Source organism: Phyllostomus discolor, chromosome 7 (genome assembly GCF_004126475.2).
Source record: "Phyllostomus discolor isolate MPI-MPIP mPhyDis1 chromosome 7, mPhyDis1.pri.v3, whole genome shotgun sequence".
Lineage (NCBI taxonomy): Eukaryota > Metazoa > Chordata > Mammalia > Chiroptera > Phyllostomidae > Phyllostomus > Phyllostomus discolor.
In genome coordinates, this window is record NC_040909.2 from 3,956,750 (window position 1) to 4,188,111 (window position 231,362).

General features: G+C 64.7%; 13 protein-coding genes and 1 long non-coding RNA gene across 35 annotated transcripts; 10 read left to right on the top strand and 4 right to left on the bottom strand.

Moving 5' to 3' along the window:
* Positions 1–31,901: 31,901 nt before the first annotated feature.
* Positions 31,902–154,417, top strand: CACNA2D2 (calcium voltage-gated channel auxiliary subunit alpha2delta 2). Of its 6 annotated transcripts, XM_028517890.2 has the most exons (39): positions 31,902–32,325; positions 53,976–54,057; positions 90,803–90,919; positions 125,723–125,782; positions 130,827–130,871; positions 133,881–134,022; positions 137,112–137,238; positions 137,404–137,466; positions 138,150–138,200; positions 138,328–138,427; positions 138,518–138,676; positions 138,884–138,991; positions 139,109–139,187; positions 139,745–139,794; positions 139,974–140,063; positions 140,274–140,345; positions 140,551–140,625; positions 141,833–141,907; positions 141,987–142,055; positions 142,135–142,206; positions 142,307–142,368; positions 143,178–143,254; positions 144,356–144,376; positions 147,051–147,111; positions 149,117–149,214; positions 149,401–149,491; positions 149,597–149,659; positions 149,811–149,914; positions 150,192–150,290; positions 150,381–150,469; positions 150,674–150,721; positions 150,926–150,997; positions 151,102–151,254; positions 151,416–151,468; positions 151,570–151,625; positions 151,801–151,927; positions 152,036–152,145; positions 152,240–152,322; positions 152,422–154,417. In XM_028517890.2, exons 1-39 carry the CDS (start codon positions 32,123–32,125, stop codon positions 152,560–152,562), a joined length of 3,447 nt encoding a protein of 1,148 aa, XP_028373691.1. In that variant the 5' UTR covers positions 31,902–32,122; the 3' UTR covers positions 152,563–154,417. The 6 variants fall into 6 exon arrangements, with proteins under 6 accessions (XP_028373691.1, XP_028373692.1, XP_035886172.1 ...); XM_028517891.2 differs by lacking the exon at positions 144,356–144,376 and having other exon boundaries at positions 31,903–32,325; XM_036030279.1 differs by lacking the exons at positions 31,902–32,325; positions 53,976–54,057 and having other exon boundaries at positions 90,819–90,919; positions 137,112–137,244; positions 137,409–137,466; positions 150,671–150,721.
* A 2,226-nt stretch (positions 154,418–156,643) lies between these two features.
* TMEM115 (transmembrane protein 115) lies at positions 156,644–161,161 on the top strand. The gene is made up of 2 exons (XM_028517924.2): positions 156,644–157,994; positions 160,447–161,161. Exons 1-2 carry the CDS (start codon positions 157,144–157,146, stop codon positions 160,649–160,651), a joined length of 1,056 nt encoding a protein of 351 aa, XP_028373725.1. The 5' UTR covers positions 156,644–157,143; the 3' UTR covers positions 160,652–161,161.
* Positions 161,162–161,715: 554 nt separating this feature from the next.
* On the bottom strand, positions 161,716–164,407 carry LOC114501429 (cytochrome b561 domain-containing protein 2). Of its 4 annotated transcripts, none has more exons than XM_036030285.1 (4): positions 164,277–164,407; positions 163,702–163,853; positions 163,191–163,228; positions 161,716–162,533 (listed from the first exon to the last, which is right to left on the bottom strand). In XM_036030285.1, exons 2-4 carry the CDS (start codon positions 163,826–163,828, stop codon positions 162,030–162,032), a joined length of 669 nt encoding a protein of 222 aa, XP_035886178.1. In that variant the 5' UTR covers positions 163,829–163,853; positions 164,277–164,407; the 3' UTR covers positions 161,716–162,029. The 4 variants fall into 4 exon arrangements, with proteins under 4 accessions (XP_035886178.1, XP_035886179.1, XP_035886180.1 ...); XM_036030286.1 differs by having other exon boundaries at positions 164,268–164,377; XM_036030287.1 differs by lacking the exon at positions 164,277–164,407 and adding an exon at positions 164,061–164,255.
* A 53-nt stretch (positions 164,408–164,460) lies between these two features.
* NPRL2 (NPR2 like, GATOR1 complex subunit) lies at positions 164,461–167,927 on the top strand. Of its 2 annotated transcripts, none has more exons than XM_028517921.2 (11): positions 164,461–164,669; positions 165,206–165,297; positions 165,393–165,561; positions 165,716–165,824; positions 166,197–166,333; positions 166,427–166,524; positions 166,639–166,675; positions 166,798–166,891; positions 166,965–167,082; positions 167,363–167,505; positions 167,582–167,927. In XM_028517921.2, the coding sequence occupies exons 1-11, from the start codon at positions 164,592–164,594 to the stop codon at positions 167,647–167,649; spliced, it is 1,143 nt and encodes a 380-aa protein (XP_028373722.1). In that variant the 5' UTR covers positions 164,461–164,591; the 3' UTR covers positions 167,650–167,927. The 2 variants fall into 2 exon arrangements, with proteins under 2 accessions (XP_028373722.1, XP_035886177.1); XM_036030284.1 differs by having other exon boundaries at positions 166,639–166,667; positions 166,790–166,891.
* Positions 167,928–169,161: 1,234 nt separating this feature from the next.
* ZMYND10 (zinc finger MYND-type containing 10) lies at positions 169,162–173,325 on the top strand. Its single transcript, XM_028517917.2, has 12 exons — positions 169,162–169,396; positions 169,663–169,771; positions 170,598–170,714; positions 170,835–170,888; positions 171,006–171,143; positions 171,225–171,313; positions 171,408–171,508; positions 171,840–172,012; positions 172,264–172,389; positions 172,474–172,595; positions 172,716–172,841; positions 172,929–173,325. The coding sequence occupies exons 1-12, from the start codon at positions 169,305–169,307 to the stop codon at positions 173,002–173,004; spliced, it is 1,323 nt and encodes a 440-aa protein (XP_028373718.1). The 5' UTR covers positions 169,162–169,304; the 3' UTR covers positions 173,005–173,325.
* A 147-nt stretch (positions 173,326–173,472) lies between these two features.
* RASSF1 (Ras association domain family member 1) lies at positions 173,473–182,656 on the top strand. Of its 5 annotated transcripts, none has more exons than XM_028517928.2 (6): positions 173,473–173,885; positions 176,060–176,166; positions 180,243–180,347; positions 180,529–180,826; positions 180,950–181,065; positions 181,712–182,656. In XM_028517928.2, the coding sequence occupies exons 1-6, from the start codon at positions 173,636–173,638 to the stop codon at positions 181,856–181,858; spliced, it is 1,023 nt and encodes a 340-aa protein (XP_028373729.1). In that variant the 5' UTR covers positions 173,473–173,635; the 3' UTR covers positions 181,859–182,656. The 5 variants fall into 5 exon arrangements, with proteins under 5 accessions (XP_028373729.1, XP_035886183.1, XP_028373730.1 ...); XM_036030290.1 differs by having other exon boundaries at positions 173,799–173,885; positions 176,016–176,166; XM_028517929.2 differs by lacking the exons at positions 173,473–173,885; positions 176,060–176,166 and adding an exon at positions 176,441–176,918.
* An 808-nt stretch (positions 182,657–183,464) lies between these two features.
* On the top strand, positions 183,465–186,425 carry TUSC2 (tumor suppressor 2, mitochondrial calcium regulator). The gene is made up of 3 exons (XM_028517937.1): positions 183,465–183,758; positions 184,851–184,971; positions 185,143–186,425. The coding sequence occupies exons 1-3, from the start codon at positions 183,613–183,615 to the stop codon at positions 185,206–185,208; spliced, it is 333 nt and encodes a 110-aa protein (XP_028373738.1). The 5' UTR covers positions 183,465–183,612; the 3' UTR covers positions 185,209–186,425.
* On the top strand, positions 184,853–193,356 carry HYAL2 (hyaluronidase 2). Its single transcript, XM_036030288.1, is given in 5 exon segments — positions 184,853–184,971; positions 190,673–191,584; positions 191,587–191,645; positions 192,152–192,241; positions 192,598–193,356. Coding segments are annotated over 4 exon segments (1,422 nt in total). The 5' UTR covers positions 184,853–184,971; positions 190,673–190,722; the 3' UTR covers positions 193,009–193,356.
* A 3,513-nt stretch (positions 193,357–196,869) lies between these two features.
* LOC118501542 lies at positions 196,870–200,631 on the bottom strand. The gene is made up of 2 exons (XR_004904163.1): positions 200,243–200,631; positions 196,870–197,465 (listed from the first exon to the last, which is right to left on the bottom strand). It is a non-coding gene; the product is annotated as an uncharacterized LOC118501542 (long non-coding RNA).
* LOC114501418 (hyaluronidase-1) lies at positions 197,459–206,420 on the top strand. 6 transcript variants are annotated; one of them, XM_028517918.2, is made up of 6 exons: positions 197,459–198,737; positions 199,083–199,172; positions 200,859–200,958; positions 204,288–205,198; positions 205,520–205,609; positions 205,731–206,420. In XM_028517918.2, exons 1-6 carry the CDS (start codon positions 197,838–197,840, stop codon positions 206,004–206,006), a joined length of 2,367 nt encoding a protein of 788 aa, XP_028373719.2. In that variant the 5' UTR covers positions 197,459–197,837; the 3' UTR covers positions 206,007–206,420. The 6 variants fall into 6 exon arrangements, with proteins under 6 accessions (XP_028373719.2, XP_035886186.1, XP_028373721.1 ...); XM_036030293.1 differs by lacking the exon at positions 205,520–205,609 and having other exon boundaries at positions 205,731–206,161; XM_036030296.1 differs by lacking the exons at positions 197,459–198,737; positions 199,083–199,172 and having other exon boundaries at positions 200,904–200,958; positions 205,054–205,198.
* NAA80 (N-alpha-acetyltransferase 80, NatH catalytic subunit) lies at positions 200,861–203,587 on the top strand. 4 transcript variants are annotated; one of them, XM_036030297.1, is made up of 2 exons: positions 200,861–200,958; positions 202,527–203,587. In XM_036030297.1, the coding sequence occupies exon 2, from the start codon at positions 202,643–202,645 to the stop codon at positions 203,393–203,395; it is 753 nt and encodes a 250-aa protein (XP_035886190.1). In that variant the 5' UTR covers positions 200,861–200,958; positions 202,527–202,642; the 3' UTR covers positions 203,396–203,587. The 4 variants fall into 4 exon arrangements, with proteins under 4 accessions (XP_035886190.1, XP_035886192.1, XP_035886191.1 ...); XM_036030299.1 differs by having other exon boundaries at positions 200,867–200,958; positions 202,523–203,587; XM_036030298.1 differs by lacking the exon at positions 200,861–200,958 and adding an exon at positions 201,218–201,340.
* Positions 206,421–206,789: 369 nt separating the features above from the next.
* Positions 206,790–211,715, top strand: IFRD2 (interferon related developmental regulator 2). The gene is made up of 12 exons (XM_028517932.2): positions 206,790–207,022; positions 208,870–208,992; positions 209,072–209,156; positions 209,265–209,389; positions 209,472–209,629; positions 209,789–209,839; positions 209,925–210,094; positions 210,176–210,281; positions 210,592–210,729; positions 210,818–210,946; positions 211,027–211,122; positions 211,217–211,715. Exons 1-12 carry the CDS (start codon positions 206,965–206,967, stop codon positions 211,295–211,297), a joined length of 1,320 nt encoding a protein of 439 aa, XP_028373733.1. The 5' UTR covers positions 206,790–206,964; the 3' UTR covers positions 211,298–211,715.
* Positions 211,403–215,982, bottom strand: LSMEM2 (leucine rich single-pass membrane protein 2). Its single transcript, XM_028517934.2, has 4 exons — positions 215,411–215,982; positions 212,855–212,962; positions 212,577–212,762; positions 211,403–212,384 (listed from the first exon to the last, which is right to left on the bottom strand). Exons 1-4 carry the CDS (start codon positions 215,430–215,432, stop codon positions 212,251–212,253), a joined length of 450 nt encoding a protein of 149 aa, XP_028373735.1. The 5' UTR covers positions 215,433–215,982; the 3' UTR covers positions 211,403–212,250.
* Positions 215,983–216,565: 583 nt separating this feature from the next.
* On the bottom strand, positions 216,566–227,822 carry SEMA3B (semaphorin 3B). Its single transcript, XM_028517900.2, has 18 exons — positions 227,719–227,822; positions 223,613–223,805; positions 222,739–222,896; positions 222,519–222,581; positions 221,982–222,101; positions 221,810–221,903; positions 221,499–221,618; positions 220,535–220,680; positions 220,328–220,439; positions 220,152–220,221; positions 219,929–220,073; positions 219,373–219,592; positions 219,035–219,126; positions 218,914–218,955; positions 218,517–218,674; positions 218,371–218,426; positions 218,143–218,282; positions 216,566–217,644 (listed from the first exon to the last, which is right to left on the bottom strand). The coding sequence occupies exons 2-18, from the start codon at positions 223,725–223,727 to the stop codon at positions 217,246–217,248; spliced, it is 2,250 nt and encodes a 749-aa protein (XP_028373701.1). The 5' UTR covers positions 223,728–223,805; positions 227,719–227,822; the 3' UTR covers positions 216,566–217,245.
* Positions 227,823–231,362: the final 3,540 nt, after the last annotated feature.

Consider the following 231,362-nt stretch of genomic DNA (forward strand, 5'->3'; position numbering starts at 1 on the left):
GACTGGGAGTGGCTAGTCATGCAGGCACCTAGGAAAGGAGGTTCCAGATGAAAAAAAAAAAAATTTAAAAGCGGCAAAAGCAAAGGTCCAGAGGCTCCTTGAAGAAACAACTGGGAGGCCAATGTGGCAGGAGGAGAGGGGCTTGGGCAGATGCCTGGGCAGAGGGGAGGGCCCGGCCACCCTGGGCGCAGAAGGGCTCAGAGGGGGCCAGGAAGGACACCGGGGCAGACATGGGGATGAATGAATGAATGAATGAATGAAAAAGGCCTGTCAGAGCCCCTCCAGCAGCCCAGCCCTCCCCACCCCGAGGTCTTTGTGAGGAGGACCTTGGTCCACTTGGTAGGTGTGCCTGGTGGGAAAACCCCCACTCCCGGCCTGGTGGGGCCTGGGCCCGCCGCGGAACCGGGAGTCCGGCGGGGCCTCCGCTGCCACACCTGCGACAGGTGGGGCCAGCCCCTCTGCACCCCATGCTCAGCCCCTGTGGAGGCGGCCCCAGGCTGACTGGACAGCCAAGTCCCCGCCACCTGCACAGACCCACTGCGGGGGGCCTCCCTGCCTCCCTGGCCCAGCCCTGAGGCGTCCGTCAGGCCCCAGGCTGCCGTGCCCCTCCCAGACCCCCACCCCGGACAGGAGACATCCATTCCGACCTGCTGCTCCCAGCAATCCGGCTGTCTGCCAACAGGCCCCGTCTCCCCCCTCCCCCCCCGCCGTCGGGCCGACACCAGCAGCCCTTACCTGACTCGGTCTCTTCAAGTGGCTCCCCCAGGGAGGAGGCTGCCTCAGGCAGGTCCCTGCACGATTCTGCAGGGGCCTCTCCCCCTGAGCACCCCAGAGACTCAACTTCTGACAGCTCAGGACTCCCCACCCCAGACGTCTGCAAGTGCCCACCGAGTGCCCATGTGTGCTGAGTGCTGAGAGCAGCACAGCGGGCAAGGCCGGAGTCCCGCTCCCACCCCCACCCCCACCCCCACGGGGCCAGGGTCCCCCGGCCAGGAGGGGCTTGGTTCCCAGGCCCAGCCCGGAGACCAGTGTAAACCCGGGCAGCCTCAGACCCGAGCTGCTCCAGGTTGGGGCCCAGGGGCCCCCCATAGTGGGCCTGCTCCACCCGGCCCTGGGAGTGAGAACAAGGGTGTCCTCAGAATCTAGCCCCGAGAAGGACAGCATGCCGCTCAGGGCTCCTCCCGTGCCTGGCCCTGGACCAGCTGGCACTGGCCTGTCCTCAACTGCCCCAGGGAAAGGCCGCGGACACCAGGCGGAGCACAGGAATCCCGGAGACCGCGGGTGGCCAGAGTGGGTGCGGACACAGCTCTGTCGGACACGTGGATGAAGGGCAGCCGAGCTCCACCGATCAGGGACCGTCCCTGTTGACTCCGGGGGTGGCACCCACTTCTGTCAGGGCGTGAGCTAGCCGGGCTGGTGCGTGGGGACGGGCCATAGCTGTGGCTTCCTTCTCTGGTTAAGGGAGAGCCCCTGGCCCAAGGGACTCTCTGAGCTGCCCTGTCCCTCCTGGCCCTGCCAGAGTCTAAAGACCTGGGCCCACTGAGACAGCTCACTGGGCAGCTGAGGTAGGGTGGGGGCGGAGCCTCTGTCATGACACCCAAGGGTCCCCAGAAGTGGGATCTCTCTTCTCTCCCCTCCCTTCTTTCCTTGTTCACCCCCAGGCCCAGGACAGGGCCCTGGAGTCCCTAATCCCTGCGCTCCCACCCTCGGCCTGCTTTTCTTCCCCGCCTTATCTGTCTCCTGCAGCCTCGGCTGGCCGGCTCCCCTGTGGCCAGCCTCCGCCTCGAGCCAGCCTCTGCTGGTCAGGATGGTGTGCCCTCCTCCCCTCCCCGCCCTCTTCCTGTCCTCCCTTCGCCCATCTTCCTTCCCTGTCTCCCCTGCCCCCTCCTCCCTCCCCTTTCTCCCTTCCCCTCCTTCCTCTCCGCCCCCCCCCCCCCCCGCCATGCCCTCCCTTCAGGAGAGGAAAGAGTTGGGGGAGGCTGTGGACAGTGACCCCTGTCCTTGCATCTCCAAGGTCAGCCTTCCAGGGCCAAAGGACAAAGACCCCTTGGACCGCTTCCCCTCAAAGGGGAGGAAGAGCTGAAGACGCCCCACGGAGAGGCCCCTGGGGGCTGTCTCGCTGCGGAGACAGGGGCCCGGTGACGAGCAAACTCACTGGATGGAAACTCGAGCTGTGGCCTGGGGGGGTTGCATCCCTCCCCAGCAGCCCCACACGCTGCCTGCCTGCCGGTAAGCTGAGTCCACGCCTCCCAGGCCCCGGGGGCAAGCTCTGGCCTGCAGTTCCCGACAGAAGAAGGAAGAATACCCTGCCCGCTGCGGAGCCGGGGCGGGCCGCGGGCTGGAGCCGCCAGCCTGGTGGGGGTGCGTCGGCCCGGGGACCACCATCCCTGAGCTCAGCTGGTCCTGAGGACGGGAGAAGCCAGGGACAGTTCTGAGCAGAAGACGCAGGGAGGCCTCTCTGGAAGCTGGATCGTCCGGGGTGGATTGCTGTGACCTTGTCTTTGTAGGGGCCGGTAGGAAGAGGGGTGGATTGGGTGTGGGTGAAACAGCACGCCTGGGGATAAACCCTGAACTTGACCTGGATCTCCTGGGTCCCAGGCGTTCAGGGGCACCCAGGGGAGGTGTCTCATGGAGTGGCCAGAGGCAGAGATCAGGGACTTATGAGAACGGCGTGTCCACTGGGCTCAGGGATGGCAGGGAGAGCACGGCCTGGGAGGGGAGGTGGGAGACCGGCAGTGGGGGACAGAGCCCTGGGGACAGCCGTGGACGGAGACCCGTCTGAAGGGACTGAGACCGACTGGCCGGGGGCAGGCGGGGCGGGCGGGTGTGAGGCGGAGCGCAGCCACTGGGGAGCCGCATGCCGTGTGCAGGCCGGTGTCCGTGGGGCCTCAGGGCCTGGGGGGGTCGGGCTGGGGGCGGGCAGCAGATGACAGACATGGACACCACAGCAGTAGCATGGGACCCGGGAGCCCGGAGACAGGCAGAGGTGGAGCCTACCTGCGGAAGGTGGGAGCTTTGGGAGGGGGAGAGGGACCTGGAGCAGCAGGAGGCGGGGCTGACGGAGGGAGCGACTGGGATGGTACGGGGAATGGGGCGCAGGCACCTTAGCGTGAGCGCAGATGAGTGGTCTTGGGCAAGCCCCTGCCTCGGTTTCCCCACCTGTCACACGAAGGCCTCCCCTGCACTTGTGGGCACTGGGGACCCGGCGGTGAACAAAACAGCCTGGGTCCTCCCTCCCCGTCCACAGCCCGGCCATACGGGGGGCCACACGGGCAGAGCATCGCCCCTCCAGGAAGCAGCCAAGGAAAGGGGGGTGGGGGCGCTGCAGAGGTCCAGCAGGGACCGGCCCGCTCAGGTGCTCACTCCCAGGTGTCCCGGGGGGACCCCTGACCCCTTGGTTCTCTCTCCATGGGCTGGGGACAAGCACATGCCCTCCCCCATCTCCCTGCTTGGCACAGGCCTGGCGCATCAGCTTCCTCCGTCTCCAGGACCGGTGGTTTTCTGGGATGGGCATGTGATGGACCTGACGCTGGAGCTTTGCTGAGGGGACAGGGAATGAGACACTTTGGAGGGGCCGGACCTGGGAGGGCCCGAGTGGGCACGAGGAAGTACAACAAGACAGACAGGCTGTGTCCTGGTAATAACGTTTGGGCGCCTGCATCCAGCTGTGCCTGAAGCTCACAGACCGGGGCTTTTCAGGTACGTGTGCCAATAAACTCGTTTGTGACTGCGGTGACAGGAGTCATGGTTTCTGCCTCCTAAATTATGAGCTGAAGGGTGAGAGCACCCCCTGTGCTTGGTCAGGTGAAGTGACGGCCGGGGGGGAGGGGAAATGTTCTCAACAGAGAGAACAGCGTGAGCAAAGGCCCTGGGGCGGAGACAAGCCTGATGCTGTCGAGGAACTGAAAGAAGCTGCTGGGGCAGGGAGCACAGGGTGGGGGGCGGGAGACCGGGGTGGGGGCAGGGAGCACAGGGTGGGGGGCAGGGAGCACAGGGTGGGGGCAGGGAGCACAGGGTGGGGGCAGGGAGCACAGGGTGGGGGCGGGGAGCACAGGGTGGGGGGCGGGAGACCGGGGTGGGGGCAGGGAGCACAGGGTGGGGGCAGGGAGCACAGGGTGGGGGCAGGGAGCACAGGGTGGGGGCAGGGAGCACAGGGGCCACTGGAGCCACTGTTGGCTGAGAGACGAGGGGCCCGAGGAACGAACGGACTGGGGCTGAACTGAGCGCGGGAGGATGGTGGGGCGAGTGAGGAGTAGAAAGACCAGCCAGCAGGAGCTTCCACCTGGGCATCAGGGAGGCGTCCAGGAGGTCCTGGGAAGACTGGCGCCTCGGAGGGGCCGGCCCCAGAGACAGGACCGGGAGTAGGGGAGCAGGCCCAGGAGGGAACCCGAGGAGCAGCCAGACACGGGACAGGAGGAGGGCGGGGGTGGGGTCTGGAGAGGCGGGCCACCGCATCCACTGGGTGAGCTGCCCGGTGGGTCTTCGGTGGCCTTGACCTGAGCCGCTTCCAGGGTGTGGACGGGTCCTAACCAGAGATGCGGCAGGGGAGAGACGGGGATGGAAAGTGGGGACGAGGCTGAGGGCACCGGGATTGGCAGAGGGCATGGGAGAAGCTCAGCCAGCGCCTTCTGGGCATTGGGCCACCGGACCGCCGGTGTCCCTTCCCACCCTCCGCCCTGCGCACGGAGCTGAGCAGCCAGTCAGTAAGGGTGTCCCGGGCCCTCTCACCCAGCTCTGCCGTCCGGCCCTGCAGGGCTGGGGACAGAGACTCAGGGACCAGTCAGGAGGGGCCAGGGAGGTACAAGGAGGGGCCTGGAGACTCGGGGGAGTGAGGGAACTCAGGGGGCAGCACCGACCGCCCCCCAGACTGTGTGGCAAAAGCTACCAAGGTGAGGGGGGCATTCCAACACAATCAGGAGACCCCAAGACAGGGGGTGAATGGCCAGCCTGATGGCAGGACCTTAGGGACACGGGCAAGTAAGGTGGGACACGGACTCTCCTCAGAAGCCCCATTCCTTCTGTGTTCTGTGAAACGGGGGTGCCCCTCGGGCTCCTCCCGAGGCAGGAGACCCAAGCCCCGCCCTGAATCCAGGCTCCCCCCCAACCCCACCCCACCCAGTGGCTAAAATAAAAGCAACGATAATTTCCCTAAATGAAACCTCCACTTAAACACTTAAAAAGCAATAAAAACTCAATTTTCTTTCTCTCAATTATTTTACTTATTTCATTTTCCAAAAGGTTCACCCTGTTATGAAGATGTATTTTTCGCCATCAGTGGCAGCCCTCTCCGCCATTACTCAGACCGACGCAGCCTCCCTCCGCCCGGAGGGCCTCCTGGTCTCCGAGGCAACCAGGTGCCCTGGGGGACTGTGACTTCACCACCACCGCCGGGTGGGGGGGACAGGGAGGGGATGACATCTGCCCCCCCCCCAGAGCCCGTGCCTCAGTTTCCTGGCCTCCAAGCCTCCCAGCAGCCCAGCCCCGGCCCCGGGGCCCTCCGGTCAGGCGCCCCCAGGTGCCCGGAGGGGGACCAGCCAGGGCCTCTGACTGCGCGAGGCCCGTTTGCGGGGAGCGGGCCCATGTTCCATCACGCAGCCCCGACGCCGTGAAAATCTGTTTTCCCAATGTCATTAGCGCTTGGTGATCGGCTCCATTTGTATGGCGCCCGCCCTGTTGCCTCATCTCTGCTAATTGTTTTCACTCACTCTTTCCATTTTTAAACTGCTGTCGTGTTGGCTTTTAATTTTTAATTATTGCTGCGTCCCCTTCCTTCCTAATTGGTCCAGGCCCTGGCTGAGGCTCCCGGGGCCGTGGCTGCAGCTGGCTCCCTCCGGGCGGCCAAGGCCGGCCCACCTCCGGCCCCAGTCAGCCCCCGCCCCCAAGGTCAGGGCCTGGCTGCACGGGCCGGGCCAGCACCCAGGGCTCCTGGTGCAGCGAGGGCGCCGCCGGCCAGGTGCATCCCCCAGACGCACCCTGGGCACTGACTGTGTGTGGCAGTGGGTGCAGGGATCCCTGGGGAGATGAGTGACCCCCCCACCCGGGCACTGCCTTTGTCTTGTTGTGGGAGGGCTGCCTGTGGTCAGCAGGGGTGTGGAGGGGACAGAACCTTCTCCCCTCCCACCCCTCAACCGCTCGCCACCCCGGCCCTGCTGTCCTCGTGGCCCTGGGCCTTGGAGATTTGTGGACACAGGCCACGGCGGCCCGAAGCCAGGAGGTCACTCTCGGGCGCACCTCGGAGCCCGGGGCCTGTGCAGGCCCTCCTGCCTGGGGTGCCCCCCTCCTCCTGGCTCCGCTGAATTCCGCTTGGTGCTCTCTGAATATCTGCTCGTCGGTCTGTCCATTTGTCCCCCCATCCGTCCATCGTCTGCCCGTCCATCTGTCTGCCCGGCCTGCCGACGGGTCTCCCAGTCTGACGTTCTGCCCCTCGGCATCTGCCTGAGTCTGGGTCCTTCCCTTGGCGTCAGCCCCCCCACCGCCCCGCCCCCCAGCCCTCCGCTTTTCCCTTCCCCGTGAGCTACAACTCCGTGGAGGCTCCCCCTGTATTCTACTTGGTCACCGACAAGCCAGAGCCAAGCTCCTGCGAAGTTCCAACGTTGAACCTGACCTCCACTTCCTCCAGCCCATGTTGCCCGTGTTCCTGCCTCCAGGCCCGCCTGCTCTCTCCCTCCACCCACCCGAGGAGCTCCGACCCTCAGCCGGGGGTGGGAGGCCTGGGCCTGCTGCAGGTCTGCCTCGCTCTCGCAGCCAAGACCCGCCCCTTCTCTGAGCTCCCGCCCTTCTCCTCTGTCAAGTGGAAATGAACTCCAGTGTCTCCACGGCCCCTCCCAGGGCTGCTGGGTGGCAGATAAGGGTGCCGGATGGACGGTCATCATGTAACCAGTGGGCAGAGAGGCCAGGGACCCAGTGGTTACCCATCGTCTGGGACCCCCCACCTTGGCTCGCCCTTCTCCTCCCTGAGCCCCGCTACCCTCTCCATGAACGGAGCCACTGCTGGGCTTCAGGAGCTGGGCTCCCCCATGCCACTTGATCCCCGCACAGCCCCATGGAGCAGGGACCACCGTCAGCAGCTCCCGAGAGGGGAGGGACGTGCCCAAGCCCCCACAGTGAACAAGGGCGAGCAGAACTTGAACCCAGGGCTGCGGCAGCTTGTCTTGGGCGTACGTCTGGATGCTCCTGAGGGTTGGGGTGACCGGCACCAGCCTCGGTCAGCAGTGTGAGCTCGCCGGGGCACTGAACCCACGTTCCAGACGGAACCACCGAGGCTCAGAGAGGGAAGAGTCTAGCCAGGGTCACATGCGAGTCCTGGTCTGGCGGGGGCTCCACCTGCCAGGCTCCTCCGCTCCCTCCCGGAGGGTGGGGAGTTGGGCCCCCACCCTGCCGGACTGGCTGCCTGGGGAGTGTGTGACTCAGGCCCGGGTCGCAGGGACTGAGGCCTTCCCCCACTCAGTCCCCTTCCTTCCCGCCCCGTCTGCTGGCTTCTTCAGCAGGGTGAAGGGAAAGGCGGGGCCCGGAGGAGAAGGAACTTTAATTGAGCAGCTACACGGTGCCAGGAACAATGCCAGGTGAGGCCACACTCAATCCCTGAAGCCGCGGGTTGGGAGGGGTTATTCTAATGCCGCCTAACTGAACTGCAGCCTGCGGCCGGCTGCAGGGAAGCTGACCCCCGCCCGCCCGGAATGAGGAAGGGCGTTCTGGGCCTGAGCAGCAGCGCCCCCTGCGGCCGTTTCTGAGGAGAAGGCAGTGTTATGGGTCCCGCGGGTGGAGCCCCTGGAGCGACTGCGTCGCCTGTCACTCCACCTGCCCCGTGCCAGACCCCCAGCACAGGGCGCACACCTCTGGTGACCCGGTGCAAAAAGGAGAGGAGGGATGCACCCCCCGGCCCCTGGGCCGCTACTGGGTGCAGCCCCAGGCGCTAACGCCCCTCCCCCTCCCGGAGGCACCTGGGCTTGAACGCGGGGTCTGGAGGAGGCGAGGGACCGCCAATGGAATCCGGGGCCAAGAAGAGTTGGGCGGCCGGGGAACAGGTGGTCTTCCTGGTGCCGCCCCCCCCGCCCCCCCCCCAGAAGCCCTCCGAGCAGCCCCAGACGACTTGGGCTCCGGGTCGGGCTCGGCGGTCCCAGACGCGGCCTCCTGCGGGCACGCGGGCGCTGTGGCCACCGCGGCCCGGGGCAGCGCGGCCGGGACAGGCGCACATGCGCGGAGAGGCCGCCGGGCCCGCCGCAGCAGCCCGCGCCCCCCGCCGCCGGCGCCCCGAACGCGACGCACGAGAAAAGCAAACAAAGACGTATAGGTTTCTGCTCTATTAGAGGCGCAGGAGGGGGGAAATCAATGTTTAGTAAATGGGAAAAGAGAAAATCGTTCAGGAAAGACAGTCTATTTCCAAGCCGGAGAGGGGTTCGTAAACAGCACAGGCCATTGCGGAGGAAGCGGCGCGGGCCATCAACTCCCCGAGCGCGCCCGGCCCGGCGCTAATGGGAGCCCGCGCGCCCTGGGAGCCAGGCGGGCGCCTCCGGTTTAGGGTGCGTTCAAGGGCGGCCTCGTCCTTTTAGAGCCGTGGCCAGGCACCTTGCTTTGGCCACGCTGCCCACCCCCTTTGGCTCCGCGTGGCCCTGCTTGCATCTGAGCCTGCGGGAGCCTGCGTCAGGCCCGGGTCAGATCCTCCAGCCTCCCTCACCGTGCCTTCCTCCTGGCCCTGGCCGCCCCGACTGCCTGGGACCTGGCTGCTTCCGCGAGGGGCAGGGCTGGGTCCCTGGAGAAAGGGCGTTTGAGCTGGGCCTTAAGTCGTGAGGAGTTCTCCAGGTTAAGAAGGGAAGGAACAGAGACTTGGGGAGTACCACGGGCTCTCAGGGGATGGAGCGCAGGCAAGGACGGGGGAACCGTTTCAGAGAGGATAGCGGGGGCAGGGGAGAGGGTCGGATGGAGAAGTGGACTTGAAGTGAAGGTTGGCATCCGGGTAGCTGGAGGGGGCTCAGCCTAAGCCCAAGTCCCAAAAGGACCAGGAAAAAAAAAAATACAGGATCAGAGAGGGACCCTCTGAGGCTGAAGTCAGAGTAGTTCCTGCTCTGGCCCCGTGGGGCGGCCTGGACTGTCAGAACCCTCCGCAAGGGGCGGCTGGGATGCCTCTCCACGCCCCCGGGCCCCGGTGGCTGGCGTCCCACTGCGCCAGAGAGTGGCCACGTGGGGTGGCCGGCAAGCACTCCGGGAAGTATTGAATTGTTGCTTAAGATGGATGGCACGACTGGAGTCTCATTTACAAATGAATTATATTCTGTTTACTGTCTGGGTGTGGGTGGGTGTGCGCATGCGCGCGAGGGCCGAGCGGCGGTAGGGACTGGAGGGGCGCGCTCCCTCGGGTGTGCGCGCGTGTGTAGGAGTACATGTGTGCAGAGGAAGCGCTGCCTGGGGGGCGGGCAGCTCCCACGGGAAGGTTGATAGAAAAGAAAGATTCTCAAGGGTGGGGCTAGGGAAGGGACGCAGGGGAGGGCCCCAGCTCGCCGGGGGTCCTTGCTGTGGCTGTTGTATGGGCACGGGACTCCGTTCCCTGCTTTCAGTCCCTTCCAGGCGAGTCTTCCCGCTCCTCGAGAGTGTGGGAGGCTGTGGGATCAGCCCTGTCATTCACCCCATTTGCTGGGGAAATGGGGACTCAGAGAGGTGAGGTGACCCGCCTGCAGTCACATAACAGTGTCCTGGATCTGGTATTCTAGAGTGTTGCCAGGGCCTGGGGTGATCTTTCTGAGAGAAAGCTGGGGACAGAGAAGGGAGGGTGGGGGACGGGGTGGAGGCCCACCAGGGCTGGAAGACTCCAGGACGGACCACCGGGATCTTCACTGCTGCGGGCAGCAGGGGGCTGGCGGGGGCATGGACCGGGGGGCCTGGCTTCAGAGCAGTGGGGACAGCCGCTGGCCCCCTAAGCCCTCCCTGGAACTTTGCAGGGCCACCTCCCAGCCGGGACACCCTCTTCCCATCCACCCCACCCCAGGCCTCTGCTTCCCCATCAGCACACTGGGTGTCTGCCCTGGGTTAGGGGAGTGGAGGACTCCGGGGCTTCTCTGGGCTCTGACCTTCCAGAGCTCTGTTGTAGACGTATGCACAAGTGTGTGGGTGGCGTTCTTCTGTCCGGGGCTGCACGCCCAGAGGGAGGTACCAGTGCGAAATGGAGTCCAAAGGAGTGTGGGTGTGGGTTTGTGTGGGTTCCAGTGTGTTCACAGAGGGGAGTGGGCTTTCCGAGGGTCTGCCAGATCGCTCAGCCCGGGGTGAGGGGGCCGCGAGTGTGGGCATTGGCAGCACCTCAGGGCAGGTCGTGCCTGTGCCTGACCTAGGGGTGGGGGGCAGGAAGAGTGGGCAGAGGAGGCCCTTGAATTTCAGGACCTGACTTTCCACCCAACATCACCCACTTCCCATCCCCGTGCCCGCTCAGCCCCAGTGCTCAGGGCAGCCACAAAGAAAACCACTTCGCTCCGGCTAAGGCCGAGCGGGAGAGAGATGGAGAGTGTGATAAGGGAGCTTCAAGGTGAAACCAGCCAGCCTGGCCCTTGGGCCGGGCAGGGGAGGGGTTCCGAGCGGGGAGGGGCTTCCAAGGAGGGGACTCAAAGAGGCTCTGAGGTGAGGGAGCCTGAGGAGGGAGGGGTGAGGGGAAAGGCTGCCCTGGGGGCCGAGCTGCAGGGAGGGGAGGACGGGCTCAAGGACACAGGCTACGGACGCGCCGAGGAGGAGGCAGGCCCTGAAGGGGGGCTTTTAGGCCCGATCCCTGCGGAGCCCTGACGGAGTCGGCCACTCAGGTGTTCCTGAGTCCCGGAACTGCCATTCACTGTGGGCGCCCGGGGCAACAGGACAGGGGCTGCGGAGTTGAGGGAGCCCAAGAGGCAAGGAGAGGCCATGGCCTTGAGTGCCAGTGAAGAATCAGAGCCAGCCTCGGGGCTACTGAGCAGGAAGGTGTGGGGGTCCGGAGGTTCCTGCCCCCCAAGACTGAGCCCCTCCCCACCTCAGGAAGGCACTCTCCCTCCCAGACGCCTGGTGCCAGTGGGCACCTTCCCTGGAGGAGGTGTTCCAGGGCGGGGCCAGGCTGCCGCACGCACACCTGGGCCCACTTGTTAACAGGGGAGCAGGTGCTAGAATGCGGGCCACGCCGGGGCCCACCCAGCTGGCCTGCTCTGGTGCCCCATCCTGCCACGCTTTGGCGTCAAGCAGGAGTGGCCTGGGGCAGGTGAGGATTAGGGGGGAGGTTCAGGCAGGTGCTCCTGGTGAGGAGATGTCTCACCCCCAGGAACCCCTCCCCCACCTCTGAACGGAGCAAGCTCAGGACTTGCCCAGCTGCCCAGCCCTGGCTGTGGCCAGCTCATCGGTCTCTCTCGTGACAAGCACCCTGCAGGTGGCCTCGCCTCGACCCCGTCAGCAGAGGGAAGGGAGCCCGACGGGGCTCACCCGGAGTCCCCTCCCTCCGTGGCCGAGGTGGGGGAGTGAGGGACCCAGCGCTTGTTCACAGGGAGTGGGGCTCCTTTTGGTGCGTGTCCCTCATCGCAGGAGCAGCCTGCAGTCCCGGATCCTCTCGAAAAACAGTAGCAGCTTCAGAATCGCCCCGGTCCCTTCAAGGGGAGCCCCCGGGGGTCCAGGAAATCTGTGGGGAGGGGTGGCTTTCCGCCACTCGTCCTTGTGAGCCAGTCCTTCCCATGCTCCAGTGTCCTCCCTGCCCCGGCCCAACCCCGCCAGGTCCAGGGCTGCGGGGATGCTGAGTACCTGGCTTCAAGGTGCTGCGGGTCTGGGATCTGCATCAGACCCCGGCGGAGACTGTGGCCTGTGCTGAAGTGTCCTCGTGGACGTGGTCAGTGGGCCCCGCCTTCGAGACCTCTGTCCATCCTGCGGTCTCTCTGCCTACAGTTTCTGTCCTTGCTGAGGCAGCCTCGGGGTAGAGAGGAAGAGGGTGAGGAAGGGCCAGAAGAGGAGAAAGGGAACTGGGAACTGGGTGGGGAGGGCGGTCTGGGCTCTGTGTCGGCCTCCCTCCCGGTGCCAGACCCAGGAAGAGAGGCGGGGACCTCCCGGGGCGGGGCGGGCAGGAGGGGCTGCAGCCCGAGCGCCTGGCCGACGTGCTTCAGCACCGCGGAGAGCTCCCACCCCTCACCCGGGCTCAGCCCGACTCCGGCTGGCTGCTCAGCGGCCCCAGAGTCCGTGCGTGCCTGGGGTTCCCCCGGCGAGCCTCCTGCGTCTGGGGTCTCCCAAATGAGCAGTGCCCCGTCTTGCTCGTCTTGCTCGTGTCTCCTCCGCGTGGATCTCAGGACCAGCCTGTTTGCTGACCAGCTGCATCTCCGTCCCCCGGCTACCTCCGCCGTGGCCCGGGCTGCTCTCCCGTCCCGGGGGCCGCATTCCTCCACGCTCCTTCTCAAAGTTTTAAGTTAACCAAGCCATCCTTTCTTACCCGCGAAGAATCCATATTTTCTCTGTCTTTTGACACTTATTTTATTTTATTTTTACATGCGGCCTCCCAAAGGCTGTAATTTATGGCTAATACCATGCAATCAGAGACAATAGCGGGGCGCCCGTGAATGGGAGCAGGCAGGCTCCCCGCCGGGCGCCCCGGCCCCCCCTCCACCACCCGCTCACAGGGGTGTCCATGACGGTGAGGCCTCTAGGTGCAGGACCTGCAGGATCCTGGAGAAGACAGGAGCCATCGCATCCAAATTGCCTGGGGGGCACCAAGAAGGGTGGGTCCCCCAGCTGAGGAGGGCCCTGGAGAAGCTTAGGGTGGTGGGGGCTTCTGTGGGGGGCTGGTATGATAGAGGGGCAGGCCGGGTGGGAGGGGGCTCCTGCTGGACTGACCTCCGCAGCAACGAGCCCCCCCACGGAGGTGCCAGGGCAAAGCCTCCGTCAGCTTGCTGCGCCTCCTCTTCCCCCCACCCCTCCCCCACCTCTGCCGAGCTGTTCCCGCGCGGCTCCCGCGCCGTAATCTATGGCGCTGTTACTCTGTGCCAGTGATTTAACTGCTCTGATGGAGCTAGTGACAGCTTAAATGGCTGCCATCCCCTCCCTGTACCCCCGGGCCCTGACGAGGCCCCGACGAGGCCCCACAGTGGGAAGAGGGGGTTGCTGGGATGGGACTCAGACGGTATTCTCCCAGCTCCAGGGTGGTCGGGCTGCTGTTCCGTGCCCCTCTGGGGCCGGGGCGGGGTGGGGGGGGGAGCCAGGCGTGCCCTCCCTTTCCCCTCACTGGTGATCGAGGAGGGAAGATAAAACCCTCCATAAATTCCCCGGGAAATGAAGTGTCTGGAACATGCTCCATTCCACCTGCCCGCAGGTGAGAGGTGCGGGGAGGGAGGCGAGGGGTGTCCGGCGGTCCTTCTCGAAGGCCCGTGGCAGTCACGAGCCAGACCGTGCTGTGCAGCGGGGCCAGCCCCCACGCCGTCAGCCCCTTCAGCAACATCGTTGCCCCGGCCCCGGCCCTGCTCCCCGGTCCCCTTTCCTCCTCAGGAGCCTCCGCTACCTTCAGGCATCTGACCCCCCGTTCCACCTCTGTTCGGTTGTGTTGGGTAGGGGATGCTATGCTGACGTGAAGACGGGGGCACACAGAGGCAGAGCAGGCCAAGGGCACCCAGTGGGCTGTGGCAGTGCGAGTCCTGGCCCTGGGTTTCTGGGCAGGGAGAGCTGCCACCCCTCTGGGCTCGCTCCCTGGCAGCAGATCCAGAGCAAGGCACGGGGTGGGGGTGGGGGGAGTAGGGGACAGAGCTGGGAGGTCCGGCTGCAGGACAGGGTCTCTACACTGGTCAGGAGAGCCTATGAGGGCCCAGCACTGCTCAGCGCTCTGGCTCCGGGGGCCGAGAGCCGATAAATACAGCCCCGGGAGAAGCTGCCTGCCCCATAAATCGAGGTCCCGGGCTGGGTCAGGGGTTTGCGCGTGGAGGAAGGGCACGAGGTGTCAGCTCAGCGGGTGGATGCCAGGGACAGGACTTGGCCTTCTGGAGGCCATACCGAATGTGGACAGATGAGTCCCTGATTGATCGGGCACCCTGTGAGGAGAGGAAACCATGCAGGGGCCGTGGGAACACCCCGAGGCCCCAGTCAGATCTTAGGAACGTGGTTAAAATCGGAGTCCTGAAGGAACGGTGGTGGAAATCTCTAGAAAGAAGACCCATGGCAGGGGCGGGGCATAGGTATTCCAGACGGAGGGAATGGCTTGTGCAAAGGAGCCCCTGAGGGAGGAGCCAGGACTCTGCCCTGATGGCAGGGGGGGACGGTTCCCGACTGGGAGGGATCCACACATCTGTGGGGCGGCAGCCGCAGCCCCTTCCTCCAAGAGTGGAAACTGAGGTGCAGCAAGGTTGACCCGTGTGCCCAAGGTCACCAGAGCGCAGGCGCTTGGGCTGAGGCTGAGCCCAGGGGCGGCTGCCGCCCCACAGCTGCCACCCAGCCAGGACTCGGGCTCAGCTGGGCTTGTAGCTCTTCAGCCTCTAAACTGCTGCAAAGCCCTCCTGGGAGCAGGAAGTGTCAGAGGAGTAATTAAATGATTGAGTGAGCAGGGCAGCGACTGGAACAAGGCGCCGGGCCACACCAGGTGTCCTTCCAAATAGCCACATGTCCCCAGCTGGGGGCTCCAAGGGCCTGGGCTGGTGGGAGGGGCCTGCCTGCCTGCCAGGGGTGGGGGTCCGGGGGGCCTCACGGCTCTGTGCAGGGTCGCAGAAAGGGGGCTCCGGGCTCCGGGAGCACAGTTGTTCCCAGAGGGACCCTCCACTGCCACTGCCCGGTCCTCCGGAGCTCACAGGTGGGAGGGGCAGATGCTGGACGGCAGAGTGGGGGGGTGCAGGGGTGGGGCTGGGGCTGACCTCTCGAGATGGAGGTTCACCTTGAGCAGGCCCCTTGGACAGAGCTGGGCTTGGAGGGAGACAGATGTGGGGTCTCTTCCTGATTGCAGAACGCCCTCCTTGCCCACCACCGCCCCCAGATCCACAACCCTGACTCAGCGGCTTAGCCCAGCTCCCCACACCCCCCGCCCCAACCTCTTTAATGACTTTTTAATAAATTGAAAAATTGTTTCAATACCAAATGCGATCCCGGGACATTGTTCGTGACTGTATTGAGCTTAAGTCAAACGCTTTGCATTAAATCCGACTGATTAATAATTACAAGGAGCAAGTCTGTCTTTACTGTAATGTGTTTAGGAAAACTGATGGATTTAATTTTTTTATCGGCCAAAGTAAGAAAATGTAATCTTTCTGAAAGTATCTAATACAACAATGCACCATAATTAGTTTCTCTGGAAACAGGCATAATGGAATAGAATAATAAATCACTTCTCCTTTCGTCCCTTCCCTCTGATGGAGAGATTTCCCCTCCGCGGGGCTGGGGACAGGACAGGGAACGGAACCGGGGGGCTGAGGTGGCCCAGGCTGCACAGCCGGGGCTCCTCAAGGCTGAGTCTGTGGCCCTTGGGCCCTCCCCCGACCCCGAGGAGCTCGGGGCTGAGGTCACACGCAGGTCCTTCACTCCAGGCCAGAGGCCAGGCGTCTGTCGGGAGCTGGGGCCCGGGTTCCAGAGTGGGGGTGGTCTCGCTCCCTCCCTCTGACGACCCCTTTCCCCATAACCGGACCCCTATCCACATCCTCAGACAGTCCGCAGCCTGGGCAGCCGGGACAACGTGTCTCAGGGCCGTGGTGACCAGATGATTGTGGCTGAGTGTTCAGGGACCCGGAGCTGCTAAAGATGGAGGTGGAGGGGCGGGCAGGGGAGGTTCTTCATCCATGGCTGGGGTTGCTCACGGGGGCTACCTTTCCTACTGAGTCCCCTTCCCCAAATTCAGGCTGCCCAGGGAGAGCGCCCCCAGAGGGTGGGAAAGCGGGTACGGCCAGCCCGCCCACTCAGAGTCGCCTCCCACCCCAGCCGGCAAACCGGCCTCTCTCCCCCGCATCTTCAGGCAGGGCTCAGTCCCTCCGTTTTGTGGGTTCTGGGTCCTGCCCAGAGCAGCTCTGCCCGGCGGCCTCCGTAATCCTCACCCCTCGGACCCCTGACCTGGGCCCACACCGCAGGTAGGGCCGTCCTCATCAGAAGTTGCTGCCCGGGACCCCAAGTGCTTCCCCTCAGCTGCTGTCCCTGCCCCGGGTCTGCAATCAGCAATGACAAGATAATTGTTTGTTTTATTGATCAGCCTTCTGCAGCCCAGTGATGGATGATGTGGGAAGAGGCACATTTGCCCCAGCTCTAGCACCCCAGCATCAGGTGGCTCCGCCTGGGCACGCACCCTCCCAGCCTTGCCTCCTCACCAACGCCCTCTGGCCCTGGCCCACGCCGCTGGAGCAGAGCTAGCGCTAAGCTGGGAAGCTGGGGCCCCGAGACTGAGTTCCAGAGTCCCAGACCCAGTACCCGGAGTTCCCAGCAGTCTCCACCCCCAGTCTTGAGCCTCAGATTTCCCCTGGGAAGCCAGGAGGCAGGTTGGAGGTTCAGAGAGTCGGTGCATGATGGGGGTGCCCAGATGGTGCCCCACAAATGCCTGCACGGACCATGAGGCTCACAGCCTGTAACCAGCTGGAACGCTGGCAACGTGTCTCAGGGCCGTGGTGACCAGATGATTGTGGCTGAGTGTTTAGGGACCCGGAGCTGCTAAAGATGGAGGTGGAGAGGCGGGCTGCCGGAGGCCTCCACCCACCCCACTCATCGCTCTCCCCCGTTGTGGCCTCTCTCCTGAGGCTCCCAGCCTCTCCCTTTCTGAATCCTCCCAACCCTTGACTCCCTGGTCTCTGCCTCAGCCTGTCCCGAGCCGACCCTGCCCACACCTGCAGCCGGTCACGGCCCACAGCTCAGCATAGACCCCCCTCAGACTCCGCAGGCTGCACAGGGGTGGGACAGGCTCCCCGGGCCTCCTGGCCCACCCAGCCTCATCCCAGGGGAACCCTTTCCTGAAGCAAGAGGTCCAGCCTGTGAACCCTGCCAGGAAGCCCCCCTCAACCCTTGAAGTCCTGCTGGGCCCGGACTGGGAGGTAGGGGGCAGGGAGACGAGGAGGGGGAGTCCACAGCCACCGTTGGCTGCTGCCAAGTTCCTGGTCTCCTGCTTCCACGCTAAAGGCAGGCTTGCCCCTCCTGCCCCTCCAGCACCCCCCGCCCCGGTGGTCAAGTGGGGTCGCGTGTCTGCCCCTGGTGAGCAGGAGCCGCTCCTCGCCGCCGTGGGGCCTTTCGGGGCCCTCTCACTCTGCTATGGGCCATGCTCCAGACTTGGGCTGCGTGGTCAGCCCGCTCTCAGTGTGAGGGTGACGCGGAGCAGAGCCTCGGCTGACCTCCGAGAAGGACAGGCGGCTGCGGAAAGAGAGACTTAGCCCTGGCTGGCGTAGCTCAGTGGATTGAGCGTGGGCTGGGAACCAAAGTGTCGCAGGTTCAATTCCCAGCCAGGGCCCATGCCGGGGTTGTAGGCCACGGCCCCCAGCAACCGCACATTGATGTTTCTCTCTCTCTCTCTCTTTCTCCCTCCCTTCCCTCTCTAAAAATAAATAAATAAAATATTTTTAAAAATCTCAGAGACATTGCAATTAAAAAAAAAAGAGCAACTTTGCAGCGTGAAGCCACTGCGGCTTTAGAGGCACCCTGTGGCCCGCCTGAGTGCATCCCGGCTGGAGGGCTCTGTCCGTGAGCAGGTGGGACTGCGAGGGGGCGGGGAGGAGAGGCAGCGGTGGCCGGCTGTGTGCCAGGAGGCCAGGATCTCACCTGGTGTAGCCACCACGGCCCTTCTCTGCTCCGTGCCTCAGTCTCCCCACCAGCCAGTCGCCTGCCCAACTTCTGGGGTTGCAGAGAACCGGACGAGAGGACAGTGTGAAAGTGCCTGGAGTCGGGAAGAGTAGACACGGGTGAGGGTAGGTGGGGATGGGGACAGTGGGCCCCCGGTTGGGTGTTGATGCTGCTGTGAGGGTGACAGCGGTGGTGACAGCAACACGGACCGGCCACAGGGTTGGTGCTGGCGGTGCCGCCAGCAGTCGAGTCCACTGCTGTCTGCCCAGCCCCGGCCCGGACTTCCGCCAGGGCACGGTGCAGTGGCCTCACCAGCCCCACCAGGGACCCGGACGGGAGGCCTCGGGTGTTGATTAATGACCTGCGCTGGGGCTGGCTAATTGTCTGCTGGTCTCCGTTCATCAAGAGCCCTGCCCGTCTGACCCCGGCGAGCCCCGCAGAGAGCACTGCATGGTGTCAGGGCAGAGGCGTCCAAGAGACGCCAGCCCCACAGGCCTCTCCATTGCCGTTAGCAAGACTCCCTCCCGCGGAGCTGGGTGCCGGGCTGGGCAGCTGTACGAGCATCAGATGGTGTTTTCTTGACTCTGGATGAGCACAATATGGAGCTGCCATGTGTCAACGATGTGCATGGGGTGCAGGGCCGGGGGGCTCTCAGGGACTTGGCTAACGAGTCTCCTCTTGGACACTCCATCAGCAGGCATCTGTGCGCCTTCTACGCAGGGCCCAGCACTGGCCACTGGGGGCGCCACGAACCCAGCGATGACTGCCCAGGCTTGCCCCCCAGGAGTCCCAGGCTGATGGACTAGGCGGCTCTGGGTCCCGCCACACCCAGTGTGCTGAGTTAGCCGTGGATCCTTGGGCGAGGGCTCTCTGATTGGAAGGACCTAGACTCCAGTCCACCTCCCTCCTGGTACCCACGGCCAAACCGAGGTCAGGCGTGGGTGAGGTGGGTCCCAGGTCACACAGGGACTGGGGATGGGCGGGGCCACAGCCCTGTTCCTGCCTCCAGGCCGGGGTCCCTCGTGCCATGCCCCAGCTCTGCATTGGAAGCTGTTTTTCCTGGAAGGCACAGATAACAATTTTTTTTAATTCGCCTGTTTTGTTTTTGCTGAATCGGCACTCCTGTCATCCCAGTCTGAGGGGCCTGGCTTGCCTCTTACGAGGTGGGGAGATGCCTTCATTTGAAAGCAGAACTAAGAGAAAAACACCCACGGGTCCCGTTGCACTGCGGCAGACATGATGAGCAAACCATGGTCGTTAACATGATAAAAGTCACTTTGTCTGGGTGTAAAATTCATTTCTCCCCATTCGGCACATGGCGAATTTGCATCCTGCTGCGGATCCCGGGCTGCGGCCTCCTCCCGACACAGCCCTGACATTGTTCCCATTCCCCGGGCGGCATCCCCGAGACCCGGGCCTGCTGAGGCTGGGGCCACGGCGCTGGCAGGGGGCCTTGGTTGGGACGTCCCCTTGGCCAAGGAGCTGCTCCCCCCACTAGCGTTTGGGGGGACCTTGAGGCCCCACGGTCTTCTGCCAGACCTGGAGGGGACTCGGCAGAGTGGGTGAGTGGGGCATCAGGGGCCCCGAGGAGCCCCCCCCCCCACATGGGTCCAGTCATTGTCCTGGCTCTGCCCCAGAGTGCCCGGAGAAGGCCACCCTGCCCAGCTGCTTGCCCCAGTGTCCCATCACCCTCTGCCTCAGCCCCAGGAGTGCTGCCCCCCGAGGCAGGGTCCCACGGGGTGACTCCCAGAGAGGGGAGGACTTTGTGTATGGTCACCTGAGCAACTGAGGCTCATTCCATCCCACCACGCAGGGCCAAGGGTTCGAATCCCATCATCACCCGCGCCGGGGCCCACAGGGGTCAAGTGCCAGGGCTGAGGCAGACAGCAGGGGTCCCGCCTCCCATCTTGTCTGGGGATGTAGCCGCGGAGCTTCCCCTTACGTGAACTTAGTCTCCCCAGCTGTGGTGACAGGTTCCACGGGCCACACTCTGAGGTCCCTGAAGGGTGTCCAGATATTGTCTGCAGCTTCGCCTGAGCCTCGAGGTGGGCCTGACACCACAGGACATGCCGCTGTGGGCCGGGGGGCAACCGGACAGGGAGGTGGGCGAGCAGAGCCGTCTGTCCCCTGCTCTGCAGGCTCAAGAGGCCCCACAGCCTCCTCGAAGCCCCGGTCCCCAGGTCTCCCCCACGGACGCTGGGCTGGCTCCAGGAAAAGGTGGCATCAGGCTACTGCCCGAAGTGGCCCAGGTGAGCCCCCTTTCTGCATAGCTCTGGCAGCAGATTTGGGAAGAGAGAGAGAAAGGACAGGAGCCCCAGGACCTCGGCTCTGGGGGCTCAGACGCGGCGACTGACGGAGCTGCCAGCTGCGGCGGGCAGAGGGACAGGGAGAAGCCTCCTTCTGGAGAGGAAGGGTGCGGTGGGCTGCGGGTGGGAGCGGGGCAGCCTCCGGAGAGGGGTTGGCCGTCGGCCCCAGGACCAAGGGGGCCTGTAGGTGAAAGGCTCACCTGGCCCTGGGGTAGGCCTGGGCGGGGCGGACCCAGACAAGGCCCAGGAGCCAGAGGGCGTGGCGGGGTGACACTGCCCTGCCCCTTTGACTGGAGGAGCAGCCGAGAGGCCTGTGCAGTCGGGGTGGGGGCGCGATGGGGCAGGCTGGGGGCTCTTTGGAGACGACGTGGTACACCCGCACAGGCTTCCCGGGACTGGCAGCACCCCGACAAGGTCATGACCCAACCCGAGTGGGGGGTCCAAGCTGCCCCTCTGCTCCAAGCCCGGACAACGAGGCCCCATCCCCACACCCCAAGCCTACACCCTGCTGCTGGAAGAGGGGTCCCAGACCGCCAGCCAGAGCAGGATTCGGGGACTCGGGGACGCCCGGGGAGGGGAGAGAGGCCTCCTCCCACACCCCGCCGGGAGAGCGGGTGCGAGAGGCGCAGTGCGCATGGCGGGCGGGGCCCAGCGACAGCTGTTCACTTACTGAAGCTATTTTATAATATTGCCGGAGCTTTTAAAATAATCCCATTTCTGCGGAATATTCCCAGCTAATTGGAGCTGTCTCTTTCTTATTAAACAGAAAGGTTATAAAAATGTGTGTTGAGGGTTTAAGAGCAATACCTCTCGGCTGCTCTGATTGTTATGACAAGGATAACGTACCGGAAGCCGTGCGTGGCGGGCTGGGAGGAGCCGGCTGCGGTGGCTGGGCCGTGGGGCCGGGGCCGGGGCCGGGGCCGGGGCCGGGACTGGGCTGGCGGGCTCCGCCCGAGGGGCCTCGCACAGCGCGGGCTGCAGGAATGGCAGCCTTCCTCAGAGTGATCGCTCTCCAAACACTCAGGCTGCCGTGGCAGAGCCGTCCATCACCCAGGCCTCTGACTGGGGGAGCTGCATAACTTACCGAGAGGCAGAGGCGACGTGGAGAAGCGATTCCAATGAGCTGAGCCACGAGGCAGCTGAGTTCCTGAGACCTCAGAGCTCTGTGGGGGTGGAGGGTGTGTGGCTAGAGACCCCCTCTCCGTGGTCGGGGACAGCCCTGAGAGAGAGATGTCCCTGCCCCTGCTCCAGCGATGAAGGCCAGGTGCTAAAAGGCACCGACGCCACAGCTGGCAGCACGAGGCCGTGGCGGCACAAGGCCATTCCCAAGGTCATCCAAGGAGGGTTGACCGAGTCCAGACCCCGTCTGGAGCTGGGGCCTGTGCCCAGCCCCCATCCTTCCCTAGGCCGACCTCTGGCATAGCGTGTGCATGCTAAGTCTGTTCTGGGGGGCCTCTGGACACCCCCAGGCCCACCATCCTCCATCAGAGCACCCCATTTCAATCTGTCACATGTGTGGGATCTGCATCGAATGTACGAATTCCCTGTTGCTTAAAAAGCCGGTCGGAAACCCTGTATTCTGGAAGGGGCATGTAGGACTCCCACGGACCCACTCCTTGCTGCACGGCGGACCCCATCCGGTCCACTTAATGGACAAATCTGTTCAGTCCCTGGACCCCTGCGCAGAAGACAAGCTTCCAGACTGGCCTGGGCCCCCCCACCTCCAGTCACTGTCCCATCCTCCATGGCCACCCCCTCCTCACTGTGAACCCCAGCAGCTGCAGGGAGGCCTCTGCACGGTGCCCCGGCCTCGCTGGCTGGTCGCTGAAATGCGCTCCAACCCCAGTCCTGCCCCGGCAGGGGCTCCGTTCCCAGCCCTGTGGGGTGGCGGGGGCCTGGCTCCTGGCCTCTGCTGGTTGGTGCATGTAGGGGCACCAGGCCACGCCCTTTCACGCCTGCTGATGACGCAGCAGTGGGTCCAGACCCACTGGCTTCCCAGAGGCTCTGAGAAGGATGGTGGGGCTTCTTGAACCCATTTTACCTTCCAGGTGACTGAGGTGCGGTGACATTAGGTAAAATGCACCGAGTTGCCTGGGCCCAGTGGGTGTCTGCTGCCTCCCCAGCCATGAATCAGGCCGAGGCACTGGGATGACTGTCCTTTCCACCCTGTGCTCGTGGGACAGTTCTCCACCCTGTGCTCGTGGGACAGTTCTCCAATGATTTGCAGCGACAGCGGCCTCTGGCCCCGCCCCCTTGTGGCGGCCTCCTGGCCCGCCTGCTGCGACACCGCGCTCTCTCATCACGGCGAAGCCTCCCGTCTCGGAGCAGACCGTCACGCCCGCCGGCTTGCCTGGGGCAGAGCCCACCTGCACGCCTCTGACCTGTCCTCCGGTACTGCCTGTGCCTGGAACCGCCCCTCCTCAGCCTGCCGAGAGCCCTCCCACATCCCCACGGCAGGAGGGGGTCCCATCCTCGGGACCCCAGAGTGCCCACGCTCAACTCTGCTGGGCCCGGGAATGGGGAGGGGTGGGGTAGAGGGCCCTCACCTTATCCAGGGGACCCAAGGCCCGCTCACTGGCCATCTGGGGACAAAGCTCCAGCAGCTTCCTAAAGCCCTGCCTGGCGGTGCTGGGGCGGGGCAGGGGGAGTGAGAGGTTCGGTCCAAGCAAGAGAGAGGGCGCCTGACTGTTGGCTGCTGGTCAGACCCCAAGGCTGCCGGGCTGCCACCCGGGCAGCAGGCAGGAAAGGCTCGTGTGCATGTCATGTGCATAGTTTTGCATATTGAGATAAGACAGGTTTAATGTAAAATAATTTTTTTTAAAGATTACAACATGTTCCTCATGCCTCAACCAAGGAGGAGCCAGATTCCATTTCCACTGCTTCCCAGCCAGACCGAGTTCCCACTCATGGGAACTACTGGGCCTCAGTTTCCTCATCTGCTCAATGGGGCCAATGCTACCCACTTGGAACTCTACCGCGAGAATTAGGTGTCTTCCCACGGTGCCTGGTAGGTAGCGGGAAGGCGGGGCCAGAGGGGAGGGGGAGTATTGATGGAGTTACAATTCCTGCTCACTTTCAGGGGGCAACGTTAACGTCTCTCGCTCGGAAATCACAGGAAGCCACAGTGACCGGGCAAGCCTCGTCCTCCGTACAGAGAACATAAAGTTCTCAGTCCCCGGGGTGCAGAGGGGGCGGGCGTTGGAGCAGGCCCACTCTAGTGGGGGGCTGAGCCCGGCTACCCAGAAGCTGCAGCCAGACCCCTCAGGGAGGCCGAAGTGTCGTCCCCAGGCTCCGCCAGGGGCAGATCTGGAGGGCGAGGGGTCAGCAGAGCCCAGAGCACGGAGACTGCAGGCCCGTCCACCAGAGCAGCTAGGGGAGGGGTTCAGGAGCAGGCCCACCAGTGCCCAGCAGAATCACTACCCTGTGTGTGTGTGTGTGTGTGTGTGTGTGTGTGTGGCTGGGGCTTGTGCGGAGCCCTCCATCCAGTCGGGGACACGCAGCTGCCAGGAGCAGCACAGGCACCCGGGAGGGCCCGGCTCACCGCCGGGAATCTGACCTGAGGGCCTGGCGGGGGGTCACTCGCAGACCTGACTCCAGACCCCAGCACGATGGGGGTGACACATTAGCACACGGCCAGTTCGTCATTCATCAACGCTCGATCGTGACCTCCCCTCCCACGGGCCTGAGCCTGCCTGGCACGCCTGCTGCCCCGGGTTCAAGCACCATCCCCCACCCCTGCCCAGGCCTGACTCATCGCCGGCCTTGCCTTCCTGCCCATGGCCAGCTCCCCGCCACCCACAGCAGCTGGCTGAGATCTCCAGGCCAGACCTGAGTGGCTCGTTGCAAACTGCTGAGTCCACATCCTGACCCTCCCCGAGGTCTCTCTGTCTCTCTCAGCGTGTCTCTCCATCCGCCTCTGCCTCTCCAAAGCTCCTCCTCGCTCATTTAGAAATTAAGACCTCAGCAAGATGGTGCGGAGCTGCCAGGCTGGGCTCAGGGAGGCTGTGGCGGTAGGTGGGAGGGAGCCCTTCCAGCTGCTGGGAACACGAGCGGGCAGAGGCCTCCTCACCCTCCTCTGGACGACCCCTGACCCCCATGGGGGCAGCTTCCCAAGCGCCCCGTTCTGCTGCCTGGAGCCCAGCAGAGCCATCTGACAGCCTTACTCAGCAGAGAAGGGCTTGGCTCTGACACGGAGGTTCCCACACCTCCGGGGTCTGTCTCCGGGCCACCGAGGAGCCCTCCGCTGTCTGCATTTTTCCTGGCACCTGCCTGGCTCTGCTGGCCCCAATGCCAGCCTGTGGTCAGCTAGTGGAAAACAGACACCCAAGGTGGGGACATGGGCCAGATCTGACCGTGAGAGTGCTACGGGCGGCCCCAAGCAGGGACCCAGGAGTCCTGGGGTCTGGCTCCAGGTGCCACCGATCCCTAGGGGACCGTGGGCCCGGCCCAGAGCATCTCGGAAGCGTGATCTGCCCATTTCCGGGACAGAGTGAGGAGTTCGCAGAGGCTCTGCTGTCCTTGGAAAGGGGTTCTGTGGCCTGATCACCTCCAGAACCACCGGGCAGTCTCCTGCCTGGCCAGACTCGGGGCCCAGGTAGGGAGGGATCCCCAGTCCTTGCAAGCCAGGGGCAGCTGTGGCATGTGTGCCCTGGACAACCTCCCCTTCCCCACCCCACGCCTTCTGGGATGCGATGCCCCCCCATCGGCTAGCCCACCTGGGGTACAATGGGCCCAGGCCAGTCTCGGCCCCGCCTGCCCCCCAGCTCCTATCCCTGACTCTTTCCTGCCCCTCCGGCTGGAGCTCCCTGCCCCGCCTGCCCAGCCAGGGCCCAGAGGCCTTGCGTGTCCCCAGCCTCCACTGCGTCCCCAGCCAGCAGAGCAGCCTCAGGCCAGTGCGGCTTCCTCAGCAGATCCGAACGGTGCACCCGTCCCCCCTTGGGTCAGTGCCATTGAAGGCCTCCCAGGGGACTGGGCTGGAATGCCGCCTCCTCCTCCTCCGAGGGCCTGGGCAGTGGCTGCCTCGTAAGTGCACTTGAGTTACGTTCCCAGCTAATGGCCTGGCTCCGTCGACCTCAGATCCCGGCTGAGAGGGGCCCCTCTGGGATCTGTGTCCTCAGGCCTCTCCAGCTGGGCGGGAGGAGTCCCCGCCTCCTTGCTCCCTGCTCCCTGCCGCACCTCGCTGCTTGGTGTGCGGGGAACAGGCAGGGAGCAAGGGCTGCGGGTGGGGACCCGTGCCCGGTGCTAATGGGAGGGCTGGACGGCTTCTTGGCAGGGAGCCTCCCTCCTGCTCCCTGCCTGGCGTCCACGGAGCTCGGGGGAGGGTCCAGGGCGCCGGTACCTGCCCAGAAAGCAGGGGCCTCAGGAAACGGGCAGGGCCGCCTCCCTTGGGGCCCTCCGGCCTCTCCCAACACTCTGCTCCTCCTGGCCCCGCTGCTGCCTCCCTCGGAACCGCCTCTTCCAGTCATCGAAGAACACCTGGCCCCATCCGTCTTCAGGGCTCAACAAACGAAGTGCTAACTGCCCCTCGCAGGAACAGCGGCCATCAGTTAAATTAAGTGACGGTGAGCCAGGGCCTGCCCTCCCCTCCACCGCCCAGCGGAGGCCGAGCCACTAAAGGGTTGATGGGCAGAAGCCAAAGATGCTTTCAGCAGAAGAAGCAGAAGATTCAAAGACTCTCCTCAGGGAGCGCCCCAGCCCCTGGCTTGAGGAGGTGCTTTCTGGGTCTCGCCTGGATCCCTCCCGCCGTTTGGTGTCCATCAGCGCCCGCGAGGCCACGCGGAGCCTTCTGCTGTCGGTGGGGGGGAGCGCCCTCCCCCTCTGCCCCCACGGCGGGCGGAGGAGACATGTCCGGGGCTGCTGCTCTCGTTCAAGGTGCCGAATCTCTCGCTGCCTCAGTTTTCTCATTTGCAAAATGAGCAAGTTAGGGACAGGTCGTTTCCAGAATGACCGACCACTGGGCCCAGCCCTGGCAGGGGCAGAAACGGGCCGGAGCCCTTCCCAGCCCTGGTGGGGGAGGCCAGCGCCCGCTCCTCCGCTCTGCGCTCTCGGGGGGCCCCGGGGCGGGGGGCGGCCCCAGGCCAGGCGACCCGCCTGGCCCGTCTGCTGAGGCCGAGAGGGAGGCCGCCCCCACGGGCGCCCGCCCGGCGTGGCCCATCGCCGACGCCCTTCCCCTCCACCTGCGGCAGAAAACACGTCTCCCGGAGAGTTAGAGCCGCTGTCAGTTCCGGCTGGGGCTCCGGGGAGACTTTTATTTATTTGGAAGCTGCGCAGACCTCTAATGCTCTTCCGAAGACAGAATTTCTCTTTCACTCGTCCTCGTTTTCCCTGGCCCCAGCGGGACGGAGGCCTCGGGGGCAGGGGCGAACGCAGCACTTGGGACTGTGAGCCGCACAGGCCACTGCGGGGGGGGGGGGGGGGGCGGGGGTGGTGCCCAGGGACCCCCCCCCCAGCAGATGTCCAGGTCAGGGTCCTCCCGAGCGGGGGCCCCCAGTGGCTGGGAGGGGCCCAGAGGACAGAACCCACACCCGAGCCTGGCGCCCGAGTCTCCGTCCACGTCACAGCCCTGAGACCAGCCCGCCCCTCCCCGGGCTCGGTTTCCTCCTGTGAGGCAGCACGTGGGACTGGACCTCCGAGGAAAAGTCCAGACCATCTGGAACGGCTCCTGGTGGAGAGGGGAGCACTGAGACGGGGTCCCCAGAGGGAGCAGGCCCTCTGTCCCCCTGGCTGGGCCCTGGTGCCCGTGTCCATTCTGCGCCAGCTGGGGGGACTCGGGCTTTGTGAGGGCGGCCCAGCAGAGGAAGCGCCGCTGGGCTTCCCCGTACTCACACGGCCCCCAGCCCTTTCTCCAAGGATGAGGCCACCCAGGGTTCCAGGACCCTGGGTGCGGGGGCAAATAGGTTGTCTTGACACCCTGATTCATCGTCACCCCGAGCCGGGCCATGTCCTGTGTTGCTTGTAAGGGGCCCCACAGGGTCTCCCTGCCTCTTCCAGAAGCACGCCCAGGGGCCACGTTCCCTCCCTGGCCCCAGGGAAGAGGTCAAGAGGAAGAAGCCGGGGCTGGGGCAGGCAGTTTCCTCGGTTTCCTCGCTGTCCCCTGCACAATCGGGGCCCAGCCCTGCCTCAGGCCTTGGCTCGGTGCCCTCTGCCGGGCCGCTCTCTCCCCAGCTGCAGCCACTCACCCACCCGAGCCCCCCCGCCTTTCCGTGTCTGTTTCAAGGCCCCTCCTTCAGCAGCCGCCCCTGACCACCGAGCCTCGCAGGTCGGGCAACCATGTGCCCTGCGTCACCGACGTGACACCATTCTGCACGGTTTGAGTTGCTCACTGTGGCCCCTGTGTGCCCTGTTCCCCCCAGGTGGAGAGTCCCTAGGGGCCGAGCCTCCAGCCTCTTATGCCTGCCAGAGCCTGCCCATCCAGCCAGCGCCCGATATCGGTCAAACAGTCCGAGTCCAGTGGCCTCGCTGATGGTGACGGTCTAACGAGGGGGCGTCCCCTGCAGTCCCAGGAGGTCTGGTTTCCGCCAGGAGCCTCAGACTGGGTTCTCGGCTTCTCTGATATTGGAGGCCAGGACGGGGACACCAGGAGACACCAGGGCCCAGGGTCTGGGGCCCAGGTGGCAAACACAAGCCCCAAGGGCCGAATCCGGCCCTCCACCTTGTTTTATCCGGCCCGGCACCTTGTTTCTACCCAGCCGCAGCGCTGAGCTCTCGCTTAACTGGTAAGGAGTAGTGACATGTATATAGTCTTAAATTATATCTGGCCCTCTGAAGGCCACCTCGAGGCTGACGTGGCCCCTGGTGAGAATGAGTTTGACACGCCGGGTCTGGGGGCTCTGACTAGCCTCCTTCAAGGTCACGGGGAGACAGGCTGGGGAAACTGGGGAAACAACCCAGCTCTCCAGACTCAACGCTCCAACGTCCCGATCTGCACTGACCCCACTACCGGGGAGCCTCAGGCAAGTCTGCCCCCCTCCCTGGGCCTCAGCTCCCCTCAGTTCCATCTAACAAGGGGGGTCCCGCAGGCTCTGACAGTCCACAGTGTGGGACGCGGCCCTAACTCGAGTGTGTGGTTGGCGGCGCTGACACTGCCTGAGAGGGCTGAGCTGATCCAGCCCCACCCTTTGTTCCAATAAATGGCCCTCAACCGACTGCGGGGCGATCCTCGTGAGCAGGGTCCCTGAGGGATTCTCGTTCATTCGGAGGTGGGGTCCCTGCCCGACTGCACCTGGCGGCCACGCTGCCTCAGTGCCATGCGCAGCCGGGGGACTTGCATCCCCGGGTGTCCCCCAGGAGCTAGTGGCAAGCCGAGGTAGCCGCTGACAGGTGCAAGCACTGGCCGTCAGCCCATTCACGGAGTGAGTCCTGCTGGGGGCCCTTCAGGGACCGCTGAGTCCAGCCCAAGGGGGGGCAGAGAATAGGCAGGTCAGAGGGGGCCAGATGAGGTGGGGACAGACTCCCGTTCTAGAATGACACTCTTCAAAGTCAGGGCCAGCTCTACTGACCCAAGTGGAGGCAGAGCCGGGTCAGCGGGACTCGGGAGGGCAGCCCGGCTCAGGTCTGCGCAACCCCGGGGAGACCCCCTTTCTTCCCTCCCCGATGTGCCACCCCACCTTGTTCCCCTTGCAAAGCCAACCTGGAATCCCTACTCCTTTCCCAGGGAGCCTCCCCTGCCTGCCTGCACGCACGGCCTGACCTCCCTGAGCACGTCTGGGTCTTCCCTCCGCTGAGCCCTTGCTGAGCGCCGAGTCCTGCCACTCCTTGCAGGTGTTACGTGCTTTGGGTCTTCAGACCACTCCCGCCCGGTGAGTGCCATGTGTCCCATTATACGGACGGAGAAAACCGAGGCTCAGAGAGGCAAAGCGGCTTGCCCAGACAACCTGTGATGTCGGACACCAAAGCCTTTGCTGCTCATGCGCACACCAGGCCACTCCCCCTAGGCACAGCCCCAGGCTCCTGGAGATGCCACTCGAAAGTCCCGAGGTCAATGCTTCTGGTGTCCTCCCAGTGGCCGGGCTCTGTGGGGGGCCCTGAAGGGACGACAGGGATAAGGAGACCCGGGTCCCAGCTTGACAACAGTCCAGAATGCAAGCTTTTTCCGGACCCTGAGGCAGAGGCTGCCGCATGGGGGTAGGTGAGGGGCGGAGGCAGGAGAGTGGGGACGGGAATGCTGAAGCCTGGGTGCTTGAAGGGGGTCTGGGAAAGCCTCCTGGAAAAGTGGTATTTGTGGGTCCGCAAATATCCTGGGTTCAGGTGGTACAGATGAGGGAGGGTCTCCCAGGTGGGAGGAACCCTAAGAAAACGGAGTGGCTTGTGCAGCAGCTGAGGGGGGGAGGCTGCAGGTGGGCAGGCCAGAGTGGGGATCTTGCTGCCCCTGGGGTCCTGGACCCGTGCTCCTTCTGCACTCGGTATAACCGAGCCCAGGACTTGCTTGACTCATAGTAGGTTTTCCACAAAGACCTCTCGGTTTCTCCGGTCTGCCGAGCTGACCCCCCTCAGCCCACATGCAGAACTAGCACTGGCCAGGCCCCCTGCCGTGGCAGGCCCCTCTCTGTGGGCTGCAGCTTTACCTGCCCCTGCTGTCCCGCCCCTTCCAGTACCCGCGCCTCTGGCCAGGTGGGTAACAGGCTTTGGTGGCCTAATGCATCAATGTGCCTGCCCTGGAACTGCCCAGTCCCGTGACTTACCCCCTACCCCTGCCACAGTCTCAACCTGTGGCTGCAGCCAGCCGCCAGGAGACCGGAGCCGCCGGGAGCCTCGGAGGTTGCGGCGTGTAAACTCTTACTACCCGTTCACTCCTAATTGCCTCCCCTCCTTATTTGTCTTCCTTTAACGGCCTGTCAGCCAAAATCTCCCGCCTTTCCCTCGGTGCCAGCGGCTCAATTAGGTGCACATCTGTGGAGGCTGGAGCCGGATGCCCAGCTACCAGTGCCTGCTTGCCTCACCCAGCCTGGATACAGGGGCCTGGTGGCCTGGGCACTCTTTGGGGGCAGTGCTGCCGGCCTGGCGTCAAAGAACAGGGGAGCTGCCTTGACATTCCCCGCCCTGCCACTGCAGAGTTTGCCTTGGACAGGTGTGCGTACCTAGCCCCAAACAGCACCAGGAGGGCTGACACCCTTTGCACTGGCTCCCTGGGGCCATGAGTGTGGGCACTTGTCCCGCACACAGATGGGGGAGGATGCCACAGGGCAGCCCTGCCCTGGCCACTGGGGAGGCAGAGATGCTAGGGAGAGGCTGCAGCTGGAGGAGCTGGGAGGGGGCTGGTTAGCCCAGGCTTGTTGGGTCTTCTGTGCAGCCCCCCTCCAATTCTGTCTAGCCTGGGGGGACTGCCCTGCCCGGAGGTGGGGGCCCGAGCATCAGGCACAACCAGGCACCTGGCCCAGCGAGGCCCTGCTTGTCCCTCGGAGAGCCGTTCTGGCCTGGCCTCCCAGAACCCAGCAGGCGCCTCCCGGTCCCAGGGCCCCAGGCCTGTCGGGGTTTTGGGGCCCAGGACACTGCCTGCCTCTGATAATGTTTTAGGGAGGCCCCATCGTTCGGGGCTTGTTGACAAACCTCTGTCTGGGCCCTGAAGACTCACTCGGGTCAGGTGAGGAGGAAGAGCCAAAGCTGTTCCCTGGTTGAGCCCTGGCCTGTGGGGACAGCCCAGTCAGGGAAGGGGGCAAGGAAAGGTTGTCCTGAGGCCTGGTTCCAGCCCTTGACCTCTGGCCTCCTCGGTCCACGGGGCCACCGTTCTTCCCAACTGCAAGTCCTCTTCAGGCTGCTTGTGAGTGGCTGACAGGCGACGCACTCGGATATGGTGAGGTGGGGACTCTTGCCCGGGTGCTCACTGCCCCTTAGTCCTCGGGCTAAGCACAGAGCCTGTGGGTGGCCACTGCTAAGAGGGACGTGCCCCACGCCAAGCTGGCAGCAGCATCCTCCCACCCTGTCTGCACCAGGGGCAGAGCAGGGCCCCGGGCACCTTCGGGGAATCTCAGGGATGCTCTCTTTCCCCCGACCTTGAGCGCTTTGGTTTACCACGCAGTTCACTCCCATTCTCGCTCCCTCCTGGAAGTGGGGGTGGGCACCCGCACAAGCGGTCACAAGGGAGGAAACTGAGGCTCTGAGAGGCTCACAAGCTGAAGAGCGAGAAAGAATTGACACCAGCCCTCCAGCCTTCTCCCTGCAGCGCGGAAGAGCCAGGGGCCTCCAGGGCCGAAATGATTGTTTTGTGCAGGGGTGAGCTTCCCGGCCAGCACTGCAGGAGTCTAAAAGGAGGCTGAGCGTGCCTTGGGGGTTGGGGCTCGGCCCGCCTGCACACGGTGCCTGCACACAGCCGGGGGAATTGAAATGAGTGTCTGCAGAGGGTTGCATCCCGCCATTCCCAGCCCCTCACAGCTGCGCAACGAGACTGGGTTCTCACTCAGGGAGCGAGGGGACTCTCAGGGGCTGGGGACCCAGTTTCCCCCAGAGGCCTCTTGAAGACAGCTGCAGCCACTGGGGCTGGGTTCAACACCGCTGCCCTCTTCTCCGGTCTCTCTGCCGAAGCCAGCCATGTCACCATTAAACCTGTGACTCCAGGCCTTAAGGGTGTTGAAGGTCGAGCTCCCCAGAAGGGTCTCGAATGGGCCTGCCCGGTCGCGGGGCCCGGAACTCTTCCCGCGGGGGCGGCGGCGAGGAGCGCGGGGTCTGAGGCGTGCAGGCAGGGGCACGCAGCGGGTGCTCGGGCCGCGGCTGGGGCGCGGGACGCGCGCGCCTGGGCTTCGCTCGGCCGCGCGGGCCAGCAGGGCAGGCTCCGGGCTGCGCGAGGACGAGGGACGCTCAGGCACCGGCGGGCGCGTGGCCGCGGCCGCGGCGGGGGCGCGCGGGGGCGGGCCGGCCGGGGAGGGCGGGGTGGGAGCCGGGAGGGCGGCGCCGGCGGGTTGGCAGCGGCCGCTATTTGAGCGCCGGTCCCGGGCCGAGCGCTCAGAGCGCTAAGAGCCAGCGCGTCGGAGAGATCGCGGAGCGCGGTCGGCAGCCCGCAGAGGCGCTGCGGCCGGTGCAGCCCCGAGGCCCCGCGCGAGAAGGCGGAGGAAGAGAGGCCGGACTGCCGCCCGCGCCCCCAGCCCGCCGCCGCCTCCCTCTCCCCGCGGCGCCGCATCTTGAATGGAAACATGGCGGTGCCGGCTCGGACCTGCGGCTCCTCCCGGCCCGGCCCGGCGCGGACCGCGCTACCCTGGCCCCGCCGCGGCCCCCGGCCCGGCCCTGGCGCGTCCGGGCCCCCGCGGCCGCTGTTGCTGCTCTTGCAGCCGCTGCTGCTGCTGCCGCTGCTCGCCGCCCCCGGCGCCTCAGCCTACAGCTTCCCCCAGCAGCACACGTAAGTGGCCTCTGCCGGCGGCCGGACCCCGGCCGAGCCCTGCGCTCCCCCCCACCGGCCTGTGCCCGTCCCTCCCTGCGCCCCGCAGCGGGGCGGGAGCGCTGGGTCCCGCTGCCCGCTGCGCCCGGGGGTGGCGGCCCCAAGCCCAGAGGGCAGGCAGCGGCGGTCCCGGCGCTTCTGGCTGCGTCGCTAAACTTCCCCGCGGTGCCCTGTCCCCCTCCACCCCCACCCCAATCCGGCCGGACGGAGCAGAGCAAGATCTCCAAGACTCGGGAAGAGGTGGGGAGGGGGGCGAGCTTGCCAGCCGATTCCCTGGCTGTCCTGGTGAAAGGGGAACCTGGGCTCCGGCGAGGGGGCGGCCCGCGACCCCTGCCCAGTGGGGCTGGAGGCGCACCTCTGCCCTGCTCTTTCTCCCGGGTGGCAACCTGGCGCTTTCGAGCCAGCGGTGGGCAGGGGGCACCCCCCCCACCTGTCTCCGTTGGCCTTTTCCTTTGAGGAGGAGGGCCAGAGGCAGAGGACATGAGCACCTGGTTGTGGCCAGTGCCACCGAGGGGCTCAGTGTCCCCTGCTCTTGGCCGCCCGCTGCACCGGGGGAAGGGAGCCCTGGTCAGCCCAACTGAGAGGTGAAGGAGCTGGGATGGGGGCAGAAGGTGAATGGTAGGATGGCCCCCTGCTGCCCCCGCTGCCCCCGCTGCTGCTGCTGCTGCCGCCGCCGCCAGCAGCGAAACAGCGTCTGGCGGGCCTGCCAGCTTCTGCCGGTTTTCGTGGTCCCTCTGAGCTCCTCTCTCTCCCTCCCCAAGAGCCGACAAACTCAGGCTGCCTCAGGGTGAGCTTGGCCAGAGGTGTCTGGGGCTGGGAGTGGGCATTCAGTGCATGTGGCCTCCAGGACAGCAGCTGTTCCCGTGGGCGCCGTGCCCCGGCCCGTGCCAGTGCTCAGACAGCCCTTGCCCTTGTTGGCGGTGGGGTCACGGCGACCACCCTGCTGCCGGTTATCTGTCTCTCGGCTCCCCGGGGGGCCACCTGCCCCTGGCCTCCTTCCCCGGGGTTGGGGGGGCCAGGCTGAGGATTTGAGGAATGAGCAGCTGGGCTGTGGGTGGCCCAGGGGCAGGGTCCGGCCTCGGGGAAGGGGAGAGGCCGGCTGCGCGTCCTTAGGCCAGTCCCACCCAAGGGTCGGGGCTCCCGGTTCCGCCTCAGAACCCGCTGGATGAGGGGCAAACTCAGGGAAGGCGCTGCCCCGCGTCTCCCCCCGTCTTGTCATCTCTCTCCTTGCACAGCCTGGCCATGCTCAGGCGGGTGATCAGCTGGCAAATTACAGGTGTCGCACGGACGTGTCCTCTGTCAGCCGTCTGGATTTGTGTGTGTGTGTGTGTGTGTGTGTGTGTGTCGGGGGGCAGTGCACGTAGAGAAAAGAAAATCACACGGAAGTTTAGGGCTTGTGGGTGCCTTTTCGTATGTCCTTTGCTGTGATGAAAAGGGACTGAAGCCACGGTGTTTAAAAAGAGCAAAAGAACTGTTTTTTTGTTGTTCTTTTCTCCTCAGAGCCGAGCCGAGGTTATGTTTCCCTGGCGGTTTCGTAGACCCTCCAGGGAGGGTTCACGCGTCTCTTGTCACCTCTCCCCGCCCTCGCTCCCTCTCCCTCCAGCCCGCAGGGGGTCAGGTGGCTGCCACGCCTGCGTGGGTCTCCCTTCTGAGGACGGTGCGAGACCCTGACACCAGAGTGGACACCTGTCCCTCTGTCCCCAGCGAGAAGCTGGCGAGGCGGGTGGGGTGGCAGTGGGTGTGACTTCCAGCTGGACGCCTTCTCCCGGAGATGGAGTTGGAGCTAATTTGAGGGTTCGGGACACGTCTTGGAAATCGTAATTAGAGAGTGAGGGTGGGGTGGGGGTGGGGCGGGAGCCGCGCAGCTCTGAGGGTCCAGGGGGCGGTGACTAATGGTGTGACGACACACAGGGTTTACTGTGACAGCCAGCGCCCTTCAGCCGCCCTGGTCCTGCAGATGCGGTGCCCATTGGTGCTTGGAGGGAGGGAGGGAGGAGAGGGGGTTGAGGGGGGGTCTCCCGGTTCGCCCACCGCCACTCGCGCTGGCCGGTTGGAGTTGGGGCTTTTGTTGGACTGACCTGAAGGCTGAGGCTGCTGGGGGCGGGGAGGCGGCCTCCCCGAACTCTCCAGGGTCAGCGAGTGGACCAGGGCTAGGAGGAGACTGGACACAGGTGGCCGCTGAGGTGGGGAGGGGACCCGCAGCCTCAGGGCCCTGGGGCGAGAAGCCCTCGGGGGCGAGGGCCCCAGACGGGAGAGTCACGTCCTCATTAGCGTCTGGCGGCTCGCGGGGCCCAGCTTTTCCAGCCGCTGGGCTTTGAGCAAGTGTGGGCTTGGGGTCCGGCGGCCGTGGTTTCTGTCATCGCCCTGACAGCGCGGCTCCGTGCCCCCAGGCGAAGCGGACCCGGGCCGCGGCCGATAGCCAGGGCAGAGGAGCCAGAGCCAGAGGCAGGGCAGGGCTTTGGTTGTGAGGGGGCTCCGTCCCCGCGCCTGGCTCTGGACCAGTGTTGCAAAGAAGGAGGTGGCCACGAGTGTGCGAGTGCGTGTGTGTGTGTGGGTACCTGCACTCGCGTGGCCGGTGGGGGGGTGAATGAAGTGGGGTCACAGCGCACACGCCCGGTCCACCTGCTCCCTCCTGTTGCCAGCTCTGCTCGCCCAGCATGGTGGCAGGTGGCGTGAGAGGCGTGAAAGGCCACTGCTGGCGGAGGGGCGGCTCTCGCTGCTCTGCCTCTCCTGTGCGTGTCCCCCTCCCCCCCCCGCGTCCTGTCCAACTCCTTCTCCACCCCTGCGCCCCCCGCGGGGCTCTGGTCTTCTCCCCACCGCCCCTCACCTCTCTGTGCTCCCCCTGCCCTGCCCGCCTCCTCCGTCACCTCTGCTGGACTCCATCTCCTGCCCCCCTGCACCCCTGGGCCTCTCGGGCCCCTGCTCCTCGGGGTCCCGGCTGAGCCGCCCGCGGGCCGCTCCAGTGACGGTGCGGGCCGGCACCTCCCTCCCTCTGGGTGTGCGTGGCGAGCGGGTGGGGGGCAGGGGAGCCTGAGGGGCCCGGACGCCCGAGCAGATTCGTGACAGCTGGGATGTGTGCTCCTCTTCCAGAGTGCCTCGACCGGGCATGCGTCAGTCTAGCTACGGTTAATGGTGGGTGACGTGTGTCTGTCTGGGCCTCTGAGCCGCGTCTTCGCCTCCCTGTGACTCTCCCCATTAGAGGGAGGCGACGTCGCACATCTGGGTTCCTGTCTCCCCAACAACCTGCCGCAGCTTCTGCGGGAGGAGGAGGGGGTGAGGCTGGGGGGCCTGCTGCCACCGCTGACGTGCGTGCGGGGCTGCCAGGTGCTCACCTCCCGGCAGGGGCTTCCAGACCTGGGCTGCCGTCCCCACCGTGCCCCACCTTTACGGGTCGCCTCCTGCTGGCCAGATGCGTCAGGCTGACCCTTGGGAAGGGAGGGGGCCCACCTTAAGATGAGTCCCCTCCTGGTCTGTGGGTGAGTCTCACTCTGGATTCTGTCACACGGGTGCCAGCAAGGAGGGACTGAGTCACAAGTGGAAGGAGCACGGCTGTGCTCGGAGCCTCCCCCTCCCCTCTGCCCGTGCACGGTGGGGGAGGGGTGCTGCCAGCCCTTGGCAGCCCAGATGTGGGCGGGTGCCCCTGGGCATGCTGGGTGTCCAGTGTAGGCCCTGTGGGCTCGCCCTTTGGTCTTCAGAGCCGACCCTTTCCCTGGGGCAACCTTGCCTCAGTTTCCCCAACCGAGAGAAGAGAATCTGCTGCAGACCCTGGTGATGAGAATTAACGGGAGGGGCGTGGCATCTGGGGGCCGGGCGCGTGCCAGGCGTGAGCACCGTGGCAACAACTGTGACATTAGCGTCGGGCCCTGATGCTGCAGCCCGGTGAGCCCCCCCCCTCGCCAGCCCTCCGCGTGCCATGGGGTCCTGCCACTAGCACAGGCCGTACCCAGCCCCGTGGGATGTCAGTTCCTGGAGGACATGCCGGCCACGTCCTGCACTCTCTGAAGCCCAGTCTGACTGCGGCGGGGAGGCCTCCAGGCTGAGGGTGGCCTCCCCGCACGGAGCCCAGGCCCGGCCTCTCTCCCACCCGCCCACCGGACCTCGGGACCCATGGTCATGCTCACCCCAAGCGGGGCAACTGAGGCTCAGGAAGAGGGGGGGGCCTGCCCAAAGCCCCATAAGCACCCGGGCAGGGACTACTGGGTGCGGACTACTGAGTCACTGAGCTTCCCTGCCGGGGCCTGGGCACACCTGCGCAGGGCGCCCGGAAAGGTGGCAGAGGACACTCCAGCCTTAGTCTTTGGAAGGCAATGGAGAGGCCTACGGTGTGTGAGGCTCGCCCAGGCCTCCCAGCTGTGACCCTACCCGCTCTGCCCCTGTCCTGTGAGGGGCCTTCCTCGGCCCGCGGCTGCCCTGCTGCTGCCCTGGTCCTCACGGCCCCTGCGCCCGCCTCCGTCCCCTCCTGGGCACACAGATGACCATGGAGCCCCCGGCCCGGGTTTCCCTTCCCGAGGCCTTGAGTCGTGGGCCAGGCCGGCCTGGCACGGAGGGGCAGCGGCAGGGACTCTGACTCGAGCTGCCAAGGTGCCTTCGCCCCTCCAGGCAGACTCTGGAGAGGAAGGTCACGCACGGGGTGGGGGCGGGGGCTGTGCGTGGGAACCAGAGGCCGGCTCCTGGAGCCCCTCGAGGCACTCTTGTCCGGCCCAAGGGGACTCCCGAGGGCTCAGTCCTTCTTCTAGACTCCGGGGCAGCTGGCGTTGTGGGTGGGGGTCGAAGCAGGCAGGCCTGTGTCACACAGGGCCCTGTCGGGCGGGGTCATATTGTCTGTGGGGGGAGGGGTGGCCTCTTTCTCCTTCCCTCTCAGCACCCCTCCCCCCGCCGCCTCCCCGCGGCTGCCCTCCCCGGCCTCCAGACTTGAGACCTGCTTCCAGAACTGGTGACCTGTGTCTTCACCTGGCAGGCTCCGGGCCTGGGCGGGCGCCCCGGGCCCCAGGGTGCTCTGCAGGCAACGGCGCGGGGGCTTCCGCCGGCTGGTTGGGCCCCTCCGGCCAACTGAGCATCTCTTCACGTCAGCCTGAGTTTTTTCCTCTCTGGTGTCTACTCTCTAAACAAGAAGCTACAGAATCAATACTCCTATTCCCAGCCGGGGGAGGAGGTGTGGTTTTGCTTTTTTCCCCCGTTCCCTTCTTCTCGCGTCCTGCATGGCTCGAAGAGCCTCCCGAGCTGCCTGTGGCTGAGGGGGGCCTTGGCGGTGCAGGTGCGGATTGAGGCGCCCCCCGGGGACTTGCAGGGTCCCCCCAGGGATCCCTGGGAGCTTCCTAACGAAGTCAAGGTCAAGGATGCTGTTGTGCAGGCCCACGAAGTCTGAGCCTCACGCCCTGCCCTGCCCTGCCCTGCCCTTCCCCCGAGGGGCTATTGGTTTCGTGTCCTGGGCCCTGGTCCTGTCCATGGTCCTCACCTGGGCCCTCTCCAACCCCACCTGGGCCCCCTCCTTCAGGGGAGGGTCTGGACCACTCGGCCGCTGGCTGCTGCTGGTGCCGGTGACTGAGCCTGTGGGGACAGGGCCTCCCAGAGGAGACCTGGCCTAGTTGGGATTAGGTGTGGGGGGGTCGAGGAATCTTCACATGGGGGACCTGAGGGTCCCCACCAGGGGTGGGCCTGGTCCTGGGGAGCTCTGTCAAAGGCATTCTCAGCCCAACCCTCTCATCTGGCTAGCTAGCATGGTGGTGACCTTGGACAAGGCCCCTCCTTCCCCAGGCCTCAGCCTCCTCTCTCCCGGGGACCTAGCTGCGGGGTGAGGCCTCCCCCGGCCCAGAGGGGCCTCGAGTCCTCCTCCTCCAGGGTGAGGGGCCTGCCCCTTCTGTGCTGGCCTCTGGCCGTTCTTCGGGGGTGTGGAAGCTGCTGCCTAGACTGACCCACTTTGGGCTCTGATCAGCCTAATTATGTAGCAGAGAGGGAGGGGCCCGGGACGTCTCTCCTGCCCTATCGTTAACCATCCCCCCCCACCTTGGAAGTGAGTTCTGAAAGGAAGAACAAAGGGGTAAGGGGGAGGGGGAGAGACGCCCCCTCTGCCTCTCTCCCCTGCCCTGTGGACACCCTGGGTCCCTCGCTCCCAGGGTCCCTTGCTCCCACCTCGATGGTGCCTTCCTTTCCCGCTGCTAAATCTTCCCGCGGGAGGCTGGGCTGCTGTGTGACCTTGAGGACTCCCTCAGCCCGTCGGGGTCTTGGGGCCTCTACTCTAAAACAGAAGCCCCTTGACGGTCCTGCCTCTCAGGGTCTAGCTGTGACAGTCCACAAGCGGTGGGCCTGACCCAAGAGCACACATGTGGGGGGGCATCGGGCCCCGACTGGGTGGAGGAGGGCTGTCCGCCCAGCCAGGCCTGCACCCCGAGAGCCAGCCACCTGCTCCGCCTGGCCCTCACCTGGGCCCGCGCGCACCTGTGAGCTCGAGTGTGGAAGTGTCTGTGCGTGTCTGCTCTTACGTTTTCTTGTTCGCAGGTGTTGGGTGTGTTCTTGTACGTGCACACTTGTGCAAGTGTCTATTTGTATTCGAAGACATGCTTGTGTGCCCACGTGTGTGTGCATGAAAGTGTGTGTGCGAGCACCAGCGTGTGCGTGCTTGCATGTTGTTCACGTGCACGTGTGTGCCCATGCATGCTCAGGTGTATACCCAGGTGCAGGTGTGCCTATGGATGCAGGTGCATGGTTCGCGCTTGTGCACGTGTGCACAGCTGTACGTGTGGGCATGCGCACACCTTATCCGTGCACCCAGCCCGCGCTCCCGGGGCCCACCTTCCGCACCCGCCTGCGAGGCTAACGCCAGGGCTTGGCCGGGCAAACGCTGACAGTGAGAAATCCAGCCGCCTGGCTGTCGGGACCGCTGCCTTGCAAACTTTTATGTCAGGAACAGCCCGAGCGAGAGGCTGAGCTGGAAAGTCTGATCATCTCCCAACTGGCTCGCTGACAGTCTGCAAAGGAAACGCGCAGAGGCTGCGTCCTTGTGATTCACAGCTTGCACAGCGGAGAGAATGTGGATGCACCGGGGGACTCGGGGCTTGGAGAAGCTCGGCGCGCTCTTTGGGGAGCCGAGCGTCTTTGCGAGCTGCCCTTCCCTCGGGGAGAACCGGGGGCTGGGGGTGGGGGTCGGGCTCGGGCGGTGGAAGCCCTTGCCGGGTGACCTTGGCTGGACGTGTCCCCTCTCGGAGTTGGGTGCCTGTTGTCTGCACACAGCAGGAAGGGGCACTGGCATCCCTTCGAGCATCTGCTGTGGGTTCGGGGTTCTCAGCCAGACATTTGCGCAGTAGCTGCCGGTGATTCGGGGGGCCAGACTTTGCCTTGTCGGTCCCCACGTGCTCCTTTATTTGGGGGACGTCCGGTGGAGGTGCTTCCTTTCGAGGGTGACATTTCTCCAGTGGTTCTTCATAAACAAGGCTGTCGGGGGCTCTATGCTGGGTGCTGGGCCTTGGGGCTGTGGAGTGCACCCTGCACTGACGGGTCCTGGTGTCTCAGGGGCGGCGAGTGTGCCATCCCAGCATTCTCAGGGCCCGTGCATTGGCAGCCCTGGGGTATCCCAGGGTCCTCAGCATTTTGGGAGGGGGCTTCTGCAAAGGGCAGAAAGAGCTGGGAAGGGCTTGGTTGCGTATAGGACCAGTGAGGGCTCCTGTGGGGGAAGGGAGCCTGATGGGACCGTCTCCTTGGGCACTGTGGGCCTTGCATGGTTCCCTGACTGGGGAAGGACACATCCCAGCCCCGGAAACCCAAGGCCCCAGATGGCACCACTGTGCAGACAGGGAAACTGAGGTCTGTGGTGGCAGAAAGGAGCCTTCAGGCCCATTTCTGCTGGCTGCACACACCTGGCGGTCAGGGCCCAGCCCCCCGTGCCCACTACAGGCCGCTGGGGATGTGATGCCCTGTGTGGCAGCCCTTGCACTGTGACGGACCTCTGGTTCTCGTAAGTGGAAACATCCCTGGCTCGGGATGCGGGCGAATTCGAGGCCTCCTCGCAAACCCGCAGAGCCAGGGGCCTGTGCAGCGTGAGGCTGGCTCCCGCTGTCTCTGTGGGGAGGGGGAGCAGCCCCCCCCGCCCCCGGGCCGTTCAGAGTCAGCCAGGCTCTGGGCACAGTCTCAGAAAGGACAGCTGCGTGGCTGGGTGGGCACGAGGGGCCGGTGGGCAGAGGCCCCGGCTCCGCCGCGCGTCGGCAGCCTGATGTGGCATTTCAGCCTTAATCACTTCCCTCCGCCGCAGCCACGTCCTCCCGCCGACACCACCTGAAATGCCGCGTTTGAAGCCGTAAAGGTCAGGCCTGGGGCTGCCACCGGTTCCAACCAACCAACAACAAGCAACCCGCCTCAGCCCCGCCCCCCAACTTCACGCATTAGAAAAGGGAAGTGAGCAGGCAGAGTGGACCCCAGTGCTGAGGGCCGTCACAGATAGGCTATCTCCTGCTCTCACGGGCTAGGGCCGGCGGTGGGGAGGGGCGTGGGGAGAACCTCGGAGTCCTCCCTTCCCTCCCCAGCCCTGTGGCCATGCTGCGGTGCCCCTCCATGGAGGGGGAGCTGTGACCTTGCACCCCACGAGCCTGCTGTGGGCAGAGCCCCGCTTCTCAGTCTAGCATGTGAGGCCCTGCGTGGGCCTGCTCTGGTCCCCGGCCACCAGCCCTGTAACTACCATGCTCCAGCCAGGCTGGACCACTGGCAGGTCCTGGTAGGATCTCTGGCCTGTGCACCTCCCAGCCTTTGCTCACCGTGTCCCTGTCCCAGCTGGCCTGCTCAGCCTGAGCCCTGAGGCAAGGAGTCTTTCGGAGGGAGGCCTCCTCTGGCCCCCACCCCCTGTAGGCCCCTCCTGCAGCCAGCCCTGTGCCTCCGCCCCCTGCTCTGCCCAGTTCACAGGGGCTCCCCAGAAGGGGGCGTTGAGCTGACACTGTCCCCTCAAAAGCTAGGTCTGAGGAGTATGTTTGGCTGCAAGGAAAAGAGACCACCTTTGTGTACGCCTTGGTAACCACGGGCAATGACTTTTTTCATCACAGTTAGGCCTTTTGTCCTCTGACGGGGAGCCCAGAGCTGGGCGAGTGTATGCTGTCCTCGAAGGCCAGGTCCTCCCCTGCACTCTGCCTGGCTGACCTCACTTGCAGTGTGGCTGTCTGTCCTCGGCTGACTTCCCTCACGGTGACAAAATGGCTGCCACAGCTCCAGGCATCCCATGCACCAGGCCTCCGGAGTAAAAGAGGAGCCGTCTCCTCTGGATTCCTCTTTACAGGAACCTCATGCAGCCTCTAGCCAACTCTCCCTCACACCTCATTGGCTAGCGCTGGGTCACGTGTGCACTGTAAACCAGTCACTGAAGGTGTACTGTGATTGGCTCAGGCTAATTAGGATTTACCCTTGAGCTGAGGATGGGGTCACCTTGGGGCTGGAGGGGAGAGAGATTCTTGCAGACTTTGTCCACAAGAAGGGAGGGGGAGTGATGGAGATTGGGGCGTCAGTATCTGTGGCAGACAATAAACCTGAACGTGGGGTGGGGGCTGGGGCAGAAGGTGGGAGGGGAAGGGAGAGAGAGTCTCCAGGCTGGAGGCAACATTTGTAAAGGACGTGGTTATTTTTAAGCACATCATCAGCACATCAGGGAGCTGGACCCCGGGTGATGTGTTTCACATGCACCATCCAGTGAGACGAGTCCGTGTTCACTCCTGTTTCACAGACGGGAAACGGTGAGGCGTCAGGGCCGAGTGAGTGATGCTGAAGTCACACGGAAGGTGGGGGGGTGGGCAGACTCACACCCCAGTCAGCGCTGGGACGGGGGTGCACAGCCACTGCCTCACGCTGCCCTTCTGCAGCCCCCTGACCTCGGATGGACCCCCGGGGTGCCCCCACCCTTCCACGCTCTCCCACCACACCCGTCCCTCTGCAAGGGCCGCCTTCCACCAGGCAGAGGTCCCCAGAGGGTGGTTTTGGGGGGTCTCGGGCTTTCTCACAGACCCGTGGCCGCCCTGGGCTCGCCGGAAGGTGTGGGTCACGGAGGGGCCTGTCCTGCTGCTGCGGAGCAGGGCACCTGACTCCACCTGAACGGGCCACCGCGGAGGACGTGACCGTGGACGTGGCCCAGGGAGGGCCTGAACTCGGCTGGGTGCCGCCTGCCAGCCTTCATTCTCACCTTGGTCAGGAACGGCTGCGGAGTGGGGTGGGCTGGTGCCTACTCGATACAGGGAGCGCTGGTGTCGTCGGTTGGCTCCCCTGGCGGATATGACAAAATGCACGGTCCAGTGAGGCTGAGTCCTCGTGGCCTGGCCCCTGGCCTCTGCTGTTGCCCTCTGGGTCCATTCCTGCTCCCACCCCGGCTCCAGGAGTCGGCTGGCCAAGGGCTCGGGTCCTGGGAGCAGCCCCAGGGCTCCGTCCCGCCCCTGAGTCAGGCTGCCCCTCTGGCCACTGTTCTCACCTGTCACCTGAGGGGAGGGGGCTTTCCTGGGCTGGCTGTCACTGGCACAGCCGTGGGCCTGCCAGACCCGAGCAGGCTCCCTCTGACCTGGCTCGGTTCTGAGGCCTGCTCCCAGTCACCTGCCCGGAGAGGAGCTGGCCGTGCTGCCGCCGCCCGTGCACACACAGAGTGGGGGAGCAGGGAGGGCTAGCGCCACTCCCCTTCCCCCCACGTCTATCTCCAGCCCTCACCCTCCATCCCCCACGCAACCCCCTTCACCCGGCTGTGCCTAGAGCTACCCCAGGCAGCACCGAGGAAGCACGTTCAAGCGTTGAAACCAGACCCTGGCTAGGGCAGCCCCCAGACCCCGCAGGGGCTCGGGCTGCAGGCTCTGGCCCCCTCCACCCTTCCTCTGCCGTTCCTCCCACCCCACCCTGGCCTTGGCCCGTGTCCAGCTCCCTGGGGCAGCCCGGAGGCCCCGCCAGCCCTCCCCTTAGGCTCAGTGTCCCCATCATGTCTGGGACCTGCGGCGTAATGGCTCCCCTGCAGCCGGGGCTCCCCTGCCACCCCATCGGTGCAGCTGTCATCTCTGTCCCCGCTGTAAGCTGGTGCTATGGAGACTGCAGCCGAGGGGCACAGGAGGGGGCCCTGCTCTCAGGACTGAATGCCAGCTCCTTCCATTGGGGTGTAACGAGCACCTACTATGTACTGGGCATGGACTAAGCTGGGGAGGGGAGGCAGAGGGGTGCGGGGGAGGGGGCAAAGGGCCCTGAGAGCCCCAAGCAGGACTCCGCCTGGGTCCAGCTCACCCCTGCCTGCCCCTTAGTGCTCAGCTGGGAGTCCTGTTGCCTGGAGCCTCCCCTGACTTCCTCAGCTGCCTGCAGGCCCACCCCCACCACACACATTTTCGATCTGCCATAGGCCTTGCTGGGGAGCTGTGTGCCTGTGGGGGGCCGGGCAACAGCCGCCTGGCATTGGCCGGAGCTCCGGGCAAGCACACACCAGGTGCTCAGTAAGTGTTTGCTGAGCCGAGGGTCTGCGCAGGCATCTGCGGGCCGAGCTCCTGTGTCTTTGAAGGCTGAGCAGCTTCTGCATGGCCTGGGACAGCGTCCCGTCTGGGCCTGGCTTTGCTGGTGCCAACAGGCAGAGGCTACCCCCACCAAGTCTATCTGTCGTTCCTGCAAAGAGCTGCCCCAGCCCAGGTGAAGGTGGGGTCCAGGCGCCCGCAGGGCTGTTATTTATCTGGGCGAAGGCAGGGCCTGGGCTTCCGCATTTTTCCAGAGCCACCCGGGCAGGCCAGGGTCGAGAACCGTGGTCCTGGGGGTGAGAAGATGAATGCTTAGCAGGGGGGGCCAGGGCCCCGAGGAAAGCCCGCTGGTTCTGGGAGTCTCCTGTGCATGTGACCAGCGGCCCGCCTGCAGCCTGCCCCAGAGGGCACCAGGCTTCCCCGGCTGGTGGCCGCCCCTGTCCTTCCCAGCTGCCCTTCTGCATTGATGTTTGCCCCCTACGCTGCTGACCGCTCCTGGGCCTGCCCGTGGTTCAGGCAGGGTCCGCCTCCTGGCCGCCTCTCACCCCTTACCGGCCACACCTCACTGAGCTGTGTGCCGCCAGACCTGGCCTGCTCGGGGAGCTCACAGTCTGGGGGTGCCATCAGCAAAGGAGAAAGGGGAGTAAGGCTGAGCAAGTAATACCCGCATGTGGCCAGTGCTCCAGGCAGCATCCAGGGGGCAGGGGATGGGGTGGGGTGGGGGCGGGGCTTTCTGTCAGGCCCTCCCAGTCCCTGCCATTCCTGGGGTCCTGGGTCTCCCGGGCAGGGCTGTAGAGGCTCTGGGCAGTGTACTCAGAGCCACCTGCCATGAGGGTAAGCCACTGATGGGGGACAAGGACGAGGGGTGGGGGAGGCTGGGGGAGAAGCTCACCCAGGCCACACCCAGCTCTGGAATCTTCTGTCCCTCTCCTCCTGACATGCTCCCCAAGGCCACTGCGCCCTGGGGGGCTGCCCACAGCCCATTCCTGGGGCCTCGCCGGCTTGAGGCCCCACAGCCCCAAGTTCCCCGGGCGCAGAGTGGCTGGGGAGGGGGAGGGGGATGATCCCAGAGGCCGTGGAGCTGGGTGTGGCTCTGGAGCCAGCTCCCGAGAAGTGCATTTCACAGGTGGCGTGCAGACTGGTGGTGAGTGGCGGCCTCTCCTCCAAAATGGGGGAGGGGGGAGGGCGGGGAGCACACAGGGCCGGCTCAAAGCCGTGGGCTCTGTCTGCCTCACTGTGTCCTCCTGCTGCCCGCCAGAACGCGGGCCCCAGGGGACAGCGATGGAGGACCGGAGGAGCTGGGGATCATTAAGAGAATGCTGTAGGTGACCTTGTTGGGGTCATTTTGTGCCTCATTTCCCGACTCTTTAAAATGGGATCATATTCCCTGTGCTGTGCACTCAGGAGGACGGAGCACCCGGTCATTCAGCCGACCTTTTCTGAGCACCTACTGTGCTCCTGCTGCTCCCTGAGCCCTTGGTTACTGTCCACTGCCTGCTCCTGCTCCCCGAGCCCCCCGTCCCCGACAGGCACCTGCCTCCCTCCACCAGCACGTGGACAGGCTCTCTCGAGCTCGGAACCTGCCATTCTCGGGGTGGGAGGGCAGCCTGCCGTGATGCCTGGGGTTGGCCGCATTGTTTCCGGGGCATCGATCCGGCAGAGCTCCCGCTGGGCCTCGCGTGTGCTGTGTCCTGTGGCCCTCCAGCCCCGCAGGGCCACCCGCACCCGGGTCAGGCCCCTCCCTCGCCGTGCGTCCCACCCCGCAAGGCTCCCTGGGTGATCAGATCAGATGTCTGTTCTGCTTGGATTCCGAGCTCCCGAGGGCAGGCCAGCCTCTGCCTGCTCACCCCTGTGCCTTCTCCCAGTGCCCAGCCTGGAGCCTGGCTCATAACCACATCAATGAATGAGTGCATGAATAATGAATGAATGAACGAATGAATGAGGAATGAGCTAGTAGGGAATTTGCAAAAGGTTGGGGACACCTACAGAGAATTGTGTCGACGGTGAGCCCTGCTGGGTTTGCCTACCAGGGAGGATGTGCCGGAGGGCAATGGGGACACACGAATGACACAATCTGACCGGGGGGGGGGGGGGGGGTTGGTGACAAGTACACAGGGCCTGTCCTGCCACCTCCAGTCAGGCTTCAGCTGCTGGAGCTCCCGGGCCCTCCTCAGCTCACCTGGTGACCTTCCCAGGTGCCCTTACCGCACAGTGCAGCCCCCGAGCCCCGGCTTGGTCAAGGCTCCCCGTCCCAGCGCCCGGCTGGGGCTCTGTCCATATGTCCACCTCCTGAATGCCAAGCGGGAACCTCAGTTTGCCTGCTTGTTACGTGGGCCTGGGCAGGAATTAAATTCCCACTTATCCCAAATGCCCATGGTGTGTGCCAGTGACTGGAGCAGGAGGCCCCGGGCCTGGGGAGCAGGCAGTGGCACCTGGGCGGAGCGGCTGGCAGACACCCTGCGCCCCTGGCCTGGATCCTTGGCTTCTGCTCTGCCCTGGCGAGGCCTCTGCTGGGTCACGAACTCATCCTGCTCGTTGCTCACGGTGACAGAGATCGGCGGGCGGGGGGGGGGGGGGCGAACAGCCCGGGGTGGGCCGCCCCTTCCCTGCACTTTCTCTGGCTTCCTGGAAGAAGCGGCTGCTCCAGCACCTGGCCCTTCTGGGAGGGCCATGAATTATGCACGGGAGCCACGGGCCCGGGCAGGCCCGTCATAAATGAGCTTCAATAATTCATACGGAGAGGAGCCAGGGAAAGGAGGGCCTCCTGCGCTCCCGCAGCGCAGTCCACCTGCCCGCTCCTGTGGCCTCCGCACGTGCGGCGGGGCACGGCACGGGGGGGGGGGGGTCTCCCGCACTCCGGGAGGGGGCTGCCCCTCAGCACGGAGCCTGTCCTCCCAGGCCGGGGGGCAGGGGCCCGCGCCCACAGGGCTCCCAGCCCAGGGGGAGGAGGCGGAAGGGAGTACTGACTAAAACAGCCCCCGGGAGGGTGTGCGGGGGTCAGCCGCTGCCTGGGGAGGGGTGCAGCTAAAAATGGGGGGCTTCCTCAAGCAGGTGATTCAAGTGCAGAGACCTGAAGGAGGTGAGAGGAGGAATGACTGATGCGGGCAGAGGGACCGCGTGTTCCGGCCACGGCGTGCAGTGTGAAGGCCAGTGAGCTGACCGCCACGCTTGCTCCGGGGGTGGGGACAGGGCGGGGGGACAGATGCAGGCCCAGTGTGAAGGGGGAGCCGACAGGACTTCCTGACGGACGGACGAGATGCAGGTAAGACAGGAAGCAGGTTCCAGGTCCCCCCGAGGCTTCGGGCCTGAGCCGAGGGAGCTGCCGTACACTGAGCCAGGGCAGGGGCCAAAGAGTAAGGACCCAGGGCCTCAGTTTGGTGCCCATTTAGTTTGAGAGGCCCGTCCGCTCTCCAGGTGACCACTCCGGCAGCCGGACATCCGAGGCCGGCACCCGAGGACAGGTGTGCGTCACCCTGATTGGCATTCGTTAGCAGAGAGACCTGGGGGACATCGCGCAGCTGCTCCGTGCCCCAGCTTCCCCTCGGAGGACCGGGGCGTGGTCCAGCTGCTGTGCGATCAGTTAGGGCTGGACAGGGGCAAGGCCTGGTCCCCAGCGGGGGCTGGGAGAGAGAGTCAGCCCCAAGCCCCGCCCCAGCCAGGCAAAGCCGGCCAACCTCTCCCGCTGACCAACCCTTTCCGCCAGCTCCTCTCACTCCCGGCCCCTCCAGAGCCCTCTCCAGCCCCTGTCCTGGTGCTTCAGGGGTGCCCCGTATTTGCACCCCCTTGGAAGCCGGCGTGGTCCTGGTTCCGGGCTTCTCCTGCTGCAGCAAAGCTCGGACCTGGGACCTGCCGAGGGGCTGGCTGCCCGGGGCTGCCCGTGGCTGTGGGTGTGACAGCTGCTGCTTCCACCTTGAAGCCAAGGTGGTCACGAAGGTCACACAGCGAACTGGCAGAAAAAGAAGTGAGGCTCAGGCGGGCCTTCCATGAGGTCCTCCCCACCTCACGCCCCTGGCTTGCCTCATCCATGCAGTCCTCCCTGACTGCCGGTGCCCACGTGGGCCCAGCAGCCACACTGGTCCTGGGGAGCGAGGCTGAGGCCGCATGCTGAGTGAGGCTGGACACTCCAGCTCTCTCTGGGCTGTGCGGGCTGCCGGGCCCTCCCTGCCCTGGGTGAGGCTGCTCCCCGGCTTCTGGTCTCCTCCTCCTGTTGGCTCCTCCCCTCCCCCCCGTCAGGCTATCAGGAGTAAATACTGGGCTGGACCGGAGCCCTGATTACAGCTGGGTGACTGTTCACCGTTAGTGGGGGTGCAGGGGCGCAGGTGCATGGCCTCCCAGCTGAGAGCCAACTAGAAGGGAGAGCTTTCACCCCGGAAGAGAAAAGGAAGGGATGGCCCATAATTAATAACCTCATTAAGGAGCAGTGTTTGGGCAGGGTCCCAAGACACACAGTGGAGGCCAGAGGATGTGGACCTATTCGAGCTTCGCCAACGCCAGCCTCCCCCCAGCGCTGCGGGGTCCCTGTGTGCAAGGGACGGCGGGCGGGGGTGGGGACAGCGCTCTGGGGGCACGGTGTTGCCCGCACTAGGGGTCCTTGTAGCTGAGTCACGAGTCTGTTGAAGACGAGCCCATCGCTTTGAGCCCTGCGCCTCAGTTTACCTGCTTGTGAAGTGGTGGGTGGCTGGCCAGCTGGAAGCCTTGTCCCACCGTGAATTACAGGCATGAGCCTCTCCCCTCTCCCCCTGCCTCAGTTTCCCTTCCGTGGTTTGTGCCGTGCAGGGCCGGGGCTGGCGGGGCTGCACACCTCCAGGCACTCTGATTCCAGCTGACCTCCCGGGAGCCAGTGACCTTGGCCGGACTTGCCCTCTGCCAGCCCCGTTGTTCTTGGGAGGTTGTGATCAAGTCGGGGTGGGGACCCCACCCTGGGCTTTGAACCCCGAAAGAAGCTGATGCCCGAGAGACCTCTTTCCCGGACAGACCAGCAGGAAGGAGCCCTGCCCTTCCCGAGGGGTCTCCCCTGTGTCGGGGTCTCCAGTGGCGCAGGGCACCGTGGTCTAAGGGCGGGGCACAGCTGTCCCACGCCTGGGAAGCTGTCTCTGGAGGTGCCACAGTCCCAGGGCACAGCCTTGAGCTTCCTGCCCTTCGCAGCAGGGCTGCGTGGGGCCTGGGGGAGGGGCCGCCGTGTCCGGCCTCTGCGTCAGCAGGGCCCACAGCTGCTCTTGGGACTCACCGTGGCAGTGGGACGGGTCAGCCTAGCAAGACGGCCCTCTGCACCCTCCCCCTGCCTCCTGCCCTGCCTCTGTTTCTTCCTCTTTGGAAGGCACCGAGGTGGGAGGCGGCTGGGCAGCTGAAATGTAATCAGAGTAATTAAAGAGCAGTTTACTGTAACCCGTCGCCTCCCCCAGAGCTGGGAGAGGTAATCTGCGGGCCTGCCACCGGAGGAGCAGGGGGCCGTGGGCTCCCACCATGGCCAGGTGCGGTTCACGGCGCCCTCGGCAGCCAGCGGCCTCCGCCGTGCCCGCTCCCCACACCCTGCACCTGCCCCAGCCCCGCGCTGTCCCGCCACCCACCCCTCCCTCCGCCTGCTGTCCCACCCTCTGCTGGAGGGGAGCCTCCCAAGCCCCGAGGGAACGGGGTTTCTCTAGGCAGCCTGCCTGGTAGAGGCAGCCTGCAGCAGGGCTCGGATGGCGAGACACGCCTCCCTGGGAGCGGGGAGAAGGCCTGTGGAGGTGAGGAGGGGGGTCCTGGGGCCCCGGCCCTGCTAGGCCTCCACCTCCCCCGGGCCAGCCGCCCCTGCCCGCCGCCCTCCCCTCCTGCCCCTCTGCAGGGTCCGGCCGCCCGCCCCCACCCGTGCCCTCTGAGGGTGAACCTGCCGTGTCACCTGTCTCTGGTTTTTTGATTTGTTTAATTATAGATGAGTTTTCTGCATAATTTATTCCAAAATCCTGGATTATACTGTACAATTAAATCACATTCTGATCAACAACTTCATGTATAAAATTAACAACTGGCAACAGTTTAATCTGTGCGGCTGCATCTGCACGCTGGCTCTCCCCGCCCCCCTCCCTCTCTGCCCTTAGCTCCCCTCCCCCTCTCCTCCCCTCCTCTTCCTCTCCAGTCTTCTCCTGCCCCCCCCCCCGCCCCTGGCCCTGCCTCACCCCCCTCCAGGGTGGGGGGGTTCTGTGTCACAGGCTTCAGAGCGGAGGCCCCCAGCCGGCTGCTCTGCGGTTGGATACGGCCTCCGACCCTCCCGGCCCTCTGGCTGGGGGGGGGGGGTCTGTGGCTGAAGGGGGTCCACAGCCCCAGACCCTCATCCCACACCTGGCCTGAGGGTGACGCTGCCTCCTTCCTCACACCTTGGTTCCGACCTTGCCCTGCAGAACAAGGCCTGGCGCCCCGCAGCCCAGCACGGCGTCAGCTTCTTCCTGCCGGGCTGCCCCCCGCCTGCCCATCCAGGTGCTGGGCCGCGGGCACCTTTGCCCGGGGCAGCCCCGGCCGCTCTCAGCTTGGGGCATTGAAGGGAGCCACTAAGGACTCCTCCCCGAAACCCCCTCCCTCCGCACCTGCTCCCCTCACGGGCAGGCACTCATGGGAGATTCCCTGAGTGCTGGGGGTGGGCGGATTGGGGGAGCATCTACCCCTCAGGGGACTGCCCAATAATAATACTGCCCATCGAGGTTACCATGTGGATTTGGCTGTCATTGGGCCACTCATTAGTGCCCCCGTTCACAGCCAGGAAAGCGGAGGGTCCTGTGGGGCAGAACTCTCCAAGGTCATGCGGCCGACGGAGGCGGCTTTCCTGGAGGCTCACTGTCCTGGGAGCGTGGGGCCGTGGGGGCCGAGGGGGTGTGGGTCCCGCTTCTCCGTCCCGTGTGGCCCTGCCTGCACCTGGCCTTGCCAGTGGCCTCCGTTTTATTTGGAAAACGGGCACAGTGCCTCAACGCCCCCCCCCCCCCGGGGTCGGGCACATCGGAGGGCCTGGTAGCGCTTGGCTGCGTCCCCAGCTTCCCGCGCCCGCAGCGGCCACCGTGCCGGCTGCAGCCCCGGCTGCACGTGCCTCTTCCCAGACACTCTCTCCTCGCCGACTCGCTAATTCGGCACTCGGAGACACTTGGAGACGAGCAGCGTCATCTCCGTGAAGGGAATGGAAAGTCAGGGGTGTGCGGGAGGCTAGCAGGCGGGTCTGCCCGTTGGGAGGCTGGCCCGTGGGCCCCACTGTCTAACCGGGGAGGCACTGGCAGAGCCAGGCACTGGGGCCCAGGCTGGTGGAAGCCCAGGCAGGATTTGGTCCCTTTGCCTGTGAGCCCGAGGGGCTGTGGGTCCTTCCAGAGCCCTCACACCCTCCCTCTGGGGCGCAGGCATGTGCCTGCCAGGTCAGTGTCAGTGGGTGGGCAGCGTCTCCAGCTCCGGGCAGGATGCCGCAGGTGCTCAGTTGACTCCTGGCCTCCTCCGTCCCCTCTGTCACCCCCCCTGGAGCTGGTGCTGATCGGCCACCCAGACCCAGAACCGACAGCCTCCTCTCTGCGAAGACGAGATGAGGGGTCTCTGGTGTTCTAGGAACCCATATCGCCCTCCTGACCCGGTTTGGTGGGGGTGAATAATCAGACGGGCGTGCCGGGCGTGTGGGTCTCCGGCGGTGCAGGGGGGCTTTGGGTCTCCCCCTCAAGCCCCCGTGCGCCAGGCCAAGGGCCGGAGCCACCCCTCGACCCGGGTGTGTGTGTCATGGGTGGGCCGGTCCCCGCAGCCCAAACCAGAGTGGAGAGCTGCTCAGCCTGTGGGTGGGAGTGGGGAGGTGGTGAGTGTGTGCATGCGTGGGGCCAGGGGGTGTGGGTGCGGAAGGCAGGGACGAATGGCGGGAGAGAGAGGGCATGTTTTGGGGAGGAACTGAACTTTATCCTTGAGATCTGGCTCTTTTAAAAACACTTTTTAGAGTTAAAATAGCCTTTTTGTAAAATGAATGATGGTGATGATAATAACAATAATGTGTTGTCTGAGCAAATAAAACTCTGGCCTCCACACCTGCTCTCCTCGTTAGCGGTCCTTTGCTTCTCCGTGAAACCCCGGAACCGGAGGCCTAAAGACTCACCGGGACAGAGCCCGCCACCGGGACTGGGTCTGGGCCGTGCTGGTGGCTGTTCGCAGCTCGCCTTTGGGGAACAGAGGGCACTGAGGTCGGTGGTGTCTGCCAGGTTATAAACACTCCCGCCAGGGCGGTCGCCAGCTCCCGAGGGGCGACCCCGGATGCGGGGTTGCGAGAGGGGCGCGCTGTCCCCCCTGCTGGCTCCAGCTCTGTGTTTATTACCACTTCCTGCGCGGGTGACTTTGGGCAGGTCACCCAACGCCTCTCTGCCTCAGTTTCCTCATCTTCTTTGTGAGGATTAAAGCAAGACAGCAGGTGACATGCTGGCGTCACACCTTGTCCATACGTCCTGGGTGCGCGCTGGTCCATCATAGTCTCGGGAAGGATTGTGATTAGCTTTGTGTCCCCTAGACTGGTGAGTGGCTGAGGTCAGGGTCAGGGTCAGGGCCGGGGCGGAGTTAATGGTTCCCTGTGAAGACTGGCTTCTTGACCTCACCCGTTCCCAGGCTACCTGCCCAGCTGGACACAGGACTGTGCGGCCGCCCATCTCGATGTTACCCCTCGCTCTCTCTCAGGGACACAAATCAGCCGCCTGCCACACTGTCCGCCTGTAGCCAGGGCCGAGCCATTGGTACCAGGTGTCCGGGAGCCAGGGCCAAACGGGCTCGCCACTGCCCCGGCCTCGCCCTCCCGCAGCTGGTGGTCGGGGCCCGATTGGCCTCCGTCCGGGCTCGGGGTCAGCGTCCCCCGACGTGGGGAGCGGAGGGGGGCGTCAGGCCGTGGCTCAGCCAGCAACAAGCTGGAGTTAATACCTCTTTTGATGTTGATTTTTTTTTCATCATGGCCCTGACATTCAGCTTGGCAAATTGCAATTAGTGATCCGCCTGCCTCCTGCTCTGAGTTCCCATGCCAACCGCCCCGGGTACACACGGAGGCACAGGCCCCGCCCCCACCGCGGCCTGAGGAGAGACGTGGGGTGCAGGCAAGCCCCTCTGACCCGCGGAGCTGGAAGGGTCCTGGCACCCCATGGCGCTGGGGGGGCGCAGAGAGGTAGCAGGCCCGGGGCCGGCGCTGGGGCCAGGTGCGGTCTCCCAGATCCCGTGGCTCCGGGGTGACTCTCCGGAGGCTGGGGGGCTGGCACCAGGCCCCCCTCTGGACCCTCGGCGTATTTAACTCTTTGTGGTACTTCTCCGTGAGCCCTCGCTGTGTCCGTGGGATCGGGAGGCTGGGCTGCCTCTTGCGCTGTATCAGGGCGAGGGGGCCCAGGCACAGCGGAAGCACCGGAGGCTGCTTCTGGCCGCCGCCCCCTGGCTCACCTGACCTGCACGGCCTGGACAAGGGGCACAGGTTAGGGCCTGGGCCAGGCCTCTCCCCAGATCCCGCCCCTGCTCGTGGGTGTGGGCTGAGAACACTGGGCCGTGTGACCGCCCGTACATCCTGTCCGCGCCGGGGACCCCTGGGCAGCACCCCGGACCCGCCTGTTCTCGTGTGTCCTTCTCGTGCCCCCTGAGGTGGCACCGTGCGAAGGAGGCCTGCTCAGGCTGGTGGCTAGGGCCAAGGAACACGGGGTCTGCCAGGTTCCCGGAAAGGGGTGAGATGGTCTTAACCAGCCCCGCGGGTGGGTGGCTCGGGGTGGGTGTGCAGCAAGGGGCCTCAGATAAGCATGTTTCCCAGGGTGCAGCTTGGGGTGGCCGCAGCCCCCCATGTTCCCTCCCCTTCCCCAGACCTCAACCGGCCTTGGGGCCAGGAGGCTCCTAGATCCAGCAGGCACCCCCTGGCTCCCCTGAGCGCCCCTCCTCCCCGGTGCCCAGAGCCCCGTGTTCAGAGCGGCGGCAGCAAGGGCGGGCTCTTCCCCGTAAGTAGTGTCCCTGCAGCCCCAGGAGCTGCCGGACTCACTCTGTGCATTTAAACCTCGGTCCGCTCTCCGCCCCCCGCTGCTGTCCGCCAGTGCCTGGGCCTCCGGGCCTGGGTTTCAAAGGAATTGTGGGCGCATGCTGGTTTTTGAAGGAGTGGCTGCTACCGGGCACCCCTGGGTGCGGGGCTGGGCTGTTCCAGCACCAGGCGGGCCCTCCTGACCCCTCTCTGCTCTCTGCACGCAGGATGCAGCACTGGGCGCGGCGCCTGGAGCAGGAGATCGACGGCGTGATGCGGATCTTTGGGGGCGTCCAGCAGCTCCGGGAGGTAAGCCTGCTGCCGCCACCGCCCCCGGCTTTCCCTTCCCGGACCCTCTTCCACGTGGGAATGGAATGGGGGGAGGACTTCCGAAAGGAGGAGTGAGGACGGTTTGGTGGTAAAACACACAGAGTCGGACCCTCTGTTTCAGGGCTTGGCCCCAGGTGACTGCACAGCAGTGGCACCAGGTCAGCCCTGGGGTCAGGCGCTGCAGGCGGTCAGGTGGGCGAGGTCAGGGTTCGAGGTGGCATCTGGGGCGGGAGGCCAGGCCCTGGAGGGTCCCACCGAGGCAGCTGTGCCTGTGAGCCAGAGAGACTGTCCGAGAGCTAGGGGGGTGCCCAGGCCGCAGGACCCAGGGGAGCAGTGCCGCCCGCTCCTGGCCTGTGAGGCGAGATGAGCTGAAAGCCCTCTCGGGGCGCTGGGTGAGGTGAGGGGTCAAGGGGTGGGAGGGGTGATTGATCTGATGGAGCGGCCACATTCATCCTGGGAGATTATGTAAATGTTCGAAACAGTGATGTGAAGAGCAGGCCACCCGCCACCCCCAGAAGGCTGCAAAATGTGTCTCTGTCCATCTCCCGAGCCATCACTTTTTATGGGAAAATGCAGAGGCTCAGAGAGCTGAGTTCTGGGAGGGGCCGGGGGCCGGCCGGGGACTGACAGGCGTCCCCTGCCCGTGGTTGTCCCGGGAACAGTGGAGTGAATGGAGTTGCTGTTGGAGAGTCCGGGCCTGGGCTCGGTGACGAGACACTCCCCCGTGTCCCTGTCCTCCCTCTGGGTCAGGGCCAGGCTGGCAGACGGAACCTCCGTGGGGCAGCGACCCCAGGGGGTGTTGTCCTTGGTCCTTAAACCACGCTTGGTCAGCAGCGGGTGCCCAGGAAATGGGGTGGCCGTGGCACGGGCTGTGGATGCGGGGCCTCTGCCCAGGATGGGGCTCCTCTGGGTGTCCGGCGAAGCGGTCATGTGGCGGGGAGAGGGAGTCTAGCCTGGAGGTCAGAGCCACCCACAGGCTGGGTGCGCCCCCCAACCCCAGTGGCCTTGCCCCTGAACCCCCCGCCGCCTTGTTGGGCTTGGGTTGCAGTAACCCCATCCCACTCCCTTCCTGTGAACTCCCGGTGACTCAGCCGCGCTGCGCTCGCAGGCTGGCAGGGCGTTCCGAGAAAGTGCTGCAGGAGAAGCCGCTCCGGAACAGAGCCGGCTGATGCCCGGGGATGGTGCCTAGCACGAACTGGGTTAAGTGGGCACCGCCAGGTGCGGCGTGAGGGCTGTGAAGAAATGGGGCTCCCCGTGGGCTGCGTGTCGTGTGCCCTTCCGAGTCTCACGTCGGGACAGGAAGCGTGTCCCGTGTGAGGAGCGAGCCGCGCTCCTCCAGCCCAGAACCCTCCGCGCTGTGAATCCGCACCTGGGGGACTCCGTGAGTTCACAGTCACGGGCAGCGCAGACCCGGGAGGTCTGCCGGTAACAGAGCAACGCACGCAGCTCGTGCCTGAGGTTCGGCTCTGTCTGAGAGAGCTCAAGGTGGATTCCCAGCTCAGCAGACCCACTGTGCGCTCCTGGGCTCTCCTCCGCCCCTCATCCTTGACCCCCAGCGTGGCCGGGAGGCCTGGCTGGAGGAGGAGGTGGCGAAGACGGCTGTGGACAGACTGACGCTCGTTTTTAGAAGTCGGGTTTGAACCCCCTCACCGATCACATCCGCTCCTAGGAGGTGCTCTCCCTGTCCTTTCCGAGGGCGGTTGAGCAGTTCCAGGCACTTTCATCCATGAGTGCGTCTTTCCCAGCCCCCACCCACCCAGCGGAGGCCGTGGTCACGCAGCTGGCTGCGGCAGGGCTGAGGCGGGGCCCGGGCTCCTGACCCCCATTCCAGGGGGCACATCAGCCAATGCCCCACTCTCAGGAAGGCGAGCAGGGTAAGCCCTGGGGAGCCGAACCGGGCCAGAGTGGGGGCCACTCGGGGTGTGGCTGTGGTGGGCCACGCAGCCAGCGGAGAAATGCTGACCCGGCGTTCCCGGCTCCTCCTGGCACCTCTGTGCCTGCGGACGGCTGCCAGCTCTCCGGTGGCCCTCTGTCCTGCTCCAGTTTTTCTCACCTGCTTCCTCAGCCTCTTCCTTCCCGCTGACAGCTCTGGGGCTGCTGCTTGGCCCAGGGCCCTCCGGTGAGGTGGGCGGCCGGGGAGCTGGTGAAGAGTCCTAGAGGGGAAGGGTAGCCCTGGGTGAGCCGAAGGGCTGACCCCACCAGTCGGCTCCCACCCTGACCCGGGCCCAGCCACCGAGGCCCCTGTCCAGGGCACTGGGGGGAGGCTGTGTGCCCCGCCCACGCCCTGCTCCAACGGTCAGGGGGATGTCGCTGCAGAGCCCTGACCCAGCTGTGCAAGCTCCTGTGGGCCCGGGCACTGGCTCTCCTGTGGGGGCCAACCCCCTCCCCAGGCCACCCTGAGCTCATTCCGAGGTGCCTCAAACACCGTGCAGCTGGGCTGGTCCTGGACTCCGGTCCACCCTGGCCTTTGTCCCCTAAGTGCCTGCCCTTTCCACCCGTCCCAGTCCCAGAGGCGGCCCCGCCCCCCGAAGCCGGACGCCGCAAGAGCCGGCAGCCGCAAGGGCTCAGAAACTGCAGACGGTGGCATTGGGGAGCGTTCCCCCTGCCTGGGCCCGTTCCTCCGTTCCCCCACCACGAACCCGTGGGGGCGCGGCTGCGCGAAGCCTGTGGCCCTTCACGGGTCAGGGGCCGTGGCACATCTTGGTGAGGTGTGCGGTCTGTCTGTGAAGACCCCATCACGTGTTCTCGTGTAACTCCAGGGCCAGCACATAGTAGGAGCTCCCTCTGTGGCCTGGTGCTCAGGTGCCGTTCCCACCCCCATCCTTAGACTCTTCCGAGCCCTGTCCCCCCACCCAGCCCATAACCAGCCTCACCTGCCCCTGGCCCCTGGTGCTCTTGCCATGAACAGCCTGCCCCTCGCAGAGCCCCTGGAGGCTGAGCGAGGTCTCCTGAGCCCGCCCCCCCCCCAAGCCCCTCCGCTCCCCTCCCCTGTCAGCGCCATATTGTCCCCATCCTGGGGGGGAGAGCAGAGAGCATATGCTTGGGCTCCAGGCTCATTTACATAATGAGACGGATCAGGATGAATAATTCATCAGGTGCCTGCCTGGGGGTGCACGGGGGAGGGTGGGGAGACAGCCCGTCTCCCCACTCTGAAGCCCAGGTCACTTCGCTGGGTACAGCCAGGGGACTACCCCCTCCCGACGGGGTGTCCAGGGCAGAAGGGTGACAACTCTGTAGACCTTGTGGGAAGGCAAAGCAGGAGAGACCGCAGTCAGACACGAGGAAGGACCAGTGCTCGTCAGGTACAGCAGCCCTGCGATGGGCTCCTGACTTGCGGGAGACACTGTCCTTGGGGGGGCGCCCCAGAAAGGTTAGAAGACCCTCTGTCCGGGGAGGAGGGTTGGAGGTGAGGGAAGGCTGCCTGGCCAGAGCTGTGCTAGGAGCGGAGACCTGAGACGGCCACACCTGGGGGCCACGGGCCCCCCTCTGGGAAGGCTCAAGCCAAGTCTGGACCTACGAGGGTCGTTCTCAGTCCACGACAGCAGCCCCCCCCAAACTTGGCCTGCAGGTTGTAGCAGAAATGGCCTGGTGCCCTGCCCATGCCCCTGGCCACCTCAGCCCCTGTGTGGGCCTTCGCCCGGCTTCTGCTTACCCTCAGGCCCTGCCATACACAGGGGAAGACCAAGGTCCTGGACGACGGTCTCCACCGGTCAGTCCCACCCGGGGGCCCCATGAGCCAGTCCTGGGTGGTGGTGGGGTGGGGCAGGGGTACCAGGGCAGAGGTGCAGGCCCGGCCCTGCCAGGAGTCTCCCTGGGGCCGCACCCACCCACCCACCCCCCGCCCCGCCGTCCCCGGACTGCTGAGAGCAGGGCCCTGGGACTGGGAGCTCCTTGTCCCCAAGTGTCCCGCACCCCCCCTACCCCCCGCACTGCTGTGCTTCTCCGGAGGGTCACGGTGACTCAGACCGGCACCCCCACCCCCCACTCCATTGGGTGGTACTTTTGAACCTGGGAAGGCCGCGAGGTCCCAGCCCATCCTGTCTGCCCCCGGCTGCCCCCACACCCATCTGCTCGCCCCCCCCCCCGCCCCGGGGAATGTGTAATTAATATTTGCAGAGCGCTACAGCTGGAGCTGGCCCCGGGCAAGGACCGAGGTTTGGCCACTCGGGGCCCCTTTCCTGAGGGGCTCAGAGAGGTGGGGACAAGGTCCCTGTGTAGGTGCCTTAGGGACTGGCCTTTCCGCACCCCCCACCCTCACTGGTACCACCAGCTCCTGAACCCCACGCACATTCACTCACACTGGCTCAGAGAGGACTGGCCAGGGCTGTGGCGGGCCCCTGTTTGGGGGTCAGCGGGGTCCAGGAGTACCAGGGAAGCTGCAAACCCTGTCGGGGTGAGGGAGGTGCCAGGGGACAGAAGTAGGCAGGGGACAAGAAAGGGGAGCTCCAGCCCTGTGACCCCAGACCCCAGCTGCAGATCCTGTTAGAACACGCTGGTCCGCCCGCCCCCCAGAGACCACGCCCCCAGGAGACCACGCCCCCAGAGACCACGCCCTGGCCCAGCCGAACCCGCAGGAAGGACAGTCGCAGCTGTCCTAGCCGATGTGCACAGAGGCAGGTGGGGGCGGTGAGGGAGCCCCCCCAGGCCCGTCCCTGGCCCTCCCCGAGGCTCCCGGAAGCGCCCAAACCTCTGTCCCAGGGGCTCTGTGCTTGCTGCTCCTGCAGCCACCCCCTCCTGCCGCCACCGCCCGCCCGGTGAGACCCGCGCCCTGCTCTCCCGGCGTCAGTGATCGGATGTGGTGCGTCAGGGTGGCGGCGGTGGGGGGCGCGGGTGTGAAATATGCTGCCGGGTAGGGATCGCTGCCGCTCGGCTCCCTAAAAACCCACATATATTATTCTTTAATGGAAAGTTAATTGTCTTATTATTCCCTCCATATGGTCCTCTTGCTCAGCACCCAGCGGGGATGCGTGGGCTGAGGGGGCTCCTGAGAGGGCCTCTGAAGCATGGGGGGGGGGGGTGCCACTTGAGCATAATTGGATGCACACAGGCAGATACATGGGAGCCTGGCCGGACCCGGCGGGGACCCCTTCTTTGTCCACACGCCGTCCCCCTACTCCTGCCCCAGCCAGCCCGCTCCCCTCCTCTCCCCTTCCCAGACCCTGTCCTGGGGGCGGCCCCTTCTGGCCCAGCCCCCACACACTGCATGGTCTGGGGGTGCTCTCTCCTGTCACCGGGTGGGAGACTGGGGCTGGGGGCAGCTTGCCGTCCTCCCGCTTGCCCCCTCCCCGCACACGCTCCCCTGTCGCCCGCAGGAGAAAACTCCATTTATGAGAAGCTTTTCAAAAGCCATTTCAGCTGCAGCAGGAGCTCCTGCCCGGGGCCAGCAGACCGGCTTGGGTCTCCTGCACCCCCTCCCAGAGAAGGGGGCGCAAGGAGGTCATTGTGGGGGGAGGGCTGCAGCGAGACACCTAGCCCTGGGGAACCTGCTCATCATGTCTGCCTGCCTTCCTCGGGCACCAGCCGCCTGGAGCCTCCCTCCCCCCTGGGGCTGCTGGGGTTGGGCTGAGGCCCTCCTCTGCTCCTGCCCCCTCTCCCAGGCCGGTCCTCTCCCTGCTCCGCCCAGTGCCAGGGTGTTGGGTGAGAACAGCCTCCCAGCAGGTGGCGGAAGCAGTGTCTGGAAGGTGGTCCCCAGAGGGGGCATGGGCGTGAGCCGGTGGTCGCACCCTGGCCGTCTTGGAGTCTGGCAGGGCAGGCCGGCACGGGGAGTCCCGCTGGGTGGTCACCGCGCTTCTCTGGTAGCTTCTCAAGGGTGCTGCCCAGGTCCCCGTGGAGCTCGTGGTCGTGGAGGGGACAGGTCTGTGGGAGAGGCACCTCTGGATGCAATCAGCAGAGCCACGTCTGGTGGTAATAGGCATGGGCGAGGGGCCAGTGGCTTCCAGCTCGTTCCAAGGGGTCACTGTGGGGCCACATTGTTGAAGGTCAGCGCCCCCGAAGAGAGAGAACAAACGGCTCAGAGCGGGAGGGAAGAGCTGCATGTGCATTCTGAAGGCAGAACCTGCCTGAGGTCCCACAGCTGGAAAGTGGCAGAGCTGGAACTTGAACCTGGAGCCTGTGCCAGGTTCAGCTGAGCGGTGGGGGTGGAGGAGGGGCAGGAATGGTTGGACTTCCCATGCCATGGGGCCCGGGGCATGCTGTCCTGCCCCTCTGAGCCTTGGTTCCCCATCTGTGAACTGGGGACCCAAGCACTCCTGTGCTCACGGGAGATGCGAGGGTCTCCAAAGGGCAGGCGCGAGGAAGGGCGGCAGACAGAGCCCTGCCAGTGTGGGGGTGCTTTTGTGACACCCTCCCTGCACTATCAGTTCCCCGCCCTCCGGGGGCTGGCCACAGGTTTGGGAAGTTCCAACGCCCAAGGTGTCCTCTTTGCTCGTCCCAGCCCAGGAGTCTGGAGATCCGGGCCCTCAGCCCCGCCATCTTCGTCCACTCGGGCCGCCCCAAGGGGACCCTGCAGACTGTCTGACCTGGGCAGCGTGCGAACAACAGAGGCGCATTTCTCGTGGTCCCAGGAACTGGGAGGCCCCTCGGCAGAGCCGGTGTCTGATGTAGGCACCTTCCCGGTCCACGGACGGCCGCCTCTGCGCTGCAGCCTTGTGCTGCGGGAGGGGCGAGGACCTGCCGAGGGTCCCCTCTGTCAGGGCACTCGCTCCGTTCCTGAGCCTACCCCCACATGCCTCCACACTGGGGGCCAGGTTTCTACATATTAATCTGGGGGAAAGAGACGTTCAGTCCATGGCACCTGCTGATCACGGCGGAACCTCTTGGGGACCTTGCTGGGAAGAACACAGAGGTCAGAGGGCCACTGGCCAGGGAAAGGTGGGTGGCTTCTTGGGCCAGGAGCCCAGGGCACCAGCTGCCCACACGCCCCTGGGGAAGGCGGGTGCAGGTGGAGGAAAGGACCCTGACACCCCAGAGGAGCCCCGGGACCTGTTTCTCAAACCAGGCAACCGTCAGGCGGCTCGTCTCACAGCCCCGATGGGCTGGGAGGTCAGCCTGGGGCTCAGCTTGGCTGGTGGTGGAGCAGGGGAGGTCGGAAGCTGCCGGCCTCCGGGCATGCCCCGGTCCTGGCCCTGGGCAGGCAAGGCTGGGGGCCAGGAGATGGAGTGGCCGAGACCAGGGCTGAGAGGCAGACGCTCTTGAGCGGGCAGCCCCAGGTGGGCTGTGTGACGGGGGTCCCTCGGTTTTCAGGGAGTCTCAGAGCTGCAACCACACCTCAGCCGGCGGGCAGGCGGATGGGCGGGCGGCACCATTCTCCGGGGCCATGCTGGTCGCTGCAGGCGCCTTCCCTGAAGGGGGCACCCCTCAGCCCTTCCATCCTGGAAATCTGGGGTGTTTGTCAGACTTCCCTAAAGCAAGACTGTCCCCACCCCAGCCCCTGCCCCCACCTCTGAGGGGCGCCAGGGCTGCGTGTGCAGAGCTGGAGGCTGGTCTGCACGGTCGAGGCTGGGAGGTGGGGGCCGGGGACAGGGGGCCGCATTGGTTTCCGTGTTGGGCCCCCCCAGGGGTGGCCGACCCCGTCTGCATCCCTCCCTCTTCCTCCACCCCCGTCTGTTGCTGGATCGGTGGCCGCCACGGGGACACTTGCCCGGGATTCGTGGAGCCCCGAGCGCTTGGCAGAGGCAGAGAAGTAATGGGTTCTGACAAACCCCGGCCGGCCCAGGGGCAGCAGGCAGGAGACAGGCTGAGCCTGGCTCCCCGCACCCTTCCTGAGCGTGGCTCCCTCTCCTTGCGAGCGGGGATCTGGCGTGAGGGGCCGGTTACAGCGCCCCCCACGAGCCCCCCACTTCTCTCAGCCCTGGAACCCGGTGCCTCTGCGGGGGGCTTGCTGGCTCCTTGCGTGGGGGAGACTGAGGCAGAGCGCGGGCCCTGGGCGGGCTCCTCAGGCCCCTCCTCAGCCGTCCTTGGTTCTCATGAACAGGGGGTCAGGCGTCTGACCCCGGGACTTGAGCACCCCGGGCCCCCTCCTGAGAGGACGTGCAGGACACGCCCGCAGCAGGTACCCCCCAGGCTGTCGGGGAGCAGGAACTTGGCGGGCGACTGCTCGGTGACACACAAGCATCTGAGGACTGAGAAGGGGCCGGCGGGCTCTGACTCTGCCCCACAGGGCGGTGGGAGCTGGGACCCAGCGCCTCCAGGCAGAGCTCAGGGGCCCGATGGCCTGGGAGAGGCAGGGGCCTCGGAGAAGGGCTCAGGAGAGGAGCTGGCCCCACAGGGCAGGCTGGGCTGTTCCCAGGGTGACTCGGAGGCCTGGCCAAGGCCTGTGGCCTGGGCCGGGGGAGCCCGGGGCGCTTGCACTCCCCAGCCACCCACGCATTACCCCCAATTGGACTTCGGAGCTTCTTCTCCTTCATCCTCTCATCACTGTCCACGAGCACCCCACTCCCTCCCAACCTCTCCTCAGTGTGGAACCCCTCCCACAGCTCCCTCCCCCAGGCAGCCCCCCAGGTCAGTGCTGAGGCCCGTGGTGGTGTCTGAGGCTCCGCACCTTTTGCTTTTGCACCCTTCGGGCACACGCAGAAGCAGAGGCTGCCGGGGCCCTGGGGCCCCGTCCAGTCGCCCGTCACACGGAGCAGGGAGGCTGGGCCCAGAGGGGCAGGGCCGCGCCCAGGCCTCCCAGGAGTCCCCGCCCGCCCCCCGCCCGAACATGGGCATTCAGGCCAGAAGGCAGCCCGCACCTGCTGGTTTTCGGTGCTGCGACTCACCGGGGGGACACAGCCTCCGACCTTCGGAGGCCTGTGTGACGTGGAGCGGAGCCGACCACGCGTGGAAGAGAGAAGCGTGATGCTGCGTGTGGGAACGTGAGCATGTGTGTACATGTAGACGAGCATGTGTGAGTGTGCATGTGTGCACATGGGTGTGAACAGGTGAGTGCCTGTGGGTCTCCAGAGGGGAGAGGTCGGGCCTGCGTGAAATGCTGTGTGTGTGTAGGGTGTGTGTGACCAGGCCTGTGTGTGCAAGGCATATGCTGTGTGGGGGTGTGAACAGGCAAGCGTATACACACACGCGTGTGGCTGAGTGCACGCGTGGTTCTGCGCTCTGTGCGCAGGTGCGAGCGGGCACCCCACGGGCCGGGGCGGGGCTCCAGGAGGCCGCCGCCGGGAGCTCTGTCACCAGAGCAGGCGAGAGCTAAACTGATTAATTAGTGAGGCTGGGAAATCGCAGTTGTGGGTGAGGCGCTCCCATTCACACACACGCCGCGCACACACCACGTGCCCGCGCACGGCTCAGCGAACAACCCCCCCCCCCCGTCGCTCCGGCTGGTGTGCGCTCAGTGGCCCTGCCGGGGGGCGAGCTGCCCGGCCTTGGTGGGCGTGTCCTCACGCCTGTGTGTCTGCGCCCCGGGGTGGGTGCCGACCTAGCACCCCCACTGTGGAGCACGCAGGCCTTGTGCAGAGGCGGGGCGTCACCTCACAGGTGACAGAGCTGCGGCTGGCGAGGGGCACCAGACAGGAGCCTCCTTTCCAGCTTCTGGGCCTCCTGGGGTGGGAGGGGGTCAGCCCTTGCTGCCCCGGGCTGGGGTCCACCGAATGTCACCTTCCTGAGGTCCAGGGCACACGCTGGGGGCCTGCAGGATACAGCAGAGCCGGGATCGACAGGGAGCTTCCTCCAGCCCGGGACCAGCCACTCCCACTCGCCGCCCCAGGTGCCCTGTCACCTGCCAGCTTCCCCCACACGCCCTGCGGGCAGTGGGGCCTGGTCCCCCGGGCGTGCCGGGCACCTCCCCTCCCCAGTCCCTAGAAAGGGAGGGCTGCCATGCTCCCCGGCTCCTGTGGCCACGCTGGCCCCTGTCCTGATTCCTGCTGCTCCTGGGGCACCGATGGCCGCAGAGGGGCTGCCCCAGCCCCTCACAGGCCCCTGGGCCCTGACACTCCCTGTCCTCGAGCAGGGGGACCCCGAGGCTGGGTCAAGTGGGAGCTACTTGTCTCCCCATCAGGTGTTGATGGAGGAGCCTTCATTATGCTCCATCTATAGGCGCAGAATAAATTGGTGTGCCGTGAATTTATTCTTTTTGAAGAGGGACTTTCACACAGGGGAAAGCTTTTAAAAAGATCATTTATATAAAAAGCAATTACCGTGCCAGTAATTTTTATGTATTCCCCCCTCCCTTCCTTCCATCGCTGCCTTTGTGTTCGAGCATGGCCGCCTCCTGGGCAGCTGCAACCTGGCTTCCCAGACTCCCGGCTATAGCTCTCACCTGCCAGAGCGCCGCCGCCGCCTCCTCCGGGAAGGCCCCGGGAAGGCCCCGGGTGCAGGGCCCAGGCCAGCAGGCACGTGGGCTCCAGGAGCACGGCTGGGTGGATTTGCACTCAAAACTTGGGTACTTTCCTCCCACGTGGGTCTCTGTCCTGGGCTCCTTCCATCTCCAGGGCTGGCTTGGTGCTTCCAGGCCCCTTCTGGTGGCAGCCAAGCACTTAAGGCACCTGCTTTCCTGGCAGCCTCTGGCCCCGTTCCGTGTGGGGAGGCGGTGGTGTGGGAGCAGGTATTTTTCCTCCTGAGGAGCCATTCACGGGCACCCCGCTTCCCCAGCCATTATTGCTCTCACATTCGGTGCATTATGTAAATGGTCTCTGTTGCTAAGTGGTGCCGGAGCTGCTCCGGGGAACGGAGGTCCGGAGGCATCTGGAGGGGAGGCAGGAGGCAGGAGGCTGGCCCTGGAAATGCTCTCCTTTGTGCCCAGGAGGGTCCGACGGCCTCCTGGCTCAGCCGAGGACGCCCGGGGCATGCAGGGTGTCTCCCCGTCAGACCACTGCTTTGTGGGGCCAGTGGCTGCACCCCAGTGCAGGCCAGGGGCTCCCCGGAGGTCGGGCGAGCTCCCTCGTTGGTCAGGGGCATCGGATTGGGCCTTTGCCTCCCAGCTCAGACTGACCCCCGGGCAGGACGTGTGTCCCTCTGCTGTGCCAGGAGGCACGTTTCTGCCGCCTGCAGCCCACTCACCCGCGGAGCCCGCTTAGAAACCTTGGGCAGGGCTGGAAAAGGCGGTGTGCAGCCCTGGGGCTGGGGGACCCACCTTCTGTGGCAAGCACCCAGTGCACTTGGGGCACAGCAGGGTGAATTTGGGAGCAGCATCACACCCCGGGGGCTGGGACCCCCGTGGGGCACGCAGGAGCAGGGAGGTCCTGGGCCTGGGCCACAGGGCACCTGTCCTGGGGACTCGACTGGCTGTCCGTCTTCCCCTTTGAGACCCTCGGGGGGAACCCAGCCCACCCAGAGGGTCTGGGTCCAACGCCTTGGCCTCTGAGGACATGCGCAAGCCCCAGCCCCCCTTCTCAGGCCGTCCCTTCCCCCTGCCCACTTCCCTCCCGTCCTGCCCCAGGCGGACTGCCCCTGGGTCCCAGGGGGTGGGGCCGGCCCCAGCACGGGTGTGCACCGAGGTTGGTTCGAAGGCCGTGGGCGCGCCCGTGGCTGCCCAGACAAGTCGTGGGGCTTCTTCCTCCCTGGGGTGGGTGGTCTGGCTTGGGAAATGCAGAAGCGGGAGCAAGGGGCCTCCGATACCAGGGGGAGCCTGTTCTGAGGACTCTGTGCCCCGCTCCCAGGGAGCTGAAACCTCTGACCGTCTTCATCTGCAGCGAGGGCAGACGGAGGTGAGGGTGCGGGTGCGGGCAGCAGAGTGTGACACCCGCCACTGCCCTGGTGGGGGGGGCCCTGTCTCAGAGCCAGAGCCGGGGGCGGGGGCTGTGAAACGGTCAGCCCCACCCCGCCCCGTTCCCACCCCTCTGCCTGCATCGCTTTCCCTCTCCTTCCTTCCTTCCTTCCTTCCTTCCTTCCTTCCTTCCTTCCTTCCTTCCTTCCTTCCTTCCTTCCCCACCCTTCTCTCCCTTTCGTATTTTTTTTCTTACATTCCTAGATGGAGTTTTAATGGCCCAGTGTTAAAATCGGTGTCACACATGCCCGTAGTACAGAGCGATCGTTTTACCGGCGTGTTGCGTCCCTCCTCCCCGTCCCCAGCTCCCCGTGGCTCTCAGTTTCCGGTCTCAGAGCCCGCATCTCTGAGCGACTCACTGGGTCGCTGCTTCTTGGTGGTTCTCACAGTGGTTTGGTATTGGGCCCCATCCGTGGACACCCACGGCGGGGGCGGGGGCCGGGGCCGGGCTCTCTGGTCCCCCACTTCGTCACCGCACTGAGACAGGGTCAGGTCCAGATTCGGGGGGCACTGTCCTGATCGGGCAAATGATAAGCAGCGCTGTAGCCCCTGGTTCACACTTCTGGGTGCAATTTTTACACTTTTTCCCCTGCGGGTAACACTGTCCGGTGTGCGTGTGCGTGGTGTTCTGTGGACCTTCAGTAATTCTGCCGCACCTCAGCCTCCCACCCTCCCCTCTGACCTCCTCTGCTGCCTGCAGGCGCATCTGGGGTCCTGTCGAGCGCACCGTCCGGGGAAGTCTCGCTCCCGTGCAGACAGCCTCCTCCCCCTTTCCTGGGTACTGCGGCCTGCTCTCCTGGGGTCCGGCTTTCTCCCTCACGTGGATACAGAGCATTTGCAGAGGGCTTCCTGGGAGGAGGTCCGTGGGAGGCCTCAGAAAGCTGGCCCTCTCTCCCACACCTGGCCGAGAGTTTAGGTGGGTGTAGAAGCCCGGAAACCGTCCACCCCACAATTTCCAAGGCGGCACCCTGATCCTTCCAGCCTCCTGAGTGGCTGTGGGGAGACCCAGAGTCACTGGGCCCCAGCCCCACTGGAGGTGACCGAGTCGTTTTCATCTCCAGAAACTTGTAAACGTTCCCCGGTGCCCAGCGCTGGGAAGTCCAGGGCTGGCGGCCCGGTCCCCTTCTTCCTGGCCACCCAGCAGGCACTGCGGTGGGCAGGCCGCTTCTTGCACGAGTTCTCGGACCCCTCCCGCCCTCCCCTCTCCTCCGCTCCCTTCCCAGAGCCTGCAACTCGCAGCCCTGGCTTTTCTCTCTCTGTTCTCTGCAGCTTCCCCGTCTCTCTGTCTTTTAATCAGGAGAGGTCTTGGTTTTGTTGCCATGTGTTGATGCTTTTCTTTCCAAATAACATCTCGCTGTTGTTTCATTGTTGCTGTGATGTCTGTAAGCTCTCTGAGGAGTGTATGATAGCATTAAAAAAAAAAACTTCTTATTTCGAGATAATTTTAGACTTAGAGAGGTTGCCAGAATAGTACAGCAATTTCCTGACCTTTCACTCCGTTTCCTCTCAAGTTATCATCTAGCCGAACCGGAGCACAAACACCGGCGCTGAGTCGCGGGCGCTGGAGCAGTGCCATCCGGCACAGCGAGGGTCCGGCCTGCCTTCCACCGGTGTTTACGCCGCTGTGCCTTTTCCGCCCCGGGGTCCCATCGGAGACCCCACGTTGCATGTGGTGGCCACGTCTCCTTGTCTCCCCCAATCTGTGACACTGTCTGCAACGTCCTTCCTTGTCTTTCACGCCCTTGACGCTTTTTGTAAAGCCCCGGTCAGCGGTTTTGCTGTGTTCTGCGTCCCACCGTGTGGGTCTGTCCGGTGTTCTCCTGTGGTCAGGTCGAGGTCACGGGTCCTTAGGAAGAACGCCACGGAAAGGGCGTGTCCCTCTCGGCACCTCGCACGGGGGACACGGTAGCCGCACATCCTGGGGTCTGGTGATTGAATCCTTGGGTGAGGGTCCCTTCCCTGGGAAGCTGCCATTTTTCTGTGTGATCAGCTTCTTGGCGGAGATACTTGGAGGCGGAGAAAGAGTCCATTTCTCCTCAGACTCCTGCCCCTGGGTCTGCACGCCCCCCCCCGGGGGGCGCTTGCCTGCAGCCTGGATCGCCGTGCTGTTTAGGGGGGCTCTTCTTGCCCCCCAGTCCGTCCACACTGGCTAACTGAAGGTTTTCTGTAAGGAAGAACCGGGTCTGCTCTGTGGGCTCAAGGACACTTGCTCTCTGGGTTCTGCGTCGCCACACGATGGTTATCTGTTTTCTTGCTGGAGCTGTCCCGGCCTTGGCCACGGGGAGCTCTTTCGGGCTGGCTGTCGTGCCCCTTGGACACGACCCTCTTTCCTGCCGCGGGGTCCTCTGAGCTCACGTGGTGCCTTCCTGCAACCAGCCACTTCTCCGGGGAGTTCGGGCTCCATTTCTTGGCAGGTGGCATTTAGCTACCAAGGTCTGGGTGCTGAGTGTGCCCACTGCTTCTGGGCCTCTCACAGGGGACACATGTGGGGACACGTGTACACGTGTGCCCACCCACGTGCACACACACTTAGGTAGAGTCCCGTCTCCGTCTGTGTCCCTGTGTGGATGTGGACAGCCACGCGTTCAGACTGCGGCCCCTGCTCCAGGCCAGCACGACGGGCTCTTCCAGGCCCTCCTCCTCCTCCCCGTCTCGGTTCTCGGCATCTACCACGCGTGGGCTCCTTCGGCCCCGGCATGCGTGACTTACAGCGTTTTTCACGCTTTGCTCGCCCTATGCAGCCCACGTTCCTTCAGGTTCCTTTCGTTTGTTTTGGGGACAGACTGCCGAGGGCCTGCCTCCCCCGCCCCGAGTGTGGGGTTGTCACACGGTCCGCAGTTCAGCAGATGGAGAACACGTGGCAGGAGGCGTGGGACTCACACCCCCTGGGCCTCCAGTCAAAACCGCACCAAAGGGCGGGACCATGTGTGTAGAGGGGGGGCCCCGGGCATGGCGGCCGGGGAGGGGGGACTCGTGGGCTGGAAGGCTCGCTGTGGCCAAGTTGGCCCCCTGGGCTGCAGGTTCCCAGGGGAAACATGTGTCCCCACAAGTTTCTCTCCGTCTCCCATTTGGGGTTTCGGGGCTTCGTCTTTGGGGTTCCCCAGCTCTGACCCGCGACGGCGGAGGTGAGCCTGCCAAGTCGGTCACGCGTGGTCCGTCTGCCTCCGCCAAGTTTTCTCGGACCCACGGGCATGTGCTGTCGTGAACTGTTGCAGGTGGTTGGGAAAGGAGAAGTTCAGCCCCCTGGGCGCCGCCCTGCGATCCAGGCGGAGCCCAGACAGTGCCCCGAGGAGTGGGGTGAGCTCTGGCTGAGGGACCGGCGCGTCTGGGGCAGGCTTCTGATGCCCCCCGAGCCCGGGCTCCCCTGCCCACTGCCCAGGACTCCATCAGGCCCGTGCTGGGGTGAGCCCTAGAGAGCCTCTGGGGACAGAGGGGGGTTCGGGGAGGCGGCAGAGAGGCAGGAGGCTCAGCCAGCCTTACCGGGGGCTTGAGCAGCCAGCTTCTCTCCCTGGGATCAGGTGCCCTCATCCTGAGCCTCAGTTTCCCCGTCTGTGCAGTGGGAAGCCTGGCACGGGGTAGTGCTGTGCTGGTGAAGTTCTGCCTTGCTGAACAGCACAGCAGCTCCTCCCTGGGTGTCCCCACAGCCCACACCTTCGTTGCGCTCAGGTGAGGTGACCCAGGTGGTAGGTGCCAGCGAGCGGGGTGACCCAGGGTTCCCATGACCCAGGCCGAGGGCTTGTCCCTTGGGGGCAGCTGTTCTAGTGAGTCTTCAGCTCAGCCCTGGGCCCCTGAGCCTCCCCTGATGGCATTTCGGGACATGGGGCAAGCTGGACCACACAGCAGAGCCCACTTTATTTTATGCCCCAGTTTCGTTCCACGAAGGAGGAAGGAAGGAGACAGAAGGCACTTGGGACTCAGAGGAGGCAGCGGAGTTCTTGAACGTGGACTGGAGGGGAGACCGGGCTTCAGTCTCGGCTGCGCCTCCTCCGACCCCTGCGGGGTGGCCTCGGGCCGTGGCCCTCCCCTCCCTGTTCTTGCGTCCCCCCCCCCCCCCCCCCCCCCCCCGGTAAAGCCAGGCAGGGGACAGGACACTGTCTGTGCTCCTGGTCTGGGGCAGGTGCGTGCAGAGGGAGGAAGGGCAGGGGGACCAGGGGCTGAGAGAGGAGGGGCAGAGAATTGGCTAGGCGGGCCTGGGAGGACAGCAGGGGGGCCTCGGTCCCTCAGGTCATCTCGGCCGATCTGCGGGGAAACTGGGGCCCAGAGAGGTCAGGACCCAGCCCTCAGCCCCGCAGCGAGCTGGTGGTAGACCTGGAGCCAGGACATGGGTGTCCAGACCCCACTCCGGGCCGATGGGTGACACGAAGCCACAGTGTCATTCCAGCCTCAGCAGGAAAGGCACGTGGGTGTGACAGACACCGCCCCCCGCCCCCCCCCCCCCCCGCAGCCATGCTGAGAGCCGGCACAGCCCCCCCCCCCCAGTGTGTGTGAGAGCCTCTCCCATCCCCCACCCGACCACGGCTGTGCCTTCCTGCCCAGACGTCTTTTGTTTGCTCAGGAGCCAAGCACGACTCGGATTAGGTGCTAATTAAAAGCCACCAGCCTCCTCCCTGCAGAGGCTGAGCCGGGGCTAGCGACGAGCCCTGCCCTGCGCCTGCCTTCTTCTGCATCCTTTCCAGCCCTGGGCAAACGCCTCCACCTCTCTGGGCCTCAGTGTCCTCGTCTGTAAAGCTGGGGTAGCACCCCCCATCCTGCCTCCCTCCCAGGTGTCACGAGGCTTAGAGGACGCCTACCACAGATGTATTTGCTTTGGGGGCTGCAGACCCAAGGAATCCCGGACAATGGGCAAGAGGCGCCTTCCTCAGACTCGGGGGCAGGGGGCTCCGGACGATGCCCAGGGGTCCCTCAGAAGTCGACGGGTGCTCGGTGCTGGAGACAAGCCTGGATGGACGCAGGGGCAGAGCGCAGGGAGGCTGGGCGGGGGGAGCGCGAGGCCCGAGCGACTGTTTTGCTGATTGCTCCTTTTGCTTTCAAGGAGATTAAACTATTTTTAGTCCGTGCCCCTGCTGGTGAGACGCTGGAGGAAGCCTTTCCATCGCCGAGATTTTCTGGAAGCTGCCAAGTGTGGTCTTCAACTGGATTCTGGGAGCCTCCCGGAGGGGCGGGAGGGGGCGTCACCGTCCTGGGGGGCTGCGGGGCCAGGCCGGTGTCCCGTTGCTCCCCGGGGCCCTGGCTGCACCGGCCTCCAGGGCTGGGCAGCCCCGGGCTGCACAGAGCGGCAATCTGACGCGCCCGATATTTGTAACGCCGTTTTAAAAAAGTAATTTATTTTCTAATTATTCCTTGTCTTGCATAACCGTGCATCGCCAAAGTGTCGCTATTTAAAATATTTATCTCCGCACGCCGCAGGAGCAGCTCTGGAGCGTGGAGGGGGGAAGAAATAAGAGCCCATGCGCTGCTTGCAGGCATATTACTTTGACTCGTCCTGGCGGCTCTGACGTCTCCCTGTAAATACATGTATTTTTCATTAGGATGTTTCTGAGCCAGTGGCCCCCGGAGAGCCCGTGGTTCCGCCGTTCAGCTGTGTGAGTTGCGACGGAGAGGTGCTCGTGGAGTGAGCCGCCAAACCCTCCCCCGCCGGTCTGTGGTGGGCGGGGGTCCGAGAGCCGGCCCCGGGCGCAGGGGTGTGCAGTGCCGGGCTGTCTGGGGGTGGGGGCCGTGTGGCCAGGGGCGTGCGCCATTTGTTGTGATGAGGAAACTGAGGCCCAGAAAGAGTCCGCGTTGGAACGGAATCAGCCTCCCTGGCAAAGTGGGCAGCGTGCCCATGGCCTGTTCCGTCCTAGGGGCCGGGACGTTTCTCTGCAGCGCGGAAGGCTTTGAGGTTGGGGTCAGGGAGATCCTGAGTGGCTTCAAGGGGCACGCACACCTCAGAGCCTCGAGCAGAGGGCCCGCGGGTTCCCAGCACGCAGGACAGGGGCCTGACTCCTCCCCTTCTCTGCCCCCCGTTAGGCTCTGGTCCGAGCGGGCTGCGGGGGCTGCGGGTGCCAGCAGCTGGAACAGGACCCCTTGGCCAGCTGCCCAGGGGCCAGGACTAGACCCGGCTGATCCCGCACCAACAGACTCTTTTGCAATAAAAAAATAAAAAATATATATATTTTTTAGCTCACTGAGGCTAAGAGAGAGAGTTTTATGCTGAATTTTAAATACCTTTATTCCAGTCTCTAAACTACTAATCTCCCAGGCTGAGGGATTCTGGGACAAAGGTGAGGCCTCGGAGTGGAAATCTGTAAAATTAGCTTTGGCGGTAGTAATGTTTGCGGTTGGAGATGGAAGGCTTGTTTCCCGGGGTCTGATTGGAGGCTCCGCTCTCTTCAGGGAAGAGCAGGCGCTGGGTACGGAGAGGCCCAGGGGTGGGGTGCTGGGAGGCTGGTGTGCAGGGAGCTCGGGAACGTGCGTCCCGGGGGCCTGCTCTGCAGAGCCTGTGCTGGGGCGAGTGCGCCCTTATCCTGAGCTCTGCGTACACAGCAGGTGCCAAGTACATGCCGTGGAGCCCAGCTGGGTCCCTTCTCCTTCTCTTCCCCAGGCCTCCTGGACTCGGTTCCCCCACCGCCACCCCAGTGCTCCCACACAAGGGAGGGAGGGAAGAGGCTTCCGGAACCTGACTGTAGGGCCCGTTCTGGTGCCTGTGGGTGCGCCCGCCCGTGTGGCCCATCAGGCAGCTTGTGTGCTTGATTGCCTCTGATTGGCTGCAGCTGAATTCAGCAAAAGCTATTATTTGCCCTTGATGAGCCAATCAGATGGCCTCATTGGCCATTCAGAGCAGGCACTGGAACCTGGGGGAGCCGGGGGACAGCGGGGCTGGGGCAGGGCACAGCAGAAGCAGGACGGATCACACCTCCCCCCCCGACTCATCACCCCGAACCTGGGCCCCTAGCCCCCCGCCAGGCCTGCCCCCCGACCTTCGCCCTCCCTGCAGCCCCTTCTGTCACACACCCACCTGCCCAAACCCTTCGAGACCTCATCGGTTCCCACCTCTCCAGGCCAAAGTGGGCTGTCTCCTCCGAGACCCCAGAACCTGCTGCCTGCCCCCTCCCCCATCTCGCTCTGCCAGGAATTATGGGAGCCATGGGCGGGAGTGTCGGTCGGGAAGACTCAGGCAACTGGGCTTCAAACGCCCCTTCCCAGCTCCAGGCCCGGGGACGAGCTGGCTCCCTCCAGAGCTTTGGTGTCTTCCCCTGTAGAAGGACCTCATTCATCATCAGACCTGCCTGAAGGGCTGGGGTGGGGCCTGAATGCAGGGTTTGGGGTGTGCGTGCAGGCCTGGGGGGCTTGGGCCTCCGTGGGCCAGCCCCTGTTTGACGCTGACTGGGACAGACAGGCCCGGGCCCTCTGTCTTAAGTCATGTTCCTGGGAGACAGACTTAGACTCTGAGACTCTAAGCCTTGCTCACAGATGGGGGAGGGGATGCTCTGAGGAGCTGCCTGAGTTGGGCGGGGGGGGGGGGGGGGGTGTGGAGCCAGACGGGGAGTGACGCGGCCACAGCGCAGCTGGACGGAGCTGTGCCCGTGGGGAGCTGGGCCCGTGGGGAGCACTGGGCTGGGGTGGCTCTTTTTTCTCCCTAAGATTTTATTTATTTATTTATTTATCTTTAGAGAGGGGAAGGGAGGGAGAAAGAGGGAGAGAAACAGCAATGTGTAGTTGCCTCTCTTGTGCCCCCTACTAGGGACATGGCCCATAACCAGGCTTTGACTGGGAATCGAACCAGCGACCCTTTGGTTCACAGGCCGGTGCTCAGTCCACTGAGCCACACCAGCCAGGGCTGGGCTGGCTCTTCAGAGATGTCCCAAAATGAGGCCAGGAGTCCTGGCCTTCGTAGGCCCCACCATCCGGTCACTGGGTGCAGGCTGCTTCTGGGGAGGGGTGTGACCCTGGACCAGGTGGCTCCCTTCAGTTGGGGGAGAGATTAACAGATGTGGCCCGGCCACCAGCAGCATCCGGCAGCTGGGGGCTGAGTGCTGGCCCTGAGGGAGGCCTGCAGCAGCCCACCTGTGGAGTTGCTGGGACCCCCTGCGAGGGGAAGGAGAGTCACGCACCCTCTCCTTCCCAGCCACTGCAGACTCTCCTGGCCCAGACCCCCAGACCCTCGTCCATTGCGAGCCTGAGTCCCCGCCCGCCCCTGCCCCGTGTCCTTCTCAGGCCCTGGCTTACGCCCTCGCTCCTCCTCTGGTCAAACTGGGCAGGGCCCCAGCGGGTCCCCGCAGTGTGCTCCGCACGTCCCCTGCACGCCTGGCATCTTCTGACAATGAGAGTCTGCTACTTCTCCGTGACGGCCGCTCCCTTGGCCTGAGCAGTCTTGGCCTGAGTGATGGGCCAGCGGCTGAAGCGTGAAGCACAGCGGGATGGTCACTGTGTCCCTGGGGAAAACATTCCCTGCCTGGGACCCAGGACTTGGAGACTCACGGGGCCTCAAGTTGAAGGGGTGGGGAGCTAAGAGGTCCTGAGTGGGAGGCTGGGACTGGGGGCAGGGAGACCACTCCTGCTCCTACCCCGAGGCCCCGGGACCTGAGTGTTCTTGCCTCTTAGGGACTTAGCCCTTGAAACGGCCACCATTCAGGGTGCGTCCTGTGCCCTGGGTCATGACCCCAGGGGCTCGCTGGGTGTTCCTTCCAACCCGGTGGCTCTGTGTGCTTTACACGGTCTTTCCATCCAAGAGAACAGAAAACACACGTCCACACAGAAACATGTACAATAATGTTCACAGCAACATTACTTGTAATATATTTTTTAAAGATTTTTTTATTTATTTTAGAGAGAGGGGAAGGGAGGGAGAGAGAGAGGAAGAGAAACATCAATGTGCGTTTGCCTTTCACACACCCCCGCACTAGGGACCTGACCCACAACCCAGGCATGTGCCCTGGACTGGGAATCGAACCGGCGACCCTTTGGTTTATAGGCCCGCACTCAATCCACTGAGCCACACCAGCCAGGGCCGTAATGTTTTTTTTAAAGTGGAACCAACCCAGCGTCCGTCGGTTGATGACTTGCCCAAACTGTGGCGTGTCCGTATGACGGAGTAGTAGGCGGCAGTGAAAAGGAGAGGCGTTCTGCCACGGCTGCAGTGTGGGCAGATCTTGAAGACACCGTGCCTAGTGTCTTCGCGCTTGGGACACGGTCCCAGGGATCTCGCGGCTTCCCTGTGCCCTCCGACCTGGCCCGTGCTTGGTCCATGGTGCTCTCCCTGCCTTCCTCCGACGGGTTGGTCTCGGGCTCACAAGACCCGACAGGACAAGATGGACATTCCATCACGTGCTTTGCGGGTCGCCGTCAGGCCACAACAGTCCGGGAGGGGCTCCTTGAAGGGTGCAAAGTTTCCTTTTGAAAATGGTCAGGACCCCAGGACTAGACGGTGATTCTCCCATTCGAAGCCGCCGGAAACTCCACACGGCATCCGTTCCCAGAGGAGCCACCTCTGGTGCCCTCAGGGCTGCAGGGCCACTTTCTCCCTGGCTGGAACCTGCTGCAGACCCCGGGGCCGGGACCCCTCCGTGTCACCTGCTCCATGAGCAGCCCCCCCAGGCTGGCCCGCAGAGGAGAGCGGCAGCCACCAGGCCTCTGGCCCTAGTGGCGGGGGATCTAAGGGGAGGCGGGGGCAAGCACAGGCAGGGGGGCCGCCCGTGGTGGGGCACCGAGGGCCCTCAGGAGGTGGGGGCCGTGGGTCGGTCGCTGTCACCGAGGCCTCTGCAGGTGCTGGGCACGCTGAAACCAGCCCTCACCTGCTCTCAGGTGTGGGGGTGGCTCCGAGGCAGGTCCGGTGTCCAGGGCTAACACAAAGTCGGAGGCTGTGGGTCCTGTTGGCCGAGAACAGTGGTGCTGTCAGCCCACGTGGCCGGTGTGGTGGGCTGACCGTGGGGACAGGCGCCGTGGCCGTGGCCTCAGGCAGGGAGCAGGAGGCCAGCTGAGGGGAAGGGAAGGCTCGGAGGCGGGCATGCGCGGGGCGGGCCTGCCTTTTTAAACCATCCCCAGCCTTCGTGTTCCAACAGCCTCGTTCGCTTTGTAAAAGCCTTTTCTTCCGAAAAATAAAAGAAGATTGGAGGCAAGTACAATATTTGGCTGTGGTGGCTGCTAATTTGGCACCAAATATCACCCCCGCCTCTCTCTCTCCCCTGATGCCAAGCGCTCCTTCCCCGGCTCGGGTGGGGCGGGTGGGGCGCTGGGGGCGCGGGGCGGCTCCGCAGCCTCTTAAGATTCGAGATTCATTTCCTTAAACACACATTGTCTCACTCCAATTTCACGTCCCAGCAGCTCCGGTGAGGAATTAGCAGCCCCTGGGAGAGAGCGGGCGGGTTCTGTTTACACGGGGTGGCGGGGGTGGGCTGGGGGTGGGGCGGCTTTGCAAACAGGGGGCTTGGGGCTCTTGGGAGAGGGAGCCCACAGAGGCCCTGGGCCAGGGGCCGCCTCTCTCCCAAGGGGAGCCAAGCGGGTCCTTTGTTGGAAGAATGTGTAAACCCTAGGCGCTTTGGGTGGCCCCGGTGTGGGGGGAGGGGCCGTGTAATGATTGGCAGGCACACTGAGGATTCGGGTTCTCGGGTTCTCGGGTCAGAAAGGACACTTGAGACCATTTGGTCCAACCCCCCACCAGAGAGGAATGGGGGGACCCAGGGGACACCTTCTGCTGTGACCCCCTTGGGTGGCAGCGGCTCTCGAACTCCGGAGGCCACGCTGGGCTCTGAAACATCACACCCCTGGACCCCCCTCCCCACGGTCCTCCCCTCCGGCTGCGAGTCCCCTCCAGGCCTTGTGAGCTTACAGGGCCCCTGCCCTGTCGTGTGAGGAGTGGCCCCGCCACGTGGGGGCCCCTGGGGCACAGGCCCCCCCCACCCCGCCCCTGCCAGGCTGTCTCTCTCCTCCTGTCGGGCTGTTGTGTGTGGTGACGATGGTCTGAAGGAGGGCTCTGAGGGAAGCGGGACACTCGGACCCCCACTTCGTGGTGCCTTGGGACAGCATGCAGGCCCCCAGGGAACCCGGGCCCCCGGGCTGGGCTTGTTTGGGGATGTCCCCCGAGGTCAGGGCCGCCCCGTGGTGCCCTCTCTGCCCTCTCCCTGCCTGTACCCACAGACCCCCTCCCCCCAGGGAGTCCGTGGGCTGGGCACCCCACAGACGCCCAGTCAGGGCCCAGCGGGCGGAGGACTTGCCGGGCAGCAGCAGCGGTCTCCCGGCTCTCCCGGGCAGCTGCCTGCGCATCCCCGCTCCGAGGAGAGACCTGCTCATTTGTCAGCCCATTAGCCGGGCACCGGCAGCATATGGACCCGGCTCCTCTGCCCTCTCCTGCCTGTCGGACCGCATTGCCCAGCCTTGAGGCACGCGGAGGCCTGGGCCTGGGTCACGGGGGCCCCTCTGGCCGGAGGCGGAGCCCCTGCACCAGGCCAGCGGGGGTGATGCCCTCGGCTTCTCCAGCGTCTCTGCGTTCGGCGTCGGTGGCAAAGCCTCGGTGAGCCGTGGGCCGAGGAGGGCCCTGCTCTTAGGAAACAGGCGTTGTTTTTAGTGCTCGGAGAAAGATCCTTTCCTCTCACCCACCATCAGCAAGGAAATGGTTTTCTAGACCCTCCTGCCTGCGGGGCGGGGGTGGGGGTGGGGCAGGAAGTACTGCTTGGTCCTGTCACTACGCCCCCACACACACAGCGGGAGTCTCTGTCCTGGGCTCGCGCCGTGGCAGCCTGACATCCTCGAAGGGGCTCCCCGTGTCTGTGGGGACCGCGGCTGGAAGGCGGCGCCAGCCCGGTGCAGCTGGCCTGAGTCCGGATCAGTGACCCGGGCCGGGCTCCCGCCTCTCGGGGGTGATGGGTGGGGACAGGGGGCGGGGGGTGTGGTCTGCTTCAGGGAACCCCTGGCCTGTCACGTGCATGTATATGTCCCTGAGACCTACTGTGCGCTCTACTGGAGTAAAGGGACACGGGGCACGAGGGTGGCGCTCAGGGAAGGGGAGAGGCCTGGGGCAGGGAGGCTGCCTGCCCCCGCCCCTGTGTACAAGCAGGGAAGCCGGAGGGGCCGGGGTGCGTTCGAAGACCCTCAGGGATGATGACCGAACAGGACTGACCAGGGACTCTTGCCCCGATTCTGCCCCGAAGCCCCTGGGAACCGGCATCCTGGGACCCACACCCTGCTCGGGGCACCTCTGAGTGGGCCCCCCTTGAGGGGAGTCCCTGCAGGCCCAGTGGCGTGGACAGAGGTGGGACAGGGAGGAGCAGATCCGCCCGGTCCTCCTCTCCCTGCAAAGGAGGAAGTAGGGCCTCCTTACGTAACTGGGACAATTGGCTTTGCTCTTGTCCTCCTGGCACCGTGTCCCTCGCCGCCTCCCTGCTCCGGGAGCCCTCGACAGAGCTGGAAGCTCAGACGTCCCCCGGTCTCCTGCTGGAGGTCACCCCCGAGCAGAGGACATGGGAGCCCGGAATGTCACCTCTAAGACGAGAGGGGTGCCCAGGTCTGGGGAAACGGGGAGGTGGGTGGAGGGGACAAGGTCACACCACGTGCCCAGGTCCCACGCCTCCTGCCCCCAGCGCCAGGTGACCCCACGAGTTTTCAGAGAGTTCACACCAGCAGAGCAGTCCCCTGGCCCCTGTGAGTGGAGGGGGCAGCCACCATCCCCCTCTACCCCTGCCCGGCAGCGCTCCTCACAGGCCACTCGGCCCGCCCACTCACACCCCTCCGTGGGGACGTCTCTCCTGACCCCCATGCAGAGAAGAAGGTGCCGGTGGCCGGAGCCTGGGTCTTCCTGACCCTGCCCTGCTGGTCGCCCTGCCCTCTTGGACCTCAGTTTACCTGTCCTGAGGCCCTGGACTTGAGCCTCCCAAGGCCAAGGTGGTTTTCTGCAGGTAGAGGCACGTCCTGGCAGCGTGACCCCCTTGGGGCCCAGCCTCGGTCTCTGCTCATTCTCCCCACAGCCCACTGGGCACATGGTTTGACGAATGAGCCCTCGGGGCCTGGCGGGGCCTTTGGGTGCCAGTGGAGCCATGGAGCACAGCAAGGATTTGGTTGGTGCCAAGAATTCAATTTGATCTGAATGGGTTATCCCAGGCAGATGCGTGGGGGCTGCTTGTCCCGAAGAGGCCGTGCTTTTGGTGGGGAGACACCCAGATGCCTGTCGGGATGAGCTCTCCAGGGAGGCTGGAAATGCCCAGCTCATGGACCTGACCAGCCATCCTAGCTCGGGGTCAAGCAGCCCCGTGGGCGGGAGGAGGGTGCCCAGGACAGGACCCGGGTGGAGGACAGTCACAGGACCCCACGTGTGGAGACCAGCTGCCGGGAGGAGGCCGGGGCCGGGTCTGGGCCTGTGTTCAGGTGTGTGGTTAGTCTGTGTCGTCACCGAGTTCCGGCTCCACCAGCTCCTCTCTGTGCCTCGGTCACCTCCTCTATGGAACAGGGGGAGCGGGGAATGAGGGCTGGTGAGGATTGGACACAGCAGACGGCCGGCACGGAGGCTCGCTGGGGCCCCGCTGGCCCTGGCAGCCCTTCCTGTGGCACCCGTCCCTCTCCCGAGCTGGGCAGAGAGGGGCGGTCCCCTCGGGTGGGAGTCCAGGCGCGGCCCCTGCCTCCCCGGAGCACAGCGCACTGACTTCCAAGTTCATGGCTCCTCAGACCCAGCCTCTCGCCGTGTTTGCCGGCGCGGCCGGGTGGGGGTTCTGTGTGCACAGCGCGTTTGCAGGGCAAACACCGTGTGTGCGGACACAGGGAAGGCAGACTCGGGCCCCAGCGGCTGCTGGCGTTCCGCATCAGGAGACAGAGCCGGAGCCGGGGGGGCTGAGGATGGTCTCCCTCTCACCCACAGCGCAACAGGGGGATCGGGGTGCAGGTGGGAGCCAGGGCCTGCTCGGCAGCCCCCGGCCGTGTCCACCCAGGGAGGGTGCAGACGTCACTGACCTTGCAGCTCTGGGGAGCCTCGTGCGGTGGCCGCCCTGCGTTCCGGGAGAGCTTTCCTAAGGCGGGGGCTGTCCTACGAGGGCAAGCGCAGGAGACAGCGGTCACCTCGGGGTCCGTGTCCGTGGTGCACGCGCCCCCGGCGTGTGCCTTTGCTCCGGCGTGTGCACGGCCTCCGTGTCTCGGCCCCGTGTGTGTGTTTGTGTATGCCTTCCACTTGTTCTACGGAAGATTTAAGGGCACTTACAAGGGCACTTACAAGGACGCATAAAACTTGAGAAGAGACTGTAAAGTGGGAGAAGGAGACAAAGAGAAGAACCAAAGGAAGGACCTAGAAGGAGCTGGGAGGTGTCGACCGAGGATGCTCCCTCCGGCCCCGGCGCCCCCTGGGCCCTGGTGCTCAGAGCGTACAGCCGCCTGACGCCCCAGCTTCAGGATCAGAGGTGGGGGCCCCGGTCAGAGGTCAGGGCTGGGCCAGGCCGGGCTCTACAGCCACGCCATCGGGGACACTCCGGTGCCATGTCCCGCAGGAGGGTTGGGGTCATGACCTGCAGTAGCCCCAAGCACCTGGGCCAGGAAAGTTCCACTGCTTCAGACATTTCAGACGGCGCGGCTGCGTTCTGAGGTGCCGGTGGAGACAGACCCCCCCACCCAGGCCTGGGGCTGCTGGCCATTCGGCAGCGGACGGTCCGACGGGGCACTGGCGCTTTCTCTGTGAGCCTCAGCGGGAGGCACGGGCAGGACGTGTGCACTGGGTGTGGGCGCAGCGGGGCCGGCGTGTGCGAGCACCGTGCAGGGTCGGGCAGGACTGCAGAGCTGGCTCAGGCACCAGGAGGACCCCGGGTGGCCATGCCCTGAAGGGGACCCTTGACACCGTGGGGGGCCCTAGGCAGCTCCCCAGCTCACCTCCATCTCTGTCTTCACCCCCACCCACACCCGACATCCCAAGGGCCCCTCCCTGCGCTTGGGCTGTTACTACACCCCAAGGCAGCGTCTTCAGCACGAAGGGCAAGTACAGGTCCGGCCTGGGAGGCCTGGGAAGCCGGGCCCTGCGGGACCGTGTAGGGCAGAGAAAGTGCTCTGGGCCTAGGGAGCAGCCCTGGAAGGAGGCCCTGTGAGGAGCCAGCTGCACCTTGCACTTGACCTTTCACCTCCGAAGAACGTCGCAGAAGGCCTGGCTAGGGCCTCCCAGGGCTGTGTGGGCGCTGAGGGTGAGGGCCAGTTGCACGGCTGGAGAGAGCAAGGCCGGGACTCAGACCCAGCTGGTCAGCCGTTCTCGCCACTGACACAGGGGACTCGGGGGCCAGCAGGTCGCCCCTCCGGACAGGTTCTGGCCCTCCTGACCCCCCCCCTCAGTTGCCTCCTGTGTAGAGAAGTAGGTGGCCAGCTGCTGGGCCCCTCCTGACTCCCTTGTCACAGGTCAGGGAGGAAGGCGAAGGAACACCAGGTGGACCCCCGCCCCCCCCAGAGGACGTCCTCCTGGGGAATCTCAGGCCAGACCGGTGTCCGGCCCCTCTGGGGTCCCCAAGGGCCCCACCCTAGCCTGGGTGGCAGCGCTGGGAGGGCGGGGGGAGGGGACGTGGTAGAGGAAGCAAGTTCTGCCCTCCGCTCCCCTGGCCCTCGGACACGTGCCTGGCCCGGCCTCACAGCTGTCTCACAGGGGTGTCTATGGGGGTCAGTTTCTGCCAGCTCTGGGCCAGGGACCCGGGGGTCTGCCGGAGCCTCAGCCTGGCCCCCAGGACTGCCACTCCCGAGAGGTGGGAGTCCTCTGCCCAGAGGACAAGAAGCGACCGGGCCCCAGGTCTCCCTCCTCGGGCTGTTGTGTGTGGCGGGGGTGGGGTGCCAGGTTCTGAGGTCAGGGTCCACGTCCAAGGCCACGCTGGGCCAGGGCAGGCCAGGTGTGTCGGGAGCTGGAGGAGCACATGGGCGCAGGGGTCCAGGGCTGACGACCTGGGTCTGAGACACCTCAGGCTCCTCCGATCGCTGCCTGCAGTGCCCCGCCAGTTCCTCCGCCAGCCCTGGGTATCCGTCTGGGTGTCCTCCCCTGGGCGGCGGGGACAGGAAGTGCACCTGCCTCTCAGGATAGTTCTGACGACTCCGCCGGAGGTCGAGTGCGGAGCCCTGTCCGGCCACGTGGAGGGCCTGTCGTTACTGTCCCTCTGCAGGGGAGAAGCTAAGGCGTCCTGGGGGAAGGAGGGTGGGGCCGGCGGGGCGGGGAGGCGGCTGAGCCAGGGCGGGAGGCGAGGGGCCCGGAGCGGCAAAAACAGTCTGTTTCCCGTAAACACGAGCGCCCACACCAGCCGGCCGCCACCCGGCAACTTCTGCGAGTCGCGAGAGTGTGGGTATGTTTACTCACACTCCCCCGTGCCAGCTGGTGTGCTGGGCACAGCTTTCCTCCCAGCTGCCTCGACAGCCGGCAGCTCCCCGCTCGGGGGAGGGGGAGCAGGCAGGGGCCCCCGGAGCTTGCCTGCAGTTCGATTCCCCTCGGGCTCGAATCTTCCGCTCCTGCCGCTCGCTATCCTGGGCCAGATCGAGGGGGTGGGGCCCTGAGAGTCTCTGCGGCCCGTGTCCACGTGGCCCGTGTCCACGTGGCCCGGCTGCGACGCAGCTGCCTGCTCTCGGAGATCGCCGGAGCAGACAAAGGCCAGAGCTGTCTAGGGACCGATGCCTCGAGTTTGGGCAACAGGTGTGCCTCTGGGGGGCCCAGCGCCCCCCCCCCGTCCAGCTGCCAGCTCAGTGTGCGCCTCCTGCTGGGGTGTGGACAGCACCCCAGAACCCACGGGTACACGCCTCAGGGGCCCTCCTGCCCACATGCCAGGCCCTCCGCTCTGCGAGCACCCGGTCCGAGCTCAGCGGGGCAGCCACAGCAGGTGCACGTGCCGTGCCCACGAGGTCAGGGCAGACTCCTGGCTGGGAAGGAGTCTCCGTGACACAGTGCCAGCTACCACCAGGCCTGGGTCAGGCGTCTCGAACTGAAGGTGAGGGGAGAACTCGGAGGGGGAGGTTCGGGGAGGAGGTCTCCATCAGGCACTACATGGCCCGAGCTGTAGCTTTAGTTGCAACCTCAGTGGTGGGTCTTGGGGGGGCAGGCAAGGCCCAAAGCACTGGCTGAGAGGTGACCAGGAGTGTGCGCAGTGCTACCATGGGCGGTCAGGGACACTGGAGGGTGCCCCCTCCCAGTCCCCATGGGCTGGGCCAGTTGGCATTGTCACCTCTGTGGTAGGGAGACCCCCCCATCAGATTCCTTTCTCACCTCCTACCTGACCTCAGAGTTCCCCTTGACCTCCAAGGGAGCCGGAAGCTGGGGGAGGTAGTGTCCCTGGCGGTGGGCTTCACGTGGGCACACGGCCACGGGGATGCTGTCATACAGTGGCGGCAGCCTCGAGTCCGGGGACTGTGCAGGCTGACCGTGGGCGACTCCCTTCCCGGCACCCCCGACAGCTGGGCTTGCATGCTTCCTGTAGCGGGGAGCTCACACCTATCTATACGGGCAAAGCTCCCAGGATCTGAGAGCCCGACGTGTGAGAAAGCTCCTCCAGTTTTCCCTGTGCTGGACTACGGCCCCCTCCTCACAGGCGCCGCCGGGAACCTCGGAGAGAGGGTCTGTGGCACTTGGAGCTGGCGGAGGCCGGCCCGTCTGGGACCCATGTCACCAGAGGGAAGTATGCGGGCCTTGGTGCCGGCGGCCTCACTCCGAGCTAGGCCCGGAGGAAGGGGCTGCACGGCACCCAAGTCCGTTCAGAAGCTCACTTCTGCGGTGGGGGGGGGGGGGGGACAGAGGCAGGCCGCACCCCGGAACGGGCCACTCGATTGGCACACTGTTTGTTGTCTCGGGTCCTGCGTGGCAGAGGCGGGGTCCGGGGGGGGGGGTGCGACGTGCAGGGAGGGAGTTGGCACGGATTGGCCCTAACGCAACTGGGCCACGCAACTGGGTTGGGTTTATTGTTTTGTGTTGGGTTTTGTGTCTTTTGAAAAACAAGAGATTGAGCCTTTTTATGACACGGATTTTACAGCGTAACGAGCGGGCGTAATTTCCCATTCTCGGCAGCAAGTGCACTTTTTACACTAATTGCATAATTAGACATAATGTACTAATTGCGGTAATGGATGACAGGCAACTAAACTTTAACTTTAAAAACAGGGAGGCGTTGCTGGGGGGGGGCGGCGGGGGCTTCACACCCCCAGAGTTTTCAGAGGGGATCTGCGAGCGGGAGCTCCTAGCAGCGACGTCTCAGGGCGCCAAGGGGCCACCAGGGCCTTCCTGCCTGTGGTCTAGGCCACGCCCCCTCCTCCCCGGAGGGTCCCCCACCCCCACCCCCTTGGAATCTGCCCCGCGTGAGCCTGGGGGCTCTGCCTCCTCCTGGCCTTGCCCCAGCCAGCACCTCTGCCCCGGCCCTCATCCGCTGTCCACCCCCACGTGTGTGACGGCCCCACCCAGCCTTCCAGGCTCTGCTCAGATGGCGTGTCCCCTGCAAAGCCATCTCAGTCTTTTTTTTTTCAAAGATTTTATTGATTGATTTTTAGAGAACGAGGAAGGGAGGGAGAGAAAGATAGAGGGAAACATCACTGTGTGAGAGGTACATCAAGCCGTTGCCTCTCTCACGCCCCCACCTGGGGACCTGCCCTGCGACCCAGGCACATGCCCTGAAGGGAATTGAACCCGCGACCCTTTGGTTCCCAGGCCTACAGTCGGTCCACTGAGCCACACCAGCCAGGGTGCCATCCCGGTCTTTTCCTTGACTCCCCCTCCCTCCATATCCTAGGAGGCCCCTCCCCCACTACCCAGTGTCCCTGCGTGCCTCTCCCTGCATCCCCCTCTGCCCTTAGCCGTCCGAGTGGACGTCTGTCCCCTCTGGACGGTGAGTCGCAGGAGGGCAGGGACAAGGCCTGGTCCATCCCCACTGCCCCGGTCTCCGGAGGGCCGCTGCGGCATGAGTGTGGAGCGGCCCAGTGGGGGTGTGAGGACTTGGGGGGGGTGGGGGGAGAGGGGACCACTAGTGGGACACTGACCCGGGAAGCCCATGTCTCACCTGATCCCGGGAGCCAGGCCAGGAGCCCTCCTTCCTGTCCCCTCGCTGCCTCTGCGCCCTCCCTCGTGGTCCTGGCAGGGCCACATTGTCGTGGCCTGGGTAGGCTCCGGGACCGCTCTAAACAAAGTTTATCCCAGCAAATCCCTGCTCGGTAAGGTTAGTTCTTAACAACATGGCAACTAGCATCACAGTGTACAAACCCTGCTTGTGACATGACCTCACGTATAGGTGACTAACCTCTGGGCCATCCCACCCCCGGATGGTGGCAGAATGGCATGGCCCCATGGGGACCTACCCCTGCCTGTGCACTGGCTGTGTGCCCGGAGGGCTCCAAGGCCCCCTGCCCTTGCCCTTGCCCTTGCCCTATGCTTAAGTCCCACGCCAGGAAGCTCAGAGAGAGCCACAACCCCTGCACCCGGGAGCTCTCAGCCACACAGAGTCCGGGGCCTGGTATGTCCCCAGAGCAGGTGGGTGGGGGTTCTGTGCACCTGCTGGGGGGCAGCCCCTCAGTCCAACCCGGAGCTGGGCTGCAGGGCTCACGGCTGGCGGGGTGAGGGGAGAGCCCAGGAGGTGCAGCCCGCCCTGGGCCTGACCCACGTGTTCTCAATGGAAGGGCCCCCGTGCCCGACCGCCCTGTCACTCCTGTGGTCTTTGAGGGCAGTTACGGCTACTCTGATACCCTCGATCTTCCCCAGGAAGGCCCGAGATGGGAGCGGCAGCCTGGCAGGCCTGGGGCAGGGCTGAGCCCTGCCTTGACTGGCCGGGGTCCCTGAACTGGTCCCTACCAGTCCCCTATCACCCCACCTCCCTCCCGGCCCAACTCAGGGTCCCCGAGCCACTGTGAGCCCCCTATGGTCCCCCCAAGGTCCTCTGATCCCTGGCACAAGTGTGCCCCATTCCAGCAGCCGACCCCGTCCCCAGCCCCAGACCCTGAAGCAGGCAGCGCTTGTCCAGCCGAGGGAGGCCCCGCCCACCGTCTCCAGGCCACTTGCTGCGGGCTTTCTAGACCTGCGGGCACGAGGGCTCGGCCCTTTGACCCCCAGAGGCTGTTGTTTCCGAGACCAGGGACCAGGTAGTGAGATGGAACTGGAGGGCCTTGGAGAACAGGAAGTCCGCCAGGAGTCAGATCGTGGGGCTCTCCACGCCCCCCCCCACCCCCGCCTATGCCCCGCCTGGCACCCGGGGCAAGGCAAGGGTCTGGGGAGCTGGGGTCCCCAGCTGAACCTGCGGCCGCGCCTGGGCCTTTGCGCAGACAGCCAGCAGCCGGGCCCAGCCTGCATCAAATCTTTCTCGTTCCATTTTCTCTCTGATTTAATTTTCCAGAGATTAGGGCCCGTTCACCTTCGCTGCAGAGAGGAGCCTCGCATGCGTGCCTGGTTTTCACTCGCAGGGCTGGGAGGTTGGCTAGTGGCTCAGGCTGGTTCTGCCCCCCACCCCCCACCCCCCACGCCTGCTCCTTTCCAGCACGGCCCCCGCCCCCGCCTCCCCTGGGCCCTGGGCCTGCAGCGTCCCCCTGGGTCTGCCTGGGCCCCCTTCTGACCACCAGCGTAGCCCCCATGCCCGGGTTGCCAGAGGCCGCACCTCCAAGCCTGGGGGCAAGCGCTGGGACAGGAGCCACCCAGAGTGTGGCCCAGACCCAGGGCCGCGGACCCCACAGACCCGGGGAAGCCCGAGCCGTGCGGCGGGACTCAGCCTCTCCGACGCTCAGTGTCCGGCGGCTAAGTGGGCGTGATCTGAAGGGTCCCTCCGCAGGGGCGGCCGGGCAGTGAGGCCGAGTGTGTGAAGCACCTGCCCTGGGTGGCCAGAGTGGACACCCGGGGCCAGGGCAGTTCAGTGCCTCCTCCGTCCGTTTCCCCCTCTCCCCACCTCACCCTCCTTTTCCTCTGCCCCCACTTCCTCCTCTGCCTGGGCGGGTGGGGTGCAGACTTGGGTCCAGGCCCCACTGCTGCTGGCTTTCGGGGACTTTGCAAAATGCCTCTTCAGTGTGACTGGGACACACAAGGTCGTGGTGGCTGCCCCGGTGTTCCAGGCGCCACCGCCGCTCCCCAGTCAGGGCTGCTGGAGGCTCTGGGGACCAGGCTGGCTCCCCCTGCCCCCATGAGCATCCAGGCTTCCTCTGCAAGGTCACCGTCCCTCCCAGTGCCCTCCGGGCCTGTCCCGCCTTTATGTGAAGCCACCCAGGGGAGCAGGAGGCTGGGCAGAGGGTCCCCCGCAGGCCCTAGAAATCCCTGGGCCAAAAGGCTGGCCGAACATGCTGCTTAACACGGTCACCCGAGCTGAAGAGGGTGGGGCTGGGGTCGGCGTTGAGGGGGCGGTAAGTAAGGAAATGAGGGAGGGACGTAGGGACAGGTACCAGTAACTGGTGCGGAGTGGCCCCAAGGGGAGGAGGACGCCCTAGTGATTGGTGGCCGTGGAGACACAATAAGGGATGTGTGGGCGGGGGGGTGGGGAGCAGGGACTTCCCAGGAGGGAGAAGTAAGGCACACTCTGCCTCCTGAATCATCCCTCCCGGCCTCAGCCAGCCAGCCCCCGCCGTCCCCGCCCTCAGCCCCTGAGCCGCTGTGTCCTCTGCCCTCCCCACGTGCCCCCCTGGCTCCAGCCGGTCTGTGTCCCCTCACCGGCGGCCCCGGCCCCTGCTATTGGTCATCGCTTCTGTGGGGCAAAACACGGCTTCCTCCCCAGCACGGCGGGTGCGAGCTGCAACCACCTGTGGACCCCCCGCCCCCGTCTCTGCCCTCCGTCGGGCTGCCCGGGCAGAGGTGGGGGAGGTGAAGGCTGCGCAGCCGCGGGAGGTAGATGCTGGGTGTCCCCAGTCCGCTCTCGGGGCGAGGACGCCAGCCGGTGTGCGGTTCTGCCGCAGGTGCCGAGGTCCTGCCCCTGGTGTGCCCAGCCCGTCGCTTCCTTCCGAGCGGCCCAGGGACCGGGGCTTGCGGCTGGGGCCCAGGGAGAGCCCGCCCCGGGAGTGCTCTGCAGCTGCTCGGGGCTCTCCCCGGCTCCCTGCTGGGCCCACGGGTGGGAAGTGCTGCATGCGGCCGGCAGGAATGCAGAGATGACCTGTCTCCCAGGGCGGGACCATCTGCTGGACTGTCTCTCGGATCTCCCCGGGACACAGAGCCCAGCTCAGGCCCCACCCCAGGGGACAGAGGCGGCTGGAACCGGTCCAGGGGAATGTTAAGGAGAGGGTGAGGCACCTGTGATAGAAGGGGGAGGGGGGGCTGCTGTGCCCGAGGGGCCCGTCTGGGACGGGGGGACAGACTTGGCTGGCAACTGGACCACCCCTGCCGCTGTAGAACCGGACCCTCATCTCCCCCAGGAGCCCCTGGCTCATTGCCCCGCCCTTGCTCTAGGGAGGATGTGAATGGGCCGCTGAAGGCGAAGGGAAGAGGGGCAGCCTGAGCAGAGGAGTGGCCGCAGGGCTGAGCAGGGGCTGGGGACGCAGGGGCCTGTGGGGGCGTGCCAGGCACGTGGGCCAGCAGCAGGTGTCACGGCGGGTCCTCGGGTGGACGTGGGATGGGAGGACAGTGAGACAGACGCAGCCCAGTCTCTGGGAGTAGCAGAGCTGCAGGCAAAGTGGAGGGGTCAGACCTGGGGCCCGCTGGCCCTGGAGCTCTGCTCTCAGACGTGGAAGGGGGCGTCTTCCTGTGCTGAGGGTCCGCTGCACACAGGCCGGGCACTCGGGGGGAGGGGGAGAGGGGGAGAGGGGGAGAGGGGCAGGGGAGGCGGCTGTGGCTGTGCCCTCCCAGTGGTGGCCCTGTGTCTGGGTTCCCCTGCAGTCACCTCCAGGACCCAGGCTGAGGTGACAGGGAGACCAGGGCAGGATGGCTCAGTGTGGGGGACTGCCCAGAGTGACCAGGGAGCTGGAGGAGTGGGGCTGGGGGTGGCAGACCCCAGGAGACCCCCGGGGCTGTCTGCTCCGGAGCGGACGCCGATGGCTTCGGGTCCCGGGTACAGGTGTAGCAGGGACCGAGTGGAGGCGGGAGGGGGACTGCGATGCCTCCTGCAGAATTCTGGTGGCGGCCACAGTCGCCACAGGGACAGACAACAGTGTCGGTGCCGTGCAGTCCCCGCTGGCCGGTGGGGTGGGCGCTGCTGTCCCCTCATGTAGTACAGGTTCAGAGATGAGGTGACTCCTGGCAGGTTCCCTGCTTTCAGGCCCTTATGCCACCTGTTAGGGCCCTGGGGGTGGCCCTGCCATCTGGAGACCTACTCCCTGGGCGGCCCCCAAGCCCTAGCCCGGTCACCATGCCAGGCTGCAAGGGACCCCCTGGACCTGGCCGAGGGGGCCCCCTGAGGAGGGTCATCAGCAGAGCACGTAACCCAGCCTCAGATCTGGGGCTGCTGATGCTGGGACAGCCTCTGATAGGGGCACCTGGGAATGACCTTGACAGGGGCATCAGGTATGGGAACTTCATCCCACGCCCCAGCAGCCAGACAGCTGCGCCCCCTGCTGGTATAAGTGGGTGGGAAACCGTGGGTTTTTCAAGCCCTGAAGCCGGGGCAGGAAGGAAGGGGTCAGCGAGGACGGGGGGCCTGGCTTTGCCACTCGCAGGCATGTGTCCTTGATCTGTCCTCGCCTGTGTCTGAACAGCGGGCCCTGGGCTGCAGGCTCGGAACCCTCCTTGACCTCCGTCTCCCTCTGGGGGCCTTGGGGACAGCCTGGCCTGGCGTCCACTGGGGGTCTCTGTCACACCTGGCCATGCGTCCCAGCCTCACGACTCACCCTCTAATCGCCCCTGCTCGGTGGGAAGGAGCAACTCCACCACAAATTATTTTGTTCTAAGAGAAGGACAAAAAGAAAAGGGAAGCCAGGAGGGATGGGGGCGGGAGGAGGAGATTGCGGGAGCCAGCCTTGTGCAGAGCGTTAACCCTCAGACTGCCGGGCGCGGGGTGGGCAGGGGCTCCGGAGGCGCCCTGTCCCCCACCCCCTTGCCCGAGGCCTTATCTCCCTCGTCTCTCTGTCACTCTGCGACCTTATCGCTCCTGCCTGTCTGTCCCTCATCAGCTGCCTCCCCCACCGCCTTATCTCCTCATCACCTCTGCGCTCCGGCTCCCCACACCCCTCCCCTCTGCACAGCCTGGTGGCACAGCCTGGCAGCAGGGCCTCAGTCATGGCAACGTGGACCTGCTGGGGTCACCTGAGTGGATGCGTGGCCCCCGCCCGGCTCAGGCACACATAGGGGCATACGGTGCATGCGCACACCCCCCCAAGGCTCCAGCCACGAGCAAAAACGCCCCTGGAGCTGCCCCTGCGCCTCACGTGCGAGCTCCCAGGCTTCGAGTGTCTGGAGACCCGAGCCCCACCGCACCCCCGGCACGCAGGCACGGGCGCAGACAGGCGTGTTGGGCCGTGACACACACGCTCACACGCAGATGCAGACCGTCAGACTCACACCCTCACTGGAGCGTGTGCGCAGGCCCGCCCCCGGGGCGGGGGGGGGGGCAGGCTCGTTCCCCGCCTCTTCTTCCCTGGCCCCCGCACCCACATTCTGTGCCCCGAGTGACAGCCGGTCCCCTGGGGGCACCCAGAGCTCCCACTAAAGTTTCTGTGAATGCCCTGGGGTGACACCAGCAATAAGGGGGTGTGGGCGCCTGAGCCTGCTCAGGGAGGTGGGTGGCTGCATGTGCGATGCATGTGGGCGTGTACGGGTGTGTGTACGCGTGTGAGCACGTGAGCATCTTTGTTGCTGTGTGGTGTGCATGTGTGTTCATTGGCTCCACTCTCCCCACACCCTGCCTCCTACCCAGGGTGCCCCCCCCCCGGCTGCTCTCAGCCCCCCTGAGCTAGTCAGGGGGTTACTGCTTGTGGCCCCTGGAGGAGGAACCCCGAGTTCCAGAGAAGGCAGCCACAACCCCATCCTATCACCCGCAGTCACTACAGCCAGCTGGGGAGCCGACAGCCAGGTTCTTCCTCCAAGTCCATGAGCGCACGGGGCCCCACCCCCAGGCCTCAGCGCCGTCTCAGTGACCACAGCTGGGGTGGGGCGGGGTGGGGCGGGGGAGGACGGGACTGTGCCGTGCACGGAGGACATGCGGGGGCCGAGGCACAGGACTGTGTGACCAGCTGGCCTCACCCACCTCTGCTCCCTTCCAGATCTACAAGGACAACCGGAACCTGTTCGAGGTACAGGAGAACGAGCCTCAGAAGCTGGTGGAGAAGGTGGCTGGGGACATCGAGAGCCTGCTGGACAGGAAGGTGCAGGCCCTGAAGGTGGGTGCGAGTGTGAGGAGCGAGGGGGGGCCTGGCGGAGCGGCCCCACACTGGGAGGGTGACGTGGTGACCTGCTGAGGGGACTCGGGCCGGGCCGTCACTGGCTGGGCCGGGCCCGCTGAATGGTGGCAGCCAAGCTCGGAGCAGCAGGGCGGTTTGACCTGGAGTAGGCCACGTGAGGGGTGACCTGGGGTCTTGGGGGCCCCGAGTGAGTATGATATGACGGTGGGGCCCTGGCAGGGTCCAGCCCTCCCTCCTGTTGGGCCTGGGGTCCTCTCGTCCCTCTGCTCCGTCTGTGAGCGTGCCCTGGGTGAGCACGTGGCCAGCACAGCAACCTGTCGGTGCCTGGGAGGGCGGGCCGCTGGCTCCGACGGGGAGGGAGCGCGAGGGGCCCTGAAAGCCCCAGAGAAAGCTGTGGCTGTGGGATGCCAGGGGTCGGAGCCTCTGCTCTGCCCCTGACTTTGAACGTCCCTCCGCCTCTCCCGGGCCTCGGTCCCCCCCAGGCCTCAGTCTCCCCATCTGTACTCAGAGGGGTTGCGCCCGTCAGCTCCAAAGCAGAGCGGCTGGGAGAGGTGAGAGAGCCCGCTGGGCTCCCTGGCCGGCTGCGCAGAACCGGGCCTCCCCTGTCACCACCCGCCCGGGACAGCCTCAGGGAAGGGCTCCGCAGCCACAGAGGGCTTCGGGCAGGCTCTGTAGTCAGTGTGGGGTGGCAGGGTGGGGTGGGGGGGTCCAGGTGGCCCCCAAATTGGAGGCACAACCGCAGCTGCCCCGCCTGTGTCGGAGACACGAGTCCGACGGAAGGAGTACGGTCCCGACGCCCAGGGCTGCAGGCGCGGGCTCGGAACTTTACACGCATGAGAGGAGCCGGTCACAGAAGACCGCCTGCCGCGTGGTCGCATGTCTGTGAACAGAACCTGCAGGCACACAGACTCAGAAAGCACAGTGGCGGCTGCCCAGGGCTGGAGGCGGGCACGGGAGCGTCTGCTAGTGGGAGCAGGGTCTTTCTGGGGTGATGGAAATACTCTGAAGTGGAGTGTGGCCAACGGGCGTACAGCCGTGAATACGCTAGAAACTACGCGTATGCTTCATGGGGGTGAATGTTGTGGTTACGTGAGTTACATCTCAATAAAGCTGTTTTTAAAAAACAAAAAGGATGAGCAGGCCCACGTGAGCCATGCCCAGGCTCAGGCCAGGGCCCCTGCAGGGTCCGGTCATGCCCACCACGTCTAGGCCCCAGGAGAGAGCCAGGACCCTCCGCCCCAGGAACTGGGTCCCACTGTCCGTCTAGGGTTCCCTGCCTGCCCCAGTGTGACCTGGGGTCATTGGAATGGGGAGAGGCTGGCACCCTGGGGCTGGAGCCGCCTCACCCGCTATGGACCCAGAGGACCCCACTCGACCTCCATGATCTCCCGGTCCGAGGTCAGAGACAGCTGGGGGAATGAACCATCATGGGGAGGAGGCGAAGCCCAGCTTCCCCCCGGCTCCGCGGTCCCCGTGGGTCCCACAGCGTCCACCCTGACCCTGAGAAACACCCGCTCGCCACCCAGCCAGCACGTCATGTCCCGCCTCCTCGTCTGTCCTGGACCAGGAGCCCCCTGGACACTACCCCCTCCTTCCTCCTCTTCTCTGTCTCCCCCTCTGCCCTTCACCCCAGACCCCCATGTGCCCGCTACCCCTTGCTTTGCCGTCCACCTGCCCAGCTCACAAAGTGCGGGCCGCCGGCCCTGAACTTGTGTCAAAACCAGTTTGGGAAGGAACACCGGTCAGGCCTGCAGGCCTGCTCCCCACTCTGGCTTTGGGGCTGGCCACAGTGGGGAGTGGGGGGCGGGGGGGCCAGGTGGCGGCAGTGAGAGATGCCTGACCCGCACACCCTCTCTGAGGGTGGCAGAGCTGGAGTCCCTCCCCACGCCCCTGTCCTAGGGCCCATGTCCCGGGGCCCCTGTCCCGGGGCCCCTGTCCCCAGTCCTAGAGGGACAACCGGCCCTGACAGCATGGGGGACTGGAGCCCAAGGTCTGGGGCTCTGCTCCCAGCCCTGTCCCTGCACCGCACGCCGGCCCCTGGCCGAGAGGCCGGGCAGGGTCAGCCTCCTTTCCACGACCTCTGCCGCCCAGCCCGGGGCCTGGTCTCCAGCTGGCACCGCGCACAGATTGTTCTCAGTGGAAGCATGACGGGAAAAGACAACCCCTGATTGGGCGCTTCACAGAGGGGACACTGAGACCGGAGGCGCCGTGCCTCGGGGGGCCAGGACGTGGCAGAGCCGGTGTTGGCGTCCAGGCCCCTGGGGTCCCAAGTCACGCCCCCAGCTCCCCGGGTTAGTGCTGTGGTGAGGCCGAGCCCAGAGCCCTGCCGTCCCGGCTCCCTCCTGGCCCCGCTGAGCTGCGGCGCCCGCGTCCCCAGGGGAAGGGATGACTGTCCTCTTCCCTCCTTGGTCTTAATCGTGCAGGAGGAGCCTTGGTCGTTTCACATGTTAAATTTGCTGTCAATCAAGGTCCAGCCCCTTTCTCCTCTCCCAGGCTTGTGTGCAGCCTGAGCGCCCTTGGAGGGAGGGATCCGCAGGGTCTGGCCCCCCCACCTCCACTCCATCGTTCCTCTTCGCAGACCCCATCCAGTTTAAATCCCAGTGCCCTGGTCTGGGATTTGCTTGTGGGTCTCGCAAGGAGGAGACTGAGCGACACGGGACAGGAGGTCGCCATCTCATCTGACCAGGAACAGGCAGAGACGTTTGCAGGGAGCTTCTCCAGGCTGCCCGGGGTGGTGCGCAGGCCAGGGGTGCGGCAGCGGCGGCGGCAGGCCGGGGCCGGGCTCTGGGGCTCAGGGGACTAGCAGCCCTGGGTCCGGGAAACCTGCGGGCGCGTCAGCCACAGAGACATCCAGGGAAGTCTCCGGGAACGTCCGCCCCCGGGAGAAGGGTGTCGAGCCAGGACACACGCTTTCGAGTCCCAGGCAGGGGAGGGAGGTGCCTGCTTCTTACAGCAGATCGGAGGCAGGGTGGGACCCACACCAGGACTCTCCTGTCCCCCAAGCTGAGCCCCTGACACCCACCCCCTCTTCCGGGAGGGTCATCGCCTCGTGGCTGTAGCCTCCTTCCACCCCCTGGTGGCCTGCTGCGTGCAGGTGGGCGCCGGGCGCCCTCGTGGAGCTCGCATTCCAGCCCATCTCTGGCCTCAGTTTCCCCCCTTCCCCCGTACAAAAGGGGTGTGAGACTGTCCTGCCCCATGCTCCCATCGTCACAGCTCCAGGAGCCATCGTCCCTAAAGGCCACATCCCTGGGGGTCAGGCCACCTTCGGCCCCGCCCCCGGCACCTCTGCCGTGTGGGCTGGATCGGAGGAGAGGCCGGGGAGGAGGCGCTGCCTTTGATAAGGTGAGGAGTGTCCTCAGTGTGGGGCAGTCCAGCCTCCTCTCAAGGACAAGGGCGCTGTGGCTCGGTGGGCTTCGTTCACAGGGAACGGGAAGCCCAGGGCCAGGGCCAGGGCAGGGCCAGGCGCCAGGTGCTGGGCCCGCACACTCCCCCCGACCCCGCCCTCCTCCATGCTGCCACCGGTGGCCACGTGGCACTGGCTGTCCACAGGCAGACGTGCTTCTGGTCTCCGCTGGTGGGGGCTTGCTCTGCGATGACCTCGTGACCTTGGGCAAGTCCCCGCCCTGCAGTTTCTCCCCTAGGCCGTGGAGACAGGACGCCGAGCGCCCCTCCCCAGGGAGGCCCCGATGGGTGGGCTGGGGGCTGCCGCCGTGGCCCCGGGGCTGGGGACTCCAGTGGCCAGCGTGCTCGCCCTCCGTGGCCTCTCTGGGGAGCGAGCATCATTTAAAGAGTAAAATTAAAAACCCTTCTGCACACGGCCGCCCTGCTTTTGCCGCTAATGGCCACTTAACCCAATTAAACTGACGCATTGTTGGCAGTGTGACCGGGTCTGTTCAGGAACGGGGCCCCGGGCTGGGTGCGTAGGGGAGCGGGAGGGATGGGCCGGGGCTGCCTGCCCTCCCGCCTGCCTGCCTGCCTGCCGCCGCCCCTCTCTCCGGCTTCACCTGACACAGGCGTCTGGCTGTGCGTGCTGTCGACGTTCGGAGCAGGCAGTCCCGTGTCGTGCAGGGGCCGCCCTGTGCCCTGCGGGATGCCGCCCCTGGGCCGCTCCCCCAGTTTCAACAGCCGGCCCTGGTGGGGGGGCTGCCGGTCTAATGGGACGGAGACAGGCAGCCGTGGTGGGTGGAAGTCCCAGGAGCGGGGGGGGGGGGGGGGGACAGAATGGGGCGGCTGGAGCGGGAGGAAGCTCCCTTCAGCCCAGGGGGTGGTGATGAGCTCAGGGCCGCCTGGAGCAGGCAGCGAGGACTTGGGGGGAAGGGTCAGCATCGAGGCAGCTGGAGGCCAGTTCAGAGCGGGGCCCACCGGTGCATTCCTTGATGGGGGCTGGACGAACAGATTGGGGAGGAGAGGACAGGGCCACGGTGTCGTCCACTGCAGGGCCTGGCCCAGCCCAGGAGCCTCCTCAGCGTCGGCAGGACTGAGGCCCAGGCCGTGGCTCTGCGCTCTCGCTCTGGAAGACACAGTCACGGCGGACGGACAGGCAGGGGCGTCCGCAGCATCGGCTGCCTCCCCCACCCGCCGCTGGGCCATGAGAACGTGTGTGGCGGGGCCGGCGGCGGCTGCTGCCTCCCGGACATTACGAACATGGAGAGATCTTGACCCTTCCACTTTCCCGCTCTTGAGGGGAGGCGCAGACTCGCGGAGCCGATGAGGCACTTGTGAGGGCGCGGAGGCCCCACCAGCCTCCCCTTCCCCCCGCCATGGCGGTGTGTACGGCTGATTACTCTCCCCTCACCCAAACAGTGCCGCTGCTTCCTGGCAAGGTGCCACCGCCACCCGGAGCTGCCGACCGGGGCCCCCAGGGTGGGGGTGGCTTTGAATTCATGAATGAGCGTCTGTCATGTGCTATGGTATAGGGGCCCCGGGACCCCCTCCCTCCTGCAGGGAGAGGCCACCGAGGGAACACGGAGGGAACCTGGGGGCGGTGAGTGCGCAGGGGAGGCCAGGCAGCAGGTGCCCGGAGAAACCGCCCCAGAACGGGGTCAGAGGGAGCTCCTGGGAGGAGGGGCCTGCGCGTGCACAGGAGGGAAGGGACATTGCCGGCCGCTCCCCACCCATACACCCGGGGCCCCTGGAGTCAGCACAGGCCCCAGGCAGGTGTGCTGCTCTCAGCAACAGGGGACATGAGTGTGGGGACAGCACCCCGCCCCCGCAGGTGGTGAGAGCCCAGAGGCCCTGGAAGGTCTCCAGGCTGAGCGATGGGGGGCGTGGCTAGGGCAGGGGCAGGATGGAAAGGGTAGCGAGGGCATGGTGGGTGGGCCAAAGGGTCGCCATGGGAAACCCATCCTTCCCTCCTCTTTGCCCACCTGCCCACCCGCCTGAGCCAGTGGTGTCAGAAGAGGGCCTGGCTCCGCCCGTCAGGCCCACAGAAGGCCGAGCTGTGGGCCTCGGGCTTGGGCTCCTCGGGCCCTGCCCTTGCCCTGCGCAACAGGTGTCTCCTCCTCAAGGCACAGCGTCTTCAGGGTGTTCAGGGGAGCTGTGGTGGCCAAGGGCTCTAGGGGCCTGGGGTGCAGTGTCACTGAGGCCTACAGAGCTCAGAGGGTCAGTCTTACACCCACCCGCCCCCCTGCCGAGCTCTCCCCAGTCTGCACGCTGGGAGGAAGGGGCTGAATGCAATCACGTTCGTGTCAGGCCAGGAAGCTCAGCATCCTGCCTGCCGTGACCAGCGTCACCCACCTCCTGTGGGGACATCCTCGGCCCAGGCGCGTCCCCCGGGAGCGCCTGTGCCGGCCAGTCTGCAGCAGACCTCTGCGCCCCGGCCGGGCCCTCCCCACTCCCCGGGAGGCAACGTTCCCACCACTTCACACGCAGGAAACGGAGGCTCCCGGGCGGCACCAGCCCCAGCCCCTGCGTGGCTGAAACGGGGTCTCGACTCCCCCTGCTCACTGGGCTCCAGAGCCCGCCCCTCCCAGAACTCCCAGGGGCCAGGAGGCAGCAGGGCGTGCTGGCTGGGGCGAAGAAGCAGCCAGGGTGGTGGTCCGCCAGGAGAGGGCGGAGCACAAGCGAGGGCCTGGGGGCAGGACCCTAACTGGGGGACACTGGGGACAGCTGGAGTGAGTGACTGGGTTGAAGAGGCTACAAATGCAAGCTGGGAGCGGATGCCCTCCATTCCCTATTTAATACCCCTGCTCCTGCCTAGCGTGGGCGGGGGAATCTAGGCCATGGGGGTGGAGTCAGCCGAAGGGAGAAGCCGAACGCTGGGCCCTAAGGAGACACACTGGACCGCTCCCCGGAGAAGCCCACACCGAGGGAGGCTCCTCTGCTGCTTCTGTCTCCTCCCCCGGAGCCCGGCCAGCAGGGGGGCGGGGGTGGGGGCGACGGGCAGATGCTGGGAGGCAGAGTAAAAGGGCCTTCAGGTGCCACGGGGACAAACCAGTCTAATTTAGGATCAGAGAAGTGAGACATTTAATTGAATTTTAATAGCATCTGGCCCTTTGTTCTGAAATCCTCGTGCGCGAGGGCTGGGGGAGGGTGGGGTGTACATCAGGCAGGGCAAGCCCGTGGCCAGGCTAGTCCCTGTCCTCTAGGGCTCCAGACTTGGAGGAGACAGACAACAGGCTCCAGGGCCCACTGTGCAGACCAGGTGACACGGGAGGGGCAAATCTAAGAAGACAGCCTGGAGGAGGTGGTGTTTGAGCTAGCCTTGGGAAGTGGGCAGGATTTCCGAAGGTGGAGAAAGGGAAGAAGGAAGGCACCAAGCCTGGGCCTAGAGGGAGAGGGAGCAGAAGCGACTGGAGCGTTGTGGGCTGTGAGGGACCCCAGGCAGGTGCGGCCTGGGCATCACGGTCTCCACCTGATGGCGAGGGGGTGGGGAGGAGATGAAGGCCTGAGTTCTGAGTTCCGGGGTGGCAGCCGCCCGTCTATGAGCCCGGCTCCTCTGGAGTGCAGGCCGCCCCAGGGAGCAGCCAGTCACCTCTCTCCCCCCGTTTTCTACGGCTTAAAATGCACAGCGAACAACACCCCCACTGTAGCCCGGCCACTTGGGGGAGAAGTGAGCCCACGGGGATGCCCGTCAGAGGGCGCTGTGCCAAAGCCCCGGCCTCACGGTGCGTCTGAGAAAGCGGCCTCCTGGATCCCTCTGCGGTTTTCTCCAGCCCCGCGCCTTAAGGTCAGCTGGCCCTGGGCACCAGGGTAACCCCAACACGGCCCGGAGGTGTTCCTGGAAGCGGCCACTTGACCCCGGCCCCTCATGGGGTAGCCCCGGCCTTAGGTACCCTTTCCTTCCTTCGGACCCGTCTCCAGAGCCTGAGCGCCTGGTGTGCGTGAGCCTTGCAGGGGGTTGCAGGTACAGGGGCAGCGGGAACGGATCTGTGCCCCTGCCCAGGAGTGCAGTCTGTTCAAGGTGACAGTGAGGTGGCTCACGCCGCAAAGGACGGAGCCAGGGTGGGAAGCCCGTGGATGTTGACCAGGCGGGGAGGGGCGGGGGGGCGGGGGAAGGTGGGGTTTTTTCCAGCAGAGGAATGGGAGGGACAGGACCCATGACAGAGGGCGCAGCGAAGTAGAGGCCAGAGGTAGAGGGTGCGTGCGTCTGCTAGTGTGCCGGGCGTCTCGTGGGGAGGGAGGGTCTCCCCGCTCGCCGGGCTCTGCGGCGCGCATGCGCAGGAGTGCCGTAGGGTGGGGCTTGAGGCAGAGACGTGGGTGGGCCACGCCCAGTGCGGACAGCGGTCCTAGGCGTCTAGATGAGACCTCGCCCAGTGATCCCGGTCCTCCCCGTTCCAACCTTGCGCTGTCCCCAAAAGAACCTCTAGCCGTCCCTGAGTCCCCCTCAGAAAGACACAGCGTGACACATGGTGCCCGTGACCAGGCTCGGAGTAAGAAGGTGGCTGAAAATTGGGGTTCTCACCCACTGCTGTGCGGCAGCCCCCAGTCTGCACTGGGCAGATCTCACCCTCTCCGGGCCTCAGTTTCCCTACCTGTACAGCAGCAACAACAAGCATAGCCTCACAGATCCGTCATCAGAGTTTATGCCCGGGCCTTGGAGCCGCAGATGCAGGAGCGGGTGCTCCCGGGGAACCTCGCGGGATGGGCCGCCCTGTGCCTCTGGGGCTCCACCCAGCACCCGGGCCAAGCCTGGGCGGAAGGACCTCACGCCGGCCCGCCCCTCTCTGGATACCTTGCGATGAGCCCGTCCCCAGCTCCCGCCCCTGTGGGCCAGGCTGTCCAGGCTGCTGGATGCCTCCCGCCTCTTGGCGCAGCCGCCGGGGCCATCGTTTAGGAGGCTGGTCACGGCCGCCAGGCCCTTTGTTCCGGCCTCCCTGTGTTTGCCCACTCTGCGCCTCGGCGGATGGGAGCCGCAGCGTGTTTGCTGTGTCAACACCAGCTGGGACCCGGTTCCCGAGATAGCTGAGGGTTCGGCGCCTCCCTGGGTGGTTGCAGTGAGTGGGCAAGTGGGCAGCTCCCAACCCCGGACCCACCCCTCCACCCTCAGGACTGCCAGGCCTGGGCTAGGCAGGCGTCTGGAACCAGCAAGGGCAGCCCCAGGCTGGGGGGCGGGGGCGAGGACCGGGGCCGTACTCAGGAGGGACCAGCACAGCCCCCACCGGGCACCGCTCCAGGAGCACCTGGCAGAGGCAGCCTTGAGCACTTTGAAGGCTAAGTTTGGGGCTCCACCACCCGCTATATGAACCCCTCTGACTCCCCAGTCCCATCCCCCACCCTCTCCTCTGCTGGGTGCTCAGCTTTCGGGTCCAGCAGTCCGAGGAGAGGCCTGAGTGGTCAGGCAGATGGACGGGTGGGCGGACAGGCAGGGAGACAGGGTCAGGGCAGTGGGTCAGAACTCCGGGGGAGGACTCTGGGTGTCCTTAGAGTCCCAGAGAGGGACAGCGGCCGTCCGGAGCCCAGAGGGAACCCAGTTCCCCCCCTTAGCCAAGGCGGTTCCACCACTTGGGGGGACCAGGGCCCTCCACTGCACGGCAGAGCCGGGCCTCTAAACTCTATTTACTTCTGGAAGGAGACCCCCCACCCACCTTGTCGGATGCTTTTCCAGAAATGCACCCGTAAGGGCGACTCATCTGCAAAATAGAGGCCTCGGGGTGTGAGCCGGGCAACCCACTGCCGAGGCAGAAGGCCAGGCATGGTTTCCGTGGTTTCCACTCCAGCTCGGAGGTGTCGGCTGCCTGGCGACTTCCTTCCCGACTTCCTCCTTCCGTGCATCTCCACCTCCCTGTCTGTGAAGTGGGGCCATGAGTGTCCCCTGGCAGGACTGCGGAGAGGGTTGTCGGAGCTGACGTGTGGCCCGCTCACAGACAGCGTGTGCCACGTGGTCATCGCCGTCACTAGGACAGGGATCAGGCTACAAGAATGGTCCCTGTCCCTTGACCCCACTTGGGGATTTCATGGGAGAGAGTCCCAGCACCCTGAAGTGCTGAGGCTGGGGCTGGAGGGAAGCGGTGTGTCTCTCAGAGGGCAGGGAACAGCATCCTGAGAAAGGGAACAGCGTGGAGGGGGCCCTGGAGGTCAGGGGGAGCATCAAGCAGAGTCCAATGGGGCTGCCGGAGGGGGTGGAGGGGAGCAGGGTTGGACCCGCCGAGTTCTAGATCAGGGTGTGGAGTCATACTCCAGCCCAGGGGACGGGGGTGGTCAGAGTGGGGGCTGAGGTGGTTGTCAAGAGGGGTGGAGGCCCACAACTGGGCGAGGGTAGGGGCTAAGGGAGGGAGAGCCCGGGACAGCCCCTGGTGCCGAGCAGGAGGGCGGGTGAAGGTGGCACGTGTGTGGACAGGGTGTTGGACGGCAGCAGGCTGCGGAGTGAGGAGGCTGGACCTCCGGGAATCCAGGGGGATTGTCAGCAAGTGGGCAGGCCGCCTGCCTTCCTCAGCAGGCGGGGCCCCAGGGGAGCTTGGGGTGCAGCGGCAGGAGCACGCAGTTGCAGGCGAGGGAGGCAAGGCTTCCTACCTGGGCCCGCGAGCACCCCAGTGTCCGGGTGCACGTCGACCATTGGTTGTGCCTTCCTGCCCAGAGCTCCGAGGGGCTTGAAGCTCTCGTGGGCGTGCATCTTAGACCCTGGACGCCGGACACTGGGGCCTCAGGGCCCTCTGGAGACTGGCTTTCAGACTGCTGGGCTTCGGGGGCCAAGGGCACCTTCCTGTGCACCTGCGGCGCCGCCGGCCGGAGAGTTCTGGAGCGAGGCACCAGGAAATGGGAGGCAGCGCCCAGGGCTGATGTAACCCCGACACCCTCTCAGGTGGGAGGGGCCTGCCCCCAGGTCTGGCAGATAGTAACAGCCTCCTAAACCAGGAAAGGGAACCTATCTGTGCTCGGCCAGTGGACCATGGTGACAGCCAAGCTAATGCCATGGCCACCGCCCCGCTGTCCCGCCCCGCTGTCCTCTGTGTCCTGTGTTTGTGTGCAGGACCCGCCACAAGCGCAGGCCCAACCCCAAGACACAGCTCTCCGGGCGGGGCGGGGGTGGGGGGAGCACACGGGAGTACGGGGGCTCTTCCCTCCCCTGGGCCCGTGTGTGCACATGCCCGCGGGGGTGTGCAGGCGTGAGCACATGGGTCCCCGTGAACACGCACATGGCTGCTCCTTCCCTGAGGGTTCCGCTCCCCGAGGCCCAGGCAGAACCACCAGGCTCCGCAGTCCCCCGGTGACGACACTGGCCTCTCCCCACCACCCATGGGCCTGCCTAGACCTCCTTTCATCAAACACTCTCCTGCTAATCTCATCTCCCCGTGTGACTGCCATGTAATTAGCTCATTTTGCAAAATACAGCATCTGTCATATTTTCCCCTGGTTTTCTCCTTTTCCTGGGAAAAGGTAGGAGGGGATGGAGTGGAGGAAGGTTCCTGGGCGTGAAGCTACCTCGTGGGTCAGCGGCGGCCCCACCCCCTGCACACGGGGCCTCCCCCAGTGCGCCGACACAGGCGCATCCCAGGCCCAGAGTCTCCAGAGCCGATGGGGGGCAGCGGGCAGGGCCCGAGGGGGTCAGGAGGAAGAGACGGTGCCTGCTGACTGGGCCCTGCCCCCCACGAGCACCTCTGTACCCCGGGGTACCCCAGGACTACTCACGCCCAAGCTGGGCTCAGACTGGGGGGCTACTAAGCGGCATTGCCTGTGGTGGGCGTGTGACAGTAAGCAGGCTGGGGGCGAGGGGGCAGGACGCTGGACGGGGTCTGTTCGGCACAGCTGGCCGCACATGATAGGCCAAGCCTGCCGCCCGGCGTGCAGTGAACTCTTGGTTAATAGGAAGCCCGGTGACCTTCATTGTCTTGTATCTGCTCACTTCTACTCCCTGGACAGGTCCCAGTGGGGGCTGCCCTGAGCAACCACCCCTCCCCCGCCTCCCCCCAGACAGGGTCTGGTGGTCAGACATCAGCTGAGCTGCATCTGGGCTGGGCTGCATCTCAGCGGGTCAGGGTCATGTGGACAGGGCACGTGTGGAAACCCCAGTGGGTCACATGTGGCCCCGGCCTTGGCCCTGACAAGGCATGATGGCTCCAGCCAGGGGGCTCCAGGCCTCCTCTTCCTCCCTGGGAGCAGGAGGTGGGGCCAGGGGGAGGGAGCAGCAGAGGGAGCTCGAGGCCCAGCGCCCTGCCCCCCCTCCCCACCCATTCCCCAGATGGGAACCCAGAGGTTGCCAGGCCGCACCTGCACAGAGGGCCTGCAGCCGGAGGGGGACCTGCTGCTGCCTCGGCCCCTGGAGGGCTGGAAAGGTGGGGTTCAGAGCCCACATCTCGCGTGCCCTACTTTCCTCCCCTGCGCCACCCCCACTGTCTCCCCACCTTCTCTTGCTTCAGCTCCCTGGAGATGTGAATTCTCTTCAACTTTTAATTAAAAACATTCTCCTTTCTCCCCCTAAGGTTTGCTTCCCCATGCTTTTCCTCCTAGAAGGAGAGACAGGAGGAGGGGGAGTGGCAGGCAAGGAGCGGAGGTCAGGCCTTCCTGGGTCCCCATGGCTGGGGAGGGGGTTGCAGGGGCACCAGGGCCTGGCCACCCCTCACCCCCCCGCCGGCCTGAGTGCCCCTGCCAGGCTTCACGACTCTGTGGGGAGGGCCCCAACCCTGGGTGTCTGCCAGGTTGGAGGAAGAGCGCCAGCTCCCGAGGGCCCTGCATGCAGCCCCGTCACGTCCCACAGACCCCCCGAGAGGACCCCAGCACCGGCCCCTTGTCACTGGCAGAAAGGCCCCGGCGTCCCGTGAGAGCGCTCTCAGCCCCAGCAGCCTTGGGGGCGCTCCTCAGCCCCTGGGTCTCAGGTCGGGGCGGTGTCCCTCAGGGGTCCCCGTCAGCTGCGGTGCAGCCCAGGCTTGTGTCACGGGCCTGGAGGTCCCTGGCTGGGCCCCCAGTGCCGCACAGGGAGCATTCCCAGGCAGCTCAGGGGCCCAAGGTCAGGTCTTGGCTCACGAAATTGGAGTCCCAGGGATGCCGGGGACCTGGGTCCTGACGTTAGGGGACCAGAACAGCTCTCCCAAGTGTGGGGCTGGAGCGGGCCCAGCCTGCTGCCCCACCCCCAGACAGCAACCCGTTCGCCAACCCCTGATGCTGGAGGGAGCTGCCGCCCTGTCCTTGGGTCCGTGTTTCAGAGTGGGAGCCCACCCCACGCCTAGAAGTTCCTCCTTGGGTCAGATCAGGACCCTCTTGCTGAAGCCCATGCCTGTGTCCTTGACTCTGCCCCCGGCTTAGACTGCCTTGCCCGCAAGCCCTCCCCGGCCCAAGAGACAGGCACTGAGTCACCGCCTCCCCTTGCATCTGTCACCTCCCCTGCTCCTCTGCAGGTGGAGCCCCTCCATCTCAGGACCCCCAGGCCCAGGCCAGGAAGCGACCCCCAAACCACCTGCTCATCTAGGCACTCCCTGTGGGCCCCGCTGAGACGCTCTCGCGATAGGGTATACCTGTCCTGCCCCCAGGAGCCACACCCCCTCCCGGCCCCCAAACACTCAGGGACTCAAGCCTTGAGCCAGGTGGGAGCCCAGCGAGGAGCAAGGGCACTGCTACCTCCAGGGGGCGCCCCTCACCCTCTGCCACAAGTTCCCTCTCCTGGGGCAACGGCACACAGGGGACACTGCCAGCCCTGAGGGGCTGAACCCAGGGTTCCCCTCCGCTCGCCTCCCGGGCTGCCCTCAGCACCCCTCCTGATGCTCCCAGGCCCGAAGGCCACCCTGTCTGGCCCTGGGGACGCTCAGGGAGCCATCCCATCAGGCAGGTGGGGCTGCAGCAGGATTTGGGGAGTTGCCGGGAAGAGGGGCAGGCAGGCCAGCTCGTGGGATAGCACAAGCAAGGGCAGGACGGGGTCTGGGCAGGGACTGGCTGGAGGCAGTGGCAGCGGCAGCGGCAGTGGGAGGCCTTGCCTGCCACACGCGGGTAGACCCCGGGCCCCGGCAGCCCTGGCAGCCTCTTGCGTGAAGCACGGGCTTTATTCGTCATGCAGGTATGTGCACCGGGCACGGACTGTGTACCAGGGTCTGTGTCCTGACACCTGCCCCACAGGTGCGCTGCGGCTCTGGGCATGGCAGGTAGGGGTGACCCTAGGGGAGGAGCTGGGATGGGGGGGCAGCCCCTTCCGGCTCATTAACGCAAGCAGAAGTCCAGCCCTCCCTCTCAGGCATTGCTGTCTCCTCGCTGGCTCCTCCACGGGGCCCATTAACTTCCAAAGCTGGTACGGGCAGGGCCAGGGGGCTCTCTCTCCAGTGCAGCGGCACATCTCGGTGTGCCCTGAACCGCCCCACGCCAGGCTCCACCCACCCGTGCCTTCCCCAGGCCCTGTGTGGTTACGGGAAACCTCACAGTGACAGAGGCAGACCTGCTCTCGCCCTCCGGTACCTGGCGGTCCAGATGGGAGGCACAGTGACCGGTCCACTGGGAGTAGACCAGTCACACGAGGGTGTGTGATGGGGCGTCGAGACAGACACCTCGGGGAGGCAAGGAGGGAGGGGTGCGGCACCACCCCACAGCCACACGTTGGGACAGGGAGCCAGGCAGGAGCGAAAGCAGTGAGGGGAGGAGAAGGCCCTTCCCCCGACTCTGGCGCGCCCCGGCCCCCCAGCTGGGGGGACACAGCTTCCTGAGGCCCTGTGGGGTCTCTCCTCCCCTCTGCGCAGCCCTGCAGGCGGAGATGGGTCTTCCTGGGTCGCCCAGCCCCGGGCCACCTGGGCGAAACACAGAACTGTGAGGGCCCTCTAGAGTTCACAGCCATGGTGGTGGAACCCACCTAAGGCTGAAAAATAAGTGGGGGCGAGTGTGTGCTCACGGGGGGTCGTCTGTGTGGCCCGGCCATGCCCCCACATGCATGTTGGTGTGGCGCTCGGTGGACGTGCACGCCCGTCTGCAGGGCTAAGGGCCGGACCAGGCTCTCTGCACGCACAGGTGCGAGAGAGGCGTGTGTGCTGTGCTGGGAGGTCCTGCGGAGCTGGGGCTGGGGAGGGAGGGAGGGCTCCACCACCTCAAGGCTCCTGCCACACCCGCGTGGCCCGTCTCACTTAGGGGCACCCTTGTGGGCATGCTTCAGGCACCCACGGCGCGCAAGGGTGTTCACACCCATGCACACACGTCCCGCCACCCTGTCTACAACCAGAGTTCACATCCCCAGGTGAATGCCTACAGGTGGACGTTCGTGCATGCATGCAGGCGATGGGTGTGCATGTGCATCTCGGCCCTTGCATGCCCACGTGTGTGTATCTGTGTGTGTGCCAGGTGAACACACACGTGCATGCTCGTTCCTGCCTGGAAACCCTCATCTCCCAGTGTGGGGCCCTATCTCAGCCGTGGAAGCCCTCGCCCCGGTCTCCGCACTGGTGACAGGCAGGTGGGCGGGTGGGCGGGCCAGGGTGACTGGTGGCCAAGGTGCAGCAAGGAGCAGGGACTTGCGCAATGCCACCAGCAGCTCCAGCTGGGACCCAAGTCTCCCAAGGACCCATCTGAGCTTGACGCGGCCCACACATGGCTGTGCGGTGGGTCCCCCCAACTCCTCTGCGGAGCCTGTGGGGTCCAGGACAGAGAGCTTTACAGAGCACCCCATTCCTGTCTGCTCCCCATCGGCAGAGCTCCCTGGGGCCCACAGTGGGGAGCGCTGAGTCAGAGGCAGTCGGGGTCTCCCCAGAGTGGGCCTCCAGCTCACCATCACAACAGCTTGGGGAGCAGAGCGTCACCCTGGGTCTCATACACAGAGTGGCCCGTAGGAGTCATAAGGGCCTCGGTGGCCTGTCGCAAGCCCCAGCGCTCCTGGGTTTGCCTCACCTCCCTCTGCCTCCTGGGGATTCTCTGCTGCCCCACCCCACTGGCCCCGTCTCCTCGGTTCTTGCCCCTCCACAGCCCCTGCTACCCTCCAGGGCTGATTCTGGGTTTGTAGAGCAGCTCCTAGCATTCCCCACTATCTCTCAGAAGGAGGCCACGCCCTCAGCCCCCACACTCCCAGCCCCAGCCCGAGCGGGGCCAGGAGTCAGGCCCCACTGTGAGCCCCCGCCCAGAGAACCCGGCGCAGGGTGGCCAGCCTTGTGAACCAGCCCTGGGGCCCACCGCCCCCGGGAAGCACAGCCAGGAGAGGCTCAGAGGGAGGAGGCTCAGGGCGGAGGGCAGCCGAGCTGGGCACTCAGAGGCAGGGAGCACTTGCCCTGGCGGAGGGCAGGGAGTGGCATTCCGGGTGGAGGGGTGTGATGTGACACGCGTGGACGTGGGAGAGTGTGTCTGAATCTGCCCTGTGTCGAGCCCACGTCACGTTTGAATGTCTGCACAGCCATATAATCACGCATTCATTCGTTTATCCATCACGTCGTTACCAAGAACTTGGCACTGGGGCCACTGGGATGGGAAGGGCACAGCGTTATCCCCGCCTCAGAGAGCGCACGGTCTGCTGGGAAACTGTAGGACAGAACAGTGAAGTCCCCGACGAGGGCACACAGACCCTGAGGAGCGCTGAGGAGGGGTCTGGCCATACTCATCAGCCTTTTTCTTCACTCCTCGGGGTCTGGTGCCCAGTCTTCAGAGGCCCTCGTAGCTGGGAAGACCCTCGGTGGTCCAGCCTACATCCCCCACTGTACAGACAGTGAAGCTAGGGCCAAAGCGCAAGTCGCTAGGAACCCTGTTTCTAGAATGTAGCTGTACTGGGTAAAACAAGAATTATCCATAGCCAGACCCAGCATTGACTCAGTCCTCTCTGCACAGCACCCCCTGCAGGCCAGAGGTGGAATTGCAGGCCCAGGGGCCAATCTCTGGGCAGAGCCAGCCCTGGCCGGGCTCCCTCAGCGTGGACCTGTGCCCCAGACCAGCAGGGACTGCTGGGGACCTTGGGCATTTCACTGTGCCTCAGTTTACCACCGCAGAGTGGCACCGTGATTGCCAGACTGCCTACCACACTGGTGGCTGTGAAGATGGGTGGCGCTGGCTCCCCGGAGCTTGTCTACTGGGGCAGGGGTGGGGTGGTGCAGGGGGCTCCCGGGGCTTCCCACCAGCGCGGCAGCAGGGCTGAGGGCCAGCTCCCGCTCCCCCGCCGCGGCTCTCGGGCCATCCGTCACTCACAAACTCTGCTCCTCTCTAAATAAAATGATTTGTTAATTTGAGTGAGTGATCGCCACTCGGCCGGGCCCCTTCGCAGGCCCGGGAACAGCTTGTGGGCTCCCGGAGCCCCGCGCCGCCAGCCTGGCGCTGACTTGCAGGGGTTGTTTTGGATTTAAATGAGAATCGAATGAGGAGAAAAATGTTTCTCTTGGCAATTCCTTGGGAGCTCGCTCTTCTGACAGATGTTGGAGTGTATTATCCCATCGGGCCTGCGTTCGTGGAGCAGAATTGCTAATTATTTCGGAGGCCCAGCCACAGCCGAGGAGGGGAGGGCGGTGGCGGGTGTGGCTCTGGGCGGCATCTGTGGACAGGCGGACCGTGGAGTGCCGGGCCGCCTCTGCGCTCCCCTCCCGGGGTGCAGGGACACTTTGCTCTTCGCCTTGCGGAGTGGCCCGTGGGAGGCAGCCGGCCCGGTTCTCGCCAGCACAGCTTTGACCTTGCAGGGGGGGCTCTGGAAGGTTACTTGGGGTCTCAGATTGCTCAGGGGTCGTGGTGGCGAGGAAAAGACTCCAGAGAGGGTGGCATTCCGGCCGTGCAAGGTCACCGGGGACCACACCGAGGCAGGGGCACTCGCGTGTGGGCAGGCGGCTGGTGTCTTCACTGCCGCGGGCTCTGCAGGCACGTGAGGGGTTGGCGTGACCGCGTGCTGCGTGTGTGGATCGTGAGCGACCCAGCTGACCTCGCGCGTCCATGATGGGGTGGGCGTCGGTGGCTGAGCTGCAGGGGCCTCCGAGGTGCGGCTCTAAGTCATTTCTGTCCCCAGTCCCTGCACTTCCAAGGGGGGCCTTGGAAGACGGATGGCCAGAGGGGATGGGGCATCAGGAGGGGAGGGCCGTGGCTCTGTCCGGGGCACGCGCAGCCACTGGGGAGGTGCCCCCAGTTTCAAAGGACACCGTGGTGAGTGGACTATCAAGGCGAGTTTCCTGGTGGACATGTGGGCCTGGCAGCCAGACCGCTGTCCTTCCGTCCGTCCAGCCCAGGGACCTTAACCACCCCTGGGGCGACCTAGAGCAGGGGAGCAGGGTCACCCAGCAGGGGCCCCAGCATTCCTGTGGGGCCAGGCCTGAAGGCCGCCTGACTCCACGCAGCCCAGGACTGCTGGGAGGAGAAGCCCTGCCGCAGTGTCCCCGAGGACCACCCGCCCCCTTCCTCAGCCCACCCCTCTTTCCCGAGCCTGGGGACAAGCAGCTAGACGCCCTGTCTGTCCCGTCCTGGCCTGCCCAGGACGCAGCACCATGCTCCCCCATCCCTGGGTGCCCCATCCCCCCACCCTCTGTCTCCGTTACCGTTCCCCACCCCCACCAGCTCCAGGCCAACCAAGCTCCCTAGATCAACACAAAGGCGGCAGCAGCATCTGGGCAGGATTTTATGACCCTAATTAACACCAGTCCCCTGGGCTCCAGGCTCGGGGATCCTGGCGCTGGCGGAGACCAGCAGAGCAAAAGGCAGGGAGGGTCCACCCTGTGCCTGGTCAGGGGAGATGGCATCTCAGTCCCCAGCAGCTGGGCCCTGAAGGGTGACATGCAGTCCTGGGGCCTCGGTCTCTCCCCGCCCCACGTCCTGGGCCCCGGCAACCATCCCATTGGCGGGCAATGGGAGGCTGGGGGTGGGGGTGGGGGGGCTGCCCAGCTGCCCCCAAGCCGAGATCCCGCCAGGCGTCTCAGACTGCTGGTGTATCCCTCTCTCCCCTCCGGATAAAACTGCGCCGTGACACCCTTCCATTAAACAGGGCATGTTCAGAAGAGAAAATTGCTACTATTTTCCCCTTTTACTTCACTGTCATCAAAAATTGATCCCATATTGCATCCTTATTTCAAAGAGTGAGCTAAAAAAAAAAATAAAGTAAAATCCCACTCCTCAGAGCAGCAGCTGCATCAAGCCTCCCCTCCCCCCACCCCCAAAAAGAAAGAAAGCGCGGCCGTCGGAGGGAGGGCGGGAGGGCGGGCATAACCGCCGGCCCTTCCCGCTGCTGCTGCTGTTGACCGTGCAGGACCCTTTGGGAGGGAGCCAGGCGGGGCACGTGTGCGGGCAGAAGGGGATTTCGATCTGGTGAAATGTGGTAGAAAATGGGGTAATTGGGGGAGGTTAATTTGGATCTAAATGGAGCGATTCGTTATCTCAATAAGAAGCCTCTCGTTTTCCAGGGAGATGGCTGCGCCTGCCAGATGCCGGCCTGCCCATTGGCTGGGCGGCAGCCTGGAGCAGGGCCCTGCCCACCTCCCAGGGCCGGCCGGCCGGTAGGGCTGGCCGCCAGAGCCGCTGAGCGGAGGGGCGGGCGAAGACGGGGTGCAGGAAGGGGGAAACTGAGGCCGGGGAGAACAACTGGCCCGACAACCCGTAAAGCTCTGAGGCCTCCTGAGCCCTGTCCAGTGTTACTGCCTTCGGGTCCAGCCACCTCCGGAAGAGGAGAGTAGGGGTGGGTTGGGGAGTAGTTTAATGTGGTTTATTTCCCAACTGATTCAGCAAAGCGTTGGGAACTCTTCATGTAGTAAAACATAGAATAGGAACAGCAAAGACAAGGCAAAAGAGCCAGGGTAAGCACCTCAGGACCAGGTCCAGTTGATTCTCCAGGTTGACCCTGAGCTTCCTGGTAGCCGAAGGAAAAAGGGAGACCCAGTGCCTTGTCTTCCAATTACAGGAGAGGAAACATTTGCATCAGCTCCCTGTGGAGCCAAGTTCAGCTTCCTATGGAACAGTGGTTGGGGGAGGCTCTCACAATGGGGCCCCTCAGCTCCTCCCAGCTGCTCCCACTAGGAGCAGCATCTGGGAGCTGGCACTTGAGCCCCAGGTCTGAAAATGTCCCTCCTCCCCAGGCTTCCGATCCCCACCTGTTTTTCGCCAGGGGCCACAGGCAGGAGCTGCAGGCAGTCCTGGGGTCTCTGGTCACGTGGGTGTGGCCAACACAAGCCGCAGTGCTGCGGGGCTGGGCTGAGCCGAGGTGGATGGACCAAGGTGTGGGCCCCGGCTCCACCTCCTGCCAGTTCTGTGGCCTTGGAGTACCCAGCGACGACATGTTCTGAGCCCCCTTTCTCTGAAACTCGGACACAGCGCCAGCCTCACCCCAGTGGTTGCATTGGTCACATGGGGACTGTGGCCCCCACAAGTGATAACGGTAACCACGAAGGCACCTGGTAGGCAGGTGGCCGGGGACTGGTGCACAGATTTCCTTGGGTCCAGTCCCTGGTATTGGCTGTACTGCGACCTCGGGGTGGGGATTGGCTGTGCTGTGAGCGAGGAGACAGCAGGTGGAAGCCCCGCCCTCCACTGGGAGAGGGGCGGGGTCTGACTCATCCTGTGCCTCCTGTGGGCAGCAGGGGCGGCGGTTGAAAGAAGAGGGCCACCAGGGTCACCGTTTCATTTACTCCACACTCCAGTGGCAATTAGGGAGGAAGACAGTGCAGAACAAAGTGGTCGCAGGCAGAGCTGAGGGCTGGGAGCAAGGTGAGCCCATGGACAACCAAGGGCACGCTTGAGGAGGGGGCCACTGGGCGTGAGTGAGGCCAGAGGTCGCCCGAGGTCGCCCGTGGGCAAGTGGCAGGGCTGCGGGTTGGGGGCGGAGGGCCCGTGAGCCGCCCCACACCCAGCCGCAGCGGGACACAGCCCTGCGCCACCTGGCGCCACCTGGGCCTTCCTTCGAAGGTGGGCTCAGGACGCCTAAGTGAGGGCCCACCTACCGCTCGTGAGCGCGTCTGGGCACGCATTAGCATGCACGCACGTGTGTGGTGCCATGCTCGCTTATGCATGTGTTCTTAGACGTGTGACTTCTTGTGTCTGCACTGTGTTCTCACGCTCACGCGTGTGGACAGGTGTGCACATCAAACTCAGACGCACACAGCACCTCCCGCTGTAACTGCAAGCCCTCCCCATCCAGGACCACAAAGCCGCTGAGCGCACAGTCAGACGGAAGAGGCCTCCTTGCCCACCCCCCACGGTATAGCCAAAGGTCCTACCGTCCTCGTGTTGGCAGTGCCCCCTCAGTAGAGGCTTAAGAGGCGCCGGTCACAGGGGTCCCTCCTCTCCCCCCTTTCCTGTCAGGGACTCTGGGGACAGGAGAGCACCACCAGGGTCCAGAGTGCTGGGGAGGGTGAGGTCGCACGGCCAGGGCCCGAGCTGGGGATGGGCCAGCAGGCCTGGGCCAGGCAGAGCAGGAGGCTGAGGATCAGGGGCCTGGAGGCCGGAGGACCCTGGTGGTCTGAGACTGGGCCAACCCCCGGGCCCAGAGAGTACCTGGCTCTGTGGGTTCCGAGGGGAAGCAGACCCAAGGGTGGGAACTAGTTCTGTGTGTGGCCCCACTGCTCACCGCCCTGCCCCAGGGAGTTCCATGTCTTGCTGAGCTTGGGTTTTGTCACCTATGAAGTGAGACGAGGACGGCTCGCTGAGGTCCAGCATTGGTCGGTGGGCATGGAAGGACGGCCCTGGGGCCTGCCCAGCCAGCCCAGGACTCGAGGTCTGCTGCTCGGGGGATGGGCCCGCCCTGACCGTCTGCCTCTGCAGGCCCTCACCTCAGGCCACAGTCTCAGATGCAGGCGGGGCCAAAGCACAGCTCCGCCCCTCCAGGGCCATTGGACTCGGCACTGACACAGAGAACCCCCAGCTGTGCTCCAGCCCCAGCCGCGGTGCCGGGAGGGCTGGGAGGGCCAGGCTGAGCCTGGCCGAACATAGGTGGGACAAGTCTCCTGGGTGCCCGAGCTCGCTGGGCGACCCTGGGCAAGGTGCACCACTACCCACCTCCTCCTGGGACCTCTCTGGCCTCGATCTGTGCCCTGAGAAAGGAGCGAGAACGCCGAGGACACCCAGGATGACAAGTGCAGGGTCATGCAGCAAAGCCGAGGCTGAGCTAGGCTCACCCAGGTCTCCTTCCCCCCGGGCTCCTCTCCTGACCCCGTGGCGTTCCTCCATCCCATGTGCACGCTGCGCCCCACAGCCAGCCAAAGGCCCATTCCCCCGGGGTGGGGGGGGGCTCGGGGTGTCTTGTGGGTGAGTCTGTGGGTGGGGGAGGAGGAGTCAGTCACACAGCCCCAGGGACAGCCCCCAACCCTGCCCTCAGCGAGCTCTGCCTGCAAACTGAGTGACCGCCTCTGGGCCTTGGTTTCCTCATCTGCAAAAGGGGTAGGAATGGGACCTGCTTCGTAGGGGCTGCTCGGGGAGCGGGTGAGCCCTCCGTGGGGAGCGGGTCTGCGTGAAGCAGGCGGCGCTGGTGCTGGGTCCTCCAGGGGCGCCCCAGGTGCAGGAGCGCCTTGCCGAGCCGTGGATTTCAGGAGCGTTTTACTCAAAGCCCCGCCTGATCGATCACCTGGCCATGGGCTTCTCCTCTGGGTGCTGGCCCCTTCTTCAGAGAGCCCTGGGGTCCCCGCCCCCGATGACATCGGACTCTCTTACCGGCCCTTCCTAGTAAGCCCAAGTGCCACTGGGCGCCACGTGGCCAGCTCCTGAATGTCCTGCTTTCTCACTGGTGTGGCCTGGCTCCCTGGGTGGGCGGTGCCCTTTTCCCATTTGGCCAGGAGGGAAACCGAGGCCAGTAGCGCTGAAATCACCCGGTCAGGGTAGATCCGAGTCCTCCCGGGTCTGTCAGTACAGGGGTCTCTCCCCCACACCAAGTCCAGCCCGGAGGGCCCTAGCCAACTCAGATTTGGGGGTCCCTTTCCTGAGAGATGGCATGGTAGATAGAGAGCAGACGCCCAGGCCCCCACCCTAGGGCAGGGGAGCTGCAGCCTGAATGGCAGGGGAGCTGAGAGACACCCCCAATAGTCAGGCACGTGCTCCACGCTGCCGCCCCACCCTCCCCAGCTGACGCCGAGGCTCCGAGGCCGTTGCTAGGCACCCGGAAGGCCCCAGGTGGGCCCTACCTGTCGTGGAGCAGCCATGCGGCAGGGGGTGGGCACGGGGCCCGGACAGGAGCAGGGCCGCCCCCGCCTGCCCGCCCTCCTCTCGCTTGGCAGCAGCAAGCAAAAGCCATTAGCGCCTGGCAGCCCATGTCCCACAGCTCTGACAAACGCCTTAAACGTTGTCGCCAAGGCTCCAGCTGTCCCGCCGGCCGCCTTTACTCCCCGTAATAACCGAGTGTCGAGGCTGATTGCGGCAGCGGGACGCAGCCCGCATCCCGAGCAGCCCCCACCCTGGGCGCCTCCCCCTGGCCACCGAGCTGCGCCCACCGCACCCTCCACACTCAGGCCTTTGTCTGCCTGCCGTCCCCGCCCAGGCCCCCACCTCCGCCCCCGAGCTGACCAGTGCCGGCTTCGTGCCCCGGGTGGCGCCCAGGCTGCCGCCGCCAAAGCTGGTGGGCTCCGACGGGGTGGAGCCCCAGGCGTCCACACCAGCGGAGTGGCCGCTGCAGGGGAGCCCCCGGTTCCTCCCGGTACGGCTTCGTCTCCCTTCAGCCTCGGCATCCTTGTCGGTGGAGGGGGATAAGCACGGGGCTTTCGGGGCTCGGAGGGAACGTGTGTGTGAAACAAGGTGTGGGTTGTGATGTCCTGTGGAAGAGGCTTGGCCACGCTGCCAGCACAGCCCCCTGGGAGGGAGGAGGCCGGGGCAGCCTCCTCCCACCCAGAGAAGCCCACTCGTTCTTGCCCCACACCCCTGCCCACCTGCAACATCCCCTCCTCGCTGCCCTCCACCTGGCCTCGCTGTTCAAGTTGGGCCTGCTATCCCCTCCTCCCGGAAGCCCTCCCAGCCTGATCTGACCACAGGCTCTACGTGGCGGAGTGGGTCCTGGCTGCGCCCCGCTCTCGGCTCATTGTCCGCCTTCACCCCCGCCCAGCCTCATAGGTCAGGCCGTCAGCAGCCCCGTTAGAGAGGAGGCGGTTGAGGTTCAGAGAGAGGCGAGCATCCTTCACCCGCGTGGCGCACGCCGATCCTGGCTGCATCCACGGGGCGCTGTGGCTGCCGACCAGGGGAGTCAAGTAAGCCCCACTCTCCCAGGGGTCTGCCAGAGCAGACGGGCACCCCGACTCCCCTGCTGACCTTGAGGGCTTCCTGCCTGGGACACCCGTGCCCGCACACCGTCCAGGCCGGATCTGGCGGTCGGTCTGTGAGTCCCTGCGCCCTGGATGGTTTGTTTCTTGGCTCCCTGACCTTCCGATGATGCTGGAGGGGGCGGGCAGAGAAAGGTAGAGTGAGGGTCTCCACCTGTCCATCAGACTCCCCTTAGGGGCGCAGGGGGTGGGGCCAGCGGTGAGGGCGGCGACCACCATGAGGGGACGTGAGGTGCTAGCACAGGAGTCCCCAGGGGTGATGAGCACATCAGCGAAGGTGGTGCGGCCGGTGGAGGCGATGCTGACAATGGAGCTGGTGGTGGAGGGGACGATCATGATGGGGGTGACTGTGAGGATGAGGATGAAGGTAGCGATCGATGGTGGAGCTGGCGGCGATGGTGATGAGGGTACCCCTGGGGGTAACGGCGGTGGTGATGGGAATAACTTTAGCAACGACAATGGGAATAATGCCGGTGGTGTCGCTGGGGTGGTGAGGCTGACGTTGGTGGTAGTGGCGGTGGTGGTGGTGGAGTAATGTTGGCAGTGATGACGGGGACTGCTGGTGGTAGTCATGGTGTTGTTGATGGTGGTTGGAGGGACTGGTGATGGTGATGGAGGGGGTGCGGGTGGCAGGGATCTCCGTGGCGTACCTCCTGGGGCAGCCCTGTCCCACCCGTGGGCTGTGCCCTCGCTGGAGGCAGGACGCGGTGGAGCTTGCTTGATGCTTTTTTTTTTTAACCTCCAGTGAGCACAGCCTTCTGGGTAATGAGATGCAAATTGACAGAAAAGACAATGAGCCAGCCTGCGGCCGGTGGGGCAGCTTTTAGAGTCAGGCTGATTGCCTCTGTGCCAATTTGCATGGCATTAGCGTGCACGTCTCCGCCAACGAGCTTGTGCATTTCATCAGAGGTCACCTGGCTGGTTGCTTTCAACAAGGGGTGGTGACCTGCGATCCAGACCAGGGACAAGGGCAGGGCCCCTCTGATCCTGACCTGATCTGGGCTCCAGGATGGGGCCCCAAGGAGCCTGAGCCTGTGGATTGGGTGGGGGTGGGGGACTTCAGTCAGCGGGGGCCACAGGGTCAGGGTCCACACGTGGCAGACTCAGGAGGGCTTGGTTGGCCAGCGCCATGGTTCCCCTTGAACATGTGTCGCAAAGCTGACAAACAGGTCTCAGGCAGAAGGGGGGCTGGTCCTGGCCCGGGCGCCTCAGTACAGGTCCGGGCTCTGCCCCAAACTGGCACAGTTGCCTGGGTGGTCCCTCCAGGCCTCGGTTCCCCCGCTGTACAGCGGGGCCGCAGCCTCATTGTGTCCACATTGAAGGTGGCGGTCGTCCAGCCAGGCCCCCTGCCTGTGGCACAGCCAGTAAGAGTGGCCAGGGCCGGTTCTCCACGTCAAGGTCACATGTTGCATCCTGTGTGAAGTCCCATACTGTCACTGTCACCATCACCCAAACTGCCTGGAATCATGCTGGGGTGGGACCCGGAGGGGCTGAGGTAGTGCAGAACCCGGGTGAATGCCCCCACCACCCTGCAGGGGCCTGGCCGGGCCTCCTGCTCTGTCCGTGGTGCTGAAAATCTGGGCCCAACCTGCCCGGGGGTCCCTGCTGCCACACCACAGGCCAGGGCCCCTTCCCTGCTGCCGTTGCTCCCCAACCCCTGTGCCCCCTGGACCCCAGTGCAACCGAAAAGACTCCACTCCACACCGCCCCCCACCCCAGAACAGATGCCAGCGGGGCGAGGGGCTCTTTCCCTGGCCCCCCACCCCTAGGCGGCCCAGTGCCCCGTCAGGCACATCCCCGTGCCTTACTCCGTCTCCCCCGAGTTTGGGCCTAATCAGAGCTAATCAGAAAATTATGAGCTGCCTGATTACTGATTAGATTCCTAATGTTAATAGAGTCGAGAAGGGCCCGCGCAGGCAGTGTTTTAGGGAAAAGTGTAAAAATAACATCCTGGGAAGGGAGCACGGTGGCTGGAGGGGTTTGGGCTCTGCTGCCCTCGCAGGCGGAGGCTCAGGCTCTGCTTTTCTCCCTGGGGGCGGGGCCCGGGCTCCCCGTTAGCAGAGGGGCCTCCCAGCAGTGAGGTGCCTCCCATGGGCAGCCGGGCGGGGTATAAAGGAGGACCTACTTCCGGTACAGCACACAAGAGCGGGACCCTGTCTGTACTGCTCCCTGACCTACTCATGCCTGACACAGGCCGGGCACACAGTAGGTACTTAATAAACGTCCGACAGGAAAGAGGGAAGGCACGTCAACCCCTTCCTGCTGGCACTGCTGCTCTCCGCTGTCCGGCCCTTGTGCCATGGGGCGGGGCTGGGGGCGCACAGAGAGGCATCTGAGAAGGCTTCTTGGAGGAGGGCATCGGAGCACTCCAGGAGAGTGCACGGGGTGGGGCCAAGGCCGGACGTGCCAGCTCCCCCAGGCCCAGCTCCTGGCCGGCGTGGCCTGGTGATGGGCCCATGCACACAGCCCCCAGCCCCTCAGTCCAGCAGCGCCCAGTGGCTTCTGCTTCTGGACCATTTCACCACTGACTCGACAGCAGCCGGGTGGGGTGGGCGGATGACGTTTCCACAAGGTCCAGAGGGGGTCTGGGATCCCCACGAGCAGGTATCTGTAGTGCAGACCCCAGAGGCCACCCCTTGGGCCCGCTGCCCGGAGCACCCAGGGAGGCCCGTACTGAGCCTCACCCTTACCCCCACGCCATCTTGGATCGCCACCCTCTGTCGCTCGCACTGCTTCTGCTCCGGTCTCTGCCGTCTCCACCCCAGGGAAGCCAGGGCCTCCGAGCCAGCAGGGCCCTAAGGGCGCCTCCTGACCGACCCCCACCCCACTGACCATGGTGGGAGCTCAGGCCTAGCACTGGGGCCGCCCAAATCTGGGAACCCAGTTTCTGCTGTCGTGAGATTACATCTGGGAAGGAGCCAGACACCACGGTGGTGGGGACACCCCAGGGGGTTCTGCAGACCCACCTGGCCCCGGGGGGAGGGGTGCGAGCCACAGCTCCTCAAGGATGAGGAAGAGCAGGCCAGCTGAGGGAGTGAAGGGCAGTCAGGCTTGGGGCGCAGTGCAACAAGAGTGGGGGACCCAAGCGTGGCAGGAGGGGCAGGCTGAAGGTCAGCGTGCTGTGAGAGTGGCCGGGGGGCGGGGCCGGGCCGCAGAGGGCCCTGTGAAGGACGACAGCAGGAAAGCGGGGAGGGGTCGGGGCAGCTCTGGAGCCCTGGCCGGGGGCCCGGGGACAGATGAGTCTGCAGTGGGGCTGGGGGCTCTGGAGAGGTCTAAGCCAGCAGGGAGAAGGGGACCGTGGGAGCAGGGGCCTTTGGAGGGGAACGACTTCCAAGGGGCGCCCTTGGGGAAGTGTTGGCCCAGCTTGGGCGTGGTTGGTGGAGTAGGACTCGCACGCGGCCCCTGCGTCCCTACCTGGGGCGGGGCTGAGCTGGAGGCCAGGCCAGGGTGCTGGGGCGCAGTGGACAGAGGTAGTGCTGAGGAAAGGGACAGTCCATTGGCATGAGCCTCTGGCGGGGCGGGGGGGCAGATCGAGGCAAAGTGTGAGGCCTAAGAGAGAAGCCAAGGGTGGGGGGGCTGTGGGGAGGTCCCTGGGGTGAGGCTGAGGGAAGGGTAACCCCGGACCTGGGGCCGGATCTCATGTCCACCATGAGTCCACACCTCGTTCCCCTCCCTCATCCCCGCAGCCCTGGGGGCGGCCTGGGGGCATCCTGGTCTCCCTGATACAGGTGAGAGGCTGGGGAGACAGGTGAGAGGCTGGGGAGACAGGTGAGAGGGAACAGTGCTCCCCACAGTGTGTGCTGGGCCGTCACCGAGCCACAGGAGCGCAGGCCTCCCAGCCTGTGACGGGTGTGGTCACACCCAGGCAGGGACGCCCACCTTGTGTCTCCAGAGTGTGGGCCAAAGAGGGGAGTGAGGGCAGCGGCCTGTCCTGTGGGCACTGGGGCAAACGATGTCGCCCTGCTGCTCTCCCAGGGGTGGCCCACGGCTCCGGGCCTGGTACCCTCGCCTGATGCTCTCTGCATATGTTTTAAAAGAATGAAAGAGCGAGGAAAATGGACAAAACTGGCAAATTGATGAGAAACTCGCCTGGCTTACCCAGGACCAATTCACCCAAGGAGACGGCTAGCTTCCATGCTGGGGCTAAGGGGCGCCAGCCAGTGCGGCGGGTTCTCACCGCTGTGAGCGCACTAGGGGACTGTCCGGGGCAGGGCGGCCCCTGGGAGGAGCTCCAGCAGCCTCAGAGCCCGCCTGGCCCCGCCCTTGGCTGGGGCTCCTCGGGGACGAGGTACCTCCCTACAGCTCAGCTCCGGGGCCACAGGCCTAATGCGGACCTCACACTGTGCGGTGGTTCAGTGGCTTATTTCTCATGGGGCACCTCTCACGGGCCCAACAGGGGACCAGGAGCAGCAGCAGGGACCAGGCAGGGCGGCTCCCAAGATCGGGCCATCCCAGTGCCCTCGGCACGACGCTGTCCCATCCTGAAGCAGCCCAATGCCAGCTGTGCCCCGTCCACCCGTCACTCGTGGCCTCTGTCCCATAACTCGTCGGACCCACTCTTTCTGAATTGCCCGTGGTCCCCACTGAAACCGTTGAAAGGGGAAGCAGGGAAGCAGTGGAATTTTTTAAGATTTTATTCATTCTCTAAAAATAAATAAATAAATAAAATTTAAAAAAAAAAAAAAAAAAGATTTTATTCATTCATTTTCAGTGAGAGGAGAGAGGAAGGAGAAAGAGAGGGAGAGAAACATCAATGCGTGGTTGCCTCTCCCACGCCCCCTACTGGGGACCTGGCCCACAAGCCAGGCATGTGCCCTGACAGGGAATCGAACCGGCGACATTTTGGTTCCCAGGCTGACACTCGATCCACCGAGCCACGCCAGCCAGGGCAGCGGTGCGATCTCCTTACCCAGGGGCCACCGCACCGGCTCTCCTTCCTGGGAGGGAGGGTCCCGGAGCCCCGGGCCTTCCTCCTCCTGGTACGAAAACGTCCACGTTTGGGTGACAGAACAGTAGGAGGAGAGAGTGTGTCTGTTAAATGTCCCCCGAGGCAAAATACAACCTAGCAACCGGCTGCTCTGGGAACTCCTGTCTGGCCTGACATCCAAGCCCCTGGGACGCCAGGCCCCCTGACCCCATCCCCCTCGTCACATTTTTCCCGGGGGAATTAAGACGCAGGAGAAACCCGGAGAGGTGCCCGCGGTGGGAACCACGACGCGAATGAGGTTTTCCCTGTTACATGTATTCTGACCTTTAAAAAAAAAGAAAGAATCTATTTTACTAAATGTTTTTTATCAACTCTCGGAGGACGCGGGCCGCCGGTGAGGGAAAAGGGCAGGGAGCCTGCTGTGCTGTCAGCCTCGGGGCCCTGGCGCTGGGTCCACACCCCCCCCCCCGGCCCCCCGCCCCTTCCCCCGCCCCCGCCGGGAGCACTGGCGATTTTCTTGCGGGGTCGGTGGTGGGAGTTCGGTCTGTGGGTCTGGGGTCCAGGTGTTCGTTTTCCATTGTCCCAGCGGTGGTTGTACCCTCAAGCCGGGAGCACAGTTAACACAGAGAGGGGCTGCGTCTGACGTGTCCCGGGACAGGAGCCGAGTGTGTCCAGGGCGGTGGGGGCAGGGAGCACTGAGAGAAGGGACCTCAGAGGGCGGGAGGGCAGGGCCACCGGCATCTCCACCACCTGCGTGTGCAAGTCGTGGGCCCTGCTCCTGCGGACCCCTTCCTTCTCTTCGCCCCCTGGAACCCAGCAAAAGGGGAGATGAGGGCAGGGTCTGCCCTCAGAAGGCCGTGGGCAGTGAGGTTGTCCCCTCAAAGCACTGGGCACATCGCAGGCCATGGAGGGTGGCAGTCAAGGCAGCTGTCACTCAGGCAGCAGGCACGGTCCCCACGAGCCTCCCACAGGGAGGGCCCAGTGGGGATCCTCCTTGTCCCTGGCTGCCAATGGACCTGCCTGGAGCTGGCTGTAGGCAGATGGACAAATGCCCACGAGGGCCAAGGCAGCAGGAAGGGGAGCGGGCAGGCCGGGACCCCCATCCGCCTGCACCGCTGCCCCTGTTGCCAGCCCTGGGGTTCCAGCTCCCTCCTTGCTAGGCTGCATCTTGCTTCGTTATTATGCAGATATTTTAATTATGCAGATATGTTTTTAGACAGTTTTAAATATGTATATTATTTACTCATTAGACCATAACAGCTCTGGAAATTGGAAATCTGTATTTAGTATCTATCAGTGCACAGTACAGAGCTAATCCAGGGCCCAAGGACAGGGAGGGAAGCAGGTAGTGAGGGTGGTGCTTGGGGGCAGGGCGGGGCCTTCTGGGCATGCTTACCCCTGCCCAGGGTCTCTGCCCGGGGACACCAAGGTTGGGGGTGGGCTCAGAGCAGCACCTGGGAGGCCCCTTACCGGCCCCTTCTCCTGGGGAGAGGCCAAAGGAACCACTATGGGGGCAGGCGAGGGGCACCTGAGCCCACCTAGCCAGGCCTGCTGGGTCCTGCCCTGGGGCGTCTGCCGTCTAGCACGCTGGCCAGCCTGCATCAGATGCCTCCTCTTCCCTCCTTCCTCCCCAGAGGCCTGGCCTGCAAAGGGAGGGGGAACACAAGATGCACCTCTTGGGGGGGGGCTTGCTGGGGGCAGGGGCAGGGGCCGAGCGAGGAAGAGGCCCAGTTTTCCACCTCTCATTGGATTAACTGAGCCAGACAGTGACACCCGGCCCGAGGTAGGTGCCGGGGGCCAGTGTCTGGTGTCATCCTGTCGCCGTGACCTTCCTTGCCACCCTCCCTCAGTGTCCTCAGGGCATCTGCTGGGTGCCCTGTCCTGTGCCAAGTGAGTGACTTCAGGGCCTTTTATCCTAAACCTCTTACGTCCTCTCGGGAGACGGAGTCGAGTAACTCGGCCCCAGAACCCATCTTCCCCCCGGGCTGCACAGAACCCATCCTGTGCGGTGCACCGTTGCTCCCCAGACCGACCCTTCCAGGCCGGGCCAGCCCCGGGCGGGGGGGGGGGGGGGGGAGGCCTCCGAAAGGGTGAGCAGCCAGAGGCTCCAGCCACCCCCACCCCCAAGCCCCACCCCTCCCAGCATGCCGTGGGGCCGGCCCTCCCGGAGTTGGCCCACGAGGGGCACCCACCACAGCCCGGGCCCCCTCCTGGGGCAGGTCATGGGCCGCCTCCGTTCCATAGCCACGGGAACACGTCACACTCGGTGACCCTGGAAGGTGTCTGTCTGTGGGGGGCGCTGCTCCCAGGGGAGCTCCGCCCCCAGCCCCGCGCCCCACCAGCCCTCCTTCTTGCCTTTCCCCGGAGGAGCAGTTGCCAGAGCTGAGGGAAATGGGCTGTTAAGTGAAACTCTGGTCACTGCTTCCCAAACGCCCGCCGCTGCTGTGGTGATGGACTCGGCCGTGAGCGGCCCCGCTCAGCAGCCCCACCGGTGTCCCCCAGCGCCCCGACCTTGGCAGGGACGCCGCAGGCCAGGCGAGCCACCGTCAGCGACCCCGAAGCCGCATCAGCCCCCTAGGCAGCCCTGAGCCCCCGGGGTTATGAGGACGAGGAAAGGGGGTTCAGAGAGGTTGAACCTCACACCTGGGGTCACACAGCCGGCTGAGCAGGGTCAGACTCAAGTTCACGCCTCTGCCCGGGTTCAGAGCCACGCGGACCTTGACGTGGCAGGTGTCCACTGTGTACCTACTGTGTGCCAGAGACCAGATGACTGAACTCGACAGCTGCCAGATATGGCCCCCACCACGCTCCGAGCTCCCGAGAAAGCAGCCGTGGGTTCTCCGAGAGCCACAGCGGGGCGATGAGGGCTCAGCGGGGCTCAGGAAGGGCGTGGGAGGAGGATGAGAGAGCTGAGCTGACCCCACAAGGGCGAGGGCGTGAGCCAGGTGGAGGAGTCTGAGTGAGGGCACACGGGCGGGAGCGGCAGGCGCAGCGCCCAGCACTGGGGAACCAGAGCCCGCAGGTGGTGGAGAGAGCAGGACCCAGAGCCCGAGCAGCAGGGACTCAGCCCCTGTCCCAGGGAGCAGGCACTCGGGGCCGGGAGCGGGAGGGAAGCCAGTCCCCCCCACTGCCCAAGGCAAGAGCTTGGAGACGGGACTGAGCCGTGGCCCCGCCTGGGCCCCTGCGCTGCTGCTCAGTCCTCTCAAGTTGTCCCTTCCTCTCTGGGCCCGTTTCCTCCCCATCCTGCCCGCCCCCGAGCCGTAAGGAAGACCCGGAGATTTGGGAGGGAAGCTTCCGGAGGATGCACCTTGGGGTAGGAAGGGGGCAGACAGGAGCCCAAGGCTCTGGGTGTCTGCTGAGGGGAGGGGGGGCCATGGGCCGGGCAGGGGTGGAAGGCCGCTTCCAGAGGCGGGGACTCGGTCCGATGGGGCTGCCTGAGACAGCAGGGCCGCAGGGCGCACAGCCCAGGTGGTGGGGGGGCGGGGGAGGGGTAACAGGGGAGGGTGCAGAGGTGGGGAAGAGACTGGATACTCAGAGCTGGCGAGAGGAGCCCAGGGGGACCCCTTCCTGGGGTAGCATCTGGGGACGGGAACAAGGGGGCTGCCTAGGGCCTGCCCACTCCGGGTGGGGACGCTACTCTCTCCAGTTTACACACTGGAAACGGAGCCGGGGAAGCCATTTGATCAGAGAGAGCAGGATTCGAACCCAGGCTGGTGCTGCAAGGCTCCGGGGCCCAGGCTCTGAGCCCCTAGTGGGGCCTCGAGGGCATGTCTGTGGGTGGGGGATGGATCCCAGCCCTCCCACGCTGCCGTCCTCACGCCTGGCCAGACGCAGGCAGCCCCTGCCCACCCATGCCGCCCAGCCGCCGGCCCTCCCTCCCACACCGCCGCACCGCCGGCACCGCCGGGCCTGTGTGTTTTGCAATTTCCACACGTTCCGCGCCTGGGGATGGACTGATTGATCTGTAACACCGAAAAAATAATAATGGCTTGATCGTTACTGGGGATTAAAAGTAATCCTTTCGCTGTGGCTATTGCGACTCTGTTATTCACAAGTCAGCGGGCTGACCCCGGCCTTGGGGCCCGCGGGGCTCCGGGAATTCAAAGAGGCTGCTGGCGGCTGGGGTCCTCTCTCCCTGGGGCTGCCCCTCTCCTTGGCTGCTGGGCTAGGGAGCCGAGGGGCTGTCCCCTGGGGCCTGTGGATCCCCCGGGCAGAGCTGAGCCCTGAGAGGGGAAGGGAAGGGGGGCAGGCAGCAGTTGCCCGAGGCTCCCCCGCAAGGTGCACCCCCCAGGACCACCCCTTAGGCTTCCCCCTCTCATTCTGGCCCGGAGCTCGGCTTGCATAGTAGGTGCTCAGTTAACAGTGGGGACAGGCATTGTTAACCATACGTGTCGCACAGCAGTGTCCTCTGCAGAAGGGCACTGCAGGCTTGCGGATGAGGGGCCTCGCCCACCCTGGGGATTTGTGGTTCAGGCAGAGGGAGCCCCACGATGGGAAGGGAGGGGCAGGAGCCCCCGGGGCCTCAAGAAAGCTGCATCTCCTACAAGCAGAGCCGTAGGGGGCTGCTGAGGGTTCAGGGGCAGGGGGTGGCCGCGTGCTCAGAGCCACAGTTGAAAGGCTTCGGGTGCCACGAGGAGAGCAGATGACAGAGGGCGAGCAAGGACGCAGGCACCCGAGGGAGGGCGGAGCCAGGGCTGGGGGCGTCAGCAGGGGGTCTGAGCGATGTCGAGGGTGAGGTGGAAAGGGCAGCGGCTCCAAGGTGGGCTCATTCCAAGTGGGGGTGGGGGCGCTCCGGGGGCCCGAGCACCACCCCAGGAGGGTGTCCAGGAACTCGGGGGGTCCAGGATTGGGGGCAGACACGGGAGGTGTCTGGGAGCAGAGAGGCCTGTGGTCCCTGACGCTGGGCAGGGCAGGCGGGGCCCGCACAGGCAGGCCCGGCAGCAACGGGTGGGCAGAGGACGGAGGCTCCAAGCAGGTGGGGTAGCAGGAGAGGGGGTGGAGGCCAGCGGGGCTCCGCATCGTGAAGTGAGGGGGTTTGACTTCAGTAGGGACTTTTGTCCTCTGCCCCTAGGCCCCCCCAGAGCCCCCAGCCTCACGGCGCTCCCAGCATTCAGTGCACTTGGCCTGAGCAGGAGGAGCCACCAGGCCCAGCGGGAGTGGGGATGGCTCTGGACAGCCCCGGAGAGTAGAGGCAGTGCCTCTGCAGGGGTCCCACCATGCCCCCCGCACTGTCCCGTGCTGGGAGGGAGCACAAGCTGGCCCCCCGTGTCCTGACTCCCGTTTCCCCCAGAGGCATAGCTGCCAGGCTTCGTTAGAAACTGCCCCCTAAGGCCCACGGGCCACATCAGACCTGAACGGAGGGCTGCAGGGTTGGGGGGGGTCCTGAACACAGAGAGGCCAGGAGGCAAGATGTCGCTGTCCCACCCACAGGATGGAGTGGGTCAGGGTGGGGGACCAGAGCCCCTGTTCCCACGAGAGCCATCCCACCCCTCACCAGACATCGTGGGCCCGTGGACTGGAGTGTGCCTCCTGGCCTCGATCATGGGCTGCGCAAGGTGGCCATGTGGCAAGGGTCGGGCTCAGGGCCCAGCCCAGCCCAGGCTCACTCCAACCTCGGGCAGGCCACTCACCGTCCCCGTGCCTGCGGGTCCTCATCGGACAAGGACACAGCAGGCACATCATGACAGTGACAGGTGCATGTGACATGTTGCTGTCCTGGGGTGACTGGTTCATGGTGACAGTCGTTGGTGACGGAGTTTCAGTTCATTTAGCTCTATAGGAGGCCCCAGAGGGTCATCTTCAGGAGCCCTAAGACTTTCTGAAGGGACGGGATCCATAGAAGGGCAAAGTAAGAACCTCAGCAGTCTAAGCGCCTCCTCCAGGAAGCCTTCCCTGATACCCCAGGTTCCCACAGCCCTGAAACACCCCAGCTAGTCCAACCCTGGTGGTTCCGCCTGGTTATGCGTCTGTTTCCCCCTCTGACCCGTGAGAGGGGCAGGCTGGTGCTCCACATGGCGTGGCGCCAGGCATGCTGCATAACCAAGGGTGGGGTGGAAGGGCAGGCACCTGTGCTCACAGGCACAGGGGCCTCGGTGAAGGAGGCTACAGGAACCAGCCCCAAACGACGGGCCAGGCTCGTGTGGCCAGGCAGGCGTGGAGAGCCCTGCGGGGAAGGGAGGGGGCTCAGGAAGCCAGAACAGAGACGGTGGTGGTGGTGGGCCTGCGTGAGCAGAGGAGGGCCACATGCCCTGAGCTGGCTGGGGCAAAGGCACATGAGGGAGCCCCTCGGCCACTTTCGGCAGCTCCCCAGCCTCTGACCTGTCTGTGCTCTGTCCCCAGAGATTGGCTGATGCTGCGGAGAACTTCCAGAAGGCCCACCGCTGGCAGGACAACATCAAGGTAAGCTCGGCAGTGCCACCCCCAGCGAGGGTGCATGTGCGTGGGGGAGTCTGCCGAGGAGGGCCCCAGGGGCTCCGTGGAGTGGGCAGGAACCCCTCGGCCCTGGGGCACGGGGTGCAGACACGGACCGGCCCTCCGCCACAGAGTTGCCGTGGCGCCCGGGGAGTGGGCGGGCTGCCCCAAGGTGATGCTCCCCAAAGCGGGTGTCGCCTCGGTAGTTAAGGGGGCGCCCAGACTCCCTGGGGAGCCCCCGGGGCCAAGAAGCCTCTTGACAACAGGATCTCTCCAACTTGCATGCCCCGGCCTGAGAAAGACACTGACCCCTGCCCTGGACGTCCCCGGGCCCTCAGGCTGGGACCGGGGACCAGGCCGTCCCAGCCACAGAAGCCTCTCCTTCCACCGGGCGTGCGGGGGCGGGGCGAAGCCGTGTCTGCCTGATGCTCGCCCCGCCCCTCCCCCAGTCCCTCAGTTTGCCTGTCTGTCGGTCCCACCGGTCCCTTGGGCAGGGTGGAGCTGTAGTCACCCCTCTACTGCTGGGGCAGGGCCCCGCTCCTCCCCAGCCGCCAGGCTGAGAGGCATTGATCAGTGCCAACAGCAGGCCCCCGGGCCGGCACGCCACCCACCTGGCCTGCACCACTGCCGGGAGACCCGGCCTCCGCTGCAGGTGGGACCGGCCGTGCCGAGAGATACCAGGACTTGTGGTTGGGGCAGGGATGCTATTTTTGTTGCTCACAAGCACACCCCCCATCACTGAAACCACATCCTTCCCAGTGACCTTCAGGAGGTGACTGATAAGGAGCCCTGTTCCTCCCCAGCACTCAGGAGGGGCACCCAGCCTGTGCCTGCACCCCCGAGTCACACTCAGGCCCCTCCCAAAGACCTGCGCTTCCCTTCCCCACCCCCAGGCGGTCCCAGGGCAGGCCGCCCCAGGCCAGCGCCCAGTGGGCCCCTCGGTCTGCCCCACTCATGGTCCCCCCTCGGCTGGAAGCAGCCGGGCCTGACTTAGTGCTGCCCATCACCTGTCCCCGTGCCTAGCCGGGTGCCCTGCAGACGGAGTGACCAGGAACAGCTGGGCATTGGTCTTCTTACCTCTGAAGTGGGGGTGGGGGCACCCCGCACCCCTGGGCATGGAGGAGATGCTTGGCCTGTGGGGGCCAGACTGGAATCTCCTGCATGATCAGTGGGATGTGGCCCTCCTGCTGTCAACAGCACACAGTAGGTCTTCACATAGACCTCTGAGAAACAGACAGTGGCGTGCCCCTGTTCACACATACACACCAGCGTGGGGACTTGGGGGGGCCCCCGGAGCCCGCAGGGTCAGAGCTAGGACAAGAGAGGGAGGGACAAGACGTCTGGGCATGAAGTCCCCTCCCACCCTTCCTACCTCACACGCCTGGCCAGGGCCGGGGCCAGGAACCTGTATCCACCGGCCTTGGACACCAGACAAACCACGGCCCTGGTTGGCAGGCAGCACCGCCATGGCCGCTGCAGACTGGCACCTGGCACTCCGGTGCCCCTGACGTGCAGGGTGGATGAAGAAGGCCCACCTGCCGGATGCTGTACCTGGCTGCAGCACCTCACTGCGCCAGCATCGTCATCTTCTAACCCGCCACCGGGAGGGAGCTGGGCTAGGGCATGGGTCGGGGAGGCAGGTGTGGCCATCAGCCCCCAGGCGGACACCAGGACCTGCAGGAGACAAAGCCCTGCCCTGGGGGGGTCTGGTGTGAGAGGCGGTTCTGCCTGCAAAGGCTGGGCCAGGCTGGAGGAGCTGGCTGGACAGGACAGGTGGCCTCCCTGGCCCCAGGTCGGCCCCAGCCATCAGACCGGCTGCCTGCCTCTCTGCCAAGCCGGCGGCAGACGGCTCTCTCAGAAAACAGTCCTCTTGGCTGAGTCGAGCTGGCGGCGAGCCCGGCTGGGAGGCCAGGCATCCTCACTGGGGTAGCCGGGCCGGGCACAGACGCCTGGTGGGCAGGCCGAGGTCAGGTCTGGCCGGGCCCCGTATCCACCAAACTGCCCCCACCGTCGTCACCCTGTTCCCCACCTGCCAGTGCGCCTCGTGCCCTCTGTGGGGCTCAGCTCCAGCTGAGGAGAGTCTGTCACCTGCACGAGGCCCATGTGGGCCCCCAGGCGCCCCCCCCCCGTGCATCATCCATGCACAGAAATCCACATGGGGGTGTGAATTCACAGGGGGCAACCCCCCACCCCAGCCTAGTTTGAGCAGAAGGGCCCCTCGAATACCAGCCCACAGAGGCTGGAGGGGGTGTGAGCCGTGTGATCCCCAGACAACCTGGACCATCCCTCTCACCCCACCCGGGGGTCCTGATACCCTCGTGCCCCTCCTGGGTCTGTGCAGCTGCAGACACAAGGTGGGGCCCCACCTGAGGGGAACAGTGGCCCTCGCCCCTGGGGAGGCCCACCTCCCGCCCTGTGAGCAGCCTCAGAGGAGGTGTCACCCCGATTTCGGAAGTGGGAGCCCTGACCCTGAGGTCGAGGCTCATGGAGGCAACAGTGAGGCTTTTAAAGGGCTTAAGAGGCACCCTGGCCTCGCCAGTAAGGTGAGGGGACGCCCGGGCATCCTCACGGGCCCACTTGGGTCTGCACTCGCGGCTTGGGACCCCAGAGGTCACGTGTTCAGGTCAAGATCCGGGCCGGGACCCCTTGTCATTGCTGGGTGGCTCTGCCTCCTTGTCCGCCTCACAGTGGTGGACAGCGGGCACCGTGCAGACCGAGCAGGCCCGGAGGCTGGTCCAGGGACCTCCCACCCCCCACCCGACCCTGAAAGCCCTGTGGTGTCTGACACACCCGGCTCCGCATCTCACGGAGCACAGCAACCGCAGCTGTCTTTACGCTTATTTTCACACGTGTGACCTTGCCTGCCGCCGCCCTCAGCCAAGGAAGGCCGTGAGCTGGCCCTCCAAGGTGGGGAAGGTGAGGAGGCGAGGAGGGGTCCTGCCCACGTGCACCCCAGGCCCTGGGGACAAGGGCAACCTACAGACTCCTGCGCCTCACCCCCTGTGGTCTGCAGCGGACTGGAATCCCCCTGTCCGGCATGTGCCCTCTGTGTCCCTGGTGCCACCAACATCTGCTTCTAGGCTGAAACCATGAATCAAGGAAAAGGGAGCCGTTGGAGCGGCCGGAGGGGTGCCCGAGTACGTGCGCGGGAGTCGGAGGGGCGTCCCGGGGCGAAGGTGCAGGCAGGACCCGCCTCGGCCGGCCATGAGGAGCCCGGGGATCCGGGAGGCCCTGGAGTGACCACCCACCGGCCGTGCCCTTCCCCCGCCCTTGCAGAGGGTTCCCCCAAAAGTCGGGGGTGCAGCCCCCGGGCTAATCTGCAGTCCTCGCACCGCGAGGCCCCTTCTCGCCGCTGAGGGGAAGATCCGCGCCGCCGTGTTTCTACCCCTTTCAGATAACAAATCACATTTTCTCCTCGCCGGCAAGTGTGTTGAATTGATATTTTTCCCCTCGGTTTAATGGGTTTGTGTGTTCAGGAACGATCTTCATCAACCGAAACTCCTTATTGTGTTTGATGTAACGTCAGCTTTCATTAGGCACTCCGGTCTGGAGCGGGCTGCAAAGGCCAGGCACCCTGCTGCCCGGCCCAGCCCCCACCCGGGCGCCCCTGGGCCCAGGCTCCCTGAACTGGTGGGCCGGTGGGTGTGGGCGGGGTGTGGGCAGAGAGGGTGTGGGCCTCTCTGCCAGTGTCCCGTAGTGTCCCCTTCCGTGTGGACGGGTCCAGGTGCAGATGCCTCAGGTGACTGAAACTTTCGAGTGGCCCAGCCTTACACTCATCATAAGGTCGTGGTCCTGCCCACGGCGTTGCTGGGCACGTCTTCAGCACCTACAACCCTTGCCTGCACCCGCAGGTCCAGCCGGTGGCCTGCGCCACCCCCAGAACTTTGGTGGGAAACACCCAGGACTGTTGCCCACAACGAGCCGCCCTCTGACCACCTCAGATCCTGAGCGGTCACCATGGCCATGCCCCTCCCCAAGCAGAAGGAGCCTGAGCTCAGAGAGGGCGCAGTGCCACCCCGAGGTCACAGAGCACACACAGCTCTGCCAGGCGCAGGAGAGGGGTGGCCACCGCGGAGTCAGGGTGGGCTCTGTGCTTGCTGGTCAGTGCCCGGGGTCGTCACCCCCATCTTCAGACCGCGAAGAAACAGGCTCCCAGTGAGCAGGGGGCTGCCAGAGCCATGCTACAGGTCCCACCGCACGAAACAGGGCGGGGGCGCGCCGGGGGAGGGTGACCCGGACGGCGGCCCCATCCCCACGTCCTTGCCCCCGTGCCCATCGGGGCAGGGGCGGGGCGGCTCCTCCCCAGCGGGTGCCGCTGGGTGGCGCCCGCCTCACCTTCTGGCGGCCCCTCTCAGCCACGCTCGGCTCTGATTAAAGATCATTACACATGAAATTAGCCCGTTTGTGTGACGGGTCTCCCGGGTGGCCGGTGATTACGCTGTGCAGATGGCCAAGAACCCAGGCGCCGGGCGGACGGGCGGGCAGGCGGCCGGGCGGGGCAAGCGCAGGCGGCCGAGGGCAGGAGCGGGCCGGGCTTTGTTTGCTCCCCCGCCTGTTGTGTAAACCTCCTTGCATTTCACAACAAATCACAGATAATTAATAAGTACATGCCCGTAATGAGCAGGCTTTTTAATAGAAGAAATTGGAAGATGCGGTGTCGAGTCATTATTCCGCCGCAGCCCAGGCTCCGCTCTGTTTTCCCGTCTCCCTCTCTCCCCCTGGTTGTGCCGCAGCCAGAGCCTCTCTCGGCAGCCAGGCTTGGCTCCGGCTGTCTCTCCCTGCAAGGCAGTGAGGCGGCAAGGCGGCAGGGCAAGGACCCTGGGCTGGGGGTGGCGAGGGCCCGGGACCCTCCCCAGTCTCCTCTTCGGGACAGAGTGTCCCCGGCCTGACCTGACTCAGCCGGCCCCCTTGGACGGCAGCTCCGGGTGCAGGAGTCGGGGGGGGAGTCCGCTCTAGGCCTCGGGGCCGGGGGTCCTGGCTGCACCCCCGGGGCGCCGGAGCCGTGCGTGCTGAGGCCTCTCTCCCCACCCAGGAGGAAGACATCGTGTACTATGACGCCAAGGCGGACGCCGAACTGGTGAGTGCTCCCGCCTCGGCCCGGGGGAGGGGCAGCCGCCAGAGCCTCCCACCCTCTCCGGGCTAGCGGCCTCCGCGGGGAAGTGAGTGCTGGGACTTGGCTGTCCTTGGGATTCTGAGCTGGAGCCCGCAGGGCTGCGGTGGGTCAGGACCCCGGCCTGCACCTGCCCCAGACAGACCCCGAGAGGCCAGGCCCCTCCAGGGCCGTGTGTCTGCGGCGCCGAGGGACACAGCTTCCCGGCACAGTGTGCCCAGGCCTGGACCCTGGCCCTTGGGGGTCCTCCCACGGGCAGTCCCCTCACCGGAACTGAGGGATGCCGGGTGCTTGCGAGAGCAGTTGGGGAGGGCTTCCTGGAGGTGGCGGCAGGGCCAAGATACAGGATGCAGCACCATCCAGGTGTGTTTCAAGTCAGTGCAGGTGCCCTGCCCTCTGGTGAGGGGACCAGCAGCTCAGCGTGCCTGGCCCTGAGCTCGGGCAGACTTGCCCCAGCTGCGGAGGCAGCCCTGGGCCTGGGCCTGCTCTTCAGATGACGGACAGCACTCTCGGGGGACCAGGGACTGCAGAGGAGACGAGAGTGTTGAGTAGATGGTGTCTGGTCACCTGTCAAGGCCCAAGTCCACCTGCCTGCCTTTGAGGCGAAAGCAGTTGAGCCCCGCTGTCTCCCTCGAAGACAGGTGTCTCAGCAGCCCCGTCCCCGGGGCCTCGCCAGTGCTGGCTGGCGCCGCCGCCCCGGCACCCAGGCTGACTCGTCCCCCAGGCCGACCGGCCCGAGCAGAGTCCTGGGGGGGGCAGGCGTTGCCCAGTGACACCAGGAGGTGGGCAGGCAGGAGGGGACCCCTGCCGAGGGCCCTTTGCGGTGCCAGGCTGGCCTGGGCGCGCCCCGAGGAGGCTGGGCGGGCAGGGGAGAGGAGAGGTGGGTGGGCCAGAGCCGGTGTGCTTCCCCCTGGGCTGAGCCTCCGTGGCTCCCAGAGAAACTGCTAAAATTAAAGCTGGAATCTGAAATTCAAATGAAGAGCGAACCTTTAATTAGACCCTGAATCTAACTCCTTACCCCCCCCCCTCGGCAGCAGGCTGTAATTTTAGCAATCAGCGCATTAAATATAAACCGGGAGACCACCATACAAAGCCCCTGGGCGTGGGGGCAGCGCCGAGCGCTCCTTGGCTGGGGTGGAGGCCGGGCCCCTGCTGAGCTCCTGAACTCTCCCTGCTCCCAACAACCCCCAGTGATTCCAGGACCCCCCCCACCTGCCCCCAGCCCCTTGGGCATCTGCTGGGGGGCTGACGACCCAAGGAGGGACCCCCACCGAGGGTGGGGCTGAGCTGAGGTCAGGCAGCGGCAAGCCCAGCCCAGCGTGGTGGCCCTGGTGTAAATTCCACACGTTTGCCGGCTCCCCTGCTTGTTGTGTTGCTTTGTTTTTTTAATCTTTGCCAGAGGTACAGTTAGAGATCTTTCTAGACCATTTACTTTTAAATTACCAGCCAGAAGGTGGGGGTAGGGGAAAGAGAAGGAAGGAAAAAGTTCTCCAGCTGATAGCTTATCAGAACGGAATCCAAATGTCACATTAGTTGGGAAAGTTGGGAGATTAAATTTTCCAGCGCCCTTCATCTGCCGCTGACATTTCGGGGGCTTTCTTCTCCCGAGCCTGCCCCTCCTCCGCGCGGAACGTGAGCGGCTCACGCCTCAGAGGCAGCGGCTCCCCGCTCTGGCCTCCTCCAGGCAGCCGCCTGCCCAGCTTTCTCCGGTGGCCGGGAGCTTCCAGGGCCTCCCGGGGTGCGCAGAGGTGGCGGAGGGGGAGGGGCGGCACGCTGGGAGGGCGGGACGCGGCTGGAGTCGCACTGGACGAAATGCACCGATGAAGAGATGAAAGGAGGTTCGCTGCAGGCCCCTGAGAGCCGCTGCAACCCTCTCCAGGAAAGCCCCCGGGCTGGGCGGCGCCATTGCCCTTTCCCCAGACGGGGTCACAGCCCGTGCCAGCACCCGGAGGCAGGAGCCGCGGGGTCTGCCCAGGAGCCGTGGGGGCCGCTGTCACCGCGCCATCCGTGGCGTGGAGGCAAGGACCAGAGCCTGGTGCCCAGGGTGGTCACGGGGGTCTCGTGGGGCAGTAAGGGAGCGTGTGGGTGGATCAGCTGCTCGTGCAGCTTCCTCCGGGGGCACAGAGCCCCCCAACCCTGCCCCTGCGCTGCCTGCCTCTCCCCTGCCTCCCCTTCACTCCCCGCCACATCTTCCCTCCCCTCCCTCGCACCTGCACCCCGTGCCTGCCCCCCTCCCGGCTGTGCGTCAACGCTGTCGTAGCAGACCCGCTCCTGCCAGCCAGTGGCGGTGGGCGGGGGCGCACTGCGCATGCCCAGCCTGCCCGGCCAGAGACGCAGTAATTGGCACCTGTCAGGCGGCTGCAGCTCATTTTAGAAAGTCAACGGGGGCCTTGCCGGTCTCAACGCTAAACCCCAGCCCTGCTGTCCCCAGGACGCCCGCAACTCAGCCCCCAGAGCCAATCTGCTGCTGGGGCGATGCCCCTCCCCCAGATGGGGCCAGAGCGCTCTCCCTGCGTCCAGCGGGGCTCCTTGCAGGGCCCTCGGCTGTGGGGCAGGGAGGGGGGCAGGGCGGGCGACACAGAACTCCTGGGAAGGGCTGCCCAGTCCTCCCCCGGGGATTGCACAGGGCACGTCTGGTAGGCAGAGGTCTGCCGCCCGCTCCTCGCCGGCTCCAAGATTTGCCTCCCTCGCTGATAATTCGTTTTCAAGGATGTGGGGAAGGGGTCAGTTTGGTTTGGTTTTCAAATTAGAGTTCAGCAGATGTGGGGATGGTGGGTGGGCTGAGCAGGGGCAGGTGGAAGTCAGAGGCCGCCAGGTGAGGGGTTCATACCCGGTGCCTCTCCCTCTCTCTCCCTTTGTCTGCGATCTGCAATCTTCTGATTCTGAGATGCCCCCACCGCCTAGACTCTGGCCCCTCCGCCCCACTCCACCATCGCCAGCCCTTACGCTGCGTGGTGGGGGTGTCCCCTTCTGCAGGATGACCCCGAGATCGAGGATGTGGAGAGGGGGTCCAAGGTCAGCACCCTGCGGCTGGACTTCGTGGAGGACTCCAACTTCAAGAACAAGGTCAACTACTCGTACACAGCAGTGCAGATCCCCACGGACATCTACAAAGGCTGTGAGTGCAGCGAGACTGGGGACGCAGCCCCCGCACACCGCGGGCCAGGGCCCAGGTGCCGGCCAACACCACCCCCCTCAACCCCCCCACCCAAGGTCACCCGCACCCACCTCTCAGCACCGCTGACACCCGGGCATCGAGCCACTGCCAGGCACAGGCTCCCAGCAGGCACAAAGCATCGAGCCTCTTGCCCCGCGCACGGTCCCCTCCTGTGTGCACACACGTGCCCACACGAACGCATGCACACGCCAAAGCGGCTCCCCGCCTGCCCTCGTGCCCTGCCCCCATGTAGGGAGGGTGGAGGAGCCACCACATCAGACGGACCTGGGGACTGGGGGTCAGGGTGCAACTCCTCACACCGACCCCATGGCGCTTCCCTCCTTCTCCTGGGCATGGGATGCGCGTGTGGGGAGGCTCGGATAGAAGGCGGTTGAGATTCCAGGCTCCAGGGGGCGCAGTTTGGCACAGTGGGGAAACCAGGTGACTGCAGCTAGAAGGATTTCAGTCAGATGTGAGGAAGGACTTACTGAAGGTCTTCGCAGATGTGAAGGGAGGAGGCCAAGAGTCAAACACTGGAAGGGGAGCTCTAGCAGCAGGATTTAAGGCTCTGAGGTCTCTGGCTTCTGACATAATTCTGGGGTCACCTCTGGGGTAGCCTCGGAATACGGGGTGCCTACTGGGTGGAGGGTCTTGGGACAAAGGTCCCAGAGCTTCTCGACAGTTTCCAGAATGCAGGGAATGCTCCAGGGGCCTCAGGGAGGCCTTCTGGGCAGCCCGAGGGGGTGAGGGTGGATGCCGGCCCCGCCCCCACAGGCCACCAGCCTGAGCCAGTGGAGGGGCACTATCGCAGGCAGCACCCTAATTAAAGCAGGAGCGACACCGCCCTCCCCGGTCACCCCTCGCTACCCACACAAATTACATTTTATATGTTTTTTATTTACTGTGTCACTTTTAATTAAATCTGTAATCGCCTGCCTGAGGGGGCATGGTCCCCGTTCCCCAGCTCAGCGTGATCTGAGAGTGAGCGCCAGGCTGAGGAGCAGGCCCTCCCCGGGGTGGGGACCGGAGCGTCTGCACGAGTGTGTCTGGCGGTGGACGTGTGTACACGTGTGTGCATGTGTGTGCACATGTAGTCTCGGACGCCCGCAGGGACAGCCCCGCCGGACAGAGCCCACTGCTCTGGGCTCTTGGCCTGAGTCGGGCCCGCCCCTCTGCCAGCAGCTGGGCGGGCTCGCAGGACAGCCTGCTCCAAGGCCCTCGTGGTGCAGGTCGGGAAACCGAGGCCCAGGGACGGGCGGGCCTCGCCAGGCCAACTCTCCCAGGACCCACAGTGCTGTGTGAAGCATTTGCAAGGCTAACTTTTATTTTTTTCCTTAAAGAAAAAAATAGAAATTGTTAAACTCATTAAGTTTCTAAATTAGGAACAGGACCGTCGCATACTGTTCAACAGGCAGAGCCAAGGCTACAAATGCGTTTTGTTTTCACATTACGGCCACTTCAGGGAGCTGCGGGGCCAGAGGGGGGGCGGGGCAGAGGGGAGCATGCCCCGGCCGGGCGGTGGGCAGACCCGGGGGCGGGGGGGGGGGGGGGGTGTCTCTAACTCACGGCTCTTCGCCTGCTCTGGAGCTCGGGGCAGGGCCTCTGGGAGACGTTCCCTGGTTTGCACTTGCTGGGGACTGTGGGGTGCTGGGGACTGTGGGGCACTGGGGTCTGGGCTGCCCTGGGGAGAAAGGAGGTCAGAGAAACTGAGGAAGAGACCGCCCCCAGGGGAGAGGTGAACACAGACCCTGGCCGGGGCAGGTGCCCGGCTCCCGCCGGGGTTCTGTTTTGTTTTACCCTCCCCAAGGACACGCGCACTGACCTTGGTGAGAGGGGAAGAAGGGAGGAAGAGAGGGGGCAGAGAAACAGCGATGTGAGAGAGGACCACTGATCATCCGCCTCTCAAACGCATCCTGACTGGGGATTGAACCCACAACCTTTCGGTTCACGGGACGATGCTCCAACCAACTGAGCCACCCGGCCAGGGCCCCTGTTGGGTTTCTTGAGTCCCACGTGCGGAGACGGGTACACTGTGCCCGTGAGAGCGTGCACCACACACGCTTTGGCAGGCTTAGGGCTGTCCTGAGCTGGGGGCGGGCCCACTGCCCGGCCATCTGAGTCCCTGCCCAAGGGGAGGGGTCCGCAGGCTGGAGCCCACGCGTCTGAGAGGAGCCTTGCTCCGTGAGTGTGCACAGGGGCAGGTCTGCTGTGGGCAGCCACGGAGGGGGGAAGGAAGGCAGGGTAACTGGCCGGGGGGCTGTGGAAGCAGAACCCGTTGGGGCGCAGGGTGATGTGCCAGTGTGAGTGTGTGCGTCCCGGTGCCCCTGGCGGCAGTCGGGCTGCTGGGCAGGTAGGGTGGGGACAAGGGGACCACATGCTGGCTGGAACCACAGAGGTTAGAGGCGGGTACAGCTGTTGGGGGGTGTGCTGTGCGTGTGCGTGCTCCTGCGTGACCGGGTTGGAGCGGGATCATGGCACGGACCTGTCCCTCCAAGGACCCGCGCCCCCGCCTGCTCCCGGCCCCAGTTGATTAATCATGGAGCTGAGTGGCTTCCAGCTTATCAGGTACCTTAATAGCTGAATAATTCCAGCCCCATCATCGAGCCCTTAATTGCTTTCTTGTGGCTGCAGCCCCGAGTGCATGCTGAGTGGGTGAGCTCCCAGGGGGCCAGCCGCCAGCTCCAGGCAGCGTGCTGGATCAGCATCCCAACTTAGGACTCCCTGCCACCTGGGTGGCCCCTCTCCAGGGGCCACAGGTCACAGCTGCCCTTCCTGGCTGGGCACAGGTCACAGCTGCCCTCCCTGGTAGGGTCTGGCCGAAGGGTAGGCAGAGCTGTTTCTTTGAGGACTGGGGAGGGGGTGAGGACCGGGAGGTCTTCCTGGAGGAGGTGGTGCAGCCCCAGCGGAGCCCTGGGCAATGAGGGAGAGCCTGAATAGGAGGAGAGCAGGTGAAGCTTCCTCAGTGGGAGGCATGTGCAGGGTGTCGTGGTGGCGAGGGTCAGCAGGGACACCCGGGGCGCTTCCCACCCCAGCCCCTGCTTCCCCCACAGCCACCGTCATCCTCAACGAGCTCAACTGGACGGAGGCCCTGGAGAACGTGTTCACGGAGAACCGCAGGCAGGACCCCACGCTGCTGTGGCAGGTCTTCGGCAGCGCCACGGGAGTCACACGCTACTACCCCGGGTGGGTGCCCGCCCGGCTGGCCCACCGCGCAGCCCCACACCCGCCTCCGTCTCCCTGCCCACTCTGGGGGCATGTGGGGTGGACGGTCACCCCGCAGGCTGCAGAGTGGCCTGGCTGCCCCCCACCAGTCTCGCCAGACCCGCTCACCTCCTTTCCCCCTCCAGCCACCCCGTGGCGAGCCCCCAAGAAAATCGACCTGTACGACGTCCGCAGGAGACCCTGGTGAGTGAGCAAGCAGGGGCTGGGCAGGGATGCCCCCTGGACTCCCCACGTCCCCCTCCCGCCTGCTCCCCCCGCCCCCGATCCCCAGGCCTCCAAGCGAGCGGGGCGCAGCCAGCTCCATCCAATTTTCATTTCACACATCGTTGCCGCTGGAAAATGGACCCCATCACCCAGGCAGGCTTCCCAGCGGCTCTGCCCCCGGCCACTGCCCGGCACTTCACCCCCTCGGGACGGAGGGGTGGGGCCCGCGGAGCATCCAGAGGGTGGAGGTGTCCTCTGTGGGCCTGGCCCGCCCCTGCCTCCCATCAGAGCCCTCCCCTCGCCGGGCCTCCCTGCAGGAGCCCCACCCTTCTCCCTCCCCTGCACACAGCTGGGACCGCCCTCTGGGCCTCACCCGTGCTGGGGAACACCACAGGCCACTGAGACCGGGGCCCATACCTCCGGCCCCCGATCTGGGTCAGCGGCTCACCCCTCCCCAGGGGCGTTTATGTGCTGGGGGACCTGGTCGCTCATGTCATGGGCAGGGACTGTCTTATAAAACAGTGTCCTCAGTGCCTAGGACCCTGTATGGCCCACGCAGGGGATGCCCCATGGAAACATGCGGAATTGCTGTGTGGGTGAAGGGGGGAGGGACCCACGAGGTCCCAGGGGGGCTGGCCCTGACTGGAGCCTCTCCCGGGCAGGTATATCCAGGGGGCCTCGTCGCCCAAGGACATGGTCATCATCGTGGACGTGTGAGTGGGCCATGGGGGCAGGACGGGGGTGGGGCAGGGCGAGGGGCCGACATCCGCTGCCCAGGGACACCCCGGGGGGCGGCAGGAGAGCACCGGAGGCCTACCCGGCGCCCCGTGACCTCCGCAGGAGCGGCAGCGTGAGCGGCCTGACCCTGAAGCTGATGAAGACGTCCGTCTGCGAGATGCTGGACACGCTGTCTGACGACGACTACGTGAACGTAGCCTCGGTGAGTGCCCAGGCGGCGGGCGGGCGGGCGGGCGGGGAGCGGGCCGCCCCCACCCGCCGGCTGCGGTCACCGCCCCCGCCGTCCCCGCAGTTCAACGAGAAGGCGCAGCCCGTGTCCTGCTTCACGCACCTGGTGCAAGCCAACGTGCGCAACAAGAAGGTGTTCAAGGAGGCCGTGCAGGGCATGGTGGCCAAGGGCACCACGGGCTACAAGGCCGGCTTCGAGTACGCCTTCGACCAGCTGCAGAACGTGAGCCCCTGGGCGGGCAGCAGGGGGCGGGCGGGCCCGGGCTCGGTGACGCTGGGGACGTCCATCCAGAGGAACGGCCTTGTTAGCACCAGAGAGCACCCTCCGCTGGGGGCGGGGCGGGGGCGGGGTCAGGCCTGTGGGGCGGGGAGACGCATCCCTGGGCCCTGGGCCGGGCTGGAGCCGCCTGACCCTCCCCCCCTCGCCCAGTCCAACATCACCCGCGCCAACTGCAACAAGATGATCATGATGTTCACGGACGGCGGCGAGGACCGCGTGCAGGACGTCTTCGAGAAGTACAACTGGCCCAACCGCACGGTGAGGCTCGGCCCGGCGGGGTGGGTCGGGGGCGGCGAGGGGGGATGGGGGGCTGCCGCGCGGGGCCGGGCGGTGCTGCGGCAGCCCGGGCAGTGACCCAGGCCCCGCCCCGCACAGGTGCGCGTGTTCACGTTCTCCGTGGGGCAGCACAACTACGACGTGACGCCCCTGCAGTGGATGGCCTGCGCCAACAAAGGTGCCTCGCCCGGACGCCGCTGCCACGGGGCCGGCCTGCCTGCCGTGTCCTGCCACCCGCCAGGCTCGCTGTCCACCTGGCCTCCCCTAGGCTCGGCTGCTTGTCCACCCCCTGTCTGTTCATCTTTTCACACGTGGGACCGTCCATCTGTCTCTCTGTCTGGCTGGCCAACGTGTCCATCTGACTGGGCATCTTTTCGCCCATCTGTCTAAATGTCCGTTGTCCCAGTGTCTCCCCGCGTGTCTGCTCCTGGGTCTGTTTGCTGCCCATCTATCTGTCCCGGCACTCGGGCGGGTCCCCTGGGTGGCCTCTGAGTGTCACTGCCGACATAGAAAGAGGGACATCAGGCCTCCACTCCTCTCCTCGCCCCCCACCCACTCAGCTTCCTCACACCCCTGCACTCACAGGGACACTAAGGGGACTCAGGGGGACTGACACCAAAGAGAGGGAGCCTGAGGGACGAGTCAGGGCTGCAGACACACCCCAGGGTGCAGGCCCACGGAGCCCTGGGTCCTGAGCCTCACCCAGGCCTGCCTTTGCCTCGCCTTCCTTCACAGGTTACTATTTTGAGATCCCTTCCATCGGCGCCATCCGCATCAACACGCAGGTAAGACTGTGGGGTGGCCCCGCCTCCCAGCCCCTTGCTTCTAGGGGGTCAGCGCCTGTGCTGAGCTGCTGTGGGGTGAGAGCGCCCCCTGGTGGTGTGATGTCACATGGGCAGGCAGACCAGGGAAGGGACAGTGGGAGGGACAGGCTCATGACCCCTGCCCACTGTGCCTTCTCCAGGAATATCTAGATGTCCTTGGCAGGCCCATGGTGCTGGCGGGCAAGGAGGCCAAGCAGGTGCAATGGACCAACGTGTATGAGGACGCGCTGGTAAAGCCCCCGGGCAAAGAAGGGGTGGGGCTGCTGACCTTTCCCCACGGATGCACCCACCACAGGGTCATGCCCCTTGAGGACACCGTGATGGGGATAATCCAAACAAAGGAGCAAGAAAGGTGGCTTGCCCCCAAGCCCTGCTCTGAGCACTCGGAGGGGGGCGTGGCTGGCCGTGGAGACCACCCGATCCTCCCCCTCTCCCTTCAGGGGCTGGGGTTGGTGGTGACAGGGACGCTGCCAGTGTTCAACCTGACGCAGGATGGTCCTGGGGAAAAGAAGGTGAGCCCCCCCCACCACTGGGGCAGGACGAGGCATGCCTGGGGGGCCAGCCAGCATGCCCAGAGCAGCCTGGGGAGGAGGAAGGGGTAGGCAGGTCTGCCCGTTGGACGGGGTGGGGGGGTGGGGGCGCCTGTGAGAGCAGCTGGAGGCCTTGGGCATGGGGGTGGGGCTGAGCCCATCACAGACCCCCCGCCTCCGCCCCCAGAACCAGCTGATCCTGGGCGTGATGGGCATCGACGTGGCTCTCAATGACATCAAGAGGCTGACCCCCAACTACACGGTGAGTGTCCGCCTGCACGTCCACCCCACCCTGCCTCCTGTGGGGTCACAGCCAGGCTGCACAGAGGAGACTGAGGGCCACTAGGATACCCCCACAGGGACCTCAGAGTTCAGGCGGTCAGGGAAGGCTTCCGGAGGAGGCGACCTTGGCCCTAGAGCCGGGGTCAGCACTCTGGCGGTAAGGGGCCAGACTACAACCGTCGGAGGCCCCGCCCGCCTGCATCCCCCGCCGGGAGGGCAGACAGCCGCAGACAAAACAGACAAATGTGCGTGGCTGTGTTCCCACGCAGTTTTGTTTGTGGATCCTGAAATTTGCATTTCAGATGATTTTCACATGTCACGAAATACAATTGTTCTTTTGATCTTTTTCAAGCATTTAAAAATGTGAAAGCCATTCTCAGCCGACAGCTGTATACTAACAGGCGGTGGGGGGGGGGGGCAGGCTGTGTTGGACGCCCCCTGGACCATTCATTGCCTGGCAGGAGTGACCTGGGTAAAAAGGAGAGGAAGGCGTACCTTAGAGGGGATTCTCGGGACAAAGGTCAGAGGTGGAAGACAGACTCACGAGCCAGGGAAGGGCCAGATCAGCGTGGCCGGCCCAGGGCCTGTGCGAAAGGTGTTTGCATCTTGCCTGTGAAAGGGGTGGGGAGGGGGCGTGTGTGACTTCGGTCCTCAGCCTGAGCCACACAACTGCCACCCCGTGTCCCTGGGCTCCGTGTGTGCTGAGAAAACCGTTGAGAGGTAAGGGTGGGTCCGGGGTCTCACTCTCCTCTTCCAGCTGGAAGGGACGCCCAGGCCTGTGGGATTCCGGGGTCCACTCCTCCCCCGTGCTCTGCTGAGATGGGGACCCGGAGGAGGCGGTGGGGTGAAGGTGGGGGTGGGGAGAGGGGAGCAGCAGCAGCCTGCGGCCCAGTGGAGGTGGAGCCCTCCCGCTGACAGCCCTTAGGCCCAGGGTGGGGTGAGAAGTGCAGGCTGGCAGATCAGTGGTGGTGCCCGGAGCCGGTCAGCCTAGGCCAAGGCTGCTGTGTGAGAGGCACCAGCCCGCTGGGCTCTGCTTGAGAAGCGGGCTGGAGCCCCACGTGGGCACCTGGCCCAGGCAGGCAGACGGACCCCTCCGGGGCATGGGAGTCAGGATGAGGAAGGGCCCCAGAGCCTGGGGGTCCTCTGCCCTGCCCTGCAGGCTCTGAGCCCCCAATCTGCACCCCCAGCTTGGAGCCAACGGCTACGTGTTTGCCATTGACTTGAACGGCTACGTGTTGCTGCACCCCAACCTCAAGCCCCAGGTGAGCCATGAGGGCGGCCTGGAGGGGGCTGGACCCTATGGGGGGGGGCACCCCTGACTCCTTGCCCTGCCTCTCTCAGAGCAACTTCCGGGAGCCCGTGACCCTGGACTTCCTGGATGCGGAGCTAGAGGATGAGAACAAGGAGGAGGTGAGGGAGGAAGAGAGGGGGTGGGACGCCCCACGCAAAGGAGGGCGGGGCACCACCCTCACGGCTCCGGCTCTTCCAGATCCGCCGGAGCATGATCGACGGCAACAGGGGCCACAAGCAGATCAGAACGTTGGTCAAGTCCCTGGACGAGGTGAGAAGGTGGCAGAGGAGGGACCAAGTCAGGGTGGACGTTGTCCCCACGACCCCACCGCACCCGGTGCCCCAGTGCCTGACCCAGTCTCTTCTCCCAGAGGTACATAGACGAGGTGACACGGAACTACACCTGGGTGCCTATAAGGAACACCAACTACAGGTGGGTGAGGCCAAGGTCGGGCAGCAGGGAGGGGCAGGGTGCCCCCCAGGCCAGCTGCCCCCTCCCTCCCCCACACCAGCGCCGAAGCGCCGGGGACACTTGCAGCCGGGGCTGCCGGCGTCCCACCCCCTGACACTCAGTCCCCGAGGGCCTCTTGCTGACCCCTCAGGAACAAGCGCCGTGTCCCGGGAGCACAGGACAGAGAGAAGACGGTGCACCTGATGCGTCCCTCCTGCCTGGGTTGTGCCCCTGGGTGTCTGCACCCAGGGTGTCCCCCTCAGCACACTCACAGGCCTGCTCTCGACAAGCGTCATGGGCTGGGGCGGGTCCCCAGGGGGTCAGGTCCCGGCAGTGCCAGCGTCTGGCTCACACCCCCGCAGCGGCCTGAGCCGCCCCTCACCGTGTTAGCGCTAGGCTGGCTTTCGGCTGGCTCTCGTGGCCCCAACTTCTGGGGACGGTGGCCCCCACTCCCCCAGCAGCAACCGCCCCAGCCTGGCTTGCTGACGGTGTTCTGCCCCTTGTGAGTCTGCTGTTGGCCGGATGGAGGGGGCTGGGCCGGCCGTTGGTGTGTTGGGGGGTGCTGCTGGGTGTGAGGGGTGAGGTGATTTGCTTTGGGGCAGGAGAATTTGGGGAGTGGAGGGGCCAGGCCCCGAGGCCATGAATCTCCCACCAGGGAAGGATGTCCCTGGTGGTCCGGGGAGGGGGGCCACACTCGAGGTGTCTGCCCAGCCCCACAGCTATGGGGAGGGGTGCCAGTGGTGGCCCACCTCTCCCCAGCAGTGACCTGTGCACCCTCTGCCCCCTCCCAGCCTAGGGCTCGTGCTCCCTCCCTACGGCACCTTCTACCTCCAAGCCAACCTCAGCGACCAGATCCTACAGGTCAAGTGTAAGTGGCCAGCCCCTGCCTGTGCCCTGCACCCCTGCCTCTGCCCCGCACCCCAGCTGGCCCCAGGCAGCGTAGCCAGCTGCCTGTGGCCGGGCAGCCCCTCCCGCCCAGTCTGCCCGCCCCCAGGCGCCCGAAGGCCGGGGCAGCAGCCCGGAAAGTCTGTGGAAATCTGCATGCTCGCCTCTTCGTAGACTTGGTTCCAGACCACCCTCCCATTCTCTCATGGTTTTCGTTGAGGTTCTGTTTTTGGTTCCTCCTACTCCGTGTCTTCCCTCCTGAGCCTGCCTCCCCCGCACACCCCTGGGGGCTGCGTTCCTGGAAGACACCTGCCTCTCATCCCCCCTCCCCCTCCTCCCTGGAGCGCTCGCCCCTGCGGCACCGCCCCCAAAGTCTCTCTGCAGAGTCCCTCTGCCGTCCCCCCCAGCATCGCCACTCACCTTCCCCCCCACCTCCGCCCTTGTCTTCTGCTCCCCTCCCTTCCTCTTCGCCCCTTCTTTCTCTCTCCCTCCCTCCCTCGTTCCTTCTCTTCCCCTCCCCGGACGCCCCACCTTCTCTGTCTCCCTCTCTTCCCTCCCCTTCTGCTCACTCCCCCATTTCTCTCTCCCACATCGCCTCCCCCCCCTCTCTGCTCCCCGGCACCCCTCCCAGCTCTCTCTGCTTCCCCCCTCCCCCTCCCAGGCCCTCCCTCCCATCCTCTCGCCCTCCCTCCCTCCCTCCTGCCCTCCCTTCCCCACTCTTTTGCCTGCGGCTCATCCCTGCATGTCCCCCTCACCCTGGGCCTCCCGGAGCCTGTGGCCCCGCTTGCCCACCGCCCGGGTCTCGGGGAGGGAGGCTGGGGCTCCGGCCCCACCGGGCGCCCCCCACCTGCCTGGCCCGCTGGGGCTCATCTCCTTTGAGTTTTCTTGCTCTCTCTTTCTCTCTCATGTCGTTTTTTGCAAGAAGTTTCCTTTCGGTATGATGATAAGACACAATATTTTCATTCAAACAGCCATTGAATAAAATATTGTTTGTGCCCCTCCCCTTCCCCTCCCCCTTTTCGTTTGTTTTTGTGTTTGTGTTGTTTTTGTTTTCCTCGCTTTCTCTCTTGGTGGACTGTCCCAGTGCCAATCAGCAAACTGAAGGGCAAGTATATTCAGAACCAGTGCACCCTCCTCTCCCCACCCCACCCCCCCTCATGCCCCTGCTTGCCCCCCTCCCTGCCCAGGGCCAGCCACACCCCTGCTCTCCAGGGCCCCCTCCCAGCATCCCCTCGGCTCTGCCAGGTCTTGCCTTTCCTCTGATCCCTACTAGAGCCAGCGGCCCTTCCCGCGGCCCTCCCTGCAGGGTGGTTCCCAGTGTGTCCTGAGAGCTCAGGGCCCCTCCTCCTCCTCCTCCTCCTCCTCCTCCTCGCTCCCTCTGTGCAGGCCCCTGCCCACCCTCCTCTGTCCCTCCAAGACAACTCAACAGTGGGGACAGGGCTGGACTGCCTCTGCGCCACCTCCCACCCAGCAGTGCCGGGGCCCGAGATGCAGGGGCAGATGGGTCCTCAGGGGGGCTGACGTGGGGCTTCCAGGGGAAAGGCCAGCCGCAGCCACAGAGACTTCCTCCGGGGCAGTTCCCCCCGCGCTGGTCTCTGGCGCTGGCTGCAGGAGCTGCCAGCAAGCCTTGAGCCCTGACCTGAGGCAGAGGGGTAGCGTAGGGCAGGCACCAGGCCGCCAGAACAAGGAGGCCCCCTGGGCCGTCGCGGGCGCTGGCCAGGGTGCTGAAACCCTGTCCCTGCCGCCCCACCGCTCCTAAAGATGCTGCCCCCAGGTGCTCTCTGCTCCTGGGGAAGCAGTCAGATGGGAGATGGTGTCCTTTGCAAAATTAAGGCAGACTCAGGGGCCGGGGGCCTGGCTGGGAATGGAAGGGGATCTGTCTGGACCACAAGGTGCCAGCTCCAGAGTCAGGCTGGATGTAAAGAAGGTTCTGGCACTCCAGAGGCACCCAGTGCAGAGACTGCCAGGAGAGGCAGGCAGCGGGCTCACAGACCCTGGTGAGGACGAGCAGGGAGACAGAGCAGCTCACGGGGGCCTTGCCTGCTGGCACACAGAGACCTAGCCCTCCCAGGGAGTGAACCCCAAGCAGGTGGGCGTGGAGAGCCACTGAGGGGTTGTCCTGTCCCTGGTCCCATGGCCTGGAAGCGGGGGCTCCCCAGGAAGCCCCAGGGGCTGTGCCCGACCTAGTCTAGCAAAGAGGATGCAGCTGCCCCCCCCCCGGCCCGGGCTGGGGGCTGTGCCCTACTTCCACTGGCTTGAGTTGTCTTTTCTGCGCCTCCCAGGGACCCCAGAAATGCAGGGCCCTGGTCACAGAGACAGCCACAGCGTAGTCACCCTTCCTGTCCCCCACCTCCTTTTTCTTTCTCCTCCTCCTCTCCCCTCCACCCCTTCCCTGTCGGCTTGTGCCCAGCCCTGCCTCACAGTCCTGTCAGAAAGCGACAGTCCAACCAGTGACTGCCCGGCCCCTCCAGACCCGCCAAGGCCCCCCGCCCTGGAATCGTGCAGTGCATTGTGGGAGTATTTGTGAATGGGGAAGACCCTTCTTCTGAGAGCGTGAAGTCCTGGGGTGACCGCGAGGTCGGGTCCCGTAAAGGGATGCCACGGCGGACGCCCAGAGTGCGGCAGGCTGCGAGGGGGAGGGCACCTCCCCCATGCAGACCGGCGAGGTGCCCGAGCCAAAGCAGGCAGAGGCCGCAGAGCCCCCGGGGCCACACCCCCCGGTTCCCCCACAAACCTGCCCAGAGGCAGCCGCACACCCACACGCACACTAACCAATGCACGTGCCCTCGCACACACACGCAGACACACTCATGTCACTCACATACACATACACAGGCCCCACTGGTGGATCTTCAGCAGCACCCCACGCCTTCTGCAGAGCCCCCGGCACTCCTCTCTGACTGCTCTGAACCCGGACAGGCCCTCGTAGGGGGCGGCACCCGGCCCTCCTTCCCCGCCCACTCTCATGCCCCCAGCCCAAGAGGGCGGGAGTGCCGCTCCACGCAACCTCGAGTCCCGGCCCGGCTCCCAGACTCTCCTCCCACAGGGTGGGGACATTTGCAAGCACCTCGAGGTGTCCCCTCACCCGGCTCCCACCCGGGGGGGCCCACCAGACCCCACAATGCACTGTAGCCCACCCCCAGCTGCCCGTGCCCGCCGTCTCTGGTTGGACTGTCTGGGCCCGTGAGAAACCCCCCCCCACCCCCCGGTTTGGCCATGTTGATGCCTGACACAGAACAAACGCGAGACCTACCAAAATGCAAACAGCTGCAGCAAAGAAAGAGAGATAACGATCCGCGGCCAAAAGCCAGGTCCCTTCCTCGAAGCCTCTACGGAGGCGAAGGGAGCTCAGCATGCGGTCTTTTCCATCCTGGATGCGATGAGAGCGACACTGGCGCCTCCCCCAGACCATGCATATATATAGCGGTGTGTGTATATATATGTGTGTGTGTGTGTCCGTGTATATGTGCTATACAGCCGTATGGAAGCATATACAGCCACGCCAAGGGACTCACTGCCGACAGAGGACCGGGCCCGGGCAACATATTGGCTATAACTGCCCTCCTGCGATGCTTTAGTCTCCACAGGCCCTCCACCCCTCCCCACCCACCCCTTCTCTCTGGCTCGAACTTGAACATGGAAGTGGCGGGTTCCCTCTTTGCTGGTGTCTCCCCCTCCCTGAAGCCACCCCCTCCCCCGTCCCTCCGCCCCTTGAGCTCTGAGCCCCCCGGCCTCCCGCCTCCCCAGCCCCCGCCGGATAACCCCCGTTTCTGTTGCAGATTTTGAGTTCCTGCTCCCCAGCAGCTTTGAGTCTGAAGGACATGTTTTCATTGCTCCCAGGTAGCTTGCGTGCGGCCTTGCTGAGGCGCCCTCCCCCACCCCCACCGCCCCGGCCCGCCTCCCGCACTGCCGCCCAGAGCTCTGTGTGTCTGTGTCCCGTGCACTGTCACCCCACCCCGTGCATAGCCCCGCGTGTGCGGCCACCTGCATACCCGGGCCATGCAGCCGAACCAGGCAGCAGTGGCCAGCCGCCGCCCCCAGCTCCGGCTCCCAGCAGGCCCGGGGCGGGAGGGTTCCGGACCCTCCGCCGACCTCGCCTGTCCTCTCAGGCATGCAGAGGACTCCTTTCTGCCCTGGGCTGGCTGTCCGCAGGATGCCCCGCGCTGGGCAGCTGCTGCTCTGGTTTGCGGTGCCTCCCCACTGCTCCCCCTGCACCCCGTCCTTGTCCTGTGTCAGTCAGTGTCTGTGTGGGCCTGGGGACCGGCCCGCCAGGGCCCCTGCCGGCATGCCAAGTCCAGGCGTGGTGGCTCACCGAGGACAGGGCGGAAGGGGGGGTGGGGGCTCTGAGGAGCTCCTGGGACAGGCGAGGGGTCAGGGCCGGGCGCAGGTCCAGGCCTGGACCATCCTCGGGTACACTCCCAGCATGCACACACACCCTCGTGTGCACCCCCTGGGCCTGGGGGCCCACACCTGAAGAAGCCAGCGCGCCCCCTGGGGGTAAAGCCCTCCCCTGGGGCCTGGGCTCTGGATGAGGGCAGACGGGTACAGCGGACGGAGACCCACGACCCTCTCAGGCACCTCACGTGGGCTCTGGACACTCCCAACCTCCGTGTGTGCACCTGTGTGCATGCACCCACAAACCTCTCTGTGACCCCCTGTAACTGTGTGTGTGTGTGTGTTTGTGAGTCCGTCAGAGTCCGTGTGTGAGGGTGGGGTGGGCTCAGCGCCATGGACACCTGTGAAAGCCAGGCCCAAGTGACCCTGAGGAAGCTCTTTGAGGACAGGGACAGTGTTTGTTTTTGTCACCTCTGTGTCTCTGGCTCAAGAGAGCTCAATAAGTACGTGTCGGGTGGGCGAGGAAAGCAACCCGCACAGGCAAATGCACACACGAGGGGCTGCAGGTGACGCGCATCCAAGCCCGGCTGTTCGGGCGTTGCTCGGGGGTGTCAGGTGTGGCCTCACATGCGGAAGCGCAAGCCGGGTGCTGCACCAAGGCCCCGGCGGCCTGGGGAGCAGGGGGCACTGAGACCCGGTCCCGGGTGCCCTCCCCAGGCTGTGGGGCCCTAGCAGAGCTTGGGGAAGCAGCACATTTTAAAAATTCCCAGGAAGCCGCGGCCTCACAAGCCGGTGCAGAAGTGTCTGGGGGCAGGGGTGGGGTGAGGAGCTGCGCAGCGGAGACAGCGCCGTCTGCCAGGGTGGCAGGCCTGCTCGCCACGACGGCCTGGGGAGCAGAGGCTACCCCCACGGCCCCACGCTCCCCGGGCCTGGGGGGCTTCCAGACAGCGAGGGTTTGGCCCGCCCCCCTCTGGGGCAGGAGCATCCCCAGCAGAGGGAACAGCCAGTCCGAGGACCCACATGTCCCCGCTGACTTCATGGCGTCCTCTACGGTGAGACGGAAAAAACAGGCACAGGGAGCTGGAGTGAGCTGCCCAAAGGCGCACAGCCAGGCGGCAGATGAGGTCTTAGACTCGGCTGACTCAGCCGGTGCTGGGGCTCCGCCCACCTGGTGCCCGCACAGCGTGCAGGTGGGTGAGCCCACTAGGAGGGCCTCCCTGGTGCTCCGTCCGGGTCCAGATACACGGCACAGGTGGGAGGGTCTGCGGGGCCTTGCCCGGCAGGGAGAATCTTCCAGGACGGAGGAAGGAGACCCTCACTCTCCTTCCAGCTCTGCCCCTTCTCATCCCGGGGGGACCCACCCGGCGTGTAGTGGCTGCAGCCTGTACACGTGCGCCCCCCGGAGGCCTGGGCTTCTCAGAAAACGACCAGGAAGACCTGTTGGGAAGCCTCAGCCCTCTGCCCTGTCCAGCCCCCCAAGCCCACTCTTCTTGCCCCCCTCCACCCCCAGAGAGTATTGCAAGGACCTGAACGCCTCTGACAACAACACCGAGTTCCTGAAGAACTTCATCGAGCTTATGGAGAAAGTGACCCCGGACTCCAAGCAGTGTGAGTGCCCACGGGGGCGGCCCCGAGGAGCCCAGGGGCCGGGCAGGCGTGGAAACATGAGGCCCCAGCCAAGGGCAAGGCCCGGGCCAGGTCAGGGGCACTGGTCCCGTGGGAGCCTCGCGCGGAGCGCGTGAAGGGCGGGAGTCCCGAGAGGACGCCGCCTCCAGCCCTGCCCTCCCGCTCCAGGCAACAACTTCCTCCTGCACAACCTGATCTTGGACACGGGCGTCACGCAGCAGCTGGTGGAGCGTGCGTGGCGGGACCAGGACCTCAACACGTAGGCACCGCCCAGCCTTGGGGGTGGGCAGGGGGCCGGGCCGCCGCAGGGTGCTGGCCCCTTGCCGAAAGCAGGCCCGTGACCGCACCTCCCCGCTGCCCTCAGGTACAGCCTCCTGGCCGTGTTCGCTGCCACCGACGGCGGCATCACTCGGGTTTTCCCCAACAAGTAAGTGACCTTCCCCACTGCCCCATGCCTTGCCCTCGCCAGACGGAGGCCCTGCCTATGTCCTGCCGCCCAGAGGCCTCTTTGTACCTGCTGAGACCCCTGTCCCCCAAGCCACCCCTCCCATCAACCTCTGCTTGTCGCGGGTGAGCAGGGCAGCTGAGGACTGGACGGAGAGCCCCGAGCCTTTCAGCGCCAGTTTCTACCGCCGCAGCCTGGACAACCGCGGCTATGTCTTCAAGCCCCCGCACCAGGACGGTGAGTGTCCCCGGGGCCACGGCAGCGGGGGCAGCTGAGGGCCCGTGTGCTTGGGCAGGGCTGGGCTATAGCCGCTGAGTCCTCTCTCGGTCGTGGTCTGGGACAGCAGCTGAGAGGAGAGGCTAGGCTCTGCTGACCACTCTGCTGGGTGCTGGGCGCTTAGACTGGGGTCAGCCGTGGCTCGGGCTCCTGGGTCCTCGGGGCTCATCAGGGAGTGGTCAGTGTGGGTGCTGGCCCCCACCCTGACTGCCACGCCGGACCCCACCCTCCCCCGCAGCCCTGCTGAGACCCCTGGAGCTGGAGAACGACACGGTGGGCATCCTCGTCAGCACAGCCGTGGAGTTCAGCCTAGGCGGGCGCACGCTGAGACCGGCAGGTGCGTGCCCGTGCCGGAAGGGGGGGGAGACAGCGGGCAGGGAGCTGCCCAGGCAGGCAGGCACTGATGGCCCCTTGCTGTCCCCCACAGTGGTGGGCGTTAAGCTGGATCTAGAGGCCTGGGCTGAGAAGTTCAAGGTGCTGGCCAGCAACCGCACCCACCAGGACCAGCCTCAGAAGGTATCTGTGCGGGGGCCGGGGCCACAAGCCAGCAGCGCCTGCCCGTTCTCTGCAGCTCCCAGGAGCTCCCAGCTGTCCTCCGGCTCAGAACGGCTCTGGAGGCTATGGGGGTGGGGGCGGGGGCTGCCGCAGATGGCCTGGGGACCCACCGTGATGGGGGCGAGAACTGGCGGCACCTCACGGTCCTTGCTCTCTGCCCAGCAGTGCGGCCCCAGCAGCCACTGCGAGATGGACTGTGAGGTCAACAATGAGGTGCGTGCTTCCCCCCGGAGCCCTGAGCTTCCCCCAACTGCTGGGCTTCTCAGTCCCCCCGCAACTCCCAGCCCGTCCCTACCCTGACCTCACAGCCTCACCAGAACTGGGGCAAGTGGCGACCCCTCCACTCAACCAGCGGTTTGGCAAGGTCTGGGCCCAAGCCCGTCTCCCTCTTCCCCCACCCCGTCCCCCACCTCTCAGGACCTGCTCTGCGTGCTCATTGATGACGGGGGATTCCTGGTGCTGTCGAACCAGAACCATCAGTGGGACCAGGTGAGGGTCAGGAAGGGGGGCGGGAGGGGGTGGTCTGGGGTCCGAGCCCTCTGGGGGCGTGGCACTGCCAGCCCGGTGACTGTGGTCCCCTCCCCCACCCCCAGGTGGGCAGGTTCTTCAGCGAGGTGGACGCCAACCTGATGCTGGCGCTCTACAATAACTCCTTCTACACCCGCAAGGAGTCCTACGATTACCAGGCAGCCTGTGCCCCCCAGCCCCCAGGCAACCTGGGTGCTGCACCCCGGGGCGTCTTTGTGGTGAGCCCCAGCAATGCCTGGCCTGGATATGGGGGCAGGGGCGGGCTGGGAGACGTGCCCAGAGATGACCCCCTAGCTCTGACAAGAGAGCTGGGGGGGCGGAGGGGAGGTGACCCCATCCTGAGCAGCAGTGGCAGCCCACGCCTGTCTCCCTGCTGCAGCCTACCATTGCAGACTTTCTTAACCTGGCCTGGTGGACCTCAGCTGCGGCCTGGTGAGCCCTCGTGGGGAGAGGGGCTAGGGAGGGCTCAAGAGAAGGGGGGCAGGACACTGGCCTCTACTGACCACTCTCACTCGGTGACCCATGCCCTGCAGGTCCTTGTTCCAGCAGCTTCTCTATGGCCTCATCTACCACAGCTGGTTCCAAGCAGGTAGGTAAGGCTTTGGAGCCCCCCCACCCCAAATCCCCTCTCGGATCTCCGGATCTCCGCAGACTTCCATCCTAACCGGAGGACGGGGCTTATGGCTGAACTCTGCTGAGCGCTGCCGAGTCCCCAAGCGGCGCCAGGGCGTGAGGCTGTGGCTGAGGCGCTCTGGCCCTTGCAGACCCCGCGGAGGCCGAGGGCAACCCCGAGGCGCGTGAGAGCAGCTGTGTCATGAAGCAGACGCAGTACTACTTCGGGTCGGTGAACGCCTCCTACAACGCCATCATCGACTGTGGAAACTGCTCCAGGTGCCGGCAGAGGATCGGCCGGGGGCGGGGCCGGGGGGGCGGGGTGGAAGGGGCGGGGCCAGTGGGCGGGGCGGACCTCAACGCCCCGCCTTTCGGTGACGCCTCCAGGCTGTTCCACGCGCAGAGACTGACCAACACCAACCTCCTCTTCGTCGTGGCCGAGAAGCCGCTGTGCAGCCAGTGTGAGGCTGGCCGGCTGCTGCAGAAGGAGACGCACTGTATCCTGCCCCCGCCGCCCCCAGCCCCCCTCCCGCCCCGCGCGCCCCCTCTGTGCCGCCGCCGCCACCTCCTTGACTCCCCACCCATGCCCAGCGGACGGCCCGGAGCAGTGCGAACTGGTGCAGAGACCGAGATACCGGAGAGGCCCGCACATCTGCTTCGACTACAACGCGACGGTGAGGGGAGGGGCTGGACGCCCGCTCTCCTCCCCCAGGGCTGGCGCGACCCTGTCCCGGGCCCCCCAGGCCGACCCGCTCCTTGTCTCTCCTCCGCAGGAAGATACCTCAGACTGCGGCCGCGGAGCCTCCTTCCCGCCGTCGCTGAGCATCCTGGTGTCCCTGCAGCTGCTGCTCCTCCTGGGCCTGCCTCCCGGGCCGCAGGCGCCAGTGCGCGCCCAGGCCTCGCGCCGCCTCTGAGCGCCCTCCCCGCCCCAGGCCTCTCGCTCTCCCCCACACCCCCACCTTAGGTCCTCGCCCCCGTCCTCCCGAGGGACCTGAACGCGCCGGGGCCCTGGAGTCGCAGCCTTGGACTCGGGGGTGGGGGAGTCCCACAGGAGAGCACCGCAGGCCTTTGGCCCCCAAGCCACATCTGCTGCTGAACTGTCATAGTGTCCCCAGACCCCTCCTTCCCACTGGACTTGCCCACCCCCAGGGTTGGGACAGGGAAACCACAGTGCTGGTGCCAAACGAGGCCCCACTGCCCGCCCAGCCCCAGGCTCCCTTCGTGAGGGAGAACTAGGCCCGGCCCCAAGGGGGTTCCTCTGAGGGGGCCCTCCACCCCACCTGGACCAAATCTGGGTTCCCTGGGAAGAATGGAGGAAGCTGAGAAGGGCAGTTTGAGCCCTGTGCACCCCAGCTCACGTCTCCACGGGAGGGAGGCCCCGAGGCAGCACCCCCCACCCATGGGCTCCAGCTCCTCTCGGCCCAGACCCTCCCCACAAGCACTTCAGGTGTTAAGACAGCAACGGTAAAGTGGTTCAGACACAACCCCGGGCACCCCTGGAGCCCCGAGGGCAGAGACTGGACCCACAGTGGACAGACACATCCTGGAGGACACACAGACAGACATGCACGTGGTGGGGTGGAGGTGGGGCCCCTGACCCTTCCACAGGCGAGGGCTTGGTGGGAGGGCGGACGTGCACACCCCACCTCCTGCTCACCGCCCCCCGACCCAACCTGCAGCACAGCTCATCCTCCATCTCTAAAGCTGAATGTCAAACAGTGCCAAATGCTGGGGCAGGGAGCAAAGAGCTCTCTGTCCCACCCTAGCCGCCAGTGTCCCCTAAATGCCCCCCACCCCAGGTGCTCATTGTAACCATTTATCACTAGTGTCGGGCCCCGAGCGGGACCGCGCGCCGCTGCCTGCGCCCCTGGGCAGAGGCACCCTCGCCGGACATCGCCCTTTGCCTTAGCGGGGTGACTTCGCTGCTCCCGGCCGGGCCCTGGCACGCTCGGGCCTGCGCCCACTTCCCCTCTCCTTCCCATTCACACACACACACACTCCTTATCCGCCCCTGGAGGCCAAACCTGCTCCTCCCTGCTGAACACTTGCACACACATACACACACTCTGTGCACACACAGAGGCCAGGCCTGGGCACACTTCTTCACACCATCCATTCTGGTCATTTCCTCCAAAGGCATCCAGCCTAGGGGCTGGTGGGGGGCTGAGGGCAGGGGGCTGTGGCCGAGGGGCTCAGGTGGACAGGGAGGAGGGGGGAGGGTGGATGCATTAATTAATGGCTCCGTTAATTAATGTCATGTTGCTTGTCGCTTTCTCAGTGTGCGTATGGTCCGTGCCCGCTGCTGGTGCCCCGGTGGGCGCCCACGCCGTGCGCCCAGCCCCGGTGCCAGCCGTGTCTTGCGGGGGTGCGTGTGTAACTAGTGTAGTTAGGTGCTCAATGGAGAGTATAAAAATAAAAAAGAAACAAACATATACAGAAGAATAAATATATATTTTAAGTTTGAGAAACAGACACAACAATCCCCATCAGGTAGTTGTCCAACCCCCAGCTGGGTCTGACCTTTCTCATCGCCCACCCGACCCAGCTGCCCTCACCTCGGACTCGAGGGACCTGGGGGGCCATTTCCTTTTCTCTGCCCTTTTATTTTGGTTGTTGTCCTATTTTGTACAGACAAGTCGGAAAAACAACAGCGACAAAAAAGTCAAGAAACTTTGTAAAATATTGTGCGTGTGATTCCTTGTAAAATATTTTCAAATGGTTTATTACAGAAGATCAGTTATTAAATAATGTTCATATTTTCACTTCAAACGGTTCCCATCCACTGTGTCTGCCCTGGGGAGAGGAGGGGGCAGTGTGAAGACAAGTCGCCTTCGTCACCTACAGTCCCACTTAGCACCCAGCCAGGAGTGAGGGCCAGAGCATCCCGGGCCCGGGTGCAGGGCGTGGTAGGCATGCCACTTCCCTGGCCTCTTAAACTTCAGATACCAGAATCCTTCGTCTTAAATAATCCCAAAAGCATGGAGGGGGAGGGGCGGGGAGGGGAAACTCCCAGGGGCTCAAGGAGGTGAGATGTGGGTTTAGACAGGCATCCAGCCAACAGGTCAGACCACCCTGGCCTCGTGGGCAGGTCCTCCACCGGAAGTGAAGGGTGAGTACTGGGCCTGAGTCCAGTACCTGGTGCTCAAGGGCCCAGCGCTGCTGGTTGGAGGAGCCAAGGTCCAGTCCACCTAAAGGCTTAACCACTGCTCTTCCCAGCCCAGGGCAGGCTCAAGGCCTGGGGCTCTCCATGGCCCCTGCGGCTCACACTGGAACCCAACTCCCTTGTGCATTTTAATCCCAACTCTTGATAGTCAACCCCAGTCCACGTGACCTTCGAGTTCGAGAGGAAAGACGTGACCACCCGTGCCGAGGTTTCCCAGTGCTGCCAACACAGTACACACTCAGCACTCATCCGGCGGCTTCTGCCTGGGTCCTCACCCCGGCCTTAGAGCTCATCCCCATACTGCAGATGAGCAAACCGAGACAGGAGAAGTCCATCCTCCCCAATGAGAAGGGCAAGAAACCAGCCCAGGTTTTTGAGAGGAGGTGGCCTGTGGCTGTGGGGCCTTAGATGCTGCATAAAGGGCATTCCAGGCCTTGGCAAACACGTCTGTCCTCACTCCTCTGCAGGAGCTGGCGACAGAGCAACACCTCACTCGCAACTCTGAGACAGCCCCCGCACCCAGCAACAGCCCCCGCACCCAGCAACAGTCCCACGCCCAGCAACAGTCCCACGCCCAGCAACAGCCCCACGACAGCCCCGGAAGATCCTGGGGTGGGGCTGCCAGATTAAATATAGAACATTCAATCAAATATGAGTTTCAGATAAACAAATATTTTTTGTATGTTTCCAATAATGCATGGGACATAACTATACTAAAAAAAAATGAGGACATGCTTAATACTAAAAATAGTATTCATTATTTATTTGAAATTCAAATTTAATTGAGCACCTTGTATTTTGATTTGCTAGATCTGGCAATCCTCCCCTGGGGTGGCACCCCGTGGGAACCCAGACCCCAAAGACAAAGGGTGCCGATGCCCTTTGCCACCCGGAGGGCTGTGCTCACATTGGCAGTTGAACTGAGGTCAGCAGCTGAAAGGAAGGCATCCTGCCCTTTATAAATGGACTTTGTCCTGTAATTACTTCAATTGTATGCACATTTTTAAAAAGTAACTCAAGATACACACACAAAAAATCAGCTTGCAGAATACACAACCTGCCAGAAGCCACAGCTGCAAGTTTGTGGGGAGACCTCTCTTCCTCTGGGCCAGCAACCCGAAGTTTGCCGAGGGCAGGAAACGTGAGTTTGAGCTGTGACTTCACCTCACTGGTAACAAGGGCAGCCCGGGCAGCACACTTACTGTGCTCCCACGGAGAACTGGCATTTGACACTCCAGTTCCCTTGGACCCTCACAGCAGATCCTGTCATCTCCATTGTACGTTCATGAAACTGAGTTTCAACGAAGTCCAGGGAGTTAGTTGGCTAATGTCACACAGCTGCCAGGTAGCAGAGCAAAAATTCCAACCTGGGTCAGGCCCCATGCATCCCATACAACCTGAGTCAGGCTTGATATCAGGCTGTGGAATTCCCAATTTGCGCACACTAGTACACACACCGGGTCCACCCAACATTCTTACCCACACACCCGTCCACAAGGACACACCCACTCAGACATACTGCACAAAGACCCATTCTTTCCGGGGAATTCAGCAAGTGTGTGGCATGCAGTTGTGGGGCTGTGGGTAACCTCCGCTTTTAACGATGCTCCACCCACTTCCACCTCCCCAGAACACGGGGAAGCGGTCCTGGAAACTAGTTCCCAAATCCACCTCCGACAGGACCGTCCCCAGCGCGCAGCCTCCTGGGACTTGTAGTTCTACCCAGAGTTCACGTCTCCGTTCGTCCCCAGCTCTGGCCGAGGACTCTGTGTCCCGGCATGCCGCGGAGCCGGAAGACCTACCCGGAGAGGGCATCCCGCCGCCGCCCGGGGCGCGCAGGCGCACCGCTCCTGTTTGTCGGCGCCTGGGAAGGGAAGAGGTGCGATCGAAGTCAAGACCCAGGCCGAGCTGGAGCGGACCAGACTGGACTCGGGCCCGGAACTAAGTAGGCTCCAGGCCCGCGCGCCCCGGACCGGACCGGACCGTAGCACCGCGGAGTGGATGGAGTGGGCCCAGCCCTGAGATCAGCGCCAGCCCATTCCGCCTGGCTCCAGGCCCACAGGGCGGGCGGGCGGGCAGGCGGGCCGAAGCCGCCCAGGGCCTTCCTTCGGGTCCCCCGCGAGGGGCCTAGGCGCTGGCTCCGCGACCGGGCCCGGCCCAGCCCTTTGCAACCGGAGTCGACCCGACCAGAAACCAGAAGTGGAGCTTTCACTGGGACCATAGGCCGTAACTAGGCCGGACCCGGGCCTCCCGTCGGGGCCGAACTGGGACGAGGCCCCGGGGAGGCCCCTAGTCTACTGGACCTTCCCTCCGGCCGACGCCCACCGGGAAGATGCAGCGCGCCCTGCCGGGCGCCCGCCAGCACTTGGGGGCCGTCCTGGCCAGCGCCAGCGTGGTGGTGAAGGCCCTGTGCGCGGCCGTACTGTTCCTCTACCTGCTGTCCTTCGCCGTGGACACAGGCTGCCTGGCGGTCACCCCGGGCTATCTCTTTCCGCCCAACTTCTGGATCTGGACCCTGGCCACACACGGGCTGATGGAACAGCACGTGTGGGATGTGGCCATCAGCCTGGCCACCGTGGTGGTGGCTGGACGCTTGCTGGAGCCCCTCTGGGGGGCCTTGGAGCTGCTCATCTTCTTCTCCGTGGTGAACGTGTCTGTGGGGCTGCTGGGGGCCTTCGCCTACCTCCTCACCTACATGGCCTCCTTCAACTTGGTGTACCTTTTCACCATCCGCATCCACGGCGCCCTGGGCTTCCTAGGCGGTGTCCTGGTGGCGCTCAAGCAAACCATGGGGGACTGCGTGGTCCTGCGAGTGCCCCAGGTGCGCATCAGCGTGGTCCCCATGCTGCTGCTGGGGCTGCTGCTGCTGCTGCGGCTGGCCACGCTGCTCCAGAGCCCCGCGCTGGCCTCCTACGGCTTCGGGCTGCTCTCCAGCTGGGTGTACCTTCGCTTCTACCAGCGCCACAGCCGAGGCCGGGGGGACATGGCCGACCACTTCGCCTTCGCCACCTTCTTCCCGGAGATCCTGCAGCCCGTGGTGGGGGTGCTGGCGAACTTGGTGCACGGCCTCCTGGTGAAGGTGAAGATATGCCAGAAGACGGTGAAGCGCTACGACGTGGGGGCCCCGTCCTCCATCACCATCAGCCTCCCGGGCACAGACCCTCAAGATGCGGAGCGGAGAAGGTACTGTGGAGTCGTCCGAAACCTTGTTGACCTAGGAGCGTAATTGTCGAGTCGCGTGACGTCTGGCGGGGTGCATGCCGTGTATAGCATGGCAGCCAAAGGTCAGGTGTCGGGGCAGATTCAGAAGGATGCCAAATCCGGTTTGCTGCCTTGAGGAATTCACGCAGCCCTTAGGTGTCTGGGCTCCCGGAGGCGCTTCCCGGTGGCAGGGAATCCTGCTTCTCGGACCACCCGTGCCGCTTAGCAAGCCTCGGGAACTGTGCGGTTGCTTTTGGTGCTGTGTGAGGGGCTAACAGTCTCAGAAAGAACCCCGGAGCCCTAGCCCCTGGATCTGTGGAAGCCAGAAACAACCTGCGGGTCCGTGAGAGGGAGGGGCAGAGGAGACCTGGGACCCTTAAGAGGCCGTCGGGGCCACCCGATTGCCAGTTGCTGAGCCACGTCCTCTTCCTGGGCCTGAACTCAGATACTGTGCTTCTCTGCCACTCGGTGAGCAGGAAGCTTGGGGGTGTTACTAGGCTTACCCCCACCCTCCCACAGGTAGGCATGTGTCACCAAACCCAGGGGGCCAGGCCATGTGACCCCAGGGAACCGAGGCCACCTTTTCATTACCTGTATAAGTGAAGCAAGCCGAGTGCACCACCAGGAGGCCCCGCAGAGCCACTCGCTCAAGGTGCTGCACCCTGGCCGGGGCAGGGCTGCGCTTTTTAAACCCGGCTCCCTCCCTCCCGGGTGGGTGGCCTCTCCAGGGTGGTCACAGCTCCGTGTGCGTTTTTCTTGGGGGGTTTTGAGGCAGTGGTGTGAGTAGTGCGATTGGGAGCAGGCTGTGTTCCTGCCTTGGCGGCTTCGTGAATTCAGCTGAGGAGTTGGCCCAGCGCTAACTCTCCACAGGGGCGGCCGAGTTGCCTGTGGGACACGCCCCTTCCTCGAAGGAGTTCCCAGCCTCCGACCGCTGTGGTCCCAGCTCGTGGGTGCTGCGGGCCATAATTGTGGGCCCTACAGTTCGTGTCTCTCTGGCATACGAACCCTAAAGACCAAAGTCTGCCTTAACCTTACCCGGTGGAGGAGATGCGGCCAGCCGGGCTGAGCTTGGGAGAAGCCGAGCCCAGCCTCGGGGCTGTTCAGGTGGGGGCCGGGCCACAGTGGCGGCGCCTCTGCCCGGGAGCCGTCTGGGATTGTTAGGGCCGTCTGCACGTTCAGACAGCTGCTCAGAAATCGCACAGGTGGGGGCAGGCTGGGGTGGGGATGTCCGAAGGTGGATTCTTGGCTCGGCCCTGTGGTTGGTTGTGAGCTCACTTGGGGAGGGGGGTCACGCCTCCCGCCACTTTGACATCTGGTCTGGCTACACGCCACCGCCAGACCGGAAGGCTGCTAGTCGCGGGACGCAGGGTTTCCTCACTCTGACCCTTGCGAGGAAGTGACGAGCGAGCCACCACCTCTCTGCCTCAGCAGGCCTCGACAGAAGCGATGCAGCAGCCTGCAGGGTGGGAGCCTGGGTGGCCGCAGAGGACGACTGTCCTGTCTCTGCCACCCTTGCCACCTGCCGGTCTGCGGGACAGAGTGGAAGTGTGCCGGGGCTTCCTGTGCCCGTGTCACGGCTGTCTTCCCTGTCGTGCTCCCGGGCGTGGTGGAGACTGTGGTTCTCGCTCGGCCTTGGCAGGCTGTACACACTGTGCCCATCCTGGCGGCGCAGAGTGGCCGAGGCACCGGGTCCAGGGGAGCCGAGGTTGGGAGTGTTCCCCGGCAGCGGCCCACGTCCTGGCGGGCCAGCGTGCCTCTCCCCCTCCCCCAGAGCGGGGTCGCCGAGAGTCTGCCCAGTAGAACCAGCGCCCTGCCCGGGTTTCCCCTTTGTCTCTGCCTGCAAGGACTCAGCGTGTCCCTTCTTAACACGGGTCCTGGTGGCTGTGGAGGTTCTCCTGGGAAGGAGAACATTGGAATCAGTTGGGGGCGCTGGCTGACCTCAGATGGCCCTGCTTCCCAGGGCCATAAGAGCCAAGCAGGTGCTTGAGCCCCGGCCTTCCCCACAGACCCTTGCCAGGGGGCTCAGAACACCCCTGACAAGGATCGGGGAGGAGAATCGCCCCGCAGCGATGCCAGGGCCCCGGCGCAAACTCGGATGGCCAGGAACTTGCTCTTCCACCGTCTGTCTGGGGGCCCCCAACCTGGCCACCGTCAGGTGCCACCCTCAGACCACTCCTGAGGCTGGCCTGCTGGGCAGTCCGGCAGACACCCAGCCGGGGGGGGGAAGGCCGTACCGCCTCAGACCCTCGTTCTGATGGCAGAGGGGGCCCCGACCCAGTCCCTGGGGAGCCCTGGGCCCGGCACGAGGAAGGAAGACACGGGGTTCCCCTGAGAGGAGTCTCATTGGGAGGGGAGTCCGCGTCGTGGGGGGAGGGTGTAGGGCTCGGGCCAAGTCCAAACTCGGAGTGACCTGTGCTCTTTCCTCTGGCCCCAGGCAACTGGCCCTGAAGGCCCTCAACGAGCGGCTGAAGAGAGTGGAGGACCAGTCCACCTGGCCAAGCATGGATGACGATGAGGAGGCTGGGGCCAGGGTGGACAGCCCCCCGCCCTCAGACAAGGCCCCTGCACTCTCCTCAGGGCAGGGGGCCACCCCGGAGTCCAGCCTGATCACCTTCGAGGCAGCCTCCCCGAAGCTGTGACGGCAGACCACCTTGAGTGCCCCCCGACACCCTCTTAGCCCCCCGAGGGGAGGGAAGACGGTCTGCTGGGGGCGTCCACGGCCTTCTGCCCTTTCTTGCCAACACTACCCGGGACTGGTTCCCACACCAGACACCCATTACGTCGGGCAGGGGCCTCTGAAGCATCGGCCACGGGAGGTGAGACTGGACCCCGGCGGGCAGCCCCAAGCACGTGGCTGCAGGACGCCGGTGCCACGGCTCCTGGGCCAACCCTCACACCTGACGCTGCTTGCCGAGAGCCCCGAGCCAAGGCAAGGGTCTGCCAAAACCCTTCTGGGGAGTCCGCTGGCGTGGGGCCGCGCGCCCCTGCCCTCCCCCAGGAAGACCGAGTTCACGCTGAGATGTCGGTTCCCTCTGCTGCGGCCACGACTGTGTGCAGGCCGGGCCGGCCGTGGCCCCCAGGGGTTTCTACAGGACCACGCGGCAGGCAGCCGGGCCCAGCCGCGCAGTATCAATAAAGCAGTTCTTGGAGGTGCGCCTCCCGGGCTCTGTCAGACTGCCCCGGGCAGCCCCCCGTCGAGCTCAGCTGCAGAGCCAGACAGGGGCTCGCTCTGGTGCCGGGGTGCAGCCCCCTGGCCGCTACAGCTGGAGGAGTGGCCCACTGCCCTGCTCTCCCCCCTTTCCCCGGGCAGGGAGGCTGCCCGGGAGCTGACGACTGAGGGCTTCTCTGTAGGGAGCTGGTCTCGTCCGTGGCTCATCGCCAAGACGGAGTGCTCAGGGCTCAACACTTCGGAGACACCCAGCCCCGCCCCCGTCCTGTTGCTGTCCAGGTCTGACCAGCACCGTGGGCAGCCGGGAGCCTGGAAGGGCACCCAGCTGCACCTTCGCAGCCACAGCCCGGGGGCTTTCTAGAGCCCTCGGTGGCCTGGGGGCTTGCGTGCCGGGGCAGCTCAGCCCCTCAGTGAGCAGCCAGGGATAGAACCCCTGTCGTGCCCAGCTGGCCCTTTTGCATGCTGGTGGTGTCAGTGAGAACTCTCCCCAGCTCTAGGCCACTGTCTCCATCTGGTCTTTTCAGTCTTTTATTATTATTTTCTGTTTTTCCTTCTGTAATTTCTGGACTTACGGATACAAGTATGAGTCCAGTTGCTGGGGAGCCGGTCTTGCAACCCCATCGTCGTCCAGACACACGGTCCTTGAGCTCCTCTGGGGTGGCAGGGGAAGGAAGGAGGGGGCACTCCCGTGTGAGGAGCAAGCGCAAATGTCACACACAGGACTCTTCCTGTCCCTAAGTGCTCCGGTGCCGGAGGTGTCCCTGCGATCTGGTCAGCTGGCAGTCCGGGAGGTCCTGGCCCCGTCTCCTACAGTGAGGGGCAGATCCAGGCTCTGGGCTGAGAAGAGCTCATGGCTGAATCCTTTTGCGGTACAGGTAGGCATTGCTCACCTGGTTCATGATGACCAAGCTGGTAATGATAGGGCACAGCACAGCCAGGTACCAGACTCCCCCAGTGACCGTGGCAGTGAACCAGAGTGAGCACATGCCCAACAAGAGGCTGGCACTACCCAGAAGGTAGCCCACTAGCCCCGAAGTGGCATGGTACAGCTTGAGCTTGGCCAGGGGCCATCGGGGCAGCAGTTTGGGATAGAGCAGCCCCACCCCGCCTGAGCACTGCAGCACCGCCCACAGCACAGCCAGCAGCCCCAGCCGCCCATGCCATGTGGCCAGGTGGGTTTTGCCAAGCTGTTCCTTGTGGAGGACGACGAGGCCCAGGCCCAGCAGCGCACACAGCAGGGCCAGCAGCTGCAGGACCCAGTGGCAGCGCGCTCGGCCCTTCCGCGAGAGGGAGCGCAGCAGGGAACTCTCAGGAGAGAAGACCAGCAGCGCCTCCGTCATCAGGAAGGAGAACTGGGGAGACAGGGGTGGACACGGTGAGAGTGCTGCCCGGCAGAAGGGAGGAGGAGTTTAGGTGACCTTCCAGGCTGCCAGTGCGTCTGGGCAGATTCCCCTCCCTTCCCTCCCCACTGACATGAGTGCCTCTTTGGTAGGGCAGGAGGGGGGACCTCCACCTGGGACAGAACATCTGCCCCGAGTGACCCGCCAGAGGCAGCCCTCCATACTTCCTCCTCCGTGCTGTTCTGAAGCGATGTCTGCTATTACCCAGCAAACGCGAGGTTTGAGATGTGGCACTTATAAATGATTCACAAGTTTGTTTCCCTGACACAGAGTGGATACAATTTCTTAGCAGAGCTGGCCAAGCAGGTGCAGTGTGTCAGGGGAAATTAGATGCATCACCATAAGTTAAGGTAGAGAGAGGGACACCCAAATTTGTTTTCTGCTTCCTGCCTGGGGGTGGGTGAAGCCTCGTTCTGTGCTTAAGCAAACCCTACCCCTTTGCCCTGGACCTCGAATACTCTGGTTCAGGGCCGAGCAGGAGTTTGGAGCATGCAATTCCAACAGCCCCACACCCCACCCCTCCAAACATATCAAGTGACTAAGGATTCAGAGGCCACCCATACCTATGCCCCCTCCCAACCCTAAGGGCTGGCCCAGTGTACTACTTACAGCGAGAGACATAAGCACGGGGTGCCAGGAGAACAGGCCTGGAATGAGAAGAGGCTTTGTGAGACTGGGGAAGCACCCAGCCACACCATGGCCCATGGGCCAAGGAAAACGAGCAGCTCCCTCAACCCAGGCAGTGCTGCCAGAATGCAAGCCCCCCCCCCCCCAGCTTGCTGCAACCAGCTGACCCCATACCTAGCTTCCTGGTCCCTCCCGGATCAGCCAGGCCATGCTTTGCCACTCCTCTGGCAGTCCCTCCCGCCCACTGCATTTTGCAAGAGGCAGCCAAGTGGAACACCAAGGCAAGAAAAGAGAAGCAGGTACTCCCGGGTCTGGCCAGGCTGGCAGACCTCCCACACTCATTTACTCCATCCCGCTTGTCCCTCCAGTATAGTAGCATGTCCTTCAGCCAGCCAGGCCTTTCCCAGGAGTCAGGCCCAACGGTTCCTATTGCTTCTGCTCCCCGGGAAAAGTAGCACTTTCTTCCCAGAAGTTAATTATTACTTATACTTACTGGAGCCAGGCCTGGCAAGCACAGCCACAAAGATGGTGAAGCCCAGGGCCACAAGATGGGCAGCAGCCCCGGAGGCGGTGCGTAGGGCTCGGTAGATGTGAGACTCGGTCTCCATAGAAAGGGCCATGGTCAACCAGGCCGGTGGCTGTAGCCTGAAAGCATAGTAGAGTAAGCAAGGGTCACGAATGGCCGAGTTGCACTCCTGTCACTGGAGTAAGCGTTGCAGGGCAGGTATGCCACTCTCTTCCAAGAAGTGGAGCTAGGAAGGGGCAGTACCACGACAGGCACCAGCAATAATCGAGAACCGCTGGCTTGTCAGTATGTACCTGCATCTGAACTGGCACAGATAACTGACCCACCTTCCAGGTAGGATGCGCTAAGCCGTATAATACACTACAAGTCCCAGCGTGCACCATGCTGTCGCCAGGCGGGAGAGCTAGCCGATAGGGCGTGAAGCACTACGGGAAGCGTAGTTCCCAGCTGCGACCAAATTGCAGCCTGAATCCCTTCGCGCGCAGCCTCCGCACGTGCCGCTGGCATGCTGCCCCTCCATGCTAGGGATTCACCTGCCTCACCCGCGGCGCTGGCCGTACGCGCCGATTTCCTCTTGAGGAAGCGGGACACTCACGACTGCCCCGTGCCGCCGCTCCGTCGCGGAGCCGCTTCACTTCCGGGTGTGAAGACTACCCAGCCAGGACTTCCTGAGACGAGCCCCCTCCGCAGCCACGCCTCTGAGCGCGCTGCGCAGGCGCTGTGGAGCAGTCCGCTTCTTGGGTGTGTGAGTGCGCAGGCGTACTTGACCGAGAGCTGAAAGGCCTTGGAGCTTTTTCTGAAAGGTGTTCCCAGAGGCCAGGGGCGCCACGATCTAAGGTCCGGGGCCCTCTAGCGCCATGGGCAGCGGCTGCCGCATCGAATGCATATTCTTCAGCGAGTTCCACCCCACGCTGGGACCCAAGATCACCTATCAGGTGACATCGGGCTCGCAGGGTTGTGGGGGAGGGGAATAAGTACGCTTTCGGCAGCTCAGCCCGCTGTCTGGAAGCCGTGATCCCTGTCCCCACTCTGCACGCAAGCCCGCTACTCCTTCATTCACGGAAAATATTGAACCGAAACGGAGGGATACTCAGACCCGGGTCCCAGGGTCCTGGCGTGGCGGAGCAGACAAACATCTCATAGACAGTGGTTGTGGGAAATCGGGCTGTGGGGATCCAGGGGAGATGTGCCAGGTCCCGCGAGAGGTGGCAGTGGGTGGTCCATTAATATTCCCAAATGCATAGGAATTTAGCTGAGTGGGGAGAGACTGTGCCAGGTAGAGGGAGAAGCGTGTGCAAAAGCCCTGGAGGCAAGGGAGAACATGTCATGTGCTGGAAACTAAGCAGTAGTAGTCCTGGCTTGATGGGAGAGAGAACCGCTGGAGAAGAGGGCTTAGGTCCTGGGGGATTTCCTCCTTGCTCTGACAAGTCCTGACATGCGCTAAAGAGCCTCTGGCCACTCCACTCCCCAGGTTCCTGAGGACTTCATCTCCCGGGAGCTGTTTGACACGGTCCAGGTGTACATCATCACCAAGCCAGAGCTGCAGAACAAGCTCATCACCGTGTGAGGCCCTCGGCGAGCAGGTCCTTCCCGGGAGGAGTGGATGGGCTCGGGAGTGGGGGGAGCCTGACTCTGTCCCCACTTGTCCCCTTGTCTAGCACAGCCATGGAGAAGAAACTGATCGGCTGCCCCGTGTGCATCGAGCACAAGAAGTATAGCCGCAACGCCCTGCTCTTCAACCTGGGCTTTGTGTGTGATGCCCAGGCCAAGACCTGCGCCCTTGAGCCCATTGTCAAAAAGCTGGCTGGCTACCTGACCACACTGGAGGTCTGCAACGCAGTGGGCTCGGGTGGGTGGGCAGGCAGACTTGGGGAAGGTATTCACACGTCTCCAAAGCCTTCCAGACCTAGGAACCTGCCAGGGCAGGATGCTAGCCGGGGGTCCTGGGGTGTGCCCACCATGCTATCCATGCTCCATCCAGCTAGAGAGCAGCTTTGTGTCCACGGAGGAGAGCAAGCAGAAGCTGGTGCCCATCATGACCGTCTTGCTGGAGGAGCTAAATGCGACAGGCCGGTGTACTCTGCCCATCGGTATGCCCCAGCCTCCGCGAGGACAGCAGAGTGTGTAGAAGGGGTGGGAAAGTGACAGGGGAAGGTGGGCACAGCCAAGGACAAGACTCATGAACAAATCTGTGGCCAGGAAATAGCCATGAGCTGAGTTAATGATGTCCAGCATCCCGTGCATGAAGGGGCTGGGGCTGAGGAGGCCAGCAGAGCCCTTCAGCTCTGCTCCATGGCCATGATCTCAGTCTGTCACTGGACCTCAGTCTGTCCCTTCATAAAAGGGGGAGATGGGCCCTACCCAGAGCCACCTGCCTGCCTCAGGGTTTGCTGGGAGAACTGGATAGTGACTGAGGCCCTCCTAGAAGAGGGCACTGAGAATGTGGGTGGGACTCCCCGCAGATGAGTCCAACACCATCCACCTGAAGGTGATCGAGCAGCGGCCCGACCCTCCTGTGGTTCAGGAATACGATGTGCCCGTCTTTACCAAGGACAAGGAGGATTTCTTCAACTCACAGTGGGACCTCACCACACAGCAGGTGTGCTGTCCCTCCCTGGGCGTCGCCACGTGGGGCTGTCTACCTCCCTGGCCTCGTCCAACCCCCCCCCTCCCCTGCCCCCGCCCCGCCCAGATCCTGCCCTACATCGACGGTTTCCGCCACGTCCAGAAGATCTCAGCCGAGGCAGATGTGGAGCTCAACCTAGTGCGCATCGCCATCCAGAACCTGCTGTGAGTGGGGCAGCGGCCAGCCCCAGGCTGGGGTCGCCAGCCAGGGAAGAGCCCCGGGGCCCTGCGTGTGGGAAGGCATGGCCCCCAGGAGCTGAGCACCGCCTTCTCTCCCAGGTACTATGGTGTCGTGACCCTGGTGTCCGTCCTCCAGGTAGGTGAGTCTGGGCTCCGGTTCCGCGGAGAGTGGGTCGTGTGGCTGGGCCAGACTGGCGCCGTGTCAAACGTCCAAGCCGCTCACTCCGTCCCCTGTGCCTCCTGCTGCCCATCCTCCAGTACTCCAACGTGTACTGCCCAACACCCAAGGTCCAGGACCTGGTAGATGACAAGTCCCTGCAAGACGAGTGTCTATCCTATGTGACCAAACAAGGTAATGGTGGACTCTGGGGAGGCCATCCCGGGAAGGGTAGGTCCGCCTGGAGAGCTGACCCTGGTGCCCACAGGGCACAAGAGGGCCAGCCTCCGGGACGTGTTCCAGCTGTACTGCAGCCTGAGCCCCGGCACCACCGTCCGAGACCTCATCGGCCGCCACCCGCAGCAGCTGCAGCGCGTTGACGAACGGTCAGAAGGGGGCTCCCTGGGACACGCAGGGTTTGTCTGAGGGTTTGCAGATACATCCTCTCTGTCTCTTTGGAGCCCTGGGCTGGAGAGGAAGTGGGGGTTTGCCTATGAGCAGAGCCACGGGCGCTGTTTGTCCAGGAAGCCTTCCTGAGGGTGATGGGTTTGGGAGCCAGTGTGGTCACTGAGACAGAGTTGGAGGGGAGGCTGCAGGAGAAGGTCGGCCTGCTAGAAGAAGGCCCGACCCGGGCATCACCCCTCGCCCCCTCCACACACGCCCCAGGAAGCTGATCCAGTTCGGGCTTATGAAGAACCTCATCCGGAGACTACAGAAGTACCCTGTGCGGGTGTCTCGGGAAGAGCGGAGCCACCCTGCCCGGCTTTACACCGGCTGCCACAGCTACGATGAGATCTGCTGCAAGACAGGTGGAGGCGGGCAGGGCGGCGGGGCTGGGGTGAGGGCAGGGTGGCCAAGGGCGCTGACCTCACCTCTGCCCCCCAGGCATGAGCTACCACGAGCTGGACGAACGTCTGGAGAATGACCCCAACATCATCATCTGCTGGAAGTGAGGCTGGTGCGGGGCTGGACGCGGCAGCGGCTGCTCTCTCCTGCTAAGCCCTGCGTGGTGCGTGCGGGCTCCACCGTCCTGTCTCACCGTTCACCCGCACTTCTGTGAATGGAGTCGAACATTTCAACCTACTTGACTGAACACCACCTCTGAGCCAGCTGCTGCCAGAGTGAATGAAATAGCTAGGTTTCTGGCGCCTTGGAGCGCCATCTGGTGGTCAGGGCCGACAATAGACAAGTAAACGAGCGGGATACTTATCAATAAAAACTCGAATAAAATGAGGAAGCCATGATGAAGAGTGGGTTGGGATGGGAGCCCCGGCTGCTCTGGAGCAGATGCGCAAGGAAGGCCTCGCCGCGCCCTCAAGGAGGAAGAGTGTTTCAGGGAACAGGCGCAGAAGCCCCGAAGCAGAAACCACTTAGGGGTGTGTGGGGAGCCCAAGGGGCTGGAACATCAGAGGCAAAGGGTGGAGGGGCAAGAAGCAAAGTCACGAATAGGAGAGGGAGCAAGAGCCTGACGCTTCCGTCTGGTGGCGAGCTGCTTCGGATGTAGTATTTAGAAGGCCAGCGGCAGCCATAGAATGACCCCTGAGTAATGTCTGCCTTTTAACAATCCAGTAAAAAGGCTCAGCCCTGGCTGGTGTGGCTCAGTGGACTGAATGCCGGCCTGCGAACTAAAGGGTCTCAGATTCAATTCCCAGTCAGGACACAAGCCTGGGTTGCCCTGGCCAGGTCCCCAGGTGGGGGGGGGGGGCACGAGACAGGCAACCAAACATTGATGCTTCTGTCTGTCTCTTTCTCTCTCCCTTTCCCTTTCTTTAAAAATAAATAAAATCTTTTAGCCCTGGTTGGCTTAGCTCAGTGGGTTGAGCGCAGGCTGCGAACCAAAGTGTCCCAGGTTCGATTCCCAGCCAGGACACATGCCTGGGTTGCACGCCATGACCCCCAGCAACTGCACACTGATGTTTCTCTCTCTCTCCCTCCCTTCCCTCTCTAAAAATAAATAAATAATCTTTAAACAAAAAAAGAAAGAAAACATGGGCTGTGTTCAGAAAAGGGAGAATAGTCCCATTTTAAAAAATAAATAAAATCTTTTAAACAAAAAAAGCTCATCAGTGACCCCCTGAGGGGTGACGGCAGCCTGGACTAGGGTGGAGAGAAGCTGTGGGACCTGCGCGGTATTTCGGGGCCCCGGGGCCTGCCAACAGGCAGGGCTGGGCACCAGAAGTCCTGGAGCAGGCGGAGCCCCGGAGAGGATCCTGGGTGCGGGCGGGCGTGGTGCAGCCCTGCGAACCGGGTCGGGGCTGCTGATTTGACCCTGCACCTAGGCCACGGGAGTCGCACTCTGGGGGCCCTTCGGATCAAGACACTTGATCGAAAGATGGTTGTGAGGAAGGCAACTTCGGAAGCCCAAAAAGGTTGCAGTCCGCAGCCCAGCATGCGAGGCGGACCCGCACGGCCCGGGGCAGGGGCGGGGCCCAGGCCTTACTGCGCAGACTCGAGCTAGTGGTTTCCAAGGCGGCGAGTCCCACGCGCTCCAGCAGCTCAGCAACTGTCGCGTCCCAGGCTTCCGCCCAAGCGTGTCGGTACCCCCGCCTCTGCACCGGCTGCTGCCCGGGGTCAGCCGAACCTCGCTTTCTCTGCCCCAGGCCCCGCCATGGGCGACCTGGAGCTGCTGCTGCCTGGGGAGGCTGACGTGCTGGTGCGGGGACTTCGCAGCTTCCCGCTGCTGGAGATGGGCTCCGGAGGGTGAGGCAGGCGGATCGAGGGGCAGACAGAGTCCTGGGGTCCGAGTCCTTGAGTGCGGGGAGTTCCGACATTGGAGGGAGGGGTTACCCAGTAGGAGGGGCCCCCAGGTAGGGAGGTAAAGCTCTCCGAAATGCAAGCACACAGCCCCGAGCCCCGCTGGCCCCTCAGGATCAGGTTACATTTTCATGGGACTCAGCCCCCACCCGGTCCTACTGCACACACGTGCACACACACACACACACACACACACACACCCTCTGGGGCAGGTGGAACCAGCAGCATGAGAACCTGGAGAAGCTGAACATGCAGGCCATCCTCGATGCCACGGCCAGCCAGGGCGAGCCCATCCAGGAGCTGCTGGTCACCCACGGGAAGGTATGCCGCCTTCCCCCACTCCACCCCTGGAGCCGTTCTTCCCTCCGGCTGGTACACCTGTCCTCCGCGGAGGAGGAGGAGCGTTATACCTTTGATTTTGCACCCCTATTGGACACAACCCTAGCATGCCAGGCCAGGTGCAGAGTGTGGGGTCCCCGGGGAGACAGGAACGGGTCCTAGAGCAGCCAAGACTGCGGAGGAAGGGCCCAACTTCCAGAGGCATTCCTGAATAGGCGTTCAGGCCAGAAGGGGTCCCCCACTGAAGTGGGGGTGGGACTTTGGCGTGGAAGGTAGCAGCCTTCCCATTACGAGAAAGAGAGAGTTAGAGACCAGGATTGGCTTGGTTGGAACGTGAACCAGGAGGTGGCACCAGCAGATGACCCGAGACATCGCTTGACAAAAGGGTTCCTCTGCAAGGAAAAGGTGGAGTCCCCTCCTGGGCGCGGGGTAGGAATGGGGCCCTGTGAAGGGTGAGGCCACAGCGCACAAGAGCCTGAGAAGGCCAGAATACAGGGACGGGGGGGCGGGGGGGGGAGCTGGACCGAAGGGCTGGTCTGAGAGGTGCCTGAATGGGGGCAGAGGGGACAGGGGAGCCAGGCGAGGACCAGTCACAGGAAGCATGGGAGGGGTGTCCGCAGAGATGTTGGGGACAGCTAGAAATGAAGGTCAGGTGCAGGGGAGAGGTCAGGAAGGTATTCATGGGGCATAGGAGAGTCTAGCGGCCCAGGGGAGTTGGAGGAGAGCCGGGCTAGGCCAAGCCAGGGATGGAGAGGTTGCCAGGCCGAGGTCGGCCCCCTCATTCCTGCCCCCTCGCCTCCCCTCGAAGGTCCCAACGCTGGTGGAGGAGCTGATCGCGGTGGAGATGTGGAAGCAGAAGGTGTTCCCCGTGCTGTGCCGGCTGCAGGACTTCACGCCCCAGAACACGTTCCCCATATACATGGTGGTGAGCTGGCCCGCCCCGCACCCCGGGCACCGGGTCGGAGGGCCCTGGGCTGGAGAGGGTGGCTGCCCGCCCCTGCCCCCATCAGCAGCCCCAGACCCCGTCCTCCTCTCTGTCTGCCAGGTCCACCACGAGGCCTCTATCATCAATCTCCTGGAGACCGTGTTCTTCCACAAGGTGAGGCGCCAGTCCTGCCCACTGCCTACTGCCCCAGGCCAGGGCCTGGCGGCCAGGGGGGTTGTGTCTGAGTAGGGGGGACGTCAGAGAGAATGTTTCCCCTCCACCCGAGCCCAGGAGGTGTGTGAGTCAGCAGAGGATACTGTCTTGGACCTGGTGGACTACTGTCACCGCAAACTGACTCTGTTGGTGGCCCGGACTGGCCGCGGTGGCCCCCCAGAGGAGGAGGAGTCCCAGTATAGCACCCCCATGCAGGTGGGCTGAGGGTCCCTGGGGTTGGCAAGGGCTAGACCCAGGCCCTTCCCCCCACCGGCCTGAGCACTGTGCACTCCCCAGGAGCTCCAGAAGCAGGCGGAGCTGATGGAATTTGAAATTGCGCTGAAGGCGCTCTCGGTGCTCCGCTACATCACAGACTGCGTGGACAGGTGGGCTCCCCTGCCTGGCCCGGGGGTGGCAGCGGAGGACTGGGAGCCTGGGCCTGTCGCCCCTGCTTATTTCTCCCCACCCCCCCGTCCCTAGCCTTTCCCTGAGCACCCTGAGCCGCATGCTCAGCACCCACAACCTGCCCTGCCTCCTGGTGGAACTGCTGGAGCACAGTCCCTGGAGCCGGAGGGAAGGAGGTAAGGTCCTCCTCCTCCTGCCCAAGCCCGGGCTTCCAGGACGTCCTCCAGGATTGACAGGGGTGGGCAGTTTACACCCAGGCAGACAAGCTCCGCCCCCAGCCCACAGGGGACATCAGGATGGCTCACCAGACGTGGGCCTAGATCCCAGACTCTGCAGCGGGCAGGACTTAGGCAACCGCTACCGAGGACTCGCCATGCTCCGGAGCGAGCGGCGCTGCAGCGTGGACTAGTCCTGCGCCCAGGGCAGCGGTCAGTCCCCGAGCCCATGCAGCCAGCTCGCTCCCAGAGCGCGCAGTGCCTGCACCCAGCATGCTGTCCCTCCCCTCAGGCAAGCTGCAGCGATTTGAGGGAGGCCGTTGGCAGACAGTGGCCCCCTCAGAGCAGCCGAAGCTGAGCAAGCTGGACGGGCAGGTGTGGATTGCGCTGTACAACCTGCTGCTGAGCCCCGAGGCTCAGGCCCGCTACTGCCTCACCAGCTTCGCCAAAGGGCAGCTCCTCAAGGTGGGGAACGCCCCCCATACCACCCCCACAGCCCCAGGACCGCCCCTCCCCCATCCCCGCTGTTTGCCTTTGCCCCCACCCACCCACCCACCTCAGCCCTGGTCCTATTTCCAGACCTTGGGCCTCAAGTAACACAGCAGTTAGTGGCACGTGGGCCCCAAGGCACCCCTCAGCCCAGCCCAGGCCCTCCCTGTGTCTTGACCTCCTGGCCAGCACCATTTCACACTGGCCTCCCCTGGACACCCCCGCAGCTCCAGGCCTTCCTCACAGACACGCTGCTCGACCAGCTGCCCCACCTGGCGGACCTGCAGGGCTTCCTGGCCCGCCTGGCCCTGGCTGAGCCCCATCCCCCGAAGAAGGACCTGGTGTTTGAACAGGTGGGCACTCGGGGAAGGTAGTTGCTCGGGACGACTGCCCACTTTGCCAGCTCCTCCCTGCCACTCTCCACGTCTCTCCCCCAGATCCCAGAAATCTGGGAGCGGCTGGAGCGCGAGAACAAAGGCAAGTGGAAGGCTATCGCCAAGCACCAGCTGCGGCACGTGTTCAGCCCCTCGGAGCAGGACCTCCGGCAGCAGGCCCGAAGGTGAGGCCTGCCGGCCGGCAGGCAGTGTGGAATGGAGGCGGAAGGCACGGGGGTAGGTAGGGTGCTCCCGTGCCCCCACCCACCAGGCCCAGCCAGGCCCTCCCGACCCTTGTTACCCAGGTGGGCCGACACCTACAGGCTGGATGTGCTGGAGGCGGTGGCTCCGGAGCGGCCGCGCTGTGCCTACTGCAGCGCCGAGGCGTCCAAGCGCTGCTCACGGTGCCAGAAGGAGTGGTACTGTTGCAGGTGAGGGTGTCCCGGGACTTGGGTCCCCCGAGCCCCACCCTCACGCCCCCACACGCACTGCATCCTCACTGGCTCCCTCGCCTGCAGGGAGTGCCAAGTCAAGCACTGGGAAAAGCATGGAAAGTCTTGTGTTCCGGCAGCCCAGGGTGACAGAGCCAAGTGACGGCTGCAGCCGCGGAAGGCCGACCACCAGCGCCATACCACCCGGCCAGAATGTGCCCCTGACCCTCGGGAGCTCAGCCTGGCCTCTCCTAGAGCCCCCACCTCCCAGGTGGAGAGGGCAGGCGAGGCGGAGCGGTCGTCCAATCTCCCCCAGCAAAGCGCTCCCCCCCCCCGCCCCCCCCACTTCCTGCCCCACCCAGTGGGTAGGCTTAGGGCGATGCCTCAGCTGCGGCAGGCTGCGGCCTAAGCGAGGGGCAAGGGCGAGGGCCGGATGTGGGGACCCTCTTCCTCTTGCACGGTAAAGTCGGCCTCCAGAAACCTGCCTGTCTCTGCGTGGCCCTTTGCACTCCTCTTCGTCGTCGTGCGGGGGAGGGGAGCAGCTCTCGGGATGCTGAGAGGGAAGGACAGGGAGGGCGGGGACTCCGAGAGAGTCCCCCACCGCTGCCCCCTCCTCCCCTCTCCGCCTGCGGGGCGACACAGCCCCGGCGCCCAGGTTTCCATTGCACGGCTCTCTCCCACCGCTCTGCCCCGATCTCCGGGGCGGTGCTGCATCGGGGCCCGCCCCGAGGTCCCGCCCGCCCCGCTATTGCTGGTTCCCAGAACTGGCCGAGCCGGGGCCGACCGTCCGGGCCATGTCCGCTGAGCCTGAGCTCATTGAGCTGCGAGAACTGGCCCCCACGAGGCGCGCCGGCCCAGGTCGCACCCGTCTGGAGCGCGCCAACGCGCTGCGCATCGCGCCGGGCACAGCGCGCAACCCAGCAAGGCAGCCGGTCCTGGGCCGCGGCCACCGCTTCCAGCCTGCGGGGCCCACCACGCACACGTGGTGCGACCTCTGCGGCGACTTCATCTGGGGCGTCGTGCGCAAGGGCCTGCAGTGCGCGCGTGAGTAGCGGCCCCGCGCGCTGTCGAGAGCTAAACGGGTGGTCACAGGGCAGCACTGTCACTGACGGACAAGTTGCGACGGAGAGGGTAGGCTGGGACGTCCCTGAGGACCAGGTCCGTTACCCTGGCCCCATCAGGGAAGGGAGCGTGGGCACGTTTTATGTCCTTGCCACACTGCACCTGTGTCTGGGGCACAGCCAGGCAAAGGCAGTTACCTGTGAATTCCAAGGTGCTGGTTTCAAGTTGCATATCTTTAAAGTACCTTGGTCCTTTTTGAGAAAGTCTTTGTGCCTGCCAGTCTCTCTTTTTTTTAAGATTTTATTTATTTATTTTTAGAGGGAAGGGAGGGAGATAGAGAGAGAGAAACATCAATGTGCGGTTGCTGGGGGTCGTGGCCTGCAACCTAGGCATGTACCCTGACTGGGAATCGAACCTGCGACACTTTGGTTCGCAGCCCGAGCTCAGTCCACTGAGCTACACCAGCCAGGATACCTGCCAGTCTCTTAAGTCTGAATTTTCAGGCTTACCCCTTCCCAAAGATTCACTCACCATGTCCCCTCCCAGAATCCCCTGGGGTGAAGGGAATTGAACCACCTATGGGAGGAGGCCTGGAAAAAGTTAGTGCCTTGGGTGGGCCCCCTGCAAGCAGGAATTTTGTTGTCTTCGTGTAGCAAATACCTATCACAGACGGAGTCAGCTAGATGCTACAACATTAAACACACCCACCCGCACACCCAAGGCCTTCTGCCCTTTCTGGTACCAGCAGCAAGCGGAGGTTGCTGTCCACGCCAGCTAGAATCGCTTGGGATGCTTTTATAGTCGTCTGAGCCCCTCTGCCTGGACCCTCCCCCAGACCTGCTGATTCACTCTCTGGGAGTGCACCCGAGATTTTTAAAAGCATCTTTCTAATATGCAGCCTGGGCTGCGAACCACTGCTCCAGACCATTTGAGAACTGGAGGAAGGTGTCCCAGGCCGGCTGGCCTGGGTGTGCGTGGAGACCCCCTCATTCTGCACAGGCTTCTGTCCTGACTTCAGCTGGGAAGAGGCACAGGAAATGTGGCAGAATACAAAGCGTGAGCTAGGGCCGGGACATTGCAGTGTTCCAGAGAAATAAAGTGGCCATGGAAATGGGAAAAACAAAAAAAAAAAACAAACAAACAAAAACAGGACGATTTCCACGTGTATCAGAGGCAGAAACAAGGGAGGAATCAAAGATGAGCTGGGGTTTCTTGCCTCACACGACTGGTGGACTAGTAGCAGTCTTCGTTTGCCGAGATGAGGAACTCTGGCGAGAGCATAGGATGAGGTGGAAGAAAAGGGAGTTACATTTCGGCCACGTTCGGCCGGAATGTCTGTTAGATGCCCGAGTGAAGGTACCGACACACAGGATTTGGTCTGAGGGTAGAAGCCAATGAGGGACGCCTTGAAGTTGGGGTGGGGTGAGTGTGCAGAGCAGGGCAGTGACCGAGACCGAGCCCCCGTGACACGCTGCCATCAGATCTGGGCGTTGAGACAGAAGGAAAGGAGCTCAGCAGGAGCTGTGGGGAAGCAGGAGGAAACCGAGGTCGTGGGGGCCCCTCGGAACCGAGGGGCGCAGCATCAAATGTTGCTGAGGAGGTGAGGATGGAGAATGGACCGCGGGATTCGGCGGCGTTCGGGCTGCTGAGGACCCTGACCAGGGCAGTTTCCTGGAGGGCGGGGCAGGCCTAACCGCAACGGGTAGGGAAAGTGAAGGCCAGGAATGAGTGCGGGTAGATCAGAGTGGACACCTCCAGGGGCAGTACAGACAGATAACTAGAGGGGGACAGGGGTTGAAGCACTGCTTTTCCCTTCTTCAAGGGCAGAGGGAGGGGCTGACGATGTGGAAGGGGTAAGTTCCGCTCTAGGCGCTAGAGCTCCAGCAGTTGAGCGAGCCTGGATCCTTAACCGCCTGAGGCCTTCCTGCCAGTTTGCAGAAGCATGGAGGGGGGCGGGGCAGGGGGGTTAACACTAGAATCTGTGTAGCAGTGGGCGGGAACCGAGCCTCAAGGGCAGTTAAGCAGAGCCCAGCGGTCAACGTCCTTCACCCTGGGGCTTCTCTTCCACCCCTGGGACACCTCTTCCATCCCTGGGACACCTCTCGAAGGCAGCCAGAGCTGGGGCTCCCCTGCCTCACGGGTAGGCCTCTCTGCAGATTGCAAGTTCACCTGCCACTACCGCTGCCGCGCGCTCGTCTGCCTGGACTGCTGCGGACCTCGGGATCTGGGCTGGGAACCGGCGCTGGAGCGAGACACAAACGTGGTGAGTTTGGGACGGGGGCGGGGGGCGTACAGGCGAGGCAGGGACGCCTATGTGAGCGGCCCCATCTCAGGCATAACCCAGGGGTGGCCCGCTACGCGCAGGGATAGTTCTGACAGCGGATTTCCCTGCGGCAGGGGGCTAACCGCGCGCACAGGATCGAAGGGGTGCCGGGCGTGCTGCCGCCTCCGAGCGGACTGCCCCAATCGCCCAGGCTCGGTGCCCGCGCAATTTCCGCACCTTTCCGCATCCGCATCCGGTCCTGAGGCCACGCTGGTGCACATGCGCACAGGCGCGTGCTCCCACTTGTTCCCTAAAGGACGTGGGACCTAGGGGCGGAGCTGAGCGGAGCTGCCAGGGCGGTGAGATCATTCCCTCGACTGGGCGCGTGTGGCCCCGCCCCTCAAAGTTTCCCCTCCAATAAGACGAGGCCAGGATAGACCCTGCGGGCCAGGTTTCAGTGTTAACGGTTGCCGCGCGGACGCTGGTCCCGGCGCACGCGCACACGGGCGCGCGCTCGCACTTGGGGCGGTGGTTGGCGGCTTCGGGCATCCAGGGCTCCGTGAGCTAGCTGGCCGGCTAGCTGGCTGGCGGGGTTGGCGATGGGCGAGGCGCCCGTGGGGACGCCTTCTTTCGAGATGACCTGGAGCAGCACGACAAGCAGTGGCTACTGCAGCCAGGAGGACTCGGACTCGGAGCTCGAGCAGTACTTTACTGCGCGTACCTCGCTGGTGCGCCGGCCGCGCCGGGACCAGGTGGGGACCTGAGGTTGCGGGCGGGGCGGAGGGCCGGGGGCGGGCGCTGGTACTCCGCCCCTCCCCGGTAAGGTTACGCACGAGGAGAGTTTGTGGGCATCCCCACGCTCCCGTCAGCGTGGGTACCGGACCTGTCGGGGGCCAGCCCCTGCGTCAGCTCAGCGCGTCGGTCCTGGGTGCCCGGGCCCTGCTCTCTGTCACAGACCGGTTGAACCAGGGGAAGCGGCTACGTGGCTTGGGGTAGACCAGGGACGGGCATTAGCCATCTATGACTAAAGCCGACTGCGCAGGCTGGACTAGGACCTCGATTTCCGCCTTCGGAGGTTCCCTCCCGCTCTGGGAAGAAGCCGGGAGGAGGAAGTGGAGAGGGAGGAGTCTTCGCCGGGAATTGAGAAGTGTTTTTAGGAAAGAGGCGAGGCATGGTCTGCGCCCTTCCATACGCACTCCTGGATGGAGCCAGCTGAGCCTCCACCTCTTGCCGGTCCTGGCCTGTCCCCGGCTGCTGGAATGTGGAAGATTCTGATCCCCACTCTGGAGTGGACCCGGAGTGCCGGCTTGGGAGCACATACACTAAAATTGGAGCGGATCTGGAGATAAGGGGTTTGGAAATGGATGGGAAGGGAGCCTCCTTTTGGACTGTAAGCATCCAGGAGCACTTTATCCACAAGAGGCGGGGGAAGGCTAGATTGTAGAATTCCCGAGGAGGGGTCGCGAGAGGGGGGTTACTAATCCAGGACTAGAAGCTGTGGTGCTGGAGCCGCTGTGCCTCTTGGCGTCTCCTAGTGTCCCCTTGCTCAGAGACCTCTGTGCTGTGTGCCATGAGTGTGGCTGCGGGCTCAGGTAACTGGCTGTTCCGGAGCTGGCACAACTTGGGGTGGGGGTGCACCCGGGCCAGAGCATCAGAAAAGAGACAGGGGCTATAAAGCTCAGCGAATCAGGCAGCAGTGGAGCAGAATTCCTTACATGAGCCAAGAGAAGGGAGTTGTGGATATATTTTTTAAAGATTCTATTTATTTTTTTTAGAGAGAGGGGAAGGGAGGGAGAAGGAGAGGGAGAGAAATATCAATGGGAGAGAAAGACATCAATCAGGTGCCCCTTATACATGCCCTGACCAGGGACTGAACCTGCATCCCAGGCACATTCCCTGACTGGGAATCAAACCGGCGACCTTTCGTTTTGTGGGATGACGCCCAGTGAACTGAGCCACACTGGTCAGGGCTGGATATTTCTTTAGATGAAAATTTTGTACCTCAAAAGCTCAGCCCAGAGCTTGTAAGCAAGATTTGAGTGTGGATCCCTGAGATTTTCTCTGTTACTCAGGCCTGAGTCATTTTCCATTGTGGAAAGGTGAGGAAACCACAAGACACTAGCCAGTTGAAAAGGAGGCTAGGGAGTCCCAGGTTGTATGTAAAATAAAACCATCAGTCACTACGGACAGTGGCAGAGTGGACAGTGGGTTGCTATGGGATGGGAAATTCCGTGGTCCTGCTGTGCACCCCTCTGAGTTGGCGGATGGAATCCTCCTCCACTTCGGAACTGCGGAAAGAAACTTCCTCCTCTAAAATGCTGGTGGGGCAGTCCAGCACCTCCAGTCCAGGTCCCTTGTTGTATCAGTATGTAAACCCAAGGAGGTTCACCTGGAGAAGGCAAGGGGCTGGAGTGGAGGTCACTGCATCCCAGGCGGGGGGCCCTGAACAACTGGGGAAGGGAAGAGGAAAGAGCAAGTCTTCTCCCGGGCTGGGGCTCAGAGCCGTCACAGGGAAGGGAGATAAGTCAGTGCCATTCCTGTGCCTACCCCCGCATGTGGACAGAACTCTCTCCCTTCCTGCCCTGGCACCCCTCACCCTGGCTCTCCTCCCTGGGGCACTCCTTCCGGTCCCCAGCTCTCCTTGGGCCTGAACACACCCTCTCTGTACTCCTGGCCTCCGGCCCTCTTCCACTCCCCTTTTCCAGACTCCACAGCATTCATCCTTACTAGCTTTACGGGGTTCCCGCCGTCTCCGACAAGGTTAGTGCTAGTTGTCACTGCTCTGCCCTCCTCCACCCCGAGCCCTTTGGAAACTTGCGGAAGCAAAAAGGCTTCAGTTCCCGCCCCTCCCCCAACACCGGTTTCCTGCTGGAGCCCCAGCCGTAATCCTCCGCACCGTGGACTTGCTGGCTGCTGAACGGCAGCAGGTTCTAAGTGAAGAGCGAACTGCTGTGGCTCCACCCTGTGCTCTGGTCTGTCTCCCGGATCTGTCCCCGTCAGCTGATTTAAACCCAGGGGGCTCCAAAGCAGCAGTCGGGGGAAGCCTGGCTGACCTGGGCACAAGGTTGTTCTATCAGAGCCCTTCCGGTGAGAGCTCCCTTGGGACTTGGGACAAGGCGTTAGTCAGCTGTGATGTCAGCTTTGCCTGTGGCCCTCCCATTCCAATCAGGCCTATGTGACCTCAACAGGAAAGGAAGTACGGCTGACGCAATGGGACCCAGGGCGCTGGGTAGAAGAATGTTCCTTCAGTGGCCCGACTGCCCTGGTCCATACTCCACCTTTCCGATAAGAATCCAGTTCCTGGGGAAGTGCGGGAGGGGCTGAGGAGCAGAGCTGAAATGTTTGCCCTGAATGCCCACACAGCAGGGAGGAGGCGCACAAACCTGCCTGCTGGGTGCTTGTGGGGCGGGCTCGTTCAGGGGGCTACCTGTGCAGCCTGGGTCAAGAGCAAATGGCATGTCACAGCGGTTCCTCACGATGTCTGAGACACGCGGGGCTGGCCCCACGTCCTCTACCGAGGGGCATTCATGCTGGAGGCTGCCCTTCCCCTCCTGCCCACTGGTGGCCGGGCTCCGGGTGTGCCCCAGTCGTCACACTTTTCACCCTGCAGTGGGTCATGGCCATTTGCCAGGGCGGAGTGGCAACGTGGGCTGCCTTGTCCGGGACACACGCCACCCTGCCTGACTGAAGTGCCGGGACCCGGCTGAGCAGCTGAGGGGTAGCTCTGCTGTCTGTACACGGGAGCCCTTCTTCGGATCCCCCCCTCTTTCCCTGGCCCCAGACCTTGTGCCTGCAGTTGCCTTGGTTTTAAGGTACCCTTAGGGCCTTGCCCGGACTCGTACCCCGGCAGGGGGCAGAGAGGAGCCCAGTGATTCTGCCTTTGCTGTCTCCATCCGTAGCACGGAGAACCAGGCCCAGTGATGGGCTCTCCCCCTCAGGCTCAAGCTCTGTCAGCTTCCAAAGTCCACCCCAGGGGCCGTTTCTCGGAGCGGCCCACCCAGGGCTCGCCGCCCCGCTTGAGCCACGCATGGTGATAGGGTGGGCTGCTGAAGAGTCTGTGCTGGCCCGTCTTTCAGGACGAGCCGGTGGAGTGGGAGACACCAGACCTTTCTCAGGCCGAGATTGAGCAGAAGATCAAGGAGTACAATGGCCAGATCAACAGCAACCTCTTCATGAGCCTGGTGAGTTGACAGCCTGGGAAGGGAGGTAGGGGAAGCTGGGAATCCAGCGGTGTCCCGGGGGTCACAGGGGGTGAGCCCAAGCAGCGGTCCATCTACGCCCAGCCTAGCCCCGCGGGGAATGGCAGCACCCAGATCCGTTCCTTCTCCCGGGAACCCAGTCATGGCTCGCTCTCTTCTCCAGAATAAGGACGGCTCCTACACGGGCTTCATCAAGGTTCAGCTGAAGCTGGTGCGCCCCGTCTCAGTGCCCTCCAGCAAGAAACCCTCCACGCTGCAGGACGCCCGGCGGGGCCTAGGGCGGAGCACGGCCGTGAAGCGCCGCACCTCCTTCTACCTGCCCAAGGATGCCGTCAAGCACCTGCACGTGTTGTCACGCACTCGGGCGCGAGAGGTCATCGAGGCCCTGCTGCGCAAGTTCTTGGTGGTGGACGACCCCCGCAAGTTTGCGCTCTTTGAGCGGGCTGAGCGCCACGGCCAAGGTGGGCTTTCCACCTCACCCCACCTTGGGTGAGGGCGTGTATGCACACACCTGTGAATGCAGGGGCTGAGGGGGCCGGGCCTGCCTCTAGTCCAACACCTCCTTCCCCCTCCCTGGTCCTCAGTGTACCTCCGGAAGCTGTCGGATGACGAGCAGCCCCTGCGGCTGCGGCTCCTGGCAGGGCCCAGTGAGAAGGCCCTGAGCTTTGTCCTGAAGGAGAATGATTCCGGGGAGGTGAACGTGAGTACACAGCCCCCTTCCTTCCTTGGTTGTCACGGGCAGGCCTGATGGGCTGCAGCCACAGCGAGGCATGGCGGGGGCGGGGGGGGGGGGGTAGGGGTGAAAGACGCGCCCCTCGAAGCCGCTCCAGGAGTGTGGGAGCCCTGAGGCTGACATGAAGGCCTTCTAGCCAGCTGTCCCAAGGTCTAGGGCCTGTCTTAAGAAGCCAGACGTGTCTTGGTGCCCGGCTCTTTCCCATCGTGGGAAGTCCTCAGGAGATGCAGGCGTCCGTCTGACTGTTGGGGATCCCAGACCAGATCAAACTGCCCAGATGGACCCAGGGTGTCCTGGAGGCTCCCCTTCAGGCGCCAGGGCTTTTTACCTAGAAGCTTTCTGGCTCCAAGGTGCTGGATCCATGGAGTGAGACTGGTCTCAGAGTGCGGCGTGGCCGCGGGTAACTGGGAACATCTGGTTCGGTTGCCTGTCTACGCGGTGACTGCCCTACTCTGTGGGACCTGTCTTCCGCACGGACTTGGTGGGAATCCTAGCACAGACCGTTTGGCAATTCCTGTCCCAGCTGTGTGACTGTGATGTCCTGGTCTTCTTTGGGGAGGGCTTGCTGGCTCGGCCACGCCCGTTGCAGCCTCTGCCACCCTTCTCCCTGCAGTGGGATGCCTTCAGCTTGCCCGAACTGCACAACTTCCTGCGCATCCTGCAGCGGGAGGAAGAGGAGCACCTCCGCCAGATCGTGCAGAAGTACTCCCACTGCCGCCAGAAGATCCAGGAGGCCCTGCATGCCTGCCCCCTGGGGTGACCCCTCGTGCCCCTGGGTGGAAGGAGAGTAGGCAGCACCAAGGGCGTGCGGTGTGAGTGTGACAGGGCCCATGTGGCCTGAGGAATGAGTGTGCATGGAGGCCCTCATCTTGCTGGCGGAGTGAACCCGGAGAACCGCAAAGGAGCTGGCCCCCTGCGTCCACAAGGTGTAGCAGAACATGGCTCTGCCCCCTCTGCCATTCACGTACTGAGTCATGGTGGGCCAGGGGCGCCCTGGGAAGCTGCTCGTCTTGCAGCAGGGGTAGAGCAGACAGAAGTCTCCTTAATTCGTGTCTCAGATATGAGAATCTCGGAGACCCAACAAACGGAATAGGGTCATGTTTGCAGGGGTGAGGATCCTCATCTATGGGGAAAGGTTGTATGTTTTGGGTCTTGAGTGAGGTCTCGGGACGAGCCCTGTCAGAGCCAAGAGTGTGTGTTCGAGATGAGTCAGGCATCAAGGAAGCGTCCAGGTTTCCCCCACAGTGCCCGCTGGTTCTGCACACAGCCTGGGGGCGGCGAGCTGGCTCATGGTGCAGCGACAGTGCCTCGGTGCCTCCTGCAAGGAGGACGTCCCGGGCCCGGGGTCTGTGTGAGTGTGGGCACTGGCCCAGGACCATGCCTTGTTTGCCAGTCAAAGCCAGGGCTTTACCTTGGGTATTTTGATGATGTGTGTGAATGTATACTGTTCTGTGGCCTCAGCTGAATGCCTCCTGTGGGGAAAGGGGTGGGGGTGACGGTCATCATCAGGGCCTGGGGCCTGAGAAAATTTGGCTGAATAAAGATTTAAGAATCCGCATTTAGACTATTATTATGGGCCCTTAGCCCCGGTTGCCCTTTGTGCCAGTGGCTGCCAAGGGTGACGGACAGACACACAGAGCACCTTTTCAAGGTCACCACGGGACCAATTCCTGAAGAATTGGAGGGACAGATACGTAAGGCATTGCTTAGCACCCTGGGGCTCAGATCTCAGTGGGGGCAACAATATTAGCTGCAGCCAGAGCTGAGGGAAACCACACATCCCGAAAGCTGTGAGAGGCGCTTTACCAAACATACACCGAGCCACTGCTGTGGGCCAGACGCTCACGCTCACGGCCTGGAAAGCACAGCCGTCCATTCTTGCCTTCACGAAGCACACCTTACAGCGGGTTTGGAAAGACAACTAAACTTGAATTCTTCAGACCGGAGTGTGGCTGTATGACAACTGGCCAACTCCTCGATGTCCCAGTTTAGTTTCTGCACGTGCGACCACGGTGATCACAGTCGGTGTGGGAGCAGAATGAGGCCATCCAGGCACCGCGGGCCTGGCCTCGGGCCGAGCCCCGGAGAGCTGGTACAGGGGAACCCTGGTCACTGGGCAAGCCCACTGTACCTGACCTGGGGGCGGCACGTCGGACACGCCACACACGCCAAAGAAGCCCGCAGGGGTAGCCAGCCACCACTTTTCTGGGGGGAAGCTGCCCCAGCTGGGGAGTGTGGCCTGCCGGGACGTGACGCCTCGCAGTGCATGCTTGGATGCCTAATGTATGAGAGCGCCTATTGGTCCGCGCTGGGACGGACGACAGAGGCAGCCAATCAGAAAGCAGCGTGAAGAGCGTACGGAAACGGAAATGAGGTTTCCGTGGAGACAGCGGAGCCTGCGGAAGACGGCAGCGGCTGTACCTTGGATCCGACGCCGAGGCAGGGCATAGCTACGCCGATGGCCCTGTGAAAGCAAAGCGGCCGCGGGGTCCGCCATGCGCCGGCGGCCCTGACATGGGTGCCAGCGGCTCCAAAGCTCGGGGCCTGTGGCCCTTCTCCTCGGGAACAGGGGGCGGTGGCCCGGAGGCGGCAGCTGCTGAGCAAGCTTTGGTGCGTCCGCGAGGCCGAGTCGTGCCCCCCTTCGTATTCACGCGCCGCGGGTAAGGGCGCGATTCCGCCCCGGGCAGGACAGGAAGGCAGCAGGTGCCCGCGTCATGCGTAGCTCCCGCGGCTGTATTTCCTGCAGCCGAGCTAGGACGAATCCAGTAGTTCAGGCCCCCTTTGAAGCAAGGGATGCGAAAGCCGGCCAGTAGGTTCCTGAAGGCCTGGCTGCACTTAAGGTCTACTTAAATTGGGCCCGTAGGTTGTCCCTGGAGGCACCTTTATGCACCCTAGAGCTAAGGTAGGGCCTGTCCTAGACTTGAGGGCCTCTTCCCCTTATCCCTTCACGCCCAGCTTGCCGGTTGAAGGCTCCTATCCTCCCTCCCCCGATTCTTATGACGGGAGAATGACTCTTTGTTTCGGCTGTTAGTTACCGCTTCCCACTGCGGTGAGGTTGGACCCTGATGGTAGGGGTGGGGAAAGCAGGACTGGACCTTAATGTTGGGGGTGGGGCCTACGGAAAAAGAACCTCACCCAGATATGGGCTCCCGATCTGGAGCACGGACCTCCTGCTCCCCAGAGATCCAGGCAGGAGCAATAGATTGACCTGGCCCTGATGGTCCCCTGGGGACTGACACTCACGTGACTTTAGAGATTTGGCTGTAGACACTTATCGAGACCCAACAGTGGAGGTTTGGCTGCACCAGCCACCTGGAGTGAGTGGAAAGAATGCAGCTTTTCTCCCTTTAGACTCCCCCCCAGCTCAGGCTTTGGACCTGGGCCAGTAGTGCCTTTTGGAGACTAATGTACTAAGGCCACCATCCTGCCCACTCTGGAAATCCTGGGTAAAAGCAAGGAACGGATGCTGGAGTGGCTATTCTTGCTGAACGCACCAGTGAGAACGGCCCTGGCTGCCTGGACAACGTGCTCCTGTACAGCCTCTCTTCTTGGGCCTGACAGTAGCGCTGGCCACCACCCCGCTTCTTGTTTGCTTCTAGTAGGCTGCAGACGCTCATTTGCAGGCATGTATCTTCCCTCCCTCCCTCCCTCCCTCCTTGTGGGGATGGGCACGCTTCCTGGTGGTCTGTGGCGTTCACCATGACTCGGTGCGAGGCTCCAGCCCAGCCTGTTCCCCTTCTCCTTCTACGCAGCTCCATGTTCTATGACGAGGATGGAGATCTGGCTCATGAGTTCTATGAGGAGACAATCGTCACCAAGAATGGGCAGAAGCGGGCCAAGCTGAGGCGGGTGCATAAGAACCTGATTCCTCAGGTGAGAGGCTGGGCAGTGGTCAGAGCCTGTGTTGAGTGTGCTGAGGCAGACCCAGGTGGGGCCCGCTGTCACGGTGTGGGCTCTTGGGGGAGGGGCTGGGAAAAACAGGAAAGCTTCCTGGAGTAGGGGCGCTGAGATGACCCTCACTACTAGCCTCTGTTTCCACGGCAGGGCATCGTGAAGCTGGACCCTCCCCGTATCCACGTGGATTTCCCTGTGATCCTCTATGAGGTCTGAGCCTGGGGGGCTGCAGGCCTAAGCGCCTCCTGCCTCGGCGAGAAACCCTCAGGCTCAGGGTGTAGCTTCCATTGAGGCACCTAGGCTGAAGCCGCAATCCTGAATAAACTCCGTAGGCCTGGAGTTCAGCTGTGAGCAGGGCAGTTCTGCAATGTTGGCTGGGTGCTGGTTTGCGGACAAGAGGTGGCTGGTGGCTGGTGAGGGCTAATGACAGAGTCACCGGCCCACCTTCCCCAGCAGTCCCGATGAGGCACATGGCAGGGCATACGCTGATCCGGAACGCCTGGCTCCTGGGCCCTTGCCGGGCCGGCTTTCTTCCAAGTTCGCCCAGGGCCCAGCCCGGTTAGGGGCTACAGCACTTTACAAGGTCTGCCTTCTTCCAGCCCCTGGGCTGCGGGAGCTGTACACAAGTGGGAACTCCCTCTCCCTCACTTCCTTGACCCCTTCGTTGGAGCTTTTCGGCCGTTTGCTACCTCGATGCCTCCTCTGTTGGACAGAGGTTGGGGGCAACGCAAGCCTGATTCTTCCTACCTACCTGCCCCTGTGTTCCCACCCCGGGATGGACGGACGGACAGTCCGCTGGCCGTTGACAGGAGGAGGAGGGACTGGTATGGGAGGCGTCTCCCTCTGCCCCTGACCGGGCCGATCCCACTGCAACGAGTTGTCCTGTGAAGTCCCCGTGAGGTTGTGCTTCCCTCCTCCCCCCGTTGAGAGGGCACAGGATGGGATCGGGAAGGGCCATGGACACCCCTGCCTGCCCAGCTGCTCCATCCAGTCTCCCTTTTGCACCAGCCACCCCCTGCCCGCCCCCCCCCCACAGATTGAGAGGACACCATCCACCACCCTGCTGCAAAGGACAGCACCCTAGGGCAGGTCCGGTCGCTCTGAGCCCACTACCCCCTCCCCTGCAGTGTGTCTGTGCCCTCGGGATCAGACAGGAGGAAGGACTGGAGCCCCTGGGTGGGGACATGGGAGAGAACAACCATAAAAAGGAACTTAAAATGTGAAAGTTTGTAAATAGTCTAGTGCGTGATGCTGTCGGGGCAGAGTCTGATTTCTACGCAGAAATGACTTTTTTTTTCATTGTTTAATTCCTTACTGTGCAAGCTCTGTGCTTCAAGACTGTGGGAAATGGTGTGGGGGGAGGGTGGCCCCCAATCTAGGAAGGCTGTTATGTTATTTGTTCAGTTTCAATAAAATTATTTGTAGACCCTGCACACGAGAGTGGCATCCTCTTGGACTATGACACCCAGCATCTAGACCACCACCTGGGCTCAGTAGGTGCCCCCCCGCCCCCCGCCCCCCCCCACTCTAGCAAGGCCCCAGGGTGCCCTGGAGGCCAGTCTGCGGCCATCCCAGCTATGACCAGCAGGTGGAGGTGTGATTACACAGACCTCACCAGAGGGCTCCTCGGCGGGAGGGCCAATCAGTCTATATTGTTTTCAATAGGTGAGGACCCTGGGATGCTGCTTCATTAGGGACTGGCTTCATTTGTGTAGCTTGAGGTGAGAACGTGACCTCAGATGGGTGTGGAGCAGCTGTCCTGTCCCGGCAGTGCCAGCTAACCCTACGTGAGGCCACAGCCTGAACCCTAGGGGCCTCCAAGGCCCAACCCTAGGTGGCATCATGCCCTTGGTCTACTGCCAGGCTCTGCATCCCAGATCCACCGGCCTCCTCCCAGGGCTGCCTGCATATACCACCGGGGGAGGGGGCTTGGGGCCCCTATTCCAGCAGACAAAGCCCAGCCACCCAGGACTTCCTGAGCTCCCTGCCTCCCGCTGTCCCACCTGCAGCCGGCTGTAAGGCTGGTTCACTGCCAGGCCCAGCCCTTGGCCATCAGCCCGAATCCCAGTTAGGGAGGAAGGAGGGAGTTCAAGCACAGACTTCTGGGCCTGGGGAGTTGGTCCGCTAGGCTTTTGGAGGGTTAGACTGTCAACTCGGGCAGCATCGCACTGCACAGCCTAGACGGACAGCACTTTGGGCACCTGCCCACTTTCCCAATAAGATGTCAGGCCTAAGGCCCCATCCTCCGCTGTCCCACCTACGGACTGCCCCGGGGACAGGCTTCTGCCATGCCAGATGATCTCCCATCTCCCGTCACCACTGTCCTAGGGCGGGAGAACTCCCTGTGCTGACCCCAAAGCTGGGAACAATGGAGGTCAGGTCAGGCTTCCCCATTCCCTCCCACTGGACTGTGCTCACTTCCTTCCTGAGGGCCGCCGGAGGAAGTGTCCCTGCCCTGGGACAGTCTGGCCAGGTCTTTGTTTCCCCAGGGGCCCTACCCTTGCAGCTTCCCAAGCCAGTGTCCCTTGTGGAGCCAGCACAGTGGCACAGGAACACCACCCTCCCATGCCACGTCTTGGCCTCCTTGGTCCCCGGGGCAGACTGCAGGGTCGGTGCCCACCTCCCCTGGATACCAGTTTTCCTCGGCCTCTGGGGAGTGACGCCCTGGGCATCAGAGAAATGGGCCAGTAGGGGAAAGGTGGGAGGGGGGTAGGGTCAGAGTGATTTGAGGGTGTGCAAATTCACCCACCCCTTGCTGGGACTTCACTGTAGCCCCCCTGAAGTCAGCGCATTATGGACCCTTCCTTCCCACAGGAATATGCCTACCCCTTTCCTCACGAGTGTTGTGAGCAGCCCCCTACTCTACAGTCTCGGTGCGATCCACCCAGGAATGCCCCCAGCCCCCCCACCCCCCAGAAACCCAGCCTCTGCCCCACCCCCACCCCCACGGTCACACACGTCAACATTACCACTCCATCATCACACTGGGCCACTTCCTTCCCTTGGGACACTTCCGCTCCCGGTGGAAAAGAATTGACTCAGCTGCTGGAATCCCTCCCAGCCTCTCCCCGAGATAACCCTCCTTCCCTTCTCCATCACCTGCTTGTGGGAAGTCAGCTGAGCGCCCCAAGCAGGCTGACCCCCAGACCACCACCTCCCGGGCCCTTCCACTCACAGGCTACTGGATTTCAGGATGGGTCTCAACCCCAAGGGAAAGGTGGCAAGGAGAGCATTCAGTGTTAAGGAAGCTGCCGGCATGGGGGAGGCTGGCACCTGAGTGGGGTCCCACAGCCTTCCTGACACTTGGCGCAGTTCTCCCCGGTCGGGCCCTCCCGGAGGAAGTGTGGGGAGGGCAGCCAGCAGGGCAAGCCGTAGGGAAACAGGGTCAGAGCGGTTCCCTCCCCCGCGCCACTCCCGGCCCTCTCCCTCCGAGGGGCAGCAGGAAGTGAGGAGAAAGGGCTGGGGTGGGAGGCGGGAGCGGGTGGGAGGGGGATGGGGTTTATCAAGTCGCCGGCAGGCTGCCCAGTGGGCTGGAGACGCTCATCCCGAGAACCAGGGCGGCCTCTCACCTACGGGCCGACAGACTCCCACGCAGGTGAGCCCAGCGCAGACCACGCGTCTGTGCCCCCTTACCGGCGCTCGCAGCAGCGCTCTCCGCCTCACCCCTATTGCTTGCGGGCCGGGGGAGCGGCTTGCAGTGCAGACCCCGGACTTATGCGGAGCCGAGCACTGCAAGGGGAGAGGATCTAGGAAAAGGCAAGAAGTCTCGCCCCAGCTCAGCTGCAAGCCCCCTCCCCAGTGGGAGGGGCTCGCGGAGAGGGTAAAGAGGGCTCAGGATTCTGGGTTGAGGCCCGAGGGAACCCCTGTGGCGGGGCCGGCAATCTCCCCGGTCCCACCAGGAACTTCTGCAAGGGTGGCAGCCTACTCATGGTTGAAAGGAAGCCTTGGGGATCCCACAGCCCCACCCCCACCCCGAGACTGGGCAGGAGGGGACGGGAGCCCACGGGTTGGCCTGTTCCTGGAGCGGGAAGGGGGGTGCCCTACCCTCAAGGCCGGCTGGCCTTACCGGCCCCCAGTCGGCCGGCCAAGCTGCGACCAACAGCTCGTGTTGCCGAGGCAACCACTGCCTCGGACCAACCCAGAAAGGGCTAAGAGGCGGGCGCTCTGCCCCGTTCCCGGTCAAGAAGGGGGCGGGGCTCCCCTGCAGACCCTGGACGGAGGAGAGCCCCGACCGTGGGAGGCTGGAGATTGGTACTGGTTACCGTCCGGCTTTCCACGCCGAGGGACCCCCAGGGCTGGGGGCTTCACTCAGAGGCGCAGAGCTAGATCCAACCAAGGCCTCGGGGGGCCCACAGCACCTCCTCGCGGCTGAGCGGGGGAATACCACCTACTTTACTCCCTCCCGGAGCCTAGTTCTTTGGCTGTCCCTTTAAGGGGCTGGCCGCGCCGCGGAAGGAATGTACCACGGGCTGCAGGCTGCGGGGGGTAAACTCGGGCTGTCTGGCTCTCGCATCTGAGACTCCAGAAGAAGTCCGCGATCGAAGGGGCCTTGCGGTCTCAGATGAGTGGCCACATTCCTCGACGGAGGATCTGGGAACTCTGAAGGCCGAAACACGGCATTGGCGGCGCGAAAATGGGGCCACACCTTCCCTCCACGGTCGCAAGTCCGGCTCCGGACCCGCCTCCGCGCTGGATTCTTAAAGGGCCCTGGGGCCCGGGGGCGGAGCCAGCAGAGGCGCCGAGCCGGGGCAGTGCTCGGGCGAGCGGCCGGAGTGGGCTGGGCTGGGCCAGGGATGGCGGTGGCTATGGCACGGGTCCCGGCGGTACCCAGCGCGAGGTGAGGGCGGGCGGTGCAAGCCTGGCGGCTCTCTCCCCACGGGCTGGGTTCCGAACTCCCAGGGGGGCGGCTCAGGGACCCCACCCCCACCGGGCCGGGCTCAGACCCCACGTGCGGGGCGGGGGCGGGGTCCCGCACAAAGGCCAGGCGGAGGGAGCTCTACCCCGACCCCCCTGGCGGCAGTCGCGCGCATTCCCGGTGGCTGTGGAGGGAAGGGCCGGTCTGCCGGCGCCGCCGTGGGAGGTCCGCTGCCCCTTTGTCCTCGCGGGGCCTCCACCAAGCTTCGTAGAGTGTCTGCACTGGGGACAAAGTCCTGACAGCCTCCCTCTTCTGCCGGGCGGGTGCTACACAGATACCAGCTCCGTGGCTGCGCCCCTGCTTGCTAGCCGCGTCGGGAGCTGTGCCCTGCCTTAACGCAAATGCTGTCGTTTCTCTGGACCAAGAGTTTTTCACCGGCTACACAGTGGGCCTCGGGTTCTGGGCTCTCTGAAACAGTGGGTGTGTTGGATGGCGTGCGGGCAGGTGTGTGTCTCTAGGCAGCGAGCCACTTGTAACTCAGTTCGTCCAAATCTCAGAGGAGTTATAGACCGAACAGAGGTCCTCTGGTAACTACAGGCCACCTGCTCCGGGAAAGAGACCGATGCTCCGGCAGTGAATTCCCAGGGTGTCTTGCCTGCTCCCCGGTGGCCTGTGGTCTCTCAGACCTGTAACAGCCATGTACCGGGGTCTGAAGAGCCCTGGGCACAGTGCCCCATCAGCATGGGCTTTGGGAGTGTGGATGGGTTTGGGGTTGGCACCTCCAGGATTCTCGAGACTGACTTGCTCTCTCCACCCTTCTCTCAGTTCCTGAGCTGGTGCCAGGCAGGTGACACCGTCTTCCTGTAGCCCCCAGCATGTGGGCAGGCCTGAGCCCTGCCTGCACACTGGCCCTGGTGTTGACGGCATGGGCCACGGAGCTCAAGCCCACAGCGCCACCCATCTTCACGGGCCGGCCCTTTGTGGTAGCGTGGGATGTGCCCACACAAGACTGCGGGCCACGCCTCAAGGTGCCACTGGACCGAGAGGAGAAAGCCTTCGATGTGAAGGCCTCACCGAATGAGGGTTTCGTGAATCAGAACATCACCATCTTCTACCGGGACCGGCTGGGCCTGTACCCACACTTCGATTCCGCGGGGAAGCCCGTGCACGGCGGCGTGCCGCAGAACGTCAGCTTATGCGCACACCGGAAGATGATGCAGGAGCACGTGGAGCACTACATCCGTAGACAGGAGCCCGCGGGGCTGGCGGTCATCGACTGGGAGGACTGGCGGCCCGTGTGGGTGCGCAACTGGCAGGACAAGGACGTGTACCGCAGGTCGTCGCGCCAGATGGTGGCCAGCCGCCACCCCGACTGGCCGCCGGACCACGTCGTCAAGCAGGCGCAGTACGAGTTCGAGTTCGCTGCCCGGAAGTTCATGCTGGACACGCTGCACTTTGTCAAGGCAGTCCGGCCTCAGCACCTCTGGGGCTTCTACCTCTTCCCGGACTGCTACAACCACGACTACGTGCAGAACCGGGACAGCTACACGGGCCGCTGCCCGGATGTGGAGGTCTCCCGGAACGACCAGCTGGCCTGGCTGTGGGCGGAGAGCACGGCCCTCTTCCCCTCCGTCTACCTGGATGAGATACTCGCCTCCACCGCCCATGGCCGCAACTTCGTCAGCTTCCGCGTTCAGGAGGCCCTCCGCGTGGCTCGCACCCACCATGGCAACCACAGCCTCCGGTGTACGTCTTCACGCGGCCCACGTACAGCCGCACGCTCACGGGCCTCAGCGAGGTACGTGCCTCCCAGGGCCCCGCCTTCTTCCTCCAGAACCGCTGCTGCCGGCCTTCCCGGAGGGCTCCTGCCCTGTGCTGTACTCGCTGCTCTGCATCCCCTCCCCTCTGTCCCTCTGTAACCTGGTGACGGGGTGGCATCATTATCTCCGTTTTGCAGATTGAAAAAAGAAGGCTCAGATGCTGAGACATTTCCCCAAAGCTTGCCGGCGAATCTAGGGCAGAGCAGGGACAGGGATCCCAGGCATTCTGACTTTGGAGTTTATCTGCCGGATGCATACTGGGCTCTGGTGGGCGCCTTTGGCTTGAGAAACAGAGGCCCCAAGAGGGCGTGGAAGAGGCTTAAACGCTTAAGATAAAGTGAAATGGAGCCTCTTCCTGGGATTGAGAAAGAGGGCTGGGCCAGAGGGTGGTCACCAAGTCAGAACAGGCTGGGGACCTGCCCACCCTGCCTGTCCCCTTCCCTGTGGTCTCACTCCCCCTGGTGACCGGCCCCTTCCCACACAGATGGATCTCATCTCCACCATTGGCGAGAGTGCCGCCCTGGGCGCGGCCGGCGTCATCCTCTGGGGCGATGCCGGGTTCACCACCAGCACGGTAAGTAAGACCCGCCAGCCCACTGGGTCTGCAGAAAGAGGGTGAGTGTTGGGGCTTTTGGCCGCCAACCTCAAGGTGAGCAGACCTAGTTGGCCCTTGTCTGTCTCCCACCCAAGAGATCCCTGGTCCCAACAGGGAAGACGAGGCCCCCTCCCCAGCCTGCCCTGCTGGGCTGCAGCCTCTCCCCCCTCCCCGGTCACTGCAGGTGCAGGGACAGTGAGGGCTCAGACACACGTGTGCACGTACACATGTGTGCGTCAGTTAAAGAAAGTGCAGTCACTGCGTCTCGGACTCAAGAGCTTCCACCTGGGTCCGGGCTGAGGCAGCTGGCCCTGATTCCCGGCCTCTGCCCCCAGGAGACCTGCAAGTACCTCAAGGATTACCTGACGCGGCTGCTGATCCCCTACGTGGTCAACGTGTCGTGGGCCGCCCAGTACTGCAGCTGGGCCCAGTGCCACGGCCACGGGCGCTGCGTGCGCCGAGACCCCGGCTCCAGCACCTTCCTGCACCTCAGTGCCAGCAGCTTCCGCCTCGTGCCTAGCCACGCGCCCGGGGAGCCCCCGCTGCGACCGGAGGGGGAGCTCAGCCGGGCCGACCGCGACCACCTGCAGAAGCACTTTCAGTGCCAGTGCTACTTGGGCTGGGGTGGCAAGCAGTGCCAGTGGGACCGGAGGCAGGCAGCTGGAGGTGCCGGGAGGGCCTGGCCTGGGTCCCGCCTCGCCGGCTTGCTGCTTCTGGCTGCCATAGCGCTCACCTGGACTTTGTAGGGATCTCTCACCTGGCTTCCAGGCAAGCTGGCCTCTGCCACACGCATTCTGCCAGGCATATAGGAGCCTCCAAGGGGTGGGCAAATGAGTCCAGAGGGGCAGAGCCCCTGGGATGCCCAGTAGGGCGTCCGTACCAGCTCTCACCCCCCTGTTCTAAGGGGGAGGGGCAGTCCCCTGAGAAGCCCCTCCTCTCCGTGCCAGAGAGGAAGAGGGGTATGGCCGGGGAGAACCTGACCCTACTCCCCTGCTCCAGAATAGTTTATTATTGTTATTATTATTATTATTATTATTTTGGGGTCTCTTTTGTAAATTAAATATAAAACAACTACTTCTGTGCTTGGACTGTCTGCACTTGGGCCTGGGCATGTGAGAGTGATTCCAGAGTCTTCCACGAGGTTCGAGGCCAGCTCTGAGAGCCTCTGCTGGGGACCCCCTGTCTGCAGCTGTGTTCACTGGGACCCAGGGGCCCAGAGCTGCCCGGCCTGCTGGAGCCGCAGCCGCTGGGAGTGGAGGGACACGCGCCAGCCCAGTGCCGAGGACCTCGCGTTCCATACGGACTGGAATGCAACTGAGCCCAGCCTTCTGTGAGGGACAGGCCTTGCCGTGCCGCTTCTGCTGGCCCCTGTATCCCCAGCTGGGCCAGCGCCAGCCGCCTCGCCCTGCCCACCCAGGGAGAAAGGGGGAAGTGGGTGTTTGATCTTCCCTGGCCGGGCAAGCAGCCAGACCACCTCTCCTCGCTGTCCCGTGGGCCGGGGCGTCTCCTCCACCCCCAGCTCCCAAGGACGGTGGACTCCAGCCACACACACGCCTCTCCCCTTCGGGGTCACAGTCCTCCACGGGTACGGTCGGAGGAGGCCAGCAGGGGTTGGGGTCCGAATGCTGAGGTTCCGTGCCCGTCCCACCGCAGACACAGGAGGGCACAAGAGGGAGGCACCCTGCACAGGCGGCCCCACAGGAGAACGTGGCTGGCCCCCAGCTGGCCCGGGGAAGGGAGAAGCAGACCGGCCCTGCCTCGCTTCACTGCCCTGCCCCGCGCCTAGGTATTACCCTGGGTGGGGGGGCTCTGCCCACCCCTCCGTCGCCCCACTAGCACCTGGGCACCCCTGTCCTAGTCAGAGGTGACTCAGCCCTGCCCTTGAGACACACCAGCTCTGGGGAGACAGGTTCGAGAGGCAGCCCGCCCTGAGGAGGGCAGACCAGCCACAAGGATGCGGGAGGTCTTCTGGAGGAATCGCCACCAGGAGTTTGGAAGGCTGCGGGTGGGGGGGTGTTGGTGTGAGGGGCAAAGCAGGGGCAAAGGCTGAAGGGAGCTGAGCTGAGATGGCTGGGACGGCAGCGCGAGGCTGGGAGCGGACAGGTGTCCGCGTCCGGAGAGGCAGGAGGGGCAGCCTGCAGCAGGGTCTGCCGCTGACCGCCCCACGGGCGGCGACTGGCTGGCTGTTCGGTAAACAGCACACACCTGCCAGTGCCGGGCCAGCTGCTAGGGACGCATCCTCGAGCCACACCGACAGTGACCCCGGTCCCCGTCTGTGGGGATGGCGGGGGGGGGGGGGGGGGGAATACCCAGTGGGTGTGAGGACCCAGCCAGGTGCTGGGCCGTGAAGAGCGCTCTGAGGAGGAGTGAGCAGGTGAGGGGATGGCGAGGTTCGGGGAGCGGAAGCAAGGCCCGGGGAGTCAAGGTCTCCTCAGGCTGCACAGCCCTCTCTCGTCCCTCTGGCTGCTGATGGCAGAGGATGGAGCCCCTGCAGGGGCTGTGGCAGCACTGGGGGGGTGAGGTCAGGTCACCTGGTGGGTAGAGAAGCGTGCCCAGGCGGAAGGAGTTCCCCAGTGCTCGTGGCTGTGCTTGCGGTGCGGAGGGGCCCACCTCGCCAGAGAGAAGATTCAGGTGTCAGTCCGTAGGCTAGGAGATGTTGGAACCTCGGGAGGGGGTGCAGCTGTGAGCTGTCCCACTGGCCATCTGTCACCTCCCTGCACACAGGCAGTCAAGGCACACATGTGACCTCGCCACACAGCTGGGACCTGTCCCCCCTCATCGGGACCTCTGCATACATGTAATCCCTGTGTGTGAGCGAAACTGTGAACCCCACGTGTGTGACTCCCCTTGCACAGCTGGGACCTCTCCCATCCAAAACCCGTGATCCCCTCCGTCCCTTCCTCAGGGGGACCTGGGAGGCAGCCTTGGAGACAGTGCACCTTGAGACAGAGCTGTCCCATGGGTGGCTGTGGGGCAGGAGCGGGTGGGGGATGGGGACCGAGGTGACTCAGCGTCCTGAGGTACACATGACCGGCGAGAACAGGAAGGGCTGGACCACGAAGCTGGACTGACCTGTCAACAGCTGAGAAAGGATGTTCCTGAGCAGGGTCAGTTCTGTATTTTTAGCCTCTGCCCTGGCCCGAGATGGTGGGTCAGATGTGTGGCCTGGACAAGGGACACCCAGGGGCCAGGTCCCTCCTGTTGTTCCGGATGCGAGAGGCGTCCGGGGGCGGTCAGGGGGTTGTCTGGGGTCTGAGGCATGTCCGGCAGTTGGTGCAGGACTGGAAAGCTCAAGAGCTTAGGTGGCCGGGCCAGTTAGAACATCTCTCCTTGTCCCTCAACCTGCTGGATTCCAGTCATTTAACTGCTTGACTACAGTGACTCCATTTTATTTCTCCACTCTGTTCCTCAGCCCCAACACACACCCGGACCCATCCCGCCAGACCAGCCCGCAGAAGCTGGCCTGTGGCTGGGGCCCTGGGGTGGGGGCGGGCCTCAGGCGCCCCGGCTGCTTCCTGCCGGTTGGCCCTCAGAACGTCTCTCTCGGACTGAGGCCGGCTCCAGGACACCGGCCTGCCGGTTGGCTGGATGGTGCCAGTTGCAGCGCTGTTTCTGGGGGTAACAGGAGGTAGCAAGGAGCCTCAGGGAGAGGGGGTCCAGGGCTGCCTTGAGCCCAGAAAGCACTCTGGGACCCTGCTTTCTGAAGAGGCTCAGCAGCCACCACCTCCGTGGCCAGATCCTGTGCTTGGCTTGCAGCTGATGCACCCGTAGCGCCCGGCACCCTGGACCCTTCTCTCCTTCAGCCTGCCAGCTTCTCCATCACAGCCATCCGAGCGGGAGGACCGGACCCACATGGCAGCCAGCTGTGCCACTGCCCTGATGACCACTGTGCTGGAGGGTCACTGGCTCCGGCTCAGACCGGGCTGCAGAGCCAGCCGGGCAGCAGTTTAACCTGCGCCAGGGATCCGATGGCTCCCAGCCCGCCCTGGCGGGCAGGCCTGGGCCCGGCACCTGGCAGGTCTCGACCGCTGGGTCCTGAATCAGCAAACAAGTGCAACCAGGAAGGAGTGAATAAGCATGCAGTCACGGACACCCCGCGCTGGGCCCCCTCCGTGGTCACACTGACAGTCTCGCAGTCACAAGACCTGGGGCCTCCCGGTGCGCACAGACACACCCCGGGGGGGGTTGTGTGGCTTCACGGTCACGGTCACTGACCCAGCAAGTGGTCCAGGTGACAGCACAGCCCTGACTGGAGGACACAGAGCCTCCCACACTCGGGGCCCTGAAGCAGGGCAACACCCGGTAGGCAGAGGGTTCAGGGCCACAGGACTTTCCAGGCCCACGACAGTTCTCATCTGAATATCTTAATAGAATAAAAACTATATAAATAATGAGTATGTGATGGGTTCGGCCTGGATTTTATTTGTTTTTATGCCAACATAGTTGTAAAATATACTTTAAAATATTTTTTATTCAATCCCCAGTCAGGGCACAGACAAGAATCAAATCAATGAATGCCTAAATAAGTGAAACAGCAAATTAATGTTTCTCTTTCTCTTTCCTTTCCTCTCTAAAATCAACAAGTACAATTTAAAAACAATATTTTTCCGAGGAAGAGTCCCACCCACAAAGGCAAACATGCCCAGGGCCCCCAAAGGTCATAGTGCAGCCAAGTGGGGCCGGCGCACTCCCTGGGTGTCAGTCCCGAGACACCCAGATTTCAGTGCCACAGACAGGCCTGCCCAGCGGGCTGCCACCCAGACAGGCCCCCCCACCCCACCCCAAGTACAGCCACAAAGCCCTGCCTCAGTGCTCACAGGGTGGGAGGGGTCACTTCCGGCCCAGGCCCCACCCCCTACCAAGCGCCCTTTGCTAGGGGTGCCGAGGTGACTCCGAGGCCTGGCCCAGCCCTCCAGCGCAGGGCCCAACCCTCAGCCCGCCCCCAGACTGGGTGGGGTGACCCCCTACAAAAAAAGCTCTGACTTACGGGCAGCAGCTTCTTCCTCCTAGAAACTGGTGCAGCTGGGGCCAGAGTTGAGGAACAAGGAATCTTGCTGAGCCCTCACCCTGGGGTCAGGGAGTTTGGAGGGTAAGGCTCTGCAGCCCTGAGGTCAGCAGGGCAGACTGGCGGGTGTGCAGGAGGGCCGGGCTGACTTGTCCTTGGTCGCTGAGCATCCCCTCCTCCCGTGGCTGGCCAGGATTCCTGGGAGAAGAGGCAGGAAAGGCCCCCTGTCAGTCAGATCAGCCCGGGGGCCAGGGCCTCTCTGCCATTCCTCTCCAAACAGATGCCGTGGCTTCTGTGGCCCTTGGGGAAGTGGGTGGGTGAGCCCAGGCCAGGGCAAGGCCGGTGGGACACAGGGCAAAGGCCTAGCCCAAGAAGCACCCCCGATGTGCCCTCCAGGGACGGTGCTCCCTTCCATGCCTCTCCTTCGCCCCCTGACCTCCCTGAGCCCTGCCAGGCGGTGCTTACCTGAAGCCAGAGCCGGGGTGGATTAACGAGCAGGGGTCAGAGGGTTTGAGGCCCGCACTGAGCCCTGCCTCCCCTGGCCAGGTTTCCCCAGACCTGCCCTGTGCCATGGCAGGCCACCTTCTCCCCATCTGCACCCTCTTCCTGGCCTCGCTCGGCACGGCCCCAGGCGCCGGGGGCCCCGTGGTACCCAACCAGCCCTTCGCCACCGTCTGGAATGCAAACACCCAGTGGTGCCTGGAGACACACGGCGTGGACGTGGACGTCAGTGTCTTTGACGTGGTGGCCAACCCAGGGCAGACCTTCCTCGGGCCGGACGTGACCATTTTCTACAGCTCCCAGCTGGGCACCTACCCCTACTACACGTCTGCCGGGCAGCCGGTGTTCGGCGGCCTGCCCCAGAACGCCAGCCTGGACGCGCACCTGGCCCGCACCTACGGGGACATCCTGGCTGCCATGCCGGCGTCCAACTTCTCGGGGCTAGCCGTCATTGACTGGGAGGCCTGGCGCCCGCGCTGGGCCTTCAACTGGGACGCCAAGGACATTTACCGGCAGCGCTCACGGGAACTGGTGCAGGGGCAGCACCCCGACTGGCCGGCGCCTTGGGTGGAGGCGGCAGCCCAGGACCAGTTCCAGAGGGCTGCGCAGGCCTGGATGGCGGGCACCCTCAAACTGGGGCGGGCGCTGCGGCCTCGCGGCCTCTGGGGCTTCTACGGCTTCCCCGGCTGCTACAACTACGACTTCCTGAGCCCCAACTACACAGGCGAGTGCCCGCCGGGGGTCCGCGCCCAGAACGACCAGCTGGAGTGGCTGTGGGGCCAGAGCCGTGCCCTCTACCCCAGCATCTACATCCCTGCGGCGCTGGAGGGCACAGGGAAGGCACAGGCGTACATGCGGCACCGAGTGGGCGAGGCGTTCCGTGTGGCGGTGGGCGCCAGGGACCCCGGTCTGCCGGTGCTGCCCTACGCTCAGATCTTCTATGACATGACCAACCGCTTTCTGCCGCTGGTGAGTCTCCTTCTGCAGCCCCGCCCACCTTGTAGCCTGCCTCGCTAGGCATTAGTTCCAGCAGCTGATGCCACACAGCCTCCTGGCACTTTCACCCGTTTGTGGGAACACCCATCGTGTGCCAAGGTCTGTGCTAGGCACAGGCTAGTCAGCATCACCAGAAGGATGCAGTGCCCACCTGCGTGGTACACACAGGCTGGAGTGGGGGTAGGCTGGTCTCTGGCCACCAAGGCCAGAGCTGCCCAGGTGGGAATCGTGAATTATCGATCTCATCCAGTGGTGTTATAGCAGCCAGCTGTGCGGAGGGCGGGAGAACCCACAGAGCTCTGCTGTCCCTTTCCCCAGGAGGAGCTGGAGCACAGCCTGGGGGAGAGTGCGGCCCAGGGAGCAGCAGGAGTGGTGCTCTGGGTGAGCTGGGAGAACACAAAAACCAAGGTGAGCTCAGGCCCAGGGTGGGGGGTGGAGCAGAGGTGGGCTGGGGAGACCCTGGCCCATCCTTTCTGCCCCTGCGGTCCTGGCCAGCCAGCAGGTGAGGGCCTCGATGCCCTGGGTGGGCCCGTGCGTGGCCATGGTGTCCTTGACACTCCCCCTCCTCCCCAGGAGTCGTGCCAGGCCATCAAGGAGTACGTGGACACCACACTGGGGCCCTTCATCCTGAACGTGACCAGCGGGGCGCGTTTCTGCAGTCAAGCCCTGTGCTCGGGCCACGGCCGCTGTGTCCGGCACCCCAGCCATCCTGAGGCCCTCCTCATCCTCAACCCCACCAGCTTCTCCATTGAACTCAACCCTGGTGGTGGGCCCCTAACCTTACGAGGTGCCCTGTCACTTGAGGACAGGGAACGGATGGCAGTGGAATTCCAGTGTCACTGCTACCCTGGCTGGAGGGGAGCAAGGTGTGAGCAGCAGGGCACGTGGTGACTGGCCACACACCAGGACGCACACACTGAGCACCACCCAGTGCACTCTGGGCCTGGCCAAGGCTTTCTCAAGTGTAGGCACAGCTGCACAAGTCACGGCCACAGTCCGGAGTACACTCAGCCGCCGTCAGGAGCGTGTGCCTGCATATGCACGCGTGGTTACAGACAGGGGTAGTTGCATAAGGAGTTCGAGTCTCTGTCCCCCACCCAGCAGGGTCAAAAGCCCTGGGCTTATCACCCCCAGTGACACCAGCTAAGCTGGTCTCTAAACTGCAGCACTCGCAAGAAGTGACATTCTCTGAGCGCCCGCTCTTCACCAAGTCCTGTGCTGAGTACGCATTTTAAGTAGGCTAACTCATCCGGTCCTAACGCGACGCTATGAGGACACTGAGCAACACACAGGGAGGGAAAGCCCTTTGCCAATAGTTGCACAGCCAGACAATGGAGAAGCGAGATTCGAACCCAGGCTGTCTGGCTGTAGCGGTAGAGCCCTTTGGCTCCTACTGTGTGGATGGTAACCAGCCCTGCACGCAACGTGAATCCGCTCAGAGGCACCAGCCCCGCAAATAAAGCAGACATGATTCTTACTTCGAAGAGCTGTTTATTGAGCGCCTAAACCTGAGGCTCCGGGATCCAGGGGGCACAGGGAGGACTCCTCTCTATCAAATCTGACGTCTGTCCGAGGGCGGCTGCTTCCCAGGGTGGGGCCCGAAGCTCAGGAGGAAGCTCCACCTGGCCTTTTCCGCGCTTGGCGGAGGCGGGAGGCCAGCGGGAGCTGAGACAAAGCGGCGCGGGGGCGAGGTCCGTCGGAGCCCAGGGCGAGGCGGAAACCGAGCCAGCTGGACACAGGGCCTGCGCCCGGCCCAGGCTGTGGCACGCTGCGCGCCGGCAGGGGCTCGGGAGCCGCACTGAGGCGGGGCCTAAGCGGTGACGCCGGGAACCGGTGGCTGGGCCCGTACGGGAAGGGGCGGAGCCGACTGAGAGTCCAAGCAGTGACGCACAAGGAACAGGGCGGGGCTCAGGACCCGGGAGCGGGGCAGAGGTGGGGCCGTGGCGGAGGCGGAGCCTGCGTCGGGTCTGTGTTCTGTCGCGCGGGCCGCGGGGCGGGGCCTGACCCCGCTGACCGGGCCTGGCCTCCCTGGGAGACTGACCGAGCGCCGCGTCCGGAACCGCGGCGGCTTCAGTGCGTCCGCCGCACCGCTAGGGGGCAGCGCAGACTGACGGAGGACTCCGAGCCAGAGGGAGCGAGATTCGGATCTGCGCGGAGCCTGCACCCCGAGCATCCTGGAGCCCGGCTTCAACATGTCAGTACCGCCCCCTCCCCAGGCGCGCCGTGTCAGTCCTCCTTGTCCCCCGTGCTCTGTCCGCCCCGCATGCCCTCCCTGTGTCTGCGGTTCCCTCCCAGAGCATGCCGAGACACACCCACCCAGAGTCAAATTCCCAAAGCCCCCTACCCCCAAAAGTCCACGGTTTATGGCCCACTAGGAGGGAGGGGGAAACCGAGGCACAGGAGGAACAGTGTCGCCTGTCTCTGACAGTCCAGGAACCCCGCCCACAGTGGGTTGGGTCGGCACTGAAGGGGTTAACCCCGCAGGGAAGCCTGGGGTTTCTGACCTAGAGGCAGAACCTGGGGCTTCCTCTCTCCTGGGCGAGGGGTGGTGCCGCTGCAGAGGTGGCAGATTGCAGGTGAGGGGCTTACAGCCTTCTAAGTGGAATGTGGCGTGAGGGGAGGGGGCTGCCTGCTACGGACCAGCATGAAATTGGCCTCAAGCTCTGGGGTCCTTCTTGGGGCGGTGGGGAAGGGGAGCCAGGACTCTTCCTCTGGTGAGAAGGTGAGTAGAAGGGTGCGGCTCAGCGCCTCCCCCAGCCCCCACTGCCAGAAAATCCCCCAGCACAGACCCCCCTGCCCGCAGGGCTTGGAGCAGCATGGGCAAAGAATGGGGTTTGAGTGCAGGAGGTCTGGGCCCCCAACCTGGTGGCCGTTGGATCCCCTGTGGATGCAGGAAGGAAGCTGTGGTCCTTATCTACGGTGGCTATGAAACTCAGGCCAAGGGGGAACCAGGCTTGCAGGACTGGCACTGCCGTGTTAGTGCTGCTGGGGCCCTGTCGGAAGGGACAGTTGGGTCCGTGCCCAATTGGCTAAATGTCCTGAGAGGGGGGGAGGTGTGATGATGGAAACAGAGGTTGGAGCGATGCCATTGCTGGCTTTGAAGAGGGAGAGGGGCCCTCGAGCCAAAGAAAACAGGTGGTTTCTAGAAGCTGGAGAGAAGGCAAGGAAATGGGTTTTTGCCCAGAGCCCCCTGAAGGACCAGCCCTGCAAAACCTTGATTTCAGCCCAGTGAGACTCATTTCAGATTACTGTCCTCCCGAACTATTAAGATTATAAATTTGTTATTGTAAGCACAAGAAAAAGTGCTGTAGCGAGGGGGCCATGGGCTGTGTGTCCCAGGCAGGGGAGATGGTCCAGGGAGATCAAAACAGCCTGTTGAGTGGGCGAGTGGCGCCCAGGATCAGTTAAGTGGTGGGCATGGCCCACGTGGTTAAAAAGGATCACCTGGAATTTAGGAACGGGAGGGATAGAGGAGCTCCTGGGAACAGCTGTGTTGCCTCCAAACGGAGCCTCGGTTGATTTTAAGCAGGGATCACTGTGTCCGGTTTGCATGTGCTGTGATGGTGCGGGACTGGGTCACCTGTCCTGGAGAGGACACATCTGGGGCCAGAGCAGGCTGGGGCCAGAGCTTCTGGGTTCTGCCCCAGCCTTTAGCCCTCAGCCTCCATCCATTGTGGGGGAGGATGCCCTGGACCCACTGGATGGAGCTGACCCTGAGTAGCAGCCCAGCTGAGCTCACTCTGGATCCTGCCTGCCAGCTAGAGCTGACCCTGAGCTCCAACCTGGCCAAGCTGACCCAGGATCCTGCACACCAGCCAGAGCTGACCCTGAGCCCCAGGCTAGCTGAGCTGACCCCGGGTCCTGCATGCCATCCAGAGATGACCCTCAGTCGTGGCTCGACTGAGCTGACCTTGGATCCCGCACTCCAGCCAGAGGAGACCCCCACCCCCAGCCTGGCTGAGCTGACCCTGGAGCCTGTGCATCGCCGACCCGAGCTCCTGGATGCCTGTGCCGACCTCATCAATGAGCAGTGGCCCCGCAGCCACGCCTCCCGCTTGCACTCCTTGGGCCAGTCCTCAGACAACTTCCCCCTCTGCCTCATGCTGCTGAGCCCCCACCCTGTGCCAGGGAAGGCTCCCATTGTGGTGGGGCATGCCCGCCTGTCGCGGGTGCTAGACCGGCCCCAGAGCCTCCTGGTGGAGACCGTGGTGGTGGCCCGGGCCCTAAGGGGCCGTGGCTTTGGCCGCTGCCTCATGGAGGGCCTCGAGGTCTTTGCTCAGGCCCGGGGCTTCCGCCGGTTACACCTCACCACCCACGACCAGCTGCACTTCTATGCCCACCTTGGCTACCGGCTGGGTGAGCCTGTCCAGGGCCTGGTCTTCACCAGCCAGCGACTGCCTGCCGCTCTGCTCAGTGCCTTCCCCAGGGTCCCTTCCCCATGGCCACCCTCCAAGACCCCTAGCCTGACTGCCCAAGCTGCCTCGAGAGCCCCCAGAGGGCCGTCATTGCCGCCACCCCCTCCGCTGCCTAAGCCCTCGACCGCCTCCCCGCCCGCTCCACAAAGCCTGCTAGAGACACAGTACCACGACCTGAGAGGACGGCCCATATTCTGGATGCAGAAGGATATCTGAGGGCCGTCTAGGGCAAGGCACTGTCTTTCTGGTTCAGTGGACTCCCCAAGACAGTCCCAGCCTCAGCCCCTGGCCCCGGGGCGCAGCTCTAGCTCGGCCAGGTCTCCCGAGTGCCAGTGGGGCCGGGCGACAACGGCTCCCTCCCTGGCTGTGCCTCTGAGCTGTCTGAATAAAGGCTTCTGTTGGGTGTGGCTACGACAGTTTATTTGCTGACTCCCACCCTTGCCTCCCAGCCTCATCTGAGGTCCCCTATCCCTGCAGGAGCCCCCCGATCCACCTTGACTCTGGGGCCATGGATGGCAGGACACCTGCCCTTTGCCTTAACCACTCTGCCAGGCCCAGGAGAACGGGTGTCTGTTCTCTTCCTCATTCGCTCACCTCTCACACCCACCATTCGCTGAGAACCTCCTGTGCGTCAGGCCCTGGACTGGGCACAAGCAACGGGGAATAAACGAGACAGACAGACAGGACGCTGACCCGGGGGATGGGTAGAGAGGGCGATGGACGGGAGTGCCGCGGCAGGGTCTGTGCCAGGACTGGGAGCCCCAGCGCCCTCTGCCTGGAGATCCCGGAGGCCTCCCAGGGGAGGGGACGTCACCGCGGAGAGCCAAGTGCTGAGGAGGCAGGGAGGGGGCTGAGTATTCTTGGGGTGGGGAAGAAGATGGGCAGAGGAAAGGGGACTTGCGGAAGCTGTGGGTACGGGAGGTGTCCGAGCTGAAAGTTGAGGGAGGGGAGTGGCCCAGGCCGGCTTAGGGTATGGATGCTCGGACAGGACTCTGGGGACCGTGCTTGCCCCACCCCCTGAGGGCAGGAGCTGGGGAGGGTTGCCCAGCTGTCCCTGCTGTGTGGACGGTGGGCCCTGGTCTCTAAGCTCACACCCTCTCTCCCGCAGGTTTCCATTCCTGGGGCGTGACCATGCAGCTAGGCGCGGCCCTGGTGCTGGGGGCGGCCCTGTGCCTGGGGTGTGGCCACCCCCTACTGCGGGCCCCCGCCCGCCCCTTCTCCGTGCTGTGGAACGTGCCCTCGGCACGCTGTGGAGCCCGCTTTGGCGTGCACCTGCCACTGGAGGCCCTGGGCCTCACAGCCAACCGTGCCCAGCGTTTCCGCGGCCAGAACATCACCATCTTCTACAAAAAACAGCTGGGCCTCTACCCCTACTTTGGGCGCAGGGGCACGGCTCACAACGGAGGCATCCCTCAAGCGGTGCCCCTTGACCACCACCTGGCACGGGCTGCCTACCAGATCCGCCACAGCCTGGGAACTGGCTTCGCCGGCCTGGCGGTGCTGGACTGGGAAGAATGGTCCCCACTCTGGGCCGGGAACTGGGGCCGCCACCGAGCCTATCGGGACGCCTCATGGGCTTGGGCACAGCGGGTGTTCCCCCACCTGGACCCCCAGGAGCAGCTGCGCAAGGCCCGAACTGGCTTTGAGCAGGCGGCCCGGGCCCTGATGGAGGGCACTCTGCGGCTGGGCCGGGCGCTGCGGCCCCGCGGGCTCTGGGGTTTCTACCGCTTCCCGGCCTGCGGCAACGGCTGGCACGGTGCAGGTTCCAATTACACGGGCCACTGCCACGCGGCTACCCGTGCCCGCAACACCCAGCTGCGCTGGCTCTGGGCTGCCTCCAGCGCCCTCTTCCCCAGCATCTACCTCCCGCCCAGGCTGCCGCCCGCGCACCGCCAGGCATTCGTCCGCCACCGCCTGGAGGAGGCCTTCCGAGTGGCCCGCGCCGGGCACCCACAGCCCCTGCCTGTCCTAGCCTACGCCCGCCTCACGTCCCGGAGCTCTGGCAGGTTCCTGTCCCAGGTGAGGGGAGGCATGGCCCTGGCCTAGGGAGGTCTGAGGGAGCCGGTCCGATCCTGGAGCATCCGACACCGTGCGGCTCTGCGCTGGAACCCTGGAAGATCTCAGGGAAGGCGAGGCTTGGCCTTCGGGCGCCCCGATCCCAGGGGAGGCGTCCTCTGAGTGGAGGGCCTGAGGAGCCACTCAGGGGCTCAGTGCCACGGGGTGTTCCTGCAGAGGTGAAATCAGGTCGTGGCAATGAGCCAGGGAAGTTTCTGGAAGGTAGAGATAGACCCAGAGGGATCCGGCCAGCTCAGCCCTGGCTCAGCAGCTCTCTGCCTCCAGGACGACCTCGTGCAGACCGTCGGCGTCAGCGCAGCACTGGGGGCCGCCGGCGTGGTGCTCTGGGGAAACCTGGGCATCTCCAGCTCTCAGGTGATTACGGCCCCCTCCGGCCAGCCACGCAGCCCGTGGTGGGCGTCCCAGGGTACGGGAATGGCCACGTCAGGGCCACGGAGCGAGCACACTGATCCATCCCTCCCCTTTCCTCACTCAGGAGAAGTGCTGGCATCTTCGTGACTACCTGGTGGGCACCCTGGGCCCCTATGTGATTAATGTGACCAGGGCGGCCACAGCCTGCAGTCACCAGTGGTGCCATGGCCATGGGCGCTGCGTCCGGCGAGATCCAGGACAGCTGGAAGCCTTTCTACACCTGCGGCCAGATGGCAGCCCTGGAGCTTGGGAGTCCTTCCGCTGCCGGTGCTACGGGGGCTGGGCAGGCCCCACCTGTCAGGAGCCCAGGCCTAAGCCCGGGCCTGAAGAAACAGCATGAAGCCAGGACACCTGCCGCCGCCCTCTGGCCCCTGCTGCCTTTCCCAGGCCTTGAGGGCTCTGCCCCACTCCGTGCTCTTCAGCTTAGCCAGTCCTCCCACCCACACACCCTGCCCCCCATGGGTCCCTGGGGAGTGGAAGACATCAGAAGGGAACATTTACACGTGTAGACCCAGAGGCTCTCTGAGATCACCTGATCCCTGCTACAAAGGAAGCAGTCCCAGGGAGAGAGAGACGAGGTTCCAGATGATTAGGGTTGCCAACGGAGGGCTCTGTTCCTACACGCCACTGGGCCCACGGAGAGGTGGAAGGAGACCTGTCCCAGGGCAGGAGGGCCTCAGGATCTTGGCTAAAGTCTGCGCACGCTTAAACTGTTGTCTGTACTTTGCTTTCATCATAAAGTCGCTTTTTCTTTCACTGCCTGAGATGTGGCTGTTCACTGTGTCATTGCAAGACCCCTGTTCATCCAGTAGCGAGTGTCCGGCTGCCAGTGCCCAGAGATGTGGGTCCTGCATGGTGGGTGGCTCAGCTTCAGAGTTAACAGTCATGCGTGTATGCATGCGGTGGGGGTGGGGGAGGACCCACAGCATTGTGGGTGCGAAGTTCAGCTAGAGTGTCGTGGGCTTACGGGTCACGGGTGCAGACTACAATTCCCGAGGTGCCCTGCGCCCAGGGATAATGTGCGCGCGCAGCCCCCTGGGAATAGTAGTTCCGGCCGCGTGGCTGTGAGTCGTCACCGACTGGCCAGGAACTCGCCTTCCCGGCAACCTGCCTAGCGGGGCGGGGCGCTTCGACCGGTTTGGCAGGGCGGGCACCTAGCGAAGATGGTGGTGCGCGCGGCGTGTGGCTCCCGTCGCCTGCCCAAGTCTCAGCTCAGCGCACCAGCCAGCGTTTCGCTGGTCTGGAGCCCCAGCCCGCCGGGTCCCTGACCCTGCGCCCCCTCGCGACCGATTCCCGGTATGCCTCGCGCTCATAAGGGCAGCGCGCCGCGCAAGGGCGGCCAGCGCCGCAGAGGCGGTAAGTGTGGACACGGGGCAACTGCTAAACGGCGAGCGAAGGACTTTCCGTGGGTCCCCGTCGGTGTCCCTGAAGGTCCTGGATGGGAGCTCCTGCCTGGATCAGCTTGGCGCCGCTTCCCGTAACTACCCCGCGGCCGGCACGTGCCCCAGCAGACAGCGGCCACGTGTGCGCACAACTTAAGCATGCTCGCTGCTCGCGGGTCTGGAGCCAGCGCTCCTGACCCTAACGCGGTGGGCACCTCCCGGACTCGGTTCCCCCAAGGCTCCTTCGCCCCAGTTGTCTGCTTTGGCAGGCAAACCCCTAGGACAGAGTAGGAAGCTCGCCCCCTCCCGGATCCCTGATTCTTTCTCGGTCTGGACAGGGAGGTTGCTGGGAAGCCTGGGGAAAACTGAAGGGAGAGGGCGACAGGGAAACTACAGGATATCCGCCTTGGTGGACCTGGCCCCAGGGGGTGGACGGGAGCCCTGGAGCCTGAGACAGCCCCGAGACTCTTATCAGCGTGCACCAGTGTCCTCCCGTAGTAAACACACATGTTTACTTTGCAGGGGTGGGGGCCTGCGAGACCCAGCTGAGACCTGGCTGCCGCCCTCATGGGGTTTGGGTGGGGGGACATCTCAGAGGGTAGTGACAGTCCAGAAGGACTGGTTGTGGGGGAAACGCTCTCAGAGTGGTGCCAGCTCCAGACTTAGGAACCAGGGAGCCTCGGGGTTGGGGCTTCTGGGTGGGTCGTGAGAAGGCAGAGAAAAGGGGACCATGGAGAGTGAACCAGCTGTGCGGACGCCTGGCACCTGGAGGGATCGCGGCACACGGACAGACGAGGGAAGGCTGGGCTGCCTCCGCCGGCAGGGCAGTGAGGAGAGAGATGAGTGGAGGCCTGTGTGGGTGCTGAACTTTGTCCGGCAGGCACACGGAGCTGGTAGTTCCTGAGACATAGGACCAGCCCAGTGGCCAGAAGCCATTTTGGGCTCAGCTGTGGCAGCCGCCCCGGCCGAAGCAGAAGTCACGCACGGCAGCGTTCAGTTCCGCCAAGCCTGACACTGGGCCGTGCTGGTGGATTTTCAGGGCAGTCTCGGCCACTCCCCGGGGGCAGGAGGAAGCGTTGTGCTCTTCCACTCAGGGCTGAAGGCCTGGGATGGACCGTGGGGGGCTCAGAAGACAGTAGGCTTGAGGCCTGGGGCGTCCACCCCCATCCACTGGGAACTAGGCCTCGGCCCCCAGGGCGGACGGGTGACCTGGTGACCTTGTCGTTCCGCAGAAGAGCCATAACTAGTCTTGTATTTAGTCACTGTTCACTTGCCCTACCCCAGGAGGTGCTCTTCTCTGTTCTGCAGAGAAACCGAGGCTTTTAAGGCTAGGCGCCCGGCTGGCTGTCGCCCCGTTAAGATATGTGCAGCTGGGGTAGGAGCTCTGGGTCTGTCTGACTCTGTGATCTGAGTCTCTGACTCTTGCCCTGGCTGTTGGAGGCATAATCTGGGCGGTGGCTGAGCTACCCCGGGATCTGCCTGGGTGTGCTCCCACTTCAGCCTGGGCGACAGGCCTGCGTGGGGCCTGTGCAGCCGCCTCTGCCTCTGCCTGGCTCTCGATCTCCTCCGTAAAGCTCCGGTCTTGGGAAGGCTCCGTTCACCAAGCCTGCCAGGTTCTGCCGGGCTGGGCCCGGTGCCACATGCTCTCTGACACGTAGGCCTTGTTCCCCCTCTCGTGCTTCCTGGCTCAGCACTCTCTGCATCAGCCCGTGTGCCTCCCGCGTCAGCCTTGGTTTCCTCGTCTCTGGGAGGGGCAGCATCTGTCCGGCGGGGCCGTGAGGCTGGGTGAGGCACCCCATGTGCCCCGTTCTACCCCCCCAGGTGCCCGGAGCAGCAGTGCCCAAGCCGACTCAGGCTCCAGTGAGGATGAGGCAGCCAGTGAGGCCCGCAGCACCGCCAGTGACTGCCCCAGCCTTCTCAGCACCGTGGCCGAGGATAGCCCCGGTGAGAGCGGTTTGGCAGGGACTCAGCGGGGGCTCTGTGGGCCAGGGCACGGAGCAGGGCTGACCAGCTGGCCTTGCAGGGGGGGATGCCGTGGATGAGCAGGGCCAGCAGGAGGACCTTGAGGAGAAGTTGAAGGAGTATGTGGATTGCCTCACAGATAAGAGGTACCCCTGACCGCCAGCTAACCCCTGCACCCCTGTCCCTGCTCAGCCCGCGCCAGACGTGACCCAGGTCAGGCTGGCTCACAGGACACCCTCCTCTTTATCCCCCAGTGCCAAGACCCGGCAAGGTGCTCTTGAGAACTTGCGCCTGGTCCTGGCATCCCGCCTGTTGCCCGACTTCCTGCTGGAGCGCAGCCTCACGCTGGCCGACGCCTTGGAAAAGTGCCTCAAGAAAGGTTGGCCGAGGGACACGTGGGGGACCTGCAGTGGCCGGCGGCTGGCCCTTGCGCGCCGGCTGACTGGAAGGCATCCCCGCAGGGAAGGGCGAGGAGCAGGCCCTGGCCGCTGCCGTGTTGGGCCTGCTCTGCGTGCAGCTGGGCCCTGGCCCCAAGGGCGAGGAGCTGTTCCACGGCCTGCAGCCCCTCCTGGTCTCCGTGCTCAGTGACAGCACAGCCAGCCCCGCTGCCCGGCTCCAGGTGAGCGCTCCATGCTCTGTGCCCCCCTCCCCTCTCCCAGGCCCTAAGCAGGGAGGCGGGTTCCACCACCTCCAGGCTCCCTTGCTCTGACGGTCAGCCCCCATGGTGGGGAGCCAAGGCTCGGCCTCTGACCGTGGCCTGGCTTTGTCCTCCCAACAGTGTGCTTCCGCTCTGGGCTTGGGCTGCTACGTGGCTGCTGCCGATGTCCAGGTAAGTGGCCTTTGGGCACAGGTAGTATAGCACCTAGGCCCTAGCTCTGCCCCTGAGCCCCTCACCTGCCTCCCTGTGCCCCTAGGACCTGCTCTTTTGCCTCACCTGCTTGGAAGGCATCTTCAGCCAGTCCTGCGGCGTGGACGGCTCCGCAGCGCCTGCCAGCCTGCACGGCCTGTTCTGCGCTGCCCTGAAAGCCTGGGCATTGCTGCTCACCATCTGCCCCAGCACCCACGTCAGCGACATCCTTGACAGGTAGGGGTGACTGCCACGGGGGACAGGACGGGTGAAGGGGTCCCCAGCCCACACACGTAGCTCAGCATGGCCCCTCCCCAGGCAGCTGCCTCGGCTACCCCAGCTCTTGTCCAGTGAAACTGTGAACCTGCGGATCGCTGCCGGCGAGACCATCGCGCTGCTTTTCGAGCTCGCCCGGGACCTTGAGGTGTGAGGGGGCGGTGCCTGCTGACCCCCAGTGGCCATCCCAGACTGGATGCAGGGGGTGCCCCAGGAGACAGGGCAGCCTTGGGTGCATGGAAGTAGCCCCGGTATAGATGCAGGTGCCGGGGGCTGTGTAGGGGGCCCTGAGCTGGCAGCGGGGGTGGGGTGGGGGTTGTCTCGCCAACGCAGCAACGGAGAAGGGATTCCGGGGGTCAGGCAGAGGAGAAAAGGACTTCCTCAGTGAAAGGACGGGCTCGGGCCACGCGGCGCCCAGAGCCGGCAGGGCTCACGAGGCCCCGCCGCCCCCGCCGCAGGAGGACTTTCTCTACGAGGACATGGACGCCCTCTGCGGCGTCCTGCGCACCCTGGCCACCGACAGCAACAAGTACCGTGCCAAAGCCGACCGCCGGCGTCAGCGCTGCACGTTCCGGGCCGTGCTGCACTCCGTGGAGGTGCGTGTGAGAACGCCCGTGTGCTGGCCGGAGCGAGTCCCCGGGCACAGCCGCCAAGCCCGGTTCTGTGGGCCCCTCTGCTCTGCAGGGCAGCGAGTGCGAGGAAGAGACAGTCCGCTTCGGCCTCGAGGTGCTCTACGTGGACAGCTGGGCCCGGCGCCGGGTCTACGCCGCCTTTAAGGACGTGCTGGGGTCGGGCATGCACCACCACCTCCAGGTGGGGAGGCCGGCAGGGCGGGGGGGCCCACTCAGGTGCCTCCGACCGGCTTGGGCTCACCGTCCCCTCTGTCCCCCCAGAACAACGAGCTGCTCCGCGACATCTTTGACCTGGGCCCCGTGCTGGTGCTGGACGCCGCGGCCCTGAAGGCCTGCAAGCTGTCCCGGTTTGAGAAGGTCGGCACCCTCGGGCGCCCGGGCTCCCCTCCGCTCTGCCACCCAGGCCGCCCCTCCCCGCCCCCCGGCTCACCGCTCTCTGCCCCCGTTCCAGCACCTGTACAACGCCGCGGCCTTCAAAGCGCGGACCAAGGCGCGGAGCCGAGTGCGGGACAAGCGCGCGGACGTCCTGTGAGGCTCGGCCCGCCGAAGAGGAGCCCACCCCCGCCCCCGCCCCCGCCCGTGTTTTTAACAGGAGACAGTGCACTGGTGCCTGCCAGAGATTGTCGCTTTATTTTTGTAATGACTAAACCAAAAACAGACCTGGGGGGGCGTGGCTGGAGGCCAGACCACGCGGCATCCCGGCCCTCCGCCCCCGCACTTGGCCACTGTGGTCTCCCTCCGCCTGCCCCGTCTCAGTGCGGCGGGCAGCAGGAGGGTCGGGGACTCCTTTCTCAGGCCTCGCTCCCCAGGGATGAACCACTTCCTTGGGGAGGGGGGGTGACATCTGGACAAATGTCACAACAGGTGGGGAGGGGAGGCTACCTGGAATGGATTTCTGTGCTCATTTTTAAAGAATATTAAGAGAGAATTAAACTGAATGCTCAGCCTTCTGTGGCCCTGGCTCCTGGGTGTCCCTGCCTGCGCTTTCACCCCGCACCCCATCCTGAGCTCGGGCCCCGTTCGTTCTTCCCAGTGCTGTCTCACCCTTGCCCTCCCAGAGTCTCCCCAGATGGCCCTCCTCTGACACAGTCTGGCCCCTCTTCGAGAGTTGAGGCTGCGCCCCCCGCCAGGAGGCCTGGCAAAGCTTGGGTGACCAGAGGGGCAGATATTTCTAGACTTCTGAGCCACTATCTGGAGGATGCCAAAGAGGGCAGGCAGGCCACAGGAGGGCCTGGGAGGCTGGTGTCGCTTCCTCCTGACCTTGGGCCACCCAAAGCAGAGCCTTGGCACCAGCAGGCTTGGCCAGGCCTGGCCCGAAGACGCCAGGAGAAGCAGGCAGCTGTGGAGTCAGGTCAGGTTGTCACACACAACCTCACCAAGGAAGTAGTGTGGAGCGGCAGTGGGAGAGGGGGAACCTGTCAGCGGCCACTTTATTCCTCCCCCACACCCCGCCCCGCCCCCCAGACTCGGGGTCCAAGCGGCAACTCAGCTGGGTGCTCGGGCCTCGCTGGAGTTGAGCCTCCGCAGCTGGCTGAGGCTGGCCAGCCGGAGTCTGAGCAGCGTCTCCTCCTGCGTGTGCAGTGTGTGCGCCAGCGCGCGTAGGGACTCGCTCTGCAGCACTGCGGACAGGCAGCGGGGGTGGGGGTTACCAGGCCCGGTGCGGCCCGTCCAGCTCGGCGCCTCAGGGTGCCGTGAGCACCCACCCCGCCCTGCACCGCCTGGGCCTCTGCAGTCGCTCCCTGCAGCCACACCAGGGCCTCCCAGTCCCGCCTCTTTGCCCTTGGTTCCCCCTGGCTTCTGCGCCCCCATACCACTCAAGTAGACAGCCACAACGGCGAGCGCCAGGCAGGTGAACACCAGCAGCGCGAGCAGCAGCAGGAAGCCCCCACGGCTGTGCAGGGGGCTGCAGCCGGGCTGGGCGCACAGCGACGGCGGCAGGATGCCCAGCAGCTCGTCCCACGGCTGTGCCTCCTCGGCCAGGTAGGAGTGCAGCGAGCCTGTGGGGCACGTGGGGCGTCAGGGCGGCACTGGGTGCGCCCGCTTTCCTCTCCTCTCCCGATGCCCCCGCCCGCTCCCCTGCCCCCCTCACCTCCGATGTGCAGGTCGCTGATGGAATCCACATGGTGCAGACGCACCTCCTGCACGTGGTTGGGGGCCAGCGGTGCCCTGTTCCTCTGGCTCATCGGCGTCGTGGTGTCTGCGGGGGCAGCACAGAGTGGGTTCAACCTGCGGGTCACCCCCTCCCTTCTAGGTGGCTTACAGAGGCAGCGTGGGCTCAGAGGAGACGGGGACGGGGCATCTCAGGGATGACCCTTGATTTTGGAGCCAGGACGAGCCGGGACCCTATAGGCCTGATTCACCCACAACAGCAGGAGGTTCACTGGGCTCCTTCCCATTTGTTCCCATTCAAGCATCTCAGGGGCTTTCAGGTAGGTATTCCTCTGCTTGCTTGTTTCTAGAGAAGAGTTTGTCAGCGCTGGAGGAATAAACCCACGGCGCGTGGAGTTCACCCCTGCCCCTTCCGCTGTCAGCTTTCCTTGAAGACCCAGGGAGTGAGTGGGCCGGGGGGCTCGCCCAGTGCTTTCCTTCCCCAGAGGCGCCTTCCCCTCCGGGCCTTGGCTCTGTTCTCTAGCACACCCAGCGTGGTGCTGCTGTTCACTCCGATCACAGCGGGGGACCTGCCTTTGTTATCACACCGACTCTCTTTCTCTGCCCTCTGAGGTCTTCCTCCAGGCCGCCCTTTGAAGCTGCCTGGGCATTTAGGTTGTTTCCAGTTCCCTTCGGAAATTAATAACCCCTGGAACAGGACACGCATCGTTGAGTGTGGAGGCTCCTCTCAATTTCACAATAGTTAATGAGGACAGATTCCCAGAAGCAGAGTTGCTAGATCAAAAAGCAGGGACTTTTTTTTTTTTTTTTTAACATGACCGCATAGCTCAGTTGGTTAGAGCATTGTCCAGACCCACCAATGGCGCAGGTTTGATCTCTGGCCAGGGCACATATAAGAAGCAACTGATGGCCCTGGCTGGTGTGGCTCAGTGGTTGAATGCCTGCCTGGGAACCAAAGGGTCACCGGGTCGATTCCCAGTCAGGGCACGTGCCTGGGTTGTGGGCCAGGTCCCCAGTTGGGGTCATGCTAGAGGCAACCGATTGATGTTTCCCTCCCTGTCTTTCTGCCTTCCTTCCAATCTATCTAAAAATGAATAAATAAAACCTTTTAAAAAAAGACTTGAAGTTCCATTTATTTTTATTTTACTTTCAGAGAGGGGAAGGGAGGGAGAAAGAGATGAAAACATCAATGTGTGAAAGACACATCAGATCAATCGGTTGCTTTTCACACACCCCCAACTGGACCTGGCCCACAACCCAGGCATGTGCCCTGACCGGGAACCAAACCAGCAACCTTCTGGTTTGCAGGCTGGTGCCCAGTCCACTGAGCTACACCAGCCAGGGTTGTAGGGATGTGTCTTGAAAGGGGCTAAGGTGAGTGGGCTCTCTGGGCCTGTCCCTCTGTGAACAGTAACTCCACCTCACACTCGGCCCGACACTGCCCCTCAACATGCTCAGAAAGGAAACAGAAACGGAGGCTGTTCATGTTACGTCTGGGCGCTGTGTGGGGGGTCAGTTGAATTCCTTCTCTGCACTCGGCTGTGCTTTGCCTGCAGTTTCTAAGCCGGACTCAGATTCTGTTTGCTCCCAGGAGAAACACACAGTAAATCTCATTGTTAAGACCCCAAAAGGAGGTAACCTTCCCCCACCACCATCGCCAGGGTCTGGGCCACTCCTACAGTGTAAAGTATTTTTAAATGTATCGAGGTGACATTGGTTAATAAGATTTCAAGTGTCAGCCCTGGCTGGCGTAGCTCAGTGGATTGAGCGCGGGCTGCGAACCAATGTGTCGCAGGTTCGATTCCCAGCCAGGGTACATGCCTGGGTTGGAGGCCGTGACCCCCAGCAACCGCACATTGATATTTCTCTCTCTATCTCCCTCACTTCCCTCTCTGAAAACAAATAAATAAAATCTTAAAAAAGATTTCAAGTGTCCATTTCTATGATACACCATCGGTGTGTTGCACTGTGTGCCCGCCACCCAAAGCTTAATCTTCTGTCACCATATATTCGACCCCCGCCTAAAGTATTGAAAATGCGATGCAGAGAGTTGACCAGGTGAGCCAGGACGGAGCTGAGGAGCAGCTGGTTCTGCATCCCGGCCAGCAGCTGCACCTGCAGCTTCCTGGGTCCCCGCTGCAGCCCCTCTGAGCCTCCAGACTCCTTGCTTGTGGAAGCCTCCCCACCGCCAGGCCCCGGGCCATGTGCGAGCTCTGCCCGCCCCCCGCCCAGGTTCCTCCCTGAAGGAAGAGCTGACCTGGCCAGGCGGCTGCCTGACTCACACCCACTTGGCCACAGCGGGGTGGTTCCCCCGGTGGCCCCTGCTGTCCCCTGCAGGGGGAACGGGCAGGGCCTGAGGTGGGGGGCTCCAGGCGTGGTAGGCCTCCCTCCTTCTACAGGGTGCAGGTCCCATTACTCGAGCTGGTGACTGATGAGGGACTACTTAAGAAAGTGAGGTCAGTGGGATGGGGCGGGTTGCTCCCTGGCCCACGGGGTCATAGTTCTGGGGCCTTGCCCCACCTCGGTCATCTCCTACCTTCTTGGGTCTCCTCAGGCATGATACGGGTGGGCAGTCCGCCCCGATGTCGGTGCCCAGCCGCAGGACGGGATGGAGGCAGTGGCGGGCAGCCCCTCCGAGAAACTGGGGAAGGCCTGGCCGCCTCCCAGCCTGGGCCCAAAATAGGCCTGCGCTCAGCCCGCTGGGCTATATTTAGAGGGGACAGCTCTCAGCCATGGGAAGGGGCGGAGTGACCCACATGGGCCAGGCTGGACTCTGGACCTGGCGATGGAAGCCAGGCGAGGGCATGCCTCCACGGGGGCACCTGCCAGGGCTTTCCTGGGGAGCCCCGCCACCTCCCACGTACACACGGGCCTCTGCATCTTCAGACAAGCTGTGTCCGGCACACCTGCAGCGGTGCCCCAAGAGGCAGCCCAGACGCGCAGGGGCCTGTGTGTCTCCACTTCTCCATGCCCCAAGACCCCTGCCTGCAGCTGGGTCGCCTTGCCATGCAAATGTGGGGTGAGCACCCACCACCGTGTGACCCACTGGCACCAGGGATCAAGGGTGATGGACCCGTGGAGGCCAGTGCCCTGGGGGCTCAGGGGGCCCTAAAAGGGGGCAGATACTCCTGGACATGCAGGTGCCGGTGCTGGTCCATGGGCGGACCTCGGCCAAAGGCGGATACTTCTGTTATTAACCCTACAACCAGGTGTAAAGGATGGCCCCTCCCTGACCTCAGTTTTCTCATCTGTGAGTTGGAGTAACCGTGGTTCCTCCTGGCCACGGCACTCGGGAAACTGGAAATACAGCCATCTGTCTGAAGCACTCGGCACAACAGAGTTCCAATCCTCCCTCCCTTTCACAGGCGCGCACGGGTCACACGGGGCTGTGTAAGGGTGCAGGGCCCCACTCCCCCTTGGGAGCAGGGCATGGTCCAGCTCAGGGCCCAGCTTCTGCTGTTAGAGCCCTGCGTCCCTTCTTCCCAGGTGGAACAGAGCAAGACAGTGGGGCTTGGCCTCCCAGCACCTCCTCAACCCATCACTGCTCCACGTTTCCCAAAGCCAGGACACAGCTGCTCAGGACCTCCGCACGGACTGTCCCTCCTGGGGTGTTCCGCCCCTGGAGACTCCCATGGCTGGCTCCTCGTCCCTGAGCTCCAGCGCCAACCCCTTATGAGGCCTTCCGCTCTCCTCCACTTCATCCAGTTTTATTTCCCTCAGAGCCCTTGGCCCAGAAATTATATTGCTCAGAACGCACTGTGCACGCCAGCATCTCCTCGGGCCCTCCCTGTAAGGCACACTCAGCCACACGGTCACCACCTGCAACCTTCACCACCACAACATCCTCAGGCAGAAGAAACTGAGGTCCCGAGACCGCTAGGAAGGGGGCCAGGGCCACCCCGAGAGGCCTGGGACCAGCGGTTGTCTGCTGGGGCCGCTCCGGCTTCCGCTGATAACGTGTTTATTGCATTAGTACAGTGGGCCTGCCCCGCCCCGCCCCCAGCAGCCCGGCCTGTTCACAGCTTCCTGCTCCTTGCCCAGACCAGGAGGCCCTTCTCCCGGGGTGAGCACTCCAGGTACTTCCCCGGCCCACCTTGTTGTCCCGGAGCCCTGCTTCTCTGCCCCCTCCCGACCAGCCAGACCCTGTGCCCTGTGCCTGGGCGGCCCCTCCCGGGGCTACATTCAAGGGGTTATCTTCTGTTAATAAATAAGCCGGCGCCTTCCCCTAGGCCGGAGCCTGTCGGTGGTTGCCTTGGTTGGCCTGGGACAGCAGCGTGCCGGCCCCTCGCTGTCTGTCTCCCAGGGTCTGTCTGCCCCTTCTCCAGCCTGTCCTCTTGTGTCCTCCCCAGTCCCGGCGTGGAGATGGCCGAATCACCAGTGTGCTGCGCTGCGCGGCCCCCGCTCAGCACGCGGTTCTGGGGCGTTTGTCCGCCGGTTGCGACCCTTCCTCTGTGACTCTGAAGGCGCTGGGCGCGGCGCCGGCTGTGGCCTACACATTCGCAGGGAGCTCGCGCCACCGCCACCCGGCTCCACCAGCTGCAGGAAGTCCCGGTACCAGAGCTTGGGGCTCGGTGGCACAAGGGACGCATCCTCGGTTCGCGCCAGTCTTTCGGCCTGCGCAGCACTCAACACGTGCAACACCAGACGACGCAGCGGCTGCGAAAAGCCCTGCTCCACCGCGGCGCACAGGTACGCGCCCGAGTCCCCGCGCTGCAGCCCGCGCAGCAGCAGCCCCCGCGCCGTGCGCTCCGCGCGCTCCACCGCCGGCACCTGCGGGCCAAACCAGCGTGAGGCGGGGCGGCAGGGTGGGAAACACGGCTCCCTGCCCCCGCGTGGGACTGGAGAGGCAAACGTCCACGGTGGCGTGGCCGAGTGGGAGAGGAAAAGGGGCGCACACAGGTGCACATCTGAAGGCTGGGTACAAGAAAGCCGGTGGTCTTCAAGTGGGGAGACCCGAAAAGGGCGGTGGTTTACCTGAACATGGGGAGCAGGTCAGGGCTCTCAATCAATAGATGGGGTGGGGGCGGGGCTTTTGTCGTGTGTGTGTGTGTGTGTGTGTGTGTGTGTGTGTGTGTGAGAGAGAGGGAGAGAGAGGGAGGGAGAGGCCAGGAGCCTAGTTAGCCGGCATGGGGCCTCACCCGCAAAAGGGACCGGATGTAAGGGGTCGGAGTGGGTGGAGCCTCGCTGTGCGGGGCTCATCTAGTGCGGAACAGGCCGGGGGCCTCATTAGTCACGGCCGTAGGGGGCAGGACTCCCCGCCAAGCTCACCGGGGTGCTGGTCCCCTCCCCTGCGCGCTGGAAGGTCCACTCCACGTGCGCCTGCAGCGAGCGCGGCTCACACTCCAGGAAGGTGCTGCCTCCCTCCACACCGAACACCTTCCGCTCCAGCAGCGCGGGCTGGGACGAGTCTGGGAGCAAGGGAAAGTCAGATCCAGGCCCGGCAGGGCGGGGCGGGGCATCTTCAAGGGATGAGAGGCGGGGCAGCTGGGCACTCACCCCCAGAGCACAGCGTTCTGGGGTCGCCGTTCTTTATGTCTTGCCGCCGGAACCTCCTAGTGGGGGGATATCGGAGCCTCCCTGAGCCCTTTTTCGTTTCACCAAGGACTCCCTCCCGGCGACCCCCCTTGCCGGCCCCTGCCCACCTCTTGGCACTGGGCTGGAAGCGAGTGCACGTGGCTCCGTCCCAGGCGCAGTAGGGGTCCCGCGCCAGGCAGCACTCGGAGCAGGCGCGGCCATGGGCGGCGCAGCGGTACAAAGGGATCTGGGCCACCGCACTCCGCGAGGCTACGTACAGCTGGTGCTAGGGGGCAGGAGGGGCTCCGGACTGACCGAAGGAGGCCCTGTGCCCACCTCCCAGGGGTCAGGGGTCCCTCCCCGACTTGACAGTGGAGAACACCGAGGTCTCAGGTGACACAGCCTAACGAAGGCAGCAGAGTCTATACCTGGACCCAGGGTTCACGCTACCAAGGGAGGTACGGGGCCAGGGGTGCCCGGGCACCGGTGCGGTCCGTTCCACCCCTGAGACTTCTGGCCACTTACCCTCTTGGAGGAGATTTGCATGCTGGTGACAGCAGCAGAGTCCTGAGAGAGAGAGAAGGGGTGCTGGGACCAGGGCTGCGTGCATGTGTGGGGCTGCCCGGGGATGGGTGCTGGGCCTCACCTCGAACACGTGCAGCTCCTCCAGGAGCAGCCCCTCCGCGTTGGGCCGGCCGCCCTTAGGGACCGAGATCACCTTGAGCACCGTGCCGGCGTCTGCAGGGGTGAGAGGGGGCGGGTGACTCTTCCTGTTCCTTGACACGGAGGGCCCGGGTGCTCTTCCCCTCAGAGGCCTCCACCCTCAGCCTGGCTGGGTCGGTGGGTTGGACCAATCAGAGCGGCACCCAGGAGACGGGGACACAGCCCAGGCAAAGCGTGGACAGGGGGCTCGGCCAGGGGAGCTTCTACGGCAGGCCACAGCGCGTGGCCGGGGGGCCCGCGGGCGGTCGGGAGGTCCCTGACCTGTGCCGATGAAGAGGACGTCGTAGTGCCCGTCAGCAGCTGCCACGCGGTCTGCAACGACCTGGGTGAAGGTGTACCCGGCCCCCACTTGCAGGAAGAGAGGGCGCCCCCCCACGGGCAGGATGGGATTGTACATGAGGGGGTGGTTCCGGGCGAACTGGATGACGTCATCGGGGAAGTCCTTGGTGGAGCTGAAGGTGCCGAAAGTCCTGCTGGGGCACTAGGGGGCGGGGAGGAGGCGGGCGGGGGCGTGGCGTGAGGGCTTGGGGGGCAGCCCTCCACAGCAGGCGTGGGGAATGGAGTGTGCAGGTGGTGGGGGAGGGCTGTGGGGGGTCGGACGGAGCCCAGGCCTGGGGAGCTGCGAGAGGAGACCAAGCTTTGCCCTCAGGAGTCTGAGGAGCAGGCGTGGCCTCACCCGGAGGGGCCCTGCCTGGTGAAGGTGACTTTTTTCAGCCATAACCAAAGGCAGACACCACATTTCACCAAGAAGACCCCGAGTTCTCCACCCCCGAGGCTTTCCGTGGGTAGTGGCGGGGGTCCCTTGGCTACTACGCACCATGCCGGGCCGGGGGTAGGGCACGCGGCCCTGGTAGGCCACCCACTGGTGCATGGGCCCCTCTTTGTGTGCAAAGGGTCCCAGGAAGGCCCGGCGCACGTCGCTCATGCTGTACACGCACACCGCGGAGCCCTGGAAGACGCCACTGCGGGCGAGAACACGCGTGGAGTGACAGGCCCGGAAGGGCCCAGGCCGCCCCACCCGGCTACCTCGCGCCCCTCACCTGGAAGTGGAGAAGACAGCGTAGAGCAGCGGGGTCCAGCGGTCCCTCGAGGACAGCAGGAACACATCCTCTGTGGGGACGGGGCCTGGTCGGGGAGGGCGCCCAGCCCGGCAGGCTCCGGGATCCGCGCCCCTGCCCTCCCTTCCCCCACGCCAGCCTCCACCCCCGGCACTCACGGAGCTGGTCAAAGTGCGTGTCGCCCTCGACGCCGGGCACGGAGCACACCAGCCGCGCCTTCAGGAATGTGGTCCACTTGTTGACCAGGCTGCGCTGGCCACCCACGTCATTCTGCGGGGCCCATTGGAGGGGATGAGGGTGAGGCCCCAGAGGGCAGCGGGGTGGAGCGGGGTCACTCGGAGGGGGGTCACGCAGGGAGCCCTCACCCGGCAGATCTGGCCCACGCGGGACACGGAGAGGCGCCCCAGGGCCGGCGCCGTCTCCACCGCTGACTCGCGGAAGAAGAAGTAGATCTTGTCGTCATCCGGGTTCTCGCTCTCCGGAATCCAGAAGACCTTAATGAACTTGGGCTCTGGCCACAGGAGAAGGCGTGAAGTCAGGGAGTTCCTGGCCCCGACGCCCCCTCTGCCATCCATTGTGAGACCCACGTGCTGCCTCTTCTTTGTCTCCCAGGAGCCCACCGAGCAGCATCTGACTGCTCACAGCTTCTAGGACCAAGTTCAGAAGGTGCTTCCTGCACAGACTCCAAAGGGTCAGGGCCTGCGAGTCAAGAAGCAGCCGCCAGAGGGCAGCAGAGACCGCGGCTAACTGGGAACGCAGGCGCCCGATGAGGGGAGCCTTCTCACCTTGCCCCGGACACTTGCCCTGTCCAGAAGGCTAAGAAAGGAGGGACATCGGTGTCCGGTATTACCTTCACTCGGGAAGCTTTTTCTCTAGCGGGACGCAGATGCCCCACCCCTGTTTCAAGCACTCTGCTGGGTCCAATCATGGCTTCTCTTGCAAATCTGTTTCCTGGCCCGTTCCTTCCCAGGGCCCTGGCACTGGCTGCTTCACTGCCTGGAGTGGCCCACCTGCAGCCCAGCTCACGTCTATCCTCAGCGGAGTGGGGCCCTTTCCCCGACTCTCTCACTGCCGCCACCTGGCCCCCTCCCCTCCCCCATTCTCTCACAGGTCTCTCGGCCAATGGAGTTTATTTTATCATTTGTTAGGAGGTCTGTGAGTTCAAAGAGGGCGTGGGCCACACCAGCCTAGTCCCTCGCAGGGCCTGCCACACCGTAGTGCTTGGCGAGACCAGGCTGCACCCCCTGCTCACTTATTCTACGGGCCTTACTCCACACCTGCCCCGTTGGGGATGACGGTCCCCTCCTGCCACCCCCACCAGTCTGTCACCATTGAGCCAGCGGGAGTCGTGTGGCTCCGTGCGGAGACTCGGCCGCCGGCCCAGGCTGCGGAAGATGGTGAAGTCCCGGCCCATGAGGTCTGCGGCCACCCCGGAGTACAGCTCCTCCCCTGCAGACCGGGCAAGGGCTGCTCAGCCGCGTGCGGAGGGCACTCGGGGTGCGGGGGCTGGGGGCCTGTGGAGCTGTGGGGACTCTTGGGGAGTCGGTAGGGTTATGGGGGTCTCCTTGGCGTTCTAGGGAGGGTTTGGGGACTTCCTGGGGTTCCGGGAGTGGTGCTGGGACCCCAGCCTTCGGACTCACCCACCAGCACGGAGGCAGCCCGGTGCCTGGGGTCATACGGACTCTTGCCCTTGCCATCCTCCAGCCTCCGGGGGTCCAGCCGGAGCACGGGGTCCTGGGGGCAGGGCGGGGCGTCACAGCCAGGCCCCTGCCCGCTGCCACAGCCGCCCTCTCTGCTCGGGTCCGGCCTTACCTCCAGCCGGTGGCCCACCTCCACAAACGCGCAGGTGGGGTGGAAGGCCCCTGTGCCACAGGCCAGCAGGTGGGTGCGGTTGTAGGAGTGCAGCAGCTTCACGAAGTTCATGCACTCAGTCTAGTGGGCAGACAGGGGCAGGGGCAGGGACAATGAGGCCTCCCCGCCGGGAGGTGGCCTTAAGGGGTCCCAGCTCACCAGGGGCACCCTCACCCCTTCCTTCTGCATAAGCCCAGGCAAGTACCGCAAGGGGCTACGGGGACCTGGGTGCCGTTGGCGACCAGCCCGGCCCACCTCTCACCAGAACGGGTGAACCGGGAAGCACAGGCCCCGCCGTGCCCCCTGTGACTCACAGGCCCCCAGGAAGAATCACATCACATGAGCCCCCACCCTGACTCACTACCTCCAGGCCTCAGCCACCTCAACCCCCCGCCCCCATCCCCGAAGGAACAGATGGGCCTCTGTTCTAGCGCTGCCCTGTCCAGAGTGAGGGGCTGCCCGCCCCGCCCCGCCCCCACCCGGGCCGCCAGCACTCACACCAATGTCCTTCCCGGCCCAGTTGCACTCCTCTCGCCACTCCACAGGGGCCGGCCAGGCCAGCTACGGAGGTTGGGGAAGGGGGAACACCGGTCAGGGACTTCTCACTGTGCCGAGGGCGCCCACTCGGGGCGCCCACCCCCTGGTCTCTCCGGGGAGCCCCGAGGGGGGGCCCAGGGCTCCTTCCCTGGGCAGCACCGAGGCGGGGGGGCCCTGGCACCTTCTTGGCCCGCTTGCTGATGTTGTCCAGGCTGAGGGAGGCCACGTGGTTCTCGGCGCCCACGAACAGGCGTCCGCGCTCCTCGTCCACCAGCAAAGCCTCATAGCAGCAGGTCCTCGCCAGCCGGAAGGTCCGGAGGCCGTGCTGGGCCTGGAGCTCTGCAGAGTTGGGGCACACAGAGAGTCACTGCTGGGGCTCCCCCCGGGCCCAGCCTGCTGTCTCTCTTACAGGCCACGGTTGTCCACGGCCATGACCCGGCAGCCCACACACGGGTGGACTCACACCTGTGTCAGTGCACACTCACGGAGGCCCACCCAGGGATGAAGCTCCCAGGGTGGGCAGCACAACCGCCAGCCCCACTCCCAGGGGAGGAGGGCTGGGCGAGCTCCTGGGGGCGTGCTGGGACGAGCAGCGTCGTCTCCGGACAGGCGCACGGGGAGGCCGGGGCTCTGGAGGAGGCCGGGCACGCAGGGAAAGCCAGAACCCCAGCCCCCAAATCCGGCTGAGCGCTCTCTGCCACCCTGCCCGCCCCTGCCTAGCGATTACTCCCAGGTAGCGGGTGTGGAAGGGGGCTCTGAGGGCCCCACACCTCCACGTCCCAGAGGGGTAGCGGACGGGGCAGAGGCAGGGTCTGTTGCCATGGGGACCGGAGGGGGCTTGCTGGGAAAGCAGAGGGGAATGCGGGCAGAGAGGCGGGGGCCTGAGGCCAGGGCCGGGTGAGCTGGAGGTGGACCGCGAGTGCTCCCAGTCCAGTCCGGATCAGGGGGTCCACGCAGGCCAGGTGGCCCGGCAGAGAACACAGTGCCCCCTGCCCACGCCGGGCCCCTCCCCCGCCCGCCCCGGGCTGGGCCTCCCACCTGCCAGGTGCGCCTACCTTGGAAGGAGAGCCGAAGGCGCGGAGGGCTGGGGGCGGCGCCCCCCGGCAGCGCCGTCCAGAGCAGGGCCAGGGCCAGGCCCAGGATCATGGCGGCGGCCTCGGCCCGCCCCATCCCGGCCAGCCGGGGCGCTCAGGGATCAGCAGGCGCGAGTGGAGGAGCCTTGAGCCGCCCTGGACTCTGCCCCGGGATCTGGAAGAGAAGGAGTCACAGCAAGGGCGAGGGAGGGCAGCCGGGGGGAGCCCCCGGAGATCGGATTACAGCCCCTAGGGGAAGGAGGCTGGGGGGTCGCATTCCGCTTCCTCCGAGCCCTCCCCGCCCTCCCTCGGAGGGTGCCCTGCCTGCCCACAATCACAGACACACCCACGCCGGGCACACCCTTGGGGTCACCCTGGCACAGGCAGGCACCCGCCCCACCACGTCACCCTCCTCTGTGACTCGCTCTCCCGAGCACACACACTCGCAGACGCTGGGGCACGCACTCTGGGCGCCTGCTCCGCGCCGGCCGGGGACTGGGGCTGGGGACAGTGGGGGACACAGACAGGGTGCCCCATGCAGCAGGTGGCACAGAGCCAACGAGGACCCGGATCAATGGGCTTTAGAAGGTGCCAAGAGCGACGGGCACAACAAGCCGGTCGCGGGGGCGAGAGCCACAGGAGGGTCCAGCCTCTGCAGGTGGCTGGGCGCCCACAGGCCCGGGGACAGAAGCGCCTTCGCGGCTGGAGCCCGCGGGGTGCGGGGGTGCCTGCGAGTGTGAACGTTTGAGAGTTGCTTTGTGTGTCTGTGTTGCACATGTGTGTCGTGTATGTGCACACACACACGCCTGGGAGGCCATGTGGCATGCATGTGTGAGCACACACGGCATAGTGTGTGTCTGTGTGATGTGTGCACTTTGCACACGTGTCTCTCTGTGTGTTGAGGGTATGTGCATGTGAGTGTGTCTGCACACGCAAGTGCGCACCTGTCTTCCTGGACATGCAAGTGAGCAAAACCCACTGCAGCCTCAGTCACTGCCTTTGCCTCGGAGACACTCTGGCACCCACTCCTCAGAGGGAGCAGTGGGTCCGGGAGCCCGTGCCTGGGCCCCAGGGGCCGAGCGGGAGCCCCACCCCCACTCCCACCGGGGCTGCTTGTACAGCCCCAGCTCGAGCTGGCCCCGGAGGGTGGGCTGAGTTGGTCACACACAGCAACTCTGTGAGCTGACTTCAGACCCGGGAGGAGTCAAGTGCGGCGCGCCAGGGGCCTGGGGCAGCCTCTCTGCACAGCGCAGCGAGGGGAGCTGCCCGCCCCTCCCTGAGTCTCTCCCCCCTGCCCTCGTCCTCACGGTTTCCCCATCTTTGGGCCCCTCCGACGGGGCCAGGCTCTGGCCCCAGCGCCTGCCAGCAGGCTGTGCAGGTGCCGGGCACGGGAGCCCTGGTGCGGGGAGAGGTCCTGGGGTGGGATGGAGCTGCGGAGGCCCATTCCAGACCATTCCCCCGACCCCTGCCCGGGCCACAGCTCCGGGACCCCCCCCCCACCCCCCGCCCCGGGCCGGCCCCCACCTGCTTCTCTCCCTCAGCTGACACTTGCCGCCTCTGCCTCTTCTGGGCTGGGGGGTCTGCGACGCCACCGAACACGCGGCTGCCTTCCCAAAGGCCGCCAAGGGCTCCAGCAGCAGGTCCCCCACCCGAGCCCCTCTGAGCCCCGAAGAAGGGGAGAAGCCTAGGGGCCCGAGGGCACCCTCTGCCGGCCCCTTTAAGGAGCAGCTCCCGCCCCCACCAAACCAGCCGCCGCCCCACACTGGCCGTCAAGTTTACGGGCGGGCAGATCGGGTGACCGGGCAGGCAGCCTGGACGGCTGGGGATGGTGGCCGGGCCAAAGTGGAGCGGGCACAAGGGAGGGGTGGGTAGGGGCGACCCCCCCCCCCCCGTCGGGCCTCACAGCAGCAGGGCAGGGCGCCCCAAGCAGCAGTCTGGAAGTGTGGCTGCCAGTTGAGCCAAAGAAGGAGAAAACGATCAAGACCCTCCCAGCCCCCCGGGCGGCCCCGCACAGCAGGCAGTGGGAGCAGCTGGTGGGGGCACCCCGGGGGGACCCGGGGTGCAGCTGGGGCACAGCTGCCACCTCCGTTCCCAGGAGCCAGCCGGGGTGGGAGGGGTGGAGGTCAGGGGAGGGGGTTCTCAACTGAAGGTCTGATGGGCCCTCGGGACCCTGTCCCAGGCCTTCCTCACGGCTCGGGCCCACGCCTCTGCCACCTGGCTGCCAGTGGTTGCCGTGACAGCCAGGCTGGAGCGGGAGAGGAGGGCCAGAGAGGGGCAGGCAGGGCTGTCCCTGCGGGGCGAGGGCCCAGTCAGGCACCACCTCCCTCGTCCTGACCCGGGGCGGGGGGGGGGGGGGCCCGCATCTGTGCCCCACCAAACCCTGAGCACCCAGGGGTGTGCCTGTCTCAGGCAGGACGGGCTCTTGCACCCCAGCGCCTCAGTGGGGAAGGGTCTGGAGGCCGGGCCCGGAGCTGGGTCTGGCAGACACACCCCCCATGGGTGCTGCCGGGGGCACTTTTTTTTGAGGGGCTGAGCATTGACAGTGGCCGACAGTGGGGACCTCAGGTCCGCCTGGGCGAACACACGGGGGAACCAGGATGCCCTTCGACCCCTCAGCCCCCTGGCAAGAAGCACCCTCCTGCAGGAGCCCCACGGCTGGTCAGCGAGGGAGGCTGTGTGGCCACTTCGAGGGCACGTACTTCTGCTGCCCACCGCCTGCCAAGAAGCGTCTGTGCCCAGTCAGGGTGGGGTCGTGCCTCCTTCCTGAGCCTCGGGGCCTGGCTGGGCGGGCTGGCTGGGCGGGCGGGCTGGCAGGGCAGGGCAGGGGTCAAGGGAAGAACCAGGGGCTGTCAGGAGGGGTTGGGGAGGGACACACCCCTGTGTGGACTGCTGGGCTTTCAGGGTGCACCTCTCCTTCCCCCCGGGCTCCCTGCCTTGGACCTGGGCAGCCTCCCCCTCCCCGCCCCACGCTCGCAAACAAAATTCTTTGGCTGTTTACAACTTTCCACCCGAGCAGCCAAGATCAGCAAGTGCCTTCGAGGTCCCCACCCACGCCCACTGTGCCCCCTACCTGCCCCCACTGCCTTCAGTGCTGCAGGCCCCGGGGGTCCCGGCCTCTGTTTTGTCCACCCCCAGCCCTGTGACCGTACCGAGAAACGGGACCAGGGCCCCCCAGCTCCCATCTTCCCGGCACCCTGGGACTCAACTCCAGCCGAAGGGACCGGGCTATCCTGGGGCCACCTGGGAATTTCACACTGCCCTCCTTCCTCCCGATGGGTCCCCTCCCTGGAACAGAAAGGAAGAGCCCCAGGAGTGGAAGCGCCAGTTGTCCCTGTCCCCGCAAGAGGTGTCCTTTCTGCTCCTCGGTCCCCGTGCACACCAGGCTCTGGGGAACAGCCTCAGGGAGACAGCCCTAGAGGGGCAGGGACCTTCCCGAGAGACACACTGGGTTCTGGGAGTGCTCTGGGCTCTGGGCTCAGGCAGCCTGGGCCTGGCTCTTGACAGCTAAGGTCCCTACTCCTGTCTGCACCCCTGCCCTGGGGCCACCACCCCAGGCTCCTAGGCCTCCACCCTCCGCCGGGGCACCCGCGGGCAGGCGCCTGCCTGGGCTCTGGCCCTCGCGCTGCGCGTCAGTGGCACAGCCTGCCGGGCCTTCCCTTCTGGAGGTGACTGGCCGGCTGGGCCAAGTCCCGGCACCTGCTGCCCTGTCCTTTGTCACCAGTGGGGCCTGTCCCCTGCAGAGCCCTGTGTTCTGGGCTCTGGGTGGTGCAGCTGGGACAGGACGCCCAGCCGAGGAAGGCTGCGGCCAGCGCTCCCAGGGCCTGGCGGGGGCCAGGCCACGGCGGCTCCGCACTCCCACCTGCTTTAGCCATCAGGGCTGGCCGCCACTTTCCTCATTCTGGCCACGTGGGTACTAGGGTGTGCGCCCTGGGGACTTGGGCACCCGTCCTGGGGCGAACCTAACTGAGGCCTCAATGTCCTGACACTCTGCCACCCGCCCCAGGGGCTCTCCTGGGGGAGGGTCTGTCCAGGCACTTCCCACCCGCCCCCAGCCTGGCCTCCACGCCCCCAGGGGACCCCTGGCCCACCTTTTTGGAAAGATCAGCTCCTCCCTTCCTTGCCTGTTTCCCTTTCCTTCTGAGGGCCATGTCAGAGCTGAGGTGGAGGGGCCGAGGGAGGGGCCACCGGGAACCCTGGGCCTCTGGCTGTAGCCCTGCCCCCACCGCCCCGCCCCTACCCTCCGCCTCCTGCGCATTCCTCCCCGGCTGAGGTCAGCCCCTCTGGGATGGGGCAGCCCCCCCTCCCCACCAGCCACATCACAGCTCTTCACTCACTCCTGTTTTCCTCATTGCTCCGCGGGGAGGGAGTGGGGGTGGGGTGGGGCGTCCGTCTCCCTCCCTTCTCCGCAGCGGGGCGGGGCGGGGCGCGGGGGGAGCGCGGGGAGGGCGCAGGGCCGCTCCAGGAACCGCAGAGGTGGACCGCGGTGGCCCTGTGTCATTAACATACATTAACACAGCGCGGCGCTCCCAGGAGGGCGGCTGTGGGACTCCGAATGCCCTGGCCGCTGGGGGGCGTAACAGGGTCAACCCCCTAGGAGTCCCGGGAGGGGCGGGGCTGAGCCCTGGCACCCCCGCTCCCGGCTGTGTGTCCCTAGGGGGAAATGAAAGGTTTCGGGTCGCTCCCTGGACTAGCCCTGCGGTTGTGGGTGCGGGGTGCGGGGTGCGGGGGCAGGCCGGGCAGGTCTGGCACACTGCCGGGCGGGGCCGGGGGGGGGGGGCTGTGTGTGCGCGCGCACAGGTGCGCACTCTCCGAGCCCCCTCGGCCCTGGACGTCCTGCGGCATCCGGGCCTGGGGGCCTCTCGTTCTCCGGAGCCCTTCTCGGGTTCGGCTCCTCCCCTGTCCCCTTTCGTCCTCGGCCGCCGCCCTACCACCACCCACCACCTCCCGCTCCCCTACACCTCCCCACCCCCACCCCCCCCCCAGCGCGGAGATTTCCCTGGCCCTCCACCTGAACATCCTTCCCTCCCCAGCCGCTGGGGACTCCTCCACCTTCCTCTCCCACGAGTCTGTGACCTCCTCAGCGGCGCCCAAGCACACCCCCCTCTCCTGAGAGCCCCCAGCTCAGGACAGGACAACTCTCCTTGAGGGCTAGACAATGCTCAGCCTCCCCGCCCCACTGACCCTGATCTGCTCACCCTACCCCGAGGCCCTGGTCTTCCTGCCTGTCCTCCTCCTGAGTGCCCACTTCCACAGGCCATCCTAGCCCCTGACTCAAGAGTTTGTGAAGCTTGGGGGTCCTAGGCTTTAGCCGGGCATTCCCACCCCTGCTGGCCAGGGCTCCGGCCACCCCAGGCAGGACTGGGCTTGGGTGACGCCCTCCTGCTGTTAGGCCCGCCCCTCTGCCACCTGCTGGTCTCCTCTCCCTTCTTCCCGAAAGCCCCAGCCGCCTGTGCGGCCAGGCGGAGTCCTCTGCGGTGCTCCGGGTCCCTGGCGGCAGGCAGGCAGCTACCACCACGAGGCCCCCAGGGCCCAGCGGAGGGCAGGCCCAGGGAAGCAGGAGAGAGAGGGCCTGCAGGCCGCCTGCGTGGGGAACGGACGGAGAGGGACATCTCCTTGACCCTGGACCAACCCCTCCGGCCTTGACTCCCCACCCACAGTGAGGCCAGAAAGCAGAGCCAGTGGCTTCCCATCGATGTCACACTCATTTTCCTCCTAACCAAGATCACCTGTGGGGCTGCAGCTCGTGCAAGGGGAAACGCCGAGGCGGGGAGGAGAGAGGGGTCCATGGCCCTGCCCCCTGCCCCCTGGGACTCCGGTTCCCGTCACTGTGTGATTAACTGAGGAGCTGAGTGGCTGGCAGACACGGACACACGCACCCCGGCTGGCGTGAGGCCGGACTTGGGTGTGTCGTGGGAACCGACGTGTCCGAGGATGCGGGCCCTGGGATCTCTGTGGGCAGTAGGCAGGATGGGGGTCATTTGTTGGGAGGGGGCCCGGACCCAGGCCTCAGCCTCGAGGAGGAGCGGCAGTCCTGCCTCTCTCGGTCCCCTCCCTGCTGGCCAGGGCAACTTTGGACTTGGATGGCCGTGAGGCAGGCAGGTGACTGCAGCCACCCAGCCTTGGTGGCTTGGCTTAGCACCCTAGGGATGAGGCAGAGGGGGTTGATTCCGAGAGGCTGGGAGGTTTTCCTGATTCCAGGAGACAGGGGGCTGCATGGAACACGGGGAGGGCTTCCTTCAGACCTTGCAGCCCCTGCAGCCTCAGAGGCCCCGTGGCTAAGGAGGCCCCCTTCCCCTTCTGCAGCTGGGATCTGGGCCTCTACCCACCTGCCGGGGGTGGGGTCGGGCCAGGAGGCTGGGGAGTGGTTGCCGTCTCTGACTTCGAGCTGGTCTCTCTGCCATTCCAGTCATCTTACCACCCCCCCCCAAGTGGGTTAAAAATACCACGGCTGCCACCGCATCCATAGTCTGAGCAACCATGTGGTGTAGGGCGGCCCTCTGGAAGGTGGATCAGCCTTAGGGTGGTCCCAAGTGGCCGCAGAGAGCCCACCTCATACTGGGACCCAGAAGCTCGGTCTGGGAGCCAGGGCCTGGGTCCCTTGCCTGGCCCTGCCCGTCTGGGGTCCTGGGCCCCACGGCTGCAGCTGCCCTTGGCGTGGGGCCAGGAAGAGGGGCCTCCTCAGGCTGGCAGAGCTCTGGGGGACACATGGTCAGGGAGTGCTGAATCTCCGCCTCCCCCCGAGCAGCTGCTCCGGGGGACAAGGTATGGCCAAGGTCCAGTCCTGGACAACAGACTGGGGGATCCCCAGGAGTCAGCCTCATGGAATCCCTCCTGCTGGGGTGCAGGACACCTGGGATGCCCCTGAGCCTGCCACCCTCCATGGCTGGGAATTTCCCAACGGCTAACGACAAGGAGGAATTGAGAGGCCACCCCCGCGGCATTGGGACAATGGAGCCTTATGCCCTACAAATCAGAACAGGGATAGGAAGGCCAAGGGCAGGTGGGGGCTTAGCTGTCTGCACCCAGGGAAGTCCTGCTTGCCAGGACCCCACCCAGAACCACTGCCAAGCCAGGGACAAGGGGATCCTGGCCAGAATCCTGCATGGCCCACCCAGGGAGGGAGGCGCTGGGTGCATCAGGCGGACAATACCAGCCCCTCAATGGCCCCTCTGTGTAATGCTCCCCCTCAGGAGAGAAGGAAGAAACCATCTCCGGCGCCCGCTTCCTGCTGGGCAGGCATCGCTGCTGGGGGGTGGGGGCGGGCACCGGCGTCCTGCCCTCACGTATGGGGCTCAGGGAGGTCCGGGCCAGACCGCTGAAGGAAGGCAGGGATGGGATCCTGTTCTCGTTGATTGTCGGCCCTCAGTCCCTGAGGCAGGGGTAGCAGGAAAGGCCCGGGGAACCGGGGCTGGGACAGGGGCTGGGGAGCGTGCATCCCTTTCCGATGGGGCGGTTGCAGCCTCTCATCTTCTGCCAGCGCTCGGGGCCCCGGGCTTCTGGGGGACTGGCAGGTGTGCGGAGGCGGGGTCCCGGGTCCCCAGCCCCACCCTCTCTTCCCCCGCCTTGCCCTCCCCGCCTCCGCGGCGCCGACCCCGGCCCAGGCCTCTTTGTCACACGACGGGCGCTGAGCCCCCGCGGCCCTACAAAGCTCCCTTTGTGCCCCGCGGCCCGCGCGGGACCCAATGACGTCAGCCTTCGTGCCCAGCCCGGCGGGGCGAACATGGGCTGCGGC

Bases quoted from the DNA above. Each gene is read 5' to 3' on its own strand.
- TMEM115 (XM_028517924.2), top strand. From the start codon at position 157,144: ATGCAGCGCGCCCTGCCGGGCGCCCGCCAGCACTTGGGGGCCGTCCTG. The intron at 157,995-160,446 runs GTACTGTGGAGT...CTCTGGCCCCAG, and splicing joins CAAGATGCGGAGCGGAGAAG to GCAACTGGCCCTGAAGGCCC.
- NPRL2 (XM_028517921.2), top strand. From the start codon at position 164,592: ATGGGCAGCGGCTGCCGCATCGAATGCATATTCTTCAGCGAGTTCCAC. The intron at 165,825-166,196 runs GTATGCCCCAGC...GACTCCCCGCAG, and splicing joins CCGGTGTACTCTGCCCATCG to ATGAGTCCAACACCATCCAC. The intron at 166,525-166,638 runs GTGAGTGGGGCA...CTTCTCTCCCAG, and splicing joins ATCGCCATCCAGAACCTGCT to GTACTATGGTGTCGTGACCC.
- NAA80 (XM_028517931.2), top strand. From the start codon at position 202,325: ATGGTGCGGGACTGGGTCACCTGTCCTGGAGAGGACACATCTGGGGCC. The intron at 202,545-202,628 runs ACCTGGCCAAGC...CCCCGGGTCCTG, and splicing joins AGAGCTGACCCTGAGCTCCA to CATGCCATCCAGAGATGACC.
- TUSC2 (XM_028517937.1), top strand. From the start codon at position 183,613: ATGGGTGCCAGCGGCTCCAAAGCTCGGGGCCTGTGGCCCTTCTCCTCG. The intron at 183,759-184,850 runs GTAAGGGCGCGA...CCTTCTACGCAG, and splicing joins TTCGTATTCACGCGCCGCGG to CTCCATGTTCTATGACGAGG. The intron at 184,972-185,142 runs GTGAGAGGCTGG...TTTCCACGGCAG, and splicing joins ATAAGAACCTGATTCCTCAG to GGCATCGTGAAGCTGGACCC.
- LOC114501429 (XM_036030285.1), bottom strand. From the start codon at position 163,828: ATGGCCCTTTCTATGGAGACCGAGTCTCACATCTACCGAGCCCTACGC. The intron at 163,229-163,701 runs GTAAGTATAAGT...TTCTCATTCCAG, and splicing joins GCTTGCCAGGCCTGGCTCCA to GCCTGTTCTCCTGGCACCCC. The intron at 162,534-163,190 runs GTAAGTAGTACA...CTGTCTCCCCAG, and splicing joins CCGTGCTTATGTCTCTCGCT to TTCTCCTTCCTGATGACGGA.
- CACNA2D2 (XM_028517890.2), top strand. From the start codon at position 32,123: ATGGCGGTGCCGGCTCGGACCTGCGGCTCCTCCCGGCCCGGCCCGGCG. The intron at 130,872-133,880 runs GTGAGTGCTCCC...CCCCTTCTGCAG, and splicing joins CCAAGGCGGACGCCGAACTG to GATGACCCCGAGATCGAGGA. The intron at 138,677-138,883 runs GTGAGCCCCTGG...CCCCTCGCCCAG, and splicing joins CCTTCGACCAGCTGCAGAAC to TCCAACATCACCCGCGCCAA.
- SEMA3B (XM_028517900.2), bottom strand. From the start codon at position 223,727: ATGGGGCGGGCCGAGGCCGCCGCCATGATCCTGGGCCTGGCCCTGGCC. The intron at 220,222-220,327 runs GTGAGTGCCGGG...CCGTCCCCACAG, and splicing joins CACGCACTTTGACCAGCTCC to AGGATGTGTTCCTGCTGTCC. The intron at 219,593-219,928 runs GTGCGTAGTAGC...CCCGCCCCCTAG, and splicing joins CCTACCCCCGGCCCGGCATG to TGCCCCAGCAGGACTTTCGG.
- IFRD2 (XM_028517932.2), top strand. From the start codon at position 206,965: ATGCCTCGCGCTCATAAGGGCAGCGCGCCGCGCAAGGGCGGCCAGCGC. The intron at 209,840-209,924 runs GTAAGTGGCCTT...CTGTGCCCCTAG, and splicing joins TGGCTGCTGCCGATGTCCAG to GACCTGCTCTTTTGCCTCAC. The intron at 210,947-211,026 runs GTGGGGAGGCCG...CTGTCCCCCCAG, and splicing joins GCATGCACCACCACCTCCAG to AACAACGAGCTGCTCCGCGA.
- LSMEM2 (XM_028517934.2), bottom strand. From the start codon at position 215,432: ATGCCTGAGGAGACCCAAGAAG. The intron at 212,963-215,410 runs GTAGGAGATGAC...CTGCCCCCGCAG, and splicing joins GCCTGAGGAGACCCAAGAAG to ACACCACGACGCCGATGAGC. The intron at 212,385-212,576 runs GTATGGGGGCGC...GCCTGTCCGCAG, and splicing joins TGTGGCTGTCTACTTGAGTG to TGCTGCAGAGCGAGTCCCTA.
- LOC114501418 (XM_028517918.2), top strand. From the start codon at position 197,838: ATGGCAGGCCACCTTCTCCCCATCTGCACCCTCTTCCTGGCCTCGCTC. The intron at 198,738-199,082 runs GTGAGTCTCCTT...CCCTTTCCCCAG, and splicing joins CCAACCGCTTTCTGCCGCTG to GAGGAGCTGGAGCACAGCCT. The intron at 199,173-200,858 runs GTGAGCTCAGGC...CCGCACCGCTAG, and splicing joins GGGAGAACACAAAAACCAAG to GGGGCAGCGCAGACTGACGG.
- RASSF1 (XM_028517928.2), top strand. From the start codon at position 173,636: ATGTCCGCTGAGCCTGAGCTCATTGAGCTGCGAGAACTGGCCCCCACG. The intron at 173,886-176,059 runs GTGAGTAGCGGC...GCCTCTCTGCAG, and splicing joins CAAGGGCCTGCAGTGCGCGC to ATTGCAAGTTCACCTGCCAC. The intron at 176,167-180,242 runs GTGAGTTTGGGA...CCCGTCTTTCAG, and splicing joins TGGAGCGAGACACAAACGTG to GACGAGCCGGTGGAGTGGGA.
- ZMYND10 (XM_028517917.2), top strand. From the start codon at position 169,305: ATGGGCGACCTGGAGCTGCTGCTGCCTGGGGAGGCTGACGTGCTGGTG. The intron at 169,397-169,662 runs GTGAGGCAGGCG...CCTCTGGGGCAG, and splicing joins CTGGAGATGGGCTCCGGAGG to GTGGAACCAGCAGCATGAGA. The intron at 172,596-172,715 runs GTGAGGCCTGCC...CTTGTTACCCAG, and splicing joins CTCCGGCAGCAGGCCCGAAG to GTGGGCCGACACCTACAGGC.